The following is a 288,358-nucleotide window of genomic DNA, read 5'->3' as shown; positions in this document are numbered from 1 at the left end:
AAAACCCTAGTCCATGCCCTCATCATGTCCCGCCTCGACTACTGCAACCTCTTACTTTGTAGCCTCCTCTCTAACACTCTCGCACCCCTCCAATCTATCCTACACTGCGCTGCCCGAGTAATCCACTTATACCCCCGCTATTCCCCGGCCTCTCCTCTCTGTCAATCCCTGCACTGGCTCCCCATTTCCCAGAGACTCCAGTTCAAAACCCTAACCATGATATACAAAGCCATCCACAACCAGTGTCCTCCATACGTCTGTGTCCTCGTCACCCGGTACTTTCCTGCACGCAACCTCCGATCCTCACAAGATCTCCTTCTCTACTCCCCTCTTATCTCATCTTCCTACAATCGCATACTAGATTTCTCTCGAGCATCCCCCCTACTCTGGAACTCTCTACCAAAACATACCAGACTCTCGCCTACTGTGGAAACCTTCAAAAGGAACCTGAAGATCTACCTTTTCCGACAAACCTACAGCCTGCAGTAATCATCGATCGACCAAACCGCTGCATGACCAGCTCTACCCTCACCTACACAAACTCATTGTGAGAATTTATTTTAACATGTCAAACTTATACCAGTCATAAAGTAATGACTGCTGCAATTGTTCCATGACTTTTACATCGAAATGTTGAAAAATGAACACACAATCTGGACAATCCGTGGTAACAAGCATTAAATTCCCCCACTTCACCAAGAAAGAGTAACTTTAGCATTACAACAGTCTCATCAAAATTAATTGTGTAGATTGACATGCTGGGCCTATGGTGGTGAGAGACACTGTGTAGTAAATACTGTAGGTTTCTGATTCACACTGATTATTATTTTTGCTCTTTGGATAGTAAACACACATAGAATAGCCTTGGGGGACATAGACAAAAGAGGGCTCCTGTGCAGGAACAGTATATGGACCCTGTGCCATCAAATATCTCATCACAATGCACAATTCCACCTGCTTTGGGGGTGGTATTGGGCCCCCTACCTCCTGTACACTTGTAGAAGCTGCCTAGGTTGCACAAATATGTCCACCCCTGTAGCAATGTATCTCAAATAGTGATGAGCGATCGTGCTGAGATAAGGCGCTATGTTAGTATGCTCGTGTATGAACCGAGTGTCTTCGTCGTTCTCGAAAAATATGTTCAAGTCCCCGCCGCCTCATGTCTTGCAGCTGTTTGACAGCCGCCACACATGCAAGGATTGCCTAACAAACAGGCATGAGACATGCAGCTGCGAGGACTTGAACATATTTTTCGAGCACGTCAAAGACACTAATCTTAAACCAAGTGCGTAAAGGTGCAGACCAACCTTCAGAAACTGCCTATCAAATGCTGAACCTTCATTTATTCCTCTAGAATGCCTTTTCCTTCCCATATTTATGATCACTCAACAGGATCAGCCAATTCTGCATGTCTTTTCAATGGTAAATGGACAGTATATAACTGTGAGTCACCCAGAGCACTGGCTTATCTTCCCAGAAATCAAAACAATCTGGCATTGAAGTTCAACTTGCCAGCAAATCTTAATGGAAAGTCCGCAGCAATTCTGCTACATGTAAAAAAGCCTTCAAGCTTCAAATAAACTAAACTTCAGAGGATCCAGAAATGTAATGCATCATTTTTTCATCTAGAGCCATATATACCGCTCATTCCAAGGCTATGGATGCCAAGCAAATTGTCCATAACACAATCATACAGAGCAACCTAGTAATTGTCGCGTCATTATCCTTTCACCTTTCCACCTCTAAGAAGCTGGGTAATAAGATGGAGTTTGTCTATGGAACTGAGAGATAATGATTCCACCTGACAGCGTACAATGTGTGTAGGTTATCCAGTCCTAATTACTCATCTTTCAGAAAAGATTAGGTTCCTTGCAAATGATTTATTAACAAGTCCAAATAGTTTCAAGTTTCCGTGAACTGTTGAAAAGGGTCAGGGTCCTTAGGATGGAAGAGTAGACCCTAAGGGGCTTCAGGATGGGATGGGCTGCAGCCCACTAAGCCTGACACCTGGTAGACAGGGTGTGTACTCACTGTGAATATTTTAAGCTGTAAATCACTGAGAGAAAGGACATAGCCTAGAGGCTTATTTTAGCTGCGAAATGAAAAGAGACTTTATACAATGTATTTACTCACTAATTTGTAGCTTTGGCTAATTGAAATGCAATTTTATAGAAATAAAGGAAGCAAAAGCCACCTCCATCCAATTAGTAACAAATTTCACAAAATAAAGAGAATGACCCAAAGAGAACGGCCCAGACATATGAACCCAATTGGTCACAAACATTTTTCTTAATATCAGTTTTTACAGTAGTTCAATTTATGGAAAATGCTAAAACAAAGTTGCCTATCCTCCTTAAGGACTAAAGAGTATTAAAGTGTAGTTCCAGCACCCCATACCACCAGCTAAATCTACAACTTTTGTTGGGGCGCGCTGAGCTCTACAGTTGCAAAGACAACCATCAGATGCTACACAAGAGTTTCGCATTCTTGAAGAACCCCTTTGAGTAGCAAAAAAACGTTCCCCAAGGTAGACGACTACCTTAAGTTGATTTCTGGAACTTTGAAGCAATTGTGACCCTAAAAGTGTACTGCAACTACAAATCTTCTGGGCCTTATATGAAACCTGTGACCCGGTGTGTTGCGCCACTATGGGTTATCCCCTTAATGACCGCCGACATGCCTTTTAATGGTGGCAGTTAAGGATGCTTATTCCCCAGCGTCATTTTTTAACAGCGCTAAGAAATAAGTGCATAGCGCCCCCCAGCGTCAGAAAATCTCCCCGGAGAACATGATTCGGATCAGTTTTTACCGTCCCCAGTCACGTGATCACCCTCCATGTCATCTTCCTGGAAGAAAACGGTGCATGCACCCACCAAGATCTGCCAGCCGGGACCTGGCAACAATAGGAGATTTTTCCTATTGGTTCATTTTGATCACTGTTGTAGACCCTATCGTAGTTATCAAAATAAAAAAAAATGTAAATCAAACCCCCTTTGTCAACATGACCTTAGATAAAAGTAATAAAATCATTTTTTTAAAAAAATTTTCATTCTTTGAAGTTGGGGTTACGATTGTGGTGTTGGGGTTGTGGTTAGGGTTGAGATTAGGGTTAGGGCTGTGTTAGGGTTGGAATTAGAATTGGAGGGATTCCACAGTTTAGGTACATCAGGGAGTGTCCAAATGTGACATGGTGCGCATCGAATCCAGTACTCCGGGACTGGGAAAAGAAAACAACAATACATTAGCAAAAAGACATGCAATTTTTAAAATGCTATAAAACGAGTAATTACATACTAAGCTTCCCTTTATGGGAGGTGAGGACACTTGAACGTTACAAACAAAAAACATGTTTACATTGTGGCGCGACTTTAAGTCAAATAGGGAAGAGTTATTAACTAGCTATGAAACACAATTACCCATACAGGTATACTATTTATTAAGTGCAAGTCAACATTTTATTACAACTCTTCATCAAGTGCAAAACAATTATTCTCTCTTTTCAGGTGTAGGACTGTCTATCAACCCCCACGGGCTCACTTTATTTTCTTTCAATTTATTCAAAGTACATCATATTAGACTATCTAACTTTAACTCTAGCATATTGGCTACATACTATCAACTATGTAAACTTAATTCTGTCTATCGCATTAACTCTATTCTGGCAAAGTGCAACAATTCAACAATCCCTTTAAGGGCGAACTCAAGTCTTTTCTGAGGTAGTGCAAAGCATCAATCACATCATCAATATTCAAGTCAGTTTAGCAATATAAGTGACGTGATGCGAGGGACCCGTGATGAACCCCCAACGTTGGCCCTTCGGCGGGCTACAAGGCGTGTATCCTTACCCGGAATTCTGCCACACCAACGAGTTTTTCTTCAGGTCCTAGAAAACAAAGCAATTCTTTCAACAAGATTAGTAGCAGTTTCTGTTAGAGGCAGTCTCTGTAAAAGCCTCCGTTGTAAAACCAGTAGGAAGCACCTTTAAGAGGGTGCAAACTATTTACAAATAAGTTCCGATCATGCACAGTCCATGATTCTGCAGTTCTTTAAGGCAATAGGCAATGAGTAACTTGTGCAAAACACGGGATCCCTTTAACATGGGACCCCTTTAAATGGAAACCTGGTCAGGTTTAACGAGCTTTTAAACTGTAGCAGTCATTTTTAGAACTTGCAGCAAACAGTTAACTATTTACAGTCACATTCTTTCTTTTTATTTTCTCTTATGCTTGGAGTGGACCGACCAGTGACTCATCGGCCTGCAGTGTGGCACAGTCAGTGGCTGCAGTAAGGTCAGTCACTGGAATGGGTTCAGGAGCGGTGGCACGAGCAGTCGCTGGAGTGGGGTCGGTCACCGGGGCAGGGTTGTTCCTCATACCTGCTTCAGATACGGTCCCTCCGGTGCCAGTCTGGAACGCTGGTTGCAGGGTCTTGTGCTGCGGCGTTGTCATCTCTGTTTGCAGCATCTCGCATTCCGGCAGGGCCTTGCTTTCTGGCTTTGGAGTGCCAGAACTTCTTTCTTGCTCCGAACCAGACGAGGCTGCCGACGGATGTCTGGTAAGGCTCCCGATGAAGGTCTTCTTTCACCCGACTACAGTACTCAGCTGCATCCACAGGAGTTGGTCGCTGAGCTCTTCCACCTCCACTTTCAGGAACTCCAGGACCTCTGGTGACGGCTCGCTGCGGTTTCCATCCCGGTAGCTGGGGGAGTCCTCAGCTTCCACCCCACGCTCTGGTTCCGGGCAGCTGGCCATGGCGTCCTCCTCGTGGCTGGCTCCTTCTTCCTCCTTTTTCCTGTTGTGATTAGGCAATTCAGTACCACAGTGAACATAGAGGTCAGAGCACATACAGTGATCTGACAATAATCCAAAAACATAGAACGAGCTCTGAGACGTGGGAACTCTGTTGACCGCAATCCCTAATCCTATCCAACAACACTAGAGGCAGCCGTGGATTGCGCCTAATGCTACCTATGCAACTCGGCACAGCCTGAGAAACTAGCTAGCCTGAAGAAGAAAATAAGCCTACCTTGCCTCAGAGAAATACCCCAAAGGAAAAGGCAGCCCCCCACATATAATGACTGTGAGTAAGATGAAAAGACAAACGTAGAGATGAAATAGATTTAGCAAAGTGAGGCCCGACTTTCTGAACAGAGCGAGGATAGGAAAGGTAACTTTGCGGTCAACACAAAACCCTAAAAACCACGCAAAGGGGGCAAAAAGACCCTCCGTACCGAACTAACGGCACGGAGGTACACCCTCTGCGTCCCAGAGCTTCCAGCAAACAAATAGATAAGCTGGACAGAAGAAAAGCAAACAAAATAGCAAAGGAAAACTTAGCTATGCAGAGCAGCAGGCCACAGGAACGATCCAGGAGGAAAACAAGTCCAATACTGGAACATTGACAGGAAGCCAGGATCAAAGCACTAGGTGGAGTTAAGTAGAGCAGCACCTAACGACCTCACCACATCACCTGAGGGAGGAAACTCAGAAGCCGCAGTACCACTTCCCTCCACCAACGAAAGCTTACAGAGAGAATCAGCCGAAGTACCACTTGTGACCACAGGAGGGAGCTCTGCCACAGAATTCCCAACAGTACCCCCCCCCCTTGAGGAGGGGTCACCGAACCCTCACCAGAGCCCCCAGGCCGACCAGGATGAGCCACATGAAAGGCACGAACAAGATCGGGAGCATGGACATCAGAGGCAAAGACCCAGGAATTATCTTCCTGAGCATAACCCTTCCACTTAACCAGATACTGGAGTTTCCGTCTTGAAACACGAGAATCCAAAATCTTCTCCACAATATACTCCAACTCCCCCTCCACCAAAACCGGGGCAGGAGGGTCAACAGAAGGAACCATAGGTGCCACGTATCTCCGCAACAATGACCTATGGAATACGTTATGTATGGAAAAAGAATCTGGAAGGGTCAGACGAAAAGACGCAGGATTAAGAACCTCAGAAATCCTATACGGACCAATGAAACGAGGTTTAAACTTAGGAGAGGAAACCTTCATAGGAATATGACGAGAAGATAACCAAACCAGATCCCCAACACGAAGTCGGGGACCCACACAGCGTCTGCGATTAGCAAAACGTTGAGCCTTCTCCTGGGACAAGGTCAAATTGTCCACTACCTGAGTCCAAATCTGCTGCAACCTGTCCACCACAGTATCCACACCAGGACAGTCCGAAGACTCAACCTGTCCTGACGAGAAACGAGGATGGAACCCAGAGTTGCAGAAAAATGGCGAAACCAAGGTAGCCGAGCTAGCCCGATTATTAAGGGCGAACTCAGCCAAAGGCAAAAAGGACACCCAGTCATCCTGATCAGCAGAAACAAAACATCTCAGATATGTTTCCAAGGTCTGATTGGTTCGTTCGGTCTGGCCATTAGTCTGAGGATGGAAAGCCGAGGAAAAAGACAAGTCAATGCCCATCCTACCACAAAAAGCTCGCCAAAACCTCGAAACAAACTAGGAACCTCTGTCAGAAACGATATTCTCTGGAATGCCATGTAAACGAACCACATGCTGGAAGAACAATGGCACCAAATCAGAGGAGGAAGGCAATTTAGACAAGGGTACCAAATGGACCATCTTAGAAAAGCGATCACAGACCACCCAAATGACTGACATCTTTTGAGAAACGGGAAGATCTGAAATAAAATCCATAGAGATATGTGTCCAAGGCCTCTTCGGGACTGGCAAGGGCAAAAGCAACCCACTGGCACGAGAACAGCAGGGCTTAGCCCGAGCACAAATCCCACAGGACTGCACAAAAGTACGCACATCCCGCGACAGAGATGGCCACCAAAAGGATCTAGCCACTAACTCTCTGGTACCAAAGATTCCAGGATGACCAGCCAAGACCGAACAATGAACCTCAGAGATAACTTTATTCGTCCACCTATCAGGGACAAACAGTTTCTCCACTGGACAACGATCAGGTTTATTAGCCTGAAATTTTTGCAGCACTCGCCGCAAATCAGGGGAGATGGCAGACACAATTACTCCCTCTTTGAGGATACCCGCCGGCTCAGATACACCCGGAGAGTCGGGCACAAAACTCCTAGAAAGAGCATCCGCCTTCACATTTTTAGAGCCCGGAAGGTATGAAATCACAAAGTCAAAACGGGCAAAAAACAACGACCAAAGAGCTTGTCTAGGATTCAACCGCTTGGCGGACTCGAGATAAGTCAAGTTCTTATGATCAGTCAAGACCACTACGCGATGCTTAGCTCCTTCAAGCCAATGACGCCACTCCTCGAATGCCCACTTCATGGCCAGCAACTCTCGGTTGCCCACATCATAATTTCGCTCAGCAGGCGAAAACTTCCTGGAAAAGAAGGCGCACGGTTTCATCACTGAGCAATCAGAACCTCTCTGCGACAAAACAGCCCCTGCTCCAATCTCAGAAGCATCAACCTCGACCTGGAACGGAAGCGAAACATCTGGTTGACACAACACAGGGGCAGAAGAAAAACGACGCTTCAACTCTTGAAAAGCTTCCACAGCAGCATAAGACCAATTGACCACATCAGCACCCTTCTTGGTCAAATCGGTCAATGGTTTAGCAATACTAGAAAAATTGCAGATGAAGCGACGATAAAAATTAGCAAAGCCCAGGAACTTTTGCAGACTTTTCAGAGATGTCGGCTGAGTCCAATCATGGATGGCTTGGACCTTAACAGGATCCATCTCGATAGTAGAAGGGGAAAAGATGAACCTCAAAAATGAAACCTTCTGCACACCAAAGAGACACTTTGATCCCTTCACAAACAAAGAATTAGCACGCAGGACCTGAAAAACCGTTCTGACCTGCTTCACATGAGACTCCCAATCATCCGAGAAGATCAAAATGTCATCCAAGTCATCAGGAATTTATCCAGGTACTCTCGGAAGATGTCATGCATAAAGGACTGAAACACTGATGGAGCATTGGCAAGTCCGAATGGCATTACTAGATACTCAAAATGACCCTCGGGCGTATTAAATGCAGTTTTCCATTCATCGCCTCGCTTAATTCGCACAAGATTATACGCACCACGAAGATCTATCTTGGTGAACCAACTAGCCCCCTTAATCCGAGCAAACAAATCAGATAACAACGGCAAGGGGTACTGAAATTTAACCGTGATCTTATTTAGAAGGCGGTAATCTATACAAGGTCTCAGCGAACCATCCTTCTTGGCTACAAAAAAGAACCCTGCTCCTAATGGTGACGATGACGGGCGAATATGCCCCTTCTCCAGGGACTCCTTCACATAACTGCGCATAGCGGCGTGCTCAGGCACAGATAAATTAAACAATCGGCCTTTTGGGAACTTACTACCAGGAATCAAATTGATAGCACAATCACAATCCCTATGCGGAGGTAGAGCATCGGACTTGGGCTCATCAAATACATCCCGGTAATCAGACAAGAACTGATTACTCTCTCCATTGGGGGCGGCTTCTTTTTCTTTGTCTCCGCCCGCCATTGAGGATCAGGAGGCGGATCTCAGCTGCTGACGGACACGTCCTCAAGGTACAGAGATATTTAGACTGAGCAGCCATTATTTCTGCAACGACCTGGACCCTGGGGTGCTGCAGACACCCTTGTGAAAATAACAAAGTTTGGGTCTAAACTAAATTTTTTGTGAAAAATGTTCATTTTTTCCTTCAACATTGCTTTAGTTCTCGTGAAGCTCCTGAAGGGTTAATAAACTTCTTGAATGTGGTTTAAGCACCTTGAGGGGTGCAGTTTTTAGAATGGTGTCACTTTGGGGTATTTTTTGTCATATTGACCCCCCCCAAAGTCACTTCAAATGTGAGGTGGTCCGTAAAAAAATGGTTTTTGTAAATTTTGTTGGAAAATTGAGACAACTTTTAACCCTTTTAACGTCCTAACAAAAAAAGAAAATCATGTTTCCAAAATTGTGGTGATGAAAGGAGACATTGGAAGTGCATTTGAACAGCAAGGTTGATTGCTGTTGAGGGGATCTAGAAAAAAAAAAATCTATAAATCTTCAGCATAGCGAGTGTGAGCGAGCTGAGTGTGACCAGAGCGTAAGTGTGGACGGCGGTAAGTGTGACTTGTGATTCAGTGACTTTGGAGTCAGGGAGTTTCCAAGGGAGGAAGTACTGAATTGCTGTCTGTTTTGTATTAATACTTTGTATTTATTTTTTTATTTTTTTAATATTTAACTTTTCTGTCTGGTGCAATCCCCATTAGGAAATGTGCTCCACGATTGTTAATGCCATCCAGTGCACATCTTGCCACATGTATGCAGTCCTTGAGCAGCCGATCGAGGGTGCATACTGCTGTGCGAGATGTGAGCACGTTGTGCATTTGGAAACCCAGATTCTGACTCTAAATGTGCAGCTGGCAACACTGAGATCCATTGACAATATGGAGAGGAGTCTTCTGCTCACGGAGCAGACGCTCAATAGGACAGATGAGGGGGGGGATGGTAGGATGGAGCTGCAGGATGGTGAAGTAGCAAGCTGGGTGACAGTTAGGAAGCGGGGTAGAGGGAAGAGTGCTAGGGAGGCTAGTCCTGATCTGGAACACCCCAATAAGTTTGCTAAGTTGGCAGATGAGGGGGGTGCCAGTACAGGGGTAGCACTGCTGCAGCCAGGCATGTCCTCTGAAAGCCGGGGGAGTGACTGCTCCAGTAAGGAGGGAAATAGGAGAGCAGAGCAGGCCAGACAGGTTCTGGTAGTGGGGGACTCAATTATTAGGGGAACAGATAGGGCAATCTGTCACAAAGACAGGGATCGTCGAACGGTGTGCTGCCTATCTGGCGCTCGAGTCCGACACATCGCTGATCGGGTGGACAGATTACTGGGAGGGGCTGGTCAGGACCCAGCGGTCATGGTGCACATTGGCACAAATGACAAAGTTAGAGGTAGGTGGAAGGTCCTTAAAGATGATTTCAGGGAATTAGGCTGCAAGCTGAAAGCAAGGACCTCCAACGTGGTATTCTCCGAAACACTGCCTGTACCACGTGCCACGCCAGAGAGGCAACGGGAGATTAGGGAGGTTAATAAGTGGCTCAAGAATTGGTGTAGGAAGGAGGGGTTTGGGTTCCTGCAGAACTGGGCCGACTTCTCAGTTGGCTACAGGCTCTACGCTAGGGATGGACTGCACCTCAATGGAGAAGGTGCAGCTGTGCTGGGGGAGAAAATGGCTAGAAGGTTGGAGGATTGTTTAAACTAGGGATTGGGGGGGAGGGTATTCAATTCATAGGAGGGGAAGATAGTGCAGACAGAGACCTGGGCACAAATAAGGAAGTTGGGGGTGGCGGTGGCATGGGGGGTGGGTTTAGAACAGTTAATAATTTAAGAAATAATAGAGGTACAGAGAGGAACATCAAGTGCATGTATACTAATGCCAGAAGCCTCGCCAACAAAATGGACGAATTAGAACTAATGTTGTTGGAGCATAATTATGACATGGTGGGGATATCTGAAACGTGGCTGGATGAGAGCCATGACTGGGCTGTTAACTTGCAGGGCTATAGTCTGTTCAGAAATGACCGTACAGATAAGCGAGGGGGAGGGGTGTGTCTATATGTAAAATCGTCCTTAAAACCCATCCGGCGTGATAATATAGGTGAATTTAACGAAAATGTAGAATCCCTGTGGGTGGAGATAAGGGGAGGGGGAAAAAATAATAAATTACTGATAGGGGTTTGTTATAAATCTCCAAAAATAATGGAAGCAATGGAAAATATCCTCGTAAAGCAAATAGATGAAGCTGCGACTCAAGGAGAAGTCATTATTATGGGGGACTTCAACTACCCTGAAATAGATTGGGGAACAGAAACCTGCAGTTCCAGCAAAGGTAATCAGTTTTTGACAACTGTGAGAGACAATTACCTTTCACAGCTGGTTCAGGACCCAACAAGAAGGGGGGCACTGCTAGACCTAATATTAACCAACAGGCCAGACCGCATATCAAATATAAGGGTTGGGGGTTACTTGGGAAACAGTGATCACAAAATAATAAGTTTTCATGTATCCTTTAAAAAGATGTGTAATAGAGGGGTTACAAGGACACTAAACTTCAGGAGGGCAAATTTCCAATGGATGAGAGAGGATCTTGGTGCAATTAAATGGGACGATATCCTGAGACACAAAAATACACAAAGAAAATGGGAGACATTTATTAGCATACTGGATAGGACCTGTGCACAGTATATACCGTATGGGAATAAACATACTAGAAATAGGAGGAAACCAATATGGCTAAATAGAGCTGTAAGGGGCGCAATAAGTGACAAAAAGAAAGCATTTAGAGAATTAAAGGAAGTAGGTAGTGAGGAGGCATTAAATAAATACAAAAAAATCAATAAATTCTGTAAAAAGCAAATCAAGGCAGCAAAGATTGAGACAGAGAGACTCATTGCCAGAGAGAGTAAAAATAATCCCAAAATATTCTTCAACTACATAAATAGTAAGAAACTAAAAAATGATAGTGTTGGCCCCCTTAAAAATAGTCTGGGTGAAATGGTGGATGAGGATGAGGAAAAAGCCAATATGCTAAATGACTTTTTTTCATCAGTATTTACACAAGAAAATCCCATGGCAGACAAAGTGACTAGTGATAAAAATTCCCCATTAAATGTCACCTTCTTAACCCAGCAGGAAGTGCGGCGGCGTCTAAAAATCACTAAAATTGACAAATCTCCGGGCCCGGATGGGATAAACCCTCGAGTACTGCAGGAATTAAGTACAGTCATTGATAAACCATTATTTTTAATCTTTAAAGACTCCATAATAACAGGGTCTGTACCACAAGACTGGCGTATAGCAAATGTGGTGCCAATATTCAAAAAGGGGACAAAAACTGAACTCGGAAATTATAGGCCAGTAAGCTTAACCTCTACTGTGGGTAAAATCCTGGAGGGCATTCTAAGGGATGATATACTGGAGTATCTGAAGAGGAATAACCTCATGACCCAGTATCAGCACGGGTTTACTAGGGACCGTTCATGTCAGACTAATTTGATCAGTTTCTATGAAGAGGTAAGTTCCGGACTGGACCAAAGGAACCCAGTAGATGTAGTGTATATGGACTTTTCAAAAGCTTTTGATACGGTGCCACACAAAAGGTTGATACATAAAATGAGAATAATGGGGATAGGGGAAAATATGTGTAAGTAGGTTGAGAGCTGGCTCAGGGATAGGAAACAAAGGGTGGTTATTAATGGAGCACACTCGGACTGGGTAGCGGTTAGCAGTGGGGTACCACAGGGGTCAGTATTGGGCCCTCTTCATTTTAACATATTTATTAATGACCTTGTAGGGGGCATTCAGAGTAGAATTTCAATATTTGCAGATGACACTAAACTCTGCAGGGTAATCAATACAGAGGAGGACAATTTTATATTACAGGATGATTTATGTAAACTAGAAGCTTGGGCTGATAAATGGCAAATGAGCTTTAATGGGGATAAATATAAGGTCATGCACTTGGGTAGAAGTAATAAGATGTATAATTATGTGCTTAATTCTAAAACTCTGGGCAAAACCGTCAATGAAAAAGACCTGGGTGTATGGGTGGATGACAAACTCATATTTAGTGGCCAGTGTCAGGCAGCTGCTACAAAGGCAAATAAAATAATGGGATGCATTAAAAGAGGCATAGATGCTCATGAGGAGAACATAATTTTACCTCTATACAAGTCACTTGTTCGACCACACTTAGAATACTGTGCACAGTTCTGGTCTCCGGTGTATAAGAAAGACATAGCTGAACTGGAGCGGGTGCAGAGAAGAGCGACCAAGGTTATTAGAGGACTGGGGGGTCTGCAATACCAAGATAGGTTATTACACTTGGGGCTATTTAGTTTGGAAAAACGAAGACTAAGGGGTGATCTTATGTTAATGTATAAATATATGAGGGGACAGTACAAAGACCTTTCTGATGATCTTTTTAATCATAGACCTGAAACAGGGACAAGGGGGCATCCTCTACGTTTGGAGGAAAAAAGGTTTAAGCATAATAATAGATGCGGATTCTTTACTGTAAGAGCAGTGAGACTATGGAACTCTCTGCCGTATGATGTTGTAATGAGTGATTCATTACTTAAATTTAAGAGGGGACTGGATACATTTCTGGAAAAGTATAATGTTACAGGGTATATACACTAGATTCCATGATAGGGCGTTGATCCAGGGAACTAGTCTGATTGCCGTATGTGGAGTCGGGAAGGAATTTTTTTCCCCAAGGTGGAGCTTATTCTTTGCCACATGGGTTTTTTTTGCCTTCCTCTGGATCAACAGGTTAGGGCAAGTTAGGTTAGGCTATTGGTTGAACTAGATGGACTTAAAGTCTTCCTTCAACCTTAATAACTATGTAACTATATGTAACTATGTGGAAGATGTTATTTATTAACAATTTTGTGTGACACGACTCTCTGATTTAAGGACACAAAAATTAAAGGTTTGAAAAATGTAAAATTTTCAAAATTTTGGCCAAATTTCCTTTTTTTTTCATAAATAAACGCAAGTCATATCGAATAAATTTTACCACTATCATGAAGTAGAATATGTCATGAAAAAAATAATCTCAGAATCAGTTGGATCCGTTGAAGCGTTCCAGAGCTATAACCTCATAAAGTGACAGTGGTCAGAATTGTAAAAATTTGGCTCGGTCATTAAGGTCAAAATTGGCTCTGTCACTAAGGGGTTAAATAAAAACCTACTATTGTTTTCTGTTATAATTAATAATCTGCAAATCTTTAAATGGGAACTGCATGAACACTTATGAAGGCTCCAGCTGTGGCAGACCTGAGGATGCCAATTATTAGGGTACATTGAAGGTCTGTATAGGCTGGTAATAGGGATGATCGAGTATGCTCGTTACTCGGGTTTTCCGAGCATGCTCGGATGATCTCCGAATATCTTGGCCATGCTCGTAGATTATGTTTGTGTCTCCGCAGCTGCATGATTTGCGGCTGCTAGACAGCCTGAATGCATGCAAGGAATGCCTGTTTGTTAGGAAATCCCCACATGTGTTCAGGTTGTCTAGCAGCTGCAAATCATGCAGCTGCGGAGACACAAACATAATCTACGAGCATGGCCAAGATACTCGGAGGACGCCCGAGCATACTCGGAAACCTCGAGTATCGAGCACACTGGCTCATCACTAGCAGGTAATCATACCTTGACCCTCGGCTCTTTGCTGGCGCGTTTTATACATTTAATACGAACCTATGCTGCTATGTATCGCGGGGAGGAGGGGAATAACGAGTGCTTCTTTAAGATTTACCTAATCTAATGAATCCTCTCCAGCACACTGGAACTGTTCTAAATATTTCACAAGCCTCAGACATTAGGGGGTTAAGATTATAAATAAGTCGATCATTGTATTTGTGCACATTGCAGGGAGCGATCTCCGCTGAACAAATGGGGAGAACTTTTCTTAGATCCATAATTGGCCACAATGTAAAATGTGAAAGGCCCTTTATCTAATTAGAAGTGTGTCAATCAACCCCTCGGCCTTTCATCCCGCTGCACATGTATATTTAGCAGTTTTCTGTTTTGCAGCCTTTATGATGTGAATCCCCAATTTATCAGGGGGGCAGAGGTACACACAAGACACACACGTGAGCGGGGTGTAAATCAGCACATGAAACAAATCCTCTGCCACAGAAGAGAGGGAAGGACGGCTCTCATTAATGGAAGTAGCTGAATGAGAGCTGGAAAAACGTGCAATCTGGATCACAATGAGGCGCCTATGGAAAGATCGATGGATTGATATTATTAAAAGGACCACTAGGCTAATTAGCTGTTATTGGTCATCTCCTTCCTACACTGAATCCAATGGTGTCACTAGAAATGTTCTAGGATTTCCCTATGGGAGATGTAGTTAGATTTACAATTAATATTCTTGTACCCGCACATTAGGAAGACTTGATATATAAAGGGGCCCATACAGTAAGGTGAAAGACATTTTGTTATGACACTTTGTTTATGGAGACGCTGCATTGTATGGACTGAATGAAACACTTAATGGGGACACAATGGATGGCACTCTGTCTTTTTTTGTCAATTCTTTATTTAAGAATATTGGAATGAATGACAACATAATCATACACATAAAGAAAAAAAAAATGTGTACATTGAGTATAACAACATTCATTTTATATATGGGGTACAAACTTAGGGAATCTGGGAACGGAAGAGAAAGGAAAAGGGGGTACCAAACAGGGAAATGAGGGGTAGGTGGGGGAGAGTCCTTTTGAGAACTAGCAAATATTCTCCATTATAGTGGAAAAAACTAAAAACAAGTATAATTATAAGTAGCAGAAACATAGTTGGTTACTTAATTCCCAGATTAATAGTATAATCTTATTTTGATATTCATGCCATTAATGCCAAATTTGTCGGAGCTTGTCCTGTTTAGTTTGAGTCAAGCAAATTTTTTCGAATGAATATATACTATTAGATTCGTGGATCTATCCTGAAAGCGAGGGTCAGTGTCTTTCCAATGTCTTGCTATGAGACTTTTAGCCACATTAAGGAGATGGGATATTATAATATGGGTACTAATATGTTGATGTTGGGAATGAATGTTAAGAAAGATTACGGTAATTGGTGTGTTAGAGAGAATGATATTTTCCGAGCTTTCTCTATATGTTTATGTATAGTTTCCCAAAAAGATGCGATTTTAGAACAATTAAACCAAATTAAACCAAATATGGCACGGTGTTCCAGATATCAGACTGCATCTCCAGCAGTTCGGTGAGTAGGAATTATTGATGTTGTTGAGAATGTCTGGGGTTTTATACCATCTCAATATGATTTCCTACTTTAACTCTTGATGTTTAATGAAGGGAGAAATGAATTGTATATCTTTTAGTAGTTTTGAAACTTCTGATTTCAGGGTTATATTTAATTCTTTCTCCCGTTTGCTGATAAATTGGGGAATTTCTCTTGAATTGCAAAATATTTTGTATATTTCAGAGATTACTCCTTTGTTTTCGCTCATTCGATGACACTGTTTATGGTGGATTTCCCTGGCTGGCACTGTTTCCAGTGGATCTCTATGGCTGGCACTGTTTATGGTGGATCTCTGTGGCTGGCACTGTTTCCAGTGGATCTCTGTGGCTGGCACTGTTTCCAGTGGATCTCTGTGGCTGGCACTGTTTCCAGTGGATCTCTGTGGCTGGCACTGTTTCCAGTGGATCTCTGTGGCTGGCACTGTTTCCAGTGGATCTCTGTGGCTGGCACTGTTTCCAGTGGATCTCTGTGGCTGGCACTGTTTCCAGTGGATCTTTGTGGCTGGCACTGTTTCCAGTGGATCTCTGTGGCTGGCACTGTTTCCAGTGGATCTCTGTGGCTGGCACTGTTTCCAGTGGATCTCTGTGGCTGGCACTGTTTCCAGTGGATCTCTGTGGCTGGCACTGTTTCCAGTGGATCTTTGTGGCTGGCACTGTTTCCAGTGGATCTCTGTGGCTGGCACTGTTTCCAGTGGATCTCTGTGGCTGGCACTGTTTCCAGTGGATCTCTGTGGCTGGCACTGTTTCCAGTGGATCTCTATGGCTGGCACTGTTTATGGTGGATCTTTCTGTCTGGAATTGGTTATGATGAATCATTCTAGATACCACTGTTTACGATAGAACGATTCGACACCCTTTAGGGTGGATCTCTCTAATAATCTTTATTTCTCTGGCTGACACTGAATATAGTGGATCTTTTTGTCGAGCATGGTTCATGTTGGATGTTTCCGGCTGGCACTGTTTATAGCGGATCTCTTGTGGCTGGCACTGTTTGCTGGGGATGTTTATGGATGCATCTATTTATGGTGGATGTCTCAGGCTGGCACTTTTTATGGTAGATGTTTCTCAGTGGCAGTATTGATGGTGGATCTCTCTGAGCGGTATTGTTTATGGTGGATGTTTCTGGATAGTACTGTTATTAGTGGACCTTTCTGTCTAGCATTGTTTTGGTGGCTATCTCTGGCTCACACTGTTTATGGCTGGATCTCTCTGGCGGCATTATTTATGGTGGATGTTTGTAGATGGCATTGTTTAGGGTGAATCTCTCTGGCAGCTTTATTTCTTAATTGCCATCTCCCAATCGAAATAAACATGCACACTTAGCTGATAAGAACGTTGAATGTTGGAAAAAACGGATCCATGGCAGATTGTGAAAAACTGTTGCGACGGATCCGTTTTTTTCGCCGGATCTGACTAGCTGATCCAGCTAATTGGATCCTAAAATAAATCGGAGAATGGTCAGTTTAAAAAAAAACGAATCCATCGCCAGATTCCGTCATTTGACGGATCCGACGCCAAAGGCTTCCATTCTAGCAAACGACGGAGGGTGACGGATTCATTTTTTTTAACTGAGCATTCTTCGATTTTTTTAGGATCCAAATAGCTGGATCAGCTAGTCAGATCTGGCGAATAAAACGGATCCGTCGCATCAGTTTTTCACAATCTGTGACGGATCCATTTTTTTCAACATTCTACAGATTGTGACTGACGGCAAAAAAAATGGTGTGAAAGCAGCCACAGGCCAGGTTCATATTGCGTTCAACGCATTCGTTAAATGGACTGCGCAACGCTAGTGCCTTTTCCAAGATAGCGTTATCCGATCGCGATAGCGCAGATGGAGCATGTGCGCTATCGGTGACTGACTCGGAAACGCTGCAGATCACGTCGAGGGTCCGTCACAGAATGACGGCACATCGCTAAGGCATGCCGATTATGACATGCGTTAGCGATGCGCTACATAATGGCAGTCAATGAGTGCGCTGAAGCATCCGTTAGCTTGCGTTAGTGCCGCTATGTAATGGATGCCATCAGCGCATTGCCAAAACGCAATATGAACCTGGCCTTAGGCGTTACCTTTGCAGTACCCACACAGCAGCATCAGTACCTATCACATGATAAATTAATAACATTACACTCTATACAGTTTACATTTCACATGTCACTATAAAACGCAGTAAAAACACATGGCAGTATTCACACTACGCAATTGTTGTCTCCAAGGGCAGGAACATGACAGCCTCTGTCACACCCTCACATAATCACCCTCTAAGTGGGATTTCAATCAATTAATATTAATAAAAAATATAACTGGAGTACAAATATAGTTTTGTGCCCAGGAATGATTAGGTTAATAATTTTATATATTTATCTTTTACTTATTCTAGTGTATTTTTGCTTCTTACCAGTAAGTGGCAGCACATGTCAGTTAATCTGCTTAAAAGTATAGTTTTAGCCATTCTTCTCCATGGACTTCTCAAAACCTCAGAGAAAAACATGTACAAGCTGAAAAAAATGCTGCTAAACTGCTTGCAAAAAATCAGTATAGAAAAGGGAGATCAATTTAGACCAGACTAGTGATTCGTAAACTCCAGTCCTCAGGTTTTCAGGATTTCACTAGTATTGCATCGGTGATGGAATTATTATCCAGGCGTCAAAACGTTCTCACCTGTGTGACACTAAGGCCACGTGCAAACACTGGTGAGCTTTTTACCTCAGTATTTGTAAGCCAAAACCTGGAGAGGGACAATCAGAGGAAAAGTGTAATAAAAAAAAGTCACCACTTCTGCGTTTATCACCCACTCCTGATTTTGGTTTACAAATACTGAGGTAAAAAGCTCACAAAATACTCATCGTGTGCACGTGACTTAATGAGGTCTGGAACATATGATCTGTTGGGGGTCATGAGGACTGAAGTTTGGGAAACACTGGACTACACGGTCAGAAAATGCGCCAAATTTCTCATGCTGAATAATACATTTGGTTCATGTTCAGAACATTTTTCCTAACATCACCCCACTTTTTCGTTGGCTTAATTTGCTCCAGTTTTGTGTGCAATTGAATTTTGGCGCAAGTTTTGACATTTCAAGCCAACATCCTCTTTCCACCTCATCCACTTCCACTCCACATAAAACCAAACCATCAACATCAAAGTTTTACATACGTAAAAAAAAAAAATAGGTCTAGATCTAAATGCGACAAACGTACAATAGTAAATCTGCTCTACGTTGTAAATTACATCAGTTTCACAATTTTTACAAATACATCAATCTTCTTCCAAATTTTTTTCTAATAATATTAGAGTAAATGGAATGAGAGTTGATGACGCAACATCCACACACATCTGAAGACACAACTCGAATACCTTAAATTAGCTGAATACCAGGGCTTCGGAGAATGGCAGGAATGTGGAGACAGGTGCATGTCACTCCGAGGAGAGCGCTCTGTAGTGGACAGCTCATAAAAAGCTGTGTGTGCACTGTTCTTTCAAGTTACCGTTAGGTCCTGGAACCCTTTGATCTCTGTTAAGCTCTGTACATGGTCCGTATCCAGCGCGCGATAAGACTATGGCTCATTCAACTATTAAAATACTAATATAACTTCTAATATAACCATCATTTTTCTGTGTTCTTCGCTAATATTGACAATTTAAATTCTATAGAGATGAAGCTGATAACCAGAAGCGCACGTATATTTTTATTATTTATTATTATTTATTCATAAAGCATAACTGCTTCCAGGGTGTTGTACATGTGTAGCGGGTTACATACATATAATACATATATACAAGTACAGTAAAGAAACTAACAATGACAGACTGTTATAGAGGGGAGAGGACACTCAGGGCCTTACAATCTTACAGGCTACTGGGGAAGGAGAGAGTAGGCCGACGGGGTGTAGCAGCTCTGTTGGTGGTGAGAAAGCAGCAGGGTGATTTTTGGCTGTGGGATTTCCTGAAGAGATGAATTTTCAGAATACATCTGATGGTTTCAAATGTGGTAGACAATCAGTTGTGCTGAGGTTCTGAATTCCAGATGCCTCACGATGTAGGTGCAGAGGGAAGGCCAGAGAAGGGAGAGATAAGTATGATTTTTTGCTAAAAAGATAAGAAAAACATAACATACCTCCAACTTGATGTTCACTCTAGACCGAGATTTCCGGCCTTAAGCAGGCCCCAAGCTTGCGCAGTGTCCCCAGAGTTAGTAATTGGGGCGTCTTATAGATGGCTCTCCATTACTTATACCTGGGCTTGATGTCAGCTACCATAAAAAAGCTGACATCAACCCCAACTCTATTACACCATTTGCCATCGCACCAGGGCAAGTGGGAAGAGAGAGGTTAAACGCCAGATTTAGAGCATCTTATGGATGCACCATTTCTGGGGCCGCTGAGGGTTGATGTTATTAGCCTCGGAGGGGGGCCAATATCCATGGCCCCTTCCCTGGCAATTAATATCAGCCCACAGCTGTCTGTTTAATATTTGCTGGTTATGATTTAAATGGGAACGCTATGTCATTTATTTTTCTGGGGTCCCCCAGTAAACCAAACAGTAAAGGCTAAGCAAAGAGCTGTGAGCTGTTATTAATAGCCTGGGGATATGTAGGGCTAGTTTCCATCAGCCCCCAGCAGCCAGCTTTTCCTCTGCTGCTTTTGATAAATATGTGGTAGCCCACCCCGTTTTTTATATAAATGTATTTATTTATTTACCCAATAAATTCAAGTACAGGAAAAAACAGAATTCTTTTAATTAGCTGGTTTGCAAAGGACCCTATGCAATTTCCCTCAGTTCACACAGATTAAATCAATTGTTTAACTGTCACATATTTTTTTTCCAGGACAAAACACAGACGTCTCACACAGACATACGGATGACACACATATACGGGCACATGGATGCCACACAGACGTTGCACACGGACACACGAATGCAGCACACAGCCACACTGAAGGGGGCCTTATAGTGTACTTAACATGTCTATTTGTACTGTAACAAAAAAACTTAAAGGGGGTATCTGAGACTTTACAAACTACAAAAAATGTGCCTAAGCACTAACAGACAGGAAATTGCAGCTTACAGTACCTGCCTGTTGTGCACGGTGCCTTTCTTACCCGGCACAGAGTGGTTACAGACTGCTCCTGCCGGAGATTCAGCAGCCTCTGCTGATGCGACGGGGAAGGACTTCCGGCATCATTTGGCCTGACAGCTGGCACCTAGAGTTAAGCAGCGGGAATCCGACTGTCAATCAGAATGGTGCCAGAAGTCCCACCTGTCTACACAGCGGATCGGAAAAGAAGCCTCTGCTCTGTAGACATGACATCAGCAGAGGCTTCTGAGTCCCCGGCAAGAGCGGTCACTCCAGGCACCATTCACAACAGGCAGATAAGTTGCAACTACCTGCATGTTAGTGCTTAGGCACATTTTTTGTTTTTTTTTGTAAAGTCCTGGATATCCCCTTTGATACAGTGCATCTGTATTTACATATAGTATAACTGTATTTTCAATTTGGACTTGCAAGATGCAAAAATGCAATCTGCTGCACTTTTTCAGTTATAACATTATAGTCTATACTAGATGGTGGCCCGATTCTAATGCATAGGGTATTCTAGAATATGTATTTATGTATGTATATAGCAGCCACATAGTATATAGCACAGGACACGTAGTATATAGGAGCCATGTAGTATATAGCAGACAAATACTACGTGGCCTGTGCTATATACTATGTGGCTGCTATATACATACATATTGTAGAATACCCGATGCGTTAATACAGGCCACGCAATATATAACAGTGGCCACGCAGTATATAACACAGCCACGTGCTATATAACACAGCCCACGCAGTATATAGCAGCCATACAGTATATAACACAGGCGACGTAGTATATAACACAGGCCATGCAGTATATAACACTGGCCACGTAATATATAGCACAGCCCACGCAGCATATAGCAGCCACCCGGTATCTAACACAGCCCATGTAGTATACAGCAGTGTGGGCACCATATCCCTGTTAAAAAAATAATTAAAATAAAAAATAGTTATATACTCACCCCCTAGGATCCACCGAAGCTCCGGCGATATGCGCACGGCTGCCGCCATCTTGCGTTCCCAGGATGCATTGCGAAATTACCCAGATGACTTAGCGGTCTCGCGAGACCGCTAAGTCTTCTGGGTAATTTCGCAATGCATCGCCGGGATTTGAAGATGGCGGCCGGCGTGAGCGGCTCGGCAGACTACGGAGGGTGAGAATAGCAGGTTTTTTGTTTTTTTATTATTTTTAACATTACATTTATTTACAATTGATGCCGCATAGGCAGCATCAATAGTAAAAAGTTGGGGACACACAGGGTTAATAGCAGCGGATACAGAGTGTTACCCGCGGCATAACGCGGTCCGTTACCGCCGGCATTAACCCTGTGTGAGCGGTGACTGGAGGGGAGTATGCGGGCGCCGGGCACTGACTGCGGGGAGTAAGGAGCGGTCATTTTCTTCCGGACTGTGCCCGTCGCTGATTGGTCGTGGCTGTTTTGCCGTGACCAATCAGCGACTTGGATTTCCATGTCAGACAGAGGCCGCGACCAATAAATATCCGTGACAGAAAGACAGACGGAAGTGACCCTTAGACAATTATATAGTAGATGGTATTGAGGGTATGTGCACACGTTGCGGATTCTCTGCGAATCCGCAGTGTTTTTTGCAGTGCAGAAATGCTGCAGATCCGCAATTGATTTACAGTACAGTGTAAATCAATGAGAAAAAAAATGCTGTGCACACTTTGCAGAAAATCCGCTGCGGAAACGCTGCGGTTTAAAAGAAGTAGCATGTCACTTCTTTTTTGTGAATCTGCAGCGTTTTTGTACCCATTCCATTATAGAAAACCGCAGGGGTAAAAAACACAGCAAATCCGCAAGAAAACCGCAGCAAAAACGCACAAAAAACACTGCGGAACCGCACAAAAAAAGCGACAAATCCGCAGGTGCGTTTTCTGCCAGGAGAGGCAGAATCCGCACCAGAAATTCCTAAGCCTAATCCGCAACGTGTGCACATAGCCTAAAAGAGAAAAAAAAAGGCAGATACAAACGGGTAAAATAAGTATGTAAAAAGAACACACAAAAATACCTTAATTGTTTTAAATGCATCCATTTGCTTCAGTTTTACCACAGATCGGTTTTATTTTGCTTACAATATACAAAAGAGACTGTTAAAATGACAAAAACAGCAGTAATGTGTAAGGAGACCTTCAGTCCTGAGTTATTTCACTGTTTCTGCAGGTACTGCTATCAACAAATGGCACATTTTTGTAATCAATTGCTAATAATTTACAAAGATCAGAATAGTCAGATAATGAGTGATCTATAATCACACCTGACATTTCCATGTAACCTGCTGCATTCTGATTATTTTAAGGCGGCAGATTAGGGAACATTAAGCAAAACATGGAGAACTACTTATCAATAGCCTTGACTAAGCATTCATAACCTATTCTCCAGACTACAATGCCAATCAATACGGTAAAGGTTCCTCTGTCAGACATAAATTGGCATAGAGTTCAATAGATAAAAATGTAATTTATTGAATGTATAATTTATCAAAAGTGGTTTGTTTTTTTTGCAAAACAATCTGTTATTTTAGTGGACTATAAAATAATAAAATCTAAAAATAAAAGTATGATTATTTACAAAAAAATGGAACTATATGTTGCTTTAAAGGGGACCGTTCTCCAAATGTTTGTCTTTGAACTGGACACGCAATTTTCTATTGGCTGCAGAGCAGAATAAAACATTTTGTGTTTGTTTTTAAAGTTTTGTCTTTCCGTTGCTTATATTTTAGCAATCAAAGTATTTGGGATCTAATCAGTTAACTTTTGTTGCGTACAAGTAGGTGTTACCAGAGTTTTCACTAGGGGCGTGTATTTCTTTCCCCTGTATGAGTTGCCCAATAATGAGCAGGCAACAGCACAGCAGAAAAAGAGCACACCCCCACCATAGCATAGGTTTTTCAATGTGTGAGATGTAAGGTATTTAAAGGGACTCTGTTACCTGAATTTGGAGGGAACAATCTTCAGCCATTGGGGCGGGGTTTTCAGGTGTCTGATTCACCCTTTCCTTACCTGCCGGCTGCATGCTGGCTGCAATATTGGATTGAAGTTCATTCTATGTCCTCCATAGTACATGCCTGCGCAAGGCAAGATTGCCTTGTGCAGGCATGTACTACGGAGGACAGAGAATGAACTTCAATCCAATATTGCAGCCAGCATGCAGCCAGCAGGTAATGAAAGGGTGAATCAAACACTCAAAAACCCCGCCTCTATGGCTGAAGATTGTTCCCTCCAAATTCAGGTGACAGAGTCCCTTTAAGATACGGTGCACTGCACTTCAACCACTTCCCCTGAAGAAGCCAGTTCATGTGGTGTCACGCATTGGGCACATCCTGTGCCCTTGACTCCTCCACCACCTTTATTTTTAGCACAGCTCTAATCGCCCACAGGTTTCTCCTTTATGGGTCTCATTTGGCCGGTTTACAGGTAGTATGATGTCATAGGACCCACTTTGGGGCACTATTATTTCTAGCATCCTATCCTCTTGATTCTGAGAACTTTCTATTTATGCTAGGCTCCATCCAGAACCATTTTTTCTCAGTCACATAGGGATTGATACATGTGGTGCCCCAGTTGGATTTCCTTGTTTCTTTTCTTTGGATTCGGATGATAGAACCATACAGGTAAATATGCCATGTTATTAGGACATCTCTACTGTGTGCGCTAGTACGGATATTTTTTATAGTTGCTATAAAGTCTTGAAGTGTTGCTGTGTATTTTGGTGAGCCCTATCATGGGCTGTTTTGTTGGTGCTTGTTGTTTTTAATGTTTTTAAATTTTGCAGTGATGTTACTTTAATAAAGAGGTTTTGGATTCTCTATGGTGATCAATGTTGTTTGCATGCTACTTTCTCTTTTCTCTTGTTATGCATTCTATTTTAGCATGTAATGGGTGATCCCTACATTATTCGGTGGTGCCCTCCTGTTTCCTTCTTTGCAGATGTAAGGAATTGGATACAGCCCTGATCTTTTGGTCTAACCTCCTGTATGATTAGAAAGTGCTAGGAGGACAGGACAAATGACTCACAACTTTCAGATAAGGTGCCTGTGGGCCAGGGGCAGCACAGCTGAGTATAGCTGTCTCACATTACAAACCTGCCTGTGGGCGAGGGGCAGCACAGCTGAGTATAGCTGTCTCACATTACAAACCCTTCTTTCAGATCACCTCCTCACAGCTCTGTTGTACTGGCCTTCCGCCATGCTGACTGTCCGGAGATGTGTGTTTGCCACTACCATTTGCCTTATGTGTATGGCCTACCATAGTACTAAAGCCTTGTATTATTAAGGTCCTTGGCTAAAGTTCCAACCTTGGCAGTACATCTTCATGGAGTTTGTTTTTGTTATGCTCATGAGTTTTTTTCTGAATGCTCTGGTCATTTACTAGGCTCCAAAAACACACCTGAGAAACAGAAAAATGTATATAATATAGTATTATGTATATAATATATAAATACTGTACAAATATAACTGTGATTGTTCTAATCATGCACATTACTAAAAGTTTAACCTGAATAAATAGTGAGAGATGTTCTTACATCCATAATTGGCCCTTTATCTAAATAGAAGTGTGTCAATCAACCCCCGGCCTTATATCCCACGGCACTTGTGTATTTAGCAGTTTTCTGTTTTATAGCTTTTATGATGTGAATTCCCAATCTATTAGAGGACCGAGATATACACAAGACACACGTGAATGGAGTATAAATCGCCACATCAAACAAATTCTCCACCATAGAAGAGAGGGAAGGACGGCTCTCATTAATGGAATTAGCTGAATGGAAGTTAGAACGACGTGCAATCTGGATCACACTGCACAATGAGGCCTGGGGCCTGAGGCCTAGCTCCAAGCTCTTGGGCTGCAAGCCAAAATTCAGTATACAATTCAGATAGAAAGTGGCGAGGTACAACTGTAGACCCTCGCCCCTTTTAGAAACCAATGGTAATAATGATTTAATGTTCTAATATTCAATAAAATAACTAGAATCTAATTAATTTCTATAGAAAACTCCCCCACGTCTGTACGGCTGCACATTTGTAAGGGACCTTCTGGATGGAGTGTAACATCCATTATGGATATTGGAAGGTCGGCCTGAGCACAGGAGGTGATTTCTCCTTTCAAGGCATCCTAAAGCGGATATGTCAGAGTAACTAGGGAGTACATTCAGCATTCTAAGAACTGTCTGGCAAGTGTGTAGCTATGTTCATACATTGCATTTTTGCTGCACTTTTTTAATGCTTTTTACAGCACCAGCAAAGGCTATGAGACTTCAGAAATCTCATGCACACGCTTTTTTTTTCTTCCATCGTTTTTACCACATTTTGTCACCCATAGAAAGCAATGAGTAAGTGCAAAAACGCAGCAAAAAATATTCCCATCACTCCTTGCAGCGTTTTTAGTGAAAAATGCAAGTGCAGCAAAATGTGACACACATTTATTTTTGTGATTTTTCCAGGTTTAAATCAAAATGTCTTGGTATCCCACCTGAGAATGAATCATAGTATTAGTACAGTTTAATTAAATTAGTGATGTGTGTTAGGTAAGCAAAGCCTGACCAATTCAAAGGTCCTGACCAATGTGTGAAAGTAAATAATGTCCATCCCGCCCAATGCACTGCGAATGTCTTAAGGTACCGTCACACATAACGATATCGTTAACGATATCGTTGCTTTTTGTGACGTAGCAACGATATCGTTACCGAAATTGTTATGCGTGACAGCGACCAACGATCAGGCCCCTGCTGGGAGATCGTTGGTCGCTGGGGAATGATCAGGACTTTATTTTGGTCACTGGTCTCCCGCTGACATCGCTGAATCGGCGTGTGTGACGCCGATTCAGCGATGTCTTCACTGGTAACCAGGGTAAATATCGGGTTACTAAGCGCAGGGCCGCGCTTAGTAACCCAATGTTTACCCTGGTTACCATTGTAAATGTAAAAAAAAAAACCACTACATACTTACATTCCGGTGTCTGGTCACGTCCCTCGCCTTCAGCTTCCCGCACTGACTGTGAGCGCCGGCCGGCTGTAAAGCAGAGCACAGCGGTGACGTCACTGCTCTGCTTTACGGCCGGCCGGCGCGCCGCTCACAGTCAGTGCGGGAAGCTGAAGGCGAGGGACGTGACCAGACACCGGAATGTAAGTATGTAGTGTTTTGGTTTTTTTTACATTTACAATGGTAACCAGGGTAAACATCGGGTTACTAAGCGCGGCCCCGGGGCTTAGTAACCCGATGTTTACCCTGGTTACCCGGGGACTTCGGCATCGTTGGTCGCTGGAGAGCTGTCTGTGTGACAGCTCTCCAGCGACCAAACAGCGACGCTGCAGCGATCGGCATCGTTGTCTATATCGCTGCAGCGTCGCTTAATGTGACGGTACCTTCAGGTAAATTATGCCTGACCAATTCAACTCACCCGCACTGTTGTTACACGTTGTTTTGCTTCTGCTCACAGGGCTCCAGGGTATAATAACTTACTGTACGCCGGCGCAGCGCACATCTTGGGGGATGGAGCCTTTCTTGAAGCTCCACGGAACAGCTGTTCAGCTCCAAGGGACTCTATCCCCCTCTTCTGTGACGCACTGGTGATGGCACGTACGTGATGACGTAATCGGGTACTGTGTCCGCATACATTTTTCTCCTCGCTACTCATACTGTGTCTGCACCCATACCCCCAATCAGCGTCGGACAGGAGCACCTTGGGCTCACCAGAGAAAACCATTCTTGGGGCCCACTATGTAGCTACATAGAAATAAATACGAGACCACCAATTGTGTGGTAAAATGCGCTAATATCAGGGTATAATCAGTGTCGGACAGGGGTGCCAAGGGCTCACCAGTAACATTGACTTTGGGGCCAACTTTTCACCTTCATACAAATATTACATGACCCTGGTTCACAAATTTACCTATATCTCTATCTATAATATAATGCTGGGAGCGTCACTCTGTCCGAAGCCTTTATAGACTGCGCAAGCGCAAAGCGCCGGCGCAGTCTGGACCCCACAGAGTGACGCTCCCAGGAGATCGCGGTATGCGTAAACACTGAACGCACACCGCGATCTCCAAAGGAGAGGCAGGGACGTGCCAGGAGGGAAAGTATTATATTCACCTGTCCCCCGTTCCAGCGCTGCATGCGGCTCCGTGTCCCGGTCCTCTGCCTGTGACGTTCACAGTTCAGAGGGCGCGATGACGCGCTTAATGCGCGCTGCCCTCTGACTGAAGAAGCCGGAAGAAGCGGCGGGCAGCGCTGGAACGGGACAAACAGGTGAGTATAGCAAGTGCTGGGGGGCCTGAACTGGCGGCGATACCGACACCTGACCCCCACAGCGCGCCGGTGTCCCCGCCTGCTCAGGCCCCCCAGCACTCGGCGCTCAGCGACGATAGGTGAGTATGGTATTTTTTTTTTATATATTGCAGTAGCATACGGGGCATATATTATGCAGCATCTTATTGGGGGCATATATTCCAAAGACATACTGATAGGAATTCTAGATTGTGAGCCCAATCGGGGACAGTGATGATAATGTGTGCAAACTGTAAAGCGCTGCGGAATATGTTAGCGCTATATAAAAATAAAGATTATTATTATTATTATGGAGCATCTTATGGGGGGCATGTATTATGGAGCATCTTATGGGGGGAATATATTATGGAGCATCTTATGGGGGGCATATATTATGGAGCATCTTATGGGGGGCTTATATTATGGAGCATCTTATGGGGGCATATATTATGGAGCATCTTATGGGGGGCATATATTATGGAGCATCTTATGGGGGGCATATATTATGGAGCATCTTATGGGGGGCATATATTATGGAGCATCTTATGGGGGGCATATATTATGGAGCATCTTATGGGGGGCATATATTATGAAGCATCTTATGGGGGGCATATATTATGGAGCATCTTATGGGGGACATATATTATGGAGCATCTTCTGGGGGGCATAAACCATAATGGAGGAGTGTACGGGGGCATATATTATGGAGCATCTTATGGGGGCCATAAACCATAATGGAGCAGTGTACGGGGGCATATACAATGGAGCATCTTATGGGGCCCATCAACCATAACGGAGCAGTGTGCGGGGCATATACCATGGAGCATCTTATGGGGGCCATCAACCATAATGGAGCAGTGTACGGGGGCACATACTATGGAGCATCTTATGGGGGCCATCAACCATAATGGAGCAGTGTTTGGGGGCATATACTATGGAGCATCTTATGGGGGCCATAAACCTTTACGGAGCAGCGTACAGGGGCATATACTATGGAGCATCTTATGGGGGCCATCAACCATAATGGAGCAGTGTACCGGGGCATATACTATGGAGCATCTTATGGGGCCATCAACCATAATGGAGCAGTGTACGGGGGCATATACTATGGAGCATCTTATGGGGGCCATCAACCATAATGGAGCAGTGTACGGGGGCATATACTATGGAGCATCTTATGGGGCCATCAACCATAATGGAGCAGTGTACGGGGGCATATACTATGGAGCATCTTATGGGGGCCATCAACCATAATGGAGCAGTGTACGGGGGCATATACTATGGAGCATCTTATGGGGGCCATCAACCATAATGGAGCAGTGTACGGGGGCATATACTATGGAGCATCTTATGGGGGCCATCAACCATAATGGAGCAGTGTACGGGGGCATATACTATGGAGCATCTTATGGGGCAATCAACCATAATGGAGCAGTGTACGGGGGCATATACTATGGAGCATCTTATGGAGGCCATCAACCATAATGGAGCAGTGTACGGGGCATATAATATGGAGCATCTTATGGGGGCCATAAACCTTTATGGAGCAGCGTATGGGGCATATGGATGGGAGCAGGAAATTACAGAACGGTGGCGCAGGATGGGAGCAGCACATGACAGAATAGGGCAGCACATGACAGAACGGGGGTGCAGGATGGAAGCAGCAGCACATGTCAGAATGGGGGCGCAGGATGGGAGCAGCACATGTCAGAATGGGGGCGCAGGATGGGTGCAGCACATGACAGGATGGGGGTGCAGGATGGGAGCAGTACATGGCAGGATGGAGCAGCACATGACAGGATGGGGACGCAGGATGGAGCAGCACATACCAGGATGGAGACCATATACCAATATAAATGCTCGCCACCCGGGCGTAGAACGGGTTCAATAGCTAGTATAATAATAAACTGGGTAGTTTGGTTAATGAATGATGGGGTGCTGCTTTTTCTGTGCAGAGAGAATCAAGTGAATTATGATAATTACTGCCCATACAGTAAGGTTGGGGGCCTAGATCTGCATCCCTGTTCCCCTGTGGGCCAGTCCGAGCCTGGGTATAATACACTGTGTGCAGAATTATTAGGCAAGGTGTATTTTAGAGGATTATTTTTATTATTGATCAACAACTAAGTTCTCAGTCAACCCAAAAGACTCATAAATATCAAAGCTTAATATTTTTGGAAGTTGGAGTGTTTTTATTTTTTAGATTTGGCTATCTTAGGAGGATATCTGTTTGTGCAGGTAACTATTACTGTGCATAATTATTAGGCAACTTAATAAAAACCAAATATATTCCCATCTCACTTGTTTATTTTCACCAGGTAAATCAATATCACTGCACAAAATTTAGAAATAAACATTTCTGACATGCCAAAACAAAACCCCCAAAAATGAATGACCAATATAGCCACCTTTCTTTATGATGACACTCAACAGCCTTCCATCCATAGATTCTGTCAGTTGCTTGATCTGGTTACGATGCAGCAGCCACCATAGCCACCCAGACACTGTTCCGAGAGGTGGACTGTTTTCCCTTCCTGTAGATCTCACATTTTATGAGGGACCACAGGTTCTCTATGGGGTTCAGATCAGGTGAACAAGGGGGCCATGCCATTATTTTTTGTTCTTTGAGACCTTTACTGGCCAGCTACGTGTGGAGTAGTTGGAGGCATGTGATGGAGCATTGTCCTGCATGAAAATCATATTTTTCTTGAACGATACCGACTTCTTCCTGTATCACTGCTTGAAGAAGTTGTCTTCCAGAAACTGGCAGTAGGTCTGGGAGTTGAGCTTCACTCCATCCTCAACCCGAAAAGGTCCCACAAGTTCATCTTTAATGATACCAGCCCATACCAGTACCCCACCTCCACCTTGCTGGCATCTGAGTCGGAGTGGAGCTCTCTGCTCTTTACTGATCCAGCCTCTGGGCCATCCATCTGGCCCATCAAGAGTCACTCTCATTTCATCAGTCCATAAAACCTTTGAAAAGTCAGTCTTAAGGTATTTCTTGGCCAAATCTTGATGTTTTATCTTCTGTTTCTTGTTCAAAGGTGGTCGTTTTTCAGCCTTCCTTACCTTGGCCATGTCCCTGAGTATTGTACACCTTGTGCTTTTTGTTACTCCAGTAACGTTGCAGCTCTGAAATTTGGCAAAACTGGTGGCATCTTGGCAGCTTCAAGGTTGATTTTCCTCAATTCATGGGCAGTTATTTTGCGCCTTTTTTACCCAACACATTTCTTGCGACCCTGTTGGCTATTTGCCATGAAATGCTTGATTGTTCGGTGATCCCACTTCTGAGTCGCCCCTGGGCTAGGGGTCACTCGGTAGCGGACCCTGCAATTCACAGGGGGATGTCACGGTAGCTGCGATCCGGTCCATGGCCCAGGGCACCCATGTAAACGGGAAAGGTCTTTAAAGGGATAGAGTTTATGTTTGTGACGCCACCTGTGGTATTTGGTCAGTGAGGACCGACGCTGCTTTAAGGGGTCCACTGGGGTGATGTTATGGCAGCTAGATGGTATATTTTCCCACAGGTGAAGTATATCCCCAGGGCTCCCGGTGTGTAGATGGTGGTATGGTGAGAGGTGCAGATAAGAACGAGGAAACAAGGTTGTAGTCTATTTACCTTTACTGAAGGCTTCAGCGTCCACAGTCCAGAGCACCAGATCACAGGGCCGGCAGAGAAGTCCGGGCAGTCCAGAAACAAACAAGTTCCCCTGGGTAAGTCAGGTGGGAGCCTACCGCTCTGCGCTTTCTGTCTCTAAGTCCCTGCTGCCACAAAGTGTTTTAACAAGGTCTTTAATCGTCCTGCTGGCCTAGGATAGGTACCTATATGGCAGGCAACTTGGACCGTGTGAACTGAGGTCTGTTCTCAGTGACTCCAGGCTCCTAGTTGCTGCTGTGCCACAGGTAATTATGGGCAAAGAACAATACCCTCCAGTTCTGCTCTGTGTTTTATAATCCACAAAAGCCTCGGGCTCCCGGTGCCTGGATTCTTGCGCTGATACTCTTCAGAGGCCTGCTCATGGCCTCCTGGAGCTCTCTCTTTCCTCTGTGCTCCACTCCTGTCTGTCCTTGCACACAGACTTCTGCTACAAACTGAGCTGTCTCCGCCTCCAAACCAGGATCTTTATTCAGGGAAGCTGCCCTAAAACAGGGCTTGGAGCTCCCCCTCCTGGCCTGGAAGTGGAAGGTGTTATGTATGTGTAAACCTACCAAAGGAAATCTCACTTGTCTCCAGACATAGCACTATCCTCCCCGTGAGGAAGACAGCACTACTGTGGTCACCACTGTGGTACCCGAACTCCTGGGGTGCCACACTTTAAAAGTTTGGCAATTTCAAGACTGCTGCATCCCTGCAAGACATCTCACAATTTTGGACTTTTCAGAGCCTGTCAAATCTCTCTTCTGACCCATTTTGCCAAAGGAAAGGAAGTTGCCTAATAATTAAGCACACCTTATATAGGGTTTTGATATCTTTAGACAACACCCCTCCTCATTACAGAGCTGCACATCACCTGATTTACTTAATTGGTAGTTGGCTCTCAAGCCTGAACAGATTGGAGTAGGACAACATGTATAAAAAGTATCATGTGATCAAAATACAACTTGCCTAATAATTCTGCACACAGTGTATAAGGTAGTAGGTAGTACAGTCTTAATTATGTAGCAGGGGTTGGGGTAGCTCCCCTCATAGAATATAATTTAGCCCCCTCACAGAATATAAAGTAGCACCCTCATAGTATAATGTAGCCCCTCTTAGAATATAATGTAGCCCCCTCATAGAATATAATGCAGCCCTCATATAGGATAATGCAGCCTCCCCATAGAATATAATGTAGTCCCCCTCATAGAATATAATGTAGCCCCCCATAGAATATAATGCAGCCCCCCATAGAATATAATGTAGCCCCCATAGGGTATAATGCAGCCCCCTCATATAGTATAATGCAACCCCCTCATGTAGTATCATGCAGCTGCCTCATAGAATATAATGCAGCCCCCATACATTATACTGTAGCCCCCTCATAGGCTATAATGTAGTCCCCCTCATGTAGTATAATGCAGCCCCCTACAGAATATAATTTAGCCCCCTCAGAGTATAATGTAACCTCCTCATAAGGTATAATGCAGCCCCCCCATAGAATATAATGTAACCCCCTCATAGGGTATAATGCAGCCCCCCTCATTGGGTATAATGCAGCCCCCTCATAAGGTATAATGCAGTCTCCCCCCACACACAGAATATAATGCAGCCTCCCCTCATAGGGTATACTGCAGCCCCCTCATAGTCTAATGCTGTGCATACATTATATAGGTGATACAGTGATTATATACTGTTAGGGCGGTGAGAATCTGGAATTGCTTGCCTCAGGAGGTGGTGATGGCGAACTCATTCGAGGGGTTCAAGAGAGGCCTGGATGTCTTTCTGGAGCAGAACAATACTGTATCATACAATTATTAGGTTCTGTAGAAGGACGTAGATCTGGGGATTTATTATGATGGAATATAGGCTGAACTGGATGGACAAATGTCTTTTTTCGGCCTTACTAACTATGTTACTATGTTACTATGTATACAGGAGGATCACTTGTATATTGTATATACAGCAGTCTATATACATTACATAGGTGCAACTACTGTATACAGGTATACATCAAAAAAGTTTTCATCTTGGGACTCATCCAAGTCCCTGAGATGGGGAGGATGAAGAGTTTAGTTGGATCCACTGTCCAGCGTCAGCGGTGAAGAGGAGAGGATCCTGTTGGAATTGGTGAGTGTTCTCTGACACTGGTACAGGCAGACCAGCATCAGACACAGATGGAGGTGCCCTGTACATGTGGCGGTGGCAGCATTTTCAAATTTCTTGTTTGGCCCTGTGTCTCCTGCTTGCCCACGCTGACAAGAGCAGCAGCCGTGCACATGCACGAACAATGGCCGTGGCCAAAGCCGTGCTCGCGCACTGACGCACTCGCAGATCTCCACCACAAAGTGGGCCACTGGCCCTTTAAATCTGTGTGAATGCCCCGTGTGCGCGCGCTGTCTAGTTGCATGTGCGGCGGCCCTTGTCAGTGCGTGAGCATATCTGCGGCCGCGGCCATTGTCAGTGCATGCAATTAGACAGCACATGCACACAGGGCCTTCACACAAGATTTAAAGGGCAGGCTGCCCACTTTGTGGTGGAGACCTGCCGGCCCACCGGGCATCTGCCCACTTTGGCAAATGCCCAATCCGGGCCTGCAATGCATTATATCAGCAGTCAAAGTAAAGAAAGTTAAAGTCCCAGAGAAGGACTTAGTAAAAAAGTTTAAAAAAAAGGTTAAAAAAAAATGTAAAAATATCACAAAATAAAAACTGAACAAATTAAAAGAGAAAAAGAATAGCAATAAATACACATATTTATGTAAAACAAAGATAAACAAATAAAGTTCAGATATTTGGTATTGCTGAGTCTGTAATAACCAGGGGCGGATTATAATGAGGTCAATCTGGGCGGTAGCCCAGGGCCCAGTGGTGTGGGGGGGCCCTGGGCTACCGCTCAGTTTGACCGCCGCCATCAGACCATTACTGCCCTGACTGGCGTATTGGCCTGGTGGGAAGAGGGGGCCCGCATCGGGCCCCGTCTCATCTGCTCACCGGGCCCCTACCGGCGCTGCGGCAGTTTACGCTATTGATGTGCGGGCCCGCACCCGCATATCAATAGTTAACAGCCGCCAGCCAATCGGAGGCTGGCAGCTGACATCAGCCGCAGCACGCACGTCGCCGGCATCTGATGTCATTGTCAGTCACCATCGAATGCGTGTTTCATCTGCGAAGAGGGAGCTTCGCCAAAGGAGCACGGCCAGGTGAGAAGAACTCATTTTTTTTTGTTTTTTTTTATTGAGAGCAGCAATATGGGGGACCCGGGCCAGAATGCTGAAAACTGGGGGCAGAGATGCTGGACATTGGGGGCAGAGATGCTGGACATTGGAGGCAGAGATGCTGGACACATTGGGGCAGAGATGCTGGACACATTGGGGGCAGAGATTCTGGACACATTGGGGAAGAGATGCTGGACATTGGGGGCAGGTTTGCTGGACACATTAGGGCAGAGATGCTGGACACATTGGGGGCAGAGATGCTGGACATTGGGGGCAGAGATGCTGGACATTGAGGGCAGAGATGCTGGATACATTGGGGGCAGAGATGCTGGACATTGAGGGCAGAGATGCTGGACACATTGGTGTCAGAGATGCTGGACACGGGGGGCAGAGATGCTGGACACATTGAGGCATAGATGCTGGACACATTGGGGCAGAGATGCTGGACACTGGGGGCAGAGATGCTGGACACTGGGGGCAGAGATGCTGGACATTGGGGGCAGATATGCTGGACATTGGGGGCAGAGATGCTGGACATTGAGGGCAGAGATGCTGGATACATTGGGGCAGAGATGCTGGACATTGAGGGCAGAGATGCTGGACACATTGGTGTCAGAGATGCTGGACACGGGGGGCAGAGATGCTGGACACATTGAGGCATAGATGCTGGACACATTGGGGCAGAGATGCTGGACACTGGGGGCAGAGATGCTGGACACTGGGGGCAGAGATGCTGGACACATTGGGGGCAGAGATGCTGGACATTGGGGGCAGAGATGCTGGACATTGAGGGCAGAGATGCTGGATACATTGGGGGCAGAGATGCTGGACATTGAGGGCAGAGATGCTGGACACATTGGTGTCAGAGATGCTGGACACGGGGGGCAGAGATGCTGGACACATTGAGGCATAGATGCTGGACACATTGGGGCAGAGATGCTGGACACTGGGGGCAGAGATGCTGGACACTGGGGGCAGAGATGCTGGACACATTGGGGGCAGAGATGCTGGACATTGGGGGAAGAGATGCTGGACAAATTGGGGGCAGGACTGGAGACAGATGGGGCAGGATTGCAGACATGGGCAGAATGTAGATAAGGGGCATGATTGGAGACACGGGGCAGAATGAAAGACATGGGGCAGGATTGGAGACAGATTGTGCAGGATCATGGGGCAGGATGGATACGATGGAGACTGATGGGGCAGGATGGGGAGATCATGTGGGGCAGGATGGATACTCACGAGGGCAAGATGGGAGAACATATGGCTGGAGCCAGGAATGAGATACACGGGGCTAGGATGGGGGATATCATTATTACCATAGGGGCTAATTAAGGGATATTATTACTGCAGTGATGTATTTATTTTATTTTTTGAGTATACTGTTTTAAATGGGGGGCTGTCCTGTTACTGTGCAGAGTGACACTATGTCACCTTTTTTTCTTCATGTGGTGTAATGTAGAAGTTGGGAAAAATTAAGTAATGTGTTCTGCAAGCGGAGCTCGACATATTTTCTGCAGAGACAAGTCCTGGCTGGATGAAGTGATGGTGGTATGCGCTGGATGAAAGATGAAGGACTTCACCTAAAGATGTCACTGGTGAGTCAGTGTGTTACCTATACACTGACACTATACACTGTATACTATATACAAAGCTCCTGTGTATAATGGCACCAGTGATCTCTGTATTACCTCTACACAGACACTGCATACTAAGTACAGATCTCCTGTGAATACTGGCACTTATGGTGATAGAATTGTGGGGGCTTTTATTACTGATCAGTATTGTAGTATTCAGTCACTATGTGGTGGTAATATGTGGTCTGGTCATGGTGTTGCGGTATTTGTCCCTTGTATGTGCTATTTGGTCACTTAGTGGTGGTAATATGTGGTCTGGTCATGGTGCAGTGTATTTGTTCCTTGTATGTGATATTGTTGGTCATTTTAAAAATTGAAAAATAAATAAAAATATACCTAAATTGTATTGCATATTTTAACAAATATTTAATAGGTTACAATAGAGTAGGGCCCGGCCAAAAGTGTCTACCGTGTTATGGTGGCAGCTTGAAAAATCTTTTGGCCAAAACAAAAGCTGCCAGTTATATATGTGATCTGGTGATGGGAACTGTTAATGTGTGATAGGTGAGAAGTGGAGTTTCACTCGCCAACTATTTTTCTGGAATAATCTGGTTCAGGTATATGATGACCCCGTCGCATGACCCCGTCGCATGACCCCGTCACATGACCGGGGGAGGAGGGGCCCACAGAGTCTGAACAGCCCGGGGCCCTGGCTACCCTTAATCCACCCCTGGTAATAACCCACACTATAAAACTGTCACACTAGATAACGCCTTCAGTGAACATCGTAAAAAAGAAAAAAAAAGGTAAACAAAACTATGCTGTTTCATCATACCACTAAACAACCATACCACGAAACAAAAAGTGGAATAAAACACAATAAAAAAGACTAATGTAAATAAAAATGTTGTAGTTGAAAAAGTCATCTTGTCTTAATTAGAATTAATTGCATTATAGCTCTCAGAAAAAAATACTGTTTTTGTGCATTACTATATTCTAAAAATTAGTTTTTAATGTGTAAAAGCGCAAAAACATAAAATGATATAAATGTGGTATCACTGTAATCGTACTGATCCAAAGAATAAATCTGTCTTATCACTTTTATCACATTGAGAACGACATAAAAAAAATCCATGAATTGCTACTTTTTGTTCATTTTGCTTCCCAAAAATCGAAATAGAAAGTGATCAAAAAATGTTATGTACCCAAAAATTCTACCAACAAAAAAGTCAACTCATTCCGCAAAACACAAGCCCTGACATTACTCTGTCGGCAGAAATACAGCTCTGGCAAAAATTAAGAGACCACCGCATCAAATCCCTGTCATGGGCAGCCCAATCTCCAGACCGGAACCTCATTGAAAACCTCTGGAATGTTATCAAGAGGATGATGGATAGTCACAAGCCATCAAACAAAGAAGAACTGCTTACATTTTTGTACCAGAAATGGCATAATGTCACCCAAAAGCTTTTTTTATATTTTGACCATTTTTCTTTGTCAGATAAAGAATGCAAAATTTATTGCTGGGAAATTTTTGAGACATGTTATCTGAAGTTTATAGAATAAAAGAACAATTAACATTTTACTCAAAAATATACCTACAAAGAGAAAAATCAGACAAACTGAACATTTTGCAGTGGCCAGAGCTGTATAGGAAAATTATAGCTCTCAGAATATGGTGATGCAAAAACTTTTTTGTTAAAAAAGTGTCTTTTAGTGGGCGACAGAAGCCAAATAGGAAAAAAAAACTACCATATATACTCGAGTATAAGCCGAGATTTTCAGCCCATTTTTTTAGGCTAAAAGTGCCCCTCTCGGCTTATACTCGAGTCATTGTCCCAGGGGGTCGGCGAGGGATGGGGAGCGGCAGGAGTGGCAGCTGTCACATCATACTCACCTGCTCCCGGCGCAGTCTCTGCACGTCCCTTCTTCTCCGATGGTTTCAGGTGCCCGTAGCTCTTCCTGTGTTCAGTGGTCACGTGGTACCGCTCATTAAAGTAATGAATATGGACGCGACTCCACTCCCATACGCGTGGAGCGCATATTCATTACTTTAATGAGCGGTACCACGTGACCGCTGAACACAGGAACAAGCTGCCAGCGCACGCCAGAGACCATCAGAGAAACAGGGTCATACAGAGAGACCGTGCCAGGAGGGGGTGAGTATGACAGGGGGAGGGTGAGCCATGCGATATTCACCTGTCCCCATTCCACCGCCGGGTTCTGTCTTCCGCATCCTCTGGCTGTGACGTTCAGGTCAGAGGGCACAATGACGTGCTTTGTGTGCGCCCTCTGCCTGAACAGCCACTGCAGAGACCCCATAGCGCACACCGGTGTCCCCGCCTGCTCAGGACATCGGCACCAGACCCCCAGTGACGAGAGGTGAGTATATCATTTTTTTTTTAATCGCAGCAGCAGCATACAGGGCATATTATTCTATGGAGCATCTTATGTGGCCATCAACCTTTGTGCAGCATTATATGGGGCATAATATTCTATGGAGCATCTTATGGGCCATCAACCTTCGTGCAGCATTATATGGGGCATAATATTCTATGGCGCATCTTATGGGGCCATCAACCTTTGTGCAGCATTATATGGGGCATAATATTCTATGGAGCATCTTATGGGGCCATCGACCTTTGTGCAGCATTATATGGGGCATAATATTCTATGGAACATCTTATGGGGCCATCATTAACCTTTAGTGCAGCATTATATGGGGCATATTTTAATATGGAGCATCTTATGGGGCCCATCATGAACTTTATGGAGCATTATATGGGGCTCCTGATTAATATGGATATTCAAAAACAGTGGGGTACCGCAGGGGTCAGTATTGGGACCTGTTCTCTTCAACATATTTATTAATGATCTGGTAGAAGGTTTACACAGTAAAATATCGATATTTGCAGATGATACAAAACTATGTAAAGCAGTTAATACAAGAGAAGATAGTATTCTGCTACAGATGGATCTGGATAAGTTGGAAACTTGGGCTGAAAGGTGGCAGATGAGGTTTAACAATGATAAATGTAAGGTTATACACATGGGAAGAAGGAATCAATGTCACCATTACACACTGAATGGGAAACCACTGGGTAAATCTGACAGGGAGAAGGACTTGGGGATCCTAGTTAATGATAAACTTACCTGGAGCAGCCAGTGCCAGGCAGCAGCTGCCAAGGCAAACAGGATCATGGGGTGCATTAAAAGAGGTCTGGATACACATGATGAGAGCATTATACTGCCTCTGTACAAATCCCTAGTTAGACCGCACATGGAGTACTGTGTCCAGTTTTGGGCACCGGTGCTCAGGAAGGATATAATGGAACTAGAGAGAGTACAAAGGAGGGCAACAAAATTAATAAAGGGGATGGGAGAACTACAATACCCAGATAGATTAGCGAAATTAGGATTATTTAGTCTAGAAAAAAGACGACTGAGGGGCGATCTAATAACCATGTATAAGTATATAAGGGGACAATACAAATATCTCGCTGAGGATCTGTTTATACCAAGGAAGGTGACGGGCACAAGGGGGCATTCTTTGCGTCTGGAGGAGAGAAGGTTTTTCCACCAACATAGAAGAGGATTCTTTACTGTTAGGGCAGTGAGAATCTGGAATTGCTTGCCTGAGGAGGTGGTGATGGCGAACTCAGTCGAGGGGTTCAAGAGAGGCCTGGATGTCTTCCTGGAGCAGAACAATATTGTATCATACAATTAGGTTCTGTAGAAGGACGTAGATCTGGGTATTTATTATGATGGAATATAGGCTGAACTGGATGGACAAATGTCTTTTTTTGGCCTTACTAACTATGTTACTATGTTACTATGTTACTTAACCAACTCATGTCTCAATTAATTTTACTTTTATTGGTATCTATTTTTATTTTTGAAATTTACCAGTAGCTGCTGCATTTCCCACCCTAGGCTTATACTCGAGTCAGCTGCCGGATGTCAGCTGCGATAGTCAGCTGACACCCGTCTGCGATCGGCTGCACTCCCCCCGTGAGCGCGGCCGATTGCATATGACGTACTATCCCGTCACTGGGAATTAAGTCCTAGGTCACCTTGATGGGATAGTACGTCATATGGGATTAAGTTGTTAATGAGATTTCACTTCCACTCCCTCTGTACTCTAGAGGATAAGGCACTCTTTGTAGTATCTGTACCGAGCCCTAGGCTCCGGATATTGCAGGAATGTTAGCAGGAAGTTCCAGTAAGGCCTCCCACTGCCTTGAACAATGGCTGCCCGCTATACTGTACTTCCCTATCTGACTATCAGGAAGTAGTCCTCTTTTAGGCCGGGTTCACATTAGTGTTTCTGTGCACAGCGTATGATCCGCATACATCTGCATGCGTCATGCGAACATATCTTTAATTGCATTTTTTGAGGCGGCAAATATTGCGCAATCGTGCGCATGCGGATGAGTGCGTCAAAAACGCATTACTGTCTATCGGAAAGCATTGGTACGCAATGACATGCATACGCATGAGTACTTTAGACTGCGCATGTCCAGAAAATGATGTCACCGCATCCACTATGCGCATAAAAATGCAAACGCATGCCAAAACGCATTTAAACGCATGCACACGCAGCATTTTTGTTTTCGTCATGCGCAAGATGATGCACAGGCCTAAGCATGCTTTTGCATGCGTTTTGGCATGCGTTTGCGCATGCAGATGATACAGTGTGCACAGAAACGCTAATGTGAACCTAGCCTTACTAAGTCTTTCACATCCCACTATGGACTAGTCCCAAGCTTTAACTATGTCTGTCCCTACAGTATGTAGCTGGGCAGATGTCCACCAAACACTAAGTATTAGAGTTACATACATTACACATATTATACCCAGGCTTTGACTGGCCCACATGAGAACAGAAAAATCCTCTGGTAGGTCACTGTGCAAGAGTTGGCCACCACCCTCTTATATGAGCAGTACTTGGCATAGTATACTTTGTTACATGAATAAGATGCTGCGTTTGTACATTGTGAATAATCTACCCAGTTCATTGTTATATAAATTTGTGATTGAGGATATTATCACATTTGCATGTTGATGTAAAAGTGGGACCCTAGAGTTGGTTACTGGTGGGCCCTTGGCACCCCAATCTTACACTACTTGTGTCTCTTGTATTCTGCAGCTCTGTCTCCCTGTCTTCAGTCTTCTATCGGGTAGTTTGTTGTGTAGGACATATACTATATTAGGGCACTGCCTCCATAACACTTTTAATGTAACTTGGGACAGGAGTTGACATTATGATACCACAAAGGCTGGAGATATATGTGGTCTGCCTTCTGTAATTGGTGCCAGCCATAATTCCTGGTTCAACTTGCAGAGTATTGAGGGTAGTAATGATCACTCCCATAACTGCAACTGTGTAAAAAGAAAGTGAATACAAAAAACACCAATGACACCTTTATTTATTTATTTATTTTTTTATTAGAATAGCAATAAGCAACACTGTAATAAAAATATTACAGGCCCTTTAAGAAATTAAACCATGATCACAATGACTCTCAAGTCAGTCAGGCCCTATACAGACCACAGAACTAGCTGTGGGCATTGAGGACTGGCTGAGAACCACTGGACCGAAAGATCCAGAGGAAGGCGAAGAAACCCCCCGGAGAGTTCTGCCTCAGGGGGGAAAAAAATTCCTTCCTGACCCCAATTGTGGCGATCGGATATTTCCCTGGATCACATCTGTGCTGCTGCATATTGCTGTATATCTGCATGTGTTAAAAGCTCAGGAGAGTCGATTTGGAAGGGAAAAAATAAATACACCCTGCTCCTAGGAGCTTACATTCTAATATACAATATACACCCTGCTTCTAGAAACTTACAATCTAATATACAATATACACCCTGCTTCTAGAAACTTACAATCTAATATACAATATACACCCTGCTCCTATGAGTTTACAATCTAATATACAATATACACCCTGCTCCTAGGAGCTTACAATTTAATATACAATATACACACTGCTCTTAGGAGCTTACAATCTAATATACAATATACACCCTGCTCCAAGGAGCTTACAATCTAAGGCTGCCGTCACACTAGCAGTATTTGGTCAGTATTTTACATCAGTATTTGTAAGCCAAAACCAGGAGTGGGTGATAAATGCAGAAGTGGTGCATATGTTTCTATTATACTTTTCCTCCAATTGTTCCACTCCTGGTTTTGGCTTACAAATACTGATGTAAAATAGTGACCAAATACTGCTAGTGTGATGGCAGCCTAATATTCAATATACACCCTGCTCCTGGGAGCTTAAAATCTAATATACAATATACACCCTGCTCCTAGGAGCTTACAATCTAATATACAATATACACCCTGCTACTAGGAGCGTGCAATCTAATATACAATATAGATCAAAGGTGTCAAACTGCATTCCTCGAGGGCCGCAAACATGTTTTCAGGATTTTCTTGTATTGCACAAGGTGCTGGAATCATTCTGTGCAGGTGATTAAATTATCACCTGTGCAATACAAGGAAATCCTGAAAGCATGACCTGTTTGCGGCCCTCGAGGAATGCAGTTTGACACCTCTGATATAGATCCTGCTCCTTAGGAGCTTACAATCTAATATACAATATACACCCTGCTCCAAGGAGCTTACAATCTAATATACAATACACACCCTGCTTCTAGGAGCTTACAATCTAATATACAATATACACCCTGCTCCTAGGAGCTTACAATCTAATATACAATATACACCCTGCTACTAGGAGCTTACATTCTAATATACAATATAGATCCTGCTCCAAGGAGCTTACAATCTAATATACAATATAGATCCTGCTCCTTAGGAGCTTACAATCTAATATACAGTATACACCCTACTCCTAGGAGCTTAGAATCTAAAATACAATATACACTCAGCTCCTAGGAGCTTACAATCTAATATACAATATGTGGGCCAATGCTGCTGGCCCTGGGCTCTCATAAGATGTCGGCGCCGATGAGCGGATTCTCCTTTTCCATTGATTTCCCTGCGGTGAGCTTCGGAAAAATAGCTGTAGGAGGTGGCGCACGCACGGATTGAGATCTCGGGAGACGAGATCTCGTCTTCCAAGTTCTTGTCTCCAAAGATCTCAATCCATGCATGCGCTGCCTCCAGCGGTGATTTTCTCGAAGCTCACCACAGGGAAATCAATGGGAAAGGGGATTCCACTCACCAGCGCAAAAATGTTAGGGGAGCCCAAGGCCTGCAACATCGCCTCACTCCTGATGCTACTGGCCTCCTGAAGCAGTTACCCTGCCTCCTGTGACGCCGCCCTCGACAAGGGGGAGTTTTCCATTTTGTCTGTCTGTGAAAACCGGTGAGCATATATATAAATATGTGTATAAATATATTTATTAATCTATATTTAATTTATTTATATATAGTATGTATACTTAGCACTGTGGAATTAATGGCACTATGTAAGCAAGTAAAATAAATACCTATGTGTTTGTATGCATTTGTGCAATTCTATAAGCCTCCGCACAGAGTAGAATACTGGCTAATAGACTTTCTATGGGGCCTGTACGTAGATTTGAGCCCGCTCTGGCAGAAGCTCTGTGCTTCTGTCTGTTGAACAGCATGCTATAGAGCAGCTGTTTGGAGCGATCAGTGGGTTTCTCAGGACCCAGTCACCCACTGATCCACTCCACATAAGGGCTCATGCACACAACCAATTTTGTCATCTGAATACTTTCCCTGGTTTTGATGGATAGCAGTCGTACTCGTACCTATGATATTCTATGGGGCTGTGCAAATGTCAGATTTTTTTCCTCGGACCCAGTGGTCCATTGAAAAAATCGTAGACAAGTCCAATTTTGATCTCAGTGCCAGATCAAAATGGGTAAAGCAAGTCTATAGGCCCGTGAAAAAATTGGGCCCCGTTTGGATGACATGTGAGTGCGATCAGATTTTCAAAGACTGACATAATGGAGAAAGTGAAGAAACCTGATCTGAGTTTGATCAGAGACTGTAACTCTATGAGGCAAGTTGCCGTTTAGTCAATTCTGCTCATAATATCCTGTGGTTGTGGTCCTCCTGCTGCCATCAAGCTTCTACGCTCTCCATTCTTTCTGCTCGGCCGTCCTGCTGCGCCTCCGTCATCTGTCCGGGCTTCGTTACAGCTGCTCATCTGAACTAGATGAAACACAGCATCTATCATTACAAAAAGAGGATTAAATGGTAGGTAGGTCATTCTGATACACAAGAGAGAACACGGCACTCAGAAATATTTGCTGAGAATTTTTTAGGGGTAAATGGAGCAGTTCTAAACTTCACCACTAACACCCCAAATCTACACAATGTGTGAATGGGGCCTTAGTGTTAAGTGAGCAGCTACCTACCGGAACGTGTCTTCCTCAAGCTGCTGCTTCCGGGGACACAAGGTGGTTCAGGATAATAACTTTACACATTCTGTACCAATTGTGATGCCATGTGATATCTATGATGTCATGTGCCCTGTGATGTCATGTCACCCGGTCGTACTAACTGCCACTGGTGTGCTATGTATCAGGCTGCAAATAACCACCAGCCTCATTTTTAATTGAGTCATGACTGGAGTTGAGCGAATTTGTTCAGAATTGATAACCGAATCTTAATTTGCCATATTGGTACGCTATTCATGATGAGCTTATATTTGCTGATCGGTTCCAAACATACTCGTTCATTTCTACTCCCATTGACTCCAATGACATTCGGCTGTGTTCTGCGAATATTGCAAAAACAATATTCGCCGCCGATCATAATCGGGACCGAATTTTGAAAAATTTGCTCATCTCTAGTCATGACGCACGTTAAAACCTAAACATTTCTACCCTTTTATTCTAATCCGTATCAACTACTGTTCTATGTACTAAAGGAAACACAGGACGCCATACTGCCATTCCTGATCACGATGAACTGCCATTCCTGATCACGATGAACTGCCAGTTCCCAGTCACTCCTGATCCAACAGGGAGCTGATAATGGAGAACTGTAGCAGTCTTCAATTACATTTATGTTATGATAATATTTTCACAACATTAATGGCATATCTACCCAAAAATGGAACCAAATGGAGTTGTCTCATCTGGCCCACCCCTTTGTATATATGCTTTTATTAGAGCACATGGGTGTCACAAAGGGCAAAAGAGACGATTTCTGTGTGTCTTCAAGACCAGTGACACATGATCAGTTGATGGCCAGCAAGTCCTCATTTAGGGAAGGGGTTGATCAGATTGGTAACCCCTGTTAGTCCAGGCTCACACTGGCTTAGTAAAGAGCCAACATGTTCATATTTTCCTTGGAATCTGGACATTTTTTTAAAATCATAGAATCATTATGACAGTCACAGGACACACGATACAGCAGGTTTCGCTTACATTTTCAGGTGAAGGATGCATTTCTGAATCCCACTACTAACCCTCCATCAATACAATTTGTGACTGAGGTCGTATGTGAAGAGTTCCCTACCTGGACTTGTTTCCGTCAGGCTGTCAGGCTCTAATGAACCAAGATGGCTCAGGGGTTGCACTTTCCACATTCTATGCCAATTGTGATGTCATATGATGTCTATGATGTTTATGTGATTTGTGATGTCATCCAAATTGCCTGTTTAACCCCTTCCCACGCAATGACATACTTTGTGAACAGGTAATTTGGAAGCAACCGTGCAGACAATGAAGTGACAATGGTAATCATCCAAAACTATTTATCTTTCTACTACAGAAAGGAAATCTAACTATAGGGACACATATCAAAACATTGATTACCTGCTTCTATCTATCTATCTATCTATCTATCTATCTATCTATCTATCTATCTATCTATCTATCTATCTATCTATCAACAGTTTAATGTTTCCACATTGAATATTTGGTGCGCTTTGATGCTAATTGCTAAACTAGAAAAACACAGTTCCAGCAGTGGATGGGATTTATAGAAATCTAATGTCCAAAGTCTTCATTTGTTATGCTGTGTAATTCGACCTGCTGTCCATTTTTCAAATACACGACATGATAATTTCTCTGATGAGTACACTGAGTCTTATGTGCAGATTTTTCTCATAGAATTGCATCAAATGTGGAAAATCCATAGGTAAAAAAATACATACGGACATCTTGTGTGCACTAAACTACATATGACCGTATTAATAAAGTTTTGTCAGAGGCAAATAGAAAAAACGCAGCTTCAAAAAGATGATAAAAGCACATGTAAAAATAACAAACTCAAGAACGCAATAAAAAAATGCAAGTAACCTAATGTACCATATTTTTGTACCTTTTATTTTGCTTGTCATATGTTCAGTCTTTTTAAATGTTTTTCTTCCACATCACGTTGTGGAAAACACTTTATGGGAGAGTGTATGTCAAAGATTGCTAGGTCTTGCATCTCCTGATGAAAAACGCCTCAACCTAGACACTGTCCAGTCAAATGACTACAAAAATAAAACTATTCAGGAAACAAACTGAGCAAGATCGCTTTTAAAAAATTCTAAATGGTTTAAAGAAACTAAAAAAACCTCCTTAAATTAATCCCTTAAGGAGAAGTATTTCCTTAAAGGGGTTGTCCATTCCAAATTGATAAGTCTGCAGTCACTCTGTGTGACTGCAGACTTGTGAATCCCTCCATTGCATGCACTGTGCTCTGCGTGGATTCACCAGTTTCTGACCTGGGACTGGTAAGTATGAGTTATAAATACTCCAGGCCAGTGGTGACTGCAGACTTATCGGTGTGTACCGGACAACCCCTTTAAGCGGTTTACGCTAGAAAACTTATTTTTGAGCACATTCAAAATCTAAAACTGAGGGAATGTACACTAAGACTTCATTACATAGTCTCTTTAACCCCTTCACTCCCAGGCAATTTTTCATTGCTTACCTTTTCAGTTTCCCCCTTGCCTTCCAAAAGCCATAACTTTTTTTTATGTGTGTCAACATGGCTGTATGAGGTCTTGTTTCTTTGTGAGACAAATTATAGTTTTCAATAACACATTCATTTTATCATACAATTTAAAAAATAATGTGAACAAAATTTAAAGTGGGATGAAATGGTGAAAAATATGCAATTCCAACTTTAATTTTATGGCGTAGATTGTATGGTAAAAATGGCCCGGAACCTTGATTCTACAAGTCACTATGATGATAGCAATGTTACATTTTTTTGTTATTTTCTAAGACCTCTAACGTTCTTACTTTTCAATGAGTTAAGCTATGTAACGACTTGTTTTTGTTTTTTTTTGCATTGTGAGCTGATGTTTCCAGGACCGGCTTCAGCACCCGGCGCATCAGGGAAACTGCAGATGTCCTGAGCAGGCGAGGGACCCACTCACCGTCGGAAACACCGGCACGTTATGGGAGCCCAGTGCCTGTGCCAGTGCCTTCCCTGGCTGTTCAGGGCCCCAGCATTTGCGATACTTACCTCTGCCCGCTACACCACTGCAGCGTCTTCCGGGTCTCTGTACTCTGACGTCCAGTTCAGAGGGCGCGATGACGTTACGTCTATGCGCCCTCTGCCTGAGCAGTCACAGTACAGAGAGATGGAAGACGCTGATGCCGAGCAGTCTGGGACAGAGCAGCAGCCAGCGAGGGAGGTGAGAATTTCACTTTTTTTTTTCATGTTTGGAGCAATATATGGGCCCATCATATACTGGAGCATCGTATGGGGCCTATTATATATGGAGAATCATATGGGGCCCATTATATGTGGAGCATTATATGGTGCTCATTATATATGGGGCCTATTCTGTATTATATAGGGCCCATTCTGTATGGAGCAATATATGGGGCCCATCATATACACTCCCTGACAGAAGTTATGTCACTTATCCATGTTATGTAAATAAAAGCTTAGAACCTGACGTTAAATTCATCCATTGGTTGTATAAATTATTCTTTTGAAAGCTGAAACCCTCATCAATGCAGAAATATTCATCAGTTAATGGAAACAGAATGGTCAGATTTTGGCAAGACAAAAGTTTTGTCGCCCACAGAAAGTAATGTGATATTCAAACAAATAATTAACTGAAAATACAAATATATGTTGCATAACATTGGTGAATGAAGTTGTGGTGCTATTAGAGTCATATTTAATATTTTGTGTGACTTCCATGAGCTTGAGGGACTGCATCCATGCGGTTCAACAATGATTCATACAATTTATTAATGAAGTCATCAGGAATAGCAAAGAATGCAGTCTTACATGCCTCCAGAGTTCATCTAGATTCTTTGGTTTTGTCTTCCAAGCTTCCTCTTTCATCCTACCCCAAACATGCTCAATGATGTTCGTGTCTGGTGACTGGGCTGGCCAGTCCTTTAGCACCTTGATTTTTTTTTGCCTGGAGGAACTTTGTTGTAGAGATGGATGTATGAGATGGAGCACCATCCTGCTGCAGAATTTGACCCCTTTTATGATTTGGAATATAAGAGGTAGCTAATACTTCTTGATATTTTAGGCTATTGATATTGCCTTCCACCTTGCAAATGTTTTGCACACCCCCATACTGAATGTAACCCCAGACCATGATCTTTCCACCACCAAATGTAACTGTTTTCTGGGTATATTTTGGATCCATATGGGCTCCAGTAGGTCTCCTGCAGTATTTCTGGCAGCTGTGGTGTAATTCTACTGAAGAATCATCAGTGAAAAGCAGCTTCTGGCACTTTTCCAGCGTCCATCTGTTTAGCAGGCTGTGGGACTTTGCAAATGCCACATGGTTTTTTATTTGCCTTTTGTTTAGTGCTGGCTTCTGGGCACTATTTTGACCATGGAGGTCATTTCGAGACAGAATCCTACAAACTGTTCTAGGTGACACAGGGACTTGAGGTGACCAGGCCTGTTGGAGCTCTGCTGCAGTGGAAGAGGGGCTTGCTTTGGATTTTGTAACCAACAAACGTTCCTCCTGAGCAATTGTCTTGTGGGGTCTGCCGGACATGGGCTTGTCAAACATGTCAAACACATCTCCAGCCTCTTCAAATCTGTTTTTAATTCTTTGTACTTGACGCTGAGACACATTAAAGGTGCCAGCCATCTCTGCAGTGGATCTGGTCTTCAGCCTCTTGATAATCCAGGCATTGGTCGCAGGGTGGATTTTTGGCATGTTGTCAGAGCTCAAGTTGCAGTTCAAGTGAAGGTCTGGGGTGCTGGGTTTCTTTTTATACACACACACTAATTACTAATCATTTACTGAGCACAGGTGAGTATGTAAACTAGGATTGGGTGCATTATATGACCAGGCGACAAAACTTTTGTCTTGCCAAAATCTGACCATTCTGGGTCCATTAACAGAACAATATTTCTGCATTGATGCCAATTTATTTTCTTAACCTAAACACCATTTTGGAGGGTTTCAGCTTTCAAAAGAATAATTTATACAACCAATGGACGAAGTTAACTTTAGGTTATAAGCTTTTATTTGCATAGCATGGATAAGCGACATAATTTCTGTCAGGGAGTGTACTGTATGGAGCATTATATATGGGACTCGCTGTATAGAGCAATATATGAGGCTCATTATACTGTATGGAGCCCATTCTACTGAATACTGTATGGAGCATTATATGGGGCCCATTATATATAGAGCAATATATGGGGCCCATCATATACCGTATGGAACAGTATATGGGACCCATTATGTATGGAGCAATACAAGGATCTTATTATACTGTACAGAGCATTATATGGGGATCATGATATTGTTTGTAGCATTATCTGGGGCTCATTATACTGTACGGAGCATTATGTGATGCCCATTAATGATGAGCGAGCATACTGGTTGCTCAGGTGATCTCTGAGTATTTGTTAGTGTTCGGAGATTAAGTTTTCATCGCGGCAGCTGAATGATTTACAGCTATTAGCCAGCTTGATTACATGTGGGGATTGCCTAGCAACCAGGCAACCCCCACATGTACTCAGCCTGGCTAATAGCTGTAAATCATTCAGCTGATGCAATGAAAACTTCATCTCCAAACACTAAGAAATACTCGGAGATCACCGGAGCGTGCTCGGGAAAACCTGAGCAAGGAGTATATTCGCTCATCACTAATGCCCATGAAACTGTATGGAACAATATATGTAGCTCATTATACTATATGGAGCTCATTGTTCTGTATGGAGGGATATATGGGGCTCATTTTTCTGTACGGAGCACTATGTGGTGCCCATAATACTATATGAAGGACTATGTGGTGCCCACAATACTGTGTGGAGGACTATACTGTCTGAACTATTGTAGAATTTACAATAGATGTCACTCATGTAATGTAAGAAGTAAGTGAAATCTTTGTCATTGTATGTACTATTCCTATATTTCTCTGCCATATCTGTGCGCCATGAATTGTGGTATGTGTTAAAGGAGTCCACTAAAACTCTTTCTCCCGAGGCCCACGAAAACCTGGAGCCGGCCCTGGATGTTTCCATTGATGCCATTTTGGAGTTCATGAAAATATTTTGCTTGCTCTCTAAGGTCTGATATTTCCAGTAATGGAGATATCCATGTCCGAGTGTGTAATACTTGTGGTAACTGTTTGCTGCCTGTATGCCAAATCAGTTCCACATGTATTGGCTTCCAGGTAAGCAGCGGTACAGTCAGTGCTGTTCCATGACGCTGGGTGCTGAAGACAGCTTGCATCATTCTCCCCTGCTCTGCTGGCAATCAGCAAGAGCAGGGGAAAATGATGAGAGTTATATTCAAGTTATAACAGTGAGAGCACGTGGTGGCTGATGGGACTACTACTTCCATCAGCCTACACCTGCTACCACTAATAACAGTGAGAGTCAGCGTCGGCTGATGGGAGTTTTCATCAGCCAGTGCTTTCGCAATAAATAAATTAAAAAACAGCATGCAGCCCCCTGTATTTTTTATAACCTGCCATACAAAACTGAAAGCTGTGGGCTGCAACCCTCAGCTGTCAGCAGGGCCAGACTGGCCATCTGACAATGATGGCAAATGCTAGAAGGGCCTGTCTGGTCATGGGCCGCCTTGTCTGCTACGTTGTTAATAGAATCAGTTTTCTCAAGACACCCATACTGTTAAGAGTTGTGACGAAGCACAAAGTTGCTGACTCCGTCACTTACCCCAGTAGGCTACGGGTATCATTAGATATTTTGGTCTTGTATTAAATCTTGTTTTTGTCCATCCAGGTTAATATTAGTAATATATCTCATCTGGTGCCTGGGGACAGTGACACCATGGGCCTGCGTGATTTCAAATGTCATGGCTGAATTTCAGTCCCAGTCCGTACCTGGCTGTCAGCAAAACTGGTTATCAAGAATATAGGGGTCTCCATGCTGTATTCTTAATTATTTAAATAAATAATTTTTGACAACCAGCCAAACTAAAGCTGAAAGTTGGGGGCTGGTATTGTCAGGCTGGTAAGGGGCCATGGATATTGACCCTCCATTTCCAGTTCCATCAACACAATACATTTCAAGCTCATGTTTACGTTCGATACCACTGCACTCCCGAGATCCATTACATTTCCATCATGCATCTCCTTGTCCAGCTTCCTCTGTCTGGAAGGGATTAAGGCATACTCCACAGTCCTTGCTACCCATGTGCCTTCCTGTTTGCTGCTTTAACACTAGGACTACGGGACTCGTGACCCCAACTAGAACTACTGAAGTGCAAGTAGTCAAAGTGACTATAGAAGTAGTCCTAGTGTTAATGCCTAAGTGTTACAGGATCCATCTCACCTGGCGAGCCTAACAATTGATGATAGTCATGTTGGTTGTTGTCATCAAGCTCTCCCTTAAACCGTTAAAAAATAGTGATGGGTGAATGTGCTTGTATAACGTCTTATGTGAGTATCTTGGGCGTGCCCTTATATTATGTTCTAGTCCCTGCGGCTGCATGATTTGCGGTTGTTAGACAGCCTGAACACATGCGGGGATTCCCTAACAAACAGGCAATCCCCGCATGTGTTCTGGCTGTCCAACAGCCGCAAAACATGCAGCCATGGGAAAGCGAACATAATATACGAGCGTGCCTAAGATACTCCGATAACACCTGAGCATGTTCGGATAAGATGTTATCTGAGCACATTTGTTCATCACTATTAAAAACGAAAAACTACTAAAGAGTATCACGTGATTTAAAAAATGTACACAGGTTCATTGGCTTACTATGAAATTTGTTTCTACATTTATATGCATTTCTGTGAGAAAGGGCAATTATTATTATTATTATTATTTATTATAGCACCATTTATTCCATATATTTGTGAATGGGGTATGCATAATCAAAAAATCAAGGAAGATAATCATGAACAATAGATGTCACTGACTGGTACAGAAGGAGAGACGACCTATTAAACTATGAGTAGGGACATAGCTAAGAGTAACCATGCGCCTAAGTGCCAGCGGCGGGGACAAGAGACGTTTTGCCTTGAACAAATTATTTAAATACAGGATGTGGGAAGGGAAGGAAAGTTTGTTATGCAGATCACTATGGAGCAGGACTGATACAAGCATTCTTCATACAATGCAATATGTTGGCCTGATATAATTACTAGACGATAAATAAGATCCATTATTTGGTCTTTGCTCAGCAATTATGTTATTGTTCAAGCTCAGTCTATATGTGGTGAATGGATGCTGCGATTCCGCATTTCATGCATATTTATTGACTGTGGTTTGTTCTGACAGCGAAGCATCAGTTTTATATTATCAGTTTATAGTGACAGCAGCACTTATTGTAGCAGCCTATGTCAGATCATGTTACTAGTAAAAAGCAGTGTGCCCTAGGATCCATATGTTGTGCTTTCACACTCCTGAAGTGCCTGTCCTTTTTCATTTATTATATTGTATGCTTCTAATGTACTGTGGCTCTGTCAGATATTAGTGCTGCCGATGTATCACTGTATGATTCAGACTACATAAAGAAGGAACCACTCATAATGCACATACTCAACTATATATATATATATATATATATATATATACACATATACATACACACACATACATATATACATACCGTATATACCCGAGTATAAGCCGACCCCCCCTAATTTTGCCACAAAAAACTGGGAAAACTTATTGACTCGAGTATAAGCCTAGGGTGAAAAATGCAGCAGCTACCGGTGAATTTCAAAAATAAAAATAGATGCTCCATACCGTTCATTATGGCCCCATAGTTGTGCCATATAGTGCTCTGCACCGTTCATTATTGCCCCATAGATGTACCATAGAAAGCTGTGCCATATAGTGCGCTGCACCGTTCATTATTGCCCCATAGCTGTGCCATATAGTGCTCTGCACCGTTCATTATAGCCCCATAGATGTACCATAGAAAGCTGTGCCATTGCTGCTGCTGCTGCAATAATAAAAAAAAATGCCATACTCACCTCTCTTGCTTGAAGACACAAAAGAGAATAGTAAAACCAAAAACACTCAGTTTGAAAAAATGTTGCAGTAATACGCAAGTGCTAGTAAAAGATGTAAAAAACAGGGTATTTGGTTGATACGTTTTTTGCAAAAAATGTATATTAAGCTGCTCTACCAATCTTCACGGTATACCCTTATCAGAGCAGTCCTAACTAATGTATGCAATCCCTATCTGATGTATTTAAAAACCTGATCATCTGTATATAACCTGTGTGAACAGGGTTCAGAGAGGAAAAATCCATGTGTGCATACAGGGTAGAACAGCTTTTGTGCAGATAGCCCAAGAGGAGTGGTGGAACTCCCCAGTCTTGTAGACACAAGAGAACAATTATGGAAACAGGAACACATGGGCTACTTGCACAGTGAACAAGTCTGTATGATCATGTTCACACACCACCAAGAAACCTGAAGACACAAAAGAGAATAGTAAAACCAAAAACACTCAGTTTGAAAAAATGTTGCAGTAATCCGCAAGTGCTAGTAAAAGATGTAAAAAACAGGGTATTTGGTTGATACGTTTTTTGCAAAAAATGTATACTAAGCTGCTCTACCAATCTTCACGGTATACCCTTATCAGAGCAGTCCTAACTAATGTATGCAATCCCTATCTGATGTATTTAAAAACCTGATCATCTGTATATAACCTGTGTGAACAGGGTTCAGAGAGGAAAAATCCATGTGTGCATACAGGGTAGAACAGCTTTTGTGCAGATAGCCCAAGAGGAGTGGTGGAACTCCCCAGTCTTGTAGACACAAGAGAACAATTATGGAAACAGGAACACATGGGCTACTTGCACAGTGAACAAGTCTGTATGATCATGTTCACACACCACCAAGAAACCTGAAGACACAAAAGAGAATAGTAAAACCAAAAACACTCAGTTTGAAAAAATGTTGCAGTAATCCGGATTACTGCAACATTTTTTCAAACTGAGTGTTTTTGGTTTTACTATTCTCTTTTGTGTCTTCAGGTTTCTTGGTGGTGTGTGAACATGATCATACAGACTTGTTCACTGTGCAAGTAGCCCATGTGTTCCTGTTTCCATAATTGTTCTCTTGTGTCTACAAGACTGGGGAGTTCCACCACTCCTCTTGGGCTATCTGCACAAAAGCTGTTCTACCCTGTATGCACACATGGATTTTTCCTCTCTGAACCCTGTTCACACAGGTTATATACAGATGATCAGGTTTTTAAATACATCAGATAGGGATTGCATACATTAGTTAGGACTGCTCTGATAAGGGTATACCGTGAAGATTGGTAGAGCAGCTTAGTATACATTTTTTGCAAAAAACGTATTAACCAAATACCCTGTTTTTTACATCTTTTACTAGCACTTGCGGATTACTGCAACATTTTTTCAAACTGAGTGTTTTTGGTTTTACTATTCTCTTTTGTGTCTTCAGGTTTCTTGGTGGTGTGTGAACATGATCATACAGACTTGTTCACTGTGCAAGTAGCCCATGTATTCCTGTTTCCATAATTGTTCTCTTGTGTCTACAAGACTGGGGAGTTCCACCACTCCTCTTGGGCTATCTGCACAAAAGCTGTTCTACCCTGTATGCACACATGGATTTTTCCTCTCTGAACCCTGTTCACACAGGTTATATACAGATGATCAGGTTTTTAAATACATCAGATAGGGATTGCATACATTAGTTAGGACTGCTCTGATAAGGGTATACCGTGAAGATTGGTAGAGCAGCTTAGTATACATTTTTTGCAAAAAACGTATCAACCAAATACCCTGTTTTTTACATCTTTTACTAGCACTTGCGGATTACTGCAACATTTTTTCAAACTGAGTGTTTTTGGTTTTACTATTCTCTTTTGTGTCTTCAGGTTTCTTGGTGGTGTGTGAACATGATCATACAGACTTGTTCACTGTGCAAGTAGCCCATGTGTTCCTGTCACCTCTCTTGCTTGCAGCTCCTCAGCGTCCCGTCCTGGCGTCTCTCCGCACTGACTGTTCAGGCAGAGGGCGGCGCGCAAACTAATACATCATCGCGCCCTCTGACCTGCACAGTCAGAGCCAGAGGACGGGAAGACAGAGCGGCGCCCGGCGTGTGGAACGTGGACAGGTGAATATGTAATACTTACCTGCTCCCGGCGTCCCGCTCCTTTCCCCGGACAGCTGTCTTCGGTGCCACAGCCTCTTCCTCTATCAGCGGTCACCGTTACCGCTCATTAGAGAAATTAATATGCGGCTCCACCCCTATGGGAGTGGAGTCCATATTGATTTCTCTAATGAGCGGTCCCACGTGACCGCTGAACAGGGGAAGAGCTGCGGCACCCGGAGACCGTGGGACTGCAGGGGGAGCGCCAGGAGCCCCGAAAGCAGGTAAGTATGCCTCAGCCCTCTCTCCCCCTCTCCCGCCGACCGTGACTCGAGTATAAGCCGAGAGGGGCACTTTCAGCCCAGAAATTTGGGCTGAAAATCTCGGCTTATACTCGAGTATATACGCTATATACATATACACACACATACATACATACATATACTAGATGGTGGCCCGATTCTAACGCATCGGGTATTCTAGAATATGTATTTATGTATGTATATAGCAGCCACATAGTATATAGCACAGGCCACGTAGTATATAGGAGCTATGTAGTATATAGCAGACAAATACTACGTGGCCTGTGCTATATACTATGTGGCTGCTATATACATACATATTGTAGAATACCGGATGTGTTAATACAGGCCACATAATATATAACAGTGGCCACGCAGTATATAACACAGCCATGTACTATATAACACAGCCCACGCAGTATATAGCAGCCACGCAGTATATAACACAGGCGATGTAGTATATAATACAGGCCACGCAGTATATAACATTGGCCACATAATATATAGCACAGCCCACGCAGTATATAGCAGCCACGTAGTATATAACACTGCCCACGCAGTATATAGCAGCCATGTGGTATATAACACTGCCCGCGCAGCATATAACAGTGGCCACGTAGTATATAGCACAGCCCACACAGTATAGAACACAGCCCACATAGTATATAACACTGCCTATGTAGTATATAGCAGCCACGCGATATCTATCACAGCCCACGTAGTATACAGTGGTGTGGGCACCATATCCCTATTAAAAAAAAATAATTAAAGTAAAAAATAGTTATATACTCACCCCCTGGGATCCACTGAAGCTCCGGCGATACGCGCGCAGCTGCCGCCATCTTCCGTTCCCAGGATGCATTGCGAAATTACCCAGATGACTTAGCGGTCTCGCGAGACCACTAAGTCTTCTGGGTAATTTCGCAATGCATCACCGGGAACAGAAGATGGCGGCAGGTGCGAGCACATCGTCGGACGACAGAGGGTGAGAATGGCAGGTTTTTGTTTTTTTATTATTTTTAACATTAGATCTTTTTTCTATTGATGCTGCATAGGCAGCATCAATAGTAAAAAGTTGGAGACACACAGGATTAATAGCAGCGGTTACAGAGTGCGTTACCCGCAGCATAACGCGGTCCGTTACCGCCGGCATTAACCCTGTGTGAGCTGTGACTGGAGGGGAGTATGCGGGCGCCGGGCACTGACTGCGGGGAGTAAGGAGCGGCCATTTTCTTCCAGACTGTGCCCGTGGCTGATTGGTCGTGGCTGTTTTGCCGCGACCAATCAGCGACTTGGATTTCCATGACAGACAGAGGCCGCGACCAATGAATATCTGTGACAGACAGAAGGAAAGACAGAAAGACGGAAGTGACCCTTAGACAATTATATAGTAGATTATATATATATATATTTATATTTATATATCTTGACCCGTAGAAGCGCTACGTCAGCGCGAAACGGCCATCGTCAGCACCTGCACACTCTTGCCCTCACACTCCCGGGCCATGAAGATTTTTTAATCGTAACTGAATAAAGGATACATTTTAAGGATTGGTGAGTGCTACCTATTTTTCTTTCTTTTGATGGACAGTATTCACGTGTTTTTTTCTGAGGAGCACACGAGATCCCAAGGCACAGCTCTAGTCTGTGTATTGCACTTCTGGCGTACGGACCCAGTGAAGCCGTGTCTGCTTTTTGTACTTGACACAATGGAGATTGTATGTGTAATATATATATATCTCCATTCTTTGTAGGTGGGAAAACTTGTAACATCAGCCGTGTATCAAATACTTATTTTCTCCCCTGTATGTGTGTATATATATATATATATATATGTATTTATTATTATTATTATACATTTTTATAGCGCCATTTATTCCATGGCGCTTTACATGTGAATACGGGGCAAATATAGACAATTACATTAAACATGAGCAGATAACAAGGCACACGAGTACATAAGGAGGGAGGACCCTGCCCGCGAGGGCTCACAGTCTGCAGGGGGTGGGTGAGGATACACTAGGAGAGGGAAGAGCTGGCTGTGCGGCTGTTCAGTAGGTTGAGGATCACTGCAGGCTGTAGGCTTGTCGGAAGAGATGAGTCTTCAGGTTCTTTTTGAAGGTTTCTATGGTAGGCGCAAGTCTGATGTGTTGAGGTAGAGAGTTCCAGAGTATGGGGGAAGCACGGGAGAAGTCTTGGATGCGGTTATGGGAAGAAGAGATGAGAGGGGAGTAGAGAAGGAGGTCTTGGGAGGATCGGAGGTCGCGTGTAGGTAGGTACCGGGAGACCATGTCACAGATGTATGGAGGAGACAGGTTGTGGATGGCTTTGTATGTCAGTGTGAGGGTTTTGAACTGGAGTCTCTGGGCGATAGGAAGCCAGTGAAGGGCTTGACACAGGGGAGAGGCTGGGGAATAGCGGGGGGACAGGTGGATTAGTCGGGCAGCAGAGTGTAGGATGGATTGGAGTGGTGCCAGAGTGCTAGAGGGGAGTCCAGAGAGTAGGAGGTTGCAGTAGTCGAGGCGGGAGATGATAAGGGCATGCACTAGCGTTTTTGCAGTGTTGCGGTCAAGGAAAGCACGGATCCGGGAAATATTTTTGAGTTTGAGACGACAGGAGGAGGCAAGGGCTTGGATATGTGGCTTGAAAGAGAGGGCAGAGTCGAGGATCACCCCGAGGCACCGGGCGTGTGGGACTGGGGATAGTGAGCAGCCATTGACATTGATGGATAGATGTGGTGGAGGGGTAGAGTGAGATGGGGGAAAGATGATGAATTCTGTTTTGTCCATGTTCAGTTGTAGAAAGCGAGCAGAAAAGAAGGCTGAAATGGCAGACAGACAGTGCGGGATTTTGGTAAGCAAGGAGGAGAGGTCAGGTCCGGAGAGGTAGATCTGCGTGTCGTCGGCGTAGAGATGGTACTGCATACCGTGGGATTCTATGAGCTGTCCCAGGCCGAAAGTGTAGATGGAGAAGAGTAGGGGTCCTAGAACAGAGCCTTGAGGAACACCGACTGACAAGGGGCGAAGTGAGGAGGTGGTGTGGGGGAGGGAGACACTGAATGTTCGGTCTGTCAGATATGACGAGATCCAGGAAAGGGCCAAGTCTGTGATGCCAAGGGATGAGAGGATTTGTAGCAAAAGGGAGTGGTCAACAGTGTCAAAGGCAGAAGACAAGTCCAGGAGAAGGAGGACAGAGTAGTGCCGCTTGCTCCTGGCAGTTAGTAGGTCATTGATGACTTTAGTTAGGGCAGTTTCAGTTGAGTGATGGGAACGGAAGCCTGATTGTAACCGATCAAAGAGGGAGCAGGAGGAGAAGTGGGAGGACAGTTCAAGATGGACGTGTTGCTCCAGCAATTTGGAGGCATAAGGGAGAAGAGATATGTATATATATATATATATATATATATATATATATATATATATATGTATATATATATATATATGTATATAATAATAATAATAATAATAATTTTTATTTATATAGCGCCAACATATTCCGCAGCGCTTTACAAATTATAGAGGGGACTTGTACATACACTAGACATTACAGCATAACAGAAATACAGTTCAAAACAGATACCAAGAGGAGTGAGGGCCCTGCTCGTAAGCTTACAAACTATGAGGAAAAGGGGAGACACGAGAGGTGGATGGTAACAATTGCTATAGTTATTCGGACCAGCCATAGTGTAAGGCTTGGGTGTTCATGTAAAGCTGCATGAACCAGTTAATTAATTTTTTTTTTTTTTTAATATGTATGTATATATATATATATATATATATATATATATATACACACACATACAGGGGAGAAAATAAGTATTTGATACACGGCTGATGTTACAAGTTTTCCCACCTACAAAGAATGGAGAGGTCTGTAATTTTTATTGTGTGTACACTTCATCTGTGAAAGACAGAATCTAAAAATAAAAAAAAAACAGAAAATCACATTGTATGATTTTTACATAATTAATTTGCATTTTATTCCATGAAATAGGTATTTGATACAATAGAACAGCAGAACTTAATATTTGGTACAGAAACCTTTGTTTGCAATTGCAGAGGTCAGATTTTTCCAGAAGTTCTTGACCAAGTTTGCACACACTGCAGCAAGCATTTTGGCCCACTCCTCTATACAGATCTTCTCTAGATCTTTCAGGTTTTGGGGCTGTCGCTGGGCAACATTGAGTTTCAGCACCCGCCAAAGATTTCCTATTGGGATAAGATCTGGAGATTCTCAGTGTTGGGAGCGGTGACTGTTATAGCTCAGGGTGCACCTGCATGACTGAAAGCTGGTGGCTCCCGGGAGAAACAAAGTTAATTTTCTCCCAGATGCCGCACTTTTAATACTGTAGCCAGGCACATTCATAATGCTATTAACCTGCAGATTAACCCTATATCTGAAGGTTAATAGTGTAAATGGACCTGGGAAGTTCCTTTTATGGTAGTCACAGGGTAATATCTAAAATCACTGGAAGTCTAGGGTGGTACCCTGGCTAGCTCCCAATAGTAGGTAGTAATAATAATGGTGAGAAAGTGTACATCTGTAAGAACACCAAGGGCAGGTTGCTTGTCGCCTCCATTTCTGGGGCCTCACTAGGTCATTTGATCATTTTCAGTTTCCTGTACACATCACATGTGAACACTCCTATATGGTGCTACTACTCCTAACAATGCGACCATGCCTCTTGATGCATCATGGTGGGTGTACAATGCCATGCCCACCGAGAACCATTTCCAATACCTACAGATAATACCTTTAAAATAATGTCAAAAGAAGCTCTCATTGGGTATGTTCAAACCAAGAAATGTCTGTGGTAGAGGATTTTACTTTTCGGAGCACCAGAAACTTACCTCTGTAGTGGTTGTCATTTTTTTGTGCCCATAGAGGAATTTATGGTTTTTTTATACTTCTCATTGTTAAAGGGGTTTTGCCTTTTGAACTTTTTACACAAATTCTTTTAATGTAGTTGACATGTTCATTAAGACATGAAGCAAAATGGCTAAAAAGCAGATAAATAAGTGTAAGCAGACACCCAAAGACCATAAATAGACATTTTTATTATCTCACGCAACACAAAATAAGCAAATATTTTATCATTTATATGAAGTAGTTCTATAAGATAATCAATTTAAATCATATATTTCTGTTCAAATGCACAATAAAAATACAATACTTATCGTTGAACAAGTCAAAGTTTTTGTCCTGCAGTGCTAAACCTGTCTGATAAAATATTTTGAGACTTTTCACTGTTTGTTAAAAAATTACAGTGTTCCTAGAAATCTTAGTAAATCAAAAGAGAAAGTATACCGCACTTACTGCAACAGATACACCACATGCGTACTTCAGGGTCAGCTGATTAGTTGCTTGATGTTGCCACAGAGGGATCCGGGGTGCTCAATCATGAAAAACATTGCAGTCCAAGGTAACGAAGAAAGTTGAGAGCACTCACCATCCATAAAATTTTTCAATCCTTTATTCTGACATAAAAGTCAACAGCAGGGAAACAAGGGAGAACGTGTACTGCAAACGTTTGCAGTACACGTTCTCCCTTGTTTCCCTGCTATTGACTCTTATGTCACAATAAATGATTGAAAAATTTTATGGATGGTGAGTGATCTCAACTTTCTTCGTTACCTAGAAATCTTAGATAGGCAATGCTAAGGCCAGCTTTAGATGTAAAAGAAATAAACCCGAAAGAGAAATGGACACTAGAGCTAAAATTCCCCCCGAGGAAGCAGCATCTGCGAAACGCGCGTCGGGGCTCCTCTCTCCACACACGGCTGCAGGTTGGTACTCCCTGTAAGTACCTTCTCATCAGTAGTATGCAGGCATATTTTAGGTCCCACCTATTTAACTATATGGGATTTTCCCTTTATGATTGATTTATGCCTTAGGTCTTGGTAAGCATGAGCCATATAGTATACCCTGCTACATCAAGCTTGCACTAGGCACTTTATTGGTATCGCTCAGTATACATATTATTGCACCAGGCACCTTACGTGTTATTCTTCTGCTTACTGTGTATCTCCCTGCATTAGCACTTTACTTGTGAGCATTTATTATATGTTTATTGCTTTTGGTTACCACGTGTTCGGCCATTTATATATAATACATCAGTATGGTTCTTATTGTTTGCACAATGCATTATGTGTTATCCTATTGACTGATGTATGTTATTTACACTCATGGTATCAGTACAACTGACCGTTTTTTGCTCTATAGTGTAACATTACGCCCGGGTGTGGCACTAGTGTCGCCTTTTTCATTATTTTTTCCATTGCATCTTTTTACTTGGTTTCTATTCATATTATTTGTACTTTTTAATATGGTTCTTTAATAAAATTGTTAAATTTTAGCTCTAGTGTCCATTTCTCTTTCGGGTTTCTATTATATGTATTATGGCGGAGCATTTACCTCCGGTGCCCCTTTTTGTAGGTTTATATACAGCTTTAGATGTGGTCCAGGATGCTCTACACCAGGAGTCCCCAGTCTGTAGCTCAGGAACCACATGTGGCTCGCGGTCCCATGACTTGTGGCTCGCGGCTGTGGGCCAGCTTGGTGCATTCGCTCAAGGTCTAGTAAACGGGTATGAACAGCACATCTCAAAATTTTGTGAGTAGCCCTTCACAGAAGAGCAGATCTGGATGCACATATACTGGTCTTAGAATACTGGATGGGGATATGGTGGGAACCTCTGGATCTTGGTATACTGCTTCGGGTGATTTCTGTGCAAAAGCTTTAGTCATTATTATACCCGCAATGGGAGCTTTGGTAGCCACTATTCTGAGGGGGTTGTAGCTGGAAGTGGCTCGCGAATCTCTCTTGAAGCTAGATGTGGCTCGCGACTCTCTCAGCGCTGAATGTGGCCCTCAAGGTAAGAAAGGTTGGGGACCACTGCTCTACACCAATAATTCCCCTTATGGCACTAGGGATGGCTTCGGATGCATTCTTTTACAGTATTTTTATTTTAACGGGTACTAGTTATTTTAACAATTTTTTGAGCTTCTTAAGTTTGTTAAAATGAGACGTATAAAAGATGACAGGACGCATTTTGCTGTTATTTTTCTAAGACGAGCACAAAACACAGCAGCAAAGTACACAGAGTAGCAGCTGCACATAGAAATTTGGGAGCTGTATTTTTTCAGGAGGCAGGAATTTTTTTCAACAATAGCTTTTATATTTTTATGTTGATGTACCGTAATTTCATGTGGTTTTTTTTCTGCAGCACAATCACCGTTCTTGTGCTAAAAAAAATATGTGTTTTTAGATCTTTTTGCCATATCATCGTTTTCTAATTTTTTACTTTATTAGAATATTTTATTCCAATTGGGGGGATATTTTCATTATGTTTGTGAATACTACCAGTGATAAGGCATTTAGGTAGAGAAAATCCATTCATTGGAAACGATGTGACCTGAAGCTCACTGGTAGTGTCACTGCCTTCTGTACAGAAAGTGTAGAGTTTGAGCAGAATTAAATGGAGAGAAAAATCTCAATAATAATTGAAGTGTTTGCCCTAGTCTGCAATTTTTTTTTTTTTTTTTTAGAAACGGCACCACTCTCATTGTGCACTGTGTAGGGAACTTCAACCCAGCAACGCTTGCATGAGAGTGAACTGCAAAACGATACCAGAGAGCCATCTAAGTATCTTCTCTAGTTATCAAATGAACATTGACAGGCCTGCAGAATATGAAAGCAGAATTAATAATGGTAAAGGCAGTAGTGGAGACTACTCTCTCCTACAATAAACTCTGACACTGAACCAATCATGCTAGTTGCTGTATAAAATGACAAGTTAATAAGAGCAAAAGAGCTAAGGGGATAAATTGGTGTTCTTGCACTCTATTACTCAAGAAATTATATAGTTGACCTGATTTTGGCTGTATAACAAAATGCACCAAAGCTGCATAATCTGTAGGACTAAGGATAAATAGTAGACAACCCATTGTATTCTGGACTTATGCAAGCACTATTCAGCATTACAATTTTCTATCCATTAGAAATGATCTACCAGTATATGTCACATGTATTGATACACAAACAATTTTTTGTACATTAGACCCACTCAGATTTTTTGTTTTTCGATCCGGTGTTTTTGTCAAGCTGTGATGCATTGGCTAGACTGGGATTACTGCAGTTTTCTTTCTTACCCTTTGCTTGCCTATGGGTAAGTAGATGATGATCATTTCCAAATGTATCATTTCCAGGTGGTATCATGTTGACTTGCCAAGAGCAGGTTTTATTGCTGTTAGTATTGATGTTCGACTTTCCCATTTCTTGACGAGAGCTTTGAGTCTGAAATGAAGCGGTTTCCCCTTCAAATGAGGGTATAGAATGAGAGTCACCTTTGATGTGCTCGTCTGCTTTCTCATTGTTGTGGGAAGGACAGTTGGGGTAGATGCCCATCTGGTCTGGAGTCACAGCTAGCTTTGAGTGTGGAGGGGTTTCTGAACAGCACCCCCCTTTTAGAGAATCATTTTCGAGGAGCAGTAGCTGCTTCTTAATCTTCTCAGAATGTTTTCTTCTATGAAACACACAAATCAGATCCACAAAACTTAGAATCAAAGAAATGACTCCGGTGCCCCATATAAATATCATCATTAGGGACTTTTCAGTTGGTCTTGAGATGTAGCAATCAACACTACTAGTGCATGGTGCCTGGGAACAGCTGAATCTACTTGGAACCAAGATCCCAAAAAGAAAGTATTGGCCACCAGCAAAGCAAAGTTCCAATAAAATTTTCAACACCACATGGACGAGATAGGCTCCGGAGAAATCGAGTATTTCCATTTGTATGCCTACGCCATGACAGGTGGAAGTGTTACTTTTTCGATAGCTGTCATTTGAAGCTGCCACATATGTCATTACTTTATGAAAAACGTGGACGCTGAATAGAGAATAGGGCAAAAACACTGTAACAGTCTGAACAAGCCAATATCTCATGTGGGACATGGGAGAGAAAATATCATAGCACACATTAGAACAACCTGGCTGTAACGTGTTGCAGATGAATCGCTCCTGTTCATCTTGATAGAGTGGATATCCAGCAAGAACAACCATCACCATTCTCAGAAGGATCATCAATGTCAGCCAAATTTTGCCTAAAAAACAAAAACAGAAACATTGGCATATTTATGGAAAAGCTGATATCAATGGAATCTTACCTTTTTGTGCATGACAAATGGCTACCACAGCCAAAATGGAAAAAAATAGCCCTATATCTTGGTCATACCATGTAGAGCTTCTAAAGCTGTGCCAAATACCACAGTCTTTGTTGTCGCGTGGGCATTTATTGTGTGATAAAACTGCATTTACCAATGATATCCAAGATTTCAGGATACCATTTTTGGCCAAATGGCTTTTACAGGTGAGACAAGAGCAAAGTCATTCAGCTAAAAATCAGATAGTAAAAACAGCACAGCCTGAGAGTTTACTTCAAGGTAGCTCTTGCTACAACAAATATAGCCATATTGCAGATGTGAACATATCCTTACAGGGGCTGTCCCCCATCAGGAAATCTTAGTCCATGGTAGCTGTTTGTTATAATATGGGAAACAGTACCTTATTCACAATCCCTATGTTCACCGTTGGGTCTCCACCACAGCTCCCGATGTCTGGCACTGCCTGCGGCACGGACATCAGGTAGCCAATCGGTGAATTCAGCGGCTTTGCCAGTGTAGATGGAACACCCCACTCAGAGCAACCAAGGTCACCGATTGGCTGCCGGATAGCGTATGTGACTTCTGAGCGCCACAGTCAATACCAGACACTGGGAGCATTGGAGAAAGGTCACCTGTTGACCGAGGAACGGTGAGCAAAGTGTATTTTCTTTGTCTACACCAAACTGCCTGGAGACCTTGATTTCCTTAAAGGGGATAACTTCTTTAAGTCTAAAACTGCTGCCATCCATTGTGACATGGTTACATTCCTTCATGCTTGATTGGTACTCTGCTTTTCTTTCAGTAGGAGCCACCACAGGATTCAGTGTTCCCAACTCTACATGCCTTCAGTATGCATTTGTTACAGACCAGTCTTCAGCTACAGGTAGTGTCTTAAAGGATATGTATGTACACCTTTACAGGTCATTTCGACTGCTCAAAATGAAAACATTAAAACAAATGTATATATTGATAAAATATCCTATTACTTTGTGCATACAGTGCTTATGAAAATCTACCTTGTTGCACAGTAGTCTGATCCTACAATCTTACATTAATCTCTTCTGACAGTTGGGTCTTGCCAATCTACAGTCAGGAAAAGAAGTGATAATGGAAAAGAGAATTGCCATGGATTCTATCTGAAGATGTGCAAGCTTCTCTCTGACGAGAGAATGTATCTGTCTTTGGAACTTAAAAAAATAATAATAAGGGTTTCCAAACCAATAGCAACTTTCTGACCAATCACATTAATCTGAAAAACTTTGAAATTGGTCAATATGACAAATGGATATTTGTTACAGTGACAAGAAATCCTAAGAGTTTATGATAATCATAAAAGAAAACCTTTAATGGAGATGCTGTTTAGATGTTAGAACCAGGAAGAATTTCTTAATCAAATCAGCTTCCTAGCAGATAAGATATTTAATTTTAATCAGATCAACTATCCAATAATGCACAATATCTATATTAATTTTACATATGCATTGCTAATTATTCTAGTAAATAGTTTGTTATACTGTATTTCACTAATATGCATATGTACAGTATATATATTTTTAATGGTAAATAGTTTATTTTATACTGTATCTCACATATATGTCTATATATATATATATATATATATATATGTGTGTATGCACATATTTATTTCGATATTAGTTACACATACAGTATATATAATATATATATATATAAATATATATATATAATATTTATTACTATTTATAGAATAGCTAAACAAATTTCAAGCACATGGATAAAATGTAAAACGTGATGAAAAAAATCTAAATACATGATTATTTGTTATGGCAAATGTCATTAATATTTATGAATATCAATAGTAACATGAATAACCGCAACCCATTGCAGTGGTGATAAAATATAATTATTAATTATAAAACTGTCAACAATAACAAAAAAATAAAAAAGCATTCAAATAAGAAATGCGAGATAGATGATTAGATACATATCATAATAACAAATGGCAAAATGAGTGAAAATAATTAAGATATTGTAAACAGATGTATAACAAACAGAACACTTATCTTTTTTGTAATATTGAATTTAGTTGTACTTTTTGTAAAGAATGACTTAAAATATTGAGTTTATAAGTTGGCAATCTATATGTGTTGTTATAGCTAATTAATGGATGATTATTGGAAATTAGTATTATAAGTTCTTATATAGTATAATCAATCCCATCTGTCAAATTCTTTAATTTATGGTCATGACTTGATCATTTTTCAGAATATTCACGCTGGTGTACTCACCAATTACAGTAACGTTGTAGTTGAAAGTGATAATCAAATATCCCATTGAGTCGAAATACTCCATTGTCCGTCAGGCTCCCACCTTCCAGCAATGAATCACAATTTGGAATTTTGCTATTTATTCTGGCGAATGTATACAATTTTTTCTAAGGAAATGAAAATTTTGCTTACGGGCTCTATAAGCTAGGCGAACACCACTTAAGCAGCTCCTGCCCTTGTTCCTTTTACCTCTGTGGTCAGTCTAGTCTGACAAATGCTTCAGGACAAAAGACAAGCAGAGTCATCCCGGTCATTGTGGCTATTCTTACCACCCAAGAGCATTCCAGTATGTGAAAATTGCTGAAATATTTGTCGGAAAAAGAGATCACAACATGGAATGACACACGTCTATAAATTCCCATGGGATACATATCGGACACTTCGTTGAAAGAGACTTGCTCTTTATGACGGTCACACTTCCCATTACTTGCGCTATGTATTTGGCAATTTATAAATGTAACCATTTAATGACCAAACACAATTCATTTGTTGGTAAGCTGTGATAAAAAAAGAAAAGTGAAAAAAAACAAAAAAAAAACTAAAAAGCAATATGACAAATGATTGCTTAACAGATTCTGAATATTATGGAAATATTTTGTTTTGTAAAAAATTGCATCAGAAAACTAGATAAGACCGCACTGTAGGAATGATCCCGGAAGCATTATTATAAGTTTACATGTCTCGCCATTCCCTTTATAAATTTCCTCTAGGAATTGAAGTATTTCAGAATTTTTATTCTTTATTCATACTTTTACTTTTTTTTTTTTTTTTACTGCAGATAGATAGACAGATAGATATAGGACACTCTACAGCATAACCAACACTGGCACCCCTTTATTATAAGTCAATCGAGTCCTTCTGGAGCTAGCGGCGTTCATCATACATTCATTATAAGTGGAGACTAGAAGGAAGATGTGAACAGATCCATGCATTTTACATTTTAGATCTCAGCAGAGCTATTTTCCTCTTGCTCCCATACACATGTGCCGTTAGCCTGGCTGAGCAAATTAGGGAAAGAGAGGTATGTCACCACCGGACACATTTCATATTGGCTTATCTTCCTAGAGAACAAAATAATCGGGCACAATAGTCCAACAGTTGAACTTTTTTTTTTTCACATCTGCCATTGTGTGTGAGTCAGAATATCACCATAAACATAAGGATGAATGACCTACATGCACTAGAATATCACATAGACATGAAATGATCAGTCAGTGACGCTGAAATTAGCTGGTTGTGTGTGGATGCTCTTGGGGCCCGTTCACAAGACCATATTTTCAGTTCGAGTGCCATCCGTGTAGTAAACGACCAACCTTGGACCAATGAAACGCTGAACGATTTTTTATACCCTCATGTGAACCTACCCACGGAGTGTTAGATCTGGTTTGGTTTGGTTTTTTTTAGACAGATCTGGCTCTGGAATGGAATAATATTGAGCCCAGGGGTAGCAATGCCACTTTGGAAAAAGTTAGCAAATTAACTGACCTCCAGAAGGAAGAAAACTAACTTTTTAGAGGTAGTTAATAGTGATGAGCGAGTGTACTCGTTGCTCGGGTTTTCCCAAGCACGCTTGGGTGGTCTCCGAGTATTTATGACTGCTCGGAGATTAAGTTTTCATCGCCTCAGCAGCATGATTTACAGCTATTAGCCTGCTTGATTACATGTGGGGATTCCCCAGCAACCAGGCAACCCCCACATGTACTCAGCCTGGCTAATAGCTGTAAATCATTCAGCTGCCGTGATGAAAACTAAATCTCCGCGTGCTCGGGAAAAAGAGCAACGAGAACACTCGCTTATCACTAGTAGTTAGCCTGCAAAATTCAACCCATAAAATTACCATGAAACGTCAATAGGGTTTTCAGCCAAAACGGACTTCCATCTGTGCGCAGCCTTTTAGAGTTTGTTCCCCCATCAGTACAAGGCATTAGTTGGCAGGGTGAGATGCATTAGACGTCAAGCCTCATTAGAATTAAAGATCACTTTCATAGGACGGATATTGTCCAAAAGGGTAACTACTAGTGATGAGCGAGTGTACTTGTTGCTAGGGTTTTCCCAAGCACACTCGGGTGACCTCCGAGTATTTGTTAGTGTTCGGAGATTAAGTTTTCATCGCCTCAGCAGCATGATTTACAGCTATTAGCCAGCTTGAATACATGTGGGGATTCCCTAGCAACCAGGCAACCCCCACATGTACTCAGCCTGGCTAATAGCTGTAAATCATTCAGCTGCCGTGCTGAAAACTAAATCTCCGAGCACTAACAAATACTTGGAGGTCGCCCAAGCGTGCTCAGGAAAACCCGAGCAATGAGTACTCGCTCATCACTAGTAACTACCTATATGTATCTGAAGAGAATTTACATACTTTCCCAGGGATCAATGTCAGTAAGACTTCCTATGCCAAAAAGGGGAATCATCATCTCAGAAAACTACATATACTATATCAGCCAAACAGTAACCTGATGAGTTCTGATCTCAGCTAAATTGCCCCCTCGTCCCACTGTCTACAAGTCAGCATGGTTGTAGTGAATTTTTTTAATATTGGCTATGCCAGAGTTGAGCAGAGAAGTTTTATTTTTGGGTGGACAAAAGTTTTCCCATAGTTTTGAATAGCCTCCTGTTCAAAGTGGTAAGTCAGGAAATTTGAAAGCCCAAGGTGCAGAAATTACAACAGGAGTAGTGACCATTGGGTATTCGAATTCACTACGGCTGGATCCTACTGAAGGACGACACATTTACACACGGTTCACTGTTTTTACACTTTTGTTTGTGTGTTTACAGATTGTTTGCCCTTATAGGATGCTCCCTGATGTTTGGGGTGTTTGTGTGTGGCCACCAGTTTGTGGCCTCCAGCAACCCCAGTTCCACCTCTTGTTGGATCAAGGTCTTGAATACAGTTCCTGGCGGAAACTAAACTAGGTGAAACTTTGATGAAGGGAGGCCATCAATCCCTGACCCTTGTGTGGGCCTTCTTGCTTGAAGGTTTGATTGTGCTCAAATGTTATTCTCATTCTCCAAGATAGTAATGCTGCCAAAACATTCAACAGACATTGCATATATCTCTCAAAGTACAAATTTTATGCTGGTATTGATCTGACATTTCTTACATTCTTAAATAGGTGAAATACGTTTTTTTTCCATTTTCTGTCTAGATAGTGATTCAACAGTTAATTAATTTATTTTTGGATTGCTTTACATAGGATTAGATCTCATACAGATGGCAGGGCTGTGCACATGAAAGCTGTACAGCAGTCAGTTTAGGCCAGACAGTCTCCATGAGCAGCTGTCCAGTTTCTGTCAGGAGCTGTATGTCTGGAGATATTCTCCTTTCTAAATAGTATTTACATAGTCTAACTATGCAATACTCCATTGTACCATCATATTCATCCAATCAGAGAGTAAAAAATGTATACGTATAAATACATGTGTGGTCATGTGGAACTTATTGGATGTCATAAAATACGCCAAGTTTAGAGGCCAAAAGGCACTGCATATCACCCCAAAAACATCATACCAACAGTCAAGATTGGAGGTGGAAACATCATGGTGTGGGTCTGTTTTTCAGAATATGGCACTGGCAAACTTTACAAAAATGAAGGAAGGATGCATAGACAAATGCACCCAGATATTCTTGGCAAAAATCTGCTGCCATCTACCAGGAAGTTGAAGACGAAACGAGGGTGGACATTTCAGCAAGACAAGAAAACTCTCAATTGGTTTCAGACAAAGAAAATAAAACTGCCACAATGGCCCATCCGTCACCTGACCGGAATCAAATAGAAAATTTATGGAATGAACTAAAGCTCATTGGGCCAAAATCACACCTGAGCAATGCATGTGACTAGTTTCTCCACATACAAGAGGCGTCTTGAGCTGTCATCACCAACAAAGGCTTTTGTATTGAGTATTAAATTTGAATAAGTGTGTCCAATACTTTTTTCCCTGTGTAATTTCTCATTATTTACACATAAATTAATTTATGGACATTTATGGTTTGATTTCTTTGCCTGTGTGGATTAGACGGTCTGTTACTGACATCTGGTGAGAATTTTATGTACATAGCATCTTCAGAAGTATATTTACGGTACTTAGAAAATTGGTGATGTCTTCAATACTTATTTCCCCCACTGTATAGAATAGATAGATAGATAGATAGATAGATAGATAGAGCTGTATTTGCAGGCCATATCATAGCAAGACTTTGACACTAATACAACTAACCGTATAGTAATCCAAGCTTAATTCAGACTGTAACAGATATTCTAAAGCATCTGTAATATGGTCACCTAAAATTGTCTTTACATTGGTGCACAGCACTAAGACAGCTTATCAGTGTATCTTTTCTAAACACTGTTGCCGGTGAATACCAATGCCTTTGGGTATTATCATTATAAATATATATACACATTATCACATTTCCATGTCTTATACTCTGTATAAAAAAGCAGGAGAGCAGACATGTTTTCATCTATAGACTCACAACATTTTTAGCTGTGGTTACATTCCACTAGTAGACAAGAATGCACTTCCATCCTTTCTTGTTGTGTGTCCCCATGCACCTGTTTTGGACATTTTAGACATAATCTGTAAAGAATGTGTCACATTTCCTCAGCATCATCAGGCTTAAGTGTTAAATCTCATTTCTAAGCCATCAAGATCCTACAAAAAAAAATTATATTATATTATATATATATATATATATATATATATATATACACACACACACACAGTATGGAGCAAAAGTTTGGACACCTTCTCATTTAAAGATTTTTCTGTATTTTCATGACTATGAAAATTGTAAATTCGCACTGAAGGCATCAAAGCTATGAATTAACACATGTAGAATTATATACTTAGCAAAAAAGTGTGAAACAACTGAAATTATATTCTAGGTTCTTCAAAGTAGCCACCTTTTGCTTTGATGACTGCTTTGCACACTCTTGGCATTCTCTTGATGAGCTTCAAGAGGTAGTCACCGGGAATGGCTTTCACTTCACAGGTGTGCCCTGTCAGGTTTAATACGTGGGATTTCTTGCCTTATAAATGGGGTTGGGACCATCAGTTGTGTTGTGCAGAAGTCTGGATGCACAGCTGATAGTCCTACTGAATAGACTGTTAGAATTTGTATTATGGCAACAAAAAAAGCAGCTAAGTAAAGAAAAATGAGTGGCCATCATTACTTTAACAAATGAAGGTCAGTCAGTCCGAAAAATTGGGAAAACTTTGAAAGTGTCCCCAAGCGTAGTTGAAAAAACCATCAAGAGCTACAAAGAAGCTGACTCACATGACGACCGCCCCAGGAAAGGAAGACCAAGAGTCACCTCTGCTTCTGAGGATAAGTTTATCCGAGTCACCAGCCTGAGAAATCGCATGTTAACAGCAGCTCAGATTAGAGACCAGGCCAATGCCGCACAGAGTTCTAGCAGCAGACACATCTCTACAACAACTGTTAAGAGGAGACTTTGTGCAGCAGGCCTTCATGGTAAAATAGCTGCTAGGAAGCCACTGCTAAGGACAGGCAACAAGCAGAAGAGACTTGTTTGGGCTAAAGAACACAAGAAATGGACATTAGACCAGTGGAAATCTGTGCTTTGGTCTGATGAGTCCAAATTTGAGATCTTTGGCTCCAACCACCGTGTCTTTGTGCAATGCAGAAAAGGTGAATGGATGGACTCTACATGCCTGGTTCCCACCGTGAAGCATGGAGGAGGAGGTGTGATGGTGTGGGGGTGCTTTGCTGGTGACACTGTTGGGGATTTATTCAAAATTGAAGGCATACTGAACCAGCATGGCTACCATAGCATCTTGCAGCAGCATGCTATTCCATCCAGTTTTCGTTTAGATGGACCATCATTTATTTTTCAACAGGATAATGACCCCAAACACACCTCCAGGCTGTGTAACAGCTACTTGACCAAGGAGAGCGATGGGGTGCTATACCAGATGACCTGGCCTCCACAGTCACCCAATCGAGATGGTTTGGGGTGAGCTGGACCGCAGAGTGAAGGCAAAAGGACCAACAAGTGCCAAGCATCTCTGGGAACTCCTTCAAGATTGTTGGAAGACATTTCCCGGTGACTACCTCTTAAAGCTCATCAAGAGAATGCCAAGAGTGTGCAGAGCAGTCATCAAAGCAAAAGGTGGCTACTTTGAGGAACCTAGAATATAAGACATATTTTCATTTGGTTCACACTTTTTTGTTAAGTATATAATTCCACATGTGTTAATTCATAGTTTTGATGCCTTCAGTGTGAATATACAATTTTCATAGTCATGAAAATACAGAAAAATCTTTAAATGAGAAGGTGTGTCCAAACTTTTACTCTGAACTATATATATATATATATATATATATATATATATATATATATATATATGTATATATATATATATATATACACACACATATATATATATATACACACACACACACACTGTATATATGTATGTATATTGTATATATTATATATATGCAAAAATAATACATAAATGTACTATTTTGTCCAATTAGATGATGTTGGCATTGGTGGAGATTTACCAACAGTTTTTAGACACACTGTCTTAATTTTAAACCCACCACCACTTTTGACCTAACAGGTCCTCTTTTAAATATAAGGACTGTTATTTCATAAAATATTACAGTGTGTGACATAACTGTGCACATTATTTACATACTGTGACATCAGTTGGTGCAATAACTCAGTCTTTATTGTCCATGCAATTTACATTATCACTGTTTGTATTACGATTTGTAGACATCACTTTGTGTATGAACTTTATAATGATATACTCTGTGATCAGTCCTGTACTGTGATATCAGTGTGTGCTATAACCCTTTCCTATGACCTTACATTTTTGTGATATTTTTTAATGCTTCTGAGTGATTTAAAATAATAATATAAAATATTTTCACCCTCATTGATCCCTCGCAGTTCACGTTGTAGCGTTCACCTGGTCTTGGTTTTCTGGTTCTGACTTCAACATACCAGAAATGGACATATATACCCACTGAGGACATCTGTATTGTACCCTCTTTTGTGGTCTCCAGCTTCCCTGCCCATTTTCCTGGTTCCCCACTTTGTATTGATTCCTTTGTTTCTATCTATTTTTCAACAAAGTTATTCACTTTTGAGTTACCGTAATATATGGTCTTTTTCATGCTTTTCTTTTAGGGTCACTATGATATGCTGCATGTGACCTTTACTTAAATTTTGGACTACATTGGTATTATTAGATCCCATGGGTTGCCTTCACCCTTTAACCACTGTACAGGGATCCAAACTGACAGAGGGACCCCTGGGCTGGAGCCACAGAGTAGCTGCTGACCAGTGGTGCAAGCTGGAGACAAGGAGGGTCGCCATATAGGTTCAATGCCAAGAGACCACCCAGGGTCGAAATCAGAAAGCAAGCGGGCGGCCAAACTTCAAGCAGAGGTCAGAAATATGTTGTCTGAACCAGTACCTGACCTTGGAACCCATGTTGTCTGAACCAGTACCTGTCCTTGGAACCCATGTTGTCTGAACCAGTACCTGTCCTTGGAACCCATGTTGTCTGAACCAGTACCTGTCCTTGGAACCAATGTTGTCTGAACTAGTAACTGTCCCTGGAACCCATGTTGTCTGAACCAGTACCTGTCCCTGGAACCCATGTTGTCTGAACCAGTACCTGTCCTTGCAACCCATGTTGTCTGAACCAGTACCTGTCCTTGGAACCCATGTTGTCTGAACCAGTACATGTCCATGGAACCTACTGTATGTTGTCTGAACCAGAATCAGTTCTTGAATCACATATTTTTAGAACCTGAAACCGTTCCGGCGGTACCTGAATCTGAAACCTCTTTGGCGGTACCTGAGCCTGTAGTTGCTCCTTCAGCGGACAAGAACCAGTGACCACCCTGTCTTGTGTTCCTGAATCCACACTGTCTGAACCAGAACCAAGTAGCTGAATGCTGCCCTGCCATTGCCTCAGAGTCCGTGTTCGCGACTGCGATCTTGACCCTTGGGGTTAGCTGCTGCAGTACTGGGAACTGTCCAGGAGGGGTACCTGGAGGTTACCTGCAGTGCAAATCTAACTACACCATCAGGAGCTCTAGTGAACACCAGGTAGCCACTTAGTGACACCTCTCCTGGGGAAGCCCGAATCATGGCACAGTGGGTCCACGATCCAAATGTGTGACAATTAGAGTCTGCAATTGCAATTATTTTACCATATTTCTATTAAAAGTATTTTTTTAATAACAAATCTTTTTGATATTGCTATGTATTGCATTATGTTTATTAAATAAATTAGTTGATTTTTTCTCTTCCCCTCTCTTTGTGCTTCTAGATATGCTTAATAGATGAAAAAGAGAATGAAGACTTCCATAAAAAACAAAACCAGGAGAGGAAGCTGGCCAATAGTATTAATAAATATAACAAATTCCCTATATTTTTCTGTAAAAAAATAAGGTGCATATTAATATAGAGCTGGAATTCCTAAACTTTTTGCACTTAAGGAATTTCATGGGGAACCACTAACCTTCACGTACTGTATATACTCTTGTATAAGCTGAGTTTTTCAGCACCTTTTTTGTGCTGAAAACACCCCCCCTTGGCTTATACACGAGTCATTGTCCCAGAAAGATGGTGGGGGAGGTGGAGCAGCGAAGCATCTGGTCACAGAGGCAGGTGCCAGCGGCTGCGGCTAAAGCCTGTGCCCGCTGCTAAAGAGAAGTGAACATTCACTGCACTGACAATTAATATTCATTTTTCTTATAGCGCGCACAGTTACAGCCGCCGGCTTCCGGCAGCTACCGGGCTATCACCGGTGCCCACACATTAAGGTAATGAATATTCACCTCTCTCCACTCCCATAGGCATGGAGAGAGGTGAATATTCATTCCCTTAGTGAGCAGGGACATGTGATCTCTCGGCCGGAAGAGCTGCTAGCACCGGAACGAGATGTATCGAAGGCGCGCAGTGAAGGTAAGTAGGATGGTTTTTTTTTGTTTTTTTTTTATAGGAGCCATGCATACAAGGATAGGGGACAAGGAGCCATGCATACAAGGACGGGATGGGGAGCCATGCATACAAGGACAGGGATGGGGAGCCATGCATACAAGGACAGGGATGGGGAGCCATGCATACCAGGATAGGGATGAGGGGACAATGCATACCCGGCTTATACTAGAGTCAATAAGTTTTCCCAGTTTTTCGTGGCAAAATTAGGTGCCTCGGCTTATACTCAGGTCGACTTATGCATATATTTTTAATACAAAGACCACAACTATTGCAGCTCTTCTGTGGAATTCCAGACTAGTTTCTCTGGTAGGTAAATGACAACTTAGAACCTTTAGCGTGAAAGAATGTAAAGTTGCCAATACACATTAGACTAAAGTTGATGAAAATGAATGATATAAACCTTAAGGAATATTTGTTGGGTGAAATTTAACAAAGGATCGTTTTAGATAACTGATCGCAAACTCTCATTAAAATGCAGTTGGTCGTGTTTGGAGGAGCATTTTTCATCCACAAACTATCTATTTTAAAGAATCCCCAGAAAGATCATTCATTTATCACCTGGTCACACAAAATATGTATGGCTAGTTCAAATGACTGATGACCAGTATGTACTAGAATATGCCTAACTGCCTGACGATCTTTTGCAATACGGTCATTTAATGATTGTTCAGCAACCAACCTACTTCTACATCTAATGCATATGGCCACCTTTAGGGCTTATGCCCACAGTAAAGTCCAATATGGATCTAATATGGCCCTCTATACCTTTTTTGCACTGACAAAAACAAAATGTGTTATGCTCTAAAACATGGTGAATTACGGACTTATTCTTTATCACAAAGTCATTAATACAGTGCCAGACAATGTGCCTATGGGAAGGGGGGAGAGGGAGAAAGAGAGGGGGAAGAGAGAGAGTGGAAAGAGAGAGGGGAAAGAGAGGGGAATAGAGAAAGAGAGGGGAATAGAGAAAGAGAGGGGGCAGAGAGAAAGGGAGAGGGGGAAGAGAGTGTGAAGAAAGAGAGGGGGGATATAGAGGGGGGACAGAGGGGGAAAAGAGGAGGAAAGAGAAAGGAGGAGGAGTGAGAAATGTGGAAAGAGAGAGGAAGAGAGGGTAAAGAGGGATAAAGGGAGAGGGGGACAGAGAGGGGAAGAGAGGGGGAAAGAGGGAGAGGGAGTAAGAGGGGAAGAGAGGAGAGGGGAAGAGTGGGAGAAAGAGTGGGAAATACAAAAAGTGGACAGTGAATGGAGAGAGAGTAAGAAGAGAGAGGGGGTAAGAAGGAGTGGGAGAGAGCATGAGAGAGGGGAAAAGAGGGAAGGGGAGGGAGAGAGAATGAGAAAGTGGGAAGAGAGAAGGGGAAAGAGAGAAAGAGGAGGAGAGAGAAAGGTGGAAAGAGAGGAAAGAGAGAAAGCGGGGGAAAGAGTGAAGAGTGAGAGGGGAGAGAGAAGAGGGGAGGGAAAGAGTAAGAAGAGAGAGGAGGAAAGAAGGAGTGGGAGAGAGAATGAGGGGGGGAGAGGGAATGAGAGAGTGGGAAGAGAAAGAGGAGGAGAGAGAAAGAGGTGGAAAGAGAGAGAAAGAGAGGGGAAGAGGGAGAAAGAGAGAGGGGGAACAGAGAGGGATAGGGGGTTAGAGAGAGGGGGAAGAGAGATGGAGAGAGGGGCAGAGAGAGGGGAAAGAGTGGGATAGAGAGAGTGGAGAGTGAGAGTGGAGAGAAAGGGGGAGAGAGAAGGGGAGAGAAAGAGGGGTGAAAGAGGGAAGGGAGACAGAGGGAGAAGAGAGTGGACAGAGGAGAAGAGGGAAAGAGTAGTAAAAGAAAGGGGAGAGGGGGAAATAGGGAGGAGGAAAAAAGGGGGAGATGGGGAGAGAGGGAGTGGGAGAGATAGAGAGAGGAGAGTAGACAGAGAGAGGGGAAAGATGGAGGGGGAAAGAGAGAGGAGGAGATGGGGAGAGAAAGAGAGAGGGGGAAGAGAGATAAAGAAAGGAGAGAGAAAGATGGAAAGAGAGAGAAAGGGGGAGAGAGAGGTGAAGAGAGAGAAGGGAGTGAGAAAGAGAGTCAGGTGTGGGAGGGGGAGAGAAACGTTTGCAGCCCCCTAGTCCTTACTATTACCCTCAGTTGCTCCATTTCTCCTTCATGTCAGGCACGTGTCCCACATGCAGTGCTCTGATAGTTTGACTATGTATTACTGTTTTATTGCTGTATGTGTACTGTGTGACATCTACCTGATTTCGTGTCTTTTTATTATATTGCACTGTATTGAACATGTCAACATATAACCCTGACCCATTACCCTATCCAAGGGGTGGGTAACACCCTACTCAATCAATAAACATACTGATCAGCTAACCAGTTATTAAACTGCACGCTAAATCAAGGAGTGTTTAGATTTTTTTATAAAAAGTTAAAGCTTTATTAAACAAACAAATACAGAAAATACAAGATATAAAAGCAATGCCTCAAAACCATAAGTTAAATGGCAGGTAGGCGTAGGACAGGTATAAATACTAGCAGGGGAGCAATAGATAAAAAATAACCATTCCTGAAAAGATCAAATCCTCTTGAGCAACAAAGCATGCTGAGAAAATACTTCTCAAATAGTTGTATATAGCTATCCAAATCAAGCTCAAACCGCATGCTCCGTTGTTCAAAAAAACAGGCAAATCCCGTCATGTGCAACATAAGGTGCTGTCAAATCTATGCACTTTGAAAATATAGTTTATTTCATGCACACACCCGTTATAAAATTACCAGTTGCTACAATACAAGCGATCCAAAGTTTCGATTATATACAGATTTTTCAATTTGCGCACATGCTCATTAGAATGTTAGGGTCAGTTGCATGAATCTAAAAAGAGGCACACTAATAGAAATTTAGTCTAATGGGAAATAGTTGATGTAACATAGTAGCAACAATTATTGTGTATGATATTACGGCTTCATTGTATTAAATCAAAAAGTTAAATCATATATAAAACAGAAACAATACTATCATACAAAGACCAAAGTGCACCTTTTAAGCAACTTGAACCACATTCATTATCGGTCAGGTTATGCATATTATGTAGGGTGTAGCACAACAGAACGTCCACCACAGATCGTCCACCTACCAATCTAGACCGACTTGATGTTCATGCATATCACACCCTGCATGTACATGTACGTAACAGTGCACAGGATAAAGAAACCCAATGGTACATATTACCCCTGGAATGCGGTGCTCCCCGCTGAACATCCACGTGGCACGCCGATTCCTGCCGAACCCCGACGCGCGTTTCGCGATAGCTTCCTCCTGGGGGCGTGTCTATGGGGAGGCGTCATAGAGCTTTTAAGGAGCCGAGAACCAATGCGGTACCAGGAGGGCGGAGATATTCGTCCCGTCATATATACAGAATCCGCCCGCTACAGAAAAACCACTGAACACAGCGGCGGCCACATCCCAGGTGGAAGTCTACATCAGTAACAGTCCGCATTAACCCCTAAGCACCACCTATATTTCTTCTCAAAATAAGGCAAAATTGCCTCACAGGTATGCTAAAGGGGATAGAAATTTGGAAGCGTATCAGAGCAAAGCAGGTTCGTACAATAAAACTAAATACAAACCAGATTAATAGGAAAAGCACCCATGTTGCAGAATAGTAAGGAGCGGATGGAGCCTCCCCTGCAGGTCGGGGCAACCAAATCACTGCCTTAACCTCCGCCTGGGTGAAAATGAATACACAGACTCTGAAGAATGAAGAAGTGATGGATATGACAAGGACAGAAGAATACACAATATACCAAGAACAGACAATGATTCAATCATACAGCCTCGAGATTCAGCACTGGGCCCACCAGCAAGATGAGACCATATGCTGATATCTACAGAAGCCGAGCGATCGAATCATTGCTGAATGAAAAGTATATAGGTGAAATAATTATGTTGCCCACAGAGGTCAGTACAGACAATACTACTATTCTATAATCTGAATAAGTGTACACAATAAAACCATTCATGTGATTGTTGCAAAATGCACATTGGCCCAAATCAATAGTGATTGGCACAAATTAACCACATTTAAGATGTCAATACATCCAAAATGACCTGATGACACAACATACATATAAATCTATATAGTTCCATTGGACACATATATAACTCCAGTCCCGCAGAGACCTTCCCAAGCGTACATATTCCAATTCGAGCATGAAATAATCTTGATTGTAGAAACCAATCCGGATCATAAAACAATCATTATTAGAGACTGAACGAAGATAATCTGAAGATGGTCCTTGAAACAGATAAATCCGGTAAAGTGTTCCAGAGTTGAAAAAATGAAGACTCAATAGTCAGCAAAGATCCGAAAGAAAGTAGATGACTAAATCATTAGATGTGCTCATACAGGCACAGTCATGAAGGCAGATAGCTCCATATCCCAAACTCCTTCCCAAGATGTTTAGCGGGTTGTAGACGTGTAGAAATAAAATACGACCGCCTTCTCGTGACAAAGCCACCACTCCATAGACGAATTAATGGAGACACAGTATTCATCCTCAAAGGTACATTAGGTCCAAAGCTCTATGAAGAGAGAACTGGATTAAAACAAAATTAAAAACACATATAACCTCAAAAGACACTAAAACAAACTAAAAGATGAACCGATGCCATTGAGTGGAAAACACTGTAAGAAACATGTAAATCACAAAAAGGCCCCAAAGCCCAAATTCTCGTTGAGCCCTTGCGGTGCCAGGGTTCCCAGCCGATAGATCCAACGGCTTTCAACCTGAGCCAATTTTTTTTGCTAGGTCTCCCCCTCGGGGTCCCATATTGACTTGGTCTATAGCTTTCACCTGCATAGATCTAGGATCACTGTTGTGAAACTTTTTGTAATGCCTAGGAAGTGTTTTAAGACTAGCCCAATCCTGAACCCCTTTAGATTTTTCGATATCTAAGTAATGCTCACGAACTCGTATTTTGAGCTCTCTTGTTGTGAGACCTATATAGATCTTGCCACAAGGGCACGTTGAGTGATATATCACTCCCTTGGATGAACAGGACAAAAATCTTCTAATTTCATAACTCCTGGATCCGTCAAAATTGGTGAATTTTTTGCTTTTGACGCAATTTGCGCAAGCTTTACATCGGCCACAAGGGAAAAAGCCAATTAAGTCCTCTTTTACTCCCTTATTTTTCTTAGATGGCTCATAATGGCTATGCACCAGGATGTCCTGAATGTTTTTGGACCGTTTTGCCACTATCGAAGGCCTAGAGGGCAGACACTGTCTCAGGACTGGATCAGTTTGTAACACAGCCCAATGCTTTTCTATGATGTTTCTGAATTGAAACCATTTATTGTGATAACCAGTGATCAGTCTAACCTGATCATTCTCTTTATTTGGCCTTACAGTGTTATTATACAATAAGGTGTTTCTAGATGTCCTTTCTGCCCTTACCCGGCCTCTCCTTATTATTTTTCGGCTATAGCCACGTTGAACAAATCTTTCTGTAAGGTCGTCAGCCTGTATGTTGAAATCCTCATCTTTTGAGCATATGCGCCTCACTCGTAGGAATTGTCCTACAGGTATTCCCTTAATAGTAGACGGCAGATGAGCAGACTCAGCATGAAGCAAGGAGTTAGTGGCTGTTGGCTTACGATATACATTGGTGACCAAATCACCTTCGGGCAGGGCACGTATCTGCAAGTCAAGAAAATCCACAGACCTACCGTATTTGAAAGTCAATTTGATATTTAGATCATTACGGTTGAGGGCAGCCATAAGGGTATGGAGGTCACTGATGTCCCCCTCCCATACAAACCAAACATCATCTATGTATCTCATCCAACCTTGGATGAGACCCATCTGGGGGGTGGGATTGCTAATGAAAATCTCCCTTTCCCAAGCCCCCAGAAAGAGGTTTGCATAGGAGGGGGCACAGCAAGCCCCCATTGCAGTGCCCTGCAATTGCAGATACGTGCCCCGCCCGAATACAAAGACATTATGAGACAAGACAAATTCCAACAACTCAAGCAAAAGATTAACAAGCCTCAAGTCTAGATTGCTCGATCTCAAATATAGCGCCACAGCCTCAATACCATCAGCATGTCTAATCGAGGTGTAGAGAGCCTCTACATCTGCGGTCACCATTACACTGCTTGGGCTCAGTTGAAGGCTATCAAGTCTCTGCAGAGCAGCCGTAGTATCCTTGATAAAAGATGGTAACTGATTAACTAGAGGTTTCAGATAATGATCCAACACCTGAGTGACCACTTCACACAGGCCACCATTACCCGACACAATCGGCCTGCCGGGCGGATCGCTGGGGTTTTTGTGAATTTTGGGGATAAGGTATAAAGTCGGCATTCTAGGATACATGTTTTTTATAAGTTCTAACAATCTCTTGGGGATAATGCCTTCTTCAAAGGCCCTTTCTAGAATTTCTGTTAATTCTTCTTGGTAAGAAGCCATAGGATTAATAAACAGTTTCCTATAACAAGTTACGTCATCTAACAATTTATGGGCCTGCTTCTCATAAAGTAAGCGAGGCCAGATGACAAGGTTTCCGCCTTTGTCGGCCGCCTTATATACTACATCATCCCATCCCTTTAAAGCCTGTAATGCCTGTTTCTCCTGTTGCCTCATGTTGGACGACCCAAAGCCTTTGGCTGCCAGTTCTTCTATTTCTCTAGTCACCAGTCTAGTAAAAACTTCCACAGCAGGGCATAAATTTAGTGCTGGAAATTTCTTAGACCTCCCCACCAAATGTACAGGGAAGCCACTCACCTCAACGGGATTGCTCTCACGTTCCAGAGCTTCTAAATTTGCAAGAGCTTCCCTCTCAACCTCAGTGTCCAAGTATTCACCTATATACTTTTCATTCAGCAATGATTCGATCGCTCGGCTTCTGTAGATATCAGCATGTGGTCTCATCTTGCTGGTGGGCCCAGTGCTGAATCTCGAGGCTGTATGATTGAATCATTGTCTGTTCTTGGTATATTGTGTATTCTTCTGTCCTTGTCATATCCATCACTTCTTCATTCTTCAGAGTCTGTGTATTCATTTTCACCCAGGCGGAGGTTAAGGCAGTGATTTGGTTGCCCCGACCTGCAGGGGAGGCTCCATCCGCTCCTTACTATTCTGCAACATGGGTGCTTTTCCTATTAATCTGGTTTGTATTTAGTTTTATTGTACGAACCTGCTTTGCTCTGATACGCTTCCAAATTTCTATCCCCTTTAGCATACCTGTGAGGCAATTTTGCCTTATTTTGAGAAGAAATATAGGTGGTGCTTAGGGGTTAATGCGGACTGTTACTGATGTAGACTTCCACCTGGGATGTGGCCGCCGCTGTGTTCAGTGGTTTTTCTGTAGCGGGCGGATTCTGTATATATGACGGGACGAATATCTCCACCCTCCTGGTACCGCATTGGTTCTCGGCTCCTTAAAAGCTCTATGACGCCTCCCCATAGACACGCCCCCAGGAGGAAGCTATCGCGAAACGCGCGTCGGGGTTCGGCAGGAATCGGCATGCCACGTGGATGTTCAGCGGGGAGCACCGCATTCCAGGGGTAATATGTACCATTGGGTTTCTTTATCCTGTGCACTGTTACGTACATGTACATGCAGGGTGTGATATGCATGAACATCAAGTCGGTCTAGATTGGTAGGTGGACGATCTGTGGTGGACGTTCTGTTGTGCTACACCCTACATAATATGCATAACCTGACCGATAATGAATGTGGTTCAAGTTGCTTAAAAGGTGCACTTTGGTCTTTGTATGATAGTATTGTTTCTGTTTTATATATGATTTAACTTTTTGATTTAATACAATGAAGCCGTAATATCATACACAATAATTGTTGCTACTATGTTACATCAACTATTTCCCATTAGACTAAATTTCTATTAGTGTGCCTCTTTTTAGATTCATGCAACTGACCCTAACATTCTAATGAGCATGTGCGCAAATTGAAAAATCTGTATATAATCGAAACTTTGGATCACTTGTATTGTAGCAACTGGTAATTTTATAACGGGTGTGTGCATGAAATAAACTATATTTTCAAAGTGCATAGATTTGACAGCACCTTATGTTGCACATGACGGGATTTGCCTGTTTTTTTGAACAACGGAGCATGCGGTTTGAGCTTGATTTGGATAGCTATATACAACTATTTGAGAAGTATTTTCTCAGCATGCTTTGTTGCTCAAGAGGATTTGATCTTTTCAGGAATGGTTATTTTTTATCTATTGCTCCCCTGCTAGTATTTATACCTGTCCTACGCCTACCTGCCATTTAACTTATGGTTTTGAGGCATTGCTTTTATATCTTGTATTTTCTGTATTTGTTTGTTTAATAAAGCTTTAACTTTTTATAAAAAAATCTAAACACTCCTTGATTTAGCGTGCAGTTTAATAACTGGTTAGCTGATCAGTATGTTTACTGTATTGAACATGACTAGTTCAGGGACAGTAAGGGTTAACAAAAAAGGGGATGAGTTAGCAGCCTGGAAGAAGCAGCAATTTCCTGCTTCTGGAGCAGAGCTAGGCATGCTCGCCTGTGGCAAGATGTGCTCCACTGATGGGAGCATAATATATTCCCAGAGGGGAGAAAGTGCTGCCAAAAAGACTACTGGGCAGCTGAATAGAGCATTAAGACTGTGTGAGTGCCCCATAAAGGACTGTTTGCTCCCCGAAACCAGACAGGAGCTGCTGAAGCAGAGTATCTGATAGGGACAGCTCTTTTCACTGTTCTTAAAGTTCTACTGTTGGGAAAGAACTGTGACTCCGTGGTGCTTCAGGAGACCATAATTCCAGCAGACATCGTGAGTACCCAAAACCCATTCCTCCATGTGCAAGGTGCCGGGGTGTTCACTAACAGTTTGCTTAATAGACTCACCCATGACTACCACCCTGTGCCACCTTGTTACACATCCACAGTTCCGCTCATCCCTAATCACAATACATATATATTTGGAATTTTCTGGTGATTCGCTGCAAAATCAGCAAGAGACTTACATCTGAAAAGTAAACTGCCTGACGACATACCTGTATTGTTTGGCACTATGGCACTGCTGTGCTGCTTTCTCAGAGTTGCACATAATTTAGAATCAGCGCTGCAGCAGTGACACGTCCCAGCAATGACACATGTTCTATTTCTGTCGCTTCCATACTGTTTCTCGTCTCTCCTGCCTGTTTATCTGTGATTGGCTCGCACTCTCCTTTTGTATTTGCTATCACTTGCTGTTGTCTCTGCCCTGCTGAGCAGCGTTCAGATTGTCCGTGGCCCAGCTCACCCCTCATTCCTCCATTCCCTTTTGAGACTCTCCTGAGGCATATAAAACATGACATCCCATCATGTCTATAATCAGAAACCAAATCCTTCTGATCAAAATAAATTGTACGACTTCCAGCGCTAATTCAGACAGTATGATCAGCATTCGGTATGTTTTCTGGGACAGAGAGCTCTCTTGTTTTGCATTTACATGGGCAGAATTTGTAAATGATTTCTTTGCAAGAAACAAAACTGTTACAATTGTTAAGAAAACCAACGGAAATACTGATTGTGTAAATGACCAGACAAGAAGTCACTAGAGAGCAAAACAAAATCCAAAGTAATTTCTATTGAAAACTGGTAGCTCCCAATAAACATGATGATACCTTTTTTTAGGGTCAAGTTTGCTAACACAGGGTTAATCCCGGCAGTAACGGACCGCGTATGTCGCGGGTAACGCACTCCGTTACCGCCGCTATTAACCCTGTGTGTCCCCAACCTTTTACTATTGATGCTGCCTATGCGGCATCAATAGTAAAAAAAGTAATGTTAAAAATAATAAAAAAAACAAAAAACCTGCTATACTCACCCTCCGTTGTCCGCTCGCGCCTGCCGCCATCTTCCTTTCCCAGCGATGCATTGCGAAATTACCCAGAAGACCTAGCGGTCTCGCGAGACCCCTAAGTCAGTTGGGTAATTTCGCAATGCATCCTGGGAACGCAAGATGGTGGCATCCGCGCGCCTATCGGCACAGCGCCGTTGGATCCCAGGAGGCGAAGAGACGGGACGCTGAGGAGCAGCAATGAGAATGGTGAGTATGTTAGAACTACAAAGGGCCCTCGGATCGTTAGGTGAGTATGTTTATTTTTTAACCTGTGACATACGTGGCTGGGCAATATACTACGTGGCTGGGCAATATACTATGTGGCTGGGCAATATACTACGTTGCTGGGCAATATACTACGTCGCTGGGCAATATACTATGTGGCTCTGTGCTGTATACTACGTTGCTGTGCAATATACTACGTGGCTCTGTGCTGTATACTATGTCACTGGGCAATATATTACGTAACTGGGCAATATACTACGTGGCTGGGTTATATACTACGTGGCTGGGCAATATACTATGTGTCTGGCCAATATACTACGTGGACATGCATATTCTAGAATACCCGATGCGTTAGAATCGGGCCACCATCTAGTAATTCAATAATTGACACGGTACTAGGTATAATCATGTATCCAGAACAGTCCTTCAATGGAAGGACTGATGTTGAAAGATGGCCAAACACTTTTTGGGTTGATAAATGTGTAAATCATTGAACAAACAACAGTCTGGTAACAATCATCAGGTATTTAAACTTCATGGTTTCATTTATTGATGAATTTGTCGGGCATGTTCGGCCTCCTCCTCACCCCACAAAATTGCCAGGACTTGTGTAAAAACAACAAATCACACCATTTTTGGTCAAAAATTCTGGTAAAAACAGCTTGGTGAATTGGGGCCTATGTCTCCAGGTCTAGTATCCAAAGCCTGTAAATGCTCAGGCTCACATTATATGCAAGCCAACTAAACCCGCCAATTTTGACAATTATATAATATGTTTAGGGGCCTCTCAACTCTTTCCCCAACAAATGATGTCGGGGGAGTGAATGATTGATACTTTTGTTATTCAGGGGTGATCAGTTTTTGCTAGGTGTGTCCGTCAGCCATTTTCTCATTTCTCCCCATTGAAAACACATGAAGTCGAGAATGTCTGCTGTCTAATTCAGGAGGAGCTGTGACTACAAAAAAAAAAAATCTTCACTCCGGTCAGAGTAAGATTTCTGGCATGGTGCACAGAGGCACAAGCCATTCATCAGACCCTCCAGATTCATTAAGATCACCCCTTCATGAATCAGGAGCATCTGAATGCAGCACTCCCCATCATCAAGACCAACATGAGCAGCTAATGCATTGGTGACTTGGGTTCATAGTCTATTATAGGTGGAACCTTCTAGGACCCGTGGTAGACTTCTAAATGACCAACTATATTTCTGTAGATGGAAAAAAGACTGACATCCGCACGTAAAGTCCTAGCTTACGTGTAGAACCGTTACTTATTTTCGCCCGGTTTCTATTTGAAATGTAAACAGTAGGACTTTATAGCTCTCAGTTGTGAAATTCCTCAAGGCTCAGGATTGCGTTATAATTAACTTATTGGGAGCACACTTGTTCAGGAGTTAAGCAGCAGCCAGACATTGGTCTCTCAAGGATTTATATTCTACATTAGATGGTTTACAACACTATTTTATCCATTGTAGAGAGGTTTGTACCATCCAGCCTCGCTTTACGGGGCAAAGTTTCTCTGGCAACTTACTTTTATAGACGTTACCAGGCCGAGCCATGTACACAGAGCCTGTACAGCAGCACAGAGTCCATAGACCATCCATGTAGGGTGTGATGTCTCAGTGCTCCACTATGTTACGAAGGTATCTTACCCTCCAAGTTGTTGTGCTAGTTGAGAATATCTTTGTAATCTGGTAACTAATGGCACAATTTCTTCATATGAAATCAGTGGCAGGGTTACAAATATTTTAGGGGCACGATATTACTGCTCCATACAATTATGAATTTCTAGCGTGTCATAAAAAAATATTTAGAATTGAGAGTCTCAATTCTAAATTCTCTCAATTCTAAATATTTTTCTATCCACTGGCTAACACGGTACCAAGATATATTTCTTTCCTGTAGCGTGTCATAAAACATCCATGTGCCTGAGACACAAGACTGGCATAGAGGTGAAGGTAAAAATTACATGTGGAATCTGTGACGCCTGCCAGGGCTAGGTATCGGGTCCGGTACTTAAAGGGATGTGTCACGGCGGCGGCGACCCGGTCCGTGGCCTTGGGTGCCCATGTTAAAAGGGACGGTCTTTAAAGGGGTTAGTTGAGTAATAAAAGTTTGTGACGCCACCTGTGGTATTCGGTCAGGGGTGACCGACGCTGTTTAAAGTGGTCCACTGGGGTGATGTTATGGTGGCAGGGATGGTATGGCTTCCCACAGGTGAAGCTGGGTCCCCAGGGCTCCCGATGTAGTAGGGACAGGTGCTAGGTGGTATAGAAAGAAACGGAGGACACAGGGTACAGTATCTTTGCCTCTTTAATGTATGATTCATGCAGCCACAGTCCAGGGTACCAGATCACAGGTGTTCCGGCCGGCTTGGAAGTGTCTCAGGAATCCCCCTAACCAGGTGGAGTTGGAAGCCTTCCCTCTAGCGCTGTGTTGTTGTAGTCCCTTGCTGCCTTAGGCCTCACTCAAAGTCCTTACATTCTCTCTGTCCCCCTTTAGGTAGGACAATAACCCGTACGAAAGGTAACTCGAGCCTTTTTACAGGATCTCTATCACGACCCGGGCTCTATCTGTTACTGTGTCCTCGGGTGTTAACTTGAAATCTAGCTGTCCGCCGGTTTCTGCCATGGGGCATGAATTTACCCCCCCAAACTAGGTCTTCTGGCTACCGGTATATGCGCTCAGCGTGGAGGAAGTTCAGTCGCAACTTCTCTCTCCAGCTCTTCACTTCGCCTTTGCTCCTTACAGTCTATTTACGAGTTGCTCTGCTCTTTTTCCTTCCCTGGAGCTGCAGAATCACTCATCTGCACTGCCCCAGCATTCTTCACTCCTCGCCCTCATCTCACCAAATGACTAACTCTCCCCAACTGCCTAGCAACTGACTCCTCCCGACCAGAGAGCAGCTCCCCTGAAGTTGGGTGTAGAGCTCCCTCTTCTGGCCTGGAGTCAGAACGGGGTTGTATGTGCTGAATACCTGTTAAAGGGATCCTTCCTCGCTTCCAAGCGTGACATCACTCTCCCCGTGAGGAAAGCAATGCCACTGTACAACTGGTTACCTGGGGTGTTACAGAATCACAATTAAAAGCTTGTATTTTAACCCCTTCATGACCTTGGGATTTTCCATTTTTCCGTGTTTGTTTTTTGCTCCCCTTCTTCCCAGAGCCATAACTTTTTTATTTTTCCGTCAATATGGCCATGTGAGGGCTTATTTTTTGCGAAACAAGTTGTACTTTTGAACGACATCATTGGTTTTAGCATGTCGCGTACTAGAAAACGGGAAAAAAATTCCAAGTGCGGTGAAATTGCAAAAAAAGTGCAATCCCACACTTGTTTTAGGATTGGCTTTTTTACTAGGTACAATAAATGCTAAAACTGACCTGCCATTATGATTCTACAGGTCAGTAGGAGTTCATAGACACCAAACATGGCTAGGTTCTCTTTTACCTAAGTGGTGAAAAAATATTCCAAACTTTGCTAAAAAAAAAATTAAAATTGCGCCATTTTCCGATACCCATAGCGTCTCCATTTTTCATGATCTGGGGTCGGGTGAGGGCTTATTTTTTGCATGCTGAGCTGGCATTTTTAATGCAGATACGTTCTTTTGATCGTCCGTTATTGCATTTTAATGCAATGTCGCGGCGACCAAAACAACGTAATTCTGGTGTTTCGAATTTTTTCTCGCTACGCCGTTTAGCGATCAGGTTAATCCTTTTTTTTATTGATAGATCGGGTGATTATGAATGCGGCAATACCAAATATGTGTAGGTTTGATTTTTTTTTTTATTGATTTATTTTGAATGGGTCGAAAGGGGGGTGATTTAAACTTTTTTATTACAGAGATCTCGGTTGCAGAGATTAAAACAAAGACCAGTGGCGTAGGAAGGGGGGTGCGGGGGGGGCGGGCCGCCCCGGGCGGCACACTGCGGGGGGCGGGTCGGCCGGCGCTGCAGAAGGAGGAGAAAAAAAAAAAAACGTGGGCCCTTTAAGTCTTCGGGCGCCCGCCCCCTTCCCCCGGTGCCAGCGCTAATAATACTCACCTCTCCTGGTTCCTGCGGCTGCGCGGTAGCTGCAGCCAGCGTCTTCAGCGCCCTCTGACTCTGCGACGTCTCAGGGCAGAGGGTGCGATTGTATCATCACTGCGCGCTCAGCCTCTCTGTCCTGATCGTCGCAGAGCCGGAGAGACGCTGACTGCACCGGACCTGCACTGGGAACGGGAGAGGTGAGGATTTTACTTTTTTTTTTTTTTCTTTATGTCTGTCTGGGGGCAATGCTGGAGACCCTGGGGCAGATTTCTGGACACACTGGGCAATGCTGGACACTGGGGCAGATTTCTGGACAGACTGGGGCAGATTTATGGACACACTGGGCAATGCTGGACACTGGGGCAGATTTCTGGACAGACTGGGGCAGATTTCTGGACACACTGCGCAATGCTGGACACTGGGGCAGATTTCTGGACAGACTGGGGCAGATTTCTGGACACACTGGGCAATGCTGGACACTGGGGCAGATTTCTGGACAGACTGGGGCAGATTTATGGACACACTGGGCAATGCTGGACACTGGGGCAGATTTCTGGACAGACTGGGGCAGATTTCTGGACACACTGGGCAATGCTGGACACTGGGGCAGATTGCTGGACACACTGGCGGCAATGCTGGACACACTGGGACAATGCTGGACACACTGGGGCAGATTGCTGGACACACTGGGGCAGATTGCTGGACACACTGGGGCAGATTGCTGGACACACTGGGGCAGATTGCTGGACAACATGGGGGTAATATGCTGGACACACTGGGGGCAGGACTTGAGGCATGGGCAGAATGTAGATACGGGGCATGATTGGAGACACGGGGCAGAATGAAAGACATGGGGCAGGATGGATACGATGGAGACTGATGGGGCAGGATGGGGAGATCATATGGGGTAGAATGGATACTCATGAGGGCAGGATGGGAGAACATATGGCTGGAGCCAGGAATGAGATAAACGGGGCCAGGATGGGGGATATTACCATAGGGGCTAATTAAGGGATATTATTACTGCAGTGATGTATTTATTTTATTTTTTGAGTATACTGTTTTAAATGGGGGGCGGTCCTGTTACTGTGCAGAGTGACACTATATCGCCTTTTTTTCTTCGTGGTGTAATGTAGAAGTTGTTAAAAATTAAGTAATGTGTTCTACAAGCGGAGCTCGAGATAACTGTGTTATTTCCTGCAGAAACGAGTCCTGGCTAGAAGAAATGATGGCGGTCTGTGCTGGATAAAAGATGAAGGACTTCATCTAGAGACGTCACTGGTGAGTCAGTGTTACCTATACACTGACACTATATACTGTATACTATATACAAAGGTCCTGTGTACAATGTCACCAGTGATCACTGTACCTATACATTATATGCAGAGCTCCTGTGTATAATATCACCAGTGATCTCAGTATTACCTCTACACAGACACTGCATACTAAGTACAGATCTCCTGTGTATAATGGCACTTATGGTGATAGTATGGTGCTTTTTTTTTATTACTGATCAGTATTGTAGTATTCAGTCACTATGTGGTGGTAATATGTGGTCTGGAAATGGTGTTGTGGTATTTGTCCCTTGTATGTACTATTTGGTCACCAAGTGGTGGTAATATGTGATCTGGTCATGGTGAGGCGGTATTTGTCCCTTGTATATAGTATTATTTGGTCCCTATGTGGTCTGGTCATGGTGTGGTGGTGTTTCTTCCTGTATGTGATATTATTGGTCTTGGTATAGTGGATTCTGTTGTGTATGGCGGTCATTTGTTCTCTCTGATTTTAATTATTTAAAAGTCACAGGTTTGGCATGTGGGGGTGACACCATTAGGCCCAGTTTAAGTTCTACAAAACAGGAAAACTATTTTTGGTACCTTTGTGTGTATTAAGCAGGGGGGGGAGGGGGGGGGGGGCGCCAAACTCGGGAGCAGCCCCGGGCGGCAAAAGCTCTAGCTACGCCTCTGACAAAGACACATTTCATGTCTCATATTTTCAGCCCCATCCCCATCTGTTCCCAACCTGCACAAACTACTTATCCTGCTGATACTCCAACACTGAGCTGCTGAGTTCGTATGTGGCCATATTACTGCATCGGATGTGTGGTACTGTGTGCCACTAGATGGAAAAACCAACCTCTGGAATATAGTAATGCCCTGTATAAGTGCCCTAGAAAACAGTGCCCATATATTGCCTCCTGGGAAGTAATAATGCCCTCTGTGTGCCCCTTTGACAGTCACAGTAACCTGAGTTTCTCTATAATAAGTGCCCAATTTACATTTAATAATGTCCCGAGTCTCTCCCTGTACAGCTCCCCTATACACAGCATGATGCTCTCTTGTACACAGTATGACCCCTCACTGTATTATATCCTCCACACAGTATACTGACCCCTTAGTAGCCCCCTAACTGTTTGACAGCTCCAACATTGTATTATGGCCCCCTCACTAATCACACTGTATACTGTACACTCAGGCTGAGTGTTTTTGGTTCTACTATGCCCTTTTGTGTCTTCAAGTTTCTTGGTGGTGTGTGAGCATGTTCCTACAGACTTGTTCACTGTGCAAGTAGCCCATGTGTTCCTGTTTCCATAATTGTTCTCTTGTGTCTACAAGACTAGGGAGTTACCCACCACTCCTCTTGGGCTATCTGCACAAAAGCTGTTCCACTCAGCATGTCCACATGGACTTTTCCTCTCTGAAACCTGTTCACACAGGTAATATACAGATGATCAGGTTTTTAAATACATCAGATAGGGATTGCATACATCAGTTAGGACTGCTCTGATATGGGTATACCTTGACGTTTGGTGGAGCAGCTTAGTATACATTTTTTGCAAAAAACGTATCAACCAAATACCGTTTTTTACATCTTTTTACTAGCACTTGCAGATTACTGTGATTTTTTTGAGCCTGAGTGTTTTTGGTTCTACTATGCCCTTTTGTGTCATCAAGTTTCTTGGTGGTGTGTGAGCATGTTCCTACAGACTTGTTCACTGTGCAAGTAGCCCATGTGTTCCTGTTTCACTCCAAATATAGAAGTTATCTAGATTTCTCTTTCGTTCATTAATTTTGTATTTTGTTAATGGATTGTAAGAATTTGTCTGCATTTATTATTGCTTACAATAATTTATCATTTTTATGGTTTATTATTCTTATAAACCTACAAAAAATCCGTAGCCAACACGGAAAAAATTCCCCCTAGTGGCTAAAACATATAGACCGAAAAAGAGTTTGCTCAGCAAGAGCAGCACAGCCCGTAGTCAGAAAATAATTGGGTGACCATATGGAGACCCACAAAAGTAATATATCCTAGAACGGACTGTAAAAGACAACTAGGGGTAAATAATGCAACCAATTTTATTAAGTATATACAGTATACACAAATACAGACAACATGCAAAAAAGCAATGTAGGTAATGAGAGAAGCAGCTAAAAGATACTGACATCCACACAGCTGAAAAGATTGGATGCCAGAAAAGAAAATGATAAGCATGTCACAAAGAACACGGCCGCACACGATGATAATAGACAACAGGTAATGAGAGGTAGACTGTCAAAATCTAATCTAATTGGCAGAGAATATAATGATGAACAATAGAGTACTAGCCTAATAATTATAAAAAGTAAGTAGTTATTACTATTCTCATGCCAATCTGCCATAAGACCCGCATAAAGGCTGCTAACAAGTCCACCATACAATTAGGCTAGTCGGCAGCACATGATTGAAAAAATGCTAAGTAGCTGGCAAAAAATGAATGTGAGACTGCTCGCCTATCCGAGATAAATACCGCCGCACAATTCATCTCCGCAATGAGCGGTAGTGCCAAGACAGTTGGTGGTCAGGGTCAAGTGGCAGCATATTTACCTTGTGACATGATCCTCTCGGTGTGCCGCCGCGTCTGTGAGACACGCTATTTTTATGGTTTGTAGTTTTACTGACAAATTCAAGTTACAGTATTTTGTGGACTACAAGACGCAATGGACCATAAGACGTACCCAAAATTTTGGGGAGGAAAATAGGAAAACATTCTTTACATAAAATTGTGATGTAGGGGGTGTTCGGTGGTGCGATGCTGCGGAGGACCTTCTCCCAGCCTGGAGACCGCAGCATCGCCCCAGTCCTTCCGCCACCAGCTTCTTGCAGCAGTGACCCTGCCTCTCAAAAGCCTGCTCCACCGCAGCCCTTCCTCCCCGGTAAACTACATTCGGAAAAGATGCACATCCGTTTTCCCCCCACATCTGGGGTGCCTTATAATCCAAAAAAATTGAGTATATTTCACAGCAGAATCTCTCTCCTTTTTGCGTGGCTAGGCTTTCATTATGATGTTGAGTTTGTCCTATTATAGATAAAACCTTGTGTCATATTTTGATAATAGAAGGTTTAACCTAGTTTTTGATATGTCATGTATGTTTTTGCACACTTAATAAAATAGTGTTCAGGCAAGACATTAAGATTAGCACTATCAGTCTCAGAGAACATATGACCAGGCTGCGGTGCCAAAGATCAAGGAAGAATGTGTTCATACTCACACTTTACAACATTTATCTTCTGACTTCTTTGCTGTTCACTGCTCATATCTATCCTTCAGGCAGAGCTAAAAGGACATCACTTAAGCGCTGCACTTAAGGCATCTATCGCCTCAAGAGCGAAACATAATTATGTAAATGCCATAACATACTGTGATCCGAATGCAGTGCTCAGACAATTTTACTAGTATGTATCAAAGATGAGATTAAAAAGATCCCAAACTCAAACCTTTATCATAAAGCTTTATCAATAAGCATTGGCTATGAAGTCAGAAAACCTGGTATTAACCCCTTCACCCCGAAGCCTGTTTTCATCTAAGTGACAGGGCCAATTTTTACAATTCTGGCCACAGTCACTTTATGAGGTCATAACTCTGAAACACTTCAACGGATCCTGGTGATTCTGAGACTGTTTTCACGTGACATATTGTACTTTATGATCGTGGTAAAACTTCTTCGATATGACTTGTATTTATTTGTGAAAAAAACAGAAATTTGTCAAAAATTGTAAAGATTTTGCAATTTTCAAACTTTTAGTTTTTATGCCCTTAAATTAGAGAGATATATCACATAATATAGTTAATAAACAACATTTCCCACATGTCTGCTTTACATCAGCACAATTTTAGAAACATATATTTTTTTTTAGGGAGTTATAAGGGTTAAAAGTTGACTAGCGATTTCTCATTTTTACAACAAAATTTGCAAAACCATTTTTTTTAGGGACCACCTCACATTTGAAGTGAATTTGAGGGTCCTATATGACAGAAAATGCCCAAAAGTGACACCATTCTAAAAACTACACCCTTCAAGGTGCTCAAAATCACATTCAAAAAGATTATTAGCCCTTCAGGTGCTTCACAGGAATTTTTGGAATGTTAAAAAAAAATGAACATTTAACTTTTTTCACAAAAAATTTACTTCAAATCTAATTTGTTTTATTTTACCAAGGGTATCAGGAGAAATTGGACCCAAAAAGTTGTTGAGCAATGTGTCCTGAGTACGCTGATACTCCATATGTGGGGGTAAACTACTGTTTGGGTGCATGGCAGAGCTCGGAAGGGAAGGAGCGCCGTTTGACTTTTCAATGCAAAATTGGCTGGAATTGAGATAGGACACCATGTCATGCTTGGAGAGCCCCTGATGTGCCTAAACAGTGAAAACCCCCACAAGTGACACCATTTTGCAACGTAGACCCCCTAAAGAACTTATCTAGATGTGTGGTGAGCACTTTGAACACCCAAGTGCTCCACAAAAGTTTATAATGTAGAGCCGAAAAAAGAAAAAATAATTCTTTTCACAAAAATGATTTTTCCACCAAATTTTTTATTTTCCCAAAGGTAACGGGAGAAATTGGACCCCAAAAGTTGTTGTGCAATTTGTCCAGAGTACACTGGTACCCCATATGTGGGGGGGGGGGAACCACTGTTTGGGTGCAGGGCAGAGCTCGGAAGGGAAGGAGTTCCGTTTGACTTTTCAATGCAAAATTGACTGGAATTGAGATTGGACACCATGTTGCGTTTGGAGAGCCCCTGATGTGCCTAAACAGTGGAAACCCCCCACAAGTGACACCATTTTGTAAAGTAGACCCCCTAAGGAACTTATCTAGATGTGTGGTGAGCACTTTGAACCGCCAAGTATTTCATAGAAGTTTATAATGTAGAGCCGTAAAAATAAAAAATTATTTTCACAAAATCTTTTTGCCCCAAATTTTTTATTTTCCCAAGGGTAACAGGAGAAATCAGACCCCAAAAGTTGTTTTGCAATTTATCTTGAGTATGCTGATACCCCATATGTGGGGGGCAACAGTTTGGGCACATGGCAGAGCTCGGAAGGGAAGGAGCGCCATTTTTGAATGCAGACTTTGATGGAATGCTCTGCGTGCATCACGTTGCCCCCAATTTTTTATTTTCCCAAGGGTAAGAGGATAAATTGGACCCCAAAAGTTGTTGTCCAATTTGTCCTGAGTGCGCTGATACCCCATATTTGGGGGGGAACCACCGTTTAGGCGCATGGGAGGGCTTGGAAGGGAAGAAGCGGCATTTGGAATGCAGACTTAGATGGAATGGTCTGCAGGCGTCACATTGCGTTTGCAAAGCCCCTAATGTACCTGAACAGTAGAAACCCCCCACAAGTGACCGCATATTGGAAACTAGACCCCCCAAGGAACTTGTATTTTCCCGAGGGTAACAGGAGAAATTGGACCACAAAAGTTGTTGTCCAATTTGTCCTGAGTGCGCTGATACCCCATATTTGGGGGGGGAACCACCGTTTGGGCGCATGGGAGGGCTCGGAAGGGAAGGAGCACTGTTTTACTTTTTCAACGCAGAATTGGCTGGAATTGAAATCGGACGCCATGTCGCGTTAGGAGAGCCCCTGATGTGCCTAAACAGTGGAAACCCCCCAATTATAACTAAAACCCTAATCCAAACACACCCCTAACCCTAATCCCAACGGTAACCCTAACCACACCTCTAACCCAGACACACCCCAAACCCTAATCCCAACCCTTTTCCCAACCATAAATGTAATCCAAACCCTAACCTTAACTTTAGCCCCAACCCTAACCCTAGCCCTAATGGGAAAATGGAAATATACATTTTTTTAATTTTTTTATTTTTCCCTAACTAAGGGGGTGATGAAGGGGGGTTTGATTTACTTTTCTAGCGGATTTTTATGATTGGCAGCCGTCACACACTGAAAGACGCTTTTCATTGCAAAAAATATTTTTTGCGTTACCACATTTTGAGAGCTATAATTTTTCCATATTTGAGTCCACAGAGTCATGTGAGGTCTTGTTTTTTGCGGGACGAGTTGACGTTTTTATTGGTAACATTTTTGGGCGCGTGACATTTTTTGATCGCTTTTTATTCTGATTTTTGTGAGGCAGAATGACCAAAAACCAGCTATTCATGAATTTCTTTTGGGGGAGGCGTTTATACCGTTCCGCGTTTGGTAAAATTGATAAAGCAGTTTTATTCTTCGGGTCAGTACGATTAAAGCGATACCTCATTTATATCATTTATGTTTTGGCGCTTTTATACGATAAAAACAATTTTATAAAAAAAAATAATTTTTGCATCGCTTTATTCTGAGGTATATATCTTTTTTATTTTTTTGCTGATGATGCTGTATGGCGGCTCATTTTTTGCAGGATAAGATGACGTTTTCAGCGGTACCATGGTTATTTATATCTGTCTTTTTGATCGCGTGTTATTCCCCTTTTTGTTCGGAGGTATGATAAAGCGTTTTTTGCCTTTTTTTCTTACGGTGTTTACTGAAGGGGTTAACTAGTGGGACATACTAAATATGTGTACTTTTATTGTTTTTTTATTTAGATAAAGAAATGTATTTATGGGAATAATAATTTTTTTATTTAGGAATTATTTTTAAAATTTTATTTTACACGTGGGAATTTTTTTTTAAACTTTTTTACTTTGTCCCGGGGGGGGGGGGGGGGGGGGACATCACAGATCACTGATCTGACAGTTTGCACAGCACTCTGTCAGATCAGTGATCTGACTTAGAGCACTGCAGGCTTACCAAGCGCCTGCTCTGAGCAGGCACTTGGTAAGCCACCTCCCTCCCTGCAGGACCCGGATGCCGCAGTCATCTTGGATCCGGGCCTGCTACAGGAAGGGAGGTAAGGAGGATCACATCGCGTTGCTGTGGGGGTCTCAGGGAAGCCCGCAGGAAGCCCCCTCCCTGTGCGATGCTTCCCTATACCACCGGCACACCGCAATCATCTTTGATCGCGGTGTGCCGGAGGTTAATGTGCCGGGAGTGGTCCGTGACCGCTCCTGGCACATAGCGCCAGATGTCAGCTGCGATAGGCAGCTGACACCCGGCTGCTCTCCCCCCGTGAGCGCGGCCGATTGCGCTGGACGTACTATTCCGTCCTTGGGAATTAGGACCCAGCCCACATGGACGGAATAGTACGTCCGATGGCAGAAAGGGGTTAAAAGGCTTAAAGTTAAAGATGACGCATTTCCTTTGCATTTTAGGTCAAAACAAAAATTCACAATTTTTTACATTTTAAAAATTAGAAAAAGGAGAATGGGTTGATGCAAAAGTTTGGGCACCCTGCATGGTTAATACCAAGAAGCACCCCCTTTTGCAAGTATCACAGCTTGTAAAAGTTTTTTTTTTTTTTTGTTTTTTTTTTATAGCCAGCCAAGAGTCTTTCAGTTCTTGTTTAATTTATTTTCATCTATTCTTCCTTGGAAAATTCGTCCAGTTCTGTGAGATTCCTGGATCTTCTTGCATGCACTGCTATTTTGAGGTCTAGCCGCAGATTTTCAATGATTTTCAGATCAGGGAACTGTGAGGGCCATTGCCAAACCTTCGGCTTGCACCTTTTGAGGTCGTCTATAGTGGATTTTGACGTGTGTTTAGGATCATTATTCACTGGTAGAAGCCGTCCTCTTTTCAACTTTAGAATTTGTACAGATGGTGTTATGTTTGCACCAAGAATTTGTTGAAATTTCATTGAATCCATTCTTCCCTCTATCCATGAAATGTTCCCTGTACTATTGGCTGCAACACAACCCCAAAGCATGATTGATCCACCTCCATTGCTTAATGGTTGTGGAGATGTTCTGTTCCTGAAATTCTGTGCCCTTTTTTCTCCACACAAACCATTGATCATTGTGGCCAAAGAGATCCATTTTAACCTCATCAGTCCACAGGACTTGTTTCCAAAATGAATCAGGCTGGTTTAGATGTTTTGCATACTTCTGATGCTGAATATGAAGGACATATTTCTGCAGGGGTCTCTGAACAGTAGAGCAAAGTACAACAACTTTAGAGTCTACTAAATCTTTCTGAAGGTCTTTTGCAGTCAAGCGGGGGTTTTGGATTTGCTGCTTTAGCAATACTAAAAGCAGCTCTCACTGAAATTTTTCTTGGTCTTCCAGACCTCATTTTTACAGCTAACTGCCATTTAATTACATCTTAAACTTGAAAATGCTTTTCTATCTTTTTATAGCCTTCTCCTGCTTTGTGGACCTCAACCATTTTCAGGGTGCTAGGCATATGCTTAGGAGAACCCATGGCTGATGTTTTTTGGCACAAGGTTAGAGGAGGCTGAGTATTTATAAAGCTGGGAAATTTGCATTACTTGGCCTTCCCTAAAAATGGTAGTGAACAAGCCATAACCCTAACAGGCTAATTATGGTCTGAAACCTTGGTCAAAGTTATCTGGGTGCACAAATCTCCAAGGGTGCCCAATCTTTTCATCTGCCCATTTTCCTTTCATAATTTATAAAATGGAAAAATTACATTTTTTTTCCTAAAATACAAAGGAACTGTGTCATCTTTAGGCCTTTTAGAGATCATTTCATCTTCAACTTGCTTAACTATTCACAATAACAGTAATTTTAACCAGGGGTGCCTAAACTTTTACATACCACAGTAACAGATACTTCTTTTTCCTTCCAAAAAAGTAGAATCTGCCAAAATGAGTGTAATAGAGACATAGAAGGACAGAGAACAAAAGAGGTTTATTCTAAGCTTCGGTTATACGTTCCTTAGACAGCCATATAGGTTTAAGGTTTATATTGTAAACTTTTCCAAACAGCAGATTTCGGGAACGCTACTTCATGAAGGTCAGGGCCTGTAATGTTATATTGACACAGGCTTCAAATAGATGTAATGTTTTACACAGAAGCATAAAATGTCATCTTGTAAGCCCCTGCATGCTCCTTGGGCTCTGCTTGAAATAGATCAAGTGTCTATGTAAACATCTAGGCTCCTTCTCTTGGATCACTTTACATCACTTTAACAAATGTTTTTCAAGCCCGAAATTATTGCTATAAGGAAAGGCCAAAAGTTAAAGGCAATTTACAAATTAATAGAAGTCAAGGAAAGATCGTTATGGCAGGAATTAGATAAAAGGAACAAACCGCCTGCTATACAGACATGTCAGACATACAGGCCACTAAACAGGATCCAGAGGCAATAGCTAGGCACCTTGCCGCGGTGGGACAGCTTTTCAAAAACAGTGTTTACCAAGTACCCTATGTTAATTATTTAATACACTTGCTTTTTTACTTATTTTCATTAGGGTATATGCACATATTGTTTTTTTCTTTGGTTTTGTCAGTAAATTAGAATACTTTATAACACCAGCTTGAAAAATTATTTTAAAATCCGAAATACTGAAATGTATGTTCAGTAAATGCACACAATACTTGGTCGGGGCTCCTTTTGCATCTATTACTGCATCATGGAGGCAATCAGCCTATGGCACTGCTGAGGTGTTATGGAAGCCCAGGTTGCTTTGATAGCAGCCTTCAGCTCATCTGCATTATTGGAACTAGTGTCTCATGTTCCTCTTGACTATACCTATGGGGTTAAGGTCAGGCTAGTTTGCTGGCCAATCAAGTACAGTGATACTGTTGTTTTTAAACCAGGTATTGGTACTTTTGGCAGTGTGGACAGGTGCCAAGTCCTGCTGGAGAATGAAATTTCCATCTCCAAAAAGCTTGTCGGCAGAGGGAAGTAAGAAGTGCTCTAAAATTTCCTGGTAGACGGCTGAGCGGACTTTGGTCTTGATAAAACACAGTGGAGCTACACCAGCAGATGACATGGCTCCACAAACCATCACTGATTGTGGAAACTTCACACTAGACCTCCAGCAGCTTGGATTGTGGCCTCTCCTCTCTTCCTCCAGATTCTGGGACCTTGATTTCCAAATGAAATGCAAAATATACTTTCATCTGAAAACAACACCTTGGACCACTGAGCAACACTAGTTCTTTTTTTCGTTGGCCCAGGTAAGACGCTTCTGGTGTTGTCTATTGGTCATTAGTGGCTTCACACAAGGAATGTGACACTTGTAGCCCATGTCTTGGATACCTCTGTGTGTGATGGCTCTTGAAGCAATGACTCCAGCAGCAGTCCACTCCTGTGAATCTTCCCCAAATTTTTGAATGGCCTTTTCTTAACAATCCTTTCAAGACTGTAGTTATCTCGGTTGGTTGTGAACCTTTTTCTACCACACTTTTTCCTTCCACTCAACTTACCATTAATATGCTTGGATACAGCACTCTCTGAACAGCCGGCTTCTTTAGCAATGGCATTTTGTGGCTTACCCTCCTTGTGGAGTGTGTCAATGACTGCCTTCTGGATATCTGTCAAGTTAGCAGTCTTCCCCACAATTGTGGATTCTACTGAAACAGACCTTTTTAAATGCTAAGGAAGCCTTTGCAGGTGTTTGTCATTTATTCTAATTTACTGAGATAATGACTTTGGGGTTTTCATTGGCTGCAAGCCATAATCATCAACATTAACAGAAATAAACACTTGAAATACATCACTCTGTTTGTAATGACTCTATATAATATGATTTTCACTTTTTGTATTGAACAACTGAAATACATTTACTTTTTGATGAACACTATAATCTTGGATCATAATGTATTTTATATAATGCTTAAAAGATATAAAGGGCAGCATGGTGGCTCAGTGGTTAGCACAGCAGCCTTGCAATGCTGGGATCCTGGGTTCAAATCCCACCAAGGCCAAAATCTGCAAGAAGTTTGTATGCTCTCCCAATGTTTGCTTGGGTTTCCTCCTGATAGGGAATATAGATTATTGTTGTCCCCAATGGGGCTCACAATGATGTCTGTAAAGCATTGCGGAATATGAGCAAATAATAAATAATAAAGGGCTTTTCTGGACTGTAATATTGATGCCCTCTCCTTAAGTTAGGCAATCAAAACCTTATTAGGGGGGCTCAATTGAATTGAATGAAGTGGCTTAGGGTTCAATATAAGTACAGATCTTTGCCTGAGTCTGGCAAACAATGATGGGGGTCATGAAGACCATGTCAGTCAGCTAATTGACTGGACTAGCACGGTTCAGATATCGATTGCCTATGTCAGAATGGTAATACATATCGTAGAGTAGAAACCTCTTTCAGTTGTTGAGTTCTACAATAATGAAAGAAGTAGCCTGGGTCTACTAACCATGAAACCCCTGTAAACGGCTTCTAGACAGAAGATCTACAAATATAAGTACAGTATCTTTAAGAGAGGCATAATGATGCTCTTGGGTGTTATGTGTGAATAATACAACCACACAATACTTTTCTTACAAATCCAGCTTTATTAACATTGTATGGAACTTGCAAACAATTGACAGTCACTAAGTGTAATCCAAAGTTACTGTACTTTTTTGGCAAAATCAGAACAAGTATAAAACAAAAGCAGCAATAACTTCTCTCATTACAAGATTTGAAAAGAATGATAAATTGAAAAATAAACCCACACAGCAAAATCTTAGTTTATCGTTTAGTGCAAGAAACATATGAAAGATAACCGAGGAATAAACTGTGGACAAAGAGAAAGAGCAAAAGATCTGAATACAGAGGTAGAATCCACTGCAAACTCAACAGAAGGAGTAAAACTTAACTTTATCGTTTTCAAATTATTAAATTGATGTTATGTAAAAAGAACATGACTCCAGTTCACTCCAGCTGGGACTTATTGGCTAATGTACTTTCCAGCTAATCAGTATGGTCTACTTTAACATGTTTAAAATATGAATGGCAGCAAAAGGCATGTGGATAAATGGCTTTGAAGTTGGCATTGGGTCAATACTTTAGGAATCTATATAATGACAATCATTCAAGGGAAGCTGTAGCCTTCTGCTCCTCAAACCTTATGGCACCGCTATGGGGTTCAACCATACGCTTTAATTTTGGAAAAAGTAATATAGGTTAACATCCTACATTCTGCAAAATCTATGCCAAATATTTTACAATTCTAGATATTCTAAATACTTCACTTATGATAAAGATCCTGATTCTTTAACCTGAGTGACTTACTTGGCAAAAAATTAAATTAAGGACCCCTAGTAATGCTTAAACAGAGATCATGTCACTTGGCACTTAAGGCAAACAATATTATGTGAATGCCTAAAAGGGGTTGTGTTAAAAAAAAAAAATCTCCGGTCCATTTGTGTATTTAAGGTTTTCATTAAAGAAGGTTGCCTGCTCGACTTTACCTCTTATAAGCCAGTCTGAAAAAAGTCTCTTCTCTCTTTTTAAACATCACTCTTAACAATTAAATGGCTGCCAAGTAATACTGCATTTACCCTGCAGTGGGAAGTACCCTCAACAAAATGAATGAGTAGTACATCTAATGAGACAACGCATTTAAACATCTACCTATTACATGCTTAAGGTCTTACTCATCAGAATGAGACAGATTACAATGTTATATTCTTTGCTTAAAAGAGTCACGAACAGGCTATACTCGCCTCACTAAGACAGTCACTGATTCCACTTACAGTATGCGAGCCGATCAGCATTGACTTAAATATTATACAACAGATAGACCCATTATTCACAAAGAGTAATGATAGTGACAGTATTGCAACTTAAAAAAGGAGTTCCTTGGCACACATTAATAGCAGGCACCTTGCAGATCACAACTGTGTTCATCTACATGATCTATTATTATTGAAACGCTTTAGTTATCACAAATGCTTCATTTTAAATCTGAAGCAGGATAACAGCAAACCCCTCTGTGCAGCTAAAATGTCAAAATTGCCTTCAAATTTATGGCCTTTATATTTAATAAAGTTAAATAGGAAAACGTTGATCACTTATCCAAACTCCCATTAATGGCTGTTAACATAAGTGGTCTGCTACATTACCGAATTGATATATATTTCATATAGTCACTATTACAGCTGCTCTAATGGTCTACTTTGTGGCTAGAAAATAAAAATAAGACGAAATATCAGAATTTCCTAGGCATGGAACAGCGCCTTCTACTAAAAAGGTGCTCTAGAAATAGAAATAAAAAACACACTGATTTTCTTCTTAAAACGCCGATTTTAATGCTTTTCTATTCAATATGTCTTGGATTGCCTAAAATGTTTTTTTTTCTCCAAAATTTTTAAAAACTTGTAGGAACAAGAAGCAAAAAATATTTACTTGGGTTCGCTTGGATATTATGTCATAAATATTTAACCTTTTACCTTGTCCTAAAGCCGCTATTCTCCTAAATCTGGGGCTGTCCTCGTCTTCCTTTTTACGCGGTGTATGTAAGTCTAGTCTCGTTAGCGCTATGCTTGTTAGTTGTGATCTTCAATTCTTCTGTGAGCATTTTCTTGAGGATCTGTAAATTTAACTTGCCGGTATATACAGTTCGCATGTTTTCTAAAGTGGGTAAAGCAGATCTGTCAGCAGATTTTGGATATAATATTAAGCAGATCTCTTAGACCTGATGAGGCTGCAGTACTTATGTGCAAAACAAAGAAAAAAAAAAGAAACATGCCTATAGAAATTGGAAACACCCGAAAATTCAATAAAAGAATAACTATTTATTGATCAGCAAAACGACACATGTGAAAAACACAAAACAGACTAGATAAAAACAATTCAAAACACAAAATAGAAAAAAATAGAAACATAGCTAGTTATGCCCATGATATGGCAATAACTTATGTGAACATGGCTGTAGAAAGTTTTTCCTCCCTATATTGAAATGATGGTAGAGCTGGACTCATTTTAATATCGGATGGGAGAATAAAAAAAAAATAAAAAAAAAAAAAAATATATATATATATATATATATATATATATATATATATATATATATATATATATATATATATATATATATATATATATTATCCTGCTAATCTGGTATGGCTTTTCATACGAAGTACACCAGTCTCTTTAGGTCTAACATCTCTTTACGAATGTACAGTATGCAGTTCATACCGTGAAATTTGGTGACAGATCAGTTTCATGCTTCGGTAAAATGTTCCTCCTTAAAAGGGTTCATCTCAAATTCATTAATGGGTAAAATTGCAAAGGGTTTGTAAAAATTTAATAAAAATCCTTTCTGTTCTCAAAAAACGGAGATATTTTTTAATTTCATGGTGTACAGCTCATTGTCAATGTTACCGGCCACTCTGCAGGTCAGCCTGGCCGCTTACGTAAAACTAAAAATAAAAAAATTAGAACATAAAAAGTTTTATACGTGCTGTACATTGCAGGGTACCTTCTGTTTCCATGATTGCCTACAGTTTTTAGGGAATTTTTAAGAATCATTGGGGGGGGGAACAAAACAAAACTTTTTTTCGGTTGTACATTTAGTGCCAATATACACAAACATGCTTCAATCACAATGACAGTATATCACTATTACCTCTTTCTTGTCCACATACAAAGCACATTTAATCCTAAAATGAACCTTCCCTTACATTCTTTTTTTTTCTTTCAATATTTAATAATCTAAATTTCTTACAAAAAAAAACATTCAATTTTGTACACTTAAAATCTATATAAAACTGTTTAAGAAAGGTTTTTCTCAGAATTGGAAGCACATGCACAAAGAATACAAAGAGTTGAAGGGCAAAGCTAATATATATGTTCAGAGAGTCTGTCAAAGAATGATATACCATAAATGAATCATTTAAAAAAAAATTATTTTATCAAATAATTTGAGTATGTGATAGTAGATTTATTTGGACTAGGAGTGATTTATTTTCTTCAAATAATTTTTGAAGAACCATAATATATTCTAAATCAAAATGGTTGCCCAGAATTATTCACTAGAAGTTCCCAACAATGAATAGTTAATAATCCCCACCTCAAAAAATAAATACTCAAGCGCCACTCAGACTTCTTTACACGTGTCTGAATTAAGACCTCCATAAACATTAGACGGACGTCGGCTGAACCCTCCAATATCATCATGCTAGGTAGACGGATGATGTCAGGGCATATAAGGATTTGGCAGGTTAGATTTCAGAATGACTATCTTTTTGCTCTCAACTACACAAATAGTCAGAGAAGTCTGACCGCATGTGTCTCGTAGAGAATACCGAAGCGCTCAGCAATACGAGTGCTCCTGTGGGTGGAGGAGTCGGGAGACGTAGCTGTTGGCCAACGATACTTCAGCCGATCATTCAGCCAGCAGCCATGTATTCTCTATGGGGCTCGTAAGAGATGACCAAAATGCTTTACAGTACCCTGGTCCAGCATTCACTGTGGTACTCCATGGCAGATGGACCAGGGCAGATCAAACTTCCTTGCTCTACACAGAATTGGCAGGATCCTTGGTTCCTCTTGTGATTAAGAGTCACAATATCGTCACTATTTTGTGTTAGGCCTAGTTACTAGGCCTGTCATCAAGTCATGAAGGACTAATAATCGAAAGAAGGTCAAAGGGTGTCTACATTCGAGTGCTGGCTGAGGAGATTCGCACTGCCCTATCCAACCACCATGGAGTAATGAGGTGGAGGCCGGACCAAGGTAGTACAAAACTTTTTGCCTATTTATAATATGGAAACTATAAATTTCAAAAACACGGTTTCAAAATCCAAATATGGATATTTAATAAATTAGTAATTTTCACTCAAATAGCAGAGATGGACACTTTAAATTAATGGGGAAATATAAGATATAGAAAGTGTGAATACTGCAGTAGCCTTACGAAGCAGAGTTAATGACTTGTCAAATTTAGAGTCCATATGGTTTCTGTACTAAGTGTATTAAGTGACTGACAGATATATTCAAATGTTCACGTAAAGGCGGCTGTCAATCATTAAACTGCTCCGCTGAATACATTTCCAGTTATACGGAATCTTTTTCACTAAACGAAACATAAATCTGCTCAGTTCTTCCCGACATTGACAGGTTCATAGATAGAAATTTCCACTGCCATACAAATACATTTTTAAGGGAATCTGTCAAAAGAGAGATCATTTTCAGAAAGAGCATCTATGAGACAGCCGTAATATTCTGATATCGTGGAGGCTACTTTATCCAATGATTGCCACCCCAATCACCATTCAAAAGCATACGCCATATGCCAATTATAGCACCACCTGGTCTGTTGGGCGGAGAACCACCATATGTTTGCTCAGACCACTCTCCTGTACAAGCATCATCATGACCATGATCACATAGCGCCTTTGGGCCAATAAAGCTAAGCAATAATTAGCATAAAAGGCAAGCGCCTTTGAGTGGCTGCTGAAAAAGTGGGATTTTAAGGGTATAATATATTTTATACTATGTAATATAGTTTTACCAACAGCAAAAAAAATAGGAAATTAAATATATATGTACATACAATTGTAAAACTGCAGTGGCATGGGAACATTTCAGGGATCAGTAAATTGATTTGTGCTGCCCTGGTCTGGAGTTCAGAACGGCCTCCTATGGCTGTCAGAATTCACTTCTGCTCCTGGCATCTTTGATCCCACCTCCTCTGTGTCTATTGCGCTTAGTAAGTTCTAGGAGGCCCCCGACATTCATGGGTTTGGCCGAAAGTCTAATATGTATGAGGGCTCCAGACAATTCATTGTCAGGGGGAAGTTAAGGATCTTGTATGTCAGATTTTGGACTAATCAATCCTTTTGAACTCCGAGAGAGAAATCCCTGCCAGATAAGTCTGGCAGCGGGTCTCTTAGGCTAAGTTCCCATTGCGTTAATGGGTGAACGCTAACGGACAGCGTTGCACGGCGAAAATGTCGCAATTAACGCCGTGCAACGGGTCCGTTAGCGCACCCATCGACAGCAATGTTATTTCTGCCTGCAGCGCATCGCTAGCGCGTGCCATTTTCGACACGCGCTAGCGATGCGCCGTTCTTTTGTGACGGACTGCGGACGCTGCTTGAAGCGTCCGAGGTCCGTCCCTCGCTACCGCAGATCGGGGATTGGCGCTAGCGGGGATGGCGAACGCGGACCAAAAAGAAACATTGCGTTAGCGCAATCCGCTAGCGCTATGCGCTTAACGGATTGCCCTAACGCAATGGGAGCCTAGCCTTATAGAGAACACAGGAGCACTAAGCCAAGCGCTCCCGAGTATAGAAGAGAAGCCGGGATAGCTAGTGGCCAAATGAACATCTGAGACATCATTCAGCAGATAGTCATCCAATATGTATGGTGGGCTTAATAAACTATAAGAAGGCGGCCAGAATCGGAAGTGAAGACTGGCAGGCACAGAGGGCCAGACTGGTCGCCAAACAAGGGCGGCGTGAATCACATTGAGCATATCTAGAAGCTTAATTTTTTTTTTTTTTTTTAAACAATTTATAGAAAAAAGTTAAGTGAAAGCAATTCATCACCATGAGCCCAACAATGTAACCTCTGCCGTGTTTAAATACAGTGAGTAAAGAAGGTCACTAGCTGGATTTTTTTCCCCACTTTTTGCAATATATATAAGTATATACAATGTACAAACCAATTTATGCCGCGATAAAGGTAAACACATACAGCTCTGAAATATTGCTTCCAAATTGGACCCAGTTGCCTTACAAAGGAATGGACACAAAATAATGTACAGAATAAAAGTATTGAAAAATAGACATTTTGCTCCTGTTTAAAAACATACAGCAATGGCTATTATATTTACCATAACCTCATGTCTTCACAGAAAGAACATTTTCAAAAACTAGAGCCAAAAAAAAAAAAAACCAAAAAATAATATTTCACAGAATTTTCCAAGTGCAGGCAAAAATAAAGGAACCTACTAAATATTGCACACGCTCTCCCGCTCGTACAGACACACGCATAGCACATCCACAATATAAATAGTATATATGTATATATATATTTATAACCTCAGGAATGATCCACAATTGCCCAATGCACTTTTGGTTCAGCACTCTGATATGAATTGACTTTTTAATGACTATGCATGCAGTATTTGTGTGTTGCCCCCTCTAGAGGCAAGGAAGTGTATTACAGGGGTGCCTCACAAATCCATGAGAAAAAAAAAAAAAAGGGAAACAAAATTTTATAATATTCACACAATTAAATTTTTATGATTTCGAATCCATAGACCATCAGCAAAATCCACGTAATAATAAATATAAATAAAATAAAATAGAACTGTTGTAAATAAGACTTGTTCTGGTATTTTTAGACCTCCCAGTGAGATGGAGGTCAGAGAAACCCAATTCTGGAGATCGATGCACCTCCGAAAAGGTGGGACCGAACACCCATGTGGTATGTCATAAATGTCTGATATGAGAATACATCTTTAACTCCAAAGTCTATATTAGGGTAGCACTTAAAATATAGTCAGACAACCCCTTTAATAACAGTTCTATCTCATTTTGCAATATATAAATTTATGGGCTATAGGCGGCCAGACGGAATACACGACCCATCTCGTTAAAAACAGTGGAGTTGAAGGTGCTTGTCTCTGACTTATCTTTTTTAGATGGCTGAAAAGATAAGAAATCCTGTGAAGTGTAAGGAGGGATTTACTAAAAACTAACCTGTCGCCACATCAAAAGTGGACAGGTTGTACTTTTATTTTATTCCCATGAGTATTCAATCTTTTGTTTTTTTCCCAAACGTGACCTAGGGTTCCAGAAATGTAAGCCTTTTTATTCAGGGCTCATTTTTATAGTCTTTAGTAAGGGGATGTTGCTCAATGGGTTCCTCGGGGGTGTGCCTTTACGCTGCTCTGCATAATTACCCTGTGAACCACACCCCTTTGTAATAACAAAAAAAGTAGCACCCATATTTCTGGAACCTTATGGTGCATTAAAAAACAAAACTAAAAGCTGAAATACAAATTGGAGCAGTGGGAATAAAATAAGAGCAAACAATGGCCACTCTGGAGCTGGCGATATGTCCTCCTTAAAGGGTATGATCCCTTTTGAACACCATTTTGCAGTGTACACACACACATGTAATCCACATAAAAAGCCGAGTAATTTTATACCTTGCCTTACTTAGCTGGATCCTAGATTACGGTGGAAAACCTTACTTTTTCAATATTGCTCCGAACTTTAGTCCAAAGATCGGTACGGGTACCAGATTTGTACGCGAACCCCATAGAAATCAATACCGTAGACTTTGACCCAACAAGGAATGCTGGGAGATTTCAACTCTGAAGCCTGCAGAATTCTGAAAGGAGCTCTGGACTTTACTACAGATCGTAAGTCAGGACCAGAGTGAGATTAGAAATGTCAGGTAGACACAAAGCAACTCAACTGTTTACGTCGAAGAGTTCTACTATAGATGTAGACCATGTTGGAAGGTGGATACGGCAGGGGCGGACAGACCATTGGTGGAACCTCTTGGTGGTAAGAGGGGCCACTTCCACCTCCAAAGCAACAAGCTGCTTCCATCACAGACACAAACGGGGGCATTATGATGTAGGATTTGACTGCTGCGGGCCCAGGTACTGTTCTGGCACAAGGGTCCTTGGGTGTTAATCTTAAGTAGTTGCAATTAATTTGGTTTATATTTGCTTTAATACTTTATTAAAAAAGTGCGAGATGAGAAAATCAAAAGCATCTGCAAAAATTAATTTTTTAAGAAATAATTAAAAGGGATGTGCAGCCAACAAAAAATTTAATCAAGGCTCAGCGTGGTATAAAATGAGACAAGTAGTGACTCTCACTCTCGCCAATCCCTCGCAGCTCCCATTATGAGGCTTACCCGCTCTCTATTTACCGATCCTGTTCTCAGCCAATCCCTGACTGCAGTGGTGAGCCACCTCACTGATTGGCTGAGCATGTATTTTGGGTATGAAGCAGGAAGGGCACCGTGGAGGATCTGCAAGGGAGAGGAGTGATTCTTTTGTTATTACATGGCGGCAGTTTTATTTATCAGTTGGACAGCCCCTTCATAATGAAATGTTGTAAATAATGTAGATAATATGAGCGAGTGACTTCAGATTTGACAAGTTACTGCCATGATAAAAATATATTATTATTAGTTATTTCAAAATTGTTCCATACCCTGGGGTGTCTTCAGCGTGCATGTATTCTCAACGGGGGAAGACTTGCCTCTCATACAGGGGTGGACTTAGGGAACATTTTATTTTTTCCCCCTTAAATACATGTATTTGGGGATTGACCTCTGGTTTGTATTTTCTCTGGCTGGCCGCAGAATAAGAACTGAGAATCCATAAGTGAGCTCCTTCTGACAATATGACAAGAGAGTTTGTGACTCTTGCAGCTTCCTGACCTCCTTTTAGCTGATTTATGACCACATCAAAGTTGAATGTCCAGGGAAAAAAGAAGAAAAAGCAAAACTCTTTCAATGAAACCCAGCTGAGAATATGAATTTTACTCCCAAATACATGTACTTAGGTATCCAGAAAAAAAATGTCCCCAAAAGTGGAGAACCCCTTTAAGTACAAAAGGCCCCCCAATAGTGGAGAGCAATGGTTGACTCACCCCGGAAGAGGCAAGCGGGAGGCCACAAAGGATGCTATTTCCACGCTGTTCTACGAGCAGGTATTTTTGGGTCATACATTGTTTAAGATGAGGCCTACATGTTGGCCAGAGTCTAAAGCACCCAAGAATATTGGCCGGCAGGCTCCAGAGATGTAAATCTGGAACGGATGACTTTAAGGGTGCATTTACTCTGTCCTAGAACTGCTAGCTGCCAGATAATCTTCCTGTCCAAGCAGGCTGCCAATCAATAAAAATCATCGTTCTCGGCAGCACATAAGCCTGTGTAAACGGGAAATGTGCTGCCGAGAACAATGATATTCTATGTGCACAAAACAACCATGTTAACAATCGTTCCATGCACACGGAAGTGCGGTCTGTCTAAAAAGGCTATTAAATGGCTGCTATGTAGTCAACCAGCAGTTATTTATGGTCCTCGGTTTGGCCAGCCTTATATTTAAAGATGGTTTCCGGTGAATATTCCCCACTAACTGATCCCTTATAAATTCCCCCTTGTATACCTATGTCATTGCATTTGCTTTGCTCACCCCTGCCTGTAGATCCTGTGTATTTTCGACAAGTGAACAGAACACAGCGTTACGAAAAAAAATTATATATTTTTTTAGGTAAAAACACTGATGTTTCTGATAAATAAATCAAGAACAAAAAATTGCCATTTATGGATTTTTCCAAATAGATTACATGGATTCTGTTTGTGGGATTTTTCCTATTTTCTTCATCTTTTTCAATTTCAAAGTGGTGGTCCGAATGCTTGAGAGAAGGTTGAAGCTGTGAAATGGCATAAATGTCTCCGGAAAGTGACGGATGTGTCCCATCTTTGTGACAGGGAGGCACTGTAAGGGAGGCTTGTCGACTCTTCAGAATAAAAAAAATAATAAAATAATAATAATAATAATAATACAATGTCTTATTTCCCCAAGACGAAGGACAACAATATTCGGACAGAACAGTACATGAGACAGAGGCGTCTGGATAGAAGCCGCCGTTAGGATATAATGGCGGGAGACCACCGGATGACAGTTAGGTTATCAGTACTTGCAGAACGCCTCTTGGCCAGTTTTCGGAAGTCCTTGTACTTATCCTCACACAAGCGGGAAATGGCCTAAAGGAAAGAGAGAACAACAAAAGCATCCGTACATCAGGATCTGTTATTAATCGTTCAATTACAATTCTGGAGCATTTTTTTCACATTGTGCCATTCCTCTACTGTTCCTCCTGGCAAAGTATAGGCAAATCAAGCACTCCCCTCATCAATGCTTTCAAGTAGTCCCCTCATCAATGCTTTCAACAGGAGTAACAGAGAGATAACAATGCCGTATTCAAAGAAAAGAAGCCCCAATACTATTTCAAAGTTGGACATTTTTCCTCATGGAGCTCATGGTAAATACATTTCCAATCCGCATGGTTTGAGACTCATGTGTTACAATTTGTGACTGATTTTTTTTTTGCATAAATCTCTTCTAGATAAAACACTAACTTTAGTTTCAGGGGAAAAAAAACTTTAAAAAAATAATGGAAGATTTTGTTTTCTTTTATAATCTCACAGAGTCCCATGGAGATCTCTATAAGGCCTCATTTAGACATCAATTTTTTTTCCCATACACAAAAAAAATTTAGACGCGTGCCGAAAAAAAAAAAAAAATTTCATAAGCTTTTCCTCCCCATTAAACAGTAATAAATGAATAGCACTTGGGAAACCTGTGGATACATCCTTGCGCTATTCATTTTATTTTTACAGACCTATTGATTTGAATGTACAAACTTGATCTATGACTTGGATCAAAAACGGACAGAACTCCATGTTATTTTTTTACATTTTTGAGAACATTTAGTCTGCCCCCAAAAAAACAACTGACATGTGAACAGCCCCAAAGACTATAATGGGTACATGTAAAAAACGGATGTCTGACGGAGGTCCAAAGGGTTGTTCACATTTACCATCTATTGATGTGGTTTTTTTTCTTTTCATCCTGTGGGATGTCTGGAAATACAAGTTGCCATCACTTTCCATCCAGATTTTAGGCTCTAAAAGACGTCGTTCTTGAAGATTGGAAAATGATAGCTCTTGTAATATGTCACCAGCTTGTTCATTCTGTGCCTAGAAGACTTGGTGCGGTCCTAAAAAATCATGGAGATCCTACAGAATACTGGATATAGTAGTTTGGATGTGGGGTGTATTCATTATTGCATCAACTAATTTGAGTAAAACTGAAGATTTTGTAATGCCTATATTATTAGCCTTACTTTCATGTTATGAGTTAAAACTCAGTCTCGTCAAAATTTTGGAAACTGTTCTTGTGTTTAGTGAGATATTAAAGAAGCACTTGCATCAAAGTTTTTATCTTAATATATTGCAGTGATCATATTATATAGCACTGTGCACTTACAATTGCTCATTTTGCCTTTCTTCACAGTAAATTCATCCCCTTTCCTTCATAAATCTTCCCCTCTTCAACTCCTGACCCAGCTGCTCCGCTCCTCACCCCTGCCATAAACTTTTACAGTTGACTCATGACTTGTGCAGAGAAAATTGACTTTCTGTTTCTACAAACAGCGGCATGTAAAAGTGTGGGCACCCCTGGTCAAAATTACTGTTCTTGTGAACGGTTAAGGAGAAGCTCACATTGTGTTAAAACAGCCCGTTCAACACATGCATTAAACGGGCTGCGTTAACGCAAGTGCCAAAATGTGATCGCGCTAGCGCAGATAGAGCATATAGCGCAGATAGAACTAGCGCATGTTCTATCTGCGCTAGTGGTGACGGACCCGGAAACGCTGCAGCCCGCATCCCAGAGTCCGTCACTCAATGACGGCAGCGCTAGCGCACACATAGGGCTTAATGGCGGCGTTGACGGACTGCGTTACACCGAGTTATGGGGAAACGTAATGTGAACTTAGCCTAAGCTAGTTGAAGATTACCGTATTTTCCGCTTTGTAAGGCGCACTTTATTCTCCCCAAATTTGGGGGGGAAATGTGGGTGCGTCTAACAAAGCGGATATACCGCTTACCATTACAGGCTGGGATGAGGGGGTGTCCGCCGCCGCCGCTGTCGTCCACCGCCGGGGTTGTCCGCTGCTGTCCCGGGTGATGCTGGAGGCTCCGGTGCTGCGGGGGGCTCTGGTGACATTTTGTGAAAGACCAGAGCCCCCCGGCAGTTCGTCCATGCGTTCCAGTATGACTAATTCCGGGAACATGGCCGCCGGAATCTTGGGAGATGAGATTTCAGCGCTGAGATCTCATCTCTCGAGATTCCGGCGGCCATTTTCCCGGAGTCAGTCATACAGGAACGCATGGACGAACTGCCGGGGGCTCTGGCCTTTCACAAAATGTCACCAGAGCCCCCCGCAGCACCGGAGACAGCCCTGCAGCATCGGAGACAGCCCTGCAGCACAGGAGCCCCCCTGCAGACCCCTCATCCCAGCCTGCAGCACAGGAGCCCCCTGCAGACCCCTTCATCCCAGCCTACAGCACAGGAGCCCCCCTGCAGCACAGGAGCCCCCTGCAGACCCCCTCATCCCAGCCTGCAGCACAGGAGCCGCCTTGCAGAGCCCTCATCCCAGCCTGCAGCACAGGAGCCCCCTGCAGACCCCCTCATCCCAGCCTGCAGCAATGCTCCACTCCTGCCTCCAGCAACGACCCTGGGACCCTGATCCACCACAACCACAACCCCTGGTAAGTAATAAGACGCATGGATTACAAGACGCCCCACCAATTTATTAAAAAAAGTTTTTTCCTATTTTTCTCCTCAAAATTTGGGGTGCGTCTTATAATCCGGAGCGTCTTACAAAGCGAAAAATACGGATTGATTTTTTGTATTTAAGACAACAAAATATATATATGTAAATTTACAATCTTTTAAATTTTAAAACTTACAAAAAAAGAAAATGGGCTGATGCTAAAGTTTAGGCACCCTTGGAAATTTGTGTGCTCAAATAACGTTGACCAAGGTTTCAGACATAAATTAGCCTGTTAGGGTTATAGCTTGTTCGCCATCATTGTTCGGATAGGCCATGTGAATAAAATTTCCAAGTTTTATAAAAACTCAGCCTCCTCTAACCTTGTACCAAAAAAAAAACAAAACAGCTTCTAAGCAGCTGTCTAGCACTCTGAAAATGAAAATGGTGGAGGCCCACAAAGCAGGATAAGGCTATAAAAAAAGATAGCAAAGCGGTTTTAAGTTGCCCTTTCCTCAATTTGAAATACAATTAAAAAATGGCAGTTAACAGGAACAGTGGAGGTCAAGATAAGGTCTGGAAGACCAAGCAAAATGGCAGTGAAAGCTGCTGGTAGAACTGCTAGAGAGGCAAATCAGAACCCCCTCTTGATTGCAAAAGACATTCAGAAAGATTTAGCACTCAGTAGTTGTGGTAAATTGTTCTACTATTCAGAGATACCAGGCCTTCATGGAAGAGTCATCAGAAGAAAACCTCTCCTTCATCCTCACCATAAAATTCTAAGTCAGGCAAATGCAAAAGAACATCTAAACAACCTGATGCATTTTGGAAACAAGTCCTATGGACCGATGAGGTTAAAATAAAAAACTCTTTGACCACAATGATCAAAGGCATGTGTGGAGAAAAAGGGCACAGAATTTCTGAAAACGACCATTAAACATGGATCAATCATGGGGGGTGGATCAGTCATGCTTTGGGGTTGTGTTGCAGCCAATGGCACATGGAGCGCTTTGCGGATAGAGAGAAGAATGGATTCAATGAAATGTTAATAAATTCTTGATGCACACATAACACCGTCTGCAAAAAAAAACAAAAAAAACTGAAGTTGAAAAGAGGATAGCTCCTAGAAATGGATAATGATCCTAAACATATCAAAATCCATAATAGACAACCTCAAAAGGTACAAGCTGAAGGTTTTTACAGTTCAGTCCCCTGATCTGAACATCATTGAAAATCTGTGACTAGACCTCAAAATAGCAGTGCATGCAAGAAGACCCGGGAATCTCACAGAACTGGAAGAATTTTCCAAGGAAGAATAGATGAAAATCAATTAAACAAGAATTTAAATTTTTCTGGCAGTCTGCAAAAAGCAATTACAAGCTGTGATACTTTCAAAAAGGCGGTGCTATTAAGTACTAACCATGCATGGTGCCAAACTTTTGCATGGGTGTTATGAAAGGCAATTCAGAATCACAATGGACATGGAGGTCAGAGCACATACAGTGAACTGACAATAACCCAAAATAATAGAACGAGCTCTGAGACGTGGGAACTCTGCAGACCGCAATCCCTAAGCCTATCAAACCACACTAAAGGTAGCCGTGGAGCGCTCCTGACCAGAACCTAGGCGCCTCGTCACAGCCTGAGAAACTAGCTAATCCTGAAGATAGAAAAATAAGCCTACCTTGCCTCAGAGAAATTCCCCAAAGGAAAAGGCAGCCCCCCACATATAATGACTGTGAGTAAGATGAAAACACAAACATAGAGATGAAACAGATTTAGCAAAGTGAGGCCCGACTAGCTGAACAGAACGAGGATAGGGAAGATAACTTTGCGGTCAGCACAAAAACCTATAAAAAACCACGCAGAGGGGACAAAAAGACCCTCCGCACCGACTAACGGTACGGAGGTGGTCCCTCTGCGTCTCAGAGCTTCCAGCAGGCGAGAAAAACCAATAAAGCAAGCTGGACAGAAAAATAGCAACAAAATAACATAAGCAAAACTTAGCTTTGCAGAGCAGCAGGCCACAGGAATGATCCAGGGAAAAAACAAGTCCCACACTGAAACATTGACAGGAAGCATAGATCAAAGCATCAGGTGGAGTTAAGTAGAGAAGAAGCTAACGAGCTCACCAGATCACCTGAGGGATGAAACTCAGAAGCTGCAGTACCACTTTCCTCCACAAACAGAAGATCCCAGAGAGAATCAGCCGAAGTACCACTTGTGACCACAGGAGTGAACTCTGCCACAGAATTCACAACAGTACCCCCTTCTTGAGGAGGGGTCACCGAACCCTCACCAGAGCCCCCAGGCCGACCAGGATGAGCCACATGAAAGGCACGAACAAGATCGGGAGCATGGACATCAGAGGCAAAAACCCAGGAATTATCCTCCTGAGCATAACCCTTCCATTTAACCAGATACTGGAGTTTCCGTCTTGAAACACGAGAATCCAAAATCTTCTCCACAATATACTCCAATTCCCCCTCCACCAAAACCGGGGCAGGAGGCTCAACAGATGGAACCATAGGTGCCACGTATCTCCGCAACAATGACCTATGGAATACGTTATGTATGGAAAAAGAATCTGGAAGGGTCAGACGAAAAGACACAGGATTAAGAACCTCAGAAATCCTATACGGACCAATAAAACGAGGTTTAAACTTAGGAGAGGAAACCTTCATAGGAATATGACGAGAAGATAACCAAACCAGATCCCCAACACGAAGTCGGGGACCCACACGGCGTCTGCGATTAGCGAAAAGTTGAGCCTTCTCCTGGGACAAGGTCAAATTGTCCACTACCTGAGTCCAAATCTGCTGCAACCTGTCCACCAGGACAGTCCGAAGACTCAACCTGTCCAGAAGAGAAACGAGGATGGAACCCAGAATTGCAGAAAAACGGTGAAACCAAGGTAGCCGAGCTGGCCCGATTATTAAGGGCGAACTCAGCCAAAGGCAAAAAGGACACCCAGTCATCCTGATCAGCAGAAACAAAGCACCTCAGATATGTTTCCAAGGTCTGATTGGTTCGCTCGGTCTGGCCATTAGTCTGAGGATGGAAAGCCGAGGAAAAAGACAAGTCAATGCCCATCCTACCACAAAAGGCTCGCCAAAACCTCGAAACAAACTGGGAACCTCTGTCAGAAACAATATTCTCTGGAATGCCATGCAAACGAACCACATGCTGGAAGAACAAAGGCACCAAATCAGAGGAGGAAGGCAATTTAGACAAGGGTACCAGATGGACCATCTTAGAAAAGCGATCACAGACCACCCAAATGACTGACATCTTTTGAGAAACAGGAAGGTCAGAAATAAAATCCATAGAGATATGTGTCCAAGGCCTCTTCGGGACCGGCAAGGGCAAAAGCAACCCACTGGCACGAGAACAGCAGGGCTTAGCCCGAGCACAAATCCCACAGGACTGCACAAAAGCACGCACATCCCGCGACAGAGAGGGCCACCAAAAGGATCTAGCCACTAACTCTCTGGTACCAAAGATTCCAGGATGACCAGCCAACACCGAACAATGAAGTTCAGAGATAACTCTATTCGTCCACCTATCAGGGACAAACAGTTTCTCCGCTGGGCAACGATCAGGTTTATTAGCCTGAAATTTTTGCAGCACCCGCCGCAAATCAGGGGAGATGGCAGACACAATTACTCCTTCCTTGAGGATACCCGCCGGCTCAGATAAACCCGGAGAGTCGGGTACAAAACTCCTAGACAGAGCATCCGCCTTCACATTTTTAGAGCCCGGAAGGTACGAAATCACAAAGTCAAAATGGGCAAAAAACAACGACCAACGAGCTTGTCTAGGATTCAAGCGCTTGGCAGACTCGAGATAAGTCAAGTTCTTATGATCAGTCAATACCACCACGCGATGCTTAGCTCCTTCAAGCCAATGACGCCACTCCTCGAATGCCCACTTCATGGCCAGCAACTCTCGGTTGCCCACATCATAATTACGCTAAGCAGGCGAAAACTTCCTGGAAAAGAAAGCGCATGGTTTCATCACTGAGCAACCAGAACCTCTCTGCGACAAAACAGCCCCTGCTCCAATCTCAGAAGCATCAACCTCGACCTGGAACGGAAGAGAAACATCTGGTTGACACAACACAGGGGCAGAAGAAAAACGACGCTTCAACTCTTGAAAAGCTTCCACAGCAGCAGAAGACCAATTGACCACATCAGCACCCTTCATGGTCAAATCGGTCAATGGCTTAGCAATACTAGAAAAATTGCAGATGAAGCGACGATAAAAATTAGCAAAGCCCAGGAACTTTTGCAGACTTTTCAGAGATGTCGGCTGAGTCCAATCATGGATGGCTTGGACCTTAACAGGATCCATCTCGATAGTAGAAGGGGAAAAGATGAACCCCAAAAATGAAACCTTCTGCACACCAAAGAGACACTTTGATCCCTTCACAAACAAAGAATTAGCACGCAGGACCTGAAAAACTGTTCAGACCTGCTTCACATGAGACTCCCAATCATCCGAGAAGATCAAAATGTCATCCAAGTACACAATCAGGAATTTATCCAGGTACTCTCGGAAGATGTCATGCATAAAGGACTGAAACACTGATGGAGCATTGGCAAGTCCGAACGGCATCACGAGATACTCAAAATGACCCTCGGGCGTATTAAATGCAGTTTTCCATTCATCACCTTGCTTAATTCGCACCAGATTATACGCACCACGAAGATCTATCTTTGTGAACCAACTAGCCCCCTTAATCCGAGCAAACAGATCAGATAACAATGGCAAGGGGTACTGAAATTTAACCGTGATCTTATTAAGAAGGCGGTAATCTATACAAGGTCTCAGCGAACCATCCTTCTTGGCTACAAAAAAGAACCCTGCTCCTAATGGCGACGATGACGGGCGAATATGCCCCTTCTCCAGGGATTCCTTCACATAACTGAGCATAGCAGTGTGCTCAGGCACGGACAAATTAAACAATCGACCTTTTGGGAATTTACTACCAGGAATCAAATTGATAGCACAATCACAATCCCTATGCGGAGGTAGGGTATTGGACTTGGGCTCATCAAATACATCCCGGTAATCAGACAAGAACTCTGGGACCTCAGAAGGAGTGGATGACGAAATTGACAGAAATGGAACATCACCATGTACCCCCTGACAACCCTAGCTGGACACCGACATGGATTTCCAATCTAATACTGGATTATGGGCTTGTAGCCATGGCAACCCCAACACGACCACATCATGCAGATTATGCAACACCAGAAAGCGAATAACCTCCTGATGTGCAGGAGCCATGCACATGGTCAGCTGGGTCCAGTATTGAGGCTTATTCTTGGCCAAAGGCGTAGCATCAATTCCTCTCAATGGAATAGGACACTGCAAGGGCTCCAAGAAAAACCCACAACGCTTAGCATATTCCAAGTCCATCAAATTCAGGGCAGCGCCTGAATCCACAAATGCCATGACAGAATATGATGACAAAGAGCAGATCAAGGTAACGGACAGAAGAAATTTTGACTGTACAGTACCAATGGTGGCAGACCTAGCGAACCGCTTAGTGCGCTTAGGACAATCAGAGATAGCATGAGTGGAATCACCACAGTAGAAACACAGACCATTCAGACGTCTATGTTCTTGCCGTTCAACTCTGGTCAAGGTCCTATCACACTGCATAGGCTCAGGTTTAAGCTCAGGTAATACCGCCAAATGGTGCACAGGTTTACGCTCACGCAAGCGTCGACCGATCTGAATGGCCAAAGACATAGACTCATTCAAACCAGCAGGCATAGGAAATCCCACCATGACATCCTTAAGGGCTTCAGAGAGACCCTTTCTGAATATTGCTGCCAGCGCAGATTCATTCCATTGAGTGAGCACTGACCACTTTCTAAATTTCTGACAATATACCTCTATCTCATCCTGAGCCTGACAAAGAGCCAGCAAATTTTTTTCTGCCTGATCCACTGAATTAGGCTCATCGTACAGCAACCCAAGCGCCAGGAAAAACGCATCGATATTACTCAATGCAGGATCTCCTGACGCAAGAGAAAACGCCCAGTCCTGAGGGTCGCCGCGCAAAAAAGAAATGACGATCCTAACCTGTTGAATTGGGTCACCAGAAGAGCGAGGTTTCAAAGCCAGAAATAGTTTACAATTATTTTTGAAACTCAGAAATTTAGTTCCATCTCCAAAAAACAAATCTGGAATAGGAATTCTCGGTTCAAGCAAAGAATTCTGGACCACAAAATCTTGAATATTTTGAACTCTTGCCGTGAGCTGATCCACACATGAAGACAGACCTTTAATGTCCATTGCTACACCTGTGTCCTGAACCACCCAAATGTCTAGGGGAAAAAAAAGACAAAACACAGTGCAAAGAAAAAAAAATGGTCTCAGGACTTCTTTTTTCCCTCTATTGAGAATCATTAGCACTTTAGGCTTCCTGTACTGTTATGAAAGGCAATTCAGAATCACAATGGACATGGAGGTCAGAGCACATACAGTGAACTGACAATAACCCAAAATAATAGAACGAGCTCTGAGACGTGGGAACTCTGCAGACCGCAATCCCTAAGCCTATCAAACCACACTAAAGGTAGCCGTGGAGCGCTCCTGACCAGAACCTAGGCGCCTCGTCACAGCCTGAGAAACTAGCTAATCCTGAAGATAGAAAAATAAGCCTACCTTGCCTCAGAGAAATTCCCCAAAGGAAAAGGCAGCCCCCCACATATAATGACTGTGAGTAAGATGAAAACACAAACATAGAGATGAAACAGATTTAGCAAAGTGAGGCCCGACTAGCTGAACAGAACGAGGATAGGGAAGATAACTTTGCGGTCAGCACAAAAACCTATAAAAAACCACGCAGAGGGGACAAAAAGATCCTCCGCACCGACTAACGGTACGGAGGTGGTCCCTCTGCGTCTCAGAGCTTCCAGCAGGCGAGAAAAACCAATAAAGCAAGCTGGACAGAAAAATAGCAACAAAATAACATAAGCAAAACCGGTGCGAAACCGGCTAAATAAGATTAAAATAGATAAATCTCCGGGTCCGGATGGCATACACCCACGAGAACTAAGAGAACTAAGTAATGTAATAGATAAACCATTATTTCTTATTTTTAGTGACTCTATAGCGACAGGGTCTGTTCCGCAGGACTGGCGCATAGCAAATGTGGTGCCAATATTCAAAAAGGGCTCTAAAAGTGAACCTGGAAATTATAGGCCAGTAAGTCTAACCTCTATTGTTGGTAAAATATTTGAAGGGTTTCTGAGGGATGTTATTCTGGATTATCTCAATGAGAATAACTGTTTAACTCCATATCAGCATGGGTTTATGAGAAATCGCTCCTGTCAAACCAATCTAATCAGTTTTTATGAAGAGGTAAGCTATAGACTGGACCACGGTGAGTCATTGGACGTGGTATATCTCGATTTTTCCAAAGCGTTTGATACCGTGCCGCACAAGAGGTTGGTACACAAAATGAGAATGCTTGGTCTGGGGGAAATTGTGTGTAAATGGGTTAGTAACTGGCTTAGTGATAGAAAGCAGAGGGTGGTTATAAATGGTATAGTCTCTAACTGGGTCGCTGTGACCAGTGGGGTACCGCAGGGGTCAGTATTGGGACCTGTTCTCTTCAACATATTCATTAATGATCTGGTAGAAGGTTTACACAGTAAAATATCGATATTTGCAGATGATACAAAACTATGTAAAGCAGTTAATACAAGAGAAGATAGTATTCTGCTACAGATGGATCTGGATAAGTTGGAAACTTGGGCTGAAAGGTGGCAGATGAGGTTTAACAATGATAAATGTAAGGTTATACACATGGGAAGAGGGAATCAATATCACCATTACACACTGAACGGGAAACCACTGGGTAAATCTGACAGGGAGAAGGACTTGGGGATCCTAGTTAATGATAAACTTACCTGGAGCAGCCAGTGCCAGGCAGCAGCTGCCAAGGCAAACAGGATCATGGGGTGCATTAAAAGAGGTCTGGATACACATGATGAGAGCATTATACTGCCTCTGTACAAATCCCTAGTTAGACCGCACATGGAGTACTGTGTCCAGTTTTGGGCACCGGTGCTCAGGAAGGATATAATGGAACTAGAGAGAGTACAAAGGAGGGCAACAAAATTAATAAAGGGGATGGGAGAACTACAATACCCAGATAGATTAGCGAAATTAGGATTATTTAGTCTAGAAAAAAGACGACTGAGGGGCGATCTAATAACCATGTATAAGTATATAAGGGGACAATACAAATATCTCGCTGAGGATCTGTTTATACCAAGGAAGGTGACGGGCACAAGGGGGCATTCTTTGCGTCTGGAGGAGAGAAGGTTTTTCCACCAACATAGAAGAGGATTCTTTACTGTTAGGGCAGTGAGAATCTGGAATTGCTTGCCTGAGGAGGTGGTGATGGCGAACTCAGTCGAGGGGTTCAAGAGAGGCCTGGATGTCTTCCTGGAGCAGAACAATATTGTATCATACAATTATTAGGTTCTGTAGAAGGACGTAGATCTGGGTATTTATTATGATGGAATATAGGCTGAACTGGATGGACAAATGTCTTTTTTCGGCCTTACTAACTATGTTACTATGTTACTATGTAAAACTTAGCTTTGCAGAGCAGCAGGCCACAGGAATGATCCAGGGAAAAAACAAGTCCCACACTGAAACATTGACAGGAAGCATAGATCAAAGCATCAGGTGGAGTTAAGTAGAGAAGAAGCTAACGAGCTCACCAGATCACCTGAGGGAGGAAACTCAGAAGCTGCAGTACCACTTTCCTCCACAAACGGAAGATCCCAGAGAGAATCAGCCGAAGTACCACTTGTGACCACAGGAGTGAACTCTGCCACAGAATTCACAACACATGGGCCCATTTTCCCTTTTGTATTTTTTTTTATGTAAAAGATAAATTACATTTATATCTATATATTTTATTGCCTAAAATACATAGGAAATGTGTCCTCTTCAACTTTAGACCTTTTAGAGATCATTTCAACTTGCCTAACTGTTCACAGTAACAGTAATTTAGACCAGGGGTGCTCAAACTTTTTGCATGCCACTGTAGAGCTTAGAAGGATTCAGCTAGTCTTTTTTTAATCACATGATGCCAAGACCTAACGGAAAAAAGAAGAATTGGGTAGAAAGGCAAAATGAGCAATTGTAAGTACACCGTGCAATGTAATATGATTATAATATATTAAGAAGATAAAAACTGTGATGGGAGTTCTTTTAATTGAAATTTCGTCTTTTAATTAAAATCTTACTTTGCAAAGGAATGTACTCATTTATTCAGAGCACTGTATATACATTTTTCTAACCAGGAAAATAAAAAATAAAAAATCTAAAAGAAAATGAATTTACCTCTAATTTACAGGCGCGGTCCCGGCTGAGGGGTTCCAGCGGAAAACTGAGGTTGTTACCTTCTGCCAGTGAGCGCAGGTCAAAATAATACTTGGCATAGACACTGGAAGGAACGTTAATGTTGAACTGCAGCAACTCCAGAAACTGGCGCTCCAGCTCGTTCCTAGTAAGAAGTAGAAAGGGGAATAAACATTGTATGAGACAAGACGGATTGAAGTCCTCCATACACATTAGATAAACGTCGGCTCGTTTTGACGGGATAGGCAATCCATCCTGACTACGTCAACACATGAAGTAGGCGGGAAAGAAGGATCCGGCTGCCGGAATTTAAAGGCTTAATGCTTTTATTTGGTAAGATGAGGAGTCTCTCTGTGTGTGGGGGAGTTAGGAGAGACAGCCGTTGGCCAAATGATCATTTAACCCGAGAACTATCTAATGTTTAGGACCGTCTTAAAGAAGCTTTTTGAGACAGCCGGGCAACTTCAACAATCTACGCTCAGAAATGGAGTCCCGTTGATTGAACTAGATGCTCCATGAAGTTAAAATCAATTACTTATTTCTGACAATAATACTTTCTACAGGTGATGTCAGCATGATAAAAAGTGGTTTGGTTTGTTGGTCAAAATGCAAAACTATAAAACAAATGTACTTTAATTCAGATCCCCTTTCTAGGTCCTGGAAACTTTCAGCTTCCTACTTCTCTCTGTTTCGTAGACATGTATGAAAGAGGTTGCTTATCTGGCATAGTTTATCAGATAAGCCAGCAACCTTGTTTTTTTTTATCAGCCTTGATGGATAAGGGGGATGGCATAGCTATTTAAAGGTACCGTCACACTAGACGATATCGCTAGCGATCCGTGACGTTGCAGCGTCCTCGCTAGCGATATCGTCCAGTGTGACAGGCAGCAGCGATCAGGCCCCTGCTGTGCTGTCGCTGGTCGGGGAAGAAAGTCCAGAACTTTATTTGGTCGCTGGACTCCCCGCAGACATCGCTGAATCGGCGTGTGTGACACCGATTCAGCGATGTCTTCACTGGTAACCAGGGTAAACATCGGGTAACTAAGCGCAGGGCCGCGCTTAGTAACCCGATGTTTACCCTGGTTACCATCCTAAAAGTAAAAAAACAAACACTACATACTTACCTACAACCGTCTGTCCTCCAGCGCTGTGCTCTGCACTCCTCCTGCTCTGGCTGTGAGCATCGGTCAGCCGGAAAGCAGAGCGGTGACGTCACCGCTCTGCTTTCCGGCCGCTGTGCTCACAGTCAGTACAGGAGGAGAGCAGAGCACAGCGCCGGGGACAGACAGCGGTAGGTAAGTATGTACTGTTTTTTTTTTTTTTTACTTTTAGGATGGTAACCAGGGTAAACATCGGGTTACTAAGCGTGGCCCTGCGCTTAGTTACCCGATGTTTACCCTGGTTACCGGCATCGTTGGTCGCTGGAGAGCGGTCTGTGTGACAGCTCTCCAGCGACCAAACAGCGACGCTGCAGCGATCCAGATCGTTGTCGGTATCGCTGCAGCGTCGCTAAGTGTGACGGTACCTTAACACTAGAAGTCCCGGGAATTTCAAGATCCCCCCTGAAGTCCTGAGAGAGGGTCAAATGACCCTCAGTCCATAGTGACACCTTAATTAGCATCCTTTCATTTGTAAATGTGCTCTTGCCTGAGGAATCTGCAGGGGGGATTATCTAAGATAAGAGTGTGTAAACAGAATAATGCAAGCAATTCCTGAGTGTGGGGGTTGCTGCTCACAAGAAAAACCTATTTTGGTTTCTCCCTGAGTGTGGCGGAGAAACCTATTTTGTTCACAGGAAAGAAAATGGAGAGAAGGTACACCATTGAAGAGACATTGGAACTGATTCTGAGCAACACAAACCCTTCAGACTCAGATGGAGAAGACATAGTCCTTCAACCGGCACATGTGGGGTCTGTGCTGACACATGCCGTAGGCACGGACATACGGGACACATGTTCCCCTATGGTCCCATTCCGCACGAACTGTGTCTCTGTGTGGAGCACGTGTGTCCGTCTGCTCCACACAGAGACATGTCCGTTGTTTTGCGGAAGCACGGACCGCTTTTTGCCGAAAACATCCATGCACACAGATGTCATCCGTGTGACTTCCGTGTGCACGGACAACGGAGGAAAGTGAAAAGCCTAAAAATAAAGAATTTCATATTCACCTCAGTCCAGCGCTGACAGTTCCTCTCACTTCCGGTGCCGCTCATTAGGCTATGAATATTCACTTCACTGAGCCCAAGAGTGAACCGGAAGTGAGAGGAGAAGAGGCGCTGGAGGGAGGCGAGTATGTGGTGACAGCAGACAGCGCTATCTGTGGATTCACGGATAGCACACGGACATCACCCACGGTGCACGGGGGCCAAAAGGGATCCTGTTCTGCTTGTTTCAAAAACGGACGGAACAGGATGCCAAAAAAGGCAGTGTGAGTTAACTATTTTATTTCCTGACTATCTTTTTTATTTTGAACCAAAACAAAATGCTTATTTGAAATTATTTATCTTGCAGATGAGGAGACTCCTCCTCTACCAAAAAAGAGAGCTCGGTTGGCGAGTGAGCCGACAGAGACCGCAAAAGATGGCACAGTGTGGCATGAAGTACAAGTGGGGAAACATCTCCATTTGACCCCAATAGAACCGTACCCTACAGATGGAGAGCCAAGTGCTAAGGCCAGACGAAGAGTCGCCTTCCGAGCTTCCTCTGTTTTATCAGTCTTGACATGCTTCGTAGCATTGAAGAATGGACTACTCAACATGCACGTCACACGGAGCAGGTGGATTGGTTCATGGGTCTCCCGGAACTAATGGCATTTATTTCAGTCATTATCTTGCGGGGGGTGACCAAGATTCCATCACTACATGACAGCTGGTCAGCAAACCTGGGAAACCCAAGGATCATTGTCACTATGACCCGAAACCGCAGAACTGTAACCACGGACAATTTCTTTACATCATTGTCACTTGCACAACGACTGCTTAGCCGGGAAACCACTATCCTCGGCACAATCAACAAGAGTCGCCGGGAACTTCCTCAATCCGCTAGACAGATGGACCGCACTGAATTCACCACTCAGGTGTTTTCAACCACTGGTGCCACACTGACAGTGTATGCACCCAAACGAAAGAAGGCCGTCTACATTCTCAGCAGCATGCACAGCGTGGTTGAGACTGAGGATACCAACAAAAGGAAGCCAAACACGGTCACACAATACAACCACACAAAGTGCGGTGTGGATGTAATGGACCAAATGGTGCGGGAGTACAGCGTGCGTGCAGGAACACGGAGATGGCCAGTCGCCGTGTTCTACAACATGATTGACATGGCAGCACTCTATGCTCATGTACTTTATCAGGCATGCACTGGGGTGCGGGAGAGACGGGTGGACTTCCTGGTTGAGCTTGCAAAAGAGTTAGGTGGCCGTCATGTGACTGAAAAGAAGGCACGCAAGGAGAAACTCCTTTGGCAACTTCTTTCCACACCCAGCCTTGGCAAAAGGGTGAAGTGTCAGGTCAACCATCGATGCACGAACAATTGTGCAACTGAGAGATGTGTTGACTGCTACAAATACACGTGTGGCAAATGTACCAGGGACATACCCAGGCAGTGCCAGGTATGTTCCGACATGTTCATACAGACTGCTGAGTGAGTGCTGAAATGCTAGTCACACAAGGACATGCCACTCACATACACACAGCCCCCTACTGCAGCCTATGGAAAATATGTGTGGAATTGTTTTATTCCTTGTATTTTTTTAACATTTTTATAACAAAAATAAAAAGCATCCTTTGATGCGTGCTCCTTTACTCCCCTACCCCCATGTATTTGTCTTTACCCTTTCCCCCCTGCCCTCTTCCCACTCCTCCACCAACATCCCTCCCTGTTGTATAATTTGATTATATTGTTTTCTTGTTCACGGTTTGATCACATTTGTTTGGCCATGCCGCTTATACACTGCTCATCTTGAAAATGTGACTATTTGTTTGATGTTGGTGTGAAATAACCCTTTAGTGAAAAAAAAATCATTGGTTTTTTAAAAAAAAATTAAAAGCATCAAAACAAATAACAGTTGTTCTTTTGTATATTTTTCACACTAAAATTTCAGTCCTCTTGTGGGAAGAATGAACATGCTGCGATTTTTTTTCGTTAGTGTGATTGAGGCCTAAAGATACAGTTACACGTTACGATCTCGTTGATGATATCGTTTGAAAACGTCACATGATCACGTCGTTCATGCAATGTCGTTTTCACATCGTTGCGTGTAACGTGAAGATATCGGACGAACACATCGTTGGATCGCTGATCGCAGATTTGAGGTCAGGATCTCAAATCTGACGATCCTCGTCCAATTATGTGTCAGAAGATGTGCAGCATCGTTCAGTGTAAAGGTACCTTCACACTAAACGACGCTGCAGCGATCCAGACAACGATCCGGATCGCTGCAGCGTCGCTGTTTGGTCGCTGGAGAGCTGTCACACAGACCGCTCTGCAGCGACCAACGATCCCGAGGTCCCCGGGTAACCAGGGTAAACATCGGGTTACTAAGCGCAGGGCCGCGCTTAGTAACCCGATGTTTACCCTGGATACCATCCTAAAAGTAAAAAAAACCAAACGCTTCATACTTACCTCCCGCTGTCTGTCCCCGGCGCTCTGCTTCTCTGTACTGGCTGTGAGCACAGCGGCCGGAAAGCACAGCGGTGACGTCACCACTCTGCTTTCCGGCCGCTGTGCTCACAGTGAGTGCAGGAAAGCACAGCGCCGGGGACAGACAGCGGAAGGTAAGTATGAAGCGTTTTTGTTTTTTTTTTACTTTTAGGATGGTATCCAGGGTAAACATCGGGTTACTAAGCGCGGCCCTGCGCTTAGTAACCCGATGTTTACCCTGGTTACTAGCGAAGACATCGCTGAATCGGTGTCACACACGCCGATTCAGCGATGTCAGCGGGAGAGCCAGCGACCAAAGAAAGGTCTGGCCGTCTAGCCCCAACCAACGACATCACAGCAGGATTCTGATCGCTGCTGTGTGTCAAACTGAACGATATCGCTAGCGAGGACACTGCAACGTCACGGATCGCTAGCGATATAGTTTAGTGTGAAGGTACCTTAACGCTGAGATGAACGATTTTGGTGTAAATTCTCCTATTCCTGCCATTGTGAAAAATCATTCTGCAAACGTTTGCAATGAGGCTAACGCGGAGCCAAAATTTACATCGTTAACAAGATAGTTGCATGTGACGCCTCTTGGACGATGTGAAACTGATTGCACCAACGATGTGATCACGTGACATTTCTAACTATATCGTCGACGAGATCGTAACATGTAACGGTACCTTTGACCGCTGTGGATCCGGAGCAGTTTCCCCTGAGTTTACAGTACAATGTAAACTTATGGGAAACAAAAAACGCTGTGCACATGCTGCGGAAAAATCCGCGCGGAAACGCTGCGGATTACATTCCGCAGCATGTCACTTCTTTCCTGCGGATTTTCACCTGCTCCAATTGGAAACTGCAGATGAAAATCCGCAGAAGAAACCGCAGTAAAAAACGCGATAAATCCGCAGTAAAATTGCAACGGGTTTTCACTGCGGATTTTGGAATTCCGCTGCGGAAAAATCCGCAGTGGAATCCACAAAGTGTGCACATAGCCTTAGACACAAATGCTTCTGGTCATTACTCACAGCTGTACCTTGCTCTAAAATTTCTAATTCTCTATTTAAAATATATAAAAAATGATTAATTGTTTCAGCGCTTTTTTGCACAAATAATACTAAACTAAATACAGTATGTATAGTCTTTATATTATCAAATACAATAAACTGAACAGAACTAACTTGAAACTACATGGGTAAACTGGATGGAAAACAGCAAACAACCTCCTGTGGTGCAACAGTAATGGCCTTAATTATAGAACAAAAGACAGTGAATAGAGATAAGATAAGCTATAGATAAAATCCTTTAGGTCATTTGACCCTTCTCTGGGTTTCAAAAGGTAGAAATGTCAAATGACCAGTCTCTGGGACTTCTAGTGTTAAGTGAGCCAGACAGCCAGCCTGCATCACATTACCAGGACAGTGAGCAGAAAGAAGCCCTCTACTTGTACCAGAAAAGGACTTGGAAATGCAGGTCCCAGGACTAAGAAAAACATGGGGGTCTAAAATAGGCCGACGGGGCAGAAATGAGAATTAAAGCATTAACATTGATCTTACATCTTTTCCAAGAAAAACGTGAAGGTTCCGATAGAACAATAATCGGAAACGAGCCTCCTTATGTAAATATACTACAGATCAAGCTATGAATGGGCAAAATTCTTGATCACTGGCTGATTGGATTGTTTATGTGTGCCATTAGATCATCACTGTCGGCAACTCCTCGCCCCGAGTATGTAGCAGATGTGCTGCCAACAATATGCATGCTGTAAGGGAACAGAAGGATCGAATCCACAATAGCTCTGTCTTCACTTTGTATCAGGACGGGTCATTACAGGAGCAGCGACTTGTACACAGAAGATCAGTGCTCATTTATGGGGAGAAATCTGACGCACTTTTACCGTAAAGGATCATTGACTTACATGTCTTCCACGGTAATGTCTTTCAGGATCTGACAATAGTCCACATTCCACACCGCCTGGTCATCCCAAACCTTAGAGGCAAGTAATATTGCTCCTAGTACAATCCTTTTCCAGTTTGCTGGACAAATGTCTATTTCCGCATAGGTTAACAGTCGTTCTAGATAAACCTGGAAATAATACACAGAGACTCAGACATGGTTCATCAATGATGGCACAGCAAGAGGAAACTAAACCGTTTAAAAAGTACCTGTCACTTGCTTAAAAACATTGGTTCAAATATATTATAAAAATCCCTGAGCTCCCCTGATTCTGTCATTTTTTCCCGTTTTGCTCTCCATGACGCCATTGCAGAGATAATTACATTTGTTGTTTTGCAGAGTAATATGTGAAATCTCTGCTTGTAGTCCAACTGGACATTTCTCCAGAGTCTTCACTGTGGTCTTGAGCTTGGACCCCTCCTCACACAGCTTGGCAGAGTGTAAGGCGGAGTGAAGAAATAGTCAAGCTTCATGAATAGATTATTTCTCATTTACAAGGAATCCATACAGAGGGCATAAAAGTCAGGATGACAGGTAATCTAGCGTTGGTGTAACGCTCACATCTATGTGTTTCAGGTGAAGACTCATGATGCGTTAAGAAAGGTAGCCCACACTATTATATAGTATATATTACTATAAATGGCAGCACCAGAACAAGACTCTATATAATAGTAGGTGCTGCCTTTCTAGCGCATCATGATTAAGCATGAGTGTTGACGTGAAACGCGTAGATGTGAGGGTGACCCCAACGCTAGATCTCCTGAAAACATGACTTATGTCCTGTGTATGGATTCCATGTAAATAAATAAGAATCTATTTGTGAAGCTGGATTATTTCTTCGCTCGTCGTTTATTTGGGCTGTGGCAGAGCCATGTCCGAGCTTCGAATAGATGGAGTGAACGTCAATGGTGAACTAGAATTTACGTTAGTATAGGAGACTGCAAGATAAGCTGCTGAGCTGTGGTTGGCAGAGTCTGGAGTTATGGCACATGCCCCAAGAGAAAAAGGAAGAAATAGCCAATTGACAACAAATCAGAGATTTCACATACTACACTTCAAAAGCAACAAATGTCAATATTTCTGCAACGGAGTGACCCAGCGCAAAACCGAGAAGAGCAGCAGAATCAGGGGGGCTCAGGGATTTCTACGAGGTATTTAACTTGACTTTTAAAAGCAAGGGACAAGTCGTCTAGAACAACATGTCATTGTGCACATAACTAGTCATTCATAGGAGGTACATGCGATAGCATTCACCATCAACAGAAGGCGGTCTAACAGGCCCCAATATATATGCACATTTCTTGTATACTCTAGGATATGGATTTAATCACTGGACAGGATGGAAGGACGGAGGGCAGGATAGATCTGATCTTCTAGCCGCTTTACAACCCAATCTGCATGGAATACCGGATGCCGTCACTTCGTGGCATAGTCCTGATAAATGTGGCACAGTACAGTTGTATTCCTGCTGTTCTCGGGAACTATTTTCCGCACTATTAATAATGTGTATCTAGCCGTGTCTGTTTTCATAACCATGACTGTGAAACCCTCTGCTCATCTTATCTGTGCCCAGCCATGATGCCACTTATTAAATCTTTCTGGATTTCTCTTTCTACACAAGCTGAAATAGGAGATCGGATCGCCAATAATTAAATGGAATATTCAAAGGCAGATACATGATTTAATTTCCTGTGGCTTTTCCAAGAATACCGTCGTCAGCAGGACGTGATAAAAATGCATCAATTTCAGCTGGACTAGAGGAAACACATAATCACAGCCTGGAGATCACCGTGTCATGAAATCATTTCTCACCAACAATGAGGGAATACCATATAAGTGGCCTCTGCCATTGCCATGGGGCTATAAGACGGTGGAGGGATCATCAGAAATGGGGACCTTTTGGGATGGATGTATAACATACTGGGCAGCCCAGATTTTTGGTGCACTACATGTATGTCTGTGAGTGGCACTATCACCCCTTTATGGCTTATATGGACAATCCAAAAATGAGCCAATGAGCTTTTGTTTTTTGCCTTTTTAGGAATGCTTGACTATTGGCCCAAATAAAGAGGCCAGCAATCACCGGTTTGTATGCATAAAAATCATCGTTACCAGCAGAAAATGGTCCCATGTAAAGAGTAGATGTGCTGCTGATAACATGATGCTGTATGGATAATAGGATTAGCAACTGTTCTGTCCCAATCGCAGTTTTATCAGCCTATGTTAAAGACCGCCTATTGGCTTGAACATAACCGATCAGAAGTAATTTAAAGGGAGTGTGTCAGCAGTTTTTGCTATGTAATCTGAAGACACCATGAGGTCGTGGATAAAAGACAGATTTCAGTGATGCCTCTCTTATCAAGCTCAGGTGGTTTTATTTGCTTACGATCAGTGTTTTATCACCAGGAGATTATCATTGCTGGGCCTAGCTGATTGCATGAGCCCTAATCTGACACGCCCCCTCCTGTGATAAGCACCTCACTGTCTATGGACATTGTATATACAGAGCCTGGTGGGGCGGCGTTAGTTTTCTCAGCTCTGCTTCATTTCTAAATCTAAAAGCTCCGATTGTGTCAGAAAGGCTGCACCCAGTAATCTAAGTGACACATCATTGGATTCAGATTCTCTTTGCCTACAATACTCTGCTCTCAGATAAGGTAGCAAATACCTGCTTTAACCCTTTAACAGTCACAGTCAGCCCGTCTAGATAAGCCCCAATATTATGAGAGATTGTACTGCAATCTTGCATGCTCTATGTGCATTACTGGACTAATAGAAGCGCATGTTATTTAAGAATGCTTTCAAATGCTCTGAAAAAAATAAATAAAAAACAGGTCTAAAACAAACCAGGGATCATAACATAAAAACAGGGACAATCGTGGCAAATGCTGTAAGGACAAGTCCAGCAATACCTTTACATGACCAGCCCTTTCCTATGTTACTGAGAAATCAGCGTTTGTATTGATATGCAAATAAGGCTGAAGGGCTATGATAGATCTGAAGCCTGGGTCACTCCAGCTCTATTCCCCACCCAGTGCTTGACTTACAGCTCGTTTGCCTTAAGTCACAAAGCATATACGCTCTCAGTCAAGCAGGAGGAGGTGGGACTATGGGTAATAGAGCTGGAGTGACAGAGTCTTCAGATCTACCATAGCACTTCAGACTCATTTGCATATCAATTAAAATGCCGATTTCTCAGTAATGGAGGAATGAACTGGCCAAAAGTATTGCTGGACTTGTCTTTGAAAAAGATCTATACACATATTAATAGTTTTGGGGTTGAAATCCTGCTGACAGATTCACTTTAAAAAGGAATCAAGTAATGATCCGTTATCAGTCTTTAAATGCAAGGCAGAAAATAGGATGATTGTTATTTTATCTAGTAAGAGTCGTCGTAAAACTGCACAAACCAAGGTCAGACTTACCAAAGTTACTATGGCACATTCAGCTGTCAGCTGGGCAGCGTTGAAGAGCGTCCGCACAAACCGATAGATGTGTTTCTGCTCTGGATCATGCTTCTCATAATCAGATGGGACCTCGGATTTCTGCAATGGTGAATTACATATTAAATATCCTATCCCCAGTGCTAGAAACACTTGGAGTAGAGAGAAGCAAAAACATTCAAACTACCCTGGTCTGTAGTCTAGTTCAGTCCTCCATGGCTGCCGGCAGCGCAAGCTTTGAAGTTGGTAATCCTCTACACAGCATCCTGGGGGTGCGCTGCCCCTCACCAAGACATGATGTTGTGGGGGCAGTAAGGCACTGAGAATGCAGAGGAATGCCTGCGCAGAAGAGAGCAGCCCTGGTCCAGCTGCCATGAGGGACCGAACTGGATGATGGGACATATATTTCATATAGATATATATCTCTATACACATGCATACATACAGTTGTGCTCAAAAGTTTACATACCCCGGCCAAATTTCTGCTTTCTTGGCCTTTTTTCAGAGAATATGAATGATAACACCAACACTTTTTCTCCACTCATGGCTAGTGGTTGGGTGAAGCCATTTATTGTCAAACTATTGTATTTTCTCTTATTAAATCATAATAATGACAAACAAAAACATCCAAATGACCCTGCTCAAAAGTTCACATACCCCATTTCTTAATACCGTGTATTACCCCCTCTAACATCAATGACAGCTTGAAGTCTTTTGTGGTAGTTGTGGATGAGGTTCTTTATTTTCTCAGATGGTTAAACTGCCCACTCTTCATGGCAAAAAGCCTCCAGGTCCTGTAAATTCCTGGGCTGTCTAGCATGAACTGCACAACTGAGATCTCCCAGAGTGGCTCAATGATATTGAGGTTAGGAGACTGAGATGGCCACTCCAGAACATGCACTTTGTTCTACTGTAGCCAATGACAGGTTGACTTGGCCTTGTGTTTTGAATCGTTGGCATGTTGGAGCGTCCAAGTACGTCCCATGCACAGCTTCCGGGCTGATGATTGCAAATTTGCCTCCAGTATTTGCTGATAACATGCTGCATTCATCTTTTCTTCAACTTTGATCAAGTTTTCTGTGCCTTTGTAGATCAAACATCCCCAAAACATCAGCAATCCTCCTCCATTCTTTACAGTAGGAATGGTGTTCCTTTCATCATAGGCTTAGTTGACCTCTCTCCAAATGTACACTTATGGTGGCGGCCAAAAAGTTAAATTTTGGTCTCCTCACTCTAAATTACCTTGTTCCAGAAGTTTGAGGCTTGTCTCTGTGCTGTTTTGCATATTGTAGGCGAGATACTTTGTGGCATTTGCTCAGTAATAACTTTCTTCTGGCGACTCGACCATGCAGCCCATTTTTTGTCAAGTGCTTCCTTATTGTGCATCTTGAAACAGCCACACAGCTAGTTTTCAGACAATCCTGTATTTCAGCTGATGTTATTTGTGGGTTTTTCTTTGCATCCTAAACAATTTTCCTGGCAGTGGTGGATGACATTTTTGTTGGTCTACCTGACCATCATTTTGTTTTTACAGAGCTTCTGATTTTCCATTTGTTAATCACAGTTTGCTAACATTTGCAGAACGCTGCTGACTGGCATTATCAATTCCTTGGATATCTTTGTGTATCTCTTTCCTGTTTTATACAGTTCAACTACATTTTCCCGTAGAGCTGTTGACTATTCTTTTGCTTTCCCCATGACTCACAATCCAGAAATGTCAGTGGCTGGATGAAAGATGCAAGAGTCTGTCTGGATCCCAGAAACTCACTCTTATGCACACAAACTGATTACAAGCAAACAGGTCACAGGTGAGGATGTTACCTTTAGTAGCCATTGAAACCCATTTGTGTCAACTTCTGTGCATGTTCTCAGGCCAAAATCACCAGGGTATGTGAACTTTTCATCAGGGTCATTTGGATGTTTTGGGTTTTCTTTATGACTCAAAAAGAGAAAACCCAGTAGTTTGACAATAAATGGCTTCACCCAACCACTAACCATGAGTGGAGAAAAAGTTTTGCTGTAATCATTAATATTCTCTGAAAAAAGGCCAAGAAACCAAAAATTTGGCCGGGAGGCGTAAACTTTTGAGCACAACTGTACATACACACTATACACACACACATACATACTTACTGAAAGAGGATGAAGCTTTTCATCAAAAATGTCCAATAACAATCTTCCATCCCCGTCTCTAGAGAATCAAAAAATAACATCAGTAAATCAATAAGAATCTAAATGAAATAAAAACAAACACTTATTCTAAAGCTTTACCACCCAACACCTAAAAATGCAGTGGAAAAAAAACAAACAAATAAAATCTATGGGCAGCATGGTGGCTCAGTGGTTAAGCACTGCAGCCTTGCAGCGTGGGGTCCTGGGTTCAACGCTCACCAAGGACATCTGCAATGAATTTTTATGGTCTCGCCATGTTTGCGTGGGTTTCCTCCGGGTGCTCCAGATTCCACCGACACTCTAAATAAAATACGGATAGGGAATGTATGGTAGATTGTGAGCTCCAATGGGGACAGTGATGATGAGAATATATGTAAAAGCGCTGCAAAATACAGTGCTTTTCCTGCCAAGAGACGCAAGTTTTTGATGCAGAAATGCCGGCAACAAATACTTAGTGTGCACATACCTTTAGGCAGTTTCCTCAACAAATACTATGAACTATTGGTAAGATGTGCCATCAGCGCCTGCTGGCGAGATCTGACCACTGCCATCACTACAGAACCCGAGAATGAAACCGGAGCGCTAGGACAGTGCGGTGCCGCAGCAGCTTCTGGCCACTTAGTTTGGTTCTTTTAATGAGGAAAAAAGTCTAATTGGCAGAATCTAAAGTCCTAGACAGAAAATCAGCTTAAACATCTGCAGAAATATCCTCTGCACCATTGTCATTCTAAGCCACATATTGGCTTCTGTTTTTCACGTACATGTTTTATCTGCATTTTTCATGTACCCATTATAACCTATGTGATGTTCACGTCCGTTTTTTTTTTTTGTGACCAGTATCTTTTATATTTAAAAAAACCCCATAAGAACGGATGCAGAAAAACCAACACGCAGAAAACGTTGGATGAAATCATATGTAGCACACTGATTAAAAACAGGTCATTTTTCTTTTTCTTTTTACACACAAGAAGCAGCAATGTCTAAGTCCAAGTTCACACAATGAGGATTTTGTATTAGTAAAATTGTGTTTATGGACGTGATGGGATTTCACACCCGCACCCCAAGTCCATTTATGCAGCGGAAATCACACACACAAATATATAAGTCGCTGTGGCGCAGCCTGAAAACTCACCAGAAATTTAGGGAACGGAGCCTAAACGAGAGCGAACAGTAATGGGAACCCTATCGATGACCATCCTACAACATCTGTTGGCAATAGTTAATTCATGAAATTACTCGTCGCCTATAATCTAGTCTCTAAAATGCATCTAATTGGTGAGTTCGGGCAGGAATGGAGCAAACCAAAGTGAACCTCAAATACTATAAGAGCTTTTTATTAATAAGACCAAACAGAACCAACAACCTCCAAGCTGGCTGCAGTCTAATTACATTGTCCATCATCTGCCCCCTCCATGATGCAATGGATGGGGACACATTCACCATGTCCACAGCCTATTCCTACAATGACCAGCAGGGGGTGCACAGAGCTCACAATGTGACCCCTGATAATACCAGTGGTTCTTCTATAGACCTCAGCAGGAAATATATTATATTTACAAAAAAAAAAAAAAATCCTCCTCACCCTCAATGGGGGTGGTCTTTGTTAAGGTACCGTCACACTAGACGATATCGCTAGCGATCCGTGACGTTGCAGCGTCCTCGCTAGCGATATCGTCCAGTGTGACAGGCAGCAGCGATCAGGCCCCTGCTGTGCTGTCGCTGGTCGGGGAAGAAAGTCCAGAACTTTATTTGGTCGCTGGACTCCCCGTAGACATCGCTGAATTGGCGTGTGTGACACCGATTCAGCGATGTCTTCACTGGTAACCAGGGTAAACATCGGGTAACTAAGCGCAGGGCCGCACTTAGTAACCCGATGTTTACCCTGGTTACCATCCTAAAAGTAAAAAAAAAACAAACACTACATACTTACCTACAGCTGTCTGTCCTCCAGCGCTGTGCTCTGCACTCCTCCTGTATTGGCTGTGAGCGTCGGTCAGCCGGAAAGCAGAGCGGTGACGTCACCGCTCTGCTTTCCGGCCGCTGTGCTCACACAGACAGTACAGGAGCAGTGCAGAGCGCAGCGCTGGAGGACAGACGGCTGTAGGTAAGTATGTAGTGTTTGTTTTTTTTTACTTTTAGGATGGTAACCAGGGTAAACATCGGGTTACTAAGCGCGGCCCTGCGCTTAGTTACCCGATGTTTACCTTGGTTACCTGCATCGTTGGTCGCTGGAGAGCGGTCTGTGTGACAGCTCTCCAGTGACCAAACAGCGACGCTGCAGCGATCCGGATCGTTGTCGGTATCGCTGCAGCGTCGCTAAGTGTGACGGTACCTTTATCCTTTCTCATTCTCGGGTCCTCTACCAGAGTCCTGGGAGTTTGAGGGTTCTGCGCAGGATCTTAGTTGTTCCCAGCATTAGGCTTTTCTGGACAGAGACCTCAGATGTTGCTCCTGGGATCTGTTGTAGCTATATCCCAACTTAGGGGTCACTGCTCATAGTGCTCCTATCACCAGAAAGTGTTCCCACCATTGAAACTGTTCCGGGAAATTAAATATTTCTTCCAGAAAATGATTGCAATTACACGTTTTGTTATAAATGTTTATTTCCTTTGCGTATTGGAACAACACGAAAAGAATGGAAAAAAAGAGATTGGACATCATTTCACACAACGTTGTAGGTAAACCACTTTGTTTCAAGCATGTGATGCTCGGTCAAACTCACCTGTGGCAAGCAAAATGTGTGGGCATTATGAAAATCACACTGAAACCATATAAAAAGGGGAGAAGTTGACTCAGTCTTTGCATTGTGTGTCTGGTCTGAGAGTGCCACACTAAGCATGGAGAAAAGAGAGAAGGAGAGAATGGCCTGAGGAATTGAGAACCAAAATTGTTGAACAATCAACAATCTCAAGGTTGCAAGTCCATCTCAAGAGATCTTGATGTTCCTTTGTCCATGGTGCAGAACAATCAAGAAGTTTACCACCCATCGCACTGTACCTAATCTCCATGGTCCCTGGATGTGGACAGCAGAGAAAAAAATCATGGAAAGTTGCAAAGTAGGACAGTCCGAATGGTGGATAAGAAGCCTCAATCAAGTTCCAAAGAAATTCAAGCTATCCTGCAGCCTCAGGGTGCATCAGTGTCAGCTCGAACTATCCGTCAACATTTCAGTGAAATGAAAAGCTATTACAAGAGACCCCAGAGGACCTCAGTGCTAGAGACTTAAAGCTAGACTGCAGTTTGCCAAAATGTAAGTGAATCAGCCAAAATCCTTCTGGGAAAGTGTCTTGTGGGCAGATGAAACCAAGATAGAGCTATTATCAAAAGCACATCATTCTACCGTTTACCGGAAATGGAATGAGGCCTACAAAGAAAAGAACACAGTACCTACAGTCAAACATGGTGAAGGTTCAAAGATGTTTTGAGGTTGTATTGCTCCCTCTGGCACTTGGTGCCTTGACTGGGTGCAAGGTATTATGAAATCTGAAGTTTACCAAAAGATTTTGGATCGCAATGAAGTGTCCAGTGTCAGAAATCTGGGTGCACGTCCTAGGACATGGGTCTTCCAGCAGGACAATGACCTCAAGCATACTTCAAGAAGCACCCAGAAATGGATGGAAAGAAAGAGCTGGAAAGTTCAGAAGTGGCCAGCAATAAGTCCAGATCTAAATCCCACTGGGGCCAGTTGAGAGTGTAAGAAGATTGTTGATGGTTACAGGAAGCGATTGATTGCAGGTATTTATGCCAAAGGGTGTGCAACCAAATATTAAATAGAGGGTGTCAACAATTTCGTCCGGCCCATTTTGAGGGTTTTGTATGAAATTATGTTGAATTTGTCTTTTTGTGTTTTTTTTTGGTTTGTTGTTCTAATACACACAAAGGAAATAAACATGTGTATAACTAAATCATAAACACAAAATATATAATGTATATATTTTTTTATTATAGAAAAAAAAAATTTCTGTGATATACGGTAGTTTAGTTATACAAATGAAAAAACGAAAATTCCAGCTTGCTCTGAATAAAATGTAAATCTTTAATCCAAAAGGTTAAAATAGCAGTACATGCTCCTTAGACCCACCATGAACCCCAAAAGGGAGAGAGCGACGCGTTTCGACTGAAAAACAGTCTTTATCCAAGCTAATCTATCCGACAATAGTGACGGTATATAAGGACCCAGTAGCCAATGGGAGTGCGTAACACAAATCACATGACACACGCAATCGACAGGTCCTAGACAGAAAATGGTAAATTAAAAACATATATATAATTGTCAAAATACACGAAAAAGAAAACAAATAAAAAAATATAAAAGAATGAATGACAAATGCTGCAGAATGGCGACTATTAATAATGGAACATAATTTCATTTCTGCGGTTGAGTCCATCAGGAAATCTTGTGCCCAACATGAAGATCCAATAAGCTTCCCGGGTGAGTAAAATTCTATGTAAATCACCACCACGATAAGGTTTAATTACCCGCTCTATACCAGTCACCCTGAAAGAGGAAATATCACGTGAATGGTGATCGACAAAATGCTTGGCTGCAGATGAAATATTACGATTAACATTCCTTGTATTAGAAATATCATAAATGCTCCGTGATGCGATTTTTTAGTTTGCGAATAGTGAACCCCACGTAGGATTTATTACAGGCTACACAATCTATTTTGTACACTACAAAACGGGTATTGCAATTAATAAATCCCTGTATACAAAAACTATTAGAACCAGTATTGTCAAAAAAAGTGCCTGCAGGTGGAGCAATTAAGAACATTACATCTATAGCTACCCTTGCAATTTAACCATGTCACTTGAGGTTTTTTAGTCACATATAAGCTGGGTGATAAAATGTTTCCCAAAGTGGGTGCTCTTCTTGCCACAATATTGCACCCCGCTTGTAAGATATTAGCAAGAGTAGGATCTTCATATAAAATTGGAATAGATTTGTTGATAAGAGCTTTGATGTTGTTAAATTGTGGACTATATTGTAAAGAGACAAAAGGTTTGTTCCTTCGTTGACTGACACTAGTATTGGAAATACTGTTAGTATGTAAATTAGCACTTGTGTTACAAACACTAGTTGTAATTGTCTGTTTATCATTGGAAGAAACGATATTAAGCTAGTGAGCATCCAATTGGGATAACCACGTTTGTTGAATTTAGTGCATGATTTAGCTAAATCTTGTTTAAGGACATCATTGTTATTGCAGTTTCTCTTCAATCTAGTAAATTCCCCAACAGGAATTGAGCGTATAGTGTGTTTGGGATGGCTGCTACTTGCATGCAGAATGGTGTTCCCAGCTAATGGCTTTGAATAAGTACGAGTAGAGATCAATTTATTGGCTACACCTGTAAGTTCCAGATCAAGAAACGAAATTTTGGATAATTCATGAACAAAAGAAAATCTAATATTAAAGTCATTATTATTAATATAAAGAATAAAATCCTGTATGGCAGATACATCGCCCCTCCAAATAATGAGTGTATCGTCAATGTATCTGCCATACCAAGAAATAAATGGCAAAAAATTATTAGAAGTGGAAAACAAAAATTGATGTTCCCAAAACGCCATTACCAAATTAGCTAAAGAAGGTGAAAATTTAGCCCCCATTGCAACACCAGTGCACTGCAAATAATATTCCTGATCAAAAGAAAAAAAATTATGAGTTAACAAAAACGAAGTAACCTGTAAAATAAATCCAATTAAATCCTGAGAATAGCAGCTAAATTTACATAGATGGAATTGCAACGCTTCGATCGCCAATTTATGAGGAATACAAGTGTACAAAGACACCACATCACAACTTAACCAGGTGAATTCTGGCAACCATTCTTTGTGTGACATGACATCAATGACCTCTTTAGTGTTTCTGATATGTCCAGGTACTCTCAAAACTAACGGTTGTAGTAAGGAATCCAACCATTGGCCCAAACGTTCATTCGTGGAACCTATGCTTGATATTATCGGACGCATTGGAGGAAATTCACTGTTCTTATGAACCTTAGGCAAACCGTGCATGATTGGTGTGACAGGGTAAGAAACCTGCAAAAAATCCGCTTGTTTATTAGAAATAACGCCCAATGCAAGACCATCCTGTATCAAACCGTCCATTTTGGCTTTGAAATCAATAGTTGGATCAGATTTTAATTTTCTATATGTGGTGTCGTCTGATAACAAATCCAAAATTCCATTTCTATATTGTAAGGAATCCATTATGACAACCACTCCCCCCTTGTCACTCATTTTTATAGTGATATCCTTCATATCCTGAATTTGTTTGATGATATTTCTTTGTTTCTTTGTCAAATTGTTGGTAGTATTAGATATAGGTTCACTATATTTAAGTTGTTTCAGTTCTCGTTCAATGACCTCCTGGAAACGATTCATACAATCTGCTCTAGATTGGATCGGATAGAAAAAAGGATTTGTTAATTTTAGTTGGTTAGATTGATTGATCACAGATTGACTAGAATTATCCTGACCTTGCAACTCTTGTAATGTCAGCAGAGTGACTTGTTCCTGAAAGTCCAGAGAATGAAATTCATTATCTTTGGTCATGTTCTGGTCAATGTTGCTATCCGACTCCTCAGCCCAGAAATGCTTCTTGATGGTCAAATTACGGACGAATTTATTAATATCCAATAAAGTGGAGAACAAATTAAAGTTCTGGTCCGGAACAAAATTTAAACCATTTGAAAGTACTCTCAATTCCTCATCTGAAAAATTCCGGGATGAAAGATTCAAAACATTATTTATTTCGGCATGAATCTCCTCTGGCGCGTTTGCATGCCAGAATTGCCTTCTGTGTTTCCGGCCGCCGCACCTTTTGCGTTTTTTGTTTTGCAAGCAAAATTAGTAGAGCTGCAAGCTGCAGGTTCATTCAGGGATGTGTCAGACATACTAAGACCATTATCTCCGGAATCACCTTCATGAGAACTAAAACTTACATATCTCCTGTGATGTCTCCTTTTTCTATTGGAGTGTCTTAAAATAGATCTGGGAGTTCTTGTAAAGGATTCCCATTCATTCATGCTGTAGACTTTGTTAGATGCATAGTCCTGCAAATCACGCTGGAATTTGCGCTTTTTTCTAAGCATGATTTCGTCCTCTAATTTAGTCAGTTCATCTTGAGTTTTCTTGAAAAACACATTTTCATCCAATATAATATTACGTGAATTCAAGTTAGTCTTGATGGTGTCAATGTCTTTTTGTATGTCCACCAATTTGAGTTCCTCGTGCTTGATTATCAATCGCATTAAATTAAGTGAACATGTGCTGAGGATTGAGTTCCATTCATTCTCAAACGTCTCACCGAAGTGAGTAGTGGACTTTTTCTTTAATCTCAAACCTCTGGGAATCATATCTTTTGAGACATAATTTTGTAAGGTTGTTAAATCCCACCAAATTTTAGTCTCTTGGATCATCGTTTTTTGTAAGTGTGTTAAACTGTCCATGAGATCAGAGGAATCATTGTTGGTATGTGACACATCCGAAAACACTTGGGCGGCCTTTTGAACACGATTCCTGAAGGTATCCGCCATGTTGCAGCAAAAATAAATGAGAAAAAGGATAGAAAAACGTCCCCCAAAAAGATATATATGTGTGTGTGTGTGTGTGTGTGTGTATGTATATATGTATATATGTATATATGTATATATATATATATATATATATATATATATATATATATATATATATATATATATATATATATATATATATATATATATATATATATACATACTAGGGGCGGTGGGTCTAGAAATTAAAGGAGCAGAAAAAATAACCGGGTGCACGGCAATCAATAATACATAGAAAAAGAAGATGAAGCTTCGTTTAGTTATACACATGTTTAAAAAAAATATACTTTTTCAATAATAAAACATACATACATATATCTTTTTTATTATAGAAAAAAATATATAGATACACACACACACACACCTTTTCGTGTTATAGTTTAGCTATACACGTTTATTTCATAGAACAACAGAAATAAAATTAGAAAAAGGTAAACTGGACATAAAATAATATATATATATTATTTTAATTTTTCTAAGACCTATTTTTTGTCTCTAGTATTTCAACCATAATGCCAAGGAGCGGTCATCGGTTTGGATTTCCAATCACCATTAAATATAAAACGAACATTAAAATATGCAGGAGCGCTTGAATGAAAGTGCTGAATGACAACCAGAGACACGTTTCCGCATAGATTTACATGATGTGGGATGTAAATGACTCGATTTGCATCTATTAGCATATGTTAGGATCCGCTGATCAGGCTCATCTCTGGGATTGTGGACGCATAGATCACGTTATCAAACTCTTGTGCAAGAATCAGTGATAAGGAGAAGTCGGCAGCTGAAGGGTTTGATGCGTGTTAAGAAACCAAGTATTAATCTGTGTAAACGTGGAGAAAGTCACCATCCGAGATTATACAGTTTATTATACTGCACAAAGAAGAACCAGAGCCATCGGGTGGATCAGAAATGTGCGACACGTGATCGGACTATATAGAAAGTGAATATTCACATTTTAACATGAACTTTATTTATTTTTATTTATTTTTTTAACCCGGAGGCAATTATACATTTCTTCTGTAAATGGATTTGAAATAGTTTCTTTCGGGAAAGTAGAACAGGAGGAGCCGCAGATTAACAATGGGGCTGGCACACAGAGCAGAACAAGGATCCAGAGCCTGGAGCTAGATCTCCACACCGTCAGCTGCTCCACTCTATGGATGAAAAAGGTCTCATCTGGTAATTATAATTAATGTGGGGGAGATGTTTTTCCTAACAAAAAATATATACATTGGTAATAGCCTTTACAATAGTGAAAATTATTGGCAACTGATGTACGACATTGGGAAAGCTTGGGGTAGTACAGGGTCAAAAGAAAAAAAAAACAAAAAAACAACTATATCGGCACTCAAATACAACAAGCTCAGAGCATGCTGCATAATATTTCCAGAACTGAAAATCTACATGCGTCCCCTGACGAAGCATACATGTTGTGTGAAACGCACTTTGGGCGCCCTTTTACCTGGCTTGTATTATTATGCCTTACTCCTGTGTGTGTCTTACTCTATTGCAGATTCTGTAATCATCTTTGATGCTGACTAGGGAGGCTGGGTACTAAAACACTTACATGAATATAAGGAACTATATATAATTGGTCAAAAAGAGACAATAAATTCATGAATGCCTATGCCGAAATGTACAAGGCTCAAAAATCGAAATATATATTCTTTATTGGATAATAAAATAATTCAAAGCATAAAAAATAGACATACAAAAGTCAAAACATATAAAATATTAAAGGCAGTTAAGTGATAACAAAACTCCCTTTTGCGAACACTACAAATCAATACAGAGTTCACAGTATTGAGGATGGAAAGTCAGAAAGGTCAAGTCAAAGTCAAAATAGCCAGTGCTGAATAAGTTAAGGCCCTATAAGGTACATGCAGATAAACAGAGAGTGATATGGTGCAAAAGTACACATAACGATAGTAATGCACAGTGGCATGGACTACACTCTGCTTATCAAAGAAAATGCAAAGACACACGTTTCGCATCAAGCTTATTCAGGAGGTGAACTAAATTTTCTTTACATATAGAGATAACAGGTGTGAGGCAGTGACAGGTGTTATACGCGAGGGTCTTGTATAGATGCGCATAGAAGCATATTAAGACCGCTGGAGCACATTGCAGTCACTGATATAGCTGTGATTGCAGTGCAAAATAAAAGAACGTTTGGTCTTGGGCAGGGTATTGGCCCAAGGCAGATTTAAGAAAACCCGGCATGGGCTTTTATTTTTTGGAGCGAACTACAGGATGGTAGTGGGGCAGTTTGCTCCCTCTGGGCTGGGTCTTACAAGTGGCCCATGGCCACAGATTCCAGTTACAAATCCTGCAGGCAAAGGATTGGGTGTGTCAGTGTTTGTTTGCAAGTAGCAGAGCAGGTGGCTCTGCAACAACTAGCTTGTGTGAGGTAACACAGAGCAAAGAGCAGCGAATGCCTGGCACCCCGCAGCATAATACAGTGGTGCAGTCGCCCTCAGCAACCAGTCTCAGATATGGACCATTGTGACGCCCGGCTGCGATCCGGAGAATACTGTGTGCTGTTCATTTTTTTAGTTGTTTCAGCATTAAATAAGTTTGCTGTGACAGTATCTGTAGTACCTAAGAACGGCCACTACACAGTGAATGGTGCTGTCCACCTCCATACACCGCTTACATCAGGCCCCCAATGGAGCGGCGATCAGCTGATCAGGGATGTCGGACCACCACCGATAAGATATTGATGTGACCTGATCTATGGAGAATTTATCAATAGGATCTGCCTGTAAGACCCCTGACGTATGCGTTACTAAGTCACTAGTAAAACCAATCTAATAGGAATCGAATATTAAAGTAATGGGAATTTAATGCAGAAGTTATGTAAGAAAATCGGTATCAATCGGACGAAGTCCTGGCGTAATCCACAGTGAGAATAATTGGTGTAACACATTCCTGACAACCTGCCAAACCCATACCTCGTCATGAGACGTTTCTTCACAAATTATGCCTGACAGCTCTAACGGAGACTTATCTCCCCGTCAGCCTGACCGTCCTAGTGTGGCCATCTTAATATACAGAGACTGGGGACTTAAAAGTGATCAGAACATCTGCTGGATTCCGTTATCCAGGGCCCTTTCCCATCACTAAGGTCTTATGAGTATATAGGACAAATTCACCATCCTGATCATAATCTTTTATTGTAAACTAGATGGTGGACCGATTCTAACGCATCAGGTATTCTAGAATATGCATGTCCACGTAGTATATTGCCCAGTCACGTAGTATATTGCCCAGTCACATAGTATATTGCCCATCCACATAAGTCACAGGTTAAAAAAAAAAAAAACATACTCACTGTCACAATATTTGTTTGGATCTGTGGCAGATCTGGTTTCCTTCAGATTAAAACATTTTTTCCTTTCTGGTCATTGGGGGTTAATGCAGTTTTCTCCCCCCGGTGGCCGCTGGTGATATTGCATTGCATTGCTCTTGGGTCAGCTGATGTTTGTTACCACTCCCACCTTCCTTTAAAAGGTCACCTGGTGCATCAGCTGACTGTTGGTTATACAGGTCCTTTGGATACCAACCTTTCTGGAATTGCTGCTTGCTAAGTGCTTCGGTTCTGCAGCTGAATCCTCATTCCTGGTGCCTTACTCTGCTGCGCGGTGCATTGCAGCAGAGAAAGCTAAGTGTGCTGTTATTGTTTCTTTGTCCCTTTGTTGTGTTACTCTCCTTGTGTTGTATTAGTGCAGCAGTGGGACCAGTGCTCTCACCTGCCAGTTCCCTACATAGGGATTAGAGCAGGGCAAGTGAGGGACAAGGTATCCTGGTCGGCGACGGGTTGAAAGAACCCGTATAGGGACGGTAGTAAGATCAGGGCACAGCCTCAGGTGAGTGCAGGAGGTGCCCATTCCCTGTTCCCTACCGTCAGGGCCCACCGTTGTTAAAGTGTCCCCGGTGTACCCTTGTGTGTTCCGTTGTTTTGTGACAGACCAGTCAGGTCGTGTTACACCTGGACAGTCAATTCGTGACACTCACCTTCCGAAGGCCAGTTGTAGTTCAATCACATGACCGTTACGTCATGGCAGGTCCTTCTCCCATACCACCGGAACCTGCCGGTTGCATGGAGCGGTCACTGGACCGTAACCAGAAGCGGGAAAGGCTGCGGAAGGTGAGTATATAAGGATTTTTAGTTTTTTTTAATTATTTTTAACATTAGCTGTTTTTACTATTGACGCTGCATAGGCAGCAATCATAGTAAAAAGTTGGTCACACAGGGTTAATAGCGGCGGTAACGGAGTGAGTTACCTGCGGCCTAACGCGGTCCGTTACCGCTGGCATTAACCCTGTGTGAGCGGTGACTGCGGAGAGTATGGAGCGGGCGCTGACTGTAGGGGAGGGACTAATCGGACTGTGGCCGTCGCTGATTGGTCGCGGCAGCCATGACAGGCAGCTGGCGAGACCAATCAGCGACTTGGATTCCATGACAGACAGAGGCCGCGACCAATGAATATCAGTGACAGACAGAAAGATGGAAGTGACCCTTAGACAATTATATAGTAGATAATCCTAATTATTAAGTGTTGTTGTTATTCTTCTACCAAAACCAAAGTAAATGCAAAGGTTTCAAAGGGATTTTCTTATCCAAGGCAATTCCTTTAATGGAAGAGCCATTGTCAAAAACCTGGTGACAGATTCCCTTTAAGGGTAGGTTCACACGACCGATTTCTTCACATAAGGGAAAAACGCACTGATTATTCTGATCAGAGTGGCATCAGTTTTTCTTATATGTGGAGAGAGAAAGGAGAAGGTGAAGAACTTTTTTTGTCATTATTTGAAAGTCCGTGAAAGTCGGGATGACCTCCGATATCCCAGTGCAGTTCGATTTTTTTTTTTTTTTCACCGACCCATTCACTTGCATTGCAGAGTTTGATCTGACCCGTCAGAGCAAAATTGGACAAGTCACCGATTTTATCCACGGACTACATGTGAATATCATAAGTACCAGTGCTATCCATGAAGCCCGAGGATACCACTTATACGAGAAAATCGGTCATGTGCACGAGCCTCAATACTGACTGTAGACTGCATGATAAAGCCGGCGGCTCCGTGGAGAAATAAAGTTCATTTTCTCCTGGATGCTGCACTTTTCACTACGGTCGTGCTGAAAACAATTATTTTTTAAGCCTCATAAAAGATACAATGAGCCGACAAACGCTTGTTGGGCCGATTATCGCCTCTTGCCTTTAGCTTATTGACGGGAATTGGGCATCTGCAAAATGGTTACCAAGAGGAGACAACATTTCTATGGGGTATTCCTAGGGACAATGTTATTTGGATGGCAACCTTCCTACCAAATTGGGCCTTTTCTTTAGCCGGTCAATAAGACAGTCTTCTCTCCTTCGAAGTGTATGGAGAATGTGGCAGTCGGGAAGCGCGAGTCACTGGACCCCTGTTCGGTACTTTTCTTATTCTTTTTTTTACTTTGATTTGTTTAGTCAAACATCAAAAACATTGGGCAAATTTGGGAGACGTTTACATGTCTCCTTTTCGGTTCCTTTTCAGATAGTCCTTGCTGGTTTCCAAACTCCGACCTGTCAATCCTGTCCATCTCGGACATGCTACTCATAGGACTATAGGATCTACCTTATTTTCCACTGCTGGCCTCTCCTGTCCTGATGGCTCTACAATAATCCTATCATAAAGATCTCCAGAAATTAAATTGCAATTGCCATAATTGTACTAATGTCTCTGATTTACTGCAAATCGTTTTTTCTCCTGGATGAAAGGTTCTCAGATACTTTAATGCTACAACCTTAAATCAATTCAGAAGAGGGAAGATTAATTAAAGCCACCTTTGGCTGTCAGCTCCATAAATTGGGCGAAAAATCACTCAAATTATTTCCACATATTTGCAGATTGCTTGTTTATAGATATTACCATTACATGCTTCATCAGGGCTTGGATTAATAAAAATTATTTATATGCGCATGTGACTCTCAAAGGCAACAATACCAGTCCGTTCCTCCGTTACTCAGAAACCACTGTTCGAATGACTATGCTGATGAGGCCGAAGAGCCATTTGTAGATCTGAAGCCTCTGTCACTCCAGCTCTATTCCCCGCCCAGCGCAGCCTCCTTAATACGTCCCAGAAAAACATGTATGCATATTTTACTGTGATTTTCAGAATCTTAAGTCTTGAACATACCTGTTTTTTATATGATAAAATATTGCCAGTGCTACGCTGTAAAAAAACAAAACAAAAAAAAAAAAACAGGTTTAATAAGTATCGTATACATCAGATGGCAATTTTATTTTTACATGCTTTTTGCAGATTATACTTTGGTACTTAACAGGATAAAAATGCTTAGACATCATTTTGCAATTTTTACAACACATCAAAAAACTAAGCAACTTCGCAAATAAACTAAAATCTCAGATCTGCAGATGAACTGTAAATACAAAACAGATTTTCCGCCGCCATGGTAACAGACTACAAACAAACCCTGTGTAGTCTGATTCTGCTGCCATACTTGGCCCCTGTTTCTAGCTATTGTACCGAGCTGGGAACGCAGTGAAAAGCGGTGTACAGTCATGGCCAAAAGTTTTGAGAATGAGACAAATATTAATTTTTCCAAAGTCTACTGCTTCATTTTTTCTAATGGCAATTTGCATATACTCCTGAATGTCAGAGTGATCAGCTTAACAGCAATTACTGTACTTGCAAAGTCAATATTTGCCCAGAAAATGAACTTTAACCCCCAAAACACATTTCAACATCATTGCAGTCCTGCCTTAAAAAGGAGCAGCTAACATTGTTTTAGTGATTGATCCATTAACACAGGTGTGGGTGTTGATAAGGACAGGGCTGGCGATCAGTCATGATTAAGTAAGAATGACATCACTGGACACTTTAAAAGGAGGCTGGTGCTTGGTATCATTGTTTCTCTTCAGCTAACCATGGTTATCTCTAAAGAAACACGTGCAGCCATCATTGCACTGCACAAAAATGGCCTAACAGGGAAGAGTATCGCAGCTACAAAGATTGCACCTCAGTCAACAATCTATCGCATCATCAAGAACTTCAAGGAGAGAGCTTCCATTGTTGTCAAAAAGGCTCCAGGGCGCCCAAGAAAGACCAGCGAGCGCCAGGACCGTATCTTAAAACTGTTTCAGCTGCGGGATCGGACTACCAGCAGTGCTGAGCTTGCTCAGGAATGGCAGCAGGCTGGTGTGAGTGCTTCTGCACGCACTGTGAGGTGGTGACTCTTTGAGCAAGGCCTGGTTTCAAGGAGGGCAGCAAAGAAGCCACTTCTCTCCAGAAAAAACATCAGGGACCGACTGATATTCTGCAAAAGGTACAGGGAGTGGACTGCTGAGGACTGGGGCAAAGTCATTTTCTCTGATGAATCCCCTTTTCGATTGTTTGGGACATCTGGAAAACAGCTTATTCGGAGAAGAAGAGGTGAGCGCTACCACCAGTCTTGTCTCATGCCAACTGTAAAGCATCCTGAAACCATTCATGTGTGGGGGTTGCTTCTCAGCCAAGGGAATCGGCTCACTCACAGTCTTGCCTAAAAACACAGCCATGAATAAAGAATGGTACCAGAATGTCCTCCAAGAGCAACTTCTCCCAACCGTCCAAGAGCAGTTTGGTGCCCAACAATGCCTTTTCCAGCGTGATGGAGCACCTTGCCATAAAGCAAAGGTGATAACTAAATGGCTCATGGAACAAAACATAGAGATTTTGGGTCCATGGCCTGGAAAGTCCCCAGATCTTAATCCCATTGAGAACTTGTGGTCAATCATCAAGAGACGGGTGGACAAACAAAAACCAACAAATTCTGGCAAAATGCAAGCATTGATTATGCAAGAATGGACTGCTATCAGTCAGGATTTGGTCCAGAAGTTGATTGAGAGCATGCCAGGGAGAATTGCAGAGGTCTTGAAGAAGAAGGGTCAACACTGCAAATATTGACTTGCTGCATTAACTCATTCTAACTGTCAATATAACCTATTGGTACTCATAATATGATTGCAATTATATTTCTGTATGTGATATAAACATCAGACAAACACTAATAAAAACCAGAGGGCAGCAGATCATGTGAAAATATAATTTTGGTGTCAAGTAAATGTAACATGTTAATTGCCTTGTTATTCTTAATAAAAATTTATTTGAATAAAAAAAATAATTTTGGTGTCATTCTCAAAACTTTTGGCCATGACTGTACAGCAGGGCACCCAACATGCAGGATGTATTTATACATTAAATAACTACTTAATACATAGAACTTTACTAAAATCATTACTTTATGATCTTTAACATCCCGGCAGGAAAAATATAAAAAAAAAAAAAAAAAAAAAAAGGAATTTCAAAATATAACTTGAAAATTAAAATGCAGACGTGTACCATGTAATAAGCTATTCATAGTGTATAGTCACGAAGTCTTTCCACAGGAAACCACAGGAGTGATCTGCTAAAAAAAGTTCTTCAGTCTATAGAAAGACCTGAGCTTCATCTAACCATATGTGTTCTATTCGGAGACGTTTCTTAGGCCTCATTCAGACATCGGTATTTTTCACATACGCAAAAACAGTTACCAGTGTCCGTGTTTGGGGATTTTATGGATAAATAAATAAAATGATAAATCTTCTCCTATCCTTTGCATTGCTAAATTCAGACAACACACGGATTCCATCAGAGTCCTGCCAGTTTTTCATGGACTGTTTGATCTGATAAATCTCCATCATTTCTTTTTTTTTTTTTCACTCGAGAAAAACTGCAGAAACTGTGATGGTAAAAACCCAACACATTGATGGGACTCAGTGATTTTTCTACAGGAAAAATCTCTTTGTACCATGTTAGCCAGTTGATAGAAAAAAAAAATAAAAAAATTGAGAGTCCTCAGAGGTCGATACCTGACTAACTGAAAATGGTAACAAACAGCAGCTTTCGAGACTAATCCGGTCTCTTCATCATTACCAGCTGCCGTCTTCAGCTTTTCCCAGCGCTGCTCCGGTCTTCTGTCTTGTGACCACAGCTCCCAACTCACCGGAAGTCAGAGGTAATGGTCATAAGATCTCCGTGTTTTTGGCTCTCACAGACTTAGATTGCGTTGTGACTTCCGGATCACCCGGCAAACACTGACCGGTCACAAACAGTAGAACACGACCGGAGCGGCGCTGATTGATCTCCAGTTTCAAGTGTTGGAGGTAGTACACTTTCCGGTCAGAGACGGTAGATGGGACAAACTTTTATTACAAAGAGAATGTGGATGGTTTTACAGCCTGCATTCATTCCGTCCGGGGGGTATTAATAAATCTTGATAATTTACGGTAGATTGTGTAATACCTGCTGCAGTGCAGTAGCACACTACCTCCACCAGGGGGTGCAGGTGAAGGAAAACAGGTAGACTCTCAGTGAAATCACAGAGCAGCACGTAGGAGCCACTAGGTGGCGAAAGAGTAGTCAGACAAAGCCGGGTCAGCAACAGAGAGGGAAAGAAGTACCAAAGGTCACAGCAATACACGTGGTCGGAAACAAGCCAAAGAAGTCAGAGCCAGACGGGAGCAGGAAAGACAGAAACGCAATACAGTCATACAGGTCAGAGAACAAGCCGAAGCAAATACCAAGGGCTCACAATACGGAGAGCGAGTTCAACAACGAGCGAAGTCACAGGGGACCTAAGTAAACGGGCAGAGGATAAATCAGGGTATAACGGAGTCAGCTGCTCAAGCCAGAGACAAGAACTATAACTGACACTGCTTGCAGGTAACAGCGCACTGAAATAGCCAGACAGATCCCAAAACAAGGCAAGGAAGATTAACCCCCGCATGACCATCCCGGGGAGAGAATAATCAGAAACAAACCCTGGACTGGATCATGACAGATTGCTTATTCAGAATTAAATTTTTCTATCACTTCCCTCCCTTAGACTATAGCAGCAAATCAGTTGCTGTATGTATTAACTAATTATTTGGCCGCGTGAGAGCTTATTTTCTTTTTGTTTTGTGGTTGGATATTTTAACATACTGTATACACATTAAAAGTTATATTTTAATATATTACTCCAATTGGATTTGACAGTGAGTGAAGAAGAGTCGGCCTCCAAAGTCCACAGATCTCAATCAGATCGATCATTACCTTGCATCTTACAGGGCTTGCAGGATCTAACGTTTTCAAACAAGACACCACACGACACCTTCTGAGGTCTTGTAGGGTCGAAGCCTCGATGGAGCAAGAGCAATTGGCGGCAGAAGAAAACGTATGCAATATTAGGCCGGTGTTGTTAATGTGTGCGGCTGATCAGTGGATAAAAATAAAAAAATATATGTATCATATAAAATGGTAACCACTGACCATTTAATTGTATACTTGAGGTTAGGTTGGCTGACTGTGCTGTCATCAAGGAAAATTGTAGAGCACGAGCTGTACTTTCTCCTCACTTGTCCTGGTGGATGCTATAAAAAAAAGAACACAACAGACCAGAGAGGTTATTATCGGAGCTCAATAAACATGTGGAAAGCTATATAATAAGAGAAATTTATAGTGCAGATACCCACGGTGTCAATATATTTATACAAGAAGCCACCGAATGAGTCTCACTATTCTGTCTTTAGCTTATTATATTAGTACATGGGAATGTGGAGGCCGGGGGTATATAGTCCTCGTGTATAAGGCAAACTTATAGAAGACACCACCTTATTGCTAATATTTTAACAACGTTCTACACCGCTATAAAAAGGTAATGTGTGTAGAGTAATAAAAAAAACAAAAAAATAAACAATTCTTGTTCAGATGAAATGTGACATCTGCAAACAATTAGAAGTTGTGGATTGGCTGGAGAGGTGACATGATGCCCCCTCCCACTTGATGCTTATGGCAAAAGAACCTGAAGACCCACCTCTTCCGACAAGCCTACAGCCTGCAGTGATCCTGAAGTTACTGAACCGCCGCGCAACCTGCCCTACCCTCTCCTAGTGTCTCATCACCCATCCCCTGCAGACTGTGAGCCCTCGCGGGCAGGGTCCTCCCTCCTTATGTACCCGTGTGCCTGTTATCTGCTCATGTTTAATGTATTTGTCTATATTTGCCTCGTATTCACATGTAAAGCGCCATGGAATAAATGGCGCTATAAAAATGTATAATAATAATAATAATAATAATAATAATAAAAAGACCAGTGGAAGAGACACTACAGTAGGGGTGGGGAACATCAGGCCCCAGGGCCATTTACGGCCCTTGATGACCTTTTATCAGGCCCCTGGGCAGATTCTCAGGGACCGCATTCTTGGGCAGGGAGGTGTACATTGATTACAACCAGCTCATTAATTTCTTCTTGCTCTGTTAGCACAGACACATTGTTCACTACTGAACACTGAAGGGCATGCAATGAAAGATTACGTCCTGACACCAGTGCCAGAGTCATGATGCACTTTGTGGGTGGAGTTTGTGCGGCCCCTGAAGGATGGTATAAATATCCAAATGGGCCTTGGCAGAAAAAAAAAGATTCCCCACCCCTGCACTACAGAGTATGGGGGAACAAATGTGAAGGCCTGGTGAAGAGAATATTCTTTTCTCTTTTTTTTCTACATTGCCCTGGGCACATTAATTTTACCTGTAATGGACAGCCTTTTTTCAGATCAAAATACCAGAAAAACTTTTTTCATACTTGCCACAATGGTTTAAAGTACTCGAAGTTAGGGCCAGCAAAAGTGACTTATCTGCTGTACCTCTAATCAATTTAGTTAAAAGGGTATTCCCACCTCAAATGTCATATCCCAATATGTAGTAGATGTAATCTATAATATAACGCTGGGAGCGTCACTCTGTCCGAAGCCTTTATAGACTGCGCTGGCGCAGTCTGGGCCCCTCAGAGTGACGCTCCCAGGAGATCGCGGTACGCGTAAACACTGAACGCACACCGCGATCTCCAACGGATAGCAGGGACGCGCCAGGAGGGTAAGTATCGGCTATATTCACCTGTCCCCCATTCCAGCGCTGCGTGCGGCTCCGTCTCCGTGCCCCGGTCCTCGGCCTGTGACGTTCAGTTCAGAGGGCGCGATGACACGCTTAATGTGCGCCGCCCTCTGACTGACCAGTCACAGCCAGAGGAGCCGGAAGATGGCGACGCGCAGCGGTGGAACGGGGCCAGGTGAATATAGCAAGTGCTGGGGGGCCTGAGCTAGCGGCGATACCGGCACCTGACCCCCACAGCGCGCCGGTGTCCTCGCCTGCTCAGGCCCCCCAGCACTCGGCGCCCAGCGACGATAGGGGAGTATGGTATTTTTTTTTATATATATTGCAGCAGCATACGGGGCATACACTATAGAGCATGTTATGGGGGTCATAAACCATAATGGAGCAGTGTACAGGGGCATATACCATGGAGCATCTTATGGGGGCCATCAACCATAATGGAGCAGTGTACGGGGCATACACTATAGAGCATCTTATGGGGGCCATCAACCATAATGGAGCAGTGTACGGGGGCATATACCATGGAGCATCTTATGGGGGTCATCAACCATAATGGAGCAGTGTACGGGGACATATACCATGGAGCATCTTATGGGGCCCAAAAACCTTTATGAAGCAGCGTACGGGGCATACACTATGGAGCATCTTATGGGGGCCATAAACCTTTATGGAGCAAAGTACGGGGGCATATACTATGGAGCATCTTATGGGGGCCATAAACCTTTATGGAGCAGCGTATGGGGCATATGGATGGGAGCAGCAAATTAAAGAACGGTGGCGCAGGATGGGAGCAGCACATGACAGAATAGGGCAGCACATGACAGAACGGGGGTGCAGGATGGCAGCAGCACATGACAGAACAGGGGTGCAGGATGGAAGCAGCACATGACAGAACGGGGGCGCAGGATGGGAGCAGCACATGACAGAAAAGGGCAGCACATGACAGAACGGGGGTGCAGGATGGCAGCAGCACATGACAGAACAGGGGTGCAGGATGGAAGCAGCACATGACAGAACGGGGGTGCAGGATGGGAGCAGCATATGACAGAATAGGGCAGCACATGACAGAATGGGGGTGCAGGATGGCAGCAGCACATGACAGAACGGGGGCGCAGGATGGCAGCAGCACATGACAGGACGGGGGCGCAGGATGGGTGCAGCACATGTCAGAATGGAGGCGCAGGATGGGAGCAGCACATGACAGGATGGGGACGCAGGATGAGTGCAGCACATGACAGGATGGGGAACATATACCAATATAAATGCTCGCCACCCGGGCGTAGAACGGGTTCAATAGCTAGTACTAATAATATTAGCAAACACCTCCAATTAGAAATGTAGTATAGTTTTACTGATTAGATAGGTCTCTTTCCTTATGTGCAGGCATTGCAGGACCTTTGCTTTCCATGGTTACGACCACTGATATACTGACAGCTAGTTGCTACTGGTCGTAACCATGGATACCTGAGGTCCATTCAATGCCTGCATATGAGGAAAGACATAGCGAATCAGAAAAACTATACTACATTTCTAATTAGAGGTATTTGCTAATATTATAATTATTACACCTACGACATATTAGGATAGGAATACCCCTTTAACACCACAACCTCAATATCCTACACAGTTCCCATATACTAGTGTCACAGGATCTTAATTGGTCACCACTGCGGCTTGTTATTAGCTGCATTGGTCCCATGCTCAACCCAGACGTGTAAAAAAAATGCACAGACTAGAATTGATTAGGCAGCTTTAGAAAAGAAGAATAGTCAAGAAAATTGACGAGATGGAATTTTTTTTATTATTATAATTATTATTATATTATAATACAAGAAAAAAAAACATTAAGGCTATGTGCACATGTCCGGAATTGCAACGGAAATTTCCGCGGCAATTCCTCAACTCCCTGCCGCGGGTATATCGCATGCGGAATTGGCATGCATTTTCCCGCTAAGCACTAGCGTTTTACAAGCGTAATTAGCTTTGCAGAATGCTAGCGTTTTCCAAGCGATCTGTAGCATCGCTTGGAAAACTGATTGACATAGTGTTTGACAAGTGTGAACAATGTTTTACTATTGATGCTGCCTATGCAGCATCAATAGTAAAAGATCGAGTGTTAAAAAAAAAAAATCGTGATATTCTCACCTTCCGATGGCCCCCGCAGCCTTTCCCGCTCCTCGCGATGCTCCCGTTCCCAGTAATGCCTCGCGGCAATGACCCCAGATGATGTAGCATCACGCGAGACCGCTACATCCTCACAGGTCATTGCCACGAGGCATCACTGGGAACGGGAGCATCGCGAGGAGCGGGAAGGTGAGAATATCACAATTTTTTAATTTAATTCTTTGTTTTTACAGGTATATGGTTCAAAGGGCCTGGAGGAGAGTCTCCTCTCCTCTACCCTGGGTACGAACCGCACATGATCCGCTTACTTCCCGCATGGAGGGCATAGCTGCATGCGGAAAGTAAGCGGATCAATGCATTCCTATGTGTGCGGAATCCCCGCGATTCCGCACAAAGAATGAGCATGGTGCGTTTTTTTTCCGGAATGCGATTCCGCAGTGGAACAAAATGCATGTGCACAAAAAATGCGGAATGCATTAAAAATTATGGGATGCTTATGTAAGCGTTTTTTTTTTAGCGTTTTTCAGTGGAAAACGGCCAAGAAAACACTAAAAATCCTTAACGTGTGCACATAGCCTAAATCAGACCATTTACAGTGCCTAAAAGTAGTATTCAACCCCCTGCAGATTTAGCAGGTTTAATAAGATGCAAATAAGTTAGAGCCTTCAAACTTCAAACAAGAGCAGGATTTATTAACAGATGCATAAATCTTACAAACCTAAAAGTTTTGTTGCTCAGTTAAATTTTTATAAATTTTAAACATAAAAGTGTGGGTCAATTATTATTCAACCCCTAGGTTTAATATTTTGTGGAATAACCTTTGTTTGCAATTACAGCTAATAATCGTCTTTTATAAGACCTGATCAGGCCGGCACAGGTCTATGGAGTTATCTTGGCCCACTCCTCCATGCAGATCTTCTCCAAGTTATCTAGGTTCTTTGGGTGTCTCATGTGGACTTTAATCTTGAGCTCCTTCCACAAGTTTTCAATTGGGTTAAGGTCAGGAGACTGACTAGGCCACTGCAACACCTTGATTTTTTGCCTCTTGAACCAGGCCTTGGTTTTCTTGGCTGTATGCTTTGGGTCGTTGTCTTGTTGGAAGATGAAATGACGACCCATCTTAAGATCCTTGATGGAGGAGCGGAGGTTCTTGGCCAAAATCTCCAGGTAGGCTGTGCTATCCATCTTGCCATGGATGCGGACCAGATGGCCAGGCCCCTTGGCTGAGAAACAGCCCCACAGCATGATGCTGCCACCACCATGCTTGACTGTAGGGATGGTATTCTTGGGGGTCGTATGCAGTGCCATCCAGTCTCCAAACGTCACGTTTGTGGTTGGCACCAAAGATCTCGATTTTGGTCTCATCAGACCAGAGAACCTTGAACCAGTCAGTCTCAGAGTCCTCCAAGTGATCATGAGCAAACTGTAGACGAGCCTTGACATGACGCTTTGAAAGTAAAGGTACCTTACGGGCTCGTCTGGAACGGAGACCATTGCGGTGGAGTACGTTACTTATGGTATTGACTGAAACCAATGTCCCCACTGCCATGAGATCTTCCCGGAGCTCCTTCCTTGTTGTCCTTGGGTTAGCCTTGACTCTTCGGACAAGCCTGGCCTTGGCACGGGAGGAAACTTTCAAAGGCTGTCCAGGCCGTGGAAGGCTAACAGTAGTTCCATAAGCCTTCCACTTCCGGATGATGCTCCCAACAGTGGAGACAGGTAGGCCCAACTCCTTGGAAAGGGTTTTGTACCCCTTGCCAGCCTTGTGACCCTCCACGATCTTGTCTCTGATGGCCTTGGAATGCTCCTTTGTCTTTCCCATGTTGACCATGTTTGAGTGCTGTTCACAAGTTTGGGGAGGGTCCTAAATAGTCAGAAAAGGCTGGAAAAAGAGATAATTAATCCAAACATGTGAAGCTCATTGTTCTTTGTGCCTGAACTACTTCTTAATACTTTGGTTCCCCTAAACAGAATTCTGGTGGGTTGAGGGGTTTAATAATAAATGACCCTCTGAAAAAACTTTTCCCAATTTAAAAAAAAAAATAAACAAAGAAATAACATTCTTTTTTGCTGCAGTGCATTTCACACATCCAGGCTGATCTACAGTCAAAATGTCACAATGCCAAGTTCCAAATGTGTAAACCTGCTAAATCTGCAGGGGGTTGAATACTACTTGTAGGCACTGTATATTTAGGCCTTTTTTCACCTAAATTAAAAAGTGTGAGGATATTTGTATTTGGGCCACATGCAGTCATAATTGAATATTAAATTTGGACTACAATTAGGGCTAATTTGAGGGTCTGATTTCCCCCCCAGAAGCAACTCCTCAAGCGAATAGGCTTTCATCAGAGACGTCCCACAGATAAGAGCGAGTGCCACAAGGGAGAGGGAGGGGGGAGCAGAATCTTTCCTTTTAACTAATTTTGAACAACTCCTTTAAGATCATATGTAAAATAAATAGCGGCGTTTAACGGGACTTGAATATTTTTTTTATGATTTGTCTGAAGGTCGTACCCGATGTAATTTCTGAATGTTAAAAGTCAAGGAAGAGATTTCTGGGGTTTTTTTTTTTAACTATCTGACATTACCAGGAAAGCCGTATATTTTTAGCACAGACAGCAGGGGTTAATAAGAATTCTTGCAGTCGTTCATCTCGGTACTTTCGGAAATGGAACAAGTGCCCTCTGCGTTTGACCTTCATTTAATCTAAGTGGCAGCCGTTCATTCACTTTCCTGGGAAAGGCTGAACGTATTGATTGGGATGACTTCAGTTTGTGCTGTGGAAGGGATCTGGAGAGGGATACTCCTCCCGACACCTGAACGCCGCTGTAACGTGTTCTGTGCCGTTTTGAAATAGGTCAATTTCTGACAACACAATATTTTTTTTTTATCTTATACGCTTTTTTTTATATAAATGCGAATATCTTAAATTATATATATATATATATATATATATATATATATATATATATATATATATATATATATATATATATATACACACACAAAGCTTTTATTTGATTAAAAAAAAAAACACATTGAAATCTTGCAATTTTTATTCTAGCCAATGAGCCTCCTATTAACCTGAGACTTCCTGCTCTGTAGTGATCACTTCTCAGCAGTCATCTCATTATCATCACAGACAGGATAACAATGAATCATAATTTCTATCTATAGATAACACAGGACCAACCATTTATAATAGGTCATGTCACAGCTCACTTCCTCCCCCTCCCTGCACAATTACCTCTGCACAGATTACAGAGCGTGCCCACAATACATGCATTTAAAGGGATCATCCCGGTTTGTGATGATAGAGTGACTTTCGTCACAAATCTGAACAATCCCTTTAAGTATGCAAAAATAAATAAATTATAAAATAAAGTTGCCAGAAACAGGAAATTAACATACAATGTGGGGTCAAATCTTAATGTAGAAGTATAAAACGTTGTCTGGTCAGCTGAAAAAAAAACACAACATTATTTATGGGTTGTCAGATCTGTGTATGGCTGTAGGTACACACGAGCTTCGCCACCGCCGCTCATCGAGCACGAGCTCCATTCCCTTCAATTAGTGCTAAATGGTGCAGAAAAATGTTCACATGGGGCTCTAAGAAGGAATTAATCACTATGAGCAGCAGGAGCGGACATAGATGTGTAGGAGCGGAGCATAGATACATCCTGTAGTGTCACCGTCAGGGAGGTGGAAAATGGCAGCCTCCAGTGGCTAAAGTAAAATATAATAATTTTTTTTATTTATTAAAGTAATTCATTTAATTTTGTATTAAATTATATAATCAATAGTTATTAATACAAAAATTAAAAATCACGGCACATTCCCTTTAAATCAGTCTCCTAGGATTATCGTGCAGTTCCCCTACCAGTGATCGTGAATAGTTGTACAAAAACTACAGGCTGCAGCCCCTTCTTGTTTGGGATCAGTGGGCGGCCATGAGTTTGGATGTCTAGATTTAGAACTTCATTTACAGAGAATATCCCTTTAAAGAAGTTGGCTCAATATTAGATGTATTGTACCAAATTTATATATTTACTCTGGGTGTCACTAAATTTAAAGTAGTAAGGATCCAAAAGATGCGCAATGTTCACTTCAGCCTCACCTGGGCCACTGACGGTATTACCACCCTGGCACCCTTGCTCCAACTTCTATAAACTTCTGTCATGCCAGTAGTTTATTGAAAGTGGATTTTGTCACCAGATTTCACAATACAAGGTCCATAAAATATTATGTAGATTTTGTGGACCTGGTGAGGCTGCTGTACTTACTCTGAAAATCCATGTCGGAATGAGTGCATTACCCAGATATTATGATAAACATTTTAGGAGTCCAGTTAAAGAGTGAGACCAAGTGTATTCCGTCCCCACCCACAGAGCCTGACCGACAGCTGCTACTTGTACTGAGCAGAGGGAGATCTCAGCAGCAGCAGGGAGGAGGGACACTGAGGAGCTGTCAAATCAGGATAATTGGGTGGAGGTTAGGTAAAACTTTGATAAAAGGATTTAAAAAAAGCCAATCTGACATGTAATTCAGCGTCCTCATATCCAACAGAACTAAATAATAAAGGGGTGCACACAGACAGAAGAAGACCCCTGTGCAAGGACAATATATGGACCCCTTGCAGTCCAATAGGTCATCATAGTACACAATACCACCCTGCTTTGATGGTAGAACTTTGCCCTTTACGTCTTGGACCCCTGTAAAGCTTCATAGATGGCATCAATGGTATGTCAACCCTTGGCTTCCAGACTATACCTCAACAGGAGTTCCTTCCAACAGTCTTAGGATATTAGCACACTGTGTCTTTAATTTCATATAGGGGTGAATAGTGGTTAACGCTTAATGTTCTTCCCATGTTTGTGTGGGTTTCCTCCAGGTTCTCCGGTTTCCTCCCACACTCCAAATACATACTGATAGGGAATTTATACTGCGAGCTCCAATGGGGACAGCGATGATGTCTGTAAAGCGCCGTAGAACATGATGGTGCAATATAAGTGCGTAAAATAAAGAAATATCAAAGTGACAGCTTCCAAGCTGAAGCCGCCAGAAGAATGAACAGATCGCTTTTTTTTTTTTAGCCGCTTCACGGCTTTCGAACCTTGAAGCTGTTGAATGAAGAGACAAAGTGAATTTGCTGTGTACAATGATCAGACTTAAAGTGAACCTGTCATCAGGATTTTGGTAATTAAAACTAAAGACATTGTTAGGTTAGCATTGTTGTACGGATTAAAATGATACTTGGGGCGAATAAATCTGTCTTGTGGTTCTTGTGTAACCAGTGTTAAAAGTTATCAGTTAATGACATGCCCGTGCTCCAGGGTCCGGACTGCAGAGTCTTATCTTCCTGCTCTAAGCCAGAGAAATCAAGGAAAGACCAAGGAAAGACCTGCCCACAGGCCGCCCGAAGCACAAACAGGTTTGTGCTTCGTGGGGAGGCCCGTGGGCAGGTCTAGTCTTGGTCTTTCCTTGGTTTCTCTGGCTCAGAGCAGGAAGATAAGACTCTGCCTACAGTCCTGCCCCAGAGCACGAGTATATGATTAACTGAAAACTTCTAACACTGATTACACAAGAACCACAATACGGATTTCTTCACCCCAGGTATCATATTAATCAGTGTAAGAGCGGCAACCTGATAATGCCTGTAGTTTACTCAGCAAAATCCTGCTGACAGGTTCCCTTTAAGTCTGAACATGTACACAACAGGTTAATTTATTATTTTAGGGGTGGTGTGGTCAAGGCTTAGCGTTTTCTTCAAGTTGCTTTCAAGGTTTTTTTTTTAGAGACTTTTCAAGACAGTCATGTGCACATACCCTTAAGAGTTATTAACTTTCTTTTTCTCTCTTCTCAATTGATTTATGACTACAGACCACATTAAAGTTGAAAAAGTGCAGGGACACAAAAAGCTTGTAAAAGCCAAACTGTGCCACATTTTTTATGAAACCCTATTGTAAAAATTATTGTTAGCCCTAAAAACATGAATTTAAGTATATAAAAAAAAAAAGTAATTTAATGTTGACAACCCATTAAGCTTTTGGAAAGAATTAATGGACAGGAATCCACTTGTATGCTCTGAAGTGTGTATGTGTGTTTTTGGGATATATTTTTTTTTACTCACATGGTTTATGTAAAGGCTCTTTCGCTTTTCTCTCACTGCAAAAACAAAAATGAGAAAATCTTGTTAATTAGAAGTAAACGGTAGAATATTATATATATTACACATATCCTAGGTCTACTCCTGCATTTATTAATTCCGCTGTTCTGCTCCATCACAAGCGCAAAAATCAAATTACTGGTAATGCTGGACCAAGCACAAGGGAAGGACCATACTGACTATGATGGGATCTGTCTGGTCTCCATCACCAGGTCTATCATTTGGATAGATCTATGATTGAAGTTTTCTCAAAAGTGCCTAAGGCTAGGTTCACATTGCATTAGGGCAGTCCGTCTAGCGCATAGCGATCGCAAAAGGGATCGCGTTAGCCGATCCCGCTAGCGCAGATCCCCGATCAAGCAGCGCTCGAGGTCCGTCACTCAAATGACGGCACTTCGCTAGCGCACGCCCAATGTGTGTGTTCGCCATTACAGGCAATGGCGGCGTTAACGGACTACGTTACACCGTCTTATGCCGCGGTGTAACGTAGTCCGTTAAACACGGTCACATAACGCAATGTGACCCTAGCCTTAGAATGGAAACACATGAGCCTCCCATGGTTTCTTGGGGTCAAACGAGCTAATATACTCGTTACTCGAGATTTCTCGTGCACGCTCGGGGGTCCTCAGAGTATTTTTTTGTGCTCGGAGATTTAGTTTTTCTTGCTGCAGCTGAATGATTTACATCTGTTAGCCGGCATAAGTACCGTATTTTCTGGTGTATAAGACGACCCCCAACTTTTCCATATAAAATGTGGAATTTGGGATATACCCGCCATATAAGACGGGGGTCATCTTATACGCCCTGTCATCTTATACGTGTGGTTCTTATACGTGTGGCGTGTGGTTCCCAGGGTCTGGAGGAGAGGAAACTCTCCTTCAGGCCCTGGGATCCATATTCATGTAAAAAATAAAGAATAAAAATAAAAAATATGGATATACTCACCCTCCGCCGGCCCCTGGCTCTCAGCGCTGCAAGCGTCTGTCTCCGTTCCTAAGAATGCAGTGAGTGAAGGACCTTCGATGACGTCGCGGTCACGTGAGCGGGCGGAGGGGTGAGTATATCCATATTTTTTATTTTTATTCTTTTTACATGAATATGGATCCCAGGGCCTGAAGGAGAGTCTCCCTGCAGCCGTACCCGGCGTATAAGACGACCCCCGACTTTTGGGACAATTTTTAGGGGTTAAAAAGTAGTCTTATACGCCGGAAACACCAGGGTTACTTACTGGTAACAGGTTTTTCCGGAACCCATGACGGCACACCTGAGAGAGGGGATCCGCCCAGCCAGGACAGGAAACCCTACTGAAAATAAAAGGGCGGTACCTCTCCCTCGCTTCAGTTGGTTTTCAGAGCATGAGAGGCCCCCCTGGTTAGTACACATGGCAATCCAACACCACATCATATTAACTAAAAAAGCACCCAAAACAATAGTGCACACCGAAAGGGTGATAAAGGGGGGGAATATACAGGTGCCGTCATGGGTTCCGGAAAAACCTGTTACCAGTAAGTAACCCTGGTGTTTTCCCTTCCCCCATGACGGCACACCTGAGAGACTTTTGTAGAATGAAACCTTAGGGAGGGACCACCGCTTGGAGTACCCTTCTACCAAAGGTTAGGTCAGCAGAGGAGGAAAGGTCTAGCCGGTAGTGCTTGAAAAAAGTCGAGGGTGAGGACCAGGTAGCGGCCTTGCAAATTTGATCAATTGATACCTCAGCCTTTTCCGCCCAGGAGGTAGCCATGGCTCTGGTAGAGTGAGCCTTGATGCCTTCAGGAACCGGAGTGCCACCCGCAGAGTAGGATAAACTAATGGCCTCCCTAATCCATCTAGCAATAGTACTTTTAGCTACCCCACACCCTCTTTTGCTACCCTGAAAGGCTATGAATAGGGTTTGGTCTTTCCTCCACTGACTAGTCATAGATATGTACTGTAACATAGATCTTCTCACATCTAGCATGTGGAACTTTTGTTCCCCTGGATTTTTGGGATTACTACAGAAAGATGGTAAGGTAATCTCTTGACTCCTATGGAACTTTTGAACCACCTTGGGGAGATAAGCCGGGTCCGGTCTTAGAACGATCCTGTCATCAAAAACCTGAGTATAAGGAGGGGATATTGACAGGGCTTGCAAATCACTTACCCTACGTGCCGATGTTAGGGCTACTAGAAGAACTGTTTTAAGGGTAAGTAATTTAGGTGATAACTCCTGTAAGGGCTCGAACGGGTGTTTAGTTAGAGCTTCTAAGACCAAATTTAGATCCCAAGGAGGGATTTTTGGGATAACGACCGGCCGAGATCTACTGCAAGATTTTATGAATCGTGAAACCCATCTATTTGAGGCAAGATTACAGTTATACAGGGCCCCCAAGGCTGAAACCTGAACTTTAAGGGTGCTGGTTGCTAACCCAAGATGTAATCCTGCTTGCAGAAATTCTAGGATAGGACCCACTGGAGCCACCTCCCCCAATGGTTCACCCAGGAAGTCAAGAAATTTTTTCCATGTCCTACCATAGATTCTAGAATTTATGGGTTTTCTGCTTTTCAACAGGGTGGAGATTAAACCTGGTGAGAATCCATGGCGACTTAGTAATGCCCTCTCAAATTCCAGGCTGCCAGATGGAAGCCCTTCACCTGAGAGTGGGTTACTGGGCCCTGGGTTAGTAGGTCCGGAATTTCTGGCAAAATCCATGGATCTGTTAACGACATCTGTCTTAGAAGGGAGAACCATGGTCTCCTTGGCCAAAATGGAGCTATGAGGATAATCCTCGCCTGATCCTCTCTGATCTTCCGGATCACAGCTGGGATCATCACTATCGGGGGGAATGCGTAGGCCAGAAAAAACTTCCAAGGTATTAGTAGGGCATCTACTGCGAAGGGATGTTCTCTTGGATTCAAGGAGCAGAATTTTCTGACTTTTTTGTTGTGAGAATTGGCAAACAAGTCTATTTCTGGTGAGCCCCAGGCTTGGACTATTTGCTGAAATATCTGGGGGTTTAAGGACCATTCCCCCTGTCTTAAGCCTCTGCGACTCAGGAAGTCTGCTTGAGTGTTTTCTATGCCCCTGATGTGTAGTGCCGACAGAGATAACAGGTGTTGTTCTGCCAGTTGGAAGAGGAGTTTTGACGCATTCATGAGGCCTTTGGACCTCGTCCCCCCCTGATGATTGACATATGCCACCACTGCTCGATTGTCTGTTAGGATTCGAGTATGGCGACCCTGGAGTAAAGGGAGAAAATGTCTTAGGGCTTTCTCCACTGCCCATAGCTCTTTTTCGTTTGATCCATAGTTTTTTTCTCTTATGGACCAGGTACCTTGTACAGAGTGAGATCTCAGATGAGCTCCCCAACCTGTACCGCTTGCGTCGGTCGTGATGATGTCTATGACCGGATTTTTCCACCGGACCCCCTTTGTCAGGTGGTGTTCTACAGTCCACCAAGCTAGGGAATCCCTTACGCTCAGGGAGAGACATAGATTTCCTTCTAAATGCCCTCTTAACAGTCTTTGAGCTGAGAGAACTTCCCACTGTAGTTGTCTTAGGTGGAATTGTGCCCATTCTACTGCCGGTATACACGATGTTAATGAGCCTAGAAGGGACATCGCCTTTCTGAGAGTCATTGCGGGTTGACATATTGCTGTACTGGTCAGGTTTATTATCTTGTCCACTTTGTTTTGTGGAAGGAGGCAGAGCTGACGCTCGGAGTCCAGTATTAACCCCAGGAAGGACTGTATTTTTACTGGCAGTAGTCTGGATTTGGGGATGTTTATTATCCAACCCAGCTCCATTAGAGTTGATGTTACCACTGATATTTGATGAGTGCAGTGGGACTCTGACCTCCCTATTACCAGGAAATCGTCCAGATATGGGACAATTACTACATCCCGGGACCGGAGGTATGACATCACTTCCACCATCACTTTGGTGAAAACTCTGGGGGCTGTAGACAGGCCGAATGGAAGAGCTGTATATTGAAGATGCTTTACCTGATTTTGAATATAGAGAGCTACCCTCAAGTATTTCCGATATTCCTGATGTATTGGTATATGGTAGTAAGCTTCCTTTAAGTCTATTACTGCCATGAAGCAGTGCTGGAAGAGAAGTTTTATGGTCGTGTTTATAGACTCCATCTTGAAAGTGTAGTTCTCTATGGATTGGTTGAGCTTTCTTAGATTTATAATAGTTCTCCAAGAACCATCCGGTTTTTGGATCAAGAAGAGGGGGGAGTAAAACCCCTCTCCTTCCTGAACCGGGACCTCCTGAAGAACCTTTTTGTGGACAAGTCCCAAGATCTCGGTTTCTAGGGCAGATTGTTCCTGCTGAGACTTCCGTCGGGGAGTTATTATGAAGTTTCGTCTGGGAGGACAGACGAATTTTATTTTTAGGCCGTCTCTGATGATGTTCGTGACCCAGATACTGGGGGAGATATTTACCCAGGCCGGAAAGAAGAGGGAGAGTCTTCCTCCCACTTCTGGCGTAATGTCATTGGGGGGATTTTTTTGCCGATGTGGAGGGCCCTTTAAACATATAGCCCGATCCTCTTTTATCTCTAAAGTCCCAATTTTTCCTCTCCCCTGGGGGGCGACCTCTATTATATCTTCTCCTCCGAAAAAAAGGTTTTTTAGGATCTTTAGGGATGTTGGGAAAACCTTTCTTCTTATCTCCTGCATGTTCCAGGATGTCTTCAAGTTTTTTACCGAAGAGAAGTTGGCCGTCACATGGGATAGAACACAGTTTGTGTTTAGATGGCAAATCCCCCGGGCAACCTTTGAGCCAGAGGGCTCTTCTTGCCGCGTTGGACAAACCCGCGGCTCTAGCTGTTAGTCTTGCGGAATCCGCAGAAGAGTCTGCCAAAAAAGCTGCTGCTCCTTGTAGCAAAGAAATACTTGCAAGGATGTCAGTTCTGGGTACTTTGTTTTTCAGTTGATCTTCTACCTGATGTAGCCAGACCATTAGGGCACGGGCCGTACATGTTCCCGCAATCGCCGGCTTAAGGCCCCCCGCTGAGGCTTCCCAGATGTGTCTCAGGAAACTATCTGCTTTTTTATCAAGCGGGTCTTTGAGAACACCAGAGTCCTCTAACAGAAGGGATGATTTTTTTAAACATTTGGCTACTGCCCCGTCAATCTTAGGGATTTTCTCCCAGGACTCAGAGTCTTTATCCTCAAAAGGATATCTCCTTTTGGATGAAGAGGGCAAGGAACCCATTTTTTCGGGCTTTTTCCACTCTTTGTCAATTAATGCTTTTATTTTTGCATTAACTGGAAACGTGCGTTTCCTTTTCTCTTCTAGGCCACCAAACATGACATCTTCTAGTGACCTAGGTGTCTTCTCCTCTTTAAGCCCCATTGCAGATCTAACTGCTTTGACCAGTTTATCTACGTCCTCAGTTGGGAAACATGGACGACCTCCTGAATCACTGTCCGAGGAGGAATCTGAAGACTGGACAGAGGCCGAGGAGGTAGAGGGAGACCGGGATGTTTTATGACTCCCCTGTCTCTGAGAGGCATCTGAGTCTGTGGACGCCTTACGGCTTCTCCTTCTTGGTTCGCTAAGGGCCAATTTTAAGGAGTCTTTTATTTCAGCCTGTATTATGGCTTTTAGGCTAGTGGCAAAATTAGGGGTCTCTTCTTGTATGGTTTTCGTAATGCAGTCAGCACAGAGATCCTTCTGCCACTGAACTGCAAGCGGGTTTCTACAAAGGGCACACTCTCGGTTCTTTGTTTTACCAACCGCTTTCCTGGACCCCTAGTGATCAAAACAGACAAAAATGGACCCTGTTACCATAAGGGTTACATTCACGTAGATCACTCACCACCACCGACAATCAAGGGTACCGATTTTGGAGGCTGGACAGATGCACGTGAAGCGTCCCTCCTGGACGCCGACGAATCCTGCCGGACAGAGCGACTGCTGTCCCTACCACTTGAGCGGCTGCTCTTGGTATGCTGGTGGCTCGGCAAGGCATCTGGTGAGAGCTCCATTTGCTGCTGCTGCTGCTGCTGTGAAGGCGGCTGCTGCTGCTGCTGCTGCTCCTGTTGTCCTACTTCCATGGTGAAGTTTATGGACATGAGCGCGTCTTCTGTGGTCTAACCCCCTTTTATGGGGGGACCACTGCACTCCCCGCCTCCTTCGGTGCCCAAATTAACCCCCTCCCACTCTCTGCCGTGCCGCCGGAGTTCCCTTTCACCGGCCGGCGTTCTCATCATGGGCGCCGCCATTTTGGATCCGGCGCCCGCCCCCGACATCACGCGGGCACGCCCATTCCCAGCGTGCCTTGCGCGTGACGTCAGGCGAGCGACCCGGAAGCGGCCACCGCACCTGGACGCCGGCAGAGAGGGGAGGGCGGCGTGGCAGCCATGGAAGGGAACACAGCCCTCTGACCATGCTGCTCAACGCCCGCTCGGACGCAGAGACCCGGAGGACCTGCGGACGGCGCTTCCAGACCCCCGAACCCGACGCACAGGCGCTGCCTGTTCTTCCACGCCGGGACGGGACCTGGGTAAGTGAACCGCCGTGTTCAGTAAGAGGGTCCCTGTCAGGACAGGAAACCCAACTGAAGCGAGGGAGAGGTACCGCCCTTTTATTTTCAGTAGGGTTTCCTGTCCTGGCTGGGCGGATCCCCTCTCTCAGGTGTGCCGTCATGGGGGAAGGGAAAAATACGGTACATGTGGGAGTTGCCTGGTTGCTAGGGAATCCCCACATGTACTTATGCCGGCTAACAGATGTAGATCATTCAGCTACGGCAAGAAAAATTAAATCTCCGAGCACTAAAAAATACTCGAAGGACCCCCGATCGTGCTCGAGAAATCTCGAGTAACGAGTATATTCGCTCATCACTAGTGGTAACATGATGTTGCCTAAGGAAAAGGAAAAAGTGATATCGGCTCACCAAGTGTAGGAAAATGCCATGATTGTCACAAGAAAAAAGGGGCAAAAAAATCCAGCATCCGCAGCAAAACAGGACTAAGGGCAGTGAGCTCGAAACACGTAGACCTGCTGTCTTATGCCCCTTCCCCTCATTTTTTCAATATATTTTTATTCCACAATTTAAAATGACTTAATTAAAAGTAATGGTTGAAACATTTTTCTCCTTCGCCTCATTGGGGGACACAGGACCATGGGTGACAAATAAGGAAAGGTGTTTGACAGGACAGAGCAGCCAGCTCCGAAACACGCCTGATTGATGTGATTGCACCGAGAAAGTCAACTTTCCAGGACAGAAAGGTGAGTGAAATGTCCTGAAGTGGTTCAAAAGGAGCTTCCAGTAAGACTCCCAGGACCAAGTTAAGGTCCCAAGGGTCTAAAGGAATGTGATAGGGGGGAAGCACATGTGTAACCCCCTGAATGAACATCTTCACCTGATGTTTTGTCGCAATCCTACGTTGCAATAAGACCGATAAGGGGGATATCTGGCCCTTGAGCGAGCTGAGCGCCAGACCAGAGTCCGGGCCGGTCTGTAGGAACTCTAGAATGGTCCTGTGTCCCCCAATGAGTGGCTCGGAAAAAAGGATTTTACGGTGAGTATACAAAAATCCCCATTATTCTATTTTGCTGCGGATGCTGGATTTTCCCTTCTTTTCTTGTGACATGATGTTGCCTCTACGGTTTTGATTCTGCTCTAATGATGCACCATCTACTCGTCACATGTCCTAGAAGTTCCTCACATGGTTTTTTTTGCCATTTTTTTTTTTCTTTTCAGCCCATTGGGTTTCCAAAGATCAAAAATAACAAACAGAGGTTTACCCACAGGCCTCTGCTCTGGCGCCGGCTCTCTATTGCTGCACCTGGTGATCGTTTACAAGCTGCAGCGATGACGTCATGACTACAGTATAAGCGACTGCTGCAGTCAATGGCTCAGCTGCTCATACCGCCTACTCTAGCGAGCCACTGAGCACAGGGATTGGCTGCAGTGGGCACGGGAGCAGGGATTGGCTGCAGTGAGCACGGGAGCTCCATTTGTTTTGTGGTTTTTTAGATCCTGGAAACCTAGGAGTTAAAGAAACTGGCGAAAAACAATCAATCACTGGTCAGTAGTGGGGACGCCATCACTGACGTTCCATTCTGGGTGCAGTAACGTTCTGTGGTAACGCGCATGCACAGTCCACGAAGACGGTCCTGGAAATTCTGGACAGATAGACAACACAGCAGAAGACCAAGGATGCTACGTACCATCTGTCTGGGATTTGCTGAGGAATATTGTGCTTGCCCGTGGATGATCCGAGGGGTTGAATTCCATGTTCATATCTAGGAAGAGAAGAAGCGCGTCCAGTTATTACAGATGTTGTGGCCCCGCCATGTGAACACTGTTTATCCTAGCAGACAAGCAATTTACAGAAGAACACACAAATCGCCATCCGAAGAGAAAAGCAATTTATAAACCATAAGAAATGTTTTCTGCATAATGATGCAACTCATGAGACGAAACAGGTGGAAAAAAAAAAAAAAAAAAGATGCCCTCGGACAAGAAATCGCTCCCTCGATGGTGATTACAAACGAGAATTGTCCAACTAAGATTTCCATTTTATTTCTAGAACGGGAGAAATTCTCTTTACTAAGCCTGGAAACGGGGGACCGAATGTAAAAACAGGTCACACCAGAAGTAAGGGGACGTCACGCGTCATGGAGCCAGTGGTGGACCTCAAACGGTCACATTGATGGACATCTTGGCAACTTGACACATGAGAACTTTGAGCTACAATCACATATGAAGATTTTGGCTCAGGTGGTTTTTTTATTTATCAAAATCCACAAATGGAGAGGAAGAAGTATCTTGCAGGACCCACTCCTGGATTTGACAAAAAAAAAAAAAAAAGGAGCCAAAAACCGTGAGATGTCAAGCTTCATCCAATTTTAAAAAAAATTGGATCTGAGTAGTAAAGGGGCACAAAGCAGCAGCTCTGTTCAAGAACGCGTTAGATTATTCGGTCTCAAGAAAATATCCCAAGTGTCAGTAGATTTGCCAAGGCACTATAAAAGGGAATATACGGTATCACCAGAAAATTATCTATTGTTTAAATCAGATTTTTTGTTAAATGTACGGTATTTAAAAAAAAGTATTTTTTTCACATGACAATCCACATTAAAAGAATTTTCCAATTTTTACACTGGTCACTGAGGTGATTTCAGGTTTGCTATTCTTTATAGTATACTTTTCAGAAGTCTCATTATCATCAGAGGCAGCATTAGACCGCTGTGTATACACAGCTGATAATAAAGGATCCAGCAATCACAATAGGTGACGTTAAGGTTTCATCTCTCTTCACAATGACTGTTGCACACGCTCATTAGATTCTTTAAAATAAAAAAAAGTTAGTCTACAATTCATTGTTGCCTATGTGCATGCGAGTTTCCTGTGACAACAGGAAGTGTGGGTTTAAAATACCCCTAGTGGCCAGTGTGAAAATTGCAATATTTCTATTATTTTTTTGAGCATAATATTTTAAAAACTTAAATACCAGATGCAGACAATTCTCCGAGACACATTTCTTTAAATACTGACCAAATCTGGGTCATATAGGACTTTTAAAACATAAAATGAGTGTTTTTATCACGTCAGGTTCCTTTAGGATATGGTCTTTAATGTCCTTTCCGCTGCAGACTTTCAACAGTGGGTAAAAAGCAGCAAAAGTAATGGTGCTAAATACAGCTTTGCAAAGCAAAGGGGGTAAAAAAAAAATGGCAAATTCGCAGCGCCCACAAGTAATAATGCAATATAGATTTTTATATAGATATAGATACAATAAAGTAATATTCGATGAACCAAAAATAATTCACCAACATGCCCCATGTGCATATACCCTTAGGATGCCAAGACACCTCAGGCAGTGGTTGGCCGTCTACGGTCTCTCTTGACCCCCCCATTCACAAGGATACTAGGGTCACTGAGAAGGGTGTAATCCCATCAGCTTGGCCCCTCTGCCAGATTATACTTGATGGATATGTATGCAATTCAGATATTATGGATGAATGTTCCCACATTTTCCCATGATGACTCACACAACCGCACCATTCCTGCAGAATAAACATCCATTACCGGTTTCCTTTCCTGCTAAAAGGGGGAAAACCTCTATGTAATCAATGTACCCCTGCCTGCCAATTACCAATGACAGAAGTGCACAAACATTCCAGCACAAAGGGAGATGGGAATCTGAGAAAAGCAATAAGTCACAATAATTATACACGTGCCGCTGCAGAAGGGAGACCTTGGAATGCAGGTTTCACTATATTTCATCAGGGAAATATCTGCTCTTTGCTCCACAGGAAGCAGAGGTCTTATCTGACTCCGAGACTCAGAAACAAGGCAAATACGATCAACTCAAGATCTTCTGTTATTACCTGCGGTTTAATATCACATTCATTAAAAAGCCACAGACAGAAATACTGCTACACTGGAGAAGATATACTCGCCCTTCTCCTGTGCTGCAATCCCAATTCTCCCGCTCACCTCCTGCAGGCGTCACAGCCTGTACACTCTACGTGACCACTGCAGCCAATCCCTGGACTCAATGGTATATGCCACTATACCAGTTACTGGCTGCAGCGGTCACAATCCATATACTATATATGACCACTGCAGCCAATCCCTGGACTCAATGGTATATGCCACTATACCAGTTATTGGCTGCAGCGGTCACAATCCATATACTATATATGACCACTGCAGCCAATCCCTGGACTCAATGGTATATGCCACTATACCAGTTATTGGCTGCAGCGGTCACAATCCATATACTATATATGACCACTGCAGCCAATCCCTGGACTCAATGGTATATGCCACTATACCAGTTATTGGCTGCAGTGGTCACAATCCATATACTATATATGACCACTGCAGCCAATCCCTGGACTCAATGGTATATGCCACTATACCAGTTATTGGCTGCAGCGGTCACAATCCATATACTATATATGACCACTGCAGCCAATCCCTGGACTCAATGGTATATGCCACTATACCAGTTATTGGCTGCAGCGGTCACAATCCATATACTATACAGGTCCTTCTCAAAAAATTAGCATATAGTGTTAAATTTCATTATTTACCATAATGTAATGATTACAATTAAACTTTCATATATTATAGATTCATTATCCACCAACTGAAATTTGTCAGGTCTTTTATTGTTTTAATACTGATGATTTTGGCATACAACTCCTGATAACCCAAAAAACCTGTCTCAATAAATTAGCATATTTCACCCATCCAATCAAATAAAAGTGTTTTTTAATAACAAACAAAAAAACCATCAAATAATAATGTTCAGTTATGCACTCAATACTTGGTCGGGAATCCTTTGGCAGAAATGACTGCTTCAATGCGGCGTGGCATGGAGGCAATCAGCCTGTGACACTGCTGAGATGTTATGGAGGCCCAGGATGCTTCAATAGCGGCCTTAAGCTCATCCAGAGCGTTGGGTCTTGCGTCTCTCAACTTTCTCTTCACAATATCCCACAGATTCTCTATGGGGTTCAGGTCAGGAGAGTTGGCAGGCCAATTGAGCACAGTAATACCATGGTCAGTAAACCATTTACCAGTGGTTTTGGCACTGTGAGCAGGTGCCAGGTCGTGCTGAAAAATGAAATCTTCATCTCCATAAAGCATTTCAGCCGATGGAAGCATGAAGTGCTCCAAAATCTCCTGATAGCTAGCTGCATTGACCCTGCCCTTGATGAAACACAGTGGACCAACACCAGCAGCTGACATGGCACCCCACACCATCACTGACTGTGGGTACTTGACACTGGACTTCAGGCATTTTGGCATTTCCTTCTCCCCAGTCTTCCTCCAGAGTCTGGCACCTTGATTTCCGAATGACATGCAAAATTTGCCTTCATCAGAAAAAAGTACTTGGGACCACTTAGCAACAGTCCAGTGCTGATTCTCTGTAGCTCAAAAGTGGCTTTACCTGGGGAATGCGGCACCTGTAGCCCATTTCCTGCACACGCCTGTGCACGGTGGCTCTGGATGTTTCCACACCAGACTCAGTCCACTGCTTCCTCAGGTTCCCCAAGGTCTGGAATCGGTCCTTCTCCACAATCTTCCTCAGGGTCCGGTCTCCTCTTCTCGTTGTACAGCGTTTTCTGCCACATTGTTTCCTTCCAACAGACTTACCATTGAGGTGCCTTGATACAGCACTCTGGGAACAGCCTATTTGTTGAGAAATTTCTTTCTGGGTCTTACCCTCTTGCTTGAGGGTGTCAATGATGGCCTTCTTGACATCTGTCAGGTCGCTAGTCTTACCCATGATGGGGGTTTTGAGTAATGAACCAGGCAGGGAGTTTATAAAAGCCTCAGGTATCTTTTGCATGTGTTTAGAGTTAATTAGTTGATTCAGAAGATTAGGGTAATAGGTCGTTTAGAGAACCTTTTCTTGATATGCTAATTTATTGAGACAGGTTTTTTGGGTTATCAGGAGTTGTATGCCAAAATCATTAGTATTAAAACAATAAAAGACCTGACAAATTTCAGTTGGTGGATAATGAATCTATAATATATGAAAGTTTAATTGTAATCATTACATTATGGTAAATAATGAAATTTAACACTATATGCTAATTTTTTGAGAAGGACCTGTATATGACCACTGCAGCCAATCCCTGGACTCAATGGTATATGCCACTATACCAGTTATTGGCTGCAGTGGTCACAATCCATATACTATATGTGACCACTGCAGCCAATCCCTGGACTCAATGGTATATGCCACTATACCAGTTATTGGCTGCAGTGGTCACAATCCATATACTATATATGACCACTGCAGCCAATCCCTGGACTCAATGGTATATGCCACTATACCAGTTATTGGCTGCAGCGGTCACAATCCATATACTATATATGACCACTGCAGCCAATCCCTGGACTCAATGGTATATGCCACTATACCAGTTATTGGCTGCAGCGGTCACAATCCATATACTATATATGACCACTGCAGCCAATCCCTGGACTCAATGGTATATGCCACTATACCAGTTATTGGCTGCAGTGGTCACAATCCATATACTATATATGACCACTGCAGCCAATCCCTGGACTCAATGGTATATGCCACTATACCAGTTATTGGCTGCAGTGGTCACAATCCATATACTATATATGACCACTGCAGCCAATCCCTGGACTCAATGGTATATGCCACTATACCAGTTATTGGCTGCAGTGGTCACAATCCATATACTATATATGACCAGTGCAGCCAATCCCTGGGCTCATTGGTAGATGGAATAAGACTAGTTGTTGGCAGCAGCGGTTACATGGGTCATATAAGCTGACAAAAAGACCGGTGGGGAGCATTGGGAATATAGGTTTTGTTTTTAATTAATTTCTGGCATTTTTTTTTTTTTGTGGTTATCAAAGTTAATTTAAAAAAAAAAAAACTCACACAAAAATATTTGTAATCAAGTTATACTGAAACTATTAAAGAACAGATAATTGTCAAATAGTAAAACACTTTACATTATGAATACTAAATATCTAAGTTCTCTGCAGAACCCCTACTGAATGGATCAGAGGTCTAGCATGCGCGCCTCCGCTCCATTCACTCTCTATGGGACTGCCAGAGATAACTCAATTTCCAGTGGTCTCCTACAGAATGACGCGAGCTGAGGGGCACGGGCTGGACCCCTGCAGAGCCCTGGTGCTGGGATCGGTGGGAGCCACAACAGTAACACCACCAGTGATCAGCAAGTCATCCCCACGCCATCCTATAGAAAAGGGATAACTCGTGCGCTTGGTACAATCCCCTTAAAGGGAACCTGTCACCTGAATTTGGCGGGACCGGTTTTCGGTCATATGGGCGGAGTTTTCGGGTGTTTGATTCACCCTTTCCTTACCCGCTGGCCGCAATATTGGATTGAGGTTCATTCTCTGTCCTCTGTAGTACACGCCTGCGCAAGGCAAACAACAATATTAGCTGACACGGTTCTCTCCTGGTGATGCCGGCTCACAGGAAGAAGCCGCCACGTTTACAGATACAGGTAGGACGGGTGCAGGACACCTGACACTAGTGGACGGCTGAAGCAAGTGGCGCCGGAATAGCCCTTTAATGCCAAAATACACCCATGCCTTGGGGACGCAGGGGTTATCACCTCACTTGAATAGGACACGGTAACTAAGCAATGGTGTAAAACTGGTGTAAGAGAAAAATATTATTTTACTGCAAAATGTATGGTCCACCTTCATTGGGGAGGTAACTTGTCCAAAAAAAAATGATGGCAGTGGGAAGGAAGTAATAGTGTGATAGGGGGATCCTGTTGGTAAGACCCTCTGATAGCTATTAGAAGTGGAAAATCTAGAAAGCAAATGCCAATTTCCCCCGCAAATAAATAAAAAGCCTATTAAGAAATGCAATCATCATATTATATGGCACTGTGTTCTTACAATTGCTCATTTTCTACCCAGATAATTCTTCTCTTTTCCATTGGGACTATGACATCACGTGATTAAAAACTAATAGTTAAATCCTTCTAAGCTCTATGTAGAAACAAGGACTTTTTTTTCTGCATGACTCATCATTAGAACTATAATTCATGACTGCAAAGTCCCTGGCAGCCCAGCTCCATGAAATCTTCAACTCCTGACCCAGCTGCTTCGCTTCCCCCCACCTGCCAGAGACTTTGTATTGATGTAGAATTGTAGTTCTAATGATGACTCATGCGAGAAAACGAGACCTCCTGCCTCTACAAAGTGCTTTGAAGGATTGAGTCTGTCAGTTTTTAATCACGCGAGGTCATAATTCTTGTTTTTCGCATCTGATTTAAGTGGGTAGAAGTGCAAAAGGAGCTATTGTAAGTACACAGTGCTATAAACGATGGTGACTTCTTTGGTTAGTGGAGGGGCAGTTTAAGCTCCCATACACATTATATACGGTAGTTTGCCTTTGGTAGTGGCTTAATGCCAGGAGAACAAAAGGATTATGGTGGATCCTTCTCTCCATTAACATAATCTGTCTGCACCAAAAATAGTGGATTTTTGGCTAATCCTGCTGCCGGCAATGGATTCGGCAAACTTTAGACTAATGTAGATCACAGGCTCACCCACCTACCCCGAAAGTTTTGTTCTCCGACAGAGAGGCCACTGTCAGGACTCTGGTAGCTGCTCTCTTAGGCCACAGTCAATCCTCGCACTGGTGGTCGGCTCTCCTGGCCGAAGTGTGACAGCTGCATAGGTAGAATACAGGAGAGCCGCCGGCCTGTCCAAGGATTGCAATAATAATAATAATCTTTATGTTTATATAGCGCTAACATATTCCGCAGCGCTTTACAGTTTTGCACACATTATCATCACTGTCCCCGATTGGGCTCACAATCTAGAATTCCTATCAGTATGTCTTTGGAATGTGGGAGGAAACCGGAGTGCCCGGAGGAAACCCACGCAAACACGGAGAGAACATACAAACTCTTTGCAGATGTTGTCCTGGGTGGGATTAGAACCCAGGACCCCAGCGCTGCAAGGCTGTAGTGCTAACCACTGCGCCACCGTGGTGTGAGAAATCCGTCCGTCTGACTGTGTCCTTATAGAAAACCCAGGAACACGCGGCTTCACCAGTGTATGGGAGAGTCTAGGGAGATAGCGGTCCGCCGGACGACAGCTCGGCCCACTAACAGCTAATGTGTATGGCGGCTTTTCATGGTGAATTTCTGCTCTGTCTCGCTAAAAGCTCACACGACACATAGGAAAAAAAAAAAAAGGTTGTCCGACCTCGCATCCCTCCCATTATATCGCTAAGCTGCCCAATTTTAATCTCTTTCTGGTCTATATTTAGGCCGGGACTTTAAAGTGCTGATAAACATTCATTTGTGCGAGATAATTATGCAGGCGGCGAAAAGATACGAGGAGGAAAAAAAAAGAAAAGATAAATACGGTAACCACTCAACGGCTTCAGAAACATAAAAGAAATAAAATGGAAACAAGAAGCCAAAAACCACAAATACAGTAATTGTTGCATTTATTGGAGACTGCAGAATAAATGTTTAAACCTCTTGGATAGGCGACCGTGGGGTCTGCATTACTGAGAAAAATACGGAAAATTTAACATTTACCGCTGTCAAATACAATAAAATATATAGTAAAAGGTTCTGATGATCAGATCCAGTCAATTCTCTTATCCAAGAGAATTGCGCAGATTATGCAAATGACACTCGGATCAAACGGTGATCACAGTGAGATCCCATCGGTAGCGCTGCAGTGTAAAGCATGGATAGAGGAGAGAGCAACAACCAAATCTGACGGAAAAGGAGTTTAATTTCAGACTCTTATCATACCTACAACGTTCATGCCCCAAACAAGCAGCCTGACATTCCAGGTCTAATAAGAGTCTGACAATCTCTGAAATTAAAGTCCTTTCCCATCAGATTGCTCTGTTCACTATCCATGCTTTACACTGCAGCGCGACCAATTCAGCAGGATGTGTATGTATCAGCATAAGCCCATTATAAGCCAGCAGACATAGAAATCCTTGTATTGGGTAACGGCATTAGAAAACGGTAGTTTTTGGTTTTATATATTTTTTTTTGTGATTTTACCAAAAAATTTAAAAAAAAAAAAAATTAAAAAATAAACACACACAGTGCCTCCTATGTATATAGTATATAGTCGGCGCGTTTAGTTCAGTTCTCAGAGCTTCCAAAGTGGCCTCACTCCATAATCCCATTATAAAGGACATTTCTGGGGAAGAGGAATCCTCTATTTTGAGGCGAGGAGCTTTAAACATTGTCACCGAGAATTTACTGTTCTACAAACATTTATGTTTCAGAGCGAAAACTGAGTTTATTATACGATGATGCAAACGCTAAACAGATCCCACAAATTTATTAGCTTTGTTCCCTTTTCGCTTTTACCATACAATAATTGCCGTTTCTTATCCATCCAATTTACCCAGCAATCACATTGTCTTTTTTTTGCCACAATTTTTTTTAAAACTGCTGAGATTTTTGAAAACCGCCCCAAAAAAATAAAAAAAACCCAGTGCAATCACATCATCGTGTGCACATATCCTCGATGTTTTAATTGCTCTTTATTAAAAGGATGACTATTTAAAAAAAAAAAAAAAAAAAACACGACATCTCTCTAGATAGGTCTACATTATCTAAATACAGGTACAACAGCAATTTTGGGAAACCTATCTTACCATTCTGCATTGGAGTTGTTCCTCTGTTATTACTCCTGGAAAAGAATACATATGGTTTATTGACGTGATCATTCCCTGGCTCAATAAGCGTTCCTTAAGGCTATGCTCCCTCAATGAGTTTTTGGTGCTTCTTTTTGAAAAAAAATTCTCCTTAATGGGTGCAGAAAATCGGCAACGTCAAAAACTCACCAAAAGCCCATTGTGGGAACGTAGCCTAAAAAAGGTATGTGCACACGTTCAGGATTTCTTGCAGAAATTTCCTGACAAAAATCGGGCATTTCTGCCAGAAATCCGCAAGCATTTTTTTTGCGTTTTTTTCTGCATTTTTTTCCGGAGCTTTCCCAATGCATTAAATAGCGTGAAAAACGCAAAAAATCCTCAAAATTAATGAACATGTTGCTTTTTTTTACCGCGATGCGTTTTTTTCGCGGAAAAAAAACACATGTGCACAAAAATTGCAGAATGCATTCTAAATGATAGGATGCATATGTATGCGTTTTTATCGTGAATAAACGCGAAATAAAATCGCGAAAGATCCTGAACGTGTGCACATACCCTAAAGGTTATGTTCACACGTTGCAATTTTTGCTGCTTCTTTTTCTGCAGGCAAAACCTGATCTCTTGGCAGTAAAGAAGCTGCTTACATAAAGCAGGTTTTGCTGGGGGTTTATTTTTGCTGCTTTTTTCAGGATCCCAAAGATCAGCTTTGAATCCATCACAGAAGCATGAACACAGGTCACCAATGCATGGCATGTTATAAAACCATAAAACCATTTTGGAAAAAAGGGGCAATTTGAAGAAATTATATAGAGGAAAAAGATTTTTGTGTTTGAAAAAATAATGAATATTCTGAACAAAATTCACATGAGTTCAGGAAAAAATACACAAATTACAAATGTAACACTGAGGGGAGGTGAATTGGTTGGGAATAGTTTACCTAAGACATTGGCAGAGCATTGAGTTTGTAGGACACAGTTTACTTTCACACTTTGGTCAGCCTTTGAGTTGGTCAGGTATTGTTCAATCTCACACCTTGGTGGGCCAATGTGTACTTTTCACATAGGATTACGGTACTACAGATTAATTAAATTAATGCTAACTGCCATTCTTAGGTGAGGAGACGGTATAGACATTATAGTTTAACCCCTTTCTGACATCGGACGGGATAGTACGTCTGACGTCCGAAGCCCCGCCGGAGCCCACCTCAAAGCCGCAACATGTCAGCTGTTTTTAACAGCTGACACGTGCCCGCAATAGGCACGGGCGGAATCACAATCTGCCCACACCCATTAACTAGTTAAATGCCGCTGTCAAACTGACAGCGGCATTTAACAAGCGCTTCCGGCCATCGGGCCGGAAATACGCGCACTGCTGACCCCGTCACATGAATGGGGTCAGCAGTGCATCAGCATGACAACCAGAGGTCTCCTGAAGACCTCTATGGTTGTTGATGCCAGATTGCTATGAGCGCCACCCTGTGGTCGGCGCTCATAGTAATGCTGTAATTCTACTACACAGGGGCGATCTGAACATCGCCTCTATGTAGCAGAGGCGATTGAGTTGTGGCAGCTTCTAGTCTCCCATGGGGGCTATTGAAGCATGCTAAAAGTTTAAAAAATGTTTTTAAAAATATGAAAAAAAAAAAAAGTTCAAATCACCTCCTTTTGACCCCATTCAAAATAAAACAAAAATAAAAATCAAAAACATACACATATTTGGTATCATCGCGCTCGGAATTCCCCAATCTATCAATAAAAAAAAAAGGATTAACCTGATCGCTAAATGGCGTAGTGAGAATAAAAATTGAAACACCAGAATTATGGTTTTTTGGTCACCGCGACATTGCATTAAAATGCAATAACAGGCAATCAAAAACACATATCAGCACAAAAGTGGTATAATTAAAAACGTTAGATCAGCGCACAAAAAATGAGCCCTCACCCGACCACAGATCACGAAAAAACGGAGACGCTAATGGTCTCGGAAAATGGCACACACATAGATTAAAAAAAAAAGGAACTTCGACAAGTTTGGTGTCTATGAACTCGTAATGACCTGGAGAATCATAATGGCAGGTCAGTTTTAGCATTTAGTGAACCTAGCAAAAAAAGCCAAACAAAAAACTAGTGTGGGATTGCATTTTTTTTGCAATTTTACCGCACTTGGAATTTTTTCCCAGTTTTAGAGCACCCGACATGGTAAAACCAATGGTGTCGTTCAAAAGTACAACTCGTCCTGCAAAAAATAAGCCCTCACATGGCCATATTGACGGAAAAAAAAAAAAAGTTATGGCTCTGGGAAGAAGGGGAGCAAAGAAGGAAAACGTAAAACCGAAAAAAGCTCCGTCATGAAGGGGTTAAACTTGGGAAAATAAAAATAAAAGGGTTTCACATACTGGTTTCTTTGGGTGGAAAAAAAAACACTGCAAAAACACTGAAAGAAATACATGCTGCAGTTTACAAAAACGCAGAACTTTTCCAATTCAGTCAGGAAAAAAAAAATAACTGTGTGCATGAGATTTCTGAAATCTCTTAGCCTTTGCTGGTGCTGTCAAACGCAGCTTAAAATTTGCTTTAAAAAAAAAAAATGCAACGTGTGAACATGGTCTTAGAGAGGCAAGATCAGATCCATTGGGGCATACACCGCCTAATTTGTGTCAGGTGATGCGCTCTTCCAAATCTCTGACCACTCAGTCTTGTGCCCGAGGCGTCCATGCAATTGCGAGGGCAAAATTTAATATATCCTTCAATATAACACATCAGTATGTGGTCTGTGAGATGAATAATTCAGCACATATTCTAGCGCTCTCGGCCCTTCCATCTATTACTGCCCTCGACAGAACGCTCCATTGTTTGCCAATCGAGATTTGAGATCTGTCCAAACATATTGTTTGCCGTTGAGTGAGCTGCCTGCAGATGAAAGATAGCGGGTGGCACTGGTTTACAATGCCCAAATACTGCCAGTAACATATACAGACTCCTCATCCGCCAGAAGGATGTGCTCAGCCATTTAGTCCAGGATTCCAGATAAATTCAAATCTCATCGTAAACACAAAGATCAAATGTTATACCGAGAGGCCAGACATTACAGATCCATATTGTTCCTCAGAGTCAAAAAAGTGCTGTCCGGGATTTTCACAGATCGCACTGGTACCAAATCGGATCAAAATTGGCAATGTGTGTCTATGGGTCCGTGAAAAAAGTTGGAACACACTAGGAGGACATCCGATTGTTACAGAATGCGAGAATGGGGAAGGTGGAGGAGGATTTTCATTTTTCCCTCCATCTCCGAGAAAAGCTGATGCCACCATGATCAGACCTTTTCTCGGGTGTGGAGAATATGTGACCCTACCTCGGATTGTGAGTGGTCATTGATGTGGACGAGGCTTCCAAATCTTCACAGGCAGTGCCGTCTCCCCTCACTATATAAAGTTATATATTTATATATGAGGATGAGGACGAGCACAATTACATGGAAAAGTCACTTCTCTAAGCAGAGCCCAAACAACAGGATCCTACAATGGGCTGGCGGAGAAGCTACAAGGAGATGTTACAAGGTGGGTGGAGTATGAGTAGCGCTGTACCGTTAAAACACGAATGGAAAAAGTTGGATATTAAAAGGATCTGTGGCTTCTGTTTACAGTGTCATAATATGGATTACGGTCATGCGGTTTGGGGATCTATGTCATCTGCTGGTGTAGGTCCACTGGGTTTTATCAAGAACCAAGTCAACGCAGTCGTCTACCAGGAAATTTTTGAGCGATTCCTGCTTCCCTCTGCCGCCAAGCTTTTTGCAGATGGAAATGTCATTTTCCAGCAGGACTTGGCACCTGTCCACACTGCCAAAATTACCAAAACCTGGTTTATAAGCAACAGTATCACTGTGCTTGATTGACAGCAAACTCGTCTGACCTTAACCCAATAGAGAATCTATGGGATATTGTCCAGAGGAAGATGAGACACCAGACCCAACAATGCAGATAAGCTGAAGGCTGCAATCAAAGCAACCTGGGCTTCCATAACCCCTCAGCAGTGCCACAGGCTGATCGCCTCCATGCCACGCCGCATTGATGCAGTAATTGATACCAAAGGAGCCCCGACCAAGTATTGAGTGCATTGACTGAGCATACACATCAGTAGGCCAACATTTCAGATTTTAAAATAATTTTTCAAGCGCAATTTACTGAGATAATGACTTTTAGGTTTTTATTGGCTGTAAGCCATAATCATCAACATTAACAGAAATAAACACTTCAAATAGATCACTCTGTAATGACTATATAATATAGGAGTTTCACTTTTTGATGATATTCAAATTATGTGAGATGCACCTGTATATATAAGTTCACCCACTAAATGAGCATTTTCTCGTAAGCCGGCTGACCCACAGCCTGTTTACACTACACCACTATCGTGAAATGAGAATGCCCAAATCAAAATAATTGTGCAGTGTAAAATGCACAAAAAAAACCTGTAAATTCTATAATTCAATCACTACAGTTAATCTATGTTAACACAAAACAAAATCACATAGTAACGGGCAGCCAACATTGACAAGCGAGGGGGGTGACAGCATGCACATACCGACACTGTGTGTGCGCGATCGACCCTTGTAGTGTTAGAGTAGATGCATTATCCCCATAACCTGTCAGCAATAGCCGCCTGCGACTTTGTGATCCTCTGCAGCTGCTGCAGACAGGAAACACGAATCATATGCAGTGATGTGTAAAAGTTTGAGCACTCCTGGTCATAATGACAGTTATGACCAGTTAAGCAACTTGAAGATGCAATTACTGTATCTCCAAAAGGCCTAAAGGTTAAAGAGGACACATTTCCTTTGTGTGTATATATATATATATTATATATATATATATATATATATATATATACATACATACACACATACACATATATATACACATACACATATATATACACACACACACCGTATATACTCGAGTATGAGCCGAGATTTTCAGCCCATTCTTTTGGGCTGAAAGTCCCCCTCTCGGCTTATACTCAAGTTATACCCGGGGGTCAGCAGGGGAGGGGGAGCGGGGGCTGTCTAGTTATACTTACCTACTCCTGGCGCGGTCCCTGCAGTCCCTGCTTCTTCCAGCGCTGCATCTTCTTCCTGTATTGAGCGGTCACTTGGTACCGCTCATTACAGTCATGAATATGCGGCTCCACCTCCCATAGAGGTGGAGCCGCATATTCATGACTGAAAATGAGCTGTACCATGTGACCGCTCAATACAGGAAGAAGATGCACCGCCGGGAGAAGCAGGGACTGCAGGGACCGCGCCAGGAGCAGGTAAGTATACGGGGAGGGGAGCGCTGCGCGATATTTACCTGCTCCTCGCTCCAGTGCGGCTCCGTCTCCAGCGTCCTCTGGCTGTGACGCTCCGGTTAGGGGGCGCTGTTGAGCGTCAGTGCTGGAGACGGAGCCGCACGAGGAGCAGGTAAATATTGAAAGCGCCGGCGTCCTGAGCGAAGAGAGGTGAGCATGTGATTTTTTTTTTTATTACAGCAGCATTATATATTTGACAGCTTTATATGGAGCATCTATGGGGCAATAATCAACGGTGCAGAGCATTATATATGGCACAGCTTTATATGGAGCATCTATGGGGCAATAATCAACGGTGCAGAGCATTCTATATGGCACAGCTTTATATGGAGCATCTTTAGCATTAGGGGGGGTCGGCTTATACTCGAGTATATACGGTATGTATATATATTTTTATTTTTAATTTTTTTTTTCTTCATCTTTTACATTTTAAAAATTACAAAAAGGAATATGGACCAATGCAAAAGTTTGGGCACCCTGCACGATTAGCAAGTAGCAGCATCCCCATTTCAAAACGCTTTCTTTAGTCAGGAAGAGTCTTTCAATTCTTTTTTAGAGTCTGTTTTAGGTATTTTCATCCATTCTTCCCTGAAAAATGTTTCCATTTCTGTGAGATTCCTGGGTCATCTTGCATGCACTGCTATTTTGAGGTCTAGCCACAGATTTTCAATTATGTTCAGATCAGGGGACTGTGAGGGCCATTACAAAACCTTCAGCTTGTGCCTTTTGAGGTCGTCTATTGTGGATTTTCATGTGTTTAGTATCATTATCCATTTGTAGAAGCCATCTTCTTTTCATCTTCAGCTTTTTTTTTATAGATGTTATTTTCGCATCAAGATCTTGCTGAAGTTTCACTAAATCCATTCTTCCCTCTACCCATGAAATGTTCCCCGTGCCATTGGCTGACAAAACAACCCAAAAGCATGATTGATCCACCCCCATGCTTAATGGTTGGAGAGATGTTCTTTTCCTGAAAATTCTGTGCCTTTTTTTCTCCACACATACCTTTGATCATTGTGGTCAAAGAGAAAGCTGGGTTCTTATAAAGGTCTGAAATTTGCCTCACCTGGCGTTTCCTAATGAGGACTGTGAAGAAGCCATAATCCTACCACGTTACATTGAGTTAGTGGCGCTATGTAACGGATTCCATTAGCGGACACCCACTAACGCAATGTGAACCTAGCTGCTTGCTGTCATTTTGCTAAAAATCAGTTCTCTCTGCTGACGATTTAGCAGTTCTCTGAATGCTGAGCTTTGTATAACCCAGCCCACACTACTAATCAGCATGGTATAGCTGCCATTCACTGCAAACTAATCACCAAGAGATAGAAATATGATATACTGTATATGAAAGGAAAATGAAATAGCATTGTTAGGCTTGGATTCAGGTTAGGTTTTCCGGTTGGGAGTTCGGACTAGCAGATGGTCGCGCTCTCAGATGCAGCTTTGCCTGTACAGCAGTGTTCCCCAACTCCAGTCCTCAAGAGCCACCAACAGGTCATGTTTTCAGGATTTCCTTAGTATTGCCCAGGTGATGGAATTATTGCCTGTGCAGGTGAAGCAATTATCACCTGGGAAATACTTAGGAAATCCTGAAAACATGACCTGTTGGTGGCTCTTGAGGACCGGACTTGGGGAACACTGCTCTACAGCATCTTAGAAGCACAGGGCCATTGAAGCTTACTGGAAACGGCGATCAGGACAGCCTCAGAACAGCGCTGCCAAGAGTAAGGAGAGCTTTCCAAACTCCAGTCCTGACGGCCCCCAGAAGTCATGTTTTCAGGGTTTCCTTAGTATCGCGCAGGTGAGAGAATTCCTGATGCCTTGATGATACTCCCACCACCAGGGCATTGCTAATGAAATCCTGAAAGAGTGACTTGCTGGGGGACCTGAGGACTGGCGTTTAGGCAACACTTCATTATTGTAAAAGGCTTCTAGGCGCTGCACTCCTAGCCTAAAACTGCCACCACTGAATAACCTCAGAGGTGGACAGTAACCTAGGCAAAGAGTAGAAAAAGTGAAAATCCCTCAGTACATGAAAACAGAGAGAATGTTTTAATAAGAGGGAAACTGCAAAATTGCTGGTTTTTACAGACCCTTTGCAAAGCAACCCATTTAAGAACTTGAGAATAACACTAAGTAAATATGTCCCCTGAGGTTTTCCAAAAGAAGAGATGGCCATTCGTGAAGGACTGTGTTGAAATCTAATACTAAAATGCAGCTTGTTAAGGCTTACTGTATTGCTTCCTCCTTTAATGTGACATTTTCAAGCATTGCTACTGGCCATCAGTTCTGCTTTTACAGATTATTATGCAAAAAGGAACATTTGCAAAAGTTACTGGATATTTCATGTAAATTCTAAAAAAAAAAAAAAAAAAAAAAAAAAAAAGCAAAGTAAAAACTGGTTGCAAACATTTCTATTTTTCCTATATACCGTATGTATCCAGGATTTGCAGCTGAATGTTAGGGGTGCTATTCTGAGATACTGGAAATAAGATATTCTGAAGAAGTATTCTACTGCTCCACATAACGAGCGGCATCTCAGCCTCGGATGAAGTGACTCACTGGGAGGACAGGAGCGACAAGAGCTGCCAGGATAAACCATGACAAATCAGTAATGAAGGCAAAACTCTGACAATGCATGATGCTTCAACTGGGGCCAGGATGAGTCAGCAGCAGTCATACAAGTAGGAGAACGCTAGATGAAGCTACTAATTAAGGTTTCGCCGGGAACATATTTTTCTTTAGCCAATAAAAAAATAGAGTAATAAAAAAAAAAAAATGAAGAAAAGTACGGTAGGTTAATGACTTACTATTGGCGGCCACAATACTTTTAGGAAATAGATGACATGCACAGAGGCTCTTGTCTCCATTGATGGATACATCCATCACGCTGGAGGTCATCTATGAAATATCAAAGCACCACTCTTGTTTATGGACTTGTCAGAGCCATATACCCACACACAAACTATCCCGCTCAGCTGGTGCCATATATTAGCCTGACCCATCAGGGCACAGCTGTGGGAATGTAGGGGCTGGTGGGACATGAGCCAGAAATGCTGGATACCAGTGTGGCCCCAAGTAGTTAGGGACCTTAAACCCAGGGTGATAATTGTACAAACAATCATTGTCCAGCGATCCAATGAAGAATGCTAATTTGCTCATTAGTCATTATCTGCATCTTTGGCTGACAAAAGCTAATGTCACCACAGACATGGAAAACATAAGGAGAAGAAACGACTTGTACGAAAGCTCCGACGACTGATCAAATTGCGGCAACATCGATCAATATGGGCAGTTTGTCTGTAAATGGTGCTTTGCACCAGGTCTCTGCACAGTGTTTTTTTCTGCGGTTTCTTTTGACAGTAAAAACCAAAAGTGTGAACATACCCCAGCACTGTTGTGGTCAAGATATTCAGATAGAAGACTAGAACTGTAAATTAAATCTTTACCCCAGGTGAAGAGAAGTCTAGTTGTGCCTCTAACTCAGCACATTACCCGAGAATCTTCTGGTCAGACAGTCTAAAGTGGCCCCAATAGATCGTTACCAGCCGAACAATCGACCATGGACAGCTCAGCTCCTAGAGAACAAAAGGATGAGCTGTTGGAAGAGAAGATTCTGGCACATCTGGCTACACTGACAGGGTGGCCGCCATATACATTAGATTGTTGGGCGATCCCAGTGACATATCAACTGTTCGGAGTACATTAATGTGAACGGGGGCTTTAAAACTGTCAACTATAAGTTCTGTTGGCTGTCTCCCTCCTACCTCCCTATACACAAGCATGCATGCTCTTCTATCAGGAGATTGGAGTCTATCTCCTGGAGAAACAAATGGATTGGGCATTGCAACTCAACATGCCCGAGAAAAGTTTGAGTAAATCTTGCATTTTATTCACTGAAATTTCTGGTGTTTGTATGTCCAGTGGGCGGTCCCAAGCAGTGATTGACAGTCTTCCCTTTATGATCCTTTAGACCTGAAAACCCATCTCTTCACGAAAGCTTACAGCCTGCACTGGCCACGCTGCCACCTCACCACTACCAGATCCACGGCAGCCCCCCAACCTACTGTCTCCTTCCCCATCATCCTGTAAAATGTAAGCCCACAAGGGCAGGGTCTTCTCCCCCTGTATCAGTCTACCATTGTTAGTTTACTTACTGTAAGTGATATTTGTATTTTGTATGTACAGCACCATGGAATCAATGGTGCTAGATAAATAAATAATAATAATGACTGTGCATAGAGATACCTGTCAATCACTAGTAGGACCGCCCACTGGACCCTTATGCAGACAAACACCAGGGATTTCAATAAATAAAAAATACAAGCTATACAGAATCTTTTCAAGTAAACCTATATATCATTCTTCTCCTATATATCATTCTTCTCAGATTCTCCTCTACACAGTGCTGTCCCTAGATTGCATGTACTATATGACAGATTACCGTATTTTTCGGACTGTAAGATGTACTTTTTTTCTCAAAAAAATTTTGGGGGAAAACAGGGGTGCGTCTTATAGTTGGAATGTACTTACAGTTATCATGGTGGCAGCAGGAGTCGGGTGATTCTTCCGGTGGTCCGACGCTGCAGGCCATTATCTCGCTCTCATCCCAGCCTGGTGCGGCAGGTTCGGCGGTGCGCAGGCTCCGGCGACATTTTGTGAAAGTCTGGAGCCACCGCAGTCCTTTTGCCTTGATGAGGTGGCAACAGCATCGAGGCAATAGAAGTGCGGGGGTTTAAGGCTTTCACAAAATGTTGCCATAACCCCCACACCACCACTAACCACCGAGCAAGGCCAAACCTGCAGCACCAGACTGGGATGGGATTTCCCGGAGACCACCGCATCGCAGCAATGGATGTGCGGGGCTCCGGGCTTTCACAAAATGTCACCGTAGCCCCCGCACTGCCGAACCTGCGCACCAGTCTGGGTTATATCATCCCCGGATCACCAAACACCCCTTGTGACTCCGCTCCACCAGCGATCCCCCTAGGGTAAGCTGAATTCAGGACTGTAAGATGGACCCCCATTTGAGGCATTATTTTTACCCCCCCCCCCCCCTTTTTTCCTTCTGAAAATTTGGGGGTGCGTCTTATGGTCAGGTGCGTCTTATAGTGTGAAAAATACGGTAATTTTTAAGAGACCTGAACATTTTTCCTGGTCCTCTTCTAGATTGAGCATTTGCCTATTCCTCCCCTGTCATATAAAGGTGTAAAAGACATTCGGAATCGATAGTCAGACATAAATTCGGCACAGATATGGTACGAGTATGACACGAATAGGTCAAATTTGCATGCGATCGCTTTCCCAACATATTCACTGATCTCTAGTAACAGTCAATCCTTGTCTTTCTCAGCCATTGGCTACAGGGGACAACACTCTCGGTGTACATCATACACTTCAGTTTCCAATTCTCTAATTTGGAAGTGGGAATTAAAAAATATAAATAAAATAAAAACGCAGTATCTAAGAAGTTCATAACAAAAAACAAAATTCAACAGCGGGAATCAAGGGAGTTGAGTTTGTGGAAGGCAATGACCTAGGTTGGCAATCTTGGAGCATATGTCCCGGAACATAAATAGTCTTGTGATCTCACGTTAGAATCCGTTTGTCATGTTGATATATCGCATTTGCTCCTGTCATCAGGGACACATGTTTACATATTTACAAAGAGGATCCGAAACGCCTTTTCCTGCCATTCTTGTCTAGTCAAAGTCAGGAAGACGGTTCTAAAAGTTGTAGTGCTAGTGAAGCTACATCCAATAAGTAAAAGGAAATCAGTTGATTTTTTTACAAGCTATAGCTTTCCAAACATAAAAATACATATATGCTAGCCACCTTAGGGAGAGACCCAAGTTGGGCTAAATGTAGCGGGACGAAAGAGACCGAAAAGCCCTCTACTTAAAGGAAATACATAGTGGATGCTTTCCTGAAACGGAAAGTACTTGCAAGCAGCATAATACAAAGAATAGCAGGTTTACCCAGAATCCTTTGCAGTAGGCGGAGCTATGCAAATCATCTCTTTCCACCCCTGTCTAATCCACAGCGCTTGGAACCGCCAAGCGTGCAATGCTGCGGATTAGTTTCTGCACCACAAACATGAAAAGTAATTTTTTTATTGCATTAAGAAGTAATGTAAGGTTATGTTCACACATTGCGTTTTTTGCTGTTTTTTTCCCCTAAGGCAAAACCTGCTCTCTTGGTAGTAAGAAACTTGCCTCAAAAAAGCAGGTTTTGCTTAGTTTTTGTTGTTTTTTTTTTTTTTTTTTGTCAGGGTACATTTGTCTCTTGTGCATTCTGAAAGTTTAGTGCATTAAAAAAAAAGATTTAAAAAAAAAAAAAAAAAAAAAAAAAGGGTGTACAGGGTATGTAGTAGAGAGGCTGAGAATCGGGAATTCCTCCCACACAGAGACAGAATATAGTGTACAGATTTTGCCAAGTAGCAGTTGAAAGGAGCTTCTAAAAGGAGCATGAAGTAACTGCATTAAAACAGCCCTGCAACACTGCGTTTGGGAGAAGAAAGCAAAGTAAGGTAATGAAATATAATAGCAAAATTAATAACTTTGCAATGTCTGGAGAATAATTAAATAAAAACTAAAAAGTTTAAACTTTAAAACGCAAGTGTCATTTTAATTTCATGAATCAACAGTACACAAGAAAAGAAGCAACTTTGTAATATATCTTAAAGTAGAGTATAGAAATCTGCTTTTTTCTCTGCCAAAATTGATCAGTCATTATCAAAATTCTCAATTCCATGGTATAAATCTGTATTTAGTGATGACAGGCTTTATATTGTGAGGCTGTGGCCTCTGATACAGCTAGGGGGCGCTGTTTGTTCTCCCCAGAATGTGCATGCAGACGGATGAAGTCCATAGGTGTGCATGAGAGTCACGGATCTCCGGTCCGGGTTTTCCAGGTGGCTGAAGGCCACAGGTTTGTGTGTGTTTAAAAGCCCTGCAGTAAGGGGTATGGGTCAGGCCAGTTGTACGTCAGTGTCAGTCTGGTGTGTGCTGGTCTGCAGAGTGCATGGAGGCCTGCAGAGCCAGCACCCAGGGCAGCTGAATGGCCTGGCACCCGCAGCGTACACAGAGATGCAAGTCGTCCATGGTACTGGTCTGTCGGATGTGGACAGTCCTGTGCCCGGAGGTGGATGTCCTGTGCCCGCAGGAGTCGGATGTGGACAGTCCTGTGCCCGGAGTTGGATGTCCTGTACCCGAAAGAGGACTAGCATGTGCAACGATTGCAAACAGGTGGATATGGTGCCCGGCTATCCGGAGGATATCCTGAACGGTGTACGACTGTGTGAGTAAAGAGTCTGTAAGAGACTGTGATAGAGTGATGCAGGACACCCACGAGAACTAGTCAGAGGAGGGCTGGCGTGTGTAGTGTCTGCAACATATGAGGCTGTGTGTATAGACACGTATAGAGACCGAGATGGTGTGCGGTCGCCCAGGGAAACTGGACAAGGGAAGTCTGGCCTTTTGAGGGACCTCAAATCTAAAGCCATGTGATATGTATTGCTTTGAACTGGTGTAAACTGGTCACTGAAGTTATATGAATTTATGTGAATTGGACTTTAATGCTGTGAAGAAACACATTAAAAGAGACTTTTGTGTTTGAATTTGTGGGTCACTGCTTCTTCACTGCGTACGATGCTACTGCAGCTTTACAATAATATATACCGTATTTTCCGCTTTGTAAGACGCACTTTATTTCCCCCAAATTTGGGGGGGAAATGTGGGTGCGTCTAACAAAGCGGATATACCGCTTACCATTACAGGCTGGGAGGAGGGGGTGTCCGCCGCCGCTACCGCCTGCCGCCGCTGTCGTCCGCCGCCACTGCCGGGGTTGTCCGCTGCTGCCCCGGGTGATGCTGAAGGCTCCGGTGCTGCGGGGGGCTCTGGCGACATATTGTGAAAGACCAGAGCCCCCCGGCAGTTCTTCCATGCGTTCCAGTATGACTTATTCCGGGAAAATGGCCGCCGGAATCTCGGGAGATGAGATTTCAGCGCTGAGATCTCATCTCTCGAGATTCCGGCGGCCATTTTCCCGGAGTTAGTTCCAGTATGACTGACTCCGGGAAAATGGCCGCCGGAATCTCGGGAGATGAGATTTCAGCGCTGAGATCTCATCTCTCGAGATTCCGGCGGCCATTTTCCCGGAATTAGTCATACTGGAACGCATGGAAGAACTGCCGGGGGGCTCTGGTCTTTCACAAAATGTCGCCAGAGCCCCCCGCAGCACCGGAGACAGCCCTACAGCACAGGAGCCCCCTGCAGACCCCTCATCCCAGCCTGCAGCAAAGGAGCCCCCTGCAGACCCCTCATCCCAGCCTGCAGCAAAGGAGCCCCCTGCAGACCCCTCATCCCAGGCTGCAGCACAGGAGCCCCCCTGCAGCACAGGAGCCCCCTGCAGACCCCCTCATCCCAGCCTGCAGCAATGCTCCACTCCTGCCTCCGGCAACGAGCCTGGGACCCTGATCCACCACAACGACAACCCCTGGTAAGTAATAAGACGCATGGATTATAAGACGCCCCACCAATTTATTAAAAAATAGTTTTTTCCTATTTTTCTCCTCAAAATTTGGGGTGCGTCTTATAATCCGGAGCGTCTTACAAAGCGAAAAATACGGTATATATTTCATTTTTTTTGGTATATATATTAGTATGTATTCCGTTTAAATAAACGGGTGTCACACTATGTTTTGTTACTTGCTTAACCGCATGTTTGTACTGTACATAATCGTAGAGGGCAGAGTATCACCAACTTTATCTTAATGAGGGTGATTAACAGCTAAACATTAGGAAGAAATAGTGACATGATTAATTTGTGTAAGAGCGAGAAAATCTGAATCACTAAATGCTATATATTTTTCATAGACTGCGATTCAGCGTGAGCCGGACCCATCAGTAAGATTTATGTCGTCATTCAGCGCTGTGCAATTAAGAGACAAAATCCTGTATGAACTCATTCACCCCAGATTCCCCCACAGCAGAGATCGGCTTTCTGTCAATGTGCAAAATGTAATAGTGACATTTTTCTAAGTGTTTTTGTACAGATAATTGCACACGAGATGTATGATCTTAGAGGGAACCTGTCAGCAGCTTTGACCATGCAAACATCCTGACAATAGATGGGAGACCTGCCTATAAATACCAGTCTGGAGCATTTCAGTCACAGAACAATTCTGGAAATTACCGTAAGTTTTAGTCTCGCAGAAGCGCATCAGAAGCAGCTTCCAACCTCGAAGGGCTCTCCAGTCTACGAAGCAAGAGCGAAACGAGCCTCCAAACATTGCCCATGGTGGTCTTAAAAATAAAGACAGATGCTCACCTACAGGACCCCCACATTTCTGCTGCCCTACTGCCAGTGTCTTCGGTTTCCTTTCTTCCTCTTCTAGTGGCAGCTGTAACGAAGCAAAACCACCGATCGGCTGCAGTGCTAATGTTCTAGTCAGAAAATTAGGAGACAGATTTTTCTGGCTCAGATGGAATGACATTGCACTCGATCAGTGGCTGCTGACTGGTCACAGTGATCACATGAAGCCCTCGTGTGAAGAAAAAGGGGGAGTACAGGCAGTGGTGCAGTAGGACAGCTTTTTTTTATATTAAAGAACCTCGGTGGGCATATTTTCAAGATAAAACAAAAAATGCAAGTTTGTTAGGCAGGTGTCCAGGTTTTTGGTCTACACATGGCCAAAACTTTCTAGACGTTACTTTTAAATGCGCCTAGGAGAGTGTACGGCACACAGAAGGCACGCCTTAACATCTACTACACTACATGAGTAGATAAATCCTACACGAAACCACAAAAGGAGTATATGTCCCACTCAGGTAAACATATTTAAATATTTTATTAATAAATACACAATGTATAAAATAACAAATCAATACAAAACAGACATGAAAAAAGCTCAAACAGCAACTCATGCGAAGAAAGAGCAGCACAACTGGAATACCGGACTGAGCAGGTAAGCGTACCTAGCAGGCATATAGTCCAAATTGACCAATATCCATTACAGCACGTAACGCCTGATAATAGGGCTGGACACTAGTGAAAGCATCATAGCCTCTATGCATAGATATCAGTGAACGGTTCCCCAACTTCTGATACTCTATGAAGCGTAGTGCAAGAGGGAAATATAAATGGACCCCTTTCAAAGGACGCTCAGCTTACCCATAATATAATCCGTCAGTGTGCGCTCCACAGCAGCCCTATTATGGGGCGTTACGTGCTGTAATGGATATTGGTCAATTTGGAGTATATATGTGGTTTCGTGTAGGATTTATGGTATTCGGAGTGTCCTGAGAGATTGTTAAAGTAGTTTATCAATGTGGCAATTTGCCTCTTGGAGATATTTCTTTATGTTTCAGTGGATTGTCTTTCTATCAACTACATGAGTAGATGTTCCTGTGCCTCAGAAGAGATATTTGGTAGTTAGATTGGGGCTTCTTCCATTAGGTCTATGTAAATGTTATTTGTGGGAAAACCATAGACTTGAGTCGGCTGTCAACAGGAAGCTGTCCGAATATGGTCACGTCAATACTTTTAGCAGTTTCAAGGCTAAAGTTACCAAAAACAGAACATACAGCTCTGGCAAAAATTAAGAGACCACTGCAAATTATTTATGGGGGCATTTTAGCACTTTGTCTGGAACCCTCCTGATAGAGTCCGTCTGAAAAAAATGGTTGTTCACACAATACCCGAATAGCCGTGAATAGATCAGATGATCACGTATGCAGACTATCACATCTTTCATAGAGATTTTGTGCCCTTTGTGCTTAAAACTGGTGGTTGGGTTACAGCGATTGAACCCCTTGTGATGATTTATTCATCACCCATCCTGTGGATTTACTGCAGTTAATTGAACCCTTCTAAAACAAGCAAGAAAAGATTTGAAGCAAACGGAAGATTCCTGGAGAAAAGTATTCATAGACTCTGAAAATATCATGGAGACCTGGCCGAGGCCGATGAAGATCCAACTGAATGTGGTGACGGATGATGACCTGCTGCCCTGTGTGTCAGATACTGGCAATGCCACCGATCCGGACGATAAGTGGTCCCCATTGTCACTTATTTTCTACTGGCGTACCGGGACTGACAACGGTGATGAACAGATTTCTCATTTAGAAGTTGTCACTTCCCAAGACCAATTCATCCACCGGACTGGCAAAACAATGTAGTATATAAAGGACCTCAATACTGCTCCATTTATAATAGGTCAGTGAAGACGCACATCTGAATGGTGAAGTATGGAGCCAGGACTAAACAGTAAATTGTATTATTTCTACCAAATAAGTCCTTACGTTACATACATCCAGCACAAAAGGCCTCCAGCTCGTTTATCTGGGTTAATAACGTTGAAAGAGGAAATCTTATGCAGCCTGTACACCGATTACCGTAAATACAATTTTGTAAAAAAAAAAGGCACCCAATTGATCTCTCCAAATGTAGATCTCGCTGACTTGCAAATTATTTTTTTTTTTAAAGTGTAAAAGATATATATATAAAAAAAAAAAAAAAAGCTGCTTTTGCAATTTTTTGTTGCTTCTTGCCAAGATAACGATATATTTTAAAAATAGTTCAGAACTTGGACAGAAGCAGCTGCCGAAGAAGTACAGCCGCCATTCTCCTGAACTTCGAGCGATGACGGGCTCATAATGTCTTCACACACCCAGGATGGAGATCACACCTTGCCGAGCAGGAAAGAAAGAAGAAGAACACATCAGAGCAAAAAAAAAAAAAAAAAAGTCAGGCAATTTACGTTCCCCAGGTATGGAAGGAAATGTATTAACAGCATGCACAAAATGGCTGTAAAGCATTAGGCATGGTGGATGGGCAATGGGATGTGGCAAGGTAAAAAAATGGAAAGTTTGAAGGGTAGATCTGTTTGTACTGTAGTTTATGAAGCAGAAAGATCAGTGTGAATACAATGTAAGGCCCCGTTCAAAGGGGCGAAGGATAAATGAATAAGTCCTGGAGACCAATACTGTAGCTAATGCATCATAGCGATGCCTCGGTAATACATTTTGCATTGGGGTGAAGGCAACTCATTGGACTGGGACACTCGTCGGAACACAGAACCTCTGAATCTCTAGCATATGAAGCTTACCACAGAAAAATGTAAAGGCTCCAATACACTTCTTCCCCTCCTCCGACTCCTCCTAAGGCCTCTTTCACACGTCCGTGTCTCCGGTACGTGTACTGACAGTTTTCTCACGTACCGGAGATACTGACACACGTAGACCCATTCAAATGAATGGGTCTTGCACATGTCTCCGTGTTTTCACGGACTGTGTGTCCGTGTGCAAAACACGGAGACATATCCGCTTTTCTCCGGCAGCATGTACAGCAATACGTCCTGTGTGCACTCTCCTCCGTGTGCACGTACTGCCCGCAGGATAGACAGCGCTACAGTAAGCGCTGTCCCCACTGCGTGTGGTGCTGAAGCCGGCATTCATTCCTTCTCCCCAGCAGCGTACTGGAGAGAAGGAATGAAAAATCAAGGTTTTTTTTTTTGCTTGTGTTAAAAATAAAGTTTGGGGTCACCTTCCGCCTCCCATCCCCTGTGCGCCCGCCCGCTGCCGAGAGATACTCACCCAGCTCCTGCGATGTATGCTCTCAGCAGCGCGGCAGCCTGTCCTGTGTGAGCGGTCACGTGGTACCGCTCATTACAGTGATGAATATGCGCATATTCAGCAAACGCTGCTGGGGAGAAGGAATGAATGCCGGCTTCAGCACCAAAAGCAGGGGACAGCGCTTAACTGTAGCGCTGTCTCCTGCACGGTCCGTGTGGTCCTCAGTCAGCACACGGCTGCCGCACGTGTGCCTGTTGTGAATTCTGTGGCTGAATTCACTCCTGTGGTCACAAGTGGTATTGCAGCCTCTGGGCTTCCTCCCTCAGGTGTTTTGGTGAGCTCGTTGGCTGCCTTGCTATTTAACTCCACCTGAGTCTGTCTTCCTTGCTCCTTGTCAATGTTCCAGTGTTGGATTTGAGCTACTGCATCTTTCCTGTGGCCTGCTGCTCTGCTAGATAAGTGTTACTTTGTTTTTGTTTCCGTTTTTTCTGTCCAGCTGTGCTATTCTCTTTTGCTGGAAGCTCTGAGACGCAAAGGGTGCACCGCCGTGCCGTTAGTTCGGCACGGTGGGTCTTTTTGTCCCCCTTTGCGTGGTTCTGCTTTAGGGTTTTTTGTAGACTGCATAGTTCTCTTTGCTATCCTCGCTCTGTCTAGAATATCGGGCCTCACTTTGCTGAATCTATTTCATTCCTACGTTTTGTCTTTTCATCTTGCTAACAGTCATTATATGTGGGGGGCTGCCTATTCCTTTGGGGTATTTCTCTGAGGCAAGTCAGGCTTGTATTTCTATCTTCAGGCTAGTCAGCTCCTCATGCAGTGCCGAGTTGCATAGGTAGTGTTAGGCGCAATCCACTGCTGCTTTTAGTTGTGTGAGGATAGGTTCAGGTATTGCAGTCTGCAGAGATTCCACGTCTCAGAGCTCGTTCTATTGTTTTTGGGTTATTGCCATATCACTGTATGTGCGCTGATTACTGCACACTGTGTTGCCTGATAGCACAGCATAACATGTGCCACACTGATATGCTAAGTGAGCACACGGACAACTCCGGTACAGGAATTATCTGGACGTGTGAAACCGGCCTAAGGCCAGTTTCACACGTCAGTGGCTCCGGTACGTGTGGTGACAGTTTCCTCACGTACCGGAGACACTGACTCACGTAGACACATTCAAATAAATGTGTCTCTGCAGATGTCAGTGATTTTTCGCAGACAGTGTGTCCGTTTGCAAAACACGGAGACATGTCAGTGTTCGTGCCAGCGCACGGATCACACGGACCCATTGAAGTCAATGGGTCCGTGTAAACACGTACCGCACACGGATGCTGTCTGTGTGCCATCCGTGTGCGTTTTTCCTGTCATAGGGTTAAAAATTGTAAAAATTGTTGCAATACACAGGCACATGTACAGCAAATGGACAGCACACGGACCCTAAAAACGTACTCATGGACATCACACGTATCCCACATGGATGGCCTATGTGAGCACACGGACACCTCCGGTACCATTTTCTCCGGTACTGGAATTATCTGGATGTGTGAGGCTGGCCTAACAGAGGAACATCGGGTTCGGCCAAGTATACCTATGCCCTCTAGAAAATAAGATCTTGCCAGACTGCTCTGGTGGCAGCGTCTCTCCCAGAAGACAAAAAGATGATAGACCCTCCAAAACGCATTAGACAGTCATCCAATCCGATAGATATTGGCAAGTTCGGCTAACTTTGGTCTAATGTATATGGGGGCCTCAAGGCTGCAAAAACAAAATGCACAATTATGTACTAAAATATGTAAAACACTAATAAAAACTGCCAATGAGAAAATACTGATGACAAATGCCAGGCAGCTGCCAACCACACTTACGGGATGCATTAAAAAGAGGCATAGATGTTCATGAAAAGAAAATTTCTCATGAAGGCCTAGTTTTGGCCGAAACGTCAACATTTTCATACAGTGGATGTACCGTCGTTAATAAAATAATTTTCTGCATCTAAATTGGGAGTGCCAAATTTACTTTTTAGACTATTTTGGAGTAGTATCCTATTCGTGCACCCTTTAATAGTAGAGTGCCACGCAGCCTTTTTTGATGCACATATACATAGTTTGGGAGGCGAAATTCTGCAGACAGATTCCCTTTAACAATTATGTACCTATGTAGAACGCTCACAAGAATCTATATGCCATACATAGTTTTATCTACAACAATAACACAAGAAATCTTCTAACGCCAGAAGAGTATTGCAAAGAAAAACTTCTGTTAAACAAGATTTCACTGTTCACAGAAATTCCCGGTCAAGGGTTTTTAACAATCAATGTCAAGTTATCATCACCAAAACTGACTGCAAGGACAGCGAAGGTGAAAAGCAAAGCTCCAAAGTGTTGGAAAAGGAGAAAGGAAAATTACAACTACAACTCTGAGACCCTGAACCTCATCCAATTTCTCACTAAAGTGTAAATCTAAGAAAGGCAATTGTACAAGGACAATGCCCAGACTGAAAAGTTATCCCCAAATCCATATTCTCATATAAAAAAGATATACAAGATATACACTCAGACGTATTTAACAGATTACCTCCTGGCAGGGCTGCCACCAGGAATTTCAGAGCCCCATACTGGCAAAATTTTCAGGTCCCCTTTAGACTGCGCCGAGGCTCCACCCCAGCTCCGTCTCCACCTCTTGAACCTTCCACACTCCCACCACCCACTCAGAAAAACTCCATTTCCATAGGACACCATATCACGTACATAATAAGATTTTTTAAGCTGCCATCAAGACAAGGTAGACTCTTGGCAGAGCCTTACTCTAACCTATTAAACATTTGTTAAAATATCCAATACGCTTTTTAGGTATTTTTTTTTTTATTTTTCTCTAATTGAATGTCACATACATTTTTTTTTTAAATAACCAACACCACATACAAAAAGAGACAAATGCCGCCACACTATGACCAGACCACATATTACAACCGCATAGTGACCGAATAATACTCTACAAATAACAATACCGTCACACCATGGTCCAATACAGTCACACCATGACCGTACCACATATTACCAAGACATAGTGACCAAATACTACAATAATGAGAATTAAAGAGAAAAAAAAAAAAACACACAATACTTTTATTACTATAAGTGCCATCATTCACAGGAGCTCTGTACATAGTATATAGTGTCAGTGTACAGGTAAGACAGGGATCACCAGTGACATTATACACAGGAGCTCTGTATATAGTGTCAGTGTACAGGTAACTCTGTGATCACCAGTGACATTGTACACAGGAGCTTTGTATATAGTGTATAGTATATGGGGTCAGTGTACAGGTAAACTGACTCACCGCTTCCAGAGCACATTTCCCAACTTCTACACTACACCAGATAAACAAAACAGCAACAAAGTGCAGTAACAGTCCTGTGGCGTCCTCTTCCTTCTTGATATGTTGCAAGAAGGTGCCTGTGATGACACCTAAGGTGTCACTAGCGCTGCCCAGGGGGCGCTACCAGGGGGCGCATAAATGAGTGCAGGGAGTGAGGGCAGAAGGAACACAGTGCACAAGGACCTTAGACTGGTGTAGTGAGCACAGGACCTGGGACTGAGCGATCACATGACCGGGGGGGGCAGAGCCACTGCATGTGAGTGCAGGGAAGGACACTGGGTACGCAGAGCACAGGGAAAAGACAGTAAACGTGGTCAAGGAGAGCCGAGAGTCAGAAGCCAGATTAGTGCGCAGTACCTAGAGACAAGACAAAGCGTAAACGGGGACAAGCCAAGGCAGAAGTCCGGCGACAAACCGAATCATACACAGCAAGGCACACAAGCACACGTTTAAGAAGGAGTCACCTGGGTCAGCAACCACTAACCGAGTATATGGAAGTATAACTGACACTAAATGCAGGTACTGCCAACATTAAATAGCCGCCCCAAAACCAAAGAGAGGAGGACTGAATTAACCCTGATCTGACCAGGATGGAGGCGGAACCATCCTGTCCAGAGTCATGACAGCGCCGACACATGGCAGTGACGTAGACCGGCGACGTACATGCGGACGTCAGCTGCCGGCCTCTGATTTGCTGGCAGTTGCTAACTATTGCCATGCAGTAATCCAGTGGACACCTGCACGGCAATATATTTCAAATGAACCGGTCCAACCCAGCCCTGCCTCTGGGGCACAGTGAGCAGAAGCTCAGGGGGAGGAACCACACTGTGTGAGACACGCTGCTGGTGTGCCTCACCCAGTCTGGGCCCACCTTCTTTGCTTCTGCTCACCAGGCCCCATTCAACAGTAAAGGTAGTAATGCCCTGATTGCAGCCCTCCCTCGTGGTGGAAGAAAGAATGGAGCAAGTCTAAATCTAACAAGGTTGATCCTCACTTTCACCAAACCTTTATAATTGGGGAGGGGAATAGGCAGAGAGCTCCCATATTTATTGAGTTTAAAGGGGAATTTTCCCCGAAGCACGAGCATATCATTAACTCAAAACTGAAAAAGATTAAACAACCACAAGAGGGATTTCATCAGCCAAGGTATCATTAATCAGCATAACATCATTCAAGACTCAAGGTCCCCAGCTAGCCATTCAAGGAATGTTTTCTCAGAAATGCCGCAGTGTGTGATAGTAAAACATATGTTAACCAGCAGCAATAACGTAGCTGGTGTTGGATTCATGTTACCTGTGGATCGGGCAGCATGAATCTACTGTCAAGTCTAATTTAATCTTGAAGAAAACTGTAGAACGTGTGATTGACAGTGAAAAAAATAAATAAATAAAAAACCCATTTAATAACATTATCTCGGTGGCCCGCCGACAGCTCGCTGTATCCTTATATTAAATTTTATCAGTTAGCGGTTTACAATTAGCCTCTCATCTGCAGCAAACTCATCAAGTCTTTTATATATATCTGAGGACAGAGCACTTTTCAGCTCCTGAAAAAGCAAACAGAACCTAGTAATAGGAGAGAGCTGATGAACAATATTGGTCTTGTCAGTATATATGACTTTTTTTATCACACGTAACTGAGTGGCGCACATGTGGTCGATGAAAAATAAATATGGCAGGAGGCATCTACATGGAAAAACAATGACAGAAGCAGGGAAGCTAAATGACATTTCAATTAATGTGTCCCGCAGTTCGCTAATCTCTGCCGCTTTCCATTATGCCGTGCCGTCTTGCGCACCTCGGGAAAAATAATAAAACACTTATTTTGTGACATTGTCGGGGAAGCCAGAGAACATGGAGTTCCGTCTACTAGTAATTTGGTTTGATTGTGGATAAGGAAATATTGTGCTCACCTAGGTATCTGATTGATTTGTACTAATTGTTCCAGGCTCCCCGCAATAAAGCGAGCGTATTCCAATCTATCCGCACACTTCGCTTTAATGGTCTTCCCATCAGTCTTCCTGCACTTGAGGCTCAACAAGGCTCTAAAGCAAAAATCGAGAATATTCAATTCTTCCAAGTACCAGACCAGAGCGCGAAATGCATTAATTTCTTCTACCGATTAGCGACTTATACCCAAGACTTGGATGGGAACGCAGCCAAAATATAAAAAACAAATACGAGGAACATGTAAAAAATCTACAAGAGCTCTCACACTGCGAGCAAAAACCGCTATGTTGCACCAGCTTATATTTGGTCTGAAATTAGTGTAAAAAATATAAAAAGTCAGCCACATATTGGGTTTCCATGGTTAACAGTATCCGTCTTAGTTGTGCTGCATACTCATTTATATTTCCCATGCACATTGCTGCAATGTGAACAGAGCACAGAGTGCAAAGTAAGAAATATAAGATACGGTATTGAAGAGGGGGGATGCAGCTGCAGTTTCTAACTTAGTAAAAGAACATAATCGGTCCACACGTCGGTCCATCCAGGCATCCTTCCTTAAATCTGTCCACCCATAATTTTAAAAACCATTTGGTCTATCATAAAACTTAGCTGTTCGCCTAGATTGGCACCAGGCTGATAACATGTAACCCTGGCATGGCATTCTTCTTCTTCTCAGGCTTTGTTAATAATCAGTAAATTTAGGTAGGAAATTCCTACGTGGTCCTCAAAGAGCAGAATACATCACCAGTGGCACAAATCTTCAATATTTTCAAAGACCCCGAGTTGATATCTCATAAGGATGCTGTAAAGGGTGTAGGTTTGTGGCCTTATTGAGTGCAGATTCATGAATAGGCTGGGAAAAAAAAAAAACTATGCGGAGACAAATCGAGACTTCATATTTTAATATTATATAATTTGCAATGATTTTGTGATCGGCAAAAACAATCTGCGTTTTGGTCGTTTGCCCATTAATCGGTGGTTTGATTACGAAGGCCACTGACCTGGAATGTTCTTATAAACACTTGTGTAAAAGATTATTAAATGATAAAGATCAGTCTTAAAGAGCACCTATTACCTGTCTGGGGCTTCCCTTTATAGTTAAAGAGAACCGGTCAGATTCCCCATGTCCTCCAACCCAGCACCATTCACTTATGTACCAGTAAAATCCCTGACTAACCAGCCCTGTATAATGTTTTTCGGTAAAAATTAGGTTTAATAAAACAGTTATATTGTCCCCATTTTCTATGCTAGTTAGGGGGTTTGATTAGTTGATGGGGCGCTTCCCCAGACTAGTCATCCCTCTTTCCATGTTATCAAGCCCCTGAGGGCGTGATAACAATTTGCAGGAGCAGTCGTCATCGCCAGCCCCTGCAAATCTCGTGCATGCATATCGCTCATTTCGGGAGTGTTGCAGAATGAGGTCATTAGTCCTCTGCAGCTGCTGAGTGAGAACCCACAATTTCAGGATTTCCTCCATCTTGTTGCCAGGCTTGGGCTGCACCATTGCAGGCCTAATAACAGACATGCAGCTCGCTTTGGGTATGCCTGAGTTCACACTGCCCGCATTCTCCACCACATGTAGTGCAGCGGGGTTGGTGCAGTGCGACAGATAGGCAGGGACCACAGAAAGTTCAACATAAACAGTGTCATCATTTTCAGACTCACATACAGTAGTGATATCATTCAGATCACAGTAGAGTTTCCCCAAATGCAGTCCATGTCCAAAACCCGTTGCAGCGGACAATGGCACCGCCGTGTCTTTTGGGCGCATCAGCTGCTTTGAAGTCCCTGGCTCTGTGTTAGCTCCACACCGACCTGGGTTGCAAAGAGCCTCCTGCTCTGCAGCTTACAAAACTCCACACTGACACACGCAAGGGAAAACTGACAGATTTAACTGGACTTGTGGCCATAGAGCCACTTCCAAAACCCGAAGTGGAGAGAGGGATACGCCCCTTGACCAATCCTGCAAATCCCCCTAAAAATTAAAGCCCTTGACAGGATTTCCTAAAAATCTGACTGGGTCAACTAGTTGGACCCAATCCACTCTTATTTTGCCTCGTGATATACAGGCGTTCTGCTATGAACACAACGAGCTCCAGTGGGTTTAAAGGGAACCTGTCACCTGAATTTGGCGGGACCGGTTTTCGGTCATATGGGCGGAGTTTTCAGGTGTTTGATTCACCCTTTCCTTACCCGCTGGCTGCATCCTGGCTGCAATATTGGATTGAAGTTCATTATCTGTCCTCCGTAGTACACACCTGCGCAAGGCAAATCACAGACATGGCACAAAACTACAGTCATTTCAAATGGCAACTTTCTGGCTTTAAGAAACAGTAATGGTTACTTTTTTAACCAAGCATAGAGGAAAAAATTATGGAAACATCCTGTAAATTTTCATACCCAAAAATAACACCTGCATTATCACTCTTAAAAGAGGGTAAATCATCACGCAATGTTGCAAAAGATGTTGGTTGTTCAGTCAGCTGTGTCTAAAATCTGGACCAAATACAAAGAACATGGGAAGGTTGTTAAAGGTAAACATACTGGTAGACCAAGGAAGACATCAAAGCGTCAAGACCGGAAACTTAAAGCAATATGTCTCCAAAACAGGAAATGCACAAGAAAACAAATGAGGAACGAATGGGTGGAAACTGTAGTCAACGTCTGTGACCGAACTGTAAGAAACCGCCTAAAGGAAATGGGATTTACATACATAAAAGCTAAACGAAAGCCATCATTAACACCTAAACAGAAAAAAACAAGGTTACAATGGGCTAAGGAAAAGCAATCGTGGACTGTGGATGACTGGATGAAAGTCATATTCAGGGATGAATCGCGAATCTGCATTGGGCAAGGTGATGATGCTGGAACTTTTGTTTGCTGCCGTTCCAATGAGATTTATAAAGATGACTGCATGAAGAGAACATGCGAATGTCCACCGTCATTGATGATATGAGGCTGCATGTCAGGTAAAGGCACTGTGGAGATGGCTGTCATTACATCTTCAATAAATGCACAAGTTTATGTTGATATTTTGGACACTTTTCTTATCCCATCAATTGAAAGGATGTTTGGGGATGATGAAATCATTTTTCAAGATGATAATGCATCCTGCCATAGAGCAAAAACTGTGAAAACATTCCTTGAAAAGAGACACATAAGGTCAATGCCATGGCCTGCAAATAGTCCAGATCTCAATCCAATGGAAAATCTTTGGTGGAAATTGAAGAAAATATTCCATGACAAGAATCCAACCTGCAAAGCTGATCTGGCAACAGCAATCAGAGAAAGTTGGAGCCAGATTGATGAAGAGTCCTGTGTGACCCTCATTAAGTCCAGGCCTCAGAGACTGCAAGCTGTTATAAAAGCCAGAGGTGGTGCAACAAAATACTAGTGATGTGTTGGAGGGTTTTTTTGTTTGTTTTTCATGATTCCATAATTTTCTCCCTATGCTTGGTTAAAAAAGTAACCATTACTGACTACCACATTTTTTTAGTGTTTCTTAAAGCCAGAAAGTTGCCATTTGAAATGACTTTAGTTTTGTGCCATGTCTGTGATCTGCGTTTTTTCTACAAAATTAATCAGCTGAATGAACATCCTCCAAGGCCGGTGATTCCATAATTTTTGCCAGGGGTTTTATGAATCGATATACCGTATATCTATCCCATATCTATCGTATCTAGTGTATCTATCTAGTGTGTCTATCTCATTCCTTCTATCCATGTATCTATCGTATCTAGTGTATCTATCTAGTGTATCTATCTAGTGTATCTATCTAGTGTATCTATCTATCTATCTAGTGTATCTATCTATCTATCTAGTGTATCTATCTATCTATCTAGTGTATCTATCTATCTATCTAGTGTATCTATCTATCTATCTATCTAGTGTATCTATCTATCTATCTATCTAGTGTATCTATCTATCTATCTATCTAGTGTATCTATCTATCTATCTATCTAGTGTATCTATCTATCTATCTATCTAGTGTATCTATCTATCTATCTATCTAGTGTATCTATCTATCTATCTATCTAGTGTATCTATCTATCTATCTAGTGTATCTATCTATCTATCTAGTGTATCTATCTATCTATCTAGTGTATCTATCTATCTATCTAGTGTATCTATCTATCTAGTGTATCTATCTATCTATCTAGTGTATCTATCTATCTAGTGTATCTATCTATCTATCTAGTGTATCTATCTATCTATCTAGTGTATCTATCTATCTAGTGTATCTATCTATCTATCTAGTGTATCTATCTATCTAGTGTATCTATCTATCTAGTGTATCTATCTATCTATCTAGTGTATCTATCTATCTAGTGTATCTATCTAGTGTATCTATCTATCTAGTGTATCTATCTATCTAGTGTATCTATCTAGTGTATCTATCTCATTCCTTCTATCTATCCCATATCTATCGATGGATAGAAGGAATGAGATAAATAGATAGATGATAGATAGATAGGATATATGGGATAGTTAGATAGAAGGAATGAGATAGATGATAGATAGATATGAGACAGATAGAAGGAATGAGATCAATAAATGTTAAAGGGCACCTGTCACCCCGAAAATCCGGGGTGAGGTAATCCCACCAGCATCAGGGGTTTATCTGCAGCATTCTGTAATGCTGTAGATAAGCCCCCGATGTAACCTGAAAAGGGAGAAAAAGACGTTATATTATACTCACCCAGGGTCGGTCCCGCTGCTGGTCCGGTCGGATGGGCGTCTCCGGTCCGCTGCGGCGCCTCCCATCTTCATTACAAGACGTCCTCTTCTGATCTTCAGCCACGGCTCCGGCGCAGGCGTACTTTGCTCTGCCCTCTTGAGGGCAGAGGATAGTACTGCAGTGCGCAGGCGCCGGAAAGGTCAGAGGCCCGGCGCCTGCGCACTGCAGTACTTTGCCCTCAACAGGGCAGAGCAAAGTACGCCTGCGCCGGAGCCGTGGCTGAAGATCAGAAGAGGACGTCATGGAAAGAAGATAGGAGGCGCCGCAGCGGACCAGAGACGCCCATCCGACCTGACCAGCAGTGGGACTGCCCCTGGGTGAGTATAATCTAACGTCTTTTTCTCCCTTTCCAGGTTACATCGGGGGCTTATCTACAGCATTCCAGAATGCTGCAGATAAGCCCCTGATGCTGGTGGGCTTACCTCACGACGGATTTTCGGGGTGACAGGTTCCCTTTAAATAGATCTATAGATAGAAGGAAAAAGATAGATAGATAATATCTATTCATGCTCTTTTTTTTCTTTTTGTACAAACTATATATAGATCTATCTATCTCATTCCTTCTATCTATTAGTTATCTATCTTTATATCTATCATCTATCTTTCTGTCTGTCTATCTCTGTTTAATGGAGTGTGGGTTGGACAAATCTTAAAGAGGAGGTTGGACAAGAATTTTTTTTTTTGTTCAATAATAGATCTTTATTTAGCTTTAAAAACCGCATACAAAAACGCATCAAAAAATGCATCAAATCCACAGAAAAACCGCACCAAAAACGCACCTTCGTTTTCTGTCAAGAGATGCAGATTCAGTGCGGAAAAATCCGCAGGCAAATCTGCAACGTGTGCACATACCCTAAGACTCCACCCGAATCCTGGGGACACATATCGACCCTTGTATATAATCCCCCTCACAGGCTGTCTGTGCGATAGCTGCTCTATAAACCTTTTTTTTTTTTTTCATGGATGAAAACTCCTAAAGGATAAAAATAAGCAAATTGAAAAAGTAACAAATATGAAGCATAACTACATGTCCAAAGCACAAACGTTCAATCCATAAAAAAGATTCTATATATTTATAAAATACTATACTATGTTACAAAGATTGTTCTTCATATTCTTATTGAATAAATAGATTGCAGCATGGAGTCCCGCTAATGAGAATGGAAAGGGTTTGGGGGGGATTATTAATCTGCCTTTATAAAGATAAACCTTTGAAGCCATCTCAGGTCTCTCACTCACGGATATTCTTAAATCTGGATGAATTTCAACTTTCCAAATGATCAGAAAAGAACACAGGTTCAGAGAGCCGGCAAAGTAAGAGCGAGATCATACGCTGCACGGATGTATTCATGTGTCTGAGTGAGGCAACGGGGAACATACTGAACCGAAAATGTTCAGCACACATAATTGGTATAATATATTCTAGCTCCCAGCCAGCTTAAACACCAGTATTGTTAAACGGCTGAAATATCAATACACACTTTATAGATTGACTGAATAATGAGCTATATAAATAGTAAAGCACTGTGCAACCCAAGGCCAGGCATCCCGATTGTGGAGCATATATGAAGCTGTAAAAGCTGTACAGGCAATAAGTCTCACCAGCGAACAGTAAAGCGCTTCCCATGCTCTGCGAGATTACATAAAGATAGCGGATGCTACTAAAATCAGTCAAATTTTTTACATTTAGGTGCAGAAATATTTGGACAGTGATACAATTTTTATCATTTTAACTGTTTACCAAAGCATATTCCAAATAGATATATAATCAATATGGCCTTAAAGTGCAGAACCTCCACTTTAAGTTGTGTGTATTCACATCCTAACTGCAGCAAGGGTATAGGAATTACAGCTCTTTAATATGTAGCTGCCTCTTTTTTAAAGGGACCAAAGGTGATTGGACAAATATCTCAAAAGCTCTTTAATGGGCTGCATGGGCTTCTCCCTTGATAATCCATTATCAATTAAGCAGGATAAAGGTCTGGAGCCAATTCCAGGTGTGGCATTTGTATTTGGAAGCTGTTGCTGTGGACCCACAACATGCGGTTGAAAGAACTCTTAATAAAGGATCAAAATTAGGCTGGAAAAAAAAAAAAAAAAGAAAGATAGATAGATAGATAGCAGAAACATTAGGAGTGACTAAATCAACAGATTGGTACATTCTTCAAAAAACTGCATAGATGAGCTTGTAACAAAAAAAGCCTGGATGTCCACGGACTTCAACAGTGTTGGATGATCGCAAGAACCGTTCCATAAGGAAAAAGAAAAAAAACCTTCACAACATTCATCCAAGTGAGGAACAATCTCCAGGACCTAGGTGTTTAAGCATCCAAGTCTACCATAAAGAGAAGACTCTTCATGAGAGCAAATACAGAGAGTTCACTACAAGGGCACAAACCATTAATCAAACTTAAAAATAGAAAGGTCAGATTAGACTTTGCCCAAAAAAAAAATTTAAAGCAGCCACCCAGTTCTATAAATGAATTCTTTGGACAGATTAAACTAAGATCAACCTGTACCAGAATAATGGAAAGAAAGTATGGAATGGGTGATGATCGAAAGCACATCCTCTGGTAAAACATGGTGGAGGCAGTGTGATGGCGCGGGCATGCATGGCTTCCACTGGCACTGGGCCTCTAATGTTCATTGATGATGTGACAGATGACAGAAGCAGCCGGATAATATCAGTCTGAAGGGTACAGGGCGATATTTTCTGCTCAGGTTCAACCAAATGCAGCAAGGTTGATTGGACAGCGCTTCACAGTACAGATGGTCAATGACCCAGAACATACTGCGAAAGCAACACAGGAGTTTAAGGCCAAGAAGTGAAACATTCTGCAATGGCCGAGTCATCACCAGATCTCGCCCCGATCGAGCAGCATTTCACATGCTTGAGACAAAACTTAATGCAGAAAAACCCAGAAACAAGGAACAAGTGAAGTCAGCTGCAGTAAAGGCAACGCATCACAAAAGGAAGAAACCCAGCGCTTTGGTGACAATAATGGCTTCCAGATTTCAGGCAGTCATTGCTTGCAAAAGATTCTCTACAAAGTACCATACATAAATTGTTCATTTTTTATAACGTTAATATGTCCAATTACTATTGAGCCACCGAAATGAGGAGACTTTATGGAAAAATGGGTGCAATTCCTAAACGTTTCATAGGATATTTTTGTTAAACCATTTTAATTAAGCCCGAGTCTACACTTCAAATGCATCTCAACCGTTTCATTATAAATGTGAAATAGCGGCCTGCACAGGAGTCCAATTTAAGAAGATTCGGTCACTGGCTTAATATTTCTGCATCTAACTGTATATAATCAAACAATTGTCACAATATTTAAATACACAATAAAAAAAGCCTCGAAATAAAGACAAAACCTCTATTGTAAACACAGCCTACAAATAGAAATTATAAGGAGTGATATCAGCACAATAGAATACAGCCTAGGAAGTAAAAAAATAATGGTTCTTTCCTAAAAAGAACGTGGTTGGAGGTCATCCATTTCTAACACAGCGACTGAGGACATAGCGGTGCTTCCTCTGCTATAGTTGTCATTTAGGTAATTTTAGAGACCATTTTCCAGTAAAGGAGAATTGGGCAACTTCAAAATTTCCAATAACAAAAAGTTGTCAAATTCCCCCATTTCTTTCCTCTTTCCCCTTCCTTCTAATCATCTGATGTTCTTGCAATGAAAAACAAATATTTTAAATTTTTTAACCCATTACTTGCCAAATTAGCAATTTTTTTTTTTTTTTTTTAATGACATTTTTTAATGATTTGGGTCCTAATGAATCAGAAACATAATTTGCTAAATTTGTACAAGTACGGATTTTTCAGAAAAGGGCGTCCCAATATTCAATTACAAATGACAATGACATGATTTCCTATTTTGAAAACATTCATTTTACAAAACACAAAAAAAAAAAAATCGGACCCAATTATAAAAATTATAAAATGATAGCTGCTAGAAGCTAAAGATTAGGCGTCCCAAAAAAAGGACATTGGTAGATAATGGGTTAATAAGAGTAAATCTATTATTACGGTACATTACTTTTACTGCGCTTTAAAAATCCCCAACTCCAAAAGTTGAACAATAAAAGGAATCTTCTTGGTAACATTATTTCTACGATTGCTCATTCTACAACCAGTTGGTTTTAACCCAGCGTGATCTTTTGCGCATCATTATATGATTTTGCTACATCATCCTTGTCGGTATTGTTTTATTTTAGTATTTGCTAACATCCCTGATGCAAAAAAAAAAAAAAATGGCCTCACAAAAAGTTTCTAACAAACTCTGCTTAACCACACCCATTTCCAAAGTGTCGACACCTGTCATATTTTTCAAACAATTTTTATATTTTTTTTTAAATAAATGAGGCACGTATAATGATGAATAGACAGGATTCCTTGTTCTGCTTGTGCCTTTCTCAGTCCAACTGCTTAGTCCTGGACCTGGCGCATAACAGATTCTCTGGCGTTAATTAGGGTATGTGCACACGTTGCGGATTTGTGCGGATTTTTCCGCGCAGAATCAGGTAAAACGCCCTGCGGATTTCCCCTGCGTTTTTACACCTGCGGATTCCTATAAGGAATAGGTGTAGAACGCTGCAGAATCCGCACAAAGAATTGACATGCTGCAGAAAATAAACCGCAGCAAATCTGCAGGGCATTTTCAGCAGCATGTGCACTGCGGATTTGGTTTTGGTACATGCTACTGTAAAACATGGAAAACAGCTGCAAATGCGCAGCGTCAAATCCGCAACGTGTGCACATACCCTTATTCCTTTGCACCATCCACACTGGCCAAAAAGCATCTTACAATTCACCATTCGGGTACATTTTAAACGTAGCGCTAATGCAACATATTTTACAACTTGATTTTCTGCAAAACAAAGGGTGAAATGTGGGGCTGAGCCCATATTCAGACATCCGTGTCTCCGGTATGTAAAAATGCGGACAGTTACCCATCAGCGTTTTTGATCATCGTTTCATCAGTGATTTGTCGGTGTGACAGTTTTTACCATTTGGGTTCAATCAGTGATTTTACGCTGATGAGGAAAAATGAACCAAAAAAAAAAAAAAATCTGCAAAGCCTCTCCTGTATATTGTATGGTAAATTACGGACAACCAACTGATCGCACACTGATGGCATGTGCTGTCCATGATTTACACAGACCCATTGACTTGTATGGGTAATTGTGAGCCATGACTTGGATCAAAGACTTAAGCAGTAGACAACTCCGTCTGCAAAAAAAAAAAACAAGACCAAAAGAACAGTCACAGACTACAATGGGCAGGTGTTTTATCCAAGAAAATCGTCTGAATAAGACCTCACCAGCAGCACACTAGCATCAACATTTGCAATAGCAAATATCGCTGTGACATTTCCACAGCAGGAGATCCTCACTGGAAAGGCAGGGACGCGCCAAAGGGGACTCGCCCACGGCAGGGACACGCCCAGGGGGACGCGCCCACGGCAGGGACACGCCCAGGGGGACGCGCCCACGGCAGGGACACACCCAGGGGGACTCACCCACGGCAGGGACGCGCCAAAGGGGACTCGCCCACGGCAGGGACACGCCCAGGGGGACTCACCCACGGCAGGGACGCGCCCACGGCAGAGACACGCCCACGGCAGGGACACGCCCACGGCAGGGATTTTTATTTTAGATTCCATTACAAAGTTCTATGGCTGTCCACCATTCCCAAGACTGCAAACATGACAGCAGAAATCCGGTCCTCTTCAACAAAGGCTGTGTTCACACTTAAAAGTTGTAGGACATTTCATTGGACAAAAACAACAAACAGCGCAACATTCTTGTCTGGTATCTTTGCCGGATGGGAGACTAGGGCTCCAACAGAAGTTAACGGACCCCCCCATGCCATAACTATCATTCCGACTGCACAGATGCAATTAGGGGCCGCACGTGACCCCACCAGAGGCCCCGCCATCTGCAGATGGATGAATCAATACTCTCTGATACTGAGGGCCGGTTATTACCAGACAAATCTAAATCCCATCCTGTCCGACACAATTTATTTTTTCAGCCACATTTTCCTCGCACACAAGAGAACCGGGCCCCGGAGCAGACGACAAGTGACATGCTCCTAAACGGCCACTAATTTATAGAGCCAGACCCCCGTAAAATGGCACAAAAATATGTTCTTCATACACTGAAGTGTGACTGAAGGCCGAGAGCAATGTTGTTACAATGATTAAAGCACCAAACCAACAGCTTTTACAATCCCATCATTTCTCCTTACCGGCTGCTACTGGGGACAGCGTGTGCTGAACAAACATGTCACATCCATTGCTGCAGATAAAAGCCGCAGAATGCGCTCACCTTACACTCGGAACGATATTGCAATTTAGGAAAGGGCAGCGGCACCAATCTACGGCCCAACAACTGTCCACAGCGACAAAGCGTAAAAGATAACATGGCCAGAATGCAAAATATAAAGCAGATGACAAATATTTAAATGGCTTTTCCAGTCTCAGCATTCTGCACACTATGGATGTGTCCATGAAAAAAATAATTATAATAGCTGGTAATTAACCTCACCACGTCCAGCGCAGTCACTCCTTGCATTGGCTCATCTCGTCTACATAGGCAGAGCTGCTGAGTCCAGTGATTGGCTGCAGCGTTGCTGTTATGATGGGAAATGTTATTTATTACCTTTGTGTGACTGATATAAACGCATAAAAAAAGTAAATATTTGATTACAAGTTTTTAAAAATGTGTCAAATTTACGATATTTTCATAAATAAATGCAATTTTTACCTAAATTTAGCACCGTCATGAAGTATAAAGTGTCCTAGACAAAATCTCATAATCAATTAGATTCGGAAAATGGGGCTCTGCAAGGAAAGTCAAAACTGGATTCAGCAGTAAGGGGTTAAAAGGGATCCGGTCACCTTTTAAAGCGTCATTCGCCTGCAGATATATGATTAATGCATATATCTATAATGCTACCTGTCCACCTTCTTGAAAGTGCAGCTTCAAGGAGAAAAGAAAACCTTATTTCCTCTCGGAAGCCGCCGGCTTTCAGTCGTGGGAGCGGTGCACTAAGCGGCTACATCGTCAGCTACTGGCACTTTGATTGACAGCTTGCTTTGCATAGATGTGCTGCAGAGCCATTTGTCAAAGTGCCAGGGTGTGCCAACAGTGAGCAGTGACTGTAGCTGCTCCGTGTGACTGAAACTCAGCGGCTCCTGGGAGGAAAGAAGATCATTTTCTCCAGGCAGCCGTACTTTCAGTAAGGTGGCCGGGAAACATTGCAATGCTATAATTACCTACATATTAACCCTATATCTGCAGGTAAATAGCATTTTTTCCAGGGCGACAGGCTCTCTGTAAAGAAAAGGGTCTCCCAACCTGTAGCTCAAAATTGTCATCACATGCTGGAGAATTAAACTTTCACAACTGCTGGACAGCCTGGATACAGGCCACTGCTTTAGAGGGAAGTTGGAGAGGGTGCTTAAAGGGGTTGTCCATAATTAGAAAAACATGACTTACTGCGGAAACAGCGCCACACTTGTACACAGGACGTGTGTGCTAATTGCAGCTCCAATACTACACACAACCTGCAGAGACATGGTGCAATGGTTGTAATTCAGGACCGGCCCTTTAAACTAGGCTGAAATTTGAATTTTAAAGTGGAAGTGAATTGTGAATCATTCTTCGCTTTTTCCTCATCTTTAGGCACTCGTGTTTAATTTGTGCAGCTGCTTTCCCTTTATTACAATCACAAATGACTTGCCATGGAGCAAAGGCGGCATAGAGATCACTGCAATTTTCCCATCCTTTAATTACAGAATTGTGTCATTGTGTAAAATTAATCACTTGCAAAATTTCTGTACAATTCCTCCAATCATCTTCTTCCTTATTCAATTTTCTGGTATTTAGGAGAAAGCCTTAAGAATTACTTTAGGAATTATGCCACTAGCATTGATCAGTAAAAACGTGGCACTTCCTGTAGACTTTGCCATCTGTTAGCAGATGTAGCCCCCCGTGACGGAGCGCCAGGCCTAACCTCCCCCCCGAGTTATCATTTAATTAAGCAGAACAAATCAATAGGAAATTTGCGCTACTGCAATTGCCGCGCCGATTAACAGGACGCAGTGCTTTTCTGAACAAACACAGCCATCTGTCAAGATCCAGACCTAATTCATTAGAAATTGGAGATTTTCTTAATGTAGCACATCTAATTACCCGTTACACGAGAAGCTCCTGGATGACTAATGGGAAGCAGCAAGTTGTCCATTTTACAGGGGAAGGCGAGAGAAGGAAGGAACTGAGCATTAGTTATCAGGCTACTGCTATTTCCTTATACATTGGCTAATATAGACTTAAAGGAATCGTTCCATAAACACAATGGATCACGTATTCACAGGATAGGTGATAAATGAGCTTCCTGGGTGTTCGATTCCTGAGACCAATCCTGAGAACTAGGGGCCCAAAGTCCCATGTGCGGATGGTGCTGTAGTGAGCATGTGCGACCACCAGTCCAATAGGCCATGAATAGGGCAGTGGTCGCACATGCTCACTTTTGCTTCAGTCACTCGGGGACTTTGGGACCTCCGTTCCTGGGATCGGACAGTCGGTCTAGAAGCAGTGATCACCTATCCTTGGAATGGCTTTTCTGCAGAATGTGCATGGATACCTACAAACCCCATTCCGATATGTGGAAGTGTGGCAAAAATCTCTCCAAGTCCTGAGCAATAAAATCAGCATGTGTCATTAGACGAGCTGCAACATGAACATCCTCAGCCAAGTCTACTATGTGTGAATAATGCTAAAGGATTCCTTATTCAAAGAAGAAGTCACATTTTGTATTAAATGAAACACCAAAATCAGACTAAGTAAGGCTACTTTCACACTAGCGTCGTACTCGGCCCGCCGCAGTGCGTCGGGCCGACATACCGACACATACTGTGGAAGCGCCGCACAACGGGGGCAGCAGATACATTTTTCCAAAGCATCCGCTGCCCCATTCTGAGCTGCAAGGAAGAGGGGGCGGAGTTCCGGCCGCGCATGCGCGGTCGGAAATTGCGGACACAGCGCACCAAAAAACGTTACATGCAATGTTTTTTGGTGCCGACGGTCCGCCACAACTGTCGCACGACGGTTGCGACGTGTGGCAAAGCGTCGCAATGCGTCGCTAATGTTAGTCTTTGGAGAAAAAACGCATCCTGCAAGCAATTTTGCAGGATGCGTTTTTTCTCCAAAACGACGCATTGTGACGTGCGTCGTACGACGCTAGTGTGAAAGTAGCCTTATAAAGAGGTTATTCTGGATATAATTATTTATTTTTACTAAGAGTCTAAGAACAGACCGGTAGTTGCCAATAACCTCCCTGTTGTGTCAATGCCTCTCTCTGCCAGCACAGAGCGGCCATGGACCACTCTTGCTGGCGATTCAACGGCTACATCTGATGATCAAATGCTTCTCTTCCGCTCTGCTCCGACGGGCATGACTGCCGATGTCATGCTGATTGACAGCCGGCTACCCGATGCCTAACTGCAGGGAGTCGGCTACCAATCAGCATGACACCGGCTGTCACGTACTGTCGACAGCAGCTCGGAAGAAGGAGAACAGTGTTGACAGAGCAGCTTTCTGCTATATCGCGCTGGATGAAATATTAATATATATACATATATGTGTCTACTGATATATATATATATACATATATGTGTCTACTGATATATATATATATATATATATATATATATATATATATATATATATATATATATATATATATTTGGTTTTTTTTGACACATGGATCCCTTGTATTGGCGTATGTTGGTTTTGCAAGCCTGCGATAAAAACACGCAGTACGGATGCCATACGGATGTCACACGGATCATTTGATGTGAGAAAATCGCATCCTCGCACTGCACTCGGATCACTGTTTTGTAAAAATTTTTGCGATTCTCCTCCGTCAAAAACGGACCGTTTTTTTATACGTTGTGTGTGTCCCCGGCCTAAGACATATTCTAGGACTCAAGAATACTGGTGATTTATGTACGTTCCCCATAAAGAGAGCGCAAGGACAAAAATGACTGTTCAAACCAAGCACACGGGCTCAATGTACCCTTGGCGTGGACGGGCAGTTCAGTGCACCTTCCCACCTACATGTTTTTCCTTATATCCTCCATCCATCTCAGACGTCTGTAACGCCAGAGCTTATCATCGAAGAAGAGAAGAACGGAGAAAAGGCAATCTAATCTGTGCCTAAAGGTCTGAATTCGGCCATAAAGGATTTTTTTGGGCAATCCTAAAATCCAAAACAATAAAATTGCTCAATGCTGCCAATAGTCTGATCCAGTAATTTGCCCCCTGGCAGCTCGTTTTCATTCTTGATTTGGGTCACATGTCATAGGGGAGCATGCGCGGATGAATATAGCGCATGCGCCATTGTGAAAGGGGCTAGATGTGAGCAATGAACATGAGGTCAATAGTGACATTCATTGCAGGAGTAATCAGGCAGGCAAAGATCACAATGATCTTACGGCACATGATCGGAGGCAAGAAGTGAATTGGGCTGGAGGACTTTTGTGACGACATCAAAATCTTTTAGCAGACTGCAAAGTACAAACTTCCTTGGAGATTGCTCCAAGACACATTTAAAAAAATAGTTATTTCTAGAAATCCCTTTAAAGATTGGTTTGGCCAATAGAGAATTGTTGCAAGGTCCCAAAATAAAAAAGGGAAGGCCCATAAAGAGAGGCATTGCTGTAAAATTTGCATCTATTGTGGTTTGCACAGAGGTTCTCACAGCTACTATCAGATGTATATAGAAATATGCTTAGAGTTTTCTTTAATATAAAATTAAGCTAAAAATATTCCATCTGCCAGATGGTGCAGCTTTTATTTTTTTTCCATAGCAGATGAGGTGATGAGATGAAGGCAGATTTTCCTGCCTGAAAATGCAAATCATCATCAGTTTGAGTAAAGATCAGAATCGTTTGCAAAATGTTCCAAAACACATGCATAGAACCACAAGGAGAAAAAAAGGATTTTTTTAAATATTAATAATAATAATAATAAAATTAACATACACAGGATATGAAACAACAACTATAATTAGAAATTGAAAATACATTTATTATCTTTGAATATCATATTGTCTACAGTTCTTTTAGTAATTTTTACTTAGAATCTAAAACTGGCCAGAGATTGAACGGATCATCATGATTTTGCATGTTAAAAAGCAAGAAACTCACTTCCTGGTTGTTCTTTAATCAGCATTTGTGGGTTGGGTCTTTGATTCCTGCCTTAAGCCCTCCGCCTGCAGCTGCCTCTTGTTTGAAAGTTTGCCCTGGAGCACTGTATATAGTGTATACTGTAAAGGTAATACAGGGATCACCAATGATATTATACACAGGAGCTCTGTATATAGTGTATAGTGTACAGATAATACAGGGATCACCAGTGATATTATACACAGGAGCTCTGTATATAGTGTACAGATAATACAGGGATCACCATTGATGTTATACACAGGAGCTCTGTATATAGTGTACAGGTAATACAGGGATCACCAGTGGCCCTCCCGATAACCTTCCGTTTTCATATCTCAGCATGCATGGAGATTCACAAACCCAAAAAGAAGTGTTAATTAAAAAAGCAGTTAAGGTACTGTCACACTAAGCGATGCTGCAGCGATACCGACAACGATGTCGATCGCTGCAGCGTCGCTGTTTGGTCGCTGGAGAGCTGTCACACAGACAGCTCTCCAGCGACCAACGATCCCGAAGTCCCCGGGTAACCAGGGTAAACATCAGGTTACTAAGCGCAGGATCGCGCTTAGTAACCCGATGTTTACCCTGGTTACCGTTGTAAAAGTAAAAAAAAACAAACACTACATACTTACATGCTCGGTGTCTGGTCAGGTCCCTCGCCTTCAGCTTCCATCCCTGTGTTGACAGGTGCTTTTTAAATTAGGCACTCGTATTCCTTTATATAATAAACTGTAGCCTACTACAAAGCTCTGAAGTTTACAACAACCTCATATTATAATTTGCCACATTCCTGATGCCTTGACAGATCACAAAAAAATGGATTTGTTTGTGTCAAGGTCAACGTGATCACCAAAGCAGATGTTCTTGACACAACACAAGACCATTCATTTAGCTGATAAGCACTTGAAAGGTCATGTGATGGCGATGCCACAAGGATCTGACGTTCTAGATAAAACCAAATCAAGCGAGAAAACAAAATTCAAAGACTTCACTTTAAATATTTCATCTCTGAAATCAAAACCGGAAGGGAAAAAAAAAAAAAAAAAGCTTTAAAAGAGAACCTTTCAACAAATTTTTCATTTTAACTGGACACAAAATGTAGTAGTGACTGCAGAGCGTAATTCTTTTTTTTTTTTTTAAATCTTGCTTCTCCTTTGCTGAGATGTTAACCTTTGTCAGGCTGCATAATTTTACAACGTTAACAGGCTGCAGAGGTACAATTGTACCTTAATATATATTTTATTGAAATTTGGCCAATATATTCTGGACCAAAACTGCAGAGATGTGACAAAATTTCAGCCCTCTACGGCTTTTCGAAAAAAAAAAAAGTTATAGCAATTTTAAAACGGAATAGTTACAATTGTACCTACTCAGCCGGACTAAGGTTAAGCAAGTATTAAACACTTAAGGAGTTAACTTTTTCTTTTTTTAAAGTCAAAGTGGGCGTCATCAGTTTTCACTCAGTCGTGTACTTCTGCGCCCTGTATGATGGTGTCCAATCATAAACAGGCAGCAACATGCAAGATAAATAAGAACACGACCCCACGATAGATTAGAGGTTTCTCAATACTGAGAAGTAGAATGGCACACAGCTCTGATTTCCTGGTCTAACCTCCTGCATGTGTAGGGTAGCACATCTGAGTTTAGCAGTGTCACATTACAAACCCTTCTAACACATTCTGTTATCAGAGGAGCTGATCGTAGTCACGGTTATGTCTAATGTGCTGAAGCAATTTGAAGATTGCTTTGCAATGAGATTAGGGCTGTCATTACATGTCACATGAATAGCGATAGGCAAATCCCTGGATGGGGTCTCATGATGCAGCTTGAGCTCAGCGAGTCAGTTCTGGGGCCTGGTTGAGAATGCAGCCTCAGTAACCTGTGGTAACCTCGATGACGTCACGGCTAGTCACAGAGGCTGAGCTTGCAACAGCTCATTTTTCAGTGGTTTGCAGTCTGGATGGTCGCATCTCAGAACAGTGAGTATTGAAAGCTATTTATCCCAGACACGGATTACGGTGTGGGACAGAACGACGAACAGGTGAGGGATAGTTTTTTTATTTTTGTTTGTTTTTTTGTTTTTTTTACAGGACATGATGGCTTCAGTGGAATGGGCATTATACTCACCTGTGTTTGTTATTTTTAAATTAAAAAATGAAAAAGTGCGTTTTGATTTTATATAAAATAAAAGGACTTTATTCTGGCTGTGTGTAAGTATAGGATTACTAATGGAGAGGCATCTTTTATTCTGGATTGCTTCTAACATTTATTTTTATGATAACTTTATGGGACTAGTTTGAAAGAAAAAAAAAAAAAAAGTGTAAACTTGCCAATCTCATTGATTCTATTGTGAACAGTCTGGAAATCCCTGATCTACTGCAGGGCATCTCTGTATTATGCATGCTTATTCTCTGTATTATTTGTGAAAAACACCAAAAAAGGACACATTCAAGAAAAAACACCAAAAACAGGCAAAGATGCTTACCTGTCTAAACAGGCCTCAATACAAATGCACAAGCAGGGTGCAGCGGACCCAAACCCTGCTTGTGCATTTGTATTGAGGCCTGTTTAGACAGGTAAGCATCTTTGCCTGTTTTTGTATTATTTGTGCCAAACCTATATTTCTAAGCATTCATGTCACACTGAAAACTGCGTGTGTTGAGCGCCTCCCCTGTCTCCTAATATACATTCACTAGATGGTGGCCCGATTCTAACGCATCGGGTATTCTAGAATATGTATGTAGTTTATTTATGAAGTTTTCAGAATAATGCAATTTATACACAGGATTAGGCCAGCCGGCTGCAACCAATTAGCGAAGCGTGGTTCAAATTCCGCGCCAATTCGCGGGCGGACTGCGCCTATCGCTGATTGTTCGCTGCCGGCCGCGAACAATCAGTGAATCCAGGGCCGGCTCCAGGTTTTTGAGGGCCCCGGGTGTCTATTTTGCCCCATATTCACATGTAAAGCGTCATGGAATAAATGGCGCTATAAAAATGTATAATAATAATAAAAATAATAATAAAGAGTCTCAGTGGGCCCTCCACTTTAACACATACAACGATTCATGATGCACAGATACAGCAGAGAAATATAGCACAGCCAAGTAGCATATAACACAGGCCACGTAGTATATAACACAGGCCACGTAGTATATAGCACAGGCCACGTAGTATATAGCACAGGCCACGTAGTATATAGCACAGGCCACGTAGTATATTGCACAGGTCACGTAGTATATTGCCCAGCCCACGTAGTATATTGCCCAGCCCACGTAGTATATAGCACAGAGATGTAGTATATAACACAGCCCACGCAGTACCTAACAGCCCATGTAGTATATAGCATTGTGGGCACCATATCGCTGTTAAAAAAAGAATTAAAATAAAAAATAGTTATATACTCACCCTCCGTCGGCCCCCCCGGATCCAGCCGAGACGTTTACTGATGCTTCTCGCAATGCTCCGGTCCCAAGAGTGCATTGCGGTCTCGCGAGATGATGACGCCTTCATCTCGCGAGACCGCAATGCATGGACCGGTCACTGGAGCATCGCGAGGAGCGGGAAAGGCCTGGGCTGGATTCGGAAGAAGAGTATAAAATGATTTTTTTTTTATTATTATTATTATTTTTAACATTAGATCCCGCACCAATGTCACTGATTGAGTAAGAAATGGAGGGCACCACAAATAATACCAAGAGGGAAGGTTCACCGTGAGCTTGGAATTGAACATAAAGACAACACAAAGATCATGCCCACATAAATGGGAACGCCTCCACAAATGATATCAAAGTTGTATTTTATTCGCAAACCTCGAAAAATATATACATGTGAAGAACAAAAAAAAAAAAAAAAAAAAAAAACACAAAACAATTAAAAAAACACTTAAAAATTGCAAACATGCAAAGAGTACCCATTCATATGTCATGCCCTAGTATAGGGGAAATGACAACCCACAAAATATGTATCACCCACAGCAAGGATGTCAAAATAATATAACTGCAAAACCATAGATGATACAACAACTCATGGCAACTTTATGCAATATGCATGATAGTGTCGATATCACAATACCATACAACCCAAAATAAGGTGCATAACTTTCGTGCAGAAATATTTGGCAGTTCAAGACATCAAGCACATAACAAAAAATGAAAAAAGTAATGAAAAAAATAATGAAAAAAATAGTCATTACTATTAGAACTGCGGAGAGGGGCAACTAGAAAATACAAGGACCCAAACCTCAGACCAAAACCCCATCATACCCACAGTCCAAAAGAATAGCACCTGGACAGGTTATATGCCTAGGGTGTTGGACGAGGTCCTGAATAGCACCCGGACAGGCCACATGTGCGGTTCATGTGAGGAGGAGATGCCAGTGTGTTAGATTTCCTGGGAGTAGGAATCCTGAATAGCACACTGGGCAACCTGTGTTGGAAGACCTGGGAGTAGGTTTCCTGAAGAGCTCATGCTGGTGTGTTGGGAGGTTCTGGGAGTAGTACTGGATCCCTGAATAGCGCACAGAAAGACTATGATTCTGGATGGTCTATGTTGGGGAAGCTACTGTCCTTCGGTGGGTCTGGACTGACTAAGATATGCCGCCCAGGCAAGTTGGTGATCCCTGTGAGGAAGCTTTTCCCGGAGGAGCGGACTGACAAGGAGTCAGTAGGTGGAGCAGGAGCTCCAGTCAGGTACCTATACAGACTGTTGGTGCTTGTGATGTTCCATGAACTGTGTGGTCTCCCACGGTGACTGAACGGAGTGAGGTTCGGCGTGTTTAGAGACCACGACCCAGTGTCATGTGTGCTGTATGTGACTTGGGACATTGGTGAAGGGTACGGCGTACAGACACCCATTGTAACTGGGCTAAGTGAGAGGTCCAGCATGTTTAGTGTCTGTGAGATAAAGCCGTAAATGAAGTGTTTAAGACAAAGCTGCAAGTTAATATCACCAGTTGGTGCCTGTTGTGTTATGAAATGTAAATATGAACTGTGCATATCTTGGTTTATGACACTTTAATAAACCGTAAAGACTGTTTAAGCAAAAAATTGTGCCTGACTACGTTAATCCCGTGCCAATCGAGTGTCCCCCAATACACTTAGTGAGAGCAATCTTATAATATACAGTGGGGCAAAAAAGTATTTAGTCAGTCAGCAATTGTGCAAGTTCCACCACTTAAAAAGATGAGAGGCGTCTGTAATTTACATCATAGGTAGACCTCAACTATGGGAGACAAACTGAGAAAAAAAAATCCAGAAAATCACATTGTCTGTTTTTTTAACATTTTATTTGCATATTATGGTGGAAAATAAGTATTTGGTCAGAAACAAACAATCAAGATTTCTGGCTCTCACAGACCTGTAACTTCTTCTTTAAGAGTCTCCTCTTTCCTCCACTCATTACCTGTAGTAATGGCACCTGTTTAAACTTGTTATCAGTATAAGGGTATGTTCACACGTTCAAGATTTCCATCCTTTTTTTTTCCTGACTGTTTTTTAAAAAACTGCAGCTCTTGGCAGAAAACGCAGGTCCTTTTTTTGGTCCTTTTTTGGTCCGTTTTTGATGCGTTTTTTGATGCGTTTTTTTGATGCAGTTTTCTAGCCAGAGTCTGTGTGTTTTCTAGGAATTTTTTTAGGGTTAAAATGGCTGAAAATACCCTAACCCTACCCCTAACCCTAACCCTACCCCTAACCCTACCCCTAACCCTAACCCTACCCCTAACCCTAACCCTAACCCTACCCCTAACCCTAACCCTACCCCTAACCCTACCCCTACCCCTATTCTAACCTTAGTGAAAAAAAAAAAAAAAAATTCTTTATTTTTTTTATTGTCCCTACCTATGGGGGTGACAAAGGGGGGGGGGTGTCATTTACTATTTTTTTATTTTGATCACTGAGATAGGTTATATCTCAGTGATCAAAATGCACTTTGGAACGAATCTGCCGGCCGGCAGATTCGGCGGGCGCACTGCGCATGCGCCCGCCATTTTGCAAGATGGCGGCGCCCAGGGAGAAGACGGCCGGACGGACACCGGGACGCCGGGTGAGTATAAGGGGGGGAGATTAGGGCACGGGGGGGGCATCAGAGCACTGGGGGGGGGCATCGGAGCACTGGGGGGGGCATCGGAGCACGGGGGGGCGGGATCGGAACACGGGGGGGGCAGCCACACTCCGCCCACGCACTTCCGCCCGCTCCCCGCACTTCCTGCTGCAGCGGTTCTGCACATCAAACCGCAGTAAAACCCGCAGATATATTTTTGATCTGCGGGTTTTACTGCGGTTTGGACCTCACAATGGAGGTCTATGGGTGCAGAACCGCTGCGGCTCCGGAAAAAGAATTGACATGCTCCTTCTTTTTTCCGGGAGCTATTCAGCGCGTCTTTTTTTTTACAATTTCCGGACCATGTGCACAGTGTGTCCTGTTTTCCATAGGGTACAGTGTACTGTACCCTGCATGGAAAACAGGTGCGGAAGCGCAGCGGCAAAACCGCCGCGGTTCCGCGGTAAAAAACGCACTGTGTGAACATGGCCTAAAAAGACACCTGTGCACACCCTCAAACAGTCTGACTCCAAACTCCACTATGGTGAAGACCAAAGAGCTGTCAAAGGACACCAGAAACAAAATTGTAGCCCTGCACCAGGCTGGGAAGACTGAATCTGCAATAGCCAACCAGCTTGGAGTGAAGAAATCAACAGTGGGAGCAATAATTAGAAAATGGAAGACATACAAGACCACTGATAATCTCCCTCGATCTGGGGCTCCACGCAAAATCCCACCCCGTGGGGTCAGAATGATCACAAGAACGGTGAGCAAAAATCCCAGAACCACGCGGGGGGACCTAGTGAATGAACTGCAGAGAGCTGGGACCAATGTAACAAGGCCTACCATAAGTAACACACTACGCCACCATGGACTCAGATCCTGCAGTGCCAGATGTGTCCCACTGCTTAAGCCAGTACATGTCCGGGCCCGTCTGAAGTTTGCTAGAGAGCATTTGGATGATCCAGAGGAGTTTTGGGAGAATGTCCTATGGTCTGATGAAACCAAACTGGAACTGTTTGGTAGAAACACAACTTGTCGTGTTTGGAGGAAAAAGAATACTGAGTTGCATCCATCAAACACCATACCTACTGTAAAGCATGGTGGTGGAAACATCATGCTTTGGGGCTGTTTCTCTGCAAAGGGGCCAGGACGACTGATCCGGGTACATGAAAGAATGAATGGGGCCATGTATCGTGAGATTTTGAGTGCAAACCTCCTTCCATCAGCAAGGGCATTGCAGATGAAACGTGGCTGGGTCTTTCAACATGACAATGATCCAAAGCACACCGCCAGGGCAATGAAGGAGTGGCTTCGTAAGAAGCATTTCAAGGTCCTGGAGTGGCCTAGCCAGTCTCCAGATCTCAACCCTATAGAAAACCTTTGGAGGGAGTTGAAAGTCCGTGTTGCCAAGCGAAAAGCCAAAAACATCACTGCTCTAGAGGAGATCTGCATGGAGGAATGGGCCAACATACCAACAACAGTGTGTGGCAACCTTGTGAAGACTTACAGAAAACGTTTGACCTCTGTCATTGCCAACAAAGGATATATTACAAAGTATTGAGATGAAATTTTGTTTCTGACCAAATACTTATTTTCCACCATAATATGCAAATAAATTGTTAAAAAAACAGACAATGTGATTTTCTGGATTTTTTTTTCTCAGTTTGTCTCCCATAGTTGAGGTCTACCTATGATGTAAATTACAGACGCCTCTCATCTTTTTAAGTGGTGGAACTTACACTATTGCTGACTGACTAAATACTTTTTTGCCCCACTGTATATTTTTTTTTATCCCCAAATGCATGCATTTAAGTAAAAAGAAAAAAAATGTCTCTAAAGGTTGACAGCAATCTCCCTTATATATTGGACAGTGATTGACCTCCAGTAATCCAGTGTGCCATCACCGAGAGAACAAACTTGAAGTCACATGAATATTTGCAGGAAGAGCATTGGGGGTGTTGTTGCATTTGGAGTGTATTGACACCCCCAAAGCACACCAATCTCTTGGCTTACCATCCTGACTAGCAACAATACATGACCGCTGCAGGAAATCTGTGGCTGACAGTTGACTGCAGCAGTTGTGTTTTGTCCAAGGTGAAATAAACAGTGATGTAATAGTTTTTATCATTTTGGATGTAATGTGACGGTTACATCTAAATAGGTTGCAGTGGTCACTTGGGGCTTTACACACTACACCATTCCCATATGAAGAGGAAGCCTACAAGGGTACAAAGTACGAATTACCAAAGTACGGCGCCAGTCTGGTAGCCTTTTATTTCCTAAATCCAAAGTCACTTTCATCAAATATTATGGACAACCCCTTTAAATTCTGAGCCAGAGTGGAGAGCCATTACCAAGAGTTGCTCTTGTAGGATCACAAGTATGTTAAGAGGAACTTGGCAATACTCCTTCAGTCCGTGACCTGGTGTCATACAGGGCTGTGGAGTCGGAGCCGCGGAGTCCAAGTTAGAGTCCATTATGGTGGAGTCGGAGCTGGTAAAAATCACACCGACTGACAATATATAATAAATTGGGTGCAGTAGTTCAATGTAGTATGACTTCACATCCCCGGCGTCAATCACACAAGAGGATAGTAGACTGGGTAGAAGTCCAAATCTAGGACCCAAAGCAAAGATCCAGTGGAGATGCCACAGCGAGAAATTAAGGTCACCATGCATGGGGATGGGCAGGGTCCTCTCGACCAGGTTGGATGTAAATGTAATACATCTCAATACAGATTAATAGATCAACCAGGACAGCACCTCAACACATCTCACCAAGAAGAGCAGCTCCACGGTCTTCTGAGGAGACAATCAATCTGATCGCTGAAATGTACAGAACGAATGGGTTTTTGTATTAACATTGGGTTAAGTGCACTTTATACCAATGATTTTACAAAAGGCTAAAAACAAAAGAAAAATCATGAAAGCAAACTGCTTCTAGTACAAAGCAACCAGTACAGGCACTACAGTAGAGTAGAACACTTACATACTGAAAAGGTCTTTAGGGTATCGGAAACTTAATTTTCCAGAAAGAAACAAACAAAATAAACAAAAAACAGAAATAAAAAGAATGTTTGTAAGGAAGAAGACAGTGACACAGAGGAATCAGGAGATGGATCATGTGGAACACGAGCCTACAGGGGCTGCCTCAATACTGGCAATGTTGTGAGAAGGCTCCAAAATGAGCTACAGGTAATAGAAGGAGTTTAGGTTCTCAAAAAGTTCTTTGCTCTCCGAATAAAAAAAAAAAAAGAAGACGTGTGGTTACTCCATTGTTTTGTGACTCTGGACACTTCTGTAAAGTCTTAATAATGCAAATCATTTGCTAAACAGAAAACCAGTACGAAGCGAGCCTCTTCTATACAAACAAGGGGATCGGATTTGCTTCTAGGAAGAACTTTGACGATTACTGTCTACATTACATTTTTATATCTTTAGCCTAGTCTGTTTGCTCCTTAGTTAATGGTTAACACTGACCCGGCAAGAATACTTCAACTTTATTCCAGTACTGGACTGTCAAAGAAAAATATAAGGCCCCAACACGGGAGTTAGTATGATGCCTGCTAATTTGACTATTCCTCCTAAAATAACAAAAAAGGCCACCAGATAATCGTAAAGTAGCAATTTTTCTTTTTATTTGGAATTTACATTGATGCAGTATGTAAAACAGGCGTTAGATCAAACACTGATGCTGCCCCTATACTGTCGTTCGGCCATAAACTGCCCAAAGGAGCGGGTCTACTAAGCGTCACAAACTCCTAAAATGTAGATCTCACGTTATAGTCGTAGACACAAACCCTCCCTGCGCCATTCTGCCTGAAACCTGTGTGAAAAAAGCGCTTAATAAACATTAAAAATAATGAACATACGTACAGCAATGTCAAAACGACTTGCTGTGCATATGTTCCGTCTTTCGTCATTTCTTTTAACGGCTTCAGGGTGTGAAAAAAAAAATAAATGATTCCCAAATGTAAATATGGCAGACTAGTTCTATTAATCATAATTCCATCTCCAGGATCTTGGAACTGTTAAATGCAGCAGGCGCCATCTACGCTATGCGGGAACATGGCCTTACGGGTAGGTTCACACATTCTGCATCCAATGCATGCGAATTACCGTATGTTTTTGTAACTCTATTCATGTGCTGTGGAAGGAAATCTGCACAGGTTATTTCGCCAGTGACCTGAAAACAAATAAATGCACAAGTTATATCATTTCCGTAGAACAGATTAGTCCTATAAAATGGCCAAGATTCTAGATTCACACCGCACCAAAAGGCACATCTGCGCCAGAGATCTGAGATCACCAACCTTGGATTTCCGCTGCAGATCCTCTTGCGATGAGTAAACTCCAGACATGTGAATATGCCCCAAGAAAGCCGGCAGCACAGACTCCGCGACGGTTTTATGTTTGCGGTTTACTTTCATTCATTCCCATTCAGCCGTGTGAAGACTGAGCGAGACAATGCATCCAGCTCAGTGGCAATGCTCGTGCTGCGCACTACAAAGCCAAGCAGCTAGAAATCACGTTATGTCATGGCAGCCCAACTGGCCGCCATCCAAAGCCTTTCTGACCTTCAGAGAGCGGTATTATATGACATCATCATTCTGGAGAGGAATCCAGCCGGCAAGCACATATCCGAGAGCGGATAGCAGGCAGTGACTTGGATCAGCCGCTGCATTATCAACGAGCTGTATCCAAGTACGGTAGCTATAAAAAGGAAATTTAGCTGTAATCAGCCCTTTTCCAATTCAATAAAAAAAAAGCAAAATCCAGATTCATCATTAAAGGGGATGTCCGTTTTCAAAATAGCTTTTCCTTTTAGGGTACGTTCCCACGTTCGGGAAGTAGTAGCGTTTTGCACGCAACGTATTTTCACCGCATTCTATTCATGCAGGTAAATCCGCATGTGTTCACTGGACCACGCGCATTTACTGCATCCAATACATTCTATTGTGGAAACTTCTGTTGCCGAGACTAGCGTCTCCACAAGAGAAGTTGACGAGCTACGGCTTGTAAATCGGCGCCGCATGTCAGTGTCCGCGGGTGAGATCCCATCCATGATGCTGTCACAGCTGGCCGCTGCGGTTTTGATGCCGCCACATTTCCTAATCGTGAATAATAGTTGTTGTAATATTATTATTATTGATAAATTAAAAGAAACACACCCTTCTTAAAAAGGAACAACCCCTTTATGTCACACAGGGGTCAGACCTCCAACCACCGATGGATTTTCCATAGCATAGTCCATTAAAAATAGTTTTTCTAATTCCCAATTTATTTAACTCCCTTCCACCACAGGGAGCATTGCATGGACTATAAAATCTTCCTAAACCAACTAGTAGGCTCCACATTGAGAAATGGTACCACCCAAACACTGAAAAAACAACAAGAAAAAAAGCTTTCTTGAGATGGGGGTAGCTACCCAAGCTCGGACTGGCCCACAGGGGAACAAATAAAGCCCCGGTGGGCCTCTGTGCAGGAGAAACCCCCCATCTCATCATTCATTTAACAAACTACCTAGTTTATTATGGTATAGATGCAGGGGTAAACTTGTGAAAGAGGGTAATGTAATATTTGCATGTAGCAGAGCGGTGGTCCCCAGATTCAATGGACTGGTGGGCCCCTCGCCTGCCAGTCAGACATTGAGGCTACTGCCAATAGGTGGTGGTCTTGCTATCTACATCTTGGAGCTAATTTGCAACCATTTTCCAATGAAGAATTCCTTGGCGGTCTCCACAAGGATTAACGCGATAACCAAGACCTCTCTCTCAACCAATCAGAATCCTCGAAAGAACCCCCAAAACCACAGGGTGCAGACGGGCGGCACTCTCTTTAGGTTTGGATAATTCTACCAAATCATGTGGCAAGGCTGAAAAAAAAGTATCAGACACAGAGTTCCACAGGTGGAATAAGAGAGTGTCTTCTTCCTAGGAGGGCGATTACCGTAAGATAAAGCCATGGCTCACTGCTAGGATAAGTCCTCCATATTTGTGCATCCTTCCTACTCCAGCACAGTCCTAAACACCGACCGTGCCAGGAACTGCTGCACGCCCTGTTCACGAGAGGTCATGCCGTTCCCTGAACAGCAGTTGTGGGGACACCTTGCTGCGTGAAGAAAATAAAAAATAAAATAAAAATAAATCAAGCTTCACTACAGAGCAGCTCAGATAAATCAAGGGAAAAGAAAAAATTAAATAAAATGTTATAATGTAAAGCACACAAAACAACGTGGCTTTATTATTGGCACACTTAATTAGTGTACGTCAGTTATGGCAATAATCCAGTTAGACCTTATTTTGCAAACAATTAGGGATACGGAGCATTTGTCGACAATGGCGGAGGCTGTCATGGATGAAATCTGGAGAGATGGGAAGAAAATAAAAAAATTCTAATTCCCCATCTGCTCACCTAGATCTGTATGCAAAGACATCAAACACAAAAAGAACATTTGCTGCGTGATTGCACAAGGTCGTATTCCACAGAGAATGTATTCTCAGCTGCCCACTCACTGCCTGCTCGTCGCACATCCATACATACACCACCGCCCCACCAGGGACATGCAGGGACGCAGAAACTTGCAATTAGGATCATTCTATACAAAGGCAGAGCTCTGGAGCCGACACAGCGCCGTGCAATGGAAAACCCTATATACGTTATTATTAGCATCACTGATACATGGAAGATACAGCTCCCAGGAAACAGTTCATCTGCTCAAGAACAGTGGTACCCAGGGAGCCATAACTACATTCTATCACTTATCGACTATAGATCCACAGTAACAGTCTGTACTATACTTCATAGCTGCATTGACAGGGAATCTGTAAGCAGGTTTTTGCCATTCAATCCAAAAGAAGCACAATCTAGACCAAGAGAGCCTGATTCCAGCGATGTGTCACTTATTAGGCTGTGTGATTTAGTTTCAATACAATCACTATTTTATCAACAGGAGATTATCACTAGAGGACAAGATCTGTTATGATCTGGTGGCCTAGGAGCAGCATGAGACGGACTCTGGGGAAGGTGGTCCCTGTACTGACCGCAAACCCTGAACCTAGCAGCGCAACTAGAAGTAGCCGTGGGGGGTACCCAACACTCCCCAGACCCCTCGGCACAGTCTAAGATCTAACTACCCCTAAAGACAGAAACAGGAAACCTATCTTGCCTCAGAGAAAATCCCCAAAGGATAGATAGCCCCCCACAAATATTGACTGTGAGAGGAGAGGGAAATAACATATGCAGACTGAAATCAGGATTTAGCATAGGAGGCCATACTAGCTAAAAAGAAAGAATAGAACAGAGTACTATGCGGTCAGTATAAAAACACTAGAAAATATCCACCGCAGAAAATACGGATCACCACATCTGACTAAAGACATGGGAGGTATTATCTGCATCTCCAGAGAAATATCTAGGCTGCAAAAAATACTTCACAGACCAAGCTGGTCAAGACAAAAACATGAAAATGCACAGAACTATAAGGTCCACAGCAGGTGGACAGCAAAAACAAAGCCAGGACTTATCTTTGTAGAAAAACACAGCAAACTGGAGAGACCAGCAGGGAAGTGAATCCTTCAAGAACAATGGACAACTGGCACTGACTAAAGGATCCTGCAAAGCTATATACCCCAGTCAGTCCTGCAATTAGTAGATACACCTGTCCACTCCTGCAGTCCAGGCACAACTGCATTACCCTCTACAACCACCGGAGGGAGCCCAAAAGCTGAATTCACAACATAGATCTCAGGTGCAGCCCAGTCCAGCTAATCTGTGTAACTCCACCACTGATTGGCAGCTTGCTGACAATGCACATTGTATATGGAAACTGCCAATCAGTGGTGTGGGGGCGGGGTTATACACAGCTCGCCATTCTGACCACTGCTCCATCTACAGCAAAAAACAGAGATTCTATCAAAAGTGCTCCAAGCAGCCCAATAAGTGATACATCGCTGGAATCAGGGTCTTGTGCGCTAGTTTATGCTGCTCTCAGATTACATAGAAGCCTGCTGACATATTCTCTGCTGACATAGTCCCTTTAAAGTTCTGCAGGTTAAACAGAGGACCCGTCACTGGATCTTTTATACTTAATCTAAGTCCCTCTTCCTATTGGCACTGCTCCACTGATTCTGGGACAGTATCTTATCAGATAAATTTGCTTCGCTTTCCATTTATAAGTAACTTTTTCTACTGAACTCCTCATTCACTCTGAAACAACGCTAAAATCCATCTTGGCCAAAACAAGGTGCACTGACAGCTCACTGAGGGATCAGATTACAGCAGCCTATTGAAGTCTATGAAAGAAATAAAAAACAGGCTGGTAATAGGAATAAAGAATGGCAGGAAACGGTTGTTTTGTGTGTATCCCCTCTACACCTAGGCCTCTGTGACATTACTAACCCCGCCACCTTCAATATACTCTGATGACACCCTTATCCCAACACTCATAATGTGGAAGTGTCGGGGGGAAGAAAAAAAAAAAAAAAAAAAAAAGGTTGTGTAAATATTGAGAGCTACGGAAAATCCACGATAATTAATTTCTGGTTTGACTCAAAGTGTAATCAGCTTATGACCCATTATTTGAAATCAGATTTTTTGTATTATATATATTGTTTTTAAAATGACAAATCCATGAAGGGGAAGGTGGAGGGGGTAGGCAGACAAAGCATCGTCAGGCTATTTGTCATTTTAAAGTTTTCTCAATAAGTAAACTGCTTTTAACTGAAGCTGGAAACATCTCTCTTTTTTGGCTGATGCTACGTCTAGTCAGGAGGAATTTCTCTGCTTCTACACATTGAACCTCAACAGGTGAGCCATCGTCTCCCTTACACTATTGGCAACTTTAACTCCTGCATGACTCAGTGCCACTTCTTTCTTCATGCTATTATTTAATGTCTAGTAATTGTTTAAGAATAGAGATTGATTCACAGCTACATTGCTCAGTATTTATGTACTCCACTCAGAACATAGGCTACATCACAGGGGACCAGCAATCCCCTGTATTTCTGTCCTGTGTATGGGAGACATTACAGGACCTAGTTTCCCCCAGTTTATTCTATACAGGTCCTTCTCAAAAAATTAGCATATAGTGTTAAATTTCATTATTTACCATAATGTAATGATTACAATTAAACTTTCATATATTATAGATTCATTATCCACCAACTGAAATTTGTCAGGTCTTTTATTGTTTTAATACTGATGATTTTGGCATACAACTCCTGATAACCCAAAAAACCTGTCTCAATAAATTAGCATATTTCACCCATCCAATCAAATAAAAGTGTTTTTTAATAACAAACAAAAAAACCCTCAAATAATAATGTTCAGTTATGCACTCAATACTTGGTCGGGAATCCTTTGGCAGAAATGACTGCTTCAATGCGGCGTGGCATGGAGGCAATCAGCCTGTGACACTGCTGAGATGTTATGGAGGCCCAGGATGCTTCAATAGCGGCCTTAAGCTCATCCAGAGTGTTGGGTCTTGCGTCTCTCAACTTTCTCTTCACAATATCCCACAGATTCTCTATGGGGTTCAGGTCAGGAGAATTGGCAGGCCAATTGAGCACAGTAATACCATGGTCAGTAAACCATTTACCAGTGGTTTTGGCACTGTGAGCAGGTGCCAGGTCATGCTGAAAAATGAAATCTTCATCTCCATAAAGCATTTCAGCCGATGGAAGCATGAAGTGCTCCAAAATCTCCTGATAGCTAGCTGCATTGACCCTGCCCTTGATGAAACACAGTGGACCAACACCAGCAGCTGACATGGCACCCCACACCATCACTGACTGTGGGTACTTGACACTGGACTTCAGGCATTTTGGCATTTCCTTCTCCCCAGTCTTCCTCCAGACTCTGGCACCTTGATTTCCGAATGACATGCAAAATTTGCTTTCATCAGAAAAAAATACTTGGGACCACTTAGCAACAGTCCAGTGCTGCTTCTCTGTAGCCCATTTCGGCACCTGTAGCCCATTTCCTGCACACGCCTGTGCACGGTGGCTCTGGATGTCTCCACACCAGACTCAGTCCACTGCTTCCTCAGGTTCCCCAAGGTCTGGAATCGGTCCTTCTCCACAATCTTCCTCAGGGTCCGGTCTCCTCTTCTCGTTGTACAGCGTTTTCTGCCACATTGTTTCCTTCCAACAGACTTACCATTGAGGTGCCTTGATACAGCACTCTGGGAACAGCCTATTTGTTGAGAAATTTCTTTCTGGGTCTTACCCTCTTGCTTGAGGGTGTCAATGATGGCCTTCTTGACATCTGTCAGGTCGCTAGTCTTACCCATGATGGGGGTTTTGAGTAATGAACCAGGCAGGGAGTTTATAAAAGCCTCAGGTATCTTTTGCATGTGTTTAGAGTTAATTAGTTGATTCAGAAGATTAGGGTAATAGGTCGTTTAGAGAACCTTTTCTTGATATGCTAATTTATTGAGACAGGTTTTTTGGGTTATCAGGAGTTGTATGCCAAAATCATCAGTATTAAAACAATAAAAGACCTGACAAATTTCAGTTGGTGGATAATGAATCTATAATATATGAAAGTTTAATTGTAATCATTACATTATGGTAAATAATGAAATTTAACACTATATGCTAATTTTTTGAGAAGGACCTGTATAGTCACCTGAAATGTTGGGAACGTTTTAAGAGTTAATCTCCAAGCATTCCTCTCCAAGCATTCCTTGCCAACTTAAATGTAGGTATATAGCAATTCTATTACTTTGTAGAACATGGTCTCTAAAATTTGCCGCAGAAGAATCATTCATGCCAACTACATTCTGCTATATCTAAAGGTACCGTCACACTAGACGATATCGCTAGCGATCCGTGACGTTGCAGCGTCCTCGCTAGCGATATCGTCCAGTGTGACAGGCAGCAGCGATCAGGCCCCTGCTGTGATGTCGCTGGTCGGGGAAGAAAGTCCAGAACTTTATTTGGTCGCTGGACTCCCCGCAGACATCGCTGAATCGGCGTGTGTGACACCGATCCAGCGATGTCTTCACTGGTAACCAGGGTAAACATCGGGTAACTAAGCGCAGGGCGACGCTTAGTAACCCGATGTTTACCCTGGTTACCATCCTAAAAGTAAAAAAAAAAACAAACAGTACATACTTACCTACAGCCGTCTGTCCCCGGCGCTGTGCTCTGCACTCCTCCTGTACTGGCTGTGAGCGTCGGTCAGCCGGAAAGCAGAGCGGTGACGTCACCGCTCTGCTTTCCGGCCGCTGTGCTCACACAGCCAGTACAGGAGGAGTGCAGAGCACAGCGCCGGGGACAGACAGCGGTAGGTAAGTATGTAGTGTTTGTTTTTTTTTTTACTTTTAGGATGGTAACCAGGGTAAACATCAGGTTACTAAGCGCGGCCCTGCGCTTAGTTACCCGATGTTTACCCTGGTTACCAGCATCGTTGGTCGCTGGAGAGCGGTCTGTGTGACAGCTCTCCAGCGACCAAACAGCGACGCTGCAGCGATCCGGATCGTTGTCGGTATCGCTGCAGCGTCGCTAAGTGTGACGGTACCTTTAGAAGGTTGATTCACAAATCATGTGTGTACAATGATAAAAGATTAAATCAGAAGTGGACGTGTCCTAGGCGGCCCTTGGGTGCAGTTCTTCTGGTGTAAGAAATCCCATTCCGAGGCATATCTGGCAACAAACAAACATGCTGATTGTTTCCAGTAATTTTACCCAGATAAAGGTCAGTAATGATATTCCATGTTTTGTAGATTTTAAATTAAATATAAACTGTAGAATTCGGATTACAAAAAAAAAAAAAAAAATTGTTTTTGCTGGATTTATACAAGTCAAAAAAAAAAAAAACACCCCACCTGGAAAATAAAAAAAATAAAATGTAAAAAAAAAAAAAAGTTTGTAATATGCCACTGTATGGGGATATGGGCATAGAGCCTAAAAAGTGGGAATTCCCTTCCCATTGTAGCTTTCTGAAGGGCCCATAACTCAGAAAAATAAAGCAAGTCGTCATTCCAAATTGTACGAGGCATTTCCTCCTTTCCATAAAAGGTTGGTAATAACAATCATCACCATACAAACATGTTTTCTTACTTCCTTAATTCTGTCATCTCCTTCTGATCTTCTAAACTTCTCACCTCAATATTGTAGTGTGAGATCAAAGATTCCTTCAGCACTAAAGGGAGCGGCGACGATCATGTTGTAAACCAGCCAGATCCATAATGCGGTTTACATCATGTCACAACTATTACAATTACCGAAACACAGAATGGAGGAGCGTTAATCATGCACCCGATGTGGTTAGGTAGACACAAAAATGTAGGTTACAAAAATAGGACATAAAAAGAAATTCTCAGCACTTTGGAACTTTATGAATTACTCGCCGGGTGATAACAGAATCAATAATGACAAGACAGACGGCCATCACAGCACACTCACTGGGCACCAGCGACCAACACGGCGTTACTCATTTACCCAGCGCTGATATATTAGTGTCATATGGCTTTCCAGCTATAAAATTTAATTTCATCTATAGCAAGTCACTAAACTCATCAACCCCTGCTCTAGCGCATAGTCTACTGGACTTTGTGATGGCACCTCTGTAGCCGGTCAGTAAATACAGTGCATGTGACTCGGCGGCTTATATCATTTACACCGGTAGAGCTGCTGACACCAGTGATTGATTGCAGCGGTCACGTGCATTGTTAAGTCACTGATGCAGCTTGTCCACAAAGGGCTATTTTTTTGAACAGGGAGTATGTATATATATATATATATATATATATATATATATATATATATATATATATATATATATATATATATATATATATATATATATATATATATATATATATATACACACTAGATGGTGGCCCGATTCTAACGCATCTGGTATTCTAGAATACGCATGTCCACGTAGTATGTTGCCCAGCGACGTAGTATATTGGGACGGGACCGCAAGCTGCCGCTTGCAATGGAGCGATCTGGGGAGCGTGGCGAGGAGCGAGAAAGGCGGCGGAGGGTGAGTATAGCAGGTTTTTTGTTTTTTTTATTATTTTTAACATGACATTTTTACTATTGATGCCGCATAGGCAGCATCAATAGTAAATAGTTGGGGACACACAGGGTTAATAGCAGCGGTAACGGAGTGCGTTACACCGCGGGCCGTTACCGCTGCCATTAACCCTGTGTGAGCGGTGAGTGGACTCGGAGGGGATTACGGAGCTGGCGTCGGACAGTGAGTGCAGGGGAGTAGGGGAGGGACCAATCGGACTGTGGCCGTCGCTGATTGGTCGCGGCAGCCATGACAGGCAGCTGGTGAGACCAATCAGCGAACGAATATCCGTGACAGAAAGACAGACAGATATAATATTTTACATATACACACATATATTCTATATACAATATATTTATATGTCATATATATTACATATACAGTACAGACCAAAAGTTTGGACACCTCATTTAAAGATTTTTCTGTATTTTCAAGACTATGAAAACTGTAAATTCAAACTGAAGTCATCAAAACTATGAATTAACACAGTGGAACTATATACTTAACAAAAAAGTGTGAAACAACGGAAAATATGTCTTATATTCTAGGTTCTTCAAAGTAGCCACCTTTTGCTTTGATGACTGCTTTGCACACTCTTGGCATTCTCTTGATGAGCTTCAAGAGGTAGTCACCGGGAATGGTCTTCCAACAATCTTGAAGGAGTTCCCAGAGATGCTTAGCACTTGTTGGCCCTTTTGCCTTCACTCTATGGTCCAGCTCAGCCCAAACCATCTCGATTGGGTTCAGGTCTGGTGACTGTGGAGGCCAGGTCATCTGGCGTAGCACCCCATCACTCTACTTCTGGGTCAAATAGCACTTACACAGCCTGGGGGTGTGTTTGGGGTCACTGTCCTGTTGAAAAATAAATGATGGTCCAACTAAACGCAAACTGGATGGAATAGCATGCTGCTGCAAGATGCTGTGGTAGCCATGCTGGTTCAGTATGCCTTCAATTTTGAATAAAGCCCCAACAGTGTCACCAGCAAAGCACCCCCACACCATCACACCTCCTCCTCCATGCTTCACGGTGGGAACCAGGCATGTAGAGTCCATCCGTTCACCTTTTCTGCGTCGCACAAAGACACGGTGGTTGGAACCAAAGATCTCAAATTTGGACTCATCAGACCAAAGCACAGATTTCCACTGGTCTAATGTCCATTCCTTGTGTTGTTTAGCCCAAAAAAGTCTCTTCTGCTTGTTGCCTGTCCTCAGCAGTGGTTTCCTAGCAGCTATTTTACCATGAAGGCCTGCTGCACAAAGTCTCCTCTTAACAGTTGTTGTAGAGAGGTGTCTGCTGCTAGAACTCTGTGTGGCATTGACCTTGTCTCTAATCTGAGCTGCTGTTAACCTGCGATTTCTGAGGCTGGTGAATTGGATAAGCTTATCTTCAGAAGCAGAGGTGACTCTTGGTCTTCCTTTCCTGGGGCGGTCCTCATGAGGGCCAGTTTTTTTGTAGTGCTTGATGGTTTTTGCCACTGCACTTGGGGACACTTTCAAAGTTTTCCCAATTTTTCGGACTGATTGACCTTCATTTCTTAAAGTAATGATGGCCACTCGTTTTTCTTTACTTAGCTGCTATTTTCTTGCCATAATACAAATTCTAACAGTCTATTCAGTAGGACTATCAGCTGTGTATCCACCAGACTTCTGCACAACACAACTGATGGTCGCAACCCCATTTATAAGGCAAGAAATCCCACTTATTAAACCGGACAGGGCACACCTGTGAAGTGAAAACCATTCCCGGTGACTACCTCTTGAGAAAAAAAAAAACAAAAAAAAAAAAAACAAGCAAACACATATGTAGACATACTTTTTAACAGCACATCTTATAAGAGCTGAACACTTGATACGAGCATAACATTTCATAAATCTGTGGTGCATTAAAACCAGAAGAAAAGACTCATTACGGCTTTCCGTTTGACAATCCAGCTGCGGCTGAATAAAAAAATGTCAATAGGAAAAATAAAAAAAATATACAAAACTGAAGAAAAAGAACAGAGAATTCCCCAATGTGACCCAATTTTATTTTAAGCATGGAAGAAAAGGATTATGCTCCACAAGAATAAAGATGAAATAATCCAAATCCTCTCATATCCTTTGCTTTCATTCAAAAATGTGATGAAATACCACAAAATATATCTCACAAGTGCGGCTCCGTGCACCCGGCTGCTTCAGCATAAGCTTCGTGCTGTAATAAAGGGACCAGACTACAAGTCTACATGCCTCCGAATTCACATGGAGGGTCTCTGCTGGACCCCCTATACAGAATACTGCCATGTGCCATCAGATGGTGTATTACAGAGAAACACAGCCTTTAGCACCACAGTATGGGGGCGGGGGCGGGGAACAGCTTAGATCTTAAGGGGGTTGTGGAACAGCGCTATAGCCAATACCTACAAATCAAATATCTCTATGGCCTTACACGAGTCTTTTTTTTTTAAATTATGACCAGATGGTGCCCAACACCTATCCGATTGTCTCACATGAACCAGGAATATTCATCCCTATTTTGGAGAGATTGTGGACAACCGGGTAGTATATATCACCTGTTCTCTTCAACATATTCATTAATGATCTGGTAGAAGGTTTACACAGTAAAATATCGATATTTGCAGAGGATACAAAACTATGTAAAGCAGTTAATACAAGAGAAGATAGTATTCTGCTACAGATGGATCTGGATAAGTTGGAAACTTGGGCTGAAAGGTGGCAGATGAGGTTTAACAATGATAAATGTAAGGTTATACACATGGGAAGAAGGAATCAATATCATCATTACACACTGAACGGGAAACCACTGGGTAAATCTGACAGGGAGAAGGACTTGGGGATCCTTGTTAATGATAAACTTACCTGGAGCAGCCAGTGCCAGGCAGCAGCTGCCAAGGCAAACAGGATCATGGGGTGCATTAAGAGAGGTCTGGATACACATGATGAGAGCATTATACTGCCTCTGTACAAATCCCTAGTTAGACCGCACATGGAGTACTGTGTCCAGTTTTGGGCACCGGTGCTCAGGAAGGATATAATGGAACTAGAGAGAGTACAAAGGAGGGCAACAAAATTAATAAAGGGGATGGGAGATCTACAATACCCAGATAGATTAGCGAAATTAGGATTATTTAGTCTAGAAAAAAGACGACTGAGGGGCGATCTAATAACCATGTATAAGTATATAAGGGGACAATACAAATATCTCGCTGAGGATCTGTTTATACCAAGGAAGGTGACGGGCACAAGGGGGCATTCTTTGCGTCTGGAGGAGAGAAGGTTTTTCCACCAACATAGAAGAGGATTCTTTACTGTTAGGGCGGTGAGAATCTGGAATTGCTTGCCTGAGGAGGTGGTGAGGGGTTCAAGAGAGGCCTGGATGTCTTCCTGGAGCAGAACAATATTGTATCATACAATTATTAGGTTCTGTAGAAGGACGTAGATCTGGGATTTATTATGATGGAATATTAGCTGAACTGGATGGACAAATGTCTTTTTTCGGCCTTACTAACTATGTTACTATGTTACCTGTTCTGGGGATGCCCAAAAATAAAGGGACTCTGGCTTCAGACATCAAATAATATTGCCTCTTTCATTCATAATTTCATAATCACTCCACAGAGGGTGTTGTTATCTCTTGATTTGGAACAATATGACCTCTCGGTGAGACTGGTCACTATACATGTCCTCTTAGTGGTCAAGAATGCAATAGTATATTGTTGGAAAGAAACCAAGCCCCCCATGTTTGCAGACATTCTTGATCAGTTACACTTACATTGCAATTTGGAACGGAGATTTGCGTTAAATAATAACAACGTCTCTAAATAATTTAAAAGAAAAAAAAAAAAAAATGGAGGACATGGAGTGACAAATTCTGCAACATTATAAACTGTGCAGTAGATGTGGGTTAAATCCGCGCTGCCTTAATGATGAAGTTCCAAGGATAATAAATTTAAAAGGTGGTTTATTCAACTCGTTTCAAGGTCAGTGCGACCTCTTCTTCAGGAGATTCCACATACAACATACAGATACAACGTGCTTACATTGTTTAAATACGAAGAAAAAGTTGACAGCACAACACCCTTTTCTTTTTTTTTTTTTTTTTACAAAAGGTTAATACAACTTTGTCGACACAGAATTCATTGAAGGATAGTCTTGCATTAATTTATATTTATAGGATAATATTAAGTTAAAAGAGATGGTAATCCGTTGGTTAAGTTAATCGATTAAATGTCTCTTCAATGAAAAAAGAAAAAAAAAAAAAAGGGAAAAAAGAGGAAGATAGCTGATAAGAACCTGTGAGGTGAGATTCCCCAGTTCCCCATTATGTAGCAGAACTTAACTGGGGAATCTCACCTCACAGGTTCTTATCAGCTATCTTCCTCTTTTTTCCCTTTTTTTTTTTCTTTTTTCATTGAAGAGACATTTAATCGATTAACTTAACCAACGGATTACCATCTCTTTTAACTTAATATTATCCTATAAATATAAATTAATGCAAGACTATCCTTCAATGAATTCTGTGTCGACAAAGTTGTATTAACCTTTTGTAAAACAAAAAAAAAAAAAAAGGGTGTTGTGCTGTCAACTTTTACTTGGTATTTAAACAATGTAAGCACGTTGTATCTGTATGTTGTATGTGTAATTTCCTGAAGAAGAACGCATTGAATAAACCACCTTTTAAATTTATTATCCTTGGAACTTCATCATTAAGGCAGCGCGGATTTAACCCACACCTCCTGCACAGTTTATATTGTCATACGGCCGTTGATCGGCTTGGGGATCTGCAGCAGCCAAAAATCGCTACATGCTCTTCATCCAATAAAATCAGGTGATCAATTCTAAGAAAGCTCTCTTGGTTATCTAGAGGATAAGACCCTATTTTGCGCTTTGTGTCTCCATTTTTTTTTTCCTATAGAAATTCTGCAACATGTAACTTTCACTGGTGTGTTTGGACGGGGTTTGCGGTTTAACTGTGCCATCTTTACTCCTGCCACAAATTTTAAAATTTCTGTAATCGAAAAATTTATAACACTATATTCAAGAGCTAGTATTGATTGTCTGAACTGTGCATTGTGAGTTCTCTAATTTTTAAATTACCTTTCCTGTTTCATACCCTCCCCTTTCCCTCCTCCTTCCCTTATTTTCCCTTTTCCTAGTTATATTAACCCCTTAATGACCGCCAATACGTCTTTTAACTGACCTGAGATATAAGAGAATAGTATCCCCATACAGATGACAATGCAGCATCTGTTGGTTGTACACTATAGCTGACAACTTGCTGTATCAGCCACGATCAGTATCTGCGCCTTCTAAATCTGTTTAACCCCTTAGATGCTGCTGTCAATAGTGACTACATCATTATAAATGGTTAACAGAGTGTGGGGGCTTCTTCTTTATCCCAATTGGTGCCCTCAGATCATGATTTTGTTGTCCTGATGTTTGCGATGGCAATTCATGACCAAATAGTGGACTTAGAGTCTGCCGGCTGTAGTAATCTGTTTAGAAGTTAGCAACATTTAGGTGGTAAAAATACACATTTTCATTTCTGCCATGCCATTTTGCATTAATTCCTGTAAAGCACCTGAAGGGTTAAAAAAATACCTGACAGCAGTTTTCAATATGTTTAGGGGTGCTGTTTTTAAAATGGTATCACGTTTGGGGGTTTCCTAATATATGGGACCCCTAAAGTCACTTTAAACATGGATAAGTCCCTAAAAAAATAAATGTGGTAAATTTCTTTGAAAAAATGAAAAATTGCTGCTACATTTTTAAACCTCCTAAAATGCTAACAAAATAAAATAACATTTTCCAAATGGTGCTGATGTATAGCCGGCATATGGGAAATGTTATTTATTAATGGTTTGCTGTTGTATGACTATCTGGATTAAAGGGATAATCATTCAAATTTAGAAAATTGCTAATTTTTTAACATTTTTCTCAAATTTTTTATATTTTTTATAAATAAACACAAAAAATGTTGAACTAAATTTACCATTATCATAAAGTATAATGTGTCACGAAAAAACAATCTCAAAATCACTGGGATTTGTTGAAGCGTTGCAGAGTTATTACCACATAAAGTGACACTGGTCAGATTTCAAAAATTTGGCTCGGTCACTAAGGGGTTAAAATTCAATAAAAACATGTTAAAAAGATCTTAAGGGGGTTGTTCCGGATTGGAAAAATATGGCCACTTTCTTTCAGAAACAGTCCTGCCTCCACCCATGGGTTGTGTGGTATTGCAGCTCATGTGATGTCACCGCTGCAGCCAAACCACAAGACAAGCAGGGGAGGAACCGGGGCTAGACCTGGGGAGAGAGGGTGCAAGGTATTCTAGACAGTTTGGGGTTCACTTTTGTGAAAGTGGGAAACCCCTTTACAAAGGGGCAAATTATTGCTAATCCGCGTTATAGGTGACAACTTACAGATGACTGGGGGGTGTCCGACGATAGGGTCCCACATGTATTTAGAGTATGGGGCTCTGATCTGCCCATATGCTGCACTCGGCCATCTCCGGCAGTCCCATACATAAAGTGGCATGCATATGAGGCCACCCTTGTATCCTAACACTAGAGGCCAATTTTCTGAATACTTGTGGTCCCAGAGATAAAACCCCCAATCAATCAGCAGGTTATCACGCATCTCGTGGATAGGTGACATCTTGTGGAGTTAGCACAACTAGTTTCCCATATCTACACATTGAATTATGGTGGCATCGCATGGCAACACGAAGCGCCTATGAATGCGCTGTGAAGCCTTACGCTATGTGCACACGGTGCGGATTTTGCTGCGGATTTTGCTGCGGGTCCGCAGAGGTTTCCCCATGCGTTTACAGTACAATGTAAACCTATGGGAAACGCAATCCGCAGTGCACATGCTGCGGAAAAAAAACACGCAGAAACGCAGCAGTTTACATTCCGCAGCATGTCAATTCTTTGTGTGGAATCCGCTGCGGTTTTACACCTGCTCCATAATAGAAAACCGCAGGTGTAAAACCAGTGGAATAAGCACAAAAACAGCGGTAATTCCGCAATAAATCCGCAGGAAAAACTCAGTTTTTGCCCTGCGGATTTATCAAATCCGCTGCGGAAAAATCCGCAAAGGATCATTCTACGTGTGCACATACCCTTAGGAACATTGTGACCGCTATACAAGGGTTTCTCAGAAGTCAGTATGAAAACCAACAATAACAATGGGAACAATATGAAACATTCTCCATAATATAAAGGCATAGATTGCATGTAGGATGTACTTTTTATACACTTTATCAAAGCTGCTATCCTTATTCTTATAGGGAAAATAAACCAATCAATCATCTGACACATGTCAGATGGCGTGTAAAGGTCCTGACGGAAAAGTTCATGAAAATCAGACATAAAAACTAAAAATTAGGCTACGTTCACATTTGCGGTGCGTCAGGCGCAACCGCGGCGACGCATGCGCCCCTATATTTAACATGGGGGGCGTATGGACATGCGTTGTTGCGTTTTGTGATTAAAAATATATATATATATTAATGCTGATAAAATGTAATAGAAAAACATTACAAAACTTCATTGCGTCTGTTTAGCCCATTTGGAAACCTAGTACCCAGATTGTAAATCCAATAGGCTTCACGAGTCAGCGAGCGGCGTCTAATATCACCACCCCGCAAGGGTTTATTAATCCATTCTAGTCCGCAAACCCGAAGAGAGAATACTAAAAGTGTGGGTATATAAAGGGTAGGAAATATTACGACTCGTATTGGAACTCACAGCATTACTTCTATCATGAAGATGTTCAGCAATCGGTGTTTTCCCATTTCCTTGCTGAGCATCCCACATATGCCAAGTCGCATGCAATGCAATCAAGTTTGTAAATAACCTGATCTGCCTTCCAGTTAATAAATTCTTTTATGATTACATCTTTGATTGTTATCGTGATTGTTAAAAACCTTGGTGTTAATAATTTGTTTGCAGGTCTTACAATTTGTTGTGCCGCATTTATAAACTGTCTTTAATATCAAGCTACGCTCCCTGAGAAGTTTTAGAGAAGAACACGATAGGGGATAGACTGGGGGCTCTTCTCGCGACTACATTGCACCCAGTTTGTAATATGGAAGCCAGGGTGGGATCGTCATAAAGTATACAGTCATGGCCAAAATTTTTGAGAATGACACCCAAATTATATTTTCACATGATCTGCTGCCCTCTGGTTTTTATTAGTGTTTGTCTGATGTTTATATCACATACAGAAATATAATTGCAATCATATTATGAGTACCAATAGGTTATATTGACAGTTAGAATGAGTTAATGCAGCAAGTCAATATTTGCAGTGTTGACCCTTCTTCTTCAAGACCTCTGCAATTCTTCCTGGCACGCTCTCAATCAACTTCTGGACCAAATCCTGACTGATAGCAGTCCATTCTCGCATAATCAATGCTTGCATTTTGCCAGAATTTGTTGGTTTTTGTTTTTCCACCCGACTCTTGATGATTGACCACAAGTTCTCAATGGGATTAAGATCTGGGGAGTTTCCAGGCCATGGACCCAAAATCTCTATGTTTTGTTCCATGAGCCATTTAGTTATCACCTATGCTTTATGGCAAGGTGCTCCATCATGCTGGAAAAGGCATTGTTGGGCGTCAAACTGCTCTTGAACAGTTGGGAGAAGTTGCTCTTGGAGGACATTCTGGTACCATTCTTTATTCATGGCTGTGTTTTTAGGCAAGACTGTGAGTGAGCCGATTCCCTTGGCTGAGAAGCAAGCCCACACATGAATGGTTTCAGGATGCTTTACAGTTGGCATGAGACAAGACTGGTGGGAGCGCTCACCTCTTCTCCGAATAAGCTGTTTTCCAGATGTCCCAAACAATCGAAAAGGGGATTCATCAGAGAAAATGACTTTGCCCCAGTCCTCAGCAGTCCACTCCCTGTACCTTTTGCAGAATATCAGTCGGTCCCTGATGTTTTTTCTGGAGAGAAGTGGCTTCTTTGCTGCCCTCCTTGAAACCAGGCCTTGCTCAAAGAGTCTCCGCCTCACAGTGCGTGCAGAAGCACTCACACCAGCCTGCTGCCATTCCTCAGCAAGCTCGGCACTGCTGGTAGTCCGATCCCGCAGCTGAAACAGTTTTAAGATACGGTCCTGGCGCTTGCTGGTCTTTCTTGGGCGCCCTGGAGCCTTTTTGACAACAATGGAAGCTCTCTCCTTGAAGTTCTTGATGATGCGATAGATTGTTGACTGAGGTGCAATCTTTGTAGCTGCGATACTCTTCCTGTTAGGCCATTTTTGTGCAGTGCAATGATGGCTGCACTTGTTTCTTTAGAGATAACCATGGTTAACTGAAGAGAAACAATGATACCAAGCACCAGCCTCCTTTTAAATTGTCCAGTGATGTCATTCTTACTTAATCATGACTGATTGATCGCCAGCTCTGTCCTCATCAACACCCACACCTGTGTTAATGGATCAATCACTAAAATGATGTTAGCTGCTCCTTTTAAGGCAGGACTGCAATGATGTTGAAATGTGTTTTGGAGGTTAAAGTTCATTTTCTGGGCAAATATTGACTTTGCAAGTACAGTAATTGCTGTTAAGCTGATCACTCTGACATTCAGGAGTATATGCAAATTGCCATTAGAAAAAATGAAGCAGTAGACTTTGGAAAAATTAATATTTGTCTCATTCTCAAAATTTTTGTCCATGACTGTAGGTAAAAATTTGTTAATTACACGTTTGATTTGATAAAATTGAGGACTATATTGAAGACACAAAAAGGTTTATTGGCCAAAGGATTTATCTTCTTTCCAGAAACACGATCATTCTGGGAAAATAATAATTCCTCTTGATTTTTTAACAATATCTTATATAAGGCCATGTTCAGCATCCAATTAGGATATTTTCTATTCTTGAGTTTTTTACAAGATAGTAAAAATTTGGATGTGGAATTGAAACAAAGAGGCTGGAACGTAGACTTTTGTGTCTCTCTCTTAAACACTAAAATACCACATACTAGATATAATAACGAAATATTCCAGTTGCAAATCTTTATTCATTACATAGAGGAAAGTGTTGAGAACAATAAAATATAAAAATGATCAATGTAAATCAAAATTAATATCCCATTGAGGCCTGGATTTGGAATGATACACAAAATCAAAGAGGAAAATCAAAATAAAAGCTGAGCAAACTTCAGTGGAAATGATGCTCAGTAGTCTGTGTGGCCTCCACGTGCCAGTCTCCTCCCAGACCTGGATTAAAGCATCTGGCTACTCCTCGACAGTCTGTGGCAAAACGTGGTGTTGGTGGATGGAACAAGACATGATGTCCCAGATGTACTCGATTGGATTCAGGTCTGTGGAATGGGCAGGCCAGTCCATGGTATCAATGCCTTTATCATGGAGTAACTGCTGACACACTTCAGCCACATGAAGCCTAGCATTGTCATGCATCAGAAGGAACCCAGGTCCCAGTGCACCTGTGTATGGTCTCACAATGGGTCTGAAGATCTCATCCCGGTGCTTATTGGTAGTCATTGTACCTCTGGCTGCGCAGCCCTCTAAAAAAACGCCTCCCCACACCATTACTGATTGACAATGCTGCAGGCAGCAGAACGTGCTCCACGGAGTCTCTAGACTCTGTCACATGTGCTCAGTGTGAACCTGCCATCATCTGTGAAGAGCACAGGGCGTCAATATCGAATCTGCAAATCTTGGTATTCTTGGGCAAATAGCAAATCACCCTGCACGGTGTTGGGCTGCAAGCACATTACCCACTTGTGGATGTCGGGACCTCAAACCACCCCAAGTCGGTTTTGATAGCTTGAGCAGACACATGGATGTTCGTGGCCTGGTGGAGGTTATTTTGCAGTGCTCTAGCACTTCTTCTCCTGCTCCTCCTTGCACAGAGGCGGTAGAGGTCCTGCTGCTGTGTTGTTTCCCTCCTACAGTCCCCTCCTCGTCTCCTGGTGTACTGGCCTGTCTCATGGTATCTGCTTCATGATCTGGACACTGTGCTGACAGATACAGCTACCTTTATTACCACAGCTCGAATTGATGTGCCGTCCTGGATGAGCTTCACTACCTGAGCAACTGCTGTGCTTTGTAGACACCACCTCATGCTACTGTACAGGACCCCTACAGATGAGAGCAATGACAAAATGCAGAAGTGACCAAAACAGTCAAAAGGATGAGAACAGAGAAATGGTCTGTGGTCACCACCTGCAGAACCACTCCTTTATATTGGTTGTGTTGCTAATTGCCGATCATTTCTACTTGATGTTTGTTATATTTACATCTATACAATTGAGGGGTTAAAAAAAAAATTCAAGTTCATCAAAATGGCGCCAGAGCGAACAAGATAAATGCTACTGGGCTGGTGCCGCCACTATTTTGATGAAGTTGAATTTTTTTTTATCTTACCTATTTCAGAAGCTCATGAGGCATAAAGAGGAGAGCTTTCTGTCACTTATTAACATGAAACACCCAGAAATAAAAATAAAAAAACTGCTTTAATAAAGAAGTAATGCAGAGGATATGCTGATTCATATGAAAATTTAATGTCTACCCACAAACTTATCTTAATAGCCATTCATGCCACCTCCGAACAAAGGAAATCGGAGTATAAAAAGATGACATTTTAAAGCAATACTCAGTAAAAGCCCTCATGTTAATTGCTTATAGATTTCGTTCACAGCTTTAAAGGGGTGAGTCTTCTAAAACCGCTCTTCACACCACAGCATTGTCAGCCTATTGCCATGTGTTTGGCTCCAGGAACCCAAGAGGATGTCACCCTTTCAGGCCATTTAAGCCAGCTCACGCAAGACACCACCTGAGAATTTACGTAGTGGTGTACATGCCGCTACGGAAGACTCTATATTCCATTTCATGTACCACCTCGCACTCTGTTGCAAACACAGTACTTCTAAATCGCTCAGTCAACTCTGCTGTATCACTTTCACATCTCTGCCACATGGAAACCTCCTGTGCAATTCAACCCATTCTGGTTCTTCATTGCAGAATTGCCTCTGTTTCAATGTTGTGCCTGTTCTGCCACATTGAACTCTGTTGCAAACGCAGCTTTGCTACATCACCAAGTCAATTCTGCTTTATCACTGTGACAGCTCCACCACATTGAAACCTCCTGTGCAATTCCAGTTCCTCATTGCAGAATTCGCTCCGTTCCATTGTCGTGCCAACTCTACAACAGCAGTCGTTCCAGTGCTACCAAATCTGCCACCATTGTTCCGACTTTTCACCCAGCTGCACCAACGCCACCTGTCCGTGCTGCATAAGAGCTGTTCACCAAACCACAGCGTTCTAGGATCCTCTTCAGAGGAGATAACAGGTATACTTTTGTTCCTGCGTTGCCAAAAATTATTATTTTCGGAAAAACCCTCAGATCGTTCCTTTTCGCATGTGGTACCCATTGTTACAATTAGGTTCTTGCCACTTGAACCAAGACTTCTTGCATCAAGTTCGGGGACTTCATATTTGATCTAGGTCTTTCTTATTTTGATTGTATTGTTTTTTTTTAGTAAAGACCAGATTAATATTTTTTTGTGCATTTTAAAATATCAAGCTACGGTACTTAGAATATTTTTCATTAAAATTAAGTTCACAGCTCCACCGCAGCTCAATTAACCTCTATGGAAACCGATAAACAAAGCATGTTATAAAGTGCCAAATTCTTACTAACATATAATTTCGGTAGGGGAGGGAGTAGTAGGGTGAAAAGTAAAGACAATCTGCACCCTTCGGTGGCTGCCATGGAGTTGCATTGGTCAGGATAGACCTGAAACTACTGACATTTTTAATAGATAATATTTGGAACGTAGACATTTAATTTTAAATGCAATGGGACAAAAATGTTCGCCAAGGTGGACATATCCTTTAACTATTATATATCATGGTTGGGTTAAAGAAGTAGAAAAAGTGCATTGCTAGAATCAGAGCGCCTGCTGTTCTACGGGGGGGGGGGGGGGGGGGAAGCAGGTGGATGGAGAAAAAGGTCTCAAAGTCCTTCATTGCCCTGTGGGTACAAAAACAAAACCATCAATACAAGTGAGTGAGCGCACAGTGACAGGCATTGTAGTTCAGCAGGAGTGGGGACACCATCAATCTGATTATTCCAACCCTGTGGTGCGTTCCTCAGCTGCCGCTCGGCACTTTGTCTTTCGTTGCTACAGATACAGCGAGATGTGTTCTGCAATCTCTGATGGACGCTGCCACATAATCAGCCGCTCCAGTCAAGTGTATCTTCACCAGCTTACAAGTAATGACAAATGTACTTCACACCCAAACGTAAAAAGGAGCCGACTACCACCGAGAGGTAACTAGACAATGGCCAAACTATATCACTGGCACCCGGGGCATCCCAGCGGGGAATCCGCGCTGCACCTGCCCACTGACATCCGGCCAGGTGTACACCACCGTTCACATACTGAATGTGACCCATAGAGTAGCTGATGTGTCCTCTCTAGCTGAAAAGGACCAAAGTATAATAATCAGTAACCGCCCCTCATCCACATGTCTTTTAGCTGTACTGAGGGGTGGAGAACATGGAAAGAGGCTAGATAAAATGCATACCATGTGACAGAGTTACTGGTGAAGTGATGGAGGGAAGATGCGTCACTGTGCGTAATGGCATCAGCGATGTTAAACCAGAATAATTTCCTGCAGCACACTACGTGTTGGGAGGGTTAAATGAAAGTTACACTATGGGCTGGTTTTAGTGGACCTCCATAGAGCGGGTGGGAGGATGTCCGCCGTATCTCCACCTTCAGAGTCCCGACAGGACCTTTGCAATGTCGAGATCATGTGATCAGTCACATGATGGACGAGTCACAAAGTCTGAAGGCCAGAGCTTTCAGTGTTCAGTGTGTGCCTGGAGACGGAGCACTCTGGGAAAGTGTGTGCTAAACCTAAATCGTGGACATTGATACCTGTGAGCGTGTTGATACCAGCTACAGCAAAGACGGTTTCTCTATTGGTTTCTTGGGTTTTTCTGTTTTGCCCAGAGGGCCATGTTTATTTTCCCAAGCTTGGTTTATGCGCTCTTAAAAAACAAAGCATTTTCTTAAAGAGACAGTGTTCCGGTTATACCTCTGTGTCAAGCCCAGTGAGCTGCTCTACCACAACCCTTTTCCAAGATGTACCCAATTTTGAAAGATTCTATTTCTTCTCACCACTATCCACCTTTATTTATGTGCCATTATAGAGGACCCGCTCCAAAAAATTTAATTTCCTAGTAAAAATCTGAGCTCCCCCAACTCTGCCAATTTTTTTTCCTTTTTGTGCTGCATCATTCCATTGCATTTGTTGCACAATTTGTGAAATTTTAGCTTTGCCACCCAACTGGGCATTTTTTTAGTCTTCTCTGGTGGGGGTATGTTCTTTCACCCCTCCCAGTTGCTGCCAATCACAGCTTTCAAACTGATCTGACAGTCTCAGAGGCTGCCTAGGTGTGATTGGCAGCAAATAGGAGAAAGGGGTGAAAGTGTACCTCCCCTTGGAAGAATCTGAAGAAATGCCTAGTTGGACTGAAAGCAGAGATGTCACATATTGCGCTTTAAAAAGAATAAACATGAATATCACTGCAATGGAGTTACGCAGAGAAAAAAAAAAAAAGGAACGAAGCAGCAGAATTAGGGAATTTTTCTATGGTATTTATCTCAATTTACAATTTGAGCACGTGAAATGTCCCCTTTAAAGGATTATGCATTTTTATGAAGTGGCACACTGGAAAATTGACCAGAACCTTTGGAATATGGGACCCTCCACAACCAAACTAAAACCATTAGGATCTGTCCATATCTTGATTTTTTTTTTTTTTTTTCAGGCACGTAGTAAGTACACGCTAGGAATTTACCCCCATGTCAGCTCGGATGTGCTCACAGTCCCCGATGTAAAGTGTATTGTTTAGGCGTACACTTGGCTACTGAGTCCAGCATACCTATTTTTTTGTTGTTGTTGTTTTTGGTTTGTTTTTGTTTTGGTTTTTTTATTATGGTGGTCGAACACGCATTTCTATGCAGATATAAAGCATGCATACAGCCAATTATGTTTTACTGCTTTTTTAACAATATGACTTGTTGGTCAACATTTGCCATTAAATGCCACACTGATGCATGGATTGACAATTTTAAACCATCATAAATTATGAAGGCAGAAGTATCTTGGCAGTAATATGAGGTCTAAAAGTATGATAAACATGGTTTATACAAGGGTTCTACTTTTTATTGCCAAGACTGTCCATGTCCATTTATCACCTACCTTCCCAGCACCGCTAGCATTATACCAGACACAGAGCGAATGATTGCCCCTTTATTATTAATACTTGATCTAAGGCGATCTATAAGAATATAAAGATATAATATATTAGAAATTAATTCATGAGGACAGTACAGAGCCGCCCTCTGGAGAGGTTACCATGGTTCATTTTGGAAGCCCCCCTACCGGTCGGCTGCTCAGCATGAATTCACCGTAATGGTCAGCCTTTAAAAAAAAATTCTCTAGCTGAGTGGTGGTGTTTTTTTTTTTTTTCTTGCCTCCAAGATAAACAGTCATTTAAGTCATTTAGCTAAGCAAAGAGGGGAAAATACTTACAATTATTAGAAAGCAAGAGACGTTTGTGTGAAATCTCTGCGGCCGGGTTGATTATGTCATCTAGATGATTGCTGGCTTATCAAACAAGGAGAACAGAAACTCTCGCTGAGGTTTTCTTTTCCAGCAGGATTGTGACAACCCTCACTGATCAAGGTTTGATTCAATTTTCTCATTTATGTCACAGCAGCCAGCAGTTGTCCTAGATAAAGCTAAAAAGACTCATTGATCAAGTGTCGCCAACCTCCGGAAACCTACTGGCGGCGGAGAAAAGGAACGGACACCAAAAGCTTTGTTAAATCGTATTCTTCATAGGGACCGCTGACAAAGGAAGCACCGCCACCGATCCCTCAACGTGTTATTACTGGGGACACCTGGAGAGAACACCATGGACCCTATTGTACCATGCAGGAAAATAGATCATCGCTCTTAAAGGGGTATTCTCAGCACAGACGGGAAAGGATATCCACGGGATATGCCACTAGTGTCTTCTATATATGGGTCCCACCTCCGAACGTTGTGCAGGCAGAAGCGCCAAAGATTGGGAAAGTGCAGTAAGGAGATCTGTGCCTCGAATCCAAGAGAAACCCATACCTCAAAATAATATCCGAGAAGACAATGTCACAGGTTCATCGCCGTCTTTTTTTTTTTGGAACGAATCCTTCAAAATGGTGCAAGCGATTCATGAATTTGTAGAAAAACAAAACAAAACAGAAATGCTCTTTACTTTTGTGTTTGACCGATTCTTGCAATTTTTTAGCATAAACAATTGCAAATCAATTGAAAAAAAAAAAAAAAAGTCAGATTTATCTAAAAAGGAAAAAAAAAAATGATCTAAACTAAAAACCTCTCTCCAGGCAGTGATTGTTGAGGTGCCTTGAGTCCAGAGCTATCCTCCCGACACCCAATCCTCCATTCCCTAGGAAGATACCCTGTGATGTGCAAGGTCCATGCAATGTAATAATTCATATCAGTGCTAGGTGCCAGAGGACACCTTTAGAGGTCTTTCTAACAAAACATAGCGGTTTTGGAGAAAAAAAAAAACAATATTGGAAAGGAGGTTAAAAAGTTTTGGCTGATAGGGCTTGTAATGTAAAACCATTAGGTACACCTATACAATGCAGAGTCATCCCATCATGGCCACGACCTCCCTCGCTTTTCAGCTCAACAGACAATCTGATGCTCATTTGTACCAACACTGGAGACATCTGATTCAGCCCGAGCTGCAGAGGAAAAGCTCTAAAAAAAAGCTCTGTTATCATTTATCTAGACTGCACAGATCAGATAGATTACCGTAGTTTCCATTACTGCACATTCAGGGCTGAATACAGAGAATGATTCTGCCGTCTCTTCAATCTGCTTTCCTTAGTAAAGCCGGCCATAGACGGGTAATTTGCCAAGCAGAACTCCTACGTTTGTCACTATAGAGATGCTGGACATTAAAAAAAAAAAAAAAGGAATTTGTCAGTAGGATCAGCCCTCCTAAGCTGTCTGTATGAGCAGGTAGATCACAGGAAGTTGAATAAAATTATACCGTGGTATCTGCAAGTCGATGAGGAATTCCAGAATAATCAAAAATCTTTCTTAATAAGTAAATGAGCTGTTAAGATCTATGGGCTGGACATAGATCTCCCTGAGAATCTGCCTCCAGAGATTATTTAAATTGAAAGGAAGGGTTACCAGAGTGAGGCATGGAGATCAGACTGTCAGTCATTACATGGCTCACAATGGTAACTCCTACTTTCATTTATAATAAACTGTTGAAGCAGATTCTCATAAGATTTATGAGCCGGACAGCTCATTTATGAAGAAAAATGTTGATTATTTAGGAATAAAACACTGGATTGCAGATAATAAGGTAAAAATTCTCCACGCACCTATGGAGGGTAAGGAGGAGACAGCAATAGGACTCCAGGAATAAATATGTTGATGTTCTCATCAAAGACGGTATGCCATAAAAGTCTGAATTGTGCAGGCCCCAGAGGAGAACTGACTGGCGTCAGAAATTTGATTATGCCTTTAATGTGCTTTATAGAACAGTTTTTAATCAACTTCCCCGCCTGCTCTTTTTTTTTTTAGCTTGTAAAGAGTTAAAACAGCCTGGTAGAGGTTGAACCGGATTGTCTGAAAACAACTGCTTGCATGAAAAGACTTCAAATTCTCAGAAAAGTACTGAAAAGTTAACTATACAAGAGGTTCTACCTCTATAATTCCACATGTGTTAATTCATAGTATTTTTATACGTTAGGTCTGACCCTGGCCTTAAGTGGTGAAAAAAGAATTCCAAAGTTTGTTAAAAAAAGAAAAATAATTTGTGCCATTTTTCTATACCTGTAGCGTCTAATTTTTCGTGATCTGGGGTTGGGTGAGGGCTTACTTTTTGAGCGCTGAGCTGACGTTTTTAAATATACCATTTTGGTGTTGATCACCCATTGTTGCATTTTAATGCAATGTTGTGGGGACCAAAAAGAAACGTAATTCTGGGGTTTTGACTTTTTTCTCGTTACACTGTTTAGCAATCTGGATAATCCTTTTTTTTTTTTTTTTTTTTTTTTAAATTGATAGATCGGGAAATTCTAAACACGGCGGTAGCAAATATGTGTATGTTATTTGATTTTTTCTTATTGTTTTATTTTGAATGTGGCAAAAGGGGGTTCAAAACAGCTGACATGTGCCGGAAAAGATGTGGGGCTCAGTGCCAGAGCCCACATAAAAGGAAGGGTGTCGGACATCGGCGTACTATTATGCCCAATGTCGGAAGGGGGTTAAGTCTCCTCTTAGCCTTCTTTTTTGCAAGCTAAAAACATTCCCAGATCCTTTTAAACATTCCTCGTAGGACATAGTTTGCAGTCCGCTCACCATCCTGGTTGTGGTCCTCTGAACTTGCTCCAGTTTTTCAATGTATTTTTTTTAAGATGTGTTGCCCAGAATTGAACACAGTGTTCCAGATGAGGTCTGACCAAAGAGGAGTAGAGGGTGATAATGTAAGAGTACTGAAGTTTTTATTAATAACTGCGGATACACTGACTATTAGGTGACGGATTATAGGAATTTTAATGGTCTCCAATCACGTGCTGACAAAAACCTAAAACATGAAATACCAGGGTGCGCCATGTACAATCACTGCCTCAATGTCAAACATATGGGGCCATCTCCATTTTCTGTTGCAAGACAAGCAAACAAAAAAGCTCAATATTTTGGCAACAAAGTAAGGTCAAATATTTTCAGTAGGACATTGGAACCAAGAAAAGCTACAGTGACAACAGTAGGGCATAGCGATGTAAGGCTACGTTCACATTAGCGTTTTGCGTGTTTGCGTCGGGCAACGCAGCGGCGACGCATGCGTCATGCGCCCCTATATTTAACATGGGCGACGCATGGACATGCGTTGTGCTGCGTTGTGCGACGCATGCGTCTTTTTTGCCGCAAGCGTCGGACGCAGAAAACGCAACAAGTTGCATTTTTCTTGCATCCAAATTTCGGCAAAAAATGACGCATGCGTCGCAAAACGCAGCGTTTTTGCGTGCGTTTTTATTTGCGTTGTGCGTTGCATCGCCGACGCAGCGGCGCACAATGCAAATGTGAATGTAGCCTAAGAGACTTCGGCCTATATGAAAAGTCAGAGAATATAATGGGTCCACAATTACGGTAGAGGATATTTCATGCCATCAGCTTGCATGGTTTTTACTTTACAAACTATGGAACAAGGCGTCAATTCAACTCTTGTGCGGCAGTAGAACTAGAAATAGTTATTTTGCTTAGTGGACCCCATTACTAGGCATTTTTTCCTCGAACACAGCTTTAAGGGAAATATAAGATGACATGGCACCCAGATCAGTAGTTATCAGTCAGGCCCAAATCCGGCACAATGGACTGCAGATCGGCCAGTGTAAGAGAATGAGCCGGGTGCAACATGCATTAGTTCCAATTGCGCAGGTACATAACCTAGGTGGCAGAGTCTCCATTACAGCTTTTAAAAGCAAGTTCCAAATGGGATTTTCTCTACGATGCTCGTATTCTCTTCTAGGGCAGGGGTGTCAAACTGCATTCCTCGAGGGCTGCAAACAGGTCATGTTTTCAGGATTTCCTTGTGTTGCACAGGTGATAATTTAATCACCTGCACAGAATAATTCCATCACCTGTGCAATACTAAGGAAATCCTGAAAACATGACCTGTTTGAAGCCCTCGAGGAATGCAGTTTGACACCTCTGTTCTAGGGTATAATGACGGGTTTGAACTTATGGAACAAACTTTTTAAGGTCATCAGACATGCACGGTCCGAGAACAGTCCAAGATATCCAAACCCGCAGTTGGTCTCCTGACCTGAACTCAGCAGCTCCATATAAGCCTATAAAAAAAAAAAAATCATCTTCAGATGGAGAAAAAAAAAAAAAAAAAAAGTTAAAATAAATAAAATATCTCCTGTTTTCCCATGCAAAAAAAACAAAACATGATCACTTTCATCAATAACTGACATTAATCAGTTTCCTAGGTTGGTAAAAACAATGTTTCTGTAAAGAATTGATGATTTCTATGAGGTTTTTTTTTTGCGCACCCATAGACTTAAAATTGGTGAGTCTCGTGGAGAAAAAAAAAAAAAAAAAAAAAAGGAAAACAAGCATACTGCAATTCTTTTTTCTCGCAGACACTAGGTCCCAGCATTGCAGTTTGTGCTCGGGCACGTGGAACAGGCCCAAAAAGTAAATCATAATGTTTATACATGATCTATTCTAAAGCATGTCACTGTTTAGAACACTTCTGAACACAATATCACCTACGACTTGGTGATCCCATGATCTACCATGTAGTTATCAGAAAAAACGCAGCAAGCAGAGCTGTAAGGGTAAGTGCACACGTTGCGGATTCCAGTGCAGATTTTTTAACAGGCGGATTCTGCAGAATCCAGAGATAAAACACCCTGCATTTTACCTGCAGATTTTATGCAGATTTCACCTGCGGTTTTACACCTGTGGATTCCTATTATGGAATAGGTGTAAAATGCTGCGGAATCCGCACAAAGAATTGACATGCTGCAGAAAATAAACCGCTGCGCTTCTGCGCTGAATTTTCCGCAGCATGTGCACAGCGGATTTGGTTTACATAGTACTGTAAACCGCATGGAAAACTGCTGCGAATCCGCAACGTGTGCACACACCCTGTGTGTCTTATACGCATGCAGTTGTTGTACAGAGTTTTGTTTTTTTGTTTTCTTTTTAACAAAGTGAAGAGGACATTCACGATTGATCACTTCTGGGCATTGCAGTAAGTCATGTACATTCCTTTAGAGCAGGATTTCACGGTATTCTAAAACTCCATTAATTAGTTCATTAGACAATAAGCTGTATCATGTTGCAGTAAGTCTGCAATGCCAAGATGATGGAGTGCCGCTCACTGGCCAAGAAGCAGAGTCTTTATCAAAAATGTAAGGTTCAGCTAACAAAGATCAGGTCCAAGTAAAAGCTCTGCTCCGGCTTCATCGCCAATCCTCTTATACCCCCTCTGCCATTTGCAGTTTTGTGGGATCATTATTATGTTACTTCAAAGACGTTTACAAAGGTTGAACTTGATGGACCTAGGTCTGTTCTCAACCTACGAAATAATACATATGTGACTTGTCACATAGATACAGCTATGAAAGGAAATCCAGTTATGCAGAAATCAGTCCTCAGCTTCTGCTCCTTAGTGATGGCCTCAAAATGCAGAGTAAAATAACTACAATTAGCTCATATAATAAAAGAAAAAATAAACAACATTAGCAGAGTACATTACAGTGGTGCAGCATTTGAGAAAATTACCGTACTTTTTATGCTTTGGTCACTCATGGCATAACCAAGGACTCCGTGCATGGTTACACCCCCATTAATTACAATTTTGGGGCCTTCCCGCATTTCGGATTGACAGCACTCGTTGGCTAAAAGCAATCACAGCCTTAACTCAGCCAACACGTCTGCACACCGACACTGCCTGAACCTGTGGGCAAGCATACTCTCCTCCCCGGTTCCTCTCTCCATGTTGCCGCCGCTCGCTTCACTTCTTTTCCTGAAAGAAGCCAGTTAGGAGAATGCGCCCTCAGTGTGCAAACTGGCACTGACACTATGTGTATGGCAGTGCCAGTGTGCACACACAGCTAAATTCAGGCGGGGCTCACTCTGGTCGTGTGAGTGGCGTCAATCAGAAGTGGAGTAAGTCATCAAAATACCAGTTGAGGGGGTGAAAATGCGCGGAGACCGCTAATTTGCATTAACAAAAATGTTCTGAGGCACAGTACTACTGCAATGTACAGTGCTAATATGATTTCTATAGGGGCTACGTCCCCTACATTACTGTACAGTTTGTTTAATATACGTTGTGGGGGCGACAGACTCCATTTAATGATATTTTACTACCGGAAACAGTGTAAAGGTTCTAGTACAACAATTGAAATGATACTGGTTTTGTAGTGACCTGATGTGACAGCAATGAAAAATGAAGCCACATGCAAGTATCCTGGCAGTTCGTCAGGGGCGTATTGAGGCCCTCCCAGTGTATCACACACCGACGATGGTTTCCAGGATAATTCACAAGTGGTTTCAGAACTTTATAACTTGGGGGCGATGTATAAGATTACCCCAAACCAGATATCATTTTAATTTTTGTACTCAGGCTCGGACTGGCCCACCGGAAGACAGGAGAATCCTCCGGTAGGCCGCTGTATAAGAGTGCTAATAAATAGCGCCATTACACTTGCTTCATTGCAAAAAGGCATCATGTAATCATTCACCAAACAAGCTAGCTAAATCTACATTACATAGAAGAAGAAAAAAGGAAATTAGTGCACTAGGGTCAGGTTATTTTTTGTATGCAGATGAAGGGGGGGCAACTAGAATCAATGTTACTGGTGGGCTGTTGCCTACCCAGTCCGACACTGGCTTGCATCTAGATAGCAATACCATCACATTACAGAAGTAAAATCTCAGCAACAAGTTCCCTTTAAGCAATCAGAGCTTTTATAAAGAGGACAGAGGACGGCGTAAAACAGCAGCGGGGTCCAATGATATGTGTTAATGTAAACACTATTAAAATAGCAAAACGACTCTATACAAAACATGGTCAGACAACCTCGGCCAGGCCTCTTCCTCGCAGAGAACCAGTAGTAGGAATGGCAAATTGTACCAAATTTTACACACACACAAAAAAAAAAAATCTATTGTGGGGAGCCATGATTCAATGCCATAGCACTAAACATAAATAATAATGATAATTTTATATATATATATATATATATATATATATATATATATATATATATTTTCCAGGATAACCTTACATGGAGATTTAAACTTTTCCTTCTAGTTGTACTTCACCCCCATAAAAGGTTGATGAGCAAAGACAGCACAAACCAAAAAAAAAAAAAGTCTCTACAATTGGATAAATATTACTCTTTCAATAATGCTGAATATGAATGCAAGTTAATCACACACACACACAAAAAATCCCCAAAAAGCAACCTGACCCTATAAACTGAGCAATCTGCAAACAACCAGAAATCCTATAGGCCGCACAGACCGTAGTATTCAACGGTCTTCAATGCAAAATAAATATATAACAATTTTATTAGACAACATGTGGTCGGTCGGGCTCCAGCCAACATAACATCATTGTTATTGTACCTTATTTGCAATTAAAGTTCGGATCTGGGATTTTCCTGCATTGAGCCGGGGGTTGGACATGATGATTCTGGAGATTCCTTCTAACATACTAGGATTTTTAGATTTGGCTTGAGCGGCATTTTTTGCTCTAGTTTTTCACTCCGTTTCATTTTTGGGGCAGTTTTTAAATATCCAGATGTTTTTGGCCAATTCATCCTTTGAGAGTTTTCCCAGTTTTTTTATTTTTTAAAAATGGTACTTCAGTACCCCAGTGGCTTACAATATTAGCACTTTGTACACCACTAGAGTACATTTGCTTTTCTACAGATGAGCCTAGAATTCAACATTTTAAAAGCTTATGGAAAGGATCTGCAAAATGGTTCATCCTTCAATATGAGCCAAGTCCCCAAACGTCTAATCTGGCCCAAAGTCACCAGAAAAACATGACGACCAGACAGAAAAGGGAATTTTAAAGTTACACAACTGCTGAATGTGGATGCTGGCGTGGGTGACTTTTTCAGAACTCCATCATCGTCGGTGATTTAATGACAGGTCTTTTCTCCTCTTGCGGTATGGACTGACTTTTTTTTGCCCCAAATGCTTCAAAACGGAGCTCACGAATCATGAAGTTGGGGCAAAATAAAAAAAATGCCCTTTATTTTTGTCTTTGAGACTTTAAAGCACCAAAAGAAGCAAAGTGGAGAAACAGAACTGATGGTTCGGGGCATAAGAGTATGTGAACATGAGGCAGGCACAAATGAAGAGCTTTGATGTAGGGACCACGTGAGGAAACTCTTCTTTGGGAGTCTTTTGCTTCCTGAAGGGGTTTTGAAGAATTTGGGAAGTGTTTTTGTTTTGCAGCCTTTAAATTGGACAGTGGCTGGTGCGGAGTGGCTTCCATCAGCTGGAGTGGCACACACCTCCATAGATGTCAGTGGCGGGACCTCTGCACCCACGGCGGCTGCAGAACCTGGAAAGGTGAGCTCAGGAGACCCTCAGGTCCCAGTAATGGCTCATCTAGAAGCTGACAATACTCCTTCGAAAAAGGAAAATATCACATTTTCCATTGTAATTATTAGGATATAACAGAGAAAGAAAAAAATAATATATTAAAAAAAAAAAAAAGGGTTGTCCAGCCTCAGAAGAAGATGCTGTGCGTGCAGACACCAGATTGTGTCAGAGCGGTGCGCACACTGTCACGATTCTTGCCTGGGCGGGTGACAGTCACGTGACCACACATCCGCGATTTACCGTAAGTACTTGTCTCTCGTCAACTAGACTCCGCCTGTCTCTCAATTCTCCATTATCGACACCTGACCGCTAGTGGGATTATCACATACATGTGGTCACGTGACTGTCCACCGCCACCGGGAATCACTGTCAGAACTTTTTCACTCTGGAAAACTCCTTCAAGAAACATTTCAAGACATTGACTAGAGCGACACCGCTGTAAACGGACAGAAATCAGAGGTCAAGCAAAGGCCTGTATTACGTCTATGGAGAATGATGATATTCGGGGGGTGGGGTCCTTAGTTATTCACATCCTAATTGCATGATTATGGTAAAAGCGGTGACAGGTTTCTTACCAATGAACATAATAATATTATTATTATTATTATTATTATGTGCTCATCCACTGTCTAATCCTATTAAAACCATCCGTCCGGCAATCTTCTGTGCATCAAGGTATTTTTGATGACACCGTTATCTTTATGCACCATAAGTAGTGTTGCGGGAGTATCATGGCTTCTCCTCCCATCCCCTCCCCCCCCAATATAAAAGACCCCCAGTGACCTTTATCAGGCCCCAGATAGATGAAGCGGACCGCACACGTCACGTGGCCCCAATCTGCCCATCATTGCGGCATTTTCCACATTCACAAAACTCCACTTAGAGACCAATCTACTCGCTGCAGATCCCAGTTGTTACTTTCTCGTAGGGTGGATGGCTGTGGTCCTATTGTAGCAGCGACTGTGGACCCCTGACAGCTTCCGTCCGGCTACAACCATCGCCAATAGATATAGATCAGACTCCATTTGCTTTAGCAACAACCAGGAAGAGATGATCATTAAGAGCAGTGCTGGTACATTGTAACACTTCTCCGGAGTCATGTCGCCCATGGCAGACGCCTACCACAACGTTCCCCGATGCTCCCGATAAGAATCACAGCATTCAGCAGCATTACCAAGGTATCCTCCGCCCAAGTCACATTGGGCCCTGGTTGAAGGGGTTATCATCCCTCAGGGGCCATTTCCTTTGACTGATATCCATGTATTTGGGGCGAAACTCCTTTTTTGCTATTTGGTTTTGCCGTTTGTCTTCTGCAGCCTCTTTGTTCTGCTGTCTGTAGATGGAGGTAACTGAGAATCCTTCAGTGAGCGCATTCTAACCGGAGAGGTTATCAGGCTTAGGGTGCAGTCAGATGGTTGTATAGATCAGGACGCAGTGCCCGGACTGGCCGGCGGCCCTCCAGACTCCAGCGGGACGGCTTCATGTGTTCAGTGTTCCGATTTATTCGACAGACTGGCTGCTCCCTTACCTGTCTTTCACCGAGCTCCTCTCAGATCTGTGATATCAAAATGCAGCTCACCTTTCTCATGTTCTGACAACTCCATTACGGATTCTCAGTTAAAGGGGTAGTGCGGACAAAACAAAAACTTCCCCAGGAGACTGAAGTTGTAGAAAGTGACTGATATCCGCCTGGATCCAGTGCCGGTCAGATAATGGTCTGTGCTGCACAGGAAGAGGTGATGTCATTGTTCCAGCAGCACATGATTGGCTGCAGCGGTCGGGTGACTTGAGCAATGAGTCATCCTAAAAATATTTGATGACGTGTTGCTAAAGTCATCTGACCGCTGCAGCCAATCACAAGCCCCGCAATGCCGCCGCTGGTGGACTGGTGATGCCACCTTTTCCTGTACAGTACCCACCATGGGGTAAACCTGTGCCAGTGGGTGCTGGGAATTACATTTTGAACTAAGCCAAGGGGAAACTTTCCCTTTTAAGCGGATGACCCCTTTAAGTCATTTCGGAGGCTGCAACACAAAGGCTATAGAACACCAACAGCGGCGACATTTGTAAAGGAATCCAATGGCAAAAGCGATTTTTTTTTGCCTAAAATACACACATTTAAGATCTAAAAAAAAAAAAGGTCTCAAAAGGCGAACAATCCCTTTAAGGACCAATTTATGAGTGGCAATGCAAGGAAGACTTATGAACACGCAGATGGAGCAGAATCCAGCCGTCAATCATCCTCCCACCCACAGTGCAATGATCACCGAGAGGTTCTGCAGCAGCTGGGGAAGCTGGTGGGCGACTGACAGCGGATCTAGCACACACGTGACGCCCACCGGTGGGCAGCCCATTGTCCGTGCCAGGCAGGCGGCGCCTCTTACCGTCTATGTTCTCCCGGTCACTGATGTGCTGCAGGTTGCACCCGGTGTCCTCCCTGCTGAGCTCCTGCTCCGGCCGGCAGGACTCCAGCCTGGAGTGGGCATTTCTCCGCAGCTTGGGGCTGGAGGACACGCAGCAGGAGGTGGTGTTCCCCATACTCGCCCTCCTGGCGGCAGCAGCAGATCCGAGCGATGATGGGGAGAAATCAGCAAGACGCGCCCCCCGGAGTGTCAGCTGCAGATGCTGGGGGGCTGCTGCTAGCAGGGCATCTCCAGGGGAGAGGAGGGGCCGCTCCTCTACATCAGGAGCCCCTCAGAGCGGCTCCGGCAGGCAGGCAGGCAGCAGCATCTCCGCGGCCGGCTCATGGTTAATGAGGCTTCTTCCCCGGTACAGGGGCTCCTCCTCCGCAGCGCATCACCACAGCCCGGGGCCGTCACTGCAGCGGAGAGGTTCCGGTTCATGGGGAGGGAAGCGGGAACATGGGGGGAAGATGATGAGAGGGGACACGGGCTGTGTGCGATAGCCCCCCGGTGTGTATGAGGGGGTCATTCACTATAGCCCCCCGGTGTGTATGAGGGGGTCATTCACTATAGCCCCCCGGTGTGTATGAGGGGGTCATTCACTATAGCCCCCCGGTGTGTATGAGGGGGTCATTCACTATAGCCCCCCGGTGTGTATGAGGGGGTCATTCACTATAGCCCCCCGGTGTGTATGAGGGGGTCATTCACTATAGCCCCCCGGTGTGTATGAGGGGGTCATTCACTATAGCCCCCCGGTGTGTATGAGGGGGTCATTCACTATAGCCCCCCGGTGTGTATGAGGGGGTCATTCACTATAGCCCCCCGGTGTGTATGAGGGGGTCATTCACTATAGCCCCCCGGTGTGTATGAGGGGGTCATTCACTATAGCCCCCCGGTGTGTATGAGGGGGTCATTCACTATAGCCCCCCGGTGTGTATGAGGGGGTCATTCACTATAGCCCCCCGGTGTGTATGAGGGGGTCATTCACTATAGCCCCCCGGTGTGTATGAGGGGGTCATTCACTATAGCCCCCCGGTGTGTATGAGGGGGTCATTCACTATAGCCCCCCGGTGTGTATGAGGGGGTCATTCACTATAGCCCCCCGGTGTGTATGAGGAGGTCATTCACTATAGCCCCCCGGTGTGCATGAGGGGGTCATTCACTATAGCCCCCCGGTGTGCATGAGGGGGTCATTCACTATAGCCCCCCGGTGTGTATGAGGGGGTCATTCACTATAGCCCCCCGGTGTGTATGAGGAGGTCATTCACTATAGCCCCCCGGTGTGTATGAGGGGGTCATTCACTATAGCCCCCCGGTGTGTATGAGGGGGTCATTCACTATAGCCCCCCGGTGTGTATGAGGGGGTCATTCACTATAGCCCCCCGGTGTGTATGAGGGGGTCATTCACTATAGCCCCCCGGTGTGTATGAGGGGGTCATTCACTATAGCCCCCCGGTGTGTATGAGGGGGTCATTCACTATAGCCCCCCGGTGTGTATGAGGGGGTCATTCACTATAGCCCCCCGGTGTGTATGAGGGGGTCATTCACTATAGCCCCCCGGTGTGTATGAGGGGGTCATTCACTATAGCCCCCCGGTGTGTATGAGGGGGTCATTCACTATAGCCCCCCGGTGTGTATGAGGGGGTCATTCACTATAGCCCCCCGGTGTGTATGAGGGGGTCATTCACTATAGCCCCCCGGTGTGTATGAGGGGGTCATTCACTATAGCCCCCCGGTGTGTATGAGGGGGTCATTCACTATAGCCCCCCGGTGTGTATGAGGGGGTCATTCACTATAGCCCCCCGGTGTGTATGAGGGGGTCATTCACTATAGCCCCCCGGTGTGTATGAGGGGGTCATTCACTATAGCCCCCCGGTGTGTATGAGGGGGTCATTCACTATAGCCCCCCGGTGTGTATGAGGGGGTCATTCACTATAGCCCCCCGGTGTGTATGAGGGGGTCATTCACTATAGCCCCCCGGTGTGTATGAGGGGGTCATTCACTATAGCCCCCCGGTGTGTATGAGGGGGTCATTCACTATAGCCCCCCGGTGTGTATGAGGGGGTCATTCACTATAGCCCCCCGGTGTGTATGAGGGGGTCATTCACTATAGCCCCCCGGTGTGTATGAGGGGGTCATTCACTATAGCCCCCCGGTGTGTATGAGGGGGTCATTCACTATAGCCCCCCGGTGTGTATGAGGGGGTCATTCACTATAGCCCCCCGGTGTGTATGAGGGGGTCATTCACTATAGCCCCCCGGTGTGTATGAGGGGGTCATTCACTATAGCCCCCCGGTGTGTATGAGGGGGTCATTCACTATAGCCCCCCGGTGTGTATGAGGAGGTCATTCACTATAGCCCCCCGGTGTGTATGAGGGGGTCATTCACTATAGCCCCCCGGTGTGCATGAGGGGGTCATTCACTATAGCCCCCCGGTGTGCATGAGGGGGTCATTCACTATAGCCCCCCAGTGTGTATGAGGGGGTCATTCACTATAGCCCCCTAATGTGGAGTGCTGTCACAGGCTGCCCCCCAGTGTGTGTGAGGGGGTCTGCAGCTGGGATGGGCTCATTCATTATAGCCCCCTAATGTGGAGTGCTGCCCCCGAGTGTGTATGAGGGGGTCTACAGCTGGGACAGGCTCACTATAGCCCCCTAATGTGGAGTGCTGCCACAGGCTGCCCCCCAGTGTGTATGAGGGGGTCATTCACTATAGCCCCCCAGTGTGTATGAGGGGGTCATTCACTATAGCCCCCCGGTGTGCATGAGGGGGTCATTCACTATAGCCCCCCAGTGTGTATGAGGGGGTCATTCACTATAGCCCCCCGGTGTGCATGAGGGGGTCATTCACTATAGCCCCCCGGTGTGCATGAGGGGGTCATTCACTATAGCCCCCCGGTGTGCATGAGGGGGTCATTCACTATAGCCCCCCGGTGTGTATGAGGGGGTCATTCACTATAGCCCCCCGGTGTGTATGAGGGGGTCATTCACTATAGCCCCCCAGTGTGTATGAGGGGGTCATTCACTATAGCCCCCCGGTGTGTATGAGGGGGTCATTCACTATAGCCCCCCAGTGTGTATGAGGGGGTCATTCACTATAGCCCCCTAATGTGGAGTGCTGTCACAGGCTGCCCCCCAGTGTGTGTGAGGGGGTCTGCAGCTGGGATGGGCTCATTCACTATAGCCCCCTAATGTGGAGTGCTGCCCCCGAGTGTGTATGAGGGGGTCTACAGCTGGGACAGGCTCACTATAGCCCCCTAATGTGGAGTGCTGCCACAGGCTGCCCCCCAGTGTGTATGAGGGGGTCTCCAGCTGGGACAGGCTCATTCACTGGTACTGGGGAGGATAGCCCCCTGATGTGGAGTGCGGCCCTCACATGTGACAGTCTGCCCCTACTGTGTGCACTAGGGGGTCTACATCGGGGGTCTACTGGGGAGGATAGCTCCTAGTGTGGGTGCTGTCCAACATATAAGAGTCTGCTCCTACTGTGTGCATAAGGTGGGTTCTGCATCAGGGACAGGCTCATTCACTGGTACTGGGGAGGATAGCCCCCAGTGTGGTGTGCTGCCCCTACTGTGTGCATAAGGTGGGTTCTGCATCGGGGACAGGGTCATTCACTGGTACTGGGGAGGATAGCCCCCAGTGTGGTGTGCTGCCCCTACTGTGTGCATAAGGTGGGTTCTGCATCGGGGACAGGGTCATTCACTGGTACTGGGGAGGATAGCCCCCAGTGTGGTGTGCTGCCCCTACTGTGTGCATAAGGTGGGTTCTGCATCGGGGACAGGGTCATTCACTGGTGCTGGAGAAGATAGCCCCCAGTGTGGTGTGCTGCCGATACTGTGTGCATGAATTGGGGTCTGCACCGAGAACAGGGTCATTCACTGGTACTGGGGAGGATATCCACGTGAAAAGGTGCCACGAAACCACTGTAAAAAATGTAACGCACAAAATGATGTTGCTGTGCACATGTTAGGGATTATCCATTTACGAGAAAAAATAAAATTGGGAAAAGGCAAAACTAAAGGGATCGCTTATACCGTCCCTTTCCCCTATTTACCCTTAACCTTTTTCCACCTTTCTTTTGTCTTTTATCCATTTAAATATTATTTGTTATTGTGAAGGATGATACCGGAGAGATCATGTAGAATCCCACCACTGCCACCACATGTGAGGAACCTGCACATCGTCACCCTGCCTGACCTCACTATTACATCAGATGGATCACGTAATGCAGTCTCCCCACTTTCACCACCATGATGTTCTGCACCCCCAGGGGACACAAGGTCAGCTTAGTACAGATTTACACAGACAACCCCTGTCCACACTGGCTCATGGAGGCACAGGGAGAGAGAGGATGGGGCCCACACAGTCACTGACCCGGCACCACGCTCGCTCACAACCCTGAGAGGCCCCTTTCACTAGCACCAGTGAAACGGGGTTGGTAGCACTGCCACCAGTTCCTCATTAGATATAAGCCCAGTCTGTTAAAGGGAACCTGTCACCACGAAAATCGCGGGTGAGGTAAGCCCACCGGCATCAGGGGCTTATCTACAGCATTCTGTAATGCTGTAGATAAGCCCCCGATGTTACCTGAAAGAGGAGAAAAAGACGTTATATTATACTCACCCAGGGGCGGTCCCGCTGCTGGTCAGGTCGGATGGGCGTCTCCGGTCCGCTGCGGCGCCTCCCATCTTCATTACAAGACGTCCTCTTCTGATCTTCAGCTCCGGCGCAGGCGTACTTTGCTCTGCCCTGTTGAGGGCAAAGTACTGCAGTGCGCAGGCGCCGGGCCTCTGACCTTTCCGGCGCCTGCGCACTGCAGTACTATCCTTTGCCCTCAAGAAGGCAGAGCAAAGTACGCGGCACTGACTGCGGGGAGTATGGAGCGGGCGCCGGGCACTGACTGCGGGGAGTATGGAGCGGGCGCCGGGCACTGACTGCAGGGGAGTAGGGAGGGACTAATCAGACTGTGGCCGTCGCTGATTGGTCGCGGAAGCCATGACAGGCAGCTGGCGAGACCAATCAGCGACTTGGATTTCCATCACAGACAGAGGCCGCGACCAATGAATATCTTGCACAGACAGACAGACGGAAGTGACCCTTAGACAATTATATAGTAGATACTCTCAATGCTATATATCCTACAAAAACATCGGAGTTATAGTCCAAAAAAGTATATTTTAAAAATAAGTTTATTTAAATAATTAGGCATAAATAAAACAGTAAGTATACGATACAAGTCAAACAGACAAAAAGGCTCAGGTGTGAGGACCAGACCTCATCATAGTAAGTAAACAGGATCAGGGAATACTGTTCTACCAAAGTAACAACATAAAATGCTTGGTACAAATGAAATCTAACAACCAATGCCAAATATGTCAGTATAGGGTTAATTGGCACGCTCTAATCTTCATAGTCTATTGCCCCCCAAAGAAGCCCACGCGAAACGCGCGTCAGGGCTGCATTGGACCGCACATCACGCAGGTATATTCATGGGTAAGCTGTCCTTCCATTTGACCATCTTTTACATTCTTGCTTGGTGCCTGACTTGGTTATTTCAGTAATGCCATGTGGCAGAGCGATGTATGGTACTTTTTTGCTCGGGGCATACAGTGGGGCAAAAAAGTATTTAGTCAGTCAGCAATAGTGCAAGTTCCACCACTTAAAAAGATGAGAGGCGTCTGTAATTTACATCATAGGTAGACCTCAACTATGGGAGACAAACTGAGAAAAAAAAATCCAGAAAATCACATTGTCTGTTTTTTTAACATTTTATTTGCATATTATGGTGGAAAATAAGTATTTGGTCAGAAACAAACAATCAAGATTTCTGGCTCTCACAGACCTGTAACTTCTTCTTTAAGAGTCTCCTCTTTCCTCCACTCATTACCTGTAGTAATGGCACCTGTTTAAACTAGTTATCAGTATGAAAAGACACCTGTGCACACCCTCAAACAGTCTGACTCCAAACTCCACTATGGTGAAGACCAAAGAGCTGTCAAAGGACACCAGAAACAAAATTGTAGCCCTGCACCAGGCTGGGAAGACTGAATCTGCAATAGCCAACCAGCTTGGAGTGAAGAAATCAACAGTGGGAGCAATAATTAGAAAATGGAAGACATACAAGACCACTGATAATCTCCCTCGATCTGGGGCTCCACGCAAAATCCCACCCCGTGGGGTCAGAATGATCACAAGAACGGTGAGCAAAAATCCCAGAACCACGCGGGGGGACCTAGTGAATGAACTGCAGAGAGCTGGGACCAATGTAACAAGGCCTACCATAAGTAACACACTACGCCACCATGGACTCAGATCCTGCAGTTCCAGACGTGTCCCACTGCTTAAGCCAGTACATGTCCGGGCCCGTCTGAAGTTTGCTAGAGAGCATTTGGATGATCCAAAGGAGTTTTGGGAGAATGTCCTATGGTCTGATGAAACCAAACTGGAACTGTTTGGTAGAAACACAACTTGTCGTGTTTGGAGGAAAAAGAATACTGAGTTGCATCCATCAAACACCATACCTACTGTAAAGCATGGTGGTGGAAACATCATGCTTTGGGGCTGTTTCTCTGCAAAGGGGCCAGGACGACTGATCCGGGTACATGAAAGAATGAATGGGGCCATGTATCGTGAGATTTTGAGTGCAAACCTCCTTCCATCAGCAAGGGCATTGAAGATGAAACGTGGCTGGGTCTTTCAACATGACAAGGATCCAAAGCACACCGCCAGGGCAACGAAGGAGTGGCTTCGCAAGAAGCATTTCAAGGTCCTGGAGTGGCCTAGCCAGTCTCCAGATCTCAACCCTATAGAAAACCTTTGGAGGGAGTTGAAAGTCCGTGTTGCCAAGCAAAAACCCAAAAACATCACTGCTCTAGAGGAGATCTGCATGGAGGAATGGGCCAACATACCAACAACAGTGTGTGGCAACCTTGTGAAGACTTACAGAAAACGTTTGACCTCTGTCATTGCCAACAAAGGATATATTACAAAGTATTGAGATGAAATTTTGTTTCTGACCAAATACTTATTTTCCACCATAATATGCAAATAAAATGTTAAAAAAAACAGACAATGTGATTTTCTGGATTTTTTTTTCTCAGTTTGTCTCCCATAGGTGAGGTCTACCTATGATGTAAATTACAGACGCCTCTCATCTTTTTAAGTGGTGGAACTTGCACTATTGCTGACTGACTAAATACTTTTTTGCCCCACTGTATGTGCACTAGACTATGAAGATTAGAGCGTGCCAATTAACTCTATACTGACATATTTGGCATTGGCTGTTAGATTTCATTTGTACCAAGCACTTTATGATGTTACTTTGAACAGTATTCCCTGATCCTGTTTAAAGTATACAGTACATACATACAACATACAGAACATGCACCATGCGACGACATGCACCATGCGATGACATGCGTCATGTACCATGCGACGACATGCACCATGCGGCGACATGCTCCATGCGACAACATACACCATTCGACAACATGCACCATGCGACAACATGCGTCATGTACCATGCGACGACATGCACCATGCGACAACATGCATCATGTACCATGCGACAACATGCATCATGTACCATGCGAAGAGATGCACCATGCGACAACATGCGACATGTACCATGCGACGACATGCACCATGCAACGACATGCACCATGCGACAACATGCGATATGCACCGAAATGCACCATGTGACGTGCACCATGCGGCGACATGCACCATGCGACGACATGCACCATGCCACATACAGTACATACATACAACATACATATAGACACATACAGTACATATAACAGTACATACTCACCATCACTTGTAACTTTGATCCCCGAAGCCAGTGTCATCTGTAAAAAATATTAAAATAACAAACAAACACTATACTCCCTGATCCGCAGATATCCAATTAAAACGAGTGTCCCACGACGATCTCCCATGGAGAGCAGCAGCATCAGCTGATGTGACAGCTCTCCAGGAATACAATGATGGCAGGTATCCTTCCATAATGTATTCCCCACAATGTATTCCTACGCCCCTGTGAGAAAATAGTCCCTAGTTTCACTTTTGGCATTGCTGTATGAGAAATTTTCCCACGCAGCAATTGCCATAAAGTGAAACTTTGTCCTACGGTAACCTCAGTGATGCACTGCAGGAGCCATTGTCTCCTGTCAGTGTGTCACTGAGGGTCCTATAGAGCAGTGATATCACCCGATGTCACTGTTCTATAGGGGAGATTGTCATGGGACCCTCGTTATTAATTGGACTACGGCGGACAGGTAGTATACGGTTTATTATTTTACGCTTTTTGCAGGCGCTGAAGTATGGTAAGTATGGTTAAATGAAGAATACTAAAATACTTTTTTCCTAATGTGTGTGTGTGTGTTTTATTAACCATTTACTAGTATTGGATTAATAATGGATAGGTGTCTTATTGACGCCTCTTTGTTATTATCCCGGCTTAATGTCGCCTTACAATAGCAATGTGACATTAACTCCTTATTACTCCATATCCCACCGCTACACGGGAGTGGGAAGAGAGGGGCTAAGTGCCGAAATTGGCGCATCTTACAGATGCGCCATTTCTGGGGCGGCTGCAGACTGGTATTTGTAGCCGGGGGGCCCAATATCCATGGCCCCTCTCCAGGCTATGAATATCATCCCACAGCTGTTTGCATGGCCTTTCTGGCTATAAAATATAGGGGGACCCCACGTCATTTTTTTGGGGGGGTCCCCCTATTTTAATAGCCAGTAAAAGATACGCAGACAGCTGCGGGCTGATATTCATAGCCTCGGAGGGGCCATGGGTATTACCCCCTTCCCAGGCTACAAATATTGGCCCCCGGCCATCTGCTTTTCCCCTCTGGCGCAGAAAATTGACAGCGGGCACCATGACGTCACTGCCCGGCGCCAGCTGTCAGGAGATCCGGGAGCAGCGCAGGAACCAGGAAGAAGAGAGGTGAGTATTTTTTTTATTTTTTTTTTTATGGGTGCTGCTGCCTTATTACAGGGTCTGCCTATAGGGGTGCTGCCTTATTACAGGGTCTGCCTATAGGGGTGCTGCCTTATTACAGGGTCTGCCTATAGGGGTGCTGCCTCATTACAGGGTCTGACTATGGGGGTGCTGCTTCATTACAAGGTCTGCCTATGGGGGTGCTGCCTCATTACAGGGTCTGACTATGGGGGTGCTGCCTCATTACAGGGTATGACTGTGGGGGCTGCCTTATTACAGGGTCTGACTATAGGGGTGCTGCCTTATTACAGGGTCTGACTATGAGGGCTGCCTTATTACAGGGTCTGACAATGAGGGCTGCCTTATTACATGGTCTGACTATGGGGGCTGCCTTATTACAGGGTCTGACTATGGGGGCTGCCTCATTACAGGGTCTGACTATGGGGGTGCTGCCTTATTACAGGGTCTGACTATAGGGGTGCTGCCTTATTACAGGGTCTGACTATGAGGGCTGCCTTATTACAGGGTCTGACAATGAGGGCTGCCTTATTACATGGTCTGACTATGGGGGCTGCCTTATTACAGGGTCTGACTATGGGGGCTGCCTCATTACAGGGTCTGACTATGGGGGTGCTGCCTCATTACAGGGTCTGACTATGGGAGCTGCCTTATTACAGGGTCTGACTATGGGGGCTGCCTTATTACAGGGTCTGACTATAGGGGTGCTGCCTCATTACTGGGCCTGACAATGGGGGCCTGCCTTATTACAGGGTCTGACTATGGGGGCTTCCTTATTACAGGGTCTGCCTATAGGGGTGCTGCCTTATTACAGGGTCTACCTATAGGGGTGCTGCCTCGTTACAGGGTCTGCTTATAGGGGTGCTGCCTTATTACAGGGTCTGATTATGGGGGTGCTGCCTCATTACAGGGTCTGACTATGGGGGGGCTGCCTTATTACAGGGTCTTTAAATCAACAAATGTCTATCACTTATCTCAGGGCACTTCACCTAAATATCACAACATAATCCCATATAATGACATATGGAAAGAAGAAGAGATCCCATAAGGGTTAAAACCAATGTTTATTAAATAAATATAAAATAACATAATAAAAAAGCAAAATAGACCGTAGGGGACACCAAACAAACAAGGCTATAGAAATAAATATACACTGATAAGTCACCAGACACTATACATGTAACCGTCCACGCTGGTACAAAGAAGGGCAGCGGCAAAAACAACACCCATAGATAAATCCATAGCAAAATGTCAACCAACACTATAACAGAGGCTGCCTTAGTATAACCCCATATAGCCAATTAGCTTAAAGTACAGGCGGCAGCAACTGAAACCAGAGTGTGTAGCCCAACAATATACCCTGTAATAAGGCAGCACCCCTATAGTCAGACCCTGTAATAAGGCAGCACCCCTATAGGCAGACCCTGTAATAAGGCAGCACCCCTATAGGCAGCCCCCCCATAGTCAGACCCTGTAATAAGGCAGCACCCCCATAGGCAGACCCTGTAATAAGGCAGCCCCTATAGTCAGACCCTGTAATAAGGCAACACCCTTATAGTCAGACCCTGTAATAAGGCAGCACCCCTATAAGCAGTGTTATGAACAGGTAATTCAGAACCACAATGGACCTTGAAGTTCAGAGCACACAAAGTGACCTGACAATTACCAAAAACATAGAACGAGCTCTAGGCAAGGTAGGCACGGTCTCTGCCAGACTTCCTCTATTTTCTATGCTGGGTCTATCTGGACGGGTATATTGTTGGGCTACACACTCTGGTTTCAGTTGCTGCCGCCTGTACTTTAAGCTAATTGGCTATATGGGGTTATACTAAGGCAGCCTCTGTTATAGTGTTGGTTGACATTTTGCTATGGATTTATCTATGGGTGTTGTTTTTGCCGCTGCCCTTCTTTGTACCAGCGTGGACGGTTACATGTATAGTGTCTGGTGACTTATCAGTGTATATTTATTTCTATAGCCTTGTTTGTTTGGTGTCCCCTACGGTCTATTTTGCTTTTTTATTATGTTATTTTATATTTATTTAATAAACATTGGTTTTAACCCTTATGGGATCTCTTCTTCTTTCCATATGTCATTATATGGGATTATGTTGTGATTATTACAGGGTCTGCCTATAGGGGTGCTGCCTCATTACAGGGTCTGCTTATAGGGGTGCTGCTTCATTACAGGGTCTGACTATGGGGTGCTGCTTTATTACAGGGTCTGCTTTGTTGTGAATTCTGTGGCCAAGCTCCCTCCTGTGGTCGTGAGTGGTACTTCGGCTGGTTCTGTCTATGAGCTTCCTTTGGTGGATGAGAGTGGTACTGCGGCTTCTGAGTTTCCTTCCTCAGGTGATGAGGTTAAGTCGTTAGGTGCTGCTCTATTTAACTCCACCTGGTGCTTTGATCCTGGCCTCCAGTCAATGTTCTAGTATTGGTCTTGCTTCTTTCTGGATCGTTCCTGTGGCCTGTCAATCCTGCTTAAGCTAAGTTCTGCTTGTGTTACTTTTGTTTGCTATATTTTCTGTCCAGCTTGCTATATTGGTTTTTCTTGCTTGCTGGAAGCTCTGAGACGCAGAGGGAGCACCTCCGTACCGTTAGTCGGTGCGTAGGGTCTTTTTGCCCCTCCGCGTGCTTGTTTGTAGGTTTTTGTGTTGACCGCAAAGCTATCTTTCCTATCCTCGGTCTATTCAGTAAGTCGGGCCTCACTTTGCTAAATCTATTTCATCTCTGTGTTTGTATTTTCATCTTTACTCACAGTCATTATATGTGGGGGGCTGCCTTTTCCTTTGGGGAATTTCTCTGAAGCAAGGTAGGCTTATTTTTCTATCTTCAGGGCTAGTTAGTTTCTCAGGCTGTGCCGAGTTGCATAGGGAGCGTTAGGCGCAATCCACGGCTACCTCTAGTGTGGTGTGATAGGATTAGGGATTGCGGTCAGCAGAGTTCCCACGTCTCAGAGCTCGTTCTATGTTTTTGGTAATTGTCAGGTCACTTTGTGTGCTCTGAACTTCAAGGTCCATTGTGGTTCTGAATTACCTGTTCATAACACTGCTTATAGGGGTGCTGCCTTATTACAGGGTCTGACTATAAGGGTGTTGCCTTATTACAGGTTCTGACTATAGGGGCTGCCTTATTACAGGGTCTGCCTATGGGGGTGCTGCCTTATTACAGGGTCTGACTATGGGGGGGCTGCCTATAGGGGTGCTGCCTTATTACAGGGTCTGCCTATAGGGGTGCTGCCTTATTACAGGGTCTGACTATAGGGGTGCTGCCTTATTACAGGGTCTGACTATTGGGGTGCTTCCTTATTACAGGGTCTGCCGCCTTATTACAGGGTCTGCCTATGGGGGTGCTGCCTTATACTACAGAGTCTGCCTATGGGGGTACTGCCTTATTACAGGGTCTGCCTATATGGGGGTGCTGCCTTATTACAGTGTCTGCCTATGGGGGCTGCCGTATGCTATAGAGTCTTCCTATGGGGAGTGCATTATACTATATTGTGGACTATTTGGTGCATTATGCTACTATATATGGAGGCTATCTAGGGGGCCATCATACAGTATGGAGATTACAGTGTGGGGGTCATTATACATTGTTGGAGCCATCAAACAATTTGGGGGCTACTAAGGAGTCACTATACTGTGTGGGTGCATTATACTGTGTATAAGAGAGCATCATACTGTGTATAGGGGAGCTGTACAGGGGGAGACTCGGGACAATATTAAATGTAAAGTGGGCACTTATTGTTATAGGGGAACTCAGGTTACTGTGGCTATCAAAGGGGCACACAGGGCATTATTACTTTCTAGGGGCAAAATATGGGCACTGTTTTCTAAGGCACTTGCACCCGGCATTACTATATTGTAGAGAGTTGTTTTAGAATTTAGAAGGCACAGAGAACCACACAGCAGGTGCAGTAATAGGGACACATACGGCAGCAGCGGCTCAGTATTGGGGTATCGGGTGCAGTAATAGGGACACATATGGCAGCAGCGGCTCAGTATTGGGGTATCAGGGGCAGTAATAGGGACACATACGGCAGCAGCGGCTCAGTATTGGGGTATCAGAGGCAGTAATAGGGACACATACGGCAGCAGCGGCTCAGTATTGGGGTATCAGGTGCAGTAATAGGGACACATACGGCAGCAGCGGCTCAGTATTGGGGTATCGGGTGCAGTAATAGGGACACATATGGCAGCAGCGGCTCAGTATTGGGGTATCAGGTGCAGTAATAGGGACACATACGGCAGCAGCGGCTCAGTATTGGGGTATCAGAGGCAGTAATAGGGACACATACGGCAGCAGCGGCTCAGTATTGGGGTATCAGGGGCAGTAGTAGGGACACATACGGCAGCAGCGGCTCAGTATTGGGGTATCAGGGGCAGTAATAGGGACACATACGGCAGCAGCGGCTCAGTATTGGGGTATCAGGGGCAGTAATAGGGACACATACGGCAGCAGCGGCTCAGTATTGGGGTATCAGGGGCAGTAATAGGGTCACATACGGCAGCAGCGGCTCAGTATTGGGGTAGCAGGTGCAGTAATAGGGACACATACGGCAGCAGCGGCTCAGTATTGGGGTATCAGCAGGATGAGGAGTTTGTGCAGGTTGGGAATAGATGGTGATGGCTGGAATATGAGAAGTGAAATGTGTCTTTGTTGTATTCTCTGCAGACGAGTCCTGGCTGGAAGAAGTTGTCTTGTCGGTCTGGGCCAGATGGAAAAGACGGGAAAAAATGAACTATTCCATCTGAAAGGACGTCAGCGGTAAGTCAGTATCTGTAACTGTGCAGTGATCTGTTATATGTTCTGTAGGACTGGTGGTAATATCCATATTGGTCTTTATATAGAGATTATCTTCAGTAACATCGCGGTCATCTGCTAAGGTTCTCATCCACTGTTAGGATGCGTCACCGAGTTATAATCAAGGTTACCTGGTTAGGGGCCGACTCAGAAGTTTCACCCCCTGGACCAAAACCCTAGCTACGCCTCTGGTCACTGCTCTCCTGCCCTCTGGACTGAACTTAAATCCCCTCCCCTTGCCACTGCAGCTAAAAACTCCAAAACCTAATGTCAAGAGCCCTGCTGCAGACTTACAGCAGGAGTCTGTGCGTGTTACAGAAGGAGAGAGAGAGTAAGGAATGCTGAGGTGAGCTTACCTGCCGGAGTGCAGGACCTGAAGCATGTGACCTCTGGGGGAGTGGACAGAGGCAGGGCCAGACGCCGAGTAGCGGCGGTGACCGGCGAGGCTGGAGAGTAGTCTGAACGTGCCGAGAGGTAGATGAAGTGCCAAAAGGGTGAGACGTAAGCGTGGTCGAGACGTAGCAAAAAGGTTGGGGAGCCGAAGATAGCGGTTCAGTACAAATGGGGCAGACAGGAGGGAAGTTAGAGTACCAAGCCGAAGGTCAGAGCCAGAAACAGACAATAAGCACAGAGTCACAAGGCAAAACACAGAGCGAGAAAACAGGCCGAGTCATACACAAGAAAGCAATCGGACTAAACAGTATGCAAGCACACCAGGGGCCAGACACTTAGCCAAGACAGATGTATCACTGACAAGGACCCCCTGATGAAGGCGGGTAAATATAGCCTTCCCCAAACCAAAAGGAGGCTATATAAATTAACCCCGAAAGGACAGGGAACCAACCCTGTCCACAACCATGACACCTAAGGCTACTTTCACACATCAGGTTTTCGCCGTCAGGCTCAATCCGGCTAATTTTCAAAAAACAGATCTGGCAAATGTTGCCGCCGGATCCGTTTTTTCCCATAGACTTGTAATAGTGCAGGATTGCGCCGGATGACCTTGCGTTTCGTCCGGTTTTCGCTGGAAATCTGCCGTTTCCGGTTTCTGGAAAAAAGTCCATAGCAACGTTTTTTGTCTCCGGTGAGAAAGCTGTTTGCTACAATAGAAGCCTATGGGAGCAAAGTTGCCAGATCCGGAAAATGACGGATTCCGGTACCGCATTCCGTTTTTTTAAACTGAGCATGCTCCAAATTTTTTTTATCCAATTATTTGGATATGCTAGTTGGATCCATTGAAAAACGGATCCGTCACATCAGTTTTTCACAATCTGCGCCGGATCCATTTTTTCCAACATTCGCTGGATTGTGCCTGATGCAAAAAACTTGATGTGTGAAAGTAGCTTAATATAGAAAAATCAGCCGCACTCTTATGGTATATCTTTGCAAAAATGTGATGTATTTATTCACATGTGTTGAGACAAAATTTTCATATATATACACACACAGCAGGGAGTATAAACGAAGTAGTAACGTTTCGACCCTGCCTCGGGTCTTTCTCAAACTGCGTTTTCTAGATAGTGTGAAAAATAAGAAGTGTGGTCCCTTTAAGGGCTCCTATTGTTGTGGTGTCAGGTCTTCCTGCTTCTGTGGGCGTGTGTCCACACGCCCACAGAAGCAGGAAGACCTGACACCACAACAATAGGAGCCCTTAAAGGGACCACACTTCTTATTTTTCACACTATCTAGAAAACGCAGTTTGAGAAAGACCCGAGGCAGGGTCGAAACGTTACTACTTCGTTTATACTCCCTGCTGTGTGTGTATATATATGAAAATTTTGTCTCAACACATGTGAATAAATACATCACATTTTTGCAAAGATATACCATAAGAGTGCGGCTGATTTTTCTATATTGGACTTGTTGTTGGGTTTTTCCCAAGTACAGCCAGCACCAACCTAAGATAGCTGAGTGCGCTCCTTTTTTCTTAATATATCACTGAAAGTAGCTTAAGATGGGTCATAATTCCTTAATAGACGATAAGCTGAGGCAAAGGAGGGAGGGAGAAAGCCGAGCACGTATCACCACTAGAACTGTGGCTTCATCAGGGGTTACTACCACACGAGTGTGTTTCATGGTCCCGTATACAGGCTGCAAAGCCTGGACTGACTATCCAAACTTACAGTCCACTTGGTGCAACCGTTTTCCAAGGTGTAATGACTAGTGATGAGCGAATATACTCGTTGCTCGGGTATTCCCGAGCATGCTCGGGTGACCTCAAGTATTTATGACTGCTCGGAGATTTAGTTTTCATCACCTCAGCTGAATGATTTAGGGCTACTAGCCAGGCTGAGTACATGTGGGGATTCCCTAGCAACCAGGCAACCCCCCACATGTACTAAGCCTGTCTAGTAGCTGTAAATCATTCAGCTGTGATGAAAACTAAATCTCCAAACACTAACAAATACTCAGAGTTCACCCGAGCGTGTTCGGGAAAACCCAAGCAACGAGTATACTCGCTCATCACTAGTGATCACTCCTTTTTAGATGCAGACTAACGAGCAGATCTAATTTGATGCAGGTGTTATTTCTGGGAATGAAAATTTACAGGGTGATTCCATAATTTTTTTCCTCAGAATTGAGTGATTCCATAATTTTTCCCCTATGCTTGGTTAAAAAAAGCAACCATTACTGACTACCACATTTTTGTTCTTGATTTCTTTTAGTGTTTCTTAAAGCCAGAAAGTTGCCATTTGAAATGACTTTAGTTTTGTGCCATGTCTGTGATCTGCTTTTTTTTCTACAAAATTAAACAACTGAATGAACATCCTCCAAGGCCGGTGATTCCAGAATTTTTGCCAGTGGTTGCATGATGCTGTTGAGTTGGGGCAGGAGACCTGCTGTCAGTCCGGGCGTTACAGTTCATACACTGAGCGTGAAGTACGGCTGTCTGAGCCTGGCTGCTAAACGATTCTGCAAGAATTCCCAGGAAGATTCGTAGTGGATAATCAGCACCAAATTGGCTCTAGATTTACTTGCTGATTTCATCTTCAGAAAACTGATAAAGATAAAAAAACAGATCGTTAGGCCATGTGCACACATTCAGTATTTTTCGCATTTTTCGCTATAAAAACGTGATAAAAACGCGAAAAAAACGCTTACATATGCCTCCTATTATTTAAAGTGTATTCCGCATTTCTTGTGCAAATGTTGCTCTTTTTTCCGCGAAAAAAAATCGCATTGCGGAAAAAAAGCAACATGTTCATTAAATTTGCGGAATTGCGGGGATTCCGCACACCTAGGAATGCATTGATCTGCTTACTTTCCGCATGGGGCTGTGCACACCATGTGGGAAGTAAGCAGATTATGTGTGGTTGGTACCCAGGGTGGAGGAGAGGAGACTCCTCCACGGACTGGGCACCATATAATTGGTAAAAAAAAAGTATTAAAATAAAAAATAGTGATATACTCACCCTCTGATGGCCCCGGAGTCTTCCCGCCTCTCATCGGTGCATGCAGCCGCTTCCATTCCTATAGATGCTCTGTGTGAAGGACCTGCGATGACGTCGCCGTCTTGTGATTGGTCGTGTGACCGCTCATGTGACCGCTCACGTGACCGCGACGTCATCGAAGGTCCTGCACACACACCATCTATAGAAACGGACGCCGCTGAGGAGATCGGCTGTCTGCAGGTAAGTATAACCATTTTTTTTTTTTTTTATTATTTTTAAACATTCTATCCTTTACTATTGATGCTGCATAGGCAGCATCTATAGTAAAAAGTTGGTCACACTTGTCAAACACTATGTTTGACAAGTGTGACCAACCTGTCAGTCAGTTTTCCAAGCGATGCTACAGATCGCTTGGAAAACTTTAGCATTCTGCAAGATAATTACGCTTGCAAAATGCTCAAAAAAAAACGGGGAAAAAACGCAAAAAAAAATGCGGATTTCTTGCAAAAAATTTCCGATTTTCTTCAGGAAATTTCTGCAAGAAATCCTGACGTGTGCACATACCCTCACCTTTGCTGGGGCTTCAGTGGCGACACTTCTCTGCATCCCTCCCCATCTCTATACTACCGGCCTTGTCCGATGTGACCACTGCAGCATTTTTAGCTGTGGATTTGCAGGGAATCTTAAACAAAATCTATATTGGGAGATTTGTTGAGTTCCAAATTGAAGCAATATAATATTGAGGAAACCTACGACCTGGATAACACTTGTTTAAACCTCATCGGCTTTGCTGCCGCCGTATTCCATTGCAGATTTCTTGTCTGCAAATTAAGATGGAAAAACTGCAGCATTTCCACCACATGCTGATGCAGCCAAACATCAAAGGTCATTTCGTTTTTAGCAATTTTCAATAGGGCTAGATGGGTAGAGATTATTCAGATTTGCAAAAAGGATTGTACAGATAGTCTGAGGTGGATTTTCAAAGTAAGTACACCAGCCTCATTGATGTAATTGATCTAATGATAGATATAGTGGGGATTTAAAAATCCAATTTAATGTCATTATATATCTTTAGGGTACATTTGTGACACCAGATTTGTTGCTTTTCGTTCTGTGACTGTCCTTTCATCTAAAGATTTGTAATAATAAATGCCCACACTATAGAAACACCTCTATTCAGATATCTGGAAAGAATCCACGATATATCAGACATTTTTTGTTTCTGACTGACGTTCCCTTTAAAGGTTCCACTTTTGTCTGGGGTTTCATAATAAATGACTTTGGGAATGATTGACCGGAAAAAAAGGTGAGCGCTACCATGAGTCCTGTCATCAGTAAAGTGTCCTGAGATCATTCATGTTTGCGGTTACTTTTCATCCATGGGCACAGGTACACATATAATTTTGCCTAAAAACACTGCCTTGAATAAACATCCTCCAAGAGCAACTTCTCCCAAAGATCCAGTAGCAATGTGACGATGAGCAATGCTTTTTTCCAGTATGATGGAGACCAGGTCACACAGCAAAAGTGATAACTAAGTGGCTCGGCCAACAGAACACTGACATTTGGGTGCATGGCCAGGAAGCTCTCCAGATCCCAATCCTATTGAGAACCTGTGGCCAAACCACAAAAAAGCAGAGGGTCAAACAAAAACATAGAAATTGGGATAAACTCCAAGACTGATTAGGCAACAATGGATTGTCATCAGCCCATATGCAGCTGCCAGGACAGACTGCAGAAGTCTAGGAAAATTAGGGTCAACCCTGTAAATATTGAGTCAAAGTTCATTTTTTCCCAGCTGCGTTCCGCTAAGTGCAGGCACCGGGCAGGTTAACCCCATATCTGCAGGTTAATAGTGTTCCCTTTAAGCAAATTCCTAAATAGTCTGCATAAAAAAATAGATGCTGCTGCAGAGTCTGCTGTTGATCTAGCAGTGCTATAAATGCTGAGCTGTGTATAACTCCGCCCACACCACTGATTGGCATCTTCCGGTGTACACTGTCAGCAAGCTGCCAATCAGTGGCAGGTGTTATGACCTGGTGGTCAGGACAATAATGGACCTGGTGGTTAATAGCACACGGAATGACCTGATAGTTACTGATAATAAGGACGAGCTCTGGGACGTGGGAACTCTGCTGACCGCAATCCCTAAACCTATCAAACACACTAGAAATAGCCGTGGATTGCGCCTAACGCTCCCTATGCAACTCGGCACAGCCTAAGAAACTAGCTAGCCCTGAAGATAGAAAAATAAAGCCTACCTTGCCTCAGAGAAATTCCCCAAAGGAAAAGGCAGCCCCCCACATATAATGACTGTGAGTAAAGATGAAAATACAAACACAGAGATGAAATAGATTTAGCAAAGTGAGGCCCGACTTACTGAACAGACCGAGGATAGGAAAGGTTACTTTGCGGTCAGCACAAAAACCTACAAAAAGACCACGCAGAGGGCGCAAAAAGACCCTCCGCACCGACTCACGGTGCGGAGGCGCTCCCTCTGCGTCCCAGAGCTTCCAGCAAGCAAGACGACAAATTAAATAGCAAGCTGGACAGAAAAATAGCAAACCAAAGAACTACAAGCTGGAACTTAGCTTCTGATGGGAAGACAGGTCACAAGAACGATCCAGGAGTGAACAGACCAATACTGGAACATTGACAGGTGGCATGGAGAAAAGATCTAAGTGGAGTTAAATAGAGCAGCAGCTAACAAATTAACCTCGTCACCTGTGAAACTCAGAAACACCCACCAGAGGAAGTCCATGGACAGAACCAGCCGAAGTACCATTCATGACCACAGGAGGGAGCCCGACAACAGAATTCACAACAGGCAGGGGCGGGGTTACACAGATTTGCTGGACTGCTGTGCAGGTGAGACCTTGTCCCGCAGTGATAACCTCTTTCTGATAAAACACTTGACTATATTGAAACTACAACACACAGCCTAATAAGTGACACATCACTGTAATCAGGCTCTCTTGCCCTATCTTATACTGCACTCAGATTAAACAGCAAAAACCTGCTGACAGATTGCCTTTACTGGACTCTGTTACGTAGCAGACAATAACATCTTTAAAGGGATATTCCTATCATTCAGAGTTATTATCTCCCCAAAGATAGGTGATATCTCGTGGAATGGTGGAAGTCTGACCATTGGGTTGCCACACAGATCTTGAGATACGTCTATATTCATTCCTTGTCAGACCCCTGTAAAGAGCCGAGCACTGTTCTTAGCTATCACCTGCAGTCTTATAAAGGATACATGGAGAGCTGGCATGCATGGGTGGGGTCCTCTGTGACTGGGCATTTTAGCACTTTGTTCTGGTGATCTACTCAGTAGATGGACCCCCAGCGATCTCCAAGTTATAACCTATTCTTTGGATAGCTGCTAACTTTTCAT

The 288,358-nt window shown here is 43.0% G+C and overlaps 2 protein-coding genes across 2 annotated transcripts; both read right to left on the bottom strand.

Moving 5' to 3' along the window:
- Window positions 1–64,009: 64,009 nt before the first annotated feature.
- On the bottom strand, window positions 64,010–67,825 carry GJD4 (gap junction protein delta 4). Its single transcript, XM_069732448.1, has 2 exons — window positions 67,756–67,825; window positions 64,010–65,428 (listed from the first exon to the last, which is right to left on the bottom strand). The coding sequence occupies exons 1-2, from the start codon at window positions 67,817–67,819 to the stop codon at window positions 64,383–64,385; spliced, it is 1,110 nt and encodes a 369-aa protein (XP_069588549.1). The 5' UTR covers window positions 67,820–67,825; the 3' UTR covers window positions 64,010–64,382.
- A 38,249-nt stretch (window positions 67,826–106,074) lies between these two features.
- On the bottom strand, window positions 106,075–268,196 carry CCNY (cyclin Y). Its single transcript, XM_069729689.1, has 10 exons — window positions 267,779–268,196; window positions 173,906–173,980; window positions 165,703–165,737; window positions 155,829–155,929; window positions 151,674–151,709; window positions 137,861–137,918; window positions 135,710–135,829; window positions 132,247–132,413; window positions 125,662–125,824; window positions 106,075–113,707 (listed from the first exon to the last, which is right to left on the bottom strand). Exons 1-10 carry the CDS (start codon window positions 267,930–267,932, stop codon window positions 113,591–113,593), a joined length of 1,026 nt encoding a protein of 341 aa, XP_069585790.1. The 5' UTR covers window positions 267,933–268,196; the 3' UTR covers window positions 106,075–113,590.
- Window positions 268,197–288,358: the final 20,162 nt, after the last annotated feature.

Source organism: Ranitomeya imitator, chromosome 6 (genome assembly GCF_032444005.1).
Source record: "Ranitomeya imitator isolate aRanImi1 chromosome 6, aRanImi1.pri, whole genome shotgun sequence".
Classification (NCBI taxonomy): Eukaryota; Metazoa; Chordata; class Amphibia; order Anura; family Dendrobatidae; genus Ranitomeya; species Ranitomeya imitator.
Note: the sequence above shows the minus strand (reverse complement) of the source record. Positions and strands in the feature narration are given on the sequence as shown.

Coding starts and splice junctions, on each gene's coding strand:
- CCNY (XM_069729689.1), bottom strand. CDS start 267,932: ATGGGGAACACCACCTCCTGCTGCGTGTCCTCCAGCCCCAAGCTGCGG. Junction 151,710..155,828: donor CTCAAGTATACAATTAAATG/GTCAGTGGTTAC, acceptor GTTTTTTTACAG/CGTAGCACTGGCAATATTTT. Junction 135,830..137,860: donor AAAAGCTTCATCCTCTTTCA/GTAAGTATGTAT, acceptor TCACCATTGCAG/AAATCCGAGGTCCCATCTGA.
- GJD4 (XM_069732448.1), bottom strand. CDS start 67,819: ATGGAGTATTTCGACTCAATGGGATATTTGATTATCACTTTCAACTAC. Junction 65,429..67,755: donor CTACAACGTTACTGTAATTG/GTGAGTACACCA, acceptor TTTGTTTTTTAG/GCAAAATTTGGCTGACATTG.